The sequence below is a fragment of the Gigantopelta aegis genome, chromosome 4 (assembly GCF_016097555.1).
Source record: "Gigantopelta aegis isolate Gae_Host chromosome 4, Gae_host_genome, whole genome shotgun sequence".
NCBI lineage: Eukaryota > Metazoa > Mollusca > Gastropoda > Neomphalida > Peltospiridae > Gigantopelta > Gigantopelta aegis.
The window spans coordinates 105770568-106058925 of NC_054702.1; the positions used below are offsets into that span (position 1 = coordinate 105770568).

The window sequence follows — 288358 nt, forward strand, 5'->3', positions numbered from 1 at the left end:
AAATACGATATAATCACCACGTATGTTAGGTCTTCGGGTAGACTTTAAAACATTTGGTGTATTACTGGTGAGTAGATAAACGCATCATCATTGTTGGGACAGTGATTCCTGAGTGCATATCATCACCGCTGTACATATTCTAATGATCTCTGTCCCATGCTAGTTTTGATTTAGTAAACTAATCTGGGAGTGGCATTCCTCTTTGTGGCGATGCATGAGGGATGAACTCGCCAGTAAAGGATCTCCTCAGGTGTGGCTGTCCTATAGACGAGACACTAGATAAAGAGTCATGGAACCATCCACTATTTTGCCAAATGCGCGGTCGACTTTGCATTGTGCAAAGATACGGTCCTGCTCACGTGTTACGGTTTTGTCGTTCAGATTTTCTATAAAAAAAAAAAAAACCCAAAACATTCCTTTTGATGACGAAGTTCCTTTAATACAAGCTCATTGACTTTTATACCTGAGTAATTACAGCACTCAACGAGTAACTGTTATTACATTAAATAAAGGGATTGGAAAGTGAAAACAGTCCTTTGCTTGCAAATTGCTTAAATAAAAACGAAAATTTGTTATTTTAGAAATGAATTGCCTGATTTTAAAGAAAACCAGATTAAGAATAAAAAGGAGTTATTAGTATGTTAATGTGAAGGAAACGACATTTTATGCATTGCATTAAAAAACACATCATTAATCATTAAAAAGTATTTGGCAGCAGACTTTAGCTGGGCTTTTTTTTTTTGTGAAATGAGCTTTAACAAAGAGGATAATTATTCCAGCAAACACTGAAGTGAGCATTCCTGGTTTTATAGACAGCTCATTGCCTTATCATCCTACTTGTGCTGTACTACAAGCAACCGAAAAATCACAGGTACCTAAAGATCTTGATATTTCTCCAAGTCCGGTTTCTTATGATTATGGTTTCAAGCAAATGGTTGATGTATATATTTCTAACATAACAACCAGAACAGTTATTATTCAGCCAAATGCTATCTTGTGTGAATTACAACCAGTGACAATTGAGGAGCGAACTGAAATAGAAGAATCTCGAGATGACTTTGCCAATATTATCAGTAAGATGGAAATTGATAAGTCAGCACTCTCAGAGAAACAGGTAGAAGATGGTATAAAAGTCATTTCCTCTTTTGAAGATATTTTCTCCACTGGAGATCATGACTTAGGCCATACCTCTGCAGTAAAGCACAGGATTGATTTGATGGATGATCAGTTTTTTTAAACAAAGACAGGCGAATTCCACCAGCAATGTACAATGAAGTACGAGATCATCTTCATCAGTTGCTGGCGAATGGAGCTATTCGTAGATCTCACTCTCCTTGGTCATCGAATGTAGTTCTTGTACGGAAGAAAAATGGTAAACTGCGAATGTGCGTTGATTATCGTCAGTTAAATCAACGTACAATCAAGGATTCATATTCTTTACCCAGAATAGATGAGATGTTCGACACACTTCGAGGGTCCAGGTTTTTCTCCATATTGGACATGAAAAGTGGTTACCACCAGGTGAAGATCGAGGAAGAGCACACAGAGAGAACAGCATTTTCTGTTGGACCTCTTGGTTTCTTTGAATTCAATCGCATGCGTTTGGTTTGTCCAACAGTCCAGCAACTTACCAACGATTGATGAATGAATGTTTTGAAGATTTGCATTTAAAGGTGTGTCTCATTTATATTGATGATGTCATTGTGTTCTCTGACACTTATGAAGAACATCTTCATAGATTGTCTCAGGTGTTTCAGCGAGTACGTGATTCTTGCATGAAATTGGCTCCTGAAAAGTGTACTTTCTTCAAAGATAGGGTTAAGTTTCTTGGTCACATTGTTTCCGCCGATGGAATAGAATCAGATCCTTCTAAGGTGGAGAAGATCCATAATTGGCCAACACCTACTAATGCTAATAAGGTGCGCCAATTTCTTGGATTTGCAGGATACTATCGAAAGTTTGTCAAAGATTTTGCAAAGATAACCAAACCTCTTTGTATCTTGATTCCACCACCCATACAGTCTAAAAGAGCGAGGAAGAAGACTGATGTCAATACTGTACTTTTCCATTGGGGTCCAGAACAGGATCAAGCTTTCAATCATCTGAAAGAGTTATTGACATCTTCTCCAATACTTGGATATGCAGACTATAATTTACCTTTCGAACTGCACACTGATGCCAGCACTTTAGGATTAGGAGCCGTCCTCTATCAACTTCAAGACGGAAAGAAGAAAGTTATAGCATTTGCTAGCAGAGGTCTCAGCAGATCTGAAAAGAACTATTCTGCACACAAACTTGAGTTTCTTGCGTTAAAATGAGCTGTTTGTGAAAAGTTCGATGATTACCTTTATGGTAATAAATTCACTGTTTTCACAGATTAACATACATCTTGACCACCGCAAAGCTAGATGCTACTGGGTACAGGTGGCTTGCAGGATTGGCTGCATACAACTTTGATATCAGGTATCGTCCTGGTCAAAGTAATGCAGATGCCGATGGCATGTATAGACTTCCAGGACTTAATGAAATGAATCAGCAGCATAATTTTATATCTTCTAATTCCATTGCAGCAGTATGCAACGTTATTTATGCATAACCTTATTTGGAGACTTTGTGTATGTGTAATAATATTGACTTGTGGATATTTGTATATAATTATTGTTTTATATTAATGCATTGGTTTTATTTGTTCTCATGTGATTCATTATTTTATTTCCATAAACAGGTAATGAATTACAACAGATTGTGTACCTTTAATTATTTTATTCTTAATGACAAGTTGATTACTATTTTCAGGTATCTTGGCTTGTTACAAATTGCACAAGCATGTATGACACCTTGCACAACTTAGTAACAATAGCACTATCACCCATGCGCCGCGCCTGTCCTATTGTTTCCAGCTTGGGTACAGTGTAAGCTGATGTGGTTTTAGTGTTCTTATCTGAAATGATAGCTTATTACAGTTCACTGTTTCCTTAAATACTGGTGTACGTCTGGTATTGTGGTCCACATTATAGTTTTCTCTTCTGGAGTTAGTACTTCATGTTTGCTTAATTTATTGAAGATATCCACAGGGAAGATTTAAGGTTAGTTATATTCATTTTGTGATTTTTGCGTGGTACTGTGGTTTTTTGAAGAGCGCCAGTGGCCCAATACCTCCGTCTTCAGCTCTTTAGGTTTTCTGTCTGGGTTACCTCAACCATAGCTTCTGGATCAAGATCCTACCTGGGAAGCACCGGGTTCGTTTTGATTTTGGAGATTTCCTTCTCCTAGATAGACTGTCTTTCATGACTTACGCCCTCTATCTGGTCGTCTATTTACCCATAGTTGGGGCTGGATTGGTGAGTGCCAGAGCGTGTCCATACGCCGATGGGTCATGCACACTGCACCTCTGGGGCTCCAGCTGCTCCGAGATCCCCTCCAGTTTAGCCTGGGTCCGTGAGGGCCCAGTTACCATGGTGTGCCAAGCTGTGAGAGCAGGGGGCACTGAAGGAGTCTTGTTTGTGTAGAGGCTATGTACCGGAAGGGTGGGACTTACGTGCTTCTGCCCCCTTTTCACCTTGTCAGGCTATCCGGCGGCGGCAGCTGAAAGCGAGAAGGTTATAAGCCCACTACGCTACACTACAGCACTAGACACATCACACAAACCTGTGGTCAGGAAGCCACCACACCACTGGTTAGTTATAGTTAGGTTATTTATTGTTTGGCTACACTATAATAACATATACCTTAATGTAAATATAATTGACTAAATCATGCTTTATAACAAGTAATTATTATATATTTCTGTATAACGTTATAAACTGTACAGTGTAATATTAATTCTTATTAATTCAGTAATTTGATTAATCTAAATCTAAATATGTGATAAACATCATTTAGTATGAATGCAATGTGTATGTTTGTGGTGATGAACACTTTAGAGATTGTTGTATTTTATTATATATTTTATGAAACATAGCGTGTCTGCGTGGTTATTTATTATTGTAATTATTTTATGCAGATACGTCAATCTGCATAAGTGTGACCAGTTCCATTTGTCCTGGTGTCACATACTTGGTATGTAATATATTTGTATATGTATTTTTATAATATAATTCTTATTTCAGGACATGTATGTATTTCACATGATTGAGAATATCTTGTGTATTGTAATTTGTTATAATGGAGACATGTGTTAAATCATTTATTTGGACATGTGAGTGATAATGTATATTTAATGTATGTATGTATTATAACTATATCTGTTATAATCATAAGACATATTGTGTATTGTGTATTAATTACGTTTATATATCATATCATGTTAAATACTATAATTTAAATGATGAAATATTATGTATCCTGAGATTTATATATGCATAATGAATGTATTGTTAATTTGTATTTTAATTATATTGTTACAGGGTGATATAAAAATGGAATCTGTTGTCAGCCATTAAAGAGCCATTTGACCCAAAACATTGATGTTGTTGTCAGTCATTTAAAACGATGATGCTACTACATATGAATGCTGATGTTGTGGATCAGGGTGTAAATCAGTCTGGAACACAACTCACAGGGATGACTGAACGTGACTGGAGGCGTGCTCGGTCAGATGATCGCATTTTGAATCAGTGGATTCATCATTTGAGTCGTGACCGAAAGCCACAACGTGATGAGTTGTGTGACTCACCTTTTCACTCTACTCTTCTTAAAGTAGCAACTAGTCTACATTTGAGAAGAGGTGTGTTATACAGGGATGCCATAGTTGATGGACAGGTTAGGCCCTAGTTGGATTTACCATCTAAATTTGTTTCAGAGGTTTTAGGTGGAATTCACAACAGAGGTGGACATCCTGGCTAAGATAGAACTCTTTCTTTGTTAAGGGGTCGGTTTTATTGGCCAGGTATGTTTGCTGATGTTGATCAGTGGATCAAGGGTTGCCGCAGATGTCTTTGTAGAAAGTCTGATATAAATCAGAGGGCACCTTTAGTTAATATCAAGACCAGTCAACCTTTGGAATTAGTTTCAATGGATTATTTTGACATTGGAGCCATCAAAAGGAAACTTGCAGCACATATTGGTGGTTACAGATCATTTCACGAGATATGCTCAAGCATATCCAACTCGCAATATGACTGCAAGAACCACTGCGCAGGTATTCTTCAACAATTTTATTGTTCACTATGGTATTCCCCAGAGGATACATTCGGATCAGGGTGCGAACTTCGAAAGCAACCTGATTAAAGAACTTTGTTGATTAACAGGGATTACGAAATCCAGGACGACCCCATATCATCCTATGGGCAACGGAATGTGCGAGAGATTCAACAGGACTTTGCTCAACATGCTTGGGACTCTTTTCTATTGAACAGAAAAAGGACTGGAAATCGCATGTTGGTTCTCTAGTACATGCTTATAACTGCACCCGCCATGAAGCTACTGGTCAGTCACCATACTTTCTTATGTTCGGACGTGAACCAAGACTTCCTTTAGATCTTGCGTTTGGGATTGATATAGGAGAAAGGCATGGGTCAGTTAGCAGTTATATCAAGACTTTGAAGAAAAGATCCAAAGATGCACATGAGCTTGCAACTTCATCCCTGAAGGAGACACAAGCAAAACAGGAGGGATATGATTTAAAAGCTAGAGGAGCCACCATTGAATCTGGAGACAGAGTTCTGGTGAAGATCCTAGCCTTTGAGGGCAAACATAAGTTGGAGGAAGAGCCTTATCTTGTTTTACAACAACCGAATCCGGAGATTCCGGTCTTTGTGGTGCAGAAGGAGAGTGGTGAGGGTCGGAAACGAACCCTACACAGGAATGTTCTTCTTCCCATCGGAGCGCTGCTCAATTTTTCAAACACAGAAGTATCGACTCCAAAACCAAAACCACGTAGACAGCGGCAGATACAGGTTCAGAAGCATAACACTGCAACATCTAGAGAAGATGAATCAGAAGAAGAAGATGATATCTTTCTTTTTCGGGTTGAGAAACCACAAGTAGATATAAGAACTATTGTTGATACCAACAGTTGTTTTCTTGCAGATGATGATGATGATGATGCTACTATCAAGACTAGTGGTGACGATCACGAATCTGTGAAAGAAGTAGCTGGAGTGGATTCTGTAGTTGTAGATGTGGATATGGATGTATCACATGACAATGATTCAGCCAATGCTTCAGGTCACGCTGACGACGAAGAAGGCAACATTGTTGATGTTGATGTAAATACATCGCTTGGTGCTGATGTATCAGCTGATGAACCTGCTGATGAACCTGCTGTTGCTCAAAGAAGATCAATTAGAAGACAACAGAAACCTTTGTGGCAAACTTCTGGTGAATTTGTTATGAGTCAGACCGCTCATGAACCAGAGTGGATGCTAAAGGCCAGATACTTACAATATATTGCCAGGCAGGGAATTTTTGACAACATGAATACTGATGTAACCAAGGCTTTTCTCTCCATATTGTCTTCACAAACTCAGTGATGACGAGGACGTCATTTCTTGGGGAGGGAAGCATGTAGCAGAGTCATTTTATTGTACATAAGATATTTAAAAAAATTTTAAAGTAAATATCAGCAGTTAGCTTGGTTGCAATACCAAGTTGTGCACCTATTCACCTGAACACAGAAATGTTCACTACTAACATTCTTTCCTTTGTTAGATCTTTTCTGTAGCTTGGGTAACATCCAACATCCAAGGTAAAATCTTTAGAAGTGTTAGGATCTGGGCACTTTCAACTCAGATATTCAAACGAGACAGTTGTCAGCATTTTGTGCTTTGCAAGAATTAAGATTTAATGTTAGTAAATGTTTTATAGTGTTCGACTAAATACTATCATAATATTAAATAGTTTATGTTGTGAAAGTTAGTTGTTTTAATATATAAATCCAAATAGACTTTATGTGATATTGTTAAATGAAATAATTGTTAAATAAATGAAACATTTAAAGATGTTTGCGCGTGTGTGCATGCGTGCGTGTGTTCAAAAGTATATAAAAGTTATATATTATGGTGAGTAAGTGAAGTGGGTAGTGTGTTTGTTTTATAAATTATTATGTATATAATACTTATCTTTATTCTATATCGTATAGATAATATTTATTAAAGGGACATTCCTGAGTTTGCTGCACTTTTTAAGATGTTATCGACTAACAAAGACTTTCTAACGATTGTAATTACATATCAAATATATTTTTCTGCATACAATATTAGTGGCTGCATATTAAACGTGTTTCTGATTGTTTTAATATTTGTACTGGGTTAAATTTCATCTTATTTCCTAAAATATTGTTTTTTCGTACGTACGAAATTATTTGAAGACAAAATCCAGTTTTGGCTTCTTACAAATATTAAGACGACCAGAAAAACACTGATATTCTGAACAAGAAAATATATTTAATATGCAAGTTTAATCGTAGAAATATTGTATTAGTCGGAAACATATTACAATGCAGAAAACTCAGGAATGTCCCTTTAATAGATGTCCATGTGTTTATGGTATGTTATTATTTTATAGGCATATGAACATGTTTTAAAGTGGTGGCTTATGAAGGATAAAAAGGGCCCTTGTCCCATATACTTGGTAAGCTACAGATATATTGTTTTGTATAATTCTTTAGATAAATGAATGTTTATAGGTATGTGCTGTGTATTATTTAATACACAGGTAGGTTTATATTTTCAATGCAGATATGGATAACATCTATTGTGTATAATTTAAATGTATTTGAATGTGATTATATGATATTTGTGTATAACTGATTGTTATGTACATTATATGTTACTGATTATATTTATCAGGATTACCGTGTAGTATAATTCTGGTCAATGTGTTAATTCTTAATGTGTATTGGAGATATTTAATATGATTAATATATGCATTAATTATCATGCATATGTTCACATGTATGTGTAGATTTGTTTCTTTTACATAGTATTTATTATTGTATTATGTTTATATTTTAGGGCATGATTTGATATTTTGATGATAACTATGTGAATAAACAAGCATCCAAAAGAACCTGCAGTTTGTGTCATTATAAATAACAATACGGAAAAAATCCACCTGCTACATTTGGTTATGGGGTTGTTGTTTTTTGGTGTGACAGGCTTTAAATAACAAAACAAATTATTGACTTGATCAAATTGCCGCAATCTTTAAACGGAACTGTTTATATCTGGTGGTAAGAGAGTGCGAGTAAACAATGACGAACAAAACGTTGGGCTCTGTGTCAACTACCTAGCCGTGACTATTATCAAGCATTTTTATTTTAAAGAACATATAATTTTTGGTATTTTATATTTGCGTATGTCAATCATATGGAATTTTCGTGGATGTTACTTTGTATTGATATTTATATTATCTTTTGTCAGTTGACGTTGTTGTTGTTTTTTTCATCCATTTATTTCTGTTTGACTATTAATAATCACCGACGGCGATGAAATAATATATTATTTCTGTCGGCTGTCGATAAATATTCATTCATTCGTTTGTTCGTCCATTTATCCGTCCGTCCGTTCGTTAATTATGTTATTCATTCATTTATTATAGCCTTAAATGACTGTACTGGGGTGTCAAATATTTGGGTACCTAGCGACTTGTGTTGGAGATAAAATTTGCTGTCACCACAATCACTCCGATTGTATTTTCCTATTAGCTGGGCATCACATACTAGAGTATTCATGAACAGGTTAGAACGGGTGATACCACTGAGACGAATCGATCGTGCGAGCTACGGCACCTCAGGGGAAAGCGCTTACACTGATCTACATCCCACTCAAAACAGATATAATCTCTTGCCGAAAGACTCTGTCTACAAGAGAAACACTATCAAGGCTTTTCACACACAAACTACAATCTCTGCCTTCGGGGTCTAATTCTTTGAAATAATAGCATTTGTAGCCGGTAAGGTTCGATCTAAATGCGATTTGTTACCTTTACACGAGACATAATCAAAGTAAATCTAACCTGATGAATCCGGCCGAAGTGATCTAACGCGATATTTCAATAAAGCCAGAATTGCAATAAAAATGCAAATGTAATTAGACGCTCTGTTGCATAACGTGGCAAATTTTTAATGCCTTTTTCGATTGCTCGTGACTCTCTCTCTTTCTCCTGGGTGACTCGTTCGGGTTATTTTTACCCTTTACGGTATGAAGAGAGAGAGAGAGAGAGAGAGAGAGAGAGAGAGAGAGAGAGAGAGAGAGAGAGAGAGATTCTTTATTGTTTCAATCTGTTTATCTGGTCTTACATCAGTGATAATAATAGTAATAATAATAACTTATTCGCCGTAAGCATACAGTTCATAGGCACACACATATACATTATTCATGACATAAATATACATCACATTTTTATACATACACATAATACATTATCCATAGTTAAAGAGACAGAGCGGGGGTATGACGCTATAAGATGTGATGGGAACCCTTAGAAATGGAATCGGGCCGAGCAGACCTGATGAATTTTTAGCAGTGTAAACGGGGCATTAGTGTAAATAGTTATAGCATTAAATTTAATTCTGTAATTCTGCCTTGAGCAAGTTTCCAATCACGAGTGTCGTGCCTGAACCTCATGTGGCATGAATGAATGAATGAATGAATGAAATGTTTAACAACTCCCCAGTACGTAAAAATACATAGGCGATTGGATGTCAAACTATTAATATTAAGTGGATCGAGGCATCTGAACACAGCATGTTTGATATCTATTGTTGTCGTTAAACGAACAGAAAACTTTAACTTTTAACTTACCCTACCTTCATATATACTGAACAAAATATGAAACTTCCGCTAACTTTGCTTGAACATAACTTGATGAAAACAAACCGGGGGAATAATTGTTATATATGCATTTAAAGAGTGTTCCATGATGCATCGTTTGGTGCAAAAATCATGGCCATAGGTTAACAGAAACTGGGAGAAATTTTGACCAAGTGTGGTAGGGGTTAAAAAAAAAAACCACCCACTTAATAACGGGTATGACCACCTCTTGAATTGACCACTGCAGTGCATCGCAGGCGCATAGAATTGACTAAAGTGTTGATTTCTGCCTGTGGAATATTGTTCCATTCCTGAATGAGCGCTTGACGAAGTTCGTTGACGTTAGCGGGTGGGTTGGGACGACGCCTCAATCGTCTGTCCAGACTATCCCAGACATGTTCGATAGGGTTGAGATCAGGATTTTTAGCGGGCCAGTCATCAATGAAATCAATGTTATTTGTCCTAAGAAAATTTACAGTGTCTCTAGCTGTACGAGAGGTGGCATTATCATGCTGAAAAATCGAGATGTTGGCGTTGTTATGGAACAGAGGAATGACGTGATGAGCGAGAATGTCATCGCGGTAACGTTGAGCATTTAAATTGCCATGAATGACGACAAGTGGTGAACGATAACCATGGGCAATGGCTGCCCAGACCATGACAGAACCCCCACCCCCGAAACGATCTCGTTCAAGAACACAACAGTCAGCATAGCGTTCACTTCTCCTACGGTAGACGCGCACCCTGCCATCACCACGTTGTAAAGAAAATCTGGATTCATCCGAGAAAAGAACGGTATTCCAGCGTCGCCGTATCCAACGAGTGTGTACACGTGCCCAATTAAGACGATTTAGACGATGACGTTGCGTTAAAACGCATCCGACGTAAGGACGTCGTGCATGTAAACCGTTTTCCCCGCAGACGATTACGAACAGTTTGCCCACTGATTCGGTTATTATGAAGCCCAGGTGTGTTAGCAGCAGTAGCAGTGGCAGTTTGGAATCGATTGCGCAAATGCGTGTTCATGATATAGCGGTCTTGACCACGCGTTGTAACACGCGGACGTCCACGACGTGGCAAGTCGTTGGTGCTTCCTGTCGTTCGAAACTTACGCGAAGATTTCGTATCGCTCGACTAGAACTCCCAACATGCCTTGCAACGTCTTCTGTCGACATGCCAGCAACAAGCATGCCAATCGCTCGTTCGCGTAAATTATTGGGTATTCTTGGCATACTAAAAATGCTACAATGTAAAAAACGTTAAATGTTTTACAAATTTTGAAGCGTTTTCGTTCACTTAACAACAATATCAGTAAGACAAGTAAAACAAATTGACCGAATACTACACGGGACATGTCGAACCATGCATGCACGTGCAAATTGAATTTCACGTTGTCGACGATTAACAGTGCAAAAATAATCTATAAAATTCATGAATCCTGATAATACAGCTCAAGGCTAATACTACCTATATAATTTCATTACACAATGAATTCTTTAACACAACAAATACTATATGTACAAATCGGAAGTTTCTTTTTTTGTTCAGTATATATATTTACGAACCTGACTTTCATAAACGCTGGTGGTTAAACATGTATGTTGTTAATATGGTCAATCATGATGAGCTATCGGTATTCGTAACAGTAATCAGTGGCGTAGGAAAGTGCCAAAATGTGTGTGTGTGTGTGTGTGTGTGTGTGTGTATGGGGGTGCAAACACACACACGCACACACACACACACACAGAGAGAGAGAGAGAGAGAGAGAGAGAGAGAGAGAGAGAGAGAGAGAGAGAGAGAGAGAGAGATTATATGATATATATATATATATATATATATATATATATATATATATAAACCATCACTGCTGCTACTGAATGGAGAAAAGTGATGGGCAGTGGTAATGATGTGGTTAGGTGAACCTCTTTAATACTTACGTCATAAACATTGACATGTAGCATTCCGACTTTCATAATACACCTTTAAGTTTACTTAATCCATTTTTAAGAATGTTCAGTTACAAAATCTCGCTCTAATCTTTGGTCGACTACACCATCGATCTTGTTACGCCGAAACTCGATATGGTCTATACCTAACTCATGTGGGATGTTTGTATGTAAACTAATTATGTGAAACCGACATGCCGAATTAGCCGTGACGCTACGTGGGAACTACTGACAAAAAATCATTACTTCGTCTGGTAAAGTGAGGAATTTAATTACATAATGGTTTGAAAATCAAACTAAATAGATCGTTTAACGTGTTAGGTTTCAGTTACATAACATGAATAGTGTATAACTGGACGGAAGTTGCCTACTCAGGACTGGATACTTATATTTTTGTTACATGCAGTTTACGGTTCCTGCATAATTATGTGGATTTTGTTTCATGCTTTCCCTGCATATGTCAATTTTTTTTCATGGATTTTGTGCATCCGGGGTCAGGGTATTTTAGTTGCGGATTAACATAAATGTACAATGGTTTTAGCAAATATCGCATTAAATTCACAACTTATTTGTTGGTACTCGAATAACCCTGTTAGTTTTTATGTGTACCAGTAGTAATAAACAGTTTCAACATTTCCTAGTGACGTCCTGTTTCCACATTTCCAGGGTTCGCCTCTGCACAAATGTAGCACGTTTCCTGTCTAAGACCATATGTCAAAATTACAATTGTTTGACATCCAATAGCCGATGATTAATAAATCAATGTGTTCTAGTGGTGTCGTTAAACAAAAGTAACAAACAAACATTTGGTAGTTCTGACATAATATTCTTAGAGAGGAACTCCGCTACATTGTTTCATTAGTAGCACGATATCTTATATATGCACTATCCCACAGTCAGGATAGCACATACCACGGCCTTTGATATACCAGTCGTGGTGCACTGGCTGGAAAGAGAAATAGCCCAATGGGCCCACCGACGGGGATCTATCTCAAACTGACCGCGCAACAAGCGAGTGTTTTACCACGGAGCTACATCCCGCCCCCTGCCCCCCCCCTGCCCCCCCCCATCTTGACAAATGCCGATTCGATTCTGCATTGTGACGTATTATGACGGCCCTGAACACGTATTATGTTTTTGTCTTTCAGATTAAGTTATTTAAATTTGACGAATATCGTTTAAAGGCTCAGCTATTAAAGGGACTATCCCGAGTTTTCAGTACTCGTAGAACTTTCGTTTGTCCCCCCTCCCACCCAACCCCCCCCCCCCCCCCCCCAAACAATCAAAATAAATAAATAAACGCACATCTTGCTTTTTTCTGTGTTGTTTTTAAAACACTATCTTACCTTATGTTTTAAATATATTTGGAATGACCTTTGGCCGAATTAATTAAAAATAGTCGTTTGGCCGTTGGAAAAAATAATAAATTCATACATATAAAATAATATTTTAGACAAAAATCGATTTTGACATAATACAAAAGTATTACGATGTCGAGAAATGCATTGGTTATACACATACTGGTATTCATATTCTATGCAACACAATGTAACTTTGTTTGCATGGCCATAATGGGTAATTGCGTATATTTTTCTTCAAGGAGGTCCCCTTACTGTATTCAGTCAGCACGTTCCGTCTTCGAAGGAGTTCTTGACATGTTGCTTGTTGCTGAACGGGTCACAATGTAAGTAAATTATAATTCTAATAATTTAAAAATATAGTTTATTTGCCGAAAAATTTAAAATGGCAATAAACTGAGGATAGTCCCTTTAAGAAAAAATTAAATATCTTTACAAGGCATAGCAATTTCGAAAACATGCATTCTCATTATATATTTATAGGGTATCTGTCGCATTGTTTTTATGCGCATGTTCACCGAGAAGGCTCATTTGTAATAAAGAACTTAAACGATTCCACCATGTTAATGGGTGTGATGTAACGGATTGAGGAAGCGCCGCTTGCCGGTGTTTTCACAGGATGAACTTTGTATCAACCGCATCAACTATTAAAACGGCTCCTGACGGCACGTCAACGCGAACACCATGGGCTCTGTTACCATACTACAAACTACACGAACTCTGGCCACAGAAATCGATATATAAGTAAACAACGTGTTAATTGTTGCTCCCGTTATGGCTGCTTTTCCAGTTACCAATAAGTGTTCGGACAGACTGTTAATTAAATAAATGTTTAATGCCATGTCCCTTCTGATTTCCACAAAAGTACTAAGCGAGTGAAAGCACGCAGGATCGCCAGTTATTGCAAATGATTAACTGACCGTGTGTGGACTAACGAGACTATTCCATTACGCTGATACTGTTTACTGTTTTAGAAGTGTAATACCAATTTAACGCAGGGTATCGGTCGACTGGAAATGAATGGTAAACAGACATCCAAGGACAAAAAACAAAAAGGAAATCTCACGAGGGTTAACAAATCATCATATATATTAGATTACCATGTTTAATTCACACAAAACTAACTGTAACAACACGTTCCTCTAAGAGATTATGTGTGTTATTATTAATTATAACAGTATGTATGTGGAGACTGAATGTGGATGTTACACATTTGAAAACATTAAACTGTGTTTAGAGTTTTGTTCTACCATCAAGTCTTAGTATCATCACTATTTGACAAATAATTGGCAGAATCCATTTACACACGAAACACAGTGAACAAAAGAACGTTTTGTATCAAAATAACACAATTTAGGCTATGGCAAATCATCGTTGTGCTGAAAAAATCATCATGTACATTTAATTTCCCCATAAGAATACAACCATTTCAGCGTCTATTTTCATACTGTAATCCGTTTTAGAAGAAACTTACCACTTTTCGGTGGCACTGTATTATTATTTTATTCCTGGTCGATTTGCCAAATAATCTATTGGGATCAAAAGAAGTTGTAGATTTCCATAAATGCACAGAACAAGATTAGGTGTATATTTTATATGTCTCAGTGGTGTGAATTCTATGTGTCAATATTAAAACTATTCCAGACCTTTTGGCAAGACGAAATGAAAATGTAGGTTTTATTTCTTATTACTGTCCTTACAACAAACCTTGTTATAATGAAACTGAGAATAGCGATCATAGTAACGACTGGACCATGATGAATGACGCCTCAAAATAGCGATCATAATAGAAGCGAAGACTTTGGGAAAGCATTAAAGCCAAGTGATAAATCTCCCTTTACTGTTATTAAATTCAAGTTTTGAGTTTCCAGAGAAAACAGGGAGATATCGTTTTACAATCCTGAGGCTCCTCCGTGAATCCTACTTTTTCATCTTCTGTCGGATGAACTGTGCTCTGGTATTAGCCGATTTCGTTCCATATCCATATCAAAGAGCCGTATTTAATATGTCTTTCTTATTCTATATTTGAATAAATCATGTATCGTTAAACAAACTTCAATGTGGAAGATTCCACCATATTTTGTGGACTAAATTATATTTCTTCTTATGGGCTTAAGATTATTACTTTGACGAATATATATTGACAATATAATCGCCAAAGATGGTATGCAAGAATTAACTTTTCAAATAAAATTATTTTATATAATTTGTTCCACGCAAAAAGATCGAATATATGTACACATTTTCAAACTTCACCAAATGGCTACGAATATTTTCGATTAATTTACCAATAAATAATAAATACTGAAGTAACATGCATATATCATAATACTGGAACCATGCAAATAAATAGCATTGACTGATTCACCAGCTTATACAAGCTTATATAGCAGAAGATACAAGTCAGTGTATTTAGCTGGATTCTAATTAAGACCTTGGTAAACAGATTAAAAGCGAATCAAGTATGACGAATACACCATTTGATAATCAGTTCCTTTTATGTCAAGTAGTATTATTTCCACAACAGACAATACTGACATGTAATAAAAGAAAAGATGGTAAGGTAAAGGATACCGACTCTATTGCAATTTGAAGTAATACTATATTATTCTTTCTGCTTTCGTGGCTACAATTGCTAAAAAGTAAAGTCTGCAATCTATCTATTGACGAGACGCGGAGTGGACGATTCCTTGTTAGTATTTGTAATTGTAGATGTTGCTATCTGCAGTTTGGAATATGTTAAATTGCATAAATTAATGTTTACTGCATGTCACAATATGTTTAGGTTGTTATTTGTAAAACAACGATATCTAGTTTCTCTCTTTTATTACGACCAGAAGTCGAAATTTTTATTTGTTTATCGTAGATCAAAGTTACCTGATTTTATTATATTTTTCTTCTTCTTCTTGTTCATCTTCTTATTATTTATTTTATTGGGGGTTTTTTAATTAATTAATTATATATATATATATATATATATATATATATATATATATATATATATATATATATATATATATATATATATATATATATATTATTTATTTATACGGGGAGAAATATCACGTGAGTATGGGCTTTCACGACTATGTGTCAGATGACGAAACATCGAAGCAGTATGATCTGTCTCAGTCAAATAGTTATTCGTCTGTCAACACTAATGGAAAACGTTTGTGCTCAAAATGCTATTCAGTGTTTATAGCGATGAATTATAACATTGAATAAAACATTGTTAACATACTAATTGGAATGAATGTGGACTTCATTTACCGACAACTTACTCCGTGATCATCTGATTAAACTGTGTGTCCACGAAGCACGCCATATTCTCCAAGGACAAAATACATTTCAATTACGAATACAGAACTGTATTGGTCCTCGATCAAACCAGACGTTTCACACATTTCCAGCACTGCAATGGAAATTCAGTCATAAACACATGGACAGCTGCATATAATACATTTAGTCTCTGTGTTCAGTCTCAAGTCATAAACACCTAGGCCACTGCATATATCACATTGAAGGAAGGAAATGTTTTATTTAACGACGCACTCAACACATTTTATTTACGGTTATATGGCGTTGGACACATGGTTAAGGACCACACAGATATTGAGAAAGGAAACGCAGTGTCGCCACTTCATGGGCTACTCTTTTTCGATTAGCAGCAAGGGATCTTTTATATGCACCATCCCACAGACAGGATAACGGATACCACGGCCTTTGATATACCAATCATGGTGCACTGGCTGGAGCGAGAAATAGCCCAATGGGCCCACCGACGGGGATCGATCCCAGACCGACAGCACATCGAGCGGGCGCTTTACCACTGGGCTACGTCCCGTCCCCATATCACATTCAGTGTTTGGATTCAGTATCAAGTCATAAACACCTAGAACACTGCATATATCACATTTATTGTCTGGATTCAGTATCAAGTCATAAACACCTAGAACACTGCATATATCACATTTATTGTCTGGATTCAGTATCAAGTCATAAACACCTAAGCCACTGCATATATCACATTTATTGTCTGGATTCAGTTTCAAGTCATAAACATTTTGGCCACTGCATACACCACATTTATTGTCTGGATTCAGTTTCAAGTCATAAACACCTAGAACACTGCATATATCACATTTATTGTCTGGATTCAGTTTCAAGTCATAAACACCTAGGCCACTACATACATCACATTTATTGTCTGGATTCAGTTTCAAGTCATAAACATCTAGGACACTGCATATATCACATTTATTGTCTGGATTCAGTTTCAAGTCATAAACACCTAGGCCACTGCATATATTACATTTATTGTCTGGATTCAGTCAAGTCATAAACACCTAGGACACTGCATATATCACATTTATTGTCTGGATTCAGTTTCAAGTCATAAACATCTAGGACACTGCATATATCACATTTAGTTTATAGATTCAGTTTCAAGTCATAAACGCCTAGGCCACTGCACATATCACATTTAGTATCTGGATTCAGTATCAAGTCATAAACACCTAGGACACTGCATATATCACATTTAGTCTCTGGATTCAGTATCAAGTCATAAACACCTAGGGCATTGCATATATCACATTTAGTTTATAGATTCAGTTTCAAGTCATAAACACCTAGGACACTGCATATATCACATTTAGTTTATAGATTCAGTTTCAAGTCATAAACGCCTAGGCCACTGCATATATCACATTTAGTCTCTGGATTCAGTATCAAGTCATAATCACCTAGGACACTGCATATATCACATTTAGTCTCTGGATTCAGTCAAGTCATAAACACCTAGGACACTGCATATATCACATTTAGTTTATAGATTCATTGTCAAGTCATACACGCCTAGGCCACTGCATATATCACACTTAGTTTATAGATTCAGTATCAAGTCATAAACACCTAGGACACTGCATATATCACATTTAGTCTCTGGATTCAGTATCAAGTCATAAACACCTAGGGCATTGCATATATCACATTTAGTTTATAGATTCAGTTTCAAGTCATAAACACCTAGGACACTGCATATATCACATTTAGTTTATAGATTCAGTTTCAAGTCATAAAGCCTAGGCCACTGCATATATCACATTTAGTCTCTGGATTCAGTATCAAGTCATAAACACCTAGGACACTGCATATATCACATTTAGTCTCTGGATTCAGTATCAAGTCATAAACACCTAGGCCATTGCATATATAACACATTTAGTGTCTGTAATCGTTAATTTGTGGGTTTTTTTTTAGATAATTATGTTATTCGCTAACAAACGTGGGGAATATGTGTGTTGGCCCACTAAAATTAAGACGTCAATTTCTGGTCCGAACTATGGTAGCCAACAACGTTTCCCGTTATATTCGAAACTGGCAACACAATTCCCACCCATATTTGTTTTCTATTTACCGTAAGGATAAGGCGTTGTAATATTTATTTTCATTAGGTACTAGTTCATGTTGATGAAAACGTTGCTTGTAGCAGATAAAGCAACACATTTATATTGTCATCTATGGGAATGGATTTGGTGGTATATACTCTTTAAGGCGTGTGGTAGAAAATGTGGGATAACTGATACACTAAATCAATATATCCCTCAAACATGTCAGGAGTTTGCTTTTCATAACGTGTTAGTCAGTGTTATGTGGACTTTACAAATGTCAGAAAAATATGAAGAAAAGTAAATATGAAAAGAAAATCGATTATTGCTGTAACTAAACCGCCTAACATTTCCACACCACAGTGCGTCTTAAACAAGAAACATTAGTGTATTGTTTTCAAACATTATGTGTGTGTGCGTAGGTGAGAGCCATTGATGTATGTTGACTAAAAACATAGTATTGCATATTATGCTAGTCTCAGACTACCAACTGCCAGCAGAAAATCGACCAACTCGACGGTTGCGTTGTAATTTTCCTTAACGCCCGACTTACGACGGGTGCGCTCAGATTAACAACTAGCAACTGGTTAGTCGTAGAAGTCGTGACAGAGGACAATTGGCCAACTTTCTTCTCGCAGTTGATAGTCTGAGCCTAGCATTAGTTTATATCCAAAGTGTTCGACTCAAGTTATTTAATTTCAAGACCGCCTCATAATTAGAAATAATACAATATTACAATATCCACACTGCAATTATGTTCCACAAAATGTGAAATATTTCATACAAAATAAATTAATCGAATAAACGAAATTGTAAAAGGATATATATATATATACTCTTCAAAAAAAGAAACGCAAAAGGGTACAAATGGGTTATAACTCCGATTTTATGTTTTCTACCGGTTCATGCTTTGTGAATATAAGGTCATTGCATGTCCCAAACACATTCCCACGGTTACATTCGATAAAACGCAGCTACTGTACAATAAAGTTCCAAAATGTGAATATTCGCAAAAACGCAGCCACGTGCAAACCATGTCACCACTGCACGTGCGTTGTCTGCACGTGCAACATGAACACCGACAGTATAAAAGTGCAGGGTGTTCGCTTGCCTGGCCTCTGTATCTGGCCGACAGTTGACAATCCAGGACATGCCACGTCTCAGTGAACCGCAGAGAAACAATGCCATCGGCCGACTAGACGCAGGCGAATCCAGAACGGCCGTTGCCAGGGCATTCCATGTGTTCCCAAGCACCATCTCCAGACTGTGGGACCGTTACCAGCAACATGGATCAACACGTGACCTCCCTAGATCCGGTCGACCACGGGTCACTACCCCCGGGCAGGACCGCTACATCCGGGTACGCCACCTTCGGGAACGATTGACTACTGCCACCTCCACAGCCGCAGCAATACCAGGTTTGCGCAGGATATCCGACCAGACTGTACGGAACCGCCTACGTGAGGTAGGAATTCGTGCCAGACGTCCAGTTCGAGGTGTCATCTTAACACCTCAACACCGTCGACTCCGACTGCAGTGGTGCCAGATTCATCGACAATGGCCTCAACTGCGATGGAGACAGGTGTGGTTCAGTGACGAGTCCCGATTTCTGCTCCGACGTCATGATGGAAGATGTCGCGTGTATAGGCGTCGTGGTGAACGTTATGCGGCAAACTGCGTGCAGGAAGTGGACAGATTCGGCGGGGGTAGTGTCATGGTGTGGGCAGCCATCTCACACACTGGCAGAACTGACCTGGTCCACGTGCAGGGCAACCTGAATGCACAGGGCTACATTGACCAGATCCTCCGGCCACACATCGTTCCAGTTATGGCCAACGCCAACGCAGTGTTCCAACATGACAACGCCAGGCCTCACACAGCACGTCTCACAACGGCTTTCCTACAGAACAACAACATTAATGTCCTTCCTTGGCCATCGAAATCACCGGATTTGAACCCAATTGAGCATCTATGGGACGAGTTGGCCCGACGCCTCCGACAGCGACAACCACAGTCCCAGACCCTGCCCGAGCTGGCAGCAGCCTTGCAGGCCGAGTGGGCCACCATCCCCGGGGACGTCATCCGTACTCTGGTTGCTTCAATGGGCAGGCGGTGCCAGGCAGTTGTCAACACACGCGGAGGCCACACCCGGTATTGACTCCAGATGACCTTGACCTTGGTGGTGTGTCCTATCACTTACTCACAATGGACTAGAGTGAATTGTGAACAATCCTGCAACATTTGGTAATTATCGGACTCACCATTCAATAATTAAATCAATTCTCCAAATGTTACGACAATGTGGTTTTGCGTTTCTTCTTTTGAAGAGTATATATATAATGGTTTATCAGTATTTGTTTTCTACCCAAAATAGCCCAACATTCTTAAATGATAAAACTTGTTTTTAAATTTCGCACCATGAGGTATAATGTATACCTTCAATAACGTTTCTCCATTCCTTATGTTTAACTCGTGTTTCCAATATTAACAGCTATGTTGTTATTTGTCTATGTAACTCACAGAGCTGGTCTCCATTTTAAACAGAAAACAAAGAAGATAAAACATATTGATGAACACATGCAAGTTTCCTAAAGAGTTTGGCAACTTTAGAACTATATTTATTAACTTAACGTGAATATTTTTGAATGGCGTTAAAACATATCTTTGTTTACCTTATTAAAATGGCACAAACTGTTATTCATGCTGTATAAGATTTAGATTTAGTGAACAGTATATTCCAATGGCGTATGAGACTGGCAATTGTGTATATTTAAAATATACTCCTTCCAACCCCACTGTAAAATACCGTACCGTACGCCAATGAGCTCAATTGATTAATGATCTGTCATGCAATAAAATCTTTTTTTATTTTATTTTATCTATGATGCCTTTAAGTGGTATTAATAACATAATATTTCTCATAAGTGTTCGGTTCTTCATTTTGTTTTAATTACAATAACGACGTGGAAAATGGCTTAGACTAGTCTTATAGACAATTGTTCACGCACCACATACCGTTATGTTCACATTTATATCAATTATATATGTATTATATTTAAAATGTGCTCTTAATTTTAAATTTTATAACTAGTATTATTTTGGAAAAAAAAACCTTTCCAACATTGAATTATTTTGAATGCTCATTTAATAATATTGATAACTAAAAACAAAATATCCAGGTTTTCATTGTTTTTATTGAAATAATGGTAGTAAAAATATGATACGGGATTTTTGTAAACTCCATTTTTATGCAAAAGATGCATCTAAGAATAATGAGAATTGAAAAGTAGGTTTTGACTTGTAAATAAATCATCAATTCATAGGTATCGACATTATTTTATGTCTTGTGGTATGTTGGAAATGGTTCCCACTTTCTCCATGTGACAATGTATAAGATAACAATCTAATCCATTATTTAAATGTCTCCAATGTTTACCTAGAACCTGTGTACCTTTGTTTGGGTTTCCTTCTGTTTCGTCTTCTTTGTGCACAGCAAAGTATGATAAATAAAATACATTCAAAGCAAATATGATGTTGAAAACACAACAAATATTTATTTTTGAAAACAATGGCTCGTTGGAATTGTTCACATGGCAACCACAAACAGAGTACATATGCACCGTTAGATTTGTAGTTCAAATGCATCTAAAGAGCTAAAGTTAGTTCCATTGGGTACAATACGTTGTAAAATGCTGCAGTATTTTTTTTTTTTTTAAATATCCAAAAACAGCAGGTTTTAAAAAGAATAAATGTATTTTCCCACTAAAATATCGTAACGGCTAGACCTGCACCTACATCACAGAGCATTCAGTTTCGCCATTATTATTGGCCAGCGTGGCTTTAGCACAATCACTGCCCTGTGTCATTTAGATAAAGTTTTGCACAGACAAGGCAGCATATCTTACAAACTACTAAAGTTAAAGTTTGTTTTGTTTAACATACCACTAGAGCACATTGATTTATTAATCACTGGCTATTGGATGTCAAACATTTGGTAATTTTGACACATAGTCGTAGAGAGGAAACCCACTATATTTGTCCAGTAGTAGAAAAGGATCTTTTATATGCAAATCTATGTTTATGTAAATAAGTTTATTTTTAAACGTTTTTTACTTCCGATACTACCCTCCCCTGCGCGTGCTGTGACCTCACCGTGGTGCAGGGGTGTAACATTCTCTTTGAGAATGGCCAATACAGCACAAATTGAATTGTTTAGTAAAAGTCAGTATCTATCTGTGATATTTGTATTTTTGCACAGTTCTTTACACTGTTTTTATTTAAATCTTGAATTTTTATATTGATGTTGATCATCACCTTATTTGTTTGCATTACCATGGTTTGACGCCCAAAAGCCGATGTATTTTTAGTGATGGGGTGTCGTTAAACATTCATTCATTCATTCATTCATTCATTCCCATACTCCCCTTGCAGTCCGCCCACTTGACAACGAAATTGTACTCTCATTTTTGTCCTACTTCATACAAATACAGATACAATTTTTGCTCTCCACATCTAGAAATTGTGTCGCTGAATTCAGATATTGTTCCTACGGTTCCGCCTTGCCACATGTTACCATTACCGAACAACTCTAACTAAGCTACATAATGTGTACTACTGTGTAAACAAGGTTTGACCCGAGGGTTGCTCCGCAAAAAGCGCACATATGCTTTTAGATAGAAATTACTTGCGCATATAAAATCAACCATGAGGCAAATGAAAACGCGAATGCCACCAGCTGTTGCAGACTGCACTGACAGAGTGTTATGACTCAACCTCACAAACACAGATTTTAAAAAGTCGTAAATAGATAAATAATCTCCCTGTGGTCCTGGAGCCTTATTCACAAAGCTCTCTCAGGCTCTCTTAGGCGCAGACTCTAGTTTCAACCCGTGAAAATGGGCACTAAGTTTAGTTAAACTACAAACCTGTAACACATTTGGATAAGGTTATAACAGAGTGAAGCTAACGTCCGTGATATTTAAACTGGAAAATACCGTCTAAAAGTAACCATTACTTCTCAGGCGAACGTGCGTTTTTAGAATGATAAAAAATGCATTTCGGGATATTACAAAACTCTGGATGACCAGAACCACTTAATATGTACGAAAATGAATATTCTACATAATAAAATTAAAGTACTTCTAATTTAAATCATCAAAAACGTCTTTAATAGTAAAACAAATACATCATAGTGTTTAAAAACTAAGGTCTGTCTCTTTAAGAAACATAGCATCCACATTGTAAGTCATTTTACATTGTACTGCGATATCGTAAAGTTGCGAGAGTTTTGTGAATTAGGACCCTGTTGTCGAATCGTCGGCTTTAATGCTGGTATGTAATGGGTTCAAATTTTATCTCAGTACGAGATCGAGTCCAGAGTCTTGTGGACTTCTCAGTTGGGACATGCAAGGCCACAACTGCAGCGACCTCTCACTCTATCTTTCAACACTAAACATTAACTGGGTTAAATGTTTTTGTATAACGACACCACTAGAGCACATTGATTAATTAATCATCGGCTATTGGATGTCAAACATTTAGTAATTGTGACTCATAGTCATCAGAGGAAACATGCTACATTTCTCCTAATGCAGAAAGGAATTTTTTATATGCACTTTCCCACAGACCGGAAAGTACGTACCATGGCCTTTGATCAGTTTTGGTGCACTGGTTGGAACGAGAAAATCAGTTGAATGGATTCACCGAGGTGGTTTGATCCTGCGACGTACTCAGCCGACTCAGCTAAATCTCTCCCATAGCTGTCCGTATCTTATCAATACAGAAACACACAGTTATTCTAATAGGCCTTTAATAGTTGTAGGCTAAAGAAGAAAAAACAGAAGAAAAAACACATTTAAGGAAATATTAATTACATAATTTTGCTAACAAGTAGTGTAGTGGTAGTCTCAAGAATAATAGTATTTCCAGGATACAGTTTTGAATGTCATTAATGTTACACATTGTCATTGGTGTTACTTGTTTTGTCATTGGTGTTACGCAAGACTATTTTAGCTGTCATTTCTCAAGAAACTTTATTTTAGAAATTTAAATTGTTTATTTAGGAAAGCATAATTTTATCTTCTACCTTTATGACTGATAAAATTTATTTTGAAGGACTCCATATTTTTAAATAATTAAAACTGCCACAGTGTATAATTTAAGTCACAGTTCTTAATTCTAAAGTTATTCCATATATGTTATTAGTGACACCCAAATAACACATCCATGTGCTCTTGATCACTATAAACCAATTGGATCACACTGCTGAACTACTCCACTTGTTCGGTAACACCAATGACATAATGAACTTGCAGGCCGATTACAGTTCTGCGTGGCCAGATATAATTTTATGTTTCTTTGTTTATCTAGTTTCCAAAAGTTAACACTAAATATTTATATCTTTTAATTGTTTTATCTTGAATTTTTATTTTGAAAAGTTACGCTTTCTGTAGAATGACCCATGTACAAAACCAAAGCAAGATGTGTTATGCGAGAAATGTAAACTTCACTTTTTGTGCAAGAAATCCACACACTGTTTGTTCCGCGGAAACACTATAACGAAAACCCCCCAACATAAACAGCTTTTGTTTAATGCAGGAAATCCACTCCGGATATATCCACGGCGATATTTCAGTTAATGTGTGTGTGTGTGGGGGGGGGGGGGGGGGGGGGGGGGGGTGTGTGAACGGTGTAATGACCAATATGCATCGTGGTACGCTATTTGCCAATCGTTTCGATGTCAATGACATGGATCGCACAGGACAATGACAAATGAAAATGTTACAGTTCGATTTCAAATATGATATGGAAAACAACAAAAGAAATACTTCTCCACTCCCACTCATACATAATCCTCTCTCTCTCTCACCTTCCACGCACACTCCAATTGATTATTTTTTAATCAGTTCATAATATAAGACCTGGCGCGGATTTTTTGCAAGGGGGTGAGGGATGGGGGATGGGGGATGGTGAGGGTTGTCTATATTCAACCACTTAAATGGAAGTTGTATATTAGCGACAAATGCACTTTAAAATTAAATGATTTTTTTTTTTATCGTGATCAGAGTGGTCCAGAACCCCTCGACCCACCCAACCATCACCCCCTGAATCCGTGAAATATAACATTTTTGCACACGTGGACAGCATGATTACCAGAGGTTATCAACCTCATGTACATGCTAATATAGTTGACATATAACGGATTAATTCGCGTATGTAAATTGTTTGACAATGATTGGCTCACGCATAAAAACATAAAATAATGTGACTAATCACATGCTGACTTAATCTATATTAAACATATTGGATTACTGATTCCGGCACAAAATCACCTGGCATGCGCGCTGCAAAGAACTGAGTTTGAATTAGCAGTTCAGTGGTTCAATTTACTCGTGATGTTAATGGGAGTACTAGCATATTAGTTAAGTAATATGGTCACAAATGCAAAAATAATTTCATCGATTTTAGTATTTACAAACTCTTAACTTGAAACGTTTTAGACCATATATAGAGATTTTGTTAACCAGTGCATATGTACACGGTTTTTTTCTCCTTACATGCAACTAACATTGAAGCACGCTGTTATGGGCACACAATGGGCGTGCCTGACCTCTGGACGTCACACTAATCTATTATTTTGCGCTTTGCTTATCAGAAAGAAATTTAATATCTGGCTTCATTAGCAAGAAAATATCTTTTATATACACTTTCCAACATAACTGCACATTCCAAGTATTGTATTTGTTAAATGTAAGTAGATACCGTAGATTGATGCTTCTACCTCTAATAAAATACAGTTTAAAATTAATCACAAAATATTCGTCATTCTGTATATATTTCAAGGGCGGTTATTAAAGGGTCACATTGATTTATTAATCATCAGCTATTGGATGTCAAATATTTGGTAATTTTTACATATACTAGTAGTTTTAGAGAGGACATCCGCCACATGTTTTTTTCAATTAGTAGCAAGGGATATTTTATATGCACCATCCCACAGACAGGATAGCACATACCACGACGTTTGATATACCAGTCGTTGTGCAGTGACTGGAACGAAAAATAGCCCAATGGGCCATATCCCGCTGAATTACTAATGTTACATATGAAATACAGTTTCTTGTTTACAAAATCAGTGTTTGTATATTCAAGTCGTTTCTGATCGCCTCAATGTTTTTAGAAGCCGAAAGTCGATTTTACCTCTACGTAGTTCGTATATTTATTCATTTCAACTTATTTTCGTGCTTATATCCAATTAAGGTTGAAACACGCTGTCTTGGGCATACACCTCAGCTATCTGGGCTGTCTGTCCAGGACAGTGCGTTAGTTGGTTAGTGAGGGAGAAGAGGGTGTATTGGCCTTACACCCACCCATTAAGCACTTAAGAACTCGCTATGGGTTGTAGCCGGTACCGGGCTGCGAACCCTGTACCTACCAGCCACCGAGGCCGGTATAATTCATACGTACGAAGACATTAAAATAACTTTTAGCTACTACAAACATTAGGGCGATCAGAAACACGTTGAATAAACAAACACTGATTCTCTCAACAAGAACATGTATTTAATGTGTAGTTCGTCGGTGGACCCATTGGGCTATTCTCGTTCCAGCCAATGTTCCACAACTGGTGTAACAAAGGCCGTGGTATGTACTACCCTGTCTTTGGGATGGTGCATATGAAAGATTCCTTACTGCTAATCGAAAGAATAGCCCATAAGGTGGCGACAGCGGGTTTTATCTCTCAATATGTGTGGACCTTAACCATATCTCTGACGCCATATAATCGTAAATGAAATGTGTTGAGTGCGTCGTTAAACAAAACATGTCCTGCCTTAATGTGTAATTGTAGTCATTAAGTATGCTCAGTCGGTCAGAATGTGTTAACATAGCAGCAAACTAAGGACTTTCAGTTAATGTAGGCTTACGCTTCTTGGTTGATTCCCAAAACCGCAAAGTTGACGATACTAAATATTGTTTAAGGTAAGACTATACAAAATAAATCCCATGGGCGACCATTTTAACGTTTGTGTTTAAAAACACTATATGCAATATATCAACCAAAGTATGACCCATACATATCAGTACTACAACCCCTATTTCAAAGTATTAACTGCAGAAAATGGTACCTTTCATGGCTCATTTTCGGTATAACCAGATGTTTTTGCAACACCCCTAGTTTCGCACAAAATTTGAGTACATTTTTACAGGTACCCCATATTGTTCCAAGCACAAGGGTACTTGACACAGTGGTACTAGATGAAATGTAATTGCATACATTTTTAGCCCAGATGAAACTAATTTATTTACAACCAACTCACTCACATTTATAACCAAACACAGGACTAGTGGTGTTAATTTGTCTATCAAACGTTCGGTGCACCTCAAACTTTGACCCAACCGGAAGTTATTTGGTTTAGTGCTACCTATACTGATAACACTGGTCAACAATTTTTCAAAAGTTGTCTGCTTCTGAGATTAAATGAGCTATTTCTTATGTATTCTGGTGTGTTGATTTCAAATATCACAATTAAAATTGCTAGTTGGCTATTGTTTCAAATATAAACGAGGTATGTTGTGTTCATTATTTATTATCACATAAAGCATATATTATATGGTGTACATGGAAGATTTTCAGTCATGGAATGAGAAATTATGCTATTTATCATATGCTTTTTGTTATTTCACCAGATTAGGTCATCTGCTCGGCTTTATGTAATGATTACTAGGAATTACTGCATAGTATACTCCTTAATCTGTGTCTACCCTACGCTTTTTGGCTTGTCGTTTGTAGGTATTAAATGGAACATCTCGTGTCACTGTCCAGCAATAGTCTGCTAGCATTGCTGGGCTCCATTTGCCTTGGTATCGTTTCTCCATGGATGAGATGTCTTGGTGAAACCGCTCACCGTTCTCGTCACTTACTGCTCCACAGTTCAATGGAAAGAAATCTAGATGCGAATCCAAAAAATGGATCTTAAGTGACATGTTACATCCCATGCATTTATATACCTTGAGGAGGTTTTCTACCAACTCTGTGTAGTTCTCTGCCTTTTCGTTTCCTAGAAATCTTGTTGCTACTAATTTGAATGCCTCCCACGCAGCCTTCTCCTTGCCACGCAGTGCAGAGTCAAACTCAATATCTCTAAGAAGTTCACGAATCTGAGGACCAATAAAAACACCCTCCTTTATCTTGGCATCACTTAATCTGGGAAATTTAGAAGTGAGGTACCTGAAAGTATTATCTGTTTTGTCCATGGCTTTGACAAAATTCTTCATGAGGCCCAGTTTTATATGTAAGGGTGGTAACAATATCTTGCTTGATTCAACAAGTGGTGGATGCTGAACGTTTTTCTTCCCAGGCTCCAATGATGGACGGAGTGGCCAATCTTTCTTATCGTAGTGGAAATTCCTTGCGCGGCTGTCCCATTCACATAGAAAGCAGCAGAATTTTGTATATCCTCCCTGCAAACCCATCAGAAGAGCAACAACCTTTAAATCACCACAGACCTGCCACTGATGTTGGTCATAGTTTATGCACTTCAACAACTGCTTTATGTTTTCATAAGTTTCTTTCAGTAGATAAAATGTAAATCCATATAAATTAATGTACTTTTATCTTACCTCTAATCATAAAGAGCTTTAAACAACACAACCACCTCGTTCGACAGCTGCAACAATACTGAGGGAGCGTGAGTGTGGTTTACGATGTGCCTGAATGTGCGTGTTTGTACTCGTACTGACACAGCACTGTATCTATAAAAGTAGAGCTAATAATCAATTTTAGACATAATCCTCATTATCAGTGGTGCCGAATTAGTAAAATTATACTACATTTGCTTCTGAAGCATTTTGGCTGTTGACCAGTGTAACATACATTTTTCAAAAGGGGCGAATCATGTGTTTTTATGACAACCAGTATATGACAACCTCACTGAAACTGTTGTTTCTACAGTGCAACCTAATATAATGTACACCTCACAATGCACATATATTGTGTACAGTTTTGTACAAATACAATATGTCATATTTGAAAACAAAACCCTGTCAGATGTGTGTGTGTGTGTGTGTGTGTGTCTGTGTGTGTGTATGTGTGTCTGTGTGTATGTGTTTGTGTCTGTGTGTGTGTGTGTGCGCGCGCGCGGGTGTGTGCTCAGCTATATATTTAGAGACAACATGGATTTTCAGAGTACCTCATCTCCTTAAATAGATTCCATTGAAACACATGTACTTGACTCACCCCTAGATTATGAAGACCTTAACGGACATATCAAAGAAATATCAGTATTAAAGGTAGGGTCAACTCAAACAAGAGCCTTATGTGTTGGAAAGATGCATACCCGGACCACCAACACATACTGACACTTTAGCAAATGAAAAACGCGTAATTTTAGAGTTAATAAAAAAACACAATGATTATTCCTGCTAAAAGGGGGCAGGCATTTTGTTTCGTTTTTGTGACGTCCGGTGGGATAGCTTGGGGCGAAGTGACGTCAGCTCCTGACCATCTCCTGTATGTACAGTGCAAACAAAAGCAGTAATTTTCGACAAGGTGCTTCTCTTTGATCAACCTGACTTGTAAAACAGCATAAATGACGTAATAATATAATAAACTATTTAACTAAATATATTTCAAGTTGCATTAACGGAACAAAATGGGGTTATAGTATTTTTCTCTATTAAATAATCCAAAGGAAAAATGTACACTATTGGGCCTATTGATATGCTACGTTGGAGCAAAATCGACAACCCACGATACCTAAGTGATAATTTTCTTTTCTTTGGGACTACGTAATTGGTCAGTTCTGTGGTTTTAGATGGAAAAGTCTACTTAATCAATAGTTTTACAGAACTATTTTCAGTAATAAACCATGTCCATTACCATTTTAGGGGCGACAGGTAATATTCCACAATACCGGTATGTATTTTTGTGTCTAGACAGCGTCAATTAATTGGCTCGTCTGGTTACCAATCAAATACACACCTGCCAATCAGGAATCACAAGTAGAAGCAACTAACAGCATAGACCAATTAACTAAGAAAACATTCCGTGTATCATTTCAGTACGTAGGTTAATGCATGGACAAAACATTGTTAATTATTTCGACTTGTTGTGTAGCCACTTTGACAATGGTATTTTATTTTGTATTGAAAAATAATATATATAGTGCTGGATATACTTATTGCTGGCTTACTGGGATGTGTATTATTACAGAACATTGCAATGTATGACTATTTATCATCCCGCAAAAACCAGGTAGATTGTGTTTCTCTAGTTCTAAGGCTCATTCCTGACGTTACGCGTTAAGTATTACATAAGCACCAGCTCGCCAGAGGGGGTACTCACTGAGGTGGTACAAAATGGCTGCGCCCGTTATATATAATAGCCGTCACATTTAACCGTTTTATTAATTAACTATACGATTATACTTGTTGATATTAAGCAATAATGTGCATTATATATCGTTGAATATGCATACCAGGCCAAATGCCTTAATTGTCCCTTCCTTTAAAAAATACAATGTCTGAGGAAGAAAAAATCAACATTACTGCACCTGTATGAAATAATGACTTAATGTCCTGCACATCACTGTTGGAGGGAAATCCTGTATGCTGAGTGTAGGTATCTTCAAGTTACCAGGTGCAGGAATTTCAAATCCATCAGCTATGCTGATTTTCAAGATGGACCATTAAAACCATTGACAGCCACCAATGTTACAGACTATATTTTATGTATACCCTACTGTAGTTGGAGGTTTTAAATATTTGTGATATCTGGAATTATCATGCAGCTTTCATATATTTATTTTTTATTAATTACTAAAAATAAAACCCTGTTTTAAAATGACATAATTACCCGAACATCTATTTTAATGCATTATTTTCTAATCCAGATCAATACAATATGTATATTGGATGTATTCCTACAATCTGTAATCCAGCATATTATTTAGCTATTAACATTGGATAATACAGCTTTAACAATAAAAGAAATTATCAACTTACACCAAGGTAGATAATCAAATCTGGACAAATTGGTTCTAAATCTAGTATACACTTAAACTGCACTTCATGGGAGCAAACTAAGTGATTATTTAAAAAAAAAAGGATTTGATCTGGAGACCGAAAGATATGTTTAACAAGCTTATTGTTATGTATAAATGACAACAGATGGCACAATAGTGACTAAACATTTAATTATGGCTTTGGTAAAGTTTTTCTTCAAATTATTATTTTTGTTTTTACATAAAACCAAGGACCATGTAAATAAAAATATTCAAATCTTTATAGTATGAATTATAGGCCAAAACCAACTTTTCCTCAGTGCTAACTTTTATTCAAACTCCTATTCAGAGTACTTATTATCAAGGTCAAGGTCATTGTGAACTTGCCTGGCTGAGTGACAACTAAGTAATCAAATAGTATAGTTTAATTTAATTAAATGACAAAAATCATAACCCTTTTTATTATGCACTGAATATGTGCTATAGGTAAGACTATACCAAATACAATTCCATCGGCGACCATGTTAACGTTTGTGTTTAGAAACACTATATGAAATATATCAACCAATCTATGACCCATAAGTATCAGTACTACAACCCCTACCTCAAATGGTACCTTTCGTGGCTCATTGTCGGTATAACCAGATGTTTTTACAACCAACTCACTCACATTTATAACCAATCACAGGATTTGTGGTGTTAACTTCTCTATCAAAAGTTCGGTGCGCTTCGAACTTTGACCCAGCCGGAAGCTATTTGGTTTGGTGCTACCTTAAACCAGCTTTCAAATCCACCAGTCACTCAACAAACTTTTGAAGTAAATACTTATACTCGTGATCATTACGAATGTTTTCAACTGGCAATTCATTAATGTATTTTCAAACGGTATTTAAACAAACACTATCATAAAAATTGTGTCTCACAGACCGGTCACATCAAGAGATTGCTTTGGGTTTTGTAGACACTGGGACAAACAAGAACACACTAGCTGTACAGAAAAAAAAAATGTAAACCAAAAAACTAAGTTTCAACAACAAAAGCAAAAATTCGAAGTCGAAACACTTTAATCATACCCATGTCCACTAAGGTTTAGAAATATCCACGCTAGGTCCAGTCTCTGGCCTGGACAGTGGCTAAGTCCAGGGCGGAAGGTGTTTAATTGTTGGGGGCAATTTTGTCCTAATTATAAAAATGGAAAAGGGTAATAATTTTGACGCATCTTTCAAAGGCTATTATTATATTACTATTCATTATTTAGACGTCATAAATTTAGATGGTTCCCAGTTATTCCTATTTTCTAATAATTGCAGCAGACTAGGTCATGTACTTACAGAACGTTTAAAGTCTAGACTCAAGACTATCATAGTTTGTTTTGTTTATCGACACCACTAGAACATATTGATTAATTAATCATCGGTTATTGGATGTCAAACATTTAGTAATTTCTGACTCGTAGTCATCAGAGGAAACCCGCTACATTTTTCCTAATGCAGCAAGGGATCTTTTATATACACGTGCCACGGTTTTGACCAGTTGTGATTTAATATTTCATTAATTTCATTAATAGTCCGTAGGCTAAAGAAATTGTTTTCATGCCGTCATTACAAAACACTTGAAAGGCACGCGCCTAGATGTATCTTTAACCCGTGTTTCAGTGTGGGAGAGCTTGGCCATGGCTATAGAACGGTATGGCTTACACAATAAACATGTTATGAAGTTACAGCCACAGACTAGTGACTGCCACGGTATTGCAACACAGGAGGTTTTGTTTGGTTGCCAAGATGGTCAACAAACGGTAAATGCGTTAATGAGCATACTGTGTCCATCCAATGGTGTAATGTTAACGAGATCACAAACTGCGCTCCGTTAATGTGCTTCCACTGAAGGTCTTACGTAATTCTACTACGTCCGTTCTATCATCGATGGGTGAAAGACCAACCCGGAGCTGCATGTGCTTCACCATAGTGTCTGCCTGACATGCCATGAGTCGTCGGATTGATTCCACTCACTAGACCTATTTGTTGGCTACTTTCATGTTCCAGTGTTCATCTGTTGATGTATTATACGATATGGTATATCAGGTGCAAATGCAAACTATTTCTAAAGAAAGGATCCAATGTTTAAAAAAGCATCTACAGTATTCAAAAGTGCATTAACACATATTGTAATACGGAAATTTCCCAATGAAACCGACTAAGATATTACATGTCCTTCGCTAGCAATAAATAATTTTGTTCGGAGAATTTAAGGGGAGAGGTTTTGCGTACCCCTAGTACTCCTATATATGCTGGTCGGAATGTGGTAAATGAATATAAAAGACTCTTTGCTCTTAATCAAAAATAGTATCCTCTGATGTGGCAGCGGGTTTCCTCTCTTACGCCAACTCATTACTCTCTGTCACGAGTCAACGCACTAGTTAGTACTTTATTTACTTTGTAATTATTAGGTGTGAAACATATTGCATTAAAGGAGAAATCTGTAACCGCCACATATAATACCTTCGATTATTTACATGCAATCATTGAATACAGTCGGCCACATATCAAGGGCGTTTCGATGAGAAAGTTCTAACAAACATCCCATTCTCCCATCACTTCCTTAGAAAAGACATGCACCCGTTTCGAGAAAGAATATGAGATGGCAAAATAAATAAAGAGATAAATAGATAGATCGATAAAGATAGATAGATAGATAGATAGAAAAGTTCCAGAGAAAATATGAAAGATATTTTTCCCCGCTTCGACTATACTATGGGGTAACATACTAACAATCAATGGCTAATTTCGACATCGGTGTCCAGCAAACCTATAACATTGCTCAATATCCTTATCACAGTTGTTTACTTCCACTGACCAATGTCCAAACTATTTGTCTGATTAATGTTGGGCTTTTTTTCTATTGACCAGTACACAATCCATTTTCATTTATCTTTGACGAATATTGTTTGAAGATAGTTCTAAACTTTTCATTTAAACCATGTGTTTGGAATAGAACAACATACATATCCTAGTATTATCCAATATTTTAATTTCCAAGATTAACTTTCTACGGTGGTTTTATTTCAGTTCGAGAACCTGTTGCTAAGACACACTTTGTCAGTGTCACGACACCATCTCTACTATCAAGACTAGTATCGACCTTGAGTGCACGACGGAAACGTCAACAATACTGTCCCTTGTGTCGCTAATAAAACAAGGGCCGACCACTCTCACAGTTTTAGACAGGCAATCCAAACCGAATGAGTACTGCCTTTCATTGATTTTCATGGTATCCAGCCGCGACAGAATATCAACTATATGGTTAGTGTTTAGGCGGAAAGCCAATCTCAGTGACAGCGTTCATATTGGCTGCAAGCGAGAATGGCTTCTAAAAAGTATTCTTTCAAAGACAACACAAGTTCTGATTTTTTACTTTAGAAGACTAAGGATATCGAGCGTACGTGCATCTAGATTAGAAGTAACTAGGCGTGGACGCTACCATCAGAAACATCTTCCTGGATTAAAAAAGGGAGACTTACTTAAGTTTATTAGTTGATTATTTATATTAGAGTTGTGAAGAAGACAAAATGTAAAATTCAGAATAATAGTCATCAAAGCAGCTGTATTCTTTATTTGGCGTATCTGCTGATCACGTTATATAAATAAATTAACCTACGCACGTGAGGATGCTGGTGACCGTTTCAAAGGTGGTCTGAATGTAGGCATATCTTCCAACAAAACATCAGTGCTCTTTGTTTGGCTATCGACTGGTTAGAATATATTAACGTTCGTATGCGTTAATACTGGACGAATTGCTGTTCATGCGAGCTACTGTTGGATCATTATTGACAAGACATTTTTTCTGTTCACGCGGATATTCACTAGTTGATAAAAAAAATGATTCTCCGGTGTTTTATCAATACTGACTTGTACAGAGTCGGATAATGTTTAATAAAGAAGCAACATGTTTACTGCGTTGCTAGGGACAAGTTGTCATGCCGTCATATTATCCTCGGATACCAAATGAGGATGGGAAAATACAAATGTCAGTTTATATTCCATACGATATTTCCATTTCTATTACAGGGATTGGTTTAAATGGATTATAAGATTTGTGATTCCAAAAAATATTAATTATAATTTGTTTGAATTCAAATCTGTGCAGCAGGTTTAATGTGTTTGAAATATTATGGTGCAGTTTTGTGATCATACGTTGAACACAAAACAACTTTAAAACTTAAAGGCCTAATACATCAGCACGAACTGAATATTGAAAAATACATCAGCACGAAGTCTAAATGTATAAATCAGCCACAGTCAAGTCGTTGAAAATAGAACCTACAAACTTGCGTTACAAAATTGTTAACAGTCTTCATGTATCTGAATATATTGGTTCTACGTGTCTTCTCTCCTCAATGTTGAATTCTGAAAACAATAACATCGTTTCGTCAGATCTAGCATTGCGGTTGAACGACTACAAGGTTGGGTGGAGATCTGCCTAACTATGATTATTCGGGACGGTGATTACCGTCATGAACTAGGCTAACTACGCACCAATCAATAGTGTAGAAGAGAGAGAGAGAGAGAAAAAAACCCCCACCAAATCTAAAACAACTTACGCCTAACCCAACCGAAAAAAAAGCCAATATTACTCGCCAAAAGATCAGCGTTATTAGCGGGAACGTGAGGGAGGGGGGCAAAGAGCTGAGCGGTATGCCACGTTCTAAGAGAAAGGGGTGTTGTGCGACCCTCCACCTGCGGGAGGATAACGCGCGCTTCGTGCTGCTGTTTTTCGTGATGGTGGCGTACATGCTGGCGGGTGCTGGGGTGTTCATGTTGCTGGAGGCTGACAAGGAGGTGAGCGACAGGCGGGACTACCAGGCGGCGGTCGACGCCTTCCTCGCCCTCTACCCCAGCGTCAACGCCACGGATTTACAGAGTCTCTTACGACTTCACGGTATTGCCGAAACTGCTGGCATTGTGGGAAACAGGCGACCAAGATGGGACTTTTCTGGATCTTTTTATTTTGTTGGTACAGTCGTCTCCACAATAGGTAAGTGGAAGTTTTTAAAAGTTTCTTTTATAGTACAATTCTCGGATTTCAAAAACAATTGGCCAATTTCATTTTAATTTGGCGAAATAATTTCATGAAATTAATGATATTTTGTTAGAAAATAACTGGCTTTCTGCTATTTTTTTAAGTTTAGTAGACAATTTGGCGAAATATAAATATATCACACTACAACCAAACTCGAATTCTACAGTATCTAACCTCAGATGTTTGAAGCGGAATAATATGTGTAGTGTAACTAGGAGTGCCAAAAAGGGTTCCACGTCCGACGTCTGCATTCTTTAATGTCAAATAAAAAGTTACGTAATAGCAAATATTCTTTACTTGATAACCTTTATTTTTCTAATAACAAATACAGATATTTTTATAATTATATGAAGGTAATGTCTGCATTGATAACTGGATATTTCAAAAGTTTGCCTCGATATCCCAGGCACCTTTTCGGTAAGTGTATATATCAACTGAGATCCCAACATATCGGCGAATGCCGTGCGTCCGAGGTTTGATTCATGGAATCGGCCCGAGCAGCTACCAGTAAAGAATCCCAGCAAAAGAAATAGTTTTCAGATGATCTTAAAATGTACTAACTATCAGTTGGTATTGGACTAAACCTGTTTTATTGATATTATCTCTGTAGTTATGGCACAATTATGACTGTTTGATATCAATGTTTCCTTTGAATATAACTACATCAAAGCGATTACTGCGCTAAAATCTAACTAGTTATCTACATATATATTTCTACGGTGTCCGTGCCTTCTTAATACGACGCCTACTTACAAACATATTTAAACTAAAATACGGCGAAGCGTTGTTATGGATACCCAGTTCTATATGTATTTTATGAGCAATTAGCAGAGATTCCATTAAGGTTTCAGGAGGTTGGTGGCGATATATAGCCTCGCGAATACTCTGGGCGAGTCGTCAACATCTCGTTTAGTCTGTTGGTTCACTTGCTGTATCCACAAAGCCAAAACAGTGACCGTTGATATCTGGTTTCTGAAATAACCCGTCCATCCATGTTCTTAATGGAATCCACGCTTTAATGTAATGAATAACCTTGTAATAGCTTTTACAGACATTATCTTTTTTTTTCAGTAACCGCCACACAGAAAATAATTTTATTTTTTAAGTATAACTCGATCGTGTGCCATGTTGCCTGCCCCCGTGTCTGCATGTGTGGCACAGTTCTATTGAAAGGAACGTATTGAGTGCTTTTAGTTCACTGTTTGAAACATTGTTAACAAAGATGTAATGTCAAAGCACAGATGTAATCACATGACAGCGAGTTGCAAGATCATTTATTTCATGTAGACATTCCACATTTGGAACAGAATGAACACGACTGAAATATATTGTATTGCAAGTAGTGTATATATAAAAAAAAAAGGATTGGTTACACATTATCCTATTGTATTACGTGTTATTACATGGTTTCCATAATGTGCTTTTGGTTCTACTACGAACATCACACTGGTTTTGTCAAAACTGATAATGTAAGCATGAAGTTAAAAGTAGTTTGTTTGTTTGTTTGTTTGTTTGTCTGTTTGTGTGCGTGTGTTTGTTTATTTATTTATTTATTTATTTATTTATTTATTCAATGGTAAAAAAACCTGTAATAACAGAAACTAGTTAATGTTACCAGCGTATATTCGAGCTGTTTTTCTATATCCATTTTATTACATCTTAATAATGCTGTGTCCTCTTCGGGTGTTTTCCACATCCATGTTATTACATCTTAATAACATTGTTCTCGTATCTTCGAGTCTTTTCCATATCCATTTTACTACATCATAATAATGTTGTCCTCGTATCTTCGTGTTTTTTCCATATCCATTTTACTACATCTTAATAATGTTGTCCTCGTATTTTCGTGTTTTTTCCATATCCATTTTACTACATCTTATTAATGTTGTCCTCGTATCTTCGAGTCTTATCCATATCCATTTTACTACATCATAATAATGTTGTTGTATTTTAGTGTTTTCCATATCCATGTTACTACATCTTAATAATGTCCTCGTGTCTTCGACTCATTTCCATATCCATGTTATTACATCTTATTAGTGTCCTCGCGTCTTCGTGTTCATGTACATGTCTAATTCACCTGCATATTTTACCTGTATAATTCACGTGCATATTTTACCTGTATAATTCACCTGCACGGTTCACCTGGCAATTACTAACATGTGGACGTCCATCATTAACAGCAGATTGATTTTTAGCCTCTGGAACATAATAAGCGACGTGATGCGGTATAGTCACATGGCAATTAGCATTAGCATGTCCGGCTACTTACCTAATCAACAGTCAGCCGTCAACTGAAAAATCAGAAAAACGAAAAAAGGTACATCGGTAGTCAGTCACCATTACCGTTCCCTGTTACATACCTAATCAACAGTCAGCCGTCAAGTAAAAAATCAGAGAAATAAACGAAAAACAAGTACACCGTTAGTCAATCACCTTTACCGTGCCCTGTCACATACCTAATCAGCAGTCAGCCGTCAACTAAAAAATCAGACAAACAAAGAAACGAAAAACAGGTAAACAGTCAGTCAATCACCTTTACCGTGCCCTGTCACATACCTAATCAACAGTCAGTCGTTAACTAAAAAATCAAACAAACAAACAATAACAATCTTGTAACTGTATGTGTATTTCCTTTTTTGTTTGTTTAACTTCGGTGCGTGCGTGCGTGCGAGTGTGTGTGTGTCAGTGTACGTGTACGTGCGTGCGAGTGTTTGTACGTATGAGTGTGTGCGTGTGTGTATATTCATGTATCTGTGCGTGTGTGTGTATGTATGTGTCTCGGTGTGCGTGTGCGTGCGTGTGTGTGTGTATGTATGTCTCGGTGTGCGTGTGCGTGTGTGTATATGCATGTGTCTGAGTGTGTCTGTATGTGTGTGTATGTATGTGTTTCGGTGTGCGTATGTGCGTGTGTGTGTGTGTGTGTATGTATATCTCCTTTGTTTATGTAATAGGTTCAATTGGTTCTGTGTACATCTTTTAGGGCACGTTTCGTTCGTTTTTTAAATCAGTTTATTTGTGCACGTTCGTTCTGCATAACAACATCCAATCTGTCACGGACACGCCCGTTACTCATTACAGAACTTTGATATTTAGTACACACCAAGCTTACATGGTATTAAATAAACATGTATACACACATGGAATACACAACAGTATCGCCTATAAGAGTTCATTAAATGTTTCATAGTACTATTTTCCCCAAGGTATAAACTAGTTACCATGGTAACACGGTAGAAGTTTCTTCCAGTTTGACTATGTGCATGAACAGCACACGTCTCCACACCCAATCGTTGTAAGAGATTATACCGTCCTCCGGAGACTTCCGGTTTGATATGTGTCAGCTAATGGGATACCGTAGTAAAACTGGGCCCGCATTAACATCCGCCCTGACTTCTTGACACTCGCTTCACGTTCAGCGCTGGAGTGCGGACCAAAGTTCAAACGACGAAAAACATTGACTAATGGGAGACTGTATCGCTTACATAACACAATACGGTCCGAGGCCGATTCCACGCATATAAATAACAGTTCTCCTCCAAGTATAACTTAATGAGTTTTTGTTTACCGTGGTCATGCGACGCCGGTACTGAGATAATATTCGTGTAATATCCAGTCTGAAAGACAAAAGCCAATCATGTGGTTCATCTATAGAAGGATTGCCACTGTAGGATAATATATCCTTAATACGTTGTCTGTACGTGGACTGGCTCTCCAAAATCTGATTTGAAAAATCTAAAGCTATAACAAAAACAACAACATAAAAAAATCTTCCGCTGAATGGAAATGAGACAGTTATAATGGGATTCACTAATACATACATGCGTTGTTATTCGAGACCACGCGATCACACGTTATTCGGACTAATTTATTCTGTTTAGTAATCTATAAACATAGGACATTAATATTATCTCAATTCCTGTCCCTCAACCTAGACATGTATCACATATCATTCGTGACTAAGTGTAATGACATATCGTATGGCTGTTTTATGACCACAGTCCTCATGAAATAAAACTAAATCGTTGGAATATATACTGATTGAAAGAAATTAGAGTTCACAAAAATAATCAGAGCAGAGAGTGCTCGCAACAAAAAGCCTCAATGCATAGTGTTAGAATTTGACAGTTGCAGGCATGGCGGAAGCAAGTAGACATTGCTGACTGAGATCGAGGGCGTAAAGCAAAGTTTGTAAGAGGGTTAGTGGGTGTGCTCCCCTGTAAAATGTTGAAAACTAATGTCTTGAAATGCAATTACCTGCATTCTGCAAGTAAAATTCATCTCTGCCTTAAGATTTACTACCAATGATATTTTTTATTACGAATTATTGGAGGTGGGGGCTAGAGCCCCAAACCACCCCCTACTCCGCCGTACCTGGTGTTACTGGGAGTCAATTCTACATAACTAACTAGCATTCAATCCCACATTACAACTGTGTCTGAAATACCGACACTATTATGCTAGTAATGAATTCAATCTGGTTTACAATCGCATGTGTTCTCTGACTTGATTCCATCAGTGTATGTATATTATAAAAAAAATGAAATTTAATTGAGCTAGTAGTCAAAAGAAGAATGTCAGTTATTCATCTTTTTATTTGCTGGCTTTTTTTCAGTTCTAAGTTCTAAAAGGCACGTACCACTTCCAATATTGAAGAACCATGGTCGCAACTTCGAAACGGTGATTTAACAAAATACAAATAAAAGCGCTAGTAGGTTAAAAGGAGTTAAACATTTATACTAGAAATCCAATTTATGCTAGAATGAACTTTGATTGTGGAAACCTAGACTAAATGATATCATTGCACCCACTGTACGGGCTGGCCATGTGTCCTTTTCGCTTCCATCCTTTTCGCTTCCATAGAACACATTCGACATTAATATCTCAAAACTAATTGTCGATTGTAGTTATCTGCAACAGAATCGCATCCCATATCACTTACACCGAGTCATGATATTATTGTACGATAACAATCGGTGATTTTGTCGTAAAACGCCCAATAGTGTGTTTCATCATAATTCAGCCTTGGGATGGATACTTATTAATTACTGTGTTATTTGTTTTCATTTTGGCAATTTTCCAACGATATGTCCATTGCACCCGTTTGACATCATAAGTAACTTCCGGTGTTATTTCCTATGTTTTTGTATTCGGATCCCCGTGTTAGAAGTCAGAAGTTGCCATGGCATTATGACAATGGTGTGCCGGTTGCTTTATACGAAATTCAAAAGTTAGCTAGGTAATCGTATTTAAACACATTTCCACATCGATGGATTCTTTTTCAGAAACCTTTATAGTATTTTAGTTATTAATTAGGAAAGAATGCAATTGAGAATGACCTATTCTAAATTCTTAAATGATGAAAATGTACTCAAAATTGCAAAATTTGGTAAACAGGAGATCGCAGATTTAGCTTCCCGAATCAGCTTTAATTGAAAGTCCTCAGCAACACGTTGGAAAATAACTGTATGTACAGGAAGAAACATATAACAAGCATATAATACTGTTTCATCAAATATAATTTTAGTTAAACACAAATAGCCACATTTTCGCCTATTTTTTATTTAATGCTATGAACATTTCTGTAGTGCATATTTTAACTAATAAATTTGATCTATGAAATTACAAAGAAAATGAATGAGCTTTTTCACTTTATTATTTTTCGTTTATAAAATTTAATTACACGGTCAAGTGTTCAAGATATAACATAATTCACTGCAGAAAATGAACGGATCAGTGCACAGACGTAGACGGGGAGTGTGTGTGTGTGTGTGTGTGTGTGTGGGGGGGGTGATGATATTGGGTCATGACACACCAACATTGTCTCATTGTTTTCAACCACCCTTTATATTTCAATGCCACCCAATAACACGACTCACAGAGTGGTGTTATTGGGGGGGGGGGGGGAGGACGGGGGTATGGGACCATAACACACCAACATTGTCTCATTGTTTTCAACCACCCTTTATATTTCAATGCCACCCAATAACACGACTCACAGAGTGGTGTTATTGGGGGGGGGGGGGGGGGTATGGGACCATAACACACCAACATTGTCTCATTGTTTTCAACCACCCTTTATATTTCAATGCCACCCAATAACACGACTCACAGAGTGGTGTTATTGGGGGGGGGGGGGGAGGGGGGTATGGGACCATAACACACCAACATTGTCTCATTGTTTTCAACCACCCTTTATATTTCAATGCCACCCAGTAACACGACTCACACACTCTCAAGTAAACTAGCAATGAGATTAGACGTGGATTCATGCTCTCTCAACCTACACGCCATCCATCCTGGGGATCTACGGGGAATCGGACAGGTCCTTGTCATCACCTCGCGCCGGGATGGCTTGTACAGACAGGGGATCCTCTACAAAGAGATGGACAACCACACCGTCCACAGGATCATCAAGATCATCGCCGGCGCCCAGTACCTGCCACTGGCCCAATGCCTATGGGCGCACGACTTCAGGAAGTTGGTGCCCCACTTCGACCGGAGTTACATCATCTCCTCCCCGTAGACGCCAACCTTAACTAGGACAGGTAACCTCCTTTTTGGGCTTAGTTGGACTTTAAACATTTTTCGATCGAGCTTCCAAATTCTTATGTTTATTTTTTTTTATAAATAGTCCAACGCATTTTACTTTGGCGCCCATTCAATTGCTCAAATCACCTTAAAACCTTTTCGACCGAGCAGTCAAACTTATTTTTGGGTTTAAACTCTTAGTCCGGACATGATGTTAGGTGCAGTTATTCTCCGTAGACATAGGTTTTTCTAGTTAGACCCGAAGGAATCGAAATTCAGCCAGTCAGAACACGGCCCATTTTCGGTGTCTACTAGTCGGTCCGCGCAGTCGCTGGACCCTACTAAATACTTGTATTCCAAATTCCGCCCACCTCAAACTCCCCCCCCCCCCTTGTCCTAGACTTAGTCACTGGCGAAGTCAGAGATTAAGCCCATGACAGGCGTGCATGAAGCTTTCGTGGCATATATGTACGTTAAACCTTTAAAAACAAACAAACGACTCACAGAGTGGTGTTATTGGGGGGGGGGGGGGGAGGGGGTATGGGACCATAACACGCCAACATTGTCTCATTGTTTTCAACCACCCTTTATATTTCAATGCCACCCAATAACACGACTCACAAAGTGGTGTTATTGGGGGGGGGGGGGAGGGGGGTATGGGACCATAACACACCAACATTGTCTCATTGTTTTCAACCACCCTGTATAATTCCTGTCAGCCAATAACATGATACACAGTGTGGTTCTACCCTTCCATAACCTGGGTGCCCTCCAGTATAAACCCTGGCTATGCCAATGAATTAATGCCTCATATATTGACGAAAGTGATGATTTATTAAGAAAATAAATGGATACTATGTCTTTTCTGGAATGACGTAGTGTGAAGAAACAGTTAACGTTGGTAAGGTTCTCATAGCTGTTTGTTTTGTTTCCTCTGATTTCTTGTTTATCGGTTTCCAGGAACTGGAAAAATTTATGGCCGTAAAGAAAATAGATGAAAGACCTCTATGTTTATGAATTCACAATACACTGTTGACAATGGCGTAAATACCGGAACCAGTGTATGAAAATACAATAATCACATTATTAAGGCTATGTTTTGGATATATAATTTGGTGGGGGTCGTAAGAATGGCATTGTTACGGAAACGCCTCAAGGTCCCACAAAGTCATTTATCTTTAAAACATCACGCTATGAACCATGTTGACAATAGCCTAATAATTTTTGTTAACTCGAGTACTGAATAAACTAACTAAAGTATTCAGTAATGCTTAATCAAGCGAAATCAATATTAAAATGCGTCGGGTTGTAATAAGGCAAACAATTTTTACGGATGGCCTGGTCAATGTTTTTTTGGTTTATGAACACATTATGGTGACGCTCTGCTATATGTCGATATTTGTTCTGGTCAAACAGATCCAAACTAGATGTTTCATGATAAACTACAAAATTAGTTAATCCAGAAAACTGGAAGAATGCGTCTGACGTTGTTTGAGTTAACAATTTCGAAAACTAATCATTTGAGAGAGAGAGGAGAGAGAGAGAGAGAGAGAGAGAGAGAGAGAGAGAGAGAGAGAGAGAGAGAGAGAGAGAGAGAGAGAGAGAGAGAGAGAGAGAGAGAGAGAGAGAGAGAGAGAGAGAGAGAGAGATACATGCATACATACATACATATTTAACGAAGTGAATGATAAAAACACGGTTGACGTGGGTTTGTCTACGAAGTTATACGCGTGACAATTTGTTATTTCAGATATAATGTTGTTTTTTCTTAAGGTTAGTGGCAATACTGAATTATTATTAATGGGTTTGTTTGTTTTGGGGGTTTGTTTGTTTGGTTGTTGTTGGGTTGTTTTTGTTGTTTGTATTTTTACAAATTTATTTATTTATTTATTATTATTATATTTTTTTATTTTATTATTTTTTTTTTTTTTAAATTTGGGGGGGAGGGGCTTTACGAATGAAAAAATTAAATCTGTAATGATGCAAACTATTCATCCGCGATGATTCATTTCAAAGTAAAAAAATAATATTATGCTATTTCGAGCAAAGTTAATAATTTTTCTCTTTTTCTTTTGTTTTTGTTCTTGAATGTTATTTCAAAATTTTAAACATGAAATAATAAAAAAAGAGCTTTAAATCAGGGCTTTTATAAAAAAAAATAGTATTTTGTAAAAATGTAATATCTTCCTTTTTTATGAACACATAACTAACATTGAGGAAGGAAGGAAGGAAACTGTGTTTAACGTGCCCCTATCCACAGAGGTTCAGGCACGCCCACTTCGGATTTAGCCTCTGACTTCGCCAGTGACTAACTCCGGGGACTTCTGACTGACTTTCAAGCAATGAAGTTGTGTTTAGAGAGCGTGGAGATTTCTCTCTCTCCCCCCCCCCCCCCCCCACCCTAGGGGCTGTGCTTCGATCGCTTGGGCCATTGTCCAAGTATAGGATCGAGCACAATGGCGACTCGGCGACCGTCACGCTATTATATGGCAGTGACAGGAAGCAACCTATAACCAGCAGAAGACGGAGGAGGCGACCCAAGACTTCGCAGGGGGGACCTAACTTGGCGGCTCAACCGCTAAGGGCGGTCCCACCTGTCCCGAAGAGGAGAACGAGACCAGGAGCGGCGCAGGGTGAACCAAACCCGGTGGCTCAACCACCGGGGGCGGTTCATTCTGCTCAACCGAGTTTACCTGCCCGACCGAAGCACTCGCCAGGAAAGACCCAGGGGGGACCAAAGCTGTCAGCTCCACTGACAGTGGCGGCCCCTTCTGTCGATCTACCGAGTACCATGGACACGGGCCATGTGGTCATTGATGAGCCACCGGCAAGTCCACCACTACCTCCGGCAGTTGTTGTTGAACCCACGGCGGTCCAGCGAGAATTCAAGAAGAGGAAGATGTCATCGATCACCGTACCGTTGACGTCTGATGACTCCGATTGGATTCTCGTCTGTGACAGACTGCCAACGAAATACACGGGGGCGGTTATCGGTGACTTCACCAATAACAAACACCTAAAGGGACCTTGGGACGACAAGCACTGGCGCCAACTTCCATCCGGACAAGGGAAGTACCAGCTACAAGGTGCCCTAAACTCAGAGAAACTTTATGTGACAGCTCAGCAGGAAGGACTGTACAGGCAGGGGCTCCTGATGCCATCGATGTCAAACGGGACCATTCACCGCATCTTAAAGATGGTCCTACGAGACATCTATCCAGGAGCCATCGACCGCAACATCAAGGTCTTGACCGAAGGACTCCTCAACTTCAAGCCTGAACAGTCCATCAACTCGCCATGAATCCTGCTGCGCCAACCTTAATTAGGACAGGTAACCTCCTTTTTGGGCTTAGTTGGACTTTAAACACGTTTTGATCGACCTTCCAAATTCTTATGTTTATTTTTTTACAAATAGTCCAACGCATGTTACTTTGGCGCCCGTTCAATTGCTCAAATCACCTTAAAACCGTTTCGGCCGAGCAATCAAATATATTTTTGGGTTTAAATTCTTAGTCCGGACATGATGTTAGGTGCAGTTAGTCTCCGTAGACTTAGGTTTTTCTAGTTAGATCCGAAGGAATCGAAATTCAGCCAGTCAGAACACGGCCCATTTTCGGTGTCTACTAGTCGGTCCGCGCAGTCGCTGGACACTACTAAATACTTATTCAAAATTCTGCCCACTTCAAACTCATCCCCCCCCCCCCCCTTGTCCTGGACTCAGTCACTGGCAAAGGCCAGAGATTGAGCCCAGGACAGGCGTGCGTGAAACCTTCGTGGTATATATGCACGAAAAAGCTTTAAACAACAAACAACAACTAACTCCGGAGCAGGGGGGGGGGGGGGGGGGATTGAGTTTGAAATGGGCAGGTTTTGGAATAAAGCCATTTAGTACGGTCAAACGCGAGCGCGGACCGAATAGCAGACACTTCGAAAACTTGAAGTATCACCGAGTGGGAGCCGTGCTCTGATTGGCTAAGTTTCGATTCCTCGGTGAAGCCTGACAAATACCTAAGTCTACAAAGAGTAACTGCATCCAAAAACATGTCTGGACTCTAAAATTTAACCCAAAATAGTTGAGACTGCTCCGCCGAAAAGTTTTAAAGGTGATTTTGAGCAATTGATCGGGCGCCAAAATAAAATGCGTTAGACTATTTATAAAAAAATAAACATAAGAATTTTGAACTCGATCGAAAACTTTTAAAGTCTAACTAGTCCATAAAGGAGGTTGATACCTGTCCTAGGAAAGGTTGGCGTCTAGGGGGATCCGATGTAGTCGGTGATCTCAAGGTGCGGGAGGAACTGCCGGTAAGCGGAGTCTGCTAGAGTCTTGGTGATGGAACGGTAGTGTGGACCCGCGACGGTTTTCAGGACTCGATGTAGTGTCGGGTTGTCCATCTCCGGTAGTAGCAGTCCTTGGTTATGTCTTCCGTTCCGGCGGATGGTGACGCAAACTGCGCTGTGTCCCTCCTGCATCTTGAGTCGGTGTACTGCGAATTCCCCCTCGTTTCGTCCGTCTGGCAGAGGTTGGTAGGTTTCTTCTTTTGGGAGGCTGATCAGATGGCGTACGTCCTTCAGGTTCGTCTTAACCAGTTGTTGGTATCGCTGTTGGAGTCGGCCGGCCTGCAGTGACCACTGCTCCACTGGTTTCGTCTCCAGCTGCGGCGGTTGAGAGGGGCGACTTGGCCTGGCTGGGGTGGCACTCGGAGGAGTGGACGCCTTCCTCTTCACAACTGTCCCCTTCCGGGCCTGCGCCTCAACGGGGGCGCTAGTGTAGGTTCAGGTGCAGGTGGCCGGTTGAACGGTGTGACGCAGATGGCTGAGTCCAATTCGTTCAACTCGTCCTCTTCCTGGGGAGCAGAAGCCGAGACAGCCGGGGCCGGAACCTCTTCCATCTTGGTCTTCTTCCTCGGTTGAGCGGCGTTGGGCGGTCTAACAGAAGGAGTCGCCGCCGGTGGTTTAGCCACCGGTTTTGCCCCCCCCCCCCCCCCCTGCGCCGCCGCTGGCGCACGTCTCCTCTTCCTCCACCTTCCCTTCTTCGGAATCCTATCTCCGTACACCAAGGTCACGGTTGCCCGTGACACGGTGTACGAGACTCGGTACTCCAGTAGAGCGCCATAGGTTGCGATTAGTCCCCCCAGTGGGGGGTAATCGCACAGCACAGTCAACGACGTCTGACTCTAAAGGCTGCATAACTGGGAATGAAAGTACAGAATGACTAACATTGAGAATCTACAGAACACAACAGTGGGAACTGGGAAACTCTATTAACGTGCCCCTATCCACGAAGGTTCAGGCACGCCCACTACGGATTTAGCCTCTGACTTCGCCAGTGACTAACTCCGGAGCAGGGGGGGGGGGTAAGTTTGAGGTGGGCAGAATTTGGAAAATAGCGGAAACGCGGACCAAATAGCAGACACCAAGTGGGGCCGAGCTGTGATTGGCTGAATTTCGATTCCTTGGGAAACTTGTCAAAAGTCTAAGTCTGCAGTTTGAATCCAGCGAAAGCGAGGACCAAATCGTAGCACCAAGTGGTGCCAAGCTGTGATTGGCTGAAGTTCGATTCCTTGGTGAAAACTTGACAAACTACGTCTACCGAGAATAACTGCATCCAAAAGCATGTCCAGACACTAAAATTAAAGCCAAAAATAGTTGAGACTGCTCGGTCGAAAGGTTTTAAAGGTGATTGTGAGCAATTGAACGGGCGCCAAAATAAAATGCGTCGGACTATTTATAAAAAAATAAACATAAGAATTTTGAACAATAATCGAAATGTTTAAAGTCCAACTAGTCCAATAAAGGAGGTTGATACCTGTCCTAGCAAAGGTTGGCGTCTACGGTGATCCGATGTACCCGGTGATCTCAAGCTGCGGGAGGAACTGCCGGTAGGCGGAGTCTGCTAATGCCTTGGTGATGGTACGGTAGTGAGTCCCCGCGACGGTTTTCAGAACGCGATGTAATGTCGGGTTGTCCATCTCCAAGAGTAGCCGTCCTTGGCTGAATATTCCGCCCCGGCAGATGGTGACGCAAACTGCGTTGTGTCCCTCCCGCATCTTGAGTCGATGTACTGCGAACTCCCCTTCGTCTGGATTGTCTGGCAAAGGTTGGTAGGCTAGGGCCTTGGGTCTGCCGATGAGTTGGCGTTCGTCTCGGATGTTGTTTTTAACCAGTGGTGGTAACGCTGGGGGAGCCGGCTGGCCTGCAGTGACCACTGCTCCACTGGTTGTTCGTCTGGTTCCGGCGGTTGAGAGTGGCGACTCGGCTTGGCTGGTATGGCACTCGGGGGAGTGGTCGCCTTCCTCTTGACAACAGCCACCTTCCGGGCCTGCGCCTCAACGGGTGTCGCCGGTTTAATCGGCGACATGTCCGGAAGCGCTTGCGAAGGATTTGGTGCAGGTGGCCGGTTGTACGGTGTGACGCAGATCTCTGGGTCGAACTCCGTCTCCGGCTCTTCCGTTGGCAGAGAAGCTGGAACATCCGGGGCCGGAACCTCTTCTGTTCTTGTCTTCTTGCTCGGGTGAGCGGTGTTCGGCGGTCGAACAGAAGGAGTCGCCGCCGGCGGTTTAGCAACCGGTTTTGACCCCCCCCCCCCCCCCTGCGCCGCCGCTGGCGCACGTCTCCTCTTCCTCCACCTTCCTTTCTTCTGAATACGGTCTCCGTACACCAAGGTCACGGTTGCCCGTGACCCGGTGTACGAGACTCGATATTCCAGCAGAGCTCCGTAGGTTGCGATAAGTCCCCCCAGGTGGGGGGGGGGGGGGGGGGGGGGGGGTAAACGCACAGCACAGTCGATCACGTCTGTCTCCAAGGGCTGCATGACTGGGAAAATGATGGACCAGAATGGTCAAGTATAACAAGGTGCTCGTATGTAGGACTGTTTGTTATTCCAACAAAGTATTAGGTTGCGATCAAACAAAACTAAAGCCTGTTGTTGTGCACAAAGACTTAATTAAGAGAGATGGTAATAACAGTAAAACAGGTCATTGTTGCGCATTAATGCGTTAGCAAAGCTTACTAAACGGCAAACAGATGTATAAATAAGCGGATCGCATTATGATGTCGGTGTGATTAAAATGTTCCAGTCACGCCAGCAACTAAAAAGATCGATCGCTCAATGGATCGCAATTACGTTTAACGGGTTTACGTATTCCATAATCGTCGCTGAATGAAGATGAAATACACAAATACAACACAACACAGTTTAGGTGACACCAGCACTAATGAGAGTGGATATAGTCAATCCACAGGCAAAGGGGGGAGGGTGGGCAGGTGTGTTTTCGCCCTCTTTCCAAAGACACTTTTTACCCTTTTGATATATTTGGTGGAAACAAGGGGTCTCGGCACTTACGCTCAAAGTAGTTGGCACCAAAACCCCTTCAAATACCTGTATTCACCTCTGGTGTGATTATATTTTAATATTGGTTAGACAATACTTTGTATACAGCAATGTGCTTGGTGGTGTACAGATTCTGTACTAGATCATTTCAAAGTGTCCTTGGTGTGTGTGTGTGTGTGTGTGTGTGTGTGTGTGTGTGTGTGTGTGTGTGTGTGAGGTGAGGGTGACCGAGATAAATGGGAGAGAAAGGAGTAATAATATTTTATGTGCACTTTAACAGGACATTAGATACCATGGTCTTTGGTGTACTAGTCGTGTGCCACTGATTGGGGCAGGGAAAACCTGAGTCTACCAAAGGCGATCGATCCTACGACCGATCGCTCCTCAGACGAGCGCTGTACCACTAAGCTGCGGACTCATCGCTCCTCAGACGAACATCTACCACTAAGCTGCGACACCTCATGCCTCACCCTAACACAAAACAAAGCACATGACCATCAAACAAATTCCACGTTAAAAGAGGTACTAGATTCGAGTTTCAGTCATTTTTATTTGGACATATGGTTATAAAACACGGTAATTATCCCCTCTATCGCGGCTGATCAATACGCGGTTCTGTGATTTCGACAACGTCTCTTGGGTAACGCATTTGTAATGTCTTTCGCCCCACGTAACACTTCCCACGTGACCATCTAATCCAATATGTCGGCCATGTCCTCAAATATGGCCGCACACGTCATTATACGACTTGAGTGATTTTAGTCTCCAGATTTATATAACACTTGTTAAATCTACCATTAAGCCCCGTAGCCATCTTAATTCTCATTTTAGTGGTAGCAGACGTGTGGCAATGGAATTGTATGTCACCGACAATTGATAACGCACCGCGTGGTGGACTACTTGCAGGATGAAATTGGCTGTATCCCGCCGCTGATGGGATAAATCTGCTTGTCGCTTTGAATCTGAATGCTGATTGCCAGTGTAGCTGGTCTGTAGTAATGTAATATAGAACTCATAATGAATGTGGAATATCATCTGAGATTGTCATTGCTAGCTGGTATGATCCAAGACGTATACAAGGAATATGCTGTCTTCGAGGAGCGTGCTGTTTCGGTTTATATATGAAACTTGTTTTCAAGCCAGCTTATTTTGCCAGAACTTCTCCATCATTGTTGATCGAATGCGAATGGGAATGCGAAGATATGCTCCAGCACTGAGGTAGTTGTCCCCCCCTCCCCCCCCCCCCCACACACACACCGACAACAGTCTCGTATGATTATGTTTATGGGAGCACTGGGGCACTCGCCCCCCCCCCCCCCCCACACACACACAACCCGAACCTCCGAACCGTATGATTATAGGGAGTCATTTCAATATTACCATATTTAGCATTGATAACTATTCTTTTTCTAGTACTTTTTGGGGTTAAATTGACGTGCTAAGGGAAGCTAAAGATTATTCTCCTGAAATTAATCTCAAGGGAGTGATGTGGAGCCAGAGTGATAAGTCATCTTAAACAGCGATGTATGTGTTATGGACACAACAAAGACACGACATAATAACCCTCTTGTAAATATTAATTATACTAAACCAGGTGCAGCAATTTTAAAGGAAGATATGTGCAGCTTTAAAGGTAGTACTAAACCAAATAACTTCCGGCTGGGTCAAAGTTCGAGGTGCACCCAACTTTTGATAGAGAAGTGAACACCACAAGTCCTGTGATTGGTTATAAATGTGAGTGTGTTGGTTGTAAAAAATTATAATTTCATCTGGGTAAAAAGAAATGTGCAATTTTATTTCATCTAGTACCAATGTGTCAAGTAGCCTTGTGCTTGAAACATGTATGGGGTACCTGTAAAAAAAGGTACTCGAATTTTGTGCGAAACTAGGATAGTCATAGACGCTACCCGTTATCTCAGAAACGAGCAGCTTGACCCCCATTTTTTTCTGATTCACTTTAAGTGTAAGGGGTGGTAGTATTTATATCCGTGGCGTTTATGTCGGTTGATACGTTGCAGGTAGGAGTTTTAGCCACATATGTTACTATTGTCGTCTATGGGATTTGATTTGGTAGTATACACCCTAAAGAAGATCGCTATATTATTCCTTAAAGTTCACAAACATGCATTATATAATGTCACATTCTTCATCAGAAAGACTCGGTCTATGCGTAATCCACTGGATTCTCAAGACACTCTGCAGTGCGGGGAAAGGGATGAGTGCATTTCACGATTTATCATTCAGCAAAAAGATAAAAACCGAACACCCTTCACAATTAATAGTATATAGTTTCTTTAATTTACATATACAATGATGTCATATTTTTGTTAATGCTAGTTGATCGCCGGACAGGAAAACCTGATTGAATGAACTTAATGAACGTGCGTTTTATAATTAAGGCAGCTTCAGCGGACTGTTTTACTGGTTTATAGACTTAACGATATTGAATAGATAAGTAATAAATAGTTAATACTGTGGAAGGCTTCGTGAATAGAATCCATCCAAACTGCGTGGAATCAGAATTAATCGGGTTTGTTGCAGATGTCACTTGCGTGTATTACTAGAACTGGAGAATATGTAGTGAGGCTGAAGTGAAGTGCCAATGTAACATGTTTAGAATACATCTATAGCACAGATCACACTGATTATTCCACATGCCATTAGCCTAACAATTACACACGACAACCAAATATCATGCACATACCACCATATCAAATCCCATAGACAAAACATTGCAACATACATGGCAAAACCTGCAACATTCAACATGTCAGTTAACTTATATACTATAGATATAAACACTATAATCCCTCACCCTTAATCGATACAGCCAGTGCATCACGACTGGTATATCAAAGACCGTAGTATGTATTATCCTGTCCATGGGATGGTGCATATACAATTATTATATGCCTTGCTACTAATGGAAAATTGTAGCGGGTTCCTTACCTAGGAAGGACTATATATCTGAGTTACCAAATGTTATATATCCAATAGTCGATGATTAATAAATCATTGTGCTCTAGTGGTATCATTAAACAAAACAAACTTTTTTCCCTCACCCTTATGTTATAATCTTAAAAAATGGGAATTTAAGTTGCTCAATTCATATATAACAGGAAACCCTAGTCCCGCACAAATGAATATGGTCGTACTAATTTTAATGACATACCACGCGCTTCAAACACGATACTCCTTGGTACATTGATTCTCGTTCAGATCAAATCACATGGCTGGTATAGAAAAATTAAAAGTTCTGTATGTTTGAACTTCTGACATTTCGAATTTCAACTCGGGTGAGATGTCATTTGGTATAGTTCTACACGAAAATAAGGACAATAATGTATACACATACACATATACATACACGTACACATACACATACACATACACATACACATACACATACACATACACATACACATACACATACCATATACACATACACATACCATATACATACACATACACATACACATACACATACCATATACACATACACATATACATACACATACCATATACACATGCACATACACATACACATACATATACACATACCATATACACATACACATACCATACATACATACACATACACATACCATATACACATACACATACACATACACATACATATACACATACCATATACACATACACATAAACATACGCATACACATACACATACACATACCATATACACATACACATACACATACACATACCATATACACATACACATACACATACCATATACACATACACATACACATACCATATACACTTACACATACACATACGCATACACATACACATACCATATACACATACACATACCAATACACATACACATACACATACACATACACATACATATACATATATATGTACATGGACATATGACATGAAAGTCCGAGTCATGGCAAAGTAAGGCTACAGCCATGGTACGATCCATAGTGAGCTCCACTTCCATTGTGTTGAGCACTATTACGGACATATTGTCATTCGGTATATTCTAGTTTATATAAGAATTGTTTCTCATTTTTTTAGGAATTTATCGATGTATAAAAGTCACAAATGGTATAAAATAGCGTAGCGTAGCGAAGCGATTTTATACTACATTTGTGACTTTTATACATCGATAAATTCCTAAAAAATGAGAATCAATTCTTATAATTACAAACGGTACAAGAAGTGTACCTTAAAACACTCAAAAATAATTTCTTTCCTTCTTGGTTTTTTAGTGACGTTAGCCAATCAGAATACAGTAAATCGTATAAATTCGGAAAGTTTGTAATTATATATATATAACTAATGTTCACTTTTCTTCAGATATCGTATCACACTAGTCGTGCAACTCTGGTTTGGACGGAAAATAACCCATTGAGTCGACACAGGGGGATCATTCCCACTCAAACGAACGATCTAGCCAATGGGCTTCCATTCCTGCGCCTTGTAAAAAGTTCTTTGTCTATTCTGTAACATGGTCGTTTTTATAATGACACTTTGTTAATCAACTGCTGTAACTTCTCTCCTTTGATTTTCACATCGTTTTTCCCCATATAATCTTTTAATCTTTCAACGTATTTTGCTGTCCACCTTCACATCGCAGTCCTTGTCCTTTTAACAGCAACAATTGCTTGTCTCTTGTGGCTATCCGTGCTACGTTTGCCATTTCCCATCAGATTTTTGTGTGAGTTTAATCTGAACACTTCTGGCACTTGATGGGACACTTTTTGTGCATTGGCTGCAAAGGGGAATAACTTAACAGACCGCAAAGGGAAATAACTTGACAGATAAAAACTCGGTGTATTTGATCTACAGTACTTAACAGGATGGCTTCACTGTGATAATCGGAGCACTCATTTCCATCTTTAAAGTGTTTTAGATTAATTTTGCAGCAAAAGGTCCCAAAAGGTTTCTGTGTTCAAGTACATAGATGGCACTGTTACACAAATGACAGTCTATTTACCAGTTGCAAAATAATTAAGGTTATATTAAAGTGCCTAATGGATGACAGGATGAGAAATTATATATGACGTGACACTTTAAAGTGCACAGCGGTCAATAGAGTGGTTCTCCCGCTTAAAAGAGATATAACTAATATGCAGGGATCAGTCTACTTAGCGGAATGTTCCGTCGGCAGCAGTCGATAATGATAGGACCTAAAACGCGTCATTGATCTAATGGCAGACTTGTTAGACGTTTGTCGTAAACCAAATTGCTTCCAATTTTGTTCTTATTAATTCATTTGTGATGTTATTAACTGGAATTTGGTTAATTTGGAGCAGACTGGATTAATTTACATACCTAACAATTTACTCATTTCATTTCTTTTGGCTCTGTTCACACTACGTATTTGAGTTAATACTGCTAAATCATGATCGTGTGTCGAAAGGTACACATACTGATTTGAGTAAACGAATTTTGTATGTTAAAAAAGGCACCAAAAATGTAGTTGTTTTAACAAAACTAGGAAGAGTACATTTGTATATATTGTGCATAAAATCAGAATAGTTAAATATTGGTTAAACATTGTATTTTGAACTCATTATATGTTAGAACATATTAATCCCTAACTAGCTTTATCATGTAAGATTTCTACTATTATCTAAAGGTTTTGGAGATGTTTGGTTTAGTCAACATACAGATAGCGTTGTTGTGTTTTTAAGATGTTTTAATATAAGCTTAACTGATCAGTTTATTCAAGAGAAAGATGTTATAACAGACAAATAATGTCAAAATCCTAAATGTCTTATAAATTTTTATATATAAACAGTTGACGGACACATTTGTTTCCAATATTACCATACACTATTAATCTCTGACTGTTATACACAACTAATTACAAACTTTCGTGTTTCTTGTCATCAATTGCTCTTTGAACAAGACAGATATTATGGCATAGAAGGATCAGAAGACGACTTTCACTTTATGTAGGTCTACGATTTCGTTATATTAAGAAATATTAGTGGTTCAAACCATCGGTGTATAAAAATTGTACAATTATTATCTGTTAAAAAACAGACTGTAATCTTGGTAATTATCTCAACCAGGCAACATATTGACGTTCTCAACTCATTTGAATGTCCATCCTCCAAACACACAATCGCTCATGTATATATTTTTGTTCAGGTATCATTGTATATTTTATGCCGATGAGACGCGAGGATAACCTATACTGATTTGAGTATGACAATGGCTGGCTTCCATTTATGAGTATTATGAGTATTATATATTTATGTGAACACGTACATAGATACATACATACATACATACATACATAGAGACAGAGATAAATATAATCCATCAATACACCCATCCATCCATATGTACACCCATCTATTTATACATGTATCAGTCCATCATATATGTCATGTTTAGTCCAACCTGCCTAGTGTCACGCGCCTCCAATGTGACCAGGAAGGATTACATACAAACCAAGCGAGTATCAATTTAAATTGCAAATTGATGCGTCATTGCTTAGCCATGCAGTCTTCTTTGCGCTCTTTAGCACTATGTAATACGGCCCGGCATTAACAGTAAATAGGCATACCAAACAACAGCAAAACAAATTACATGTAATGGCTAGCCCACACGTGCTGGTAATAAACTCAATTGCCTGCACTTTGTTTTTATCGGTTTTTGCTCCATATTAAAGGGTGAGGTAAATATCTTGTAGCGAACTGGAGTGGCCATAGGGTGGTTTGGGTATTGCCAATCATTTTACACCGGAAAGTCAGTCAGAATTCGAACGTATTAATACGCTATATTTCTAGATTCTAAAGTACAGATGTTAATCGATTGTTGGTCAAACTGTTGGACATGCCGGTCTCTGGGGTGAATTGTTGGGGATAGCCGTAACAGAGGACAATAAACCCTAACGCCCTGATAGCGTAGTGGTTAGAACTAGTCAATGTTGGATATGTTGGTATCTGGAGTGAATTGTTGGGGATAGCCGTAACAGAGGACAATAAACCCTAACGCTCTGATAGCGTAGTGGTTAGAACTAGTCAATGTTGGATATGCTGGTCTCTGGAGTGAATTATTGGGGATAGCCGTAACAGAGGACAATAAACCCTAACGCCCTGATAGCGTAGTGCTTAGAACTAGTCAATGTTGGATATGCTGGTCTCTGGGATGAATTGCTGGGGATAGCCGTAACTGGGACAATAAACCCTAACGCGCTGATAGCGTAGTGGTTAGAACTAGTCAATGTTGGATATGCTGGTCTCTGGGATGAATTGTTCGGGATATCCGTAACCGGGACAATAAACCCTAACGCCCTGATAGCGTAGTGGTTAGAACTAGTCAATGTTGGATATGCTGGTCTCTGGGATGAATTGTTGGGGATAGCCGTAACCGGGACAATAAACCCTAACGCCCTGATAGCATAGTGCTTAGAACTAGTCAATGTTGGATATGCTGGTCTCTGGGATGAATTGTTGGGGATAGCCGTAACAGAGGACAATAAACCCTAACGCCCTGATAGCGTAGTGCTTAGAACTAGTCAATGTTGGATATGCTGGTCTCTGGGATGAATTGCTGGGGATAGCCGTAACTGGGACAATAAACCCTAACGCGCTGATAGCGTAGTGGTTAGAACTAGTCAATGTTGGATATGCTGGTCTCTGGGATGAATTGTTCGGGATATCCGTAACCGGGACAATAAACCCTAACGCCCTGATAGCGTAGTGGTTAGAACTAGTCAATGTTGGATATGCTGGTCTCTGGGATGAATTGTTGGGGATAGCCGTAACTGGGACAATAAACCCTAACGCCCTGATAGCATAGTGCTTAGAACTAGTCAATATTGGATATGCTGGTCTCTGGGATGAATTGTTGGGGATATCCGTAACCGGGACAATAAACGCTAACGCCCTGATAGTGTAGTGGTTAGAACTAGTCAATGTTGGATATGCTGGTCTCTGGGGTAAATTGTTGGAGATAGCCGTAACAGGGACAATAAATCCTAACGCCCTGATAGCGTAGTGGTTAGAACTAGTCAATGTTGGATATGTTGGTGTGACGGAACATGCTCTTATTTCTTTTCGCCTGTGGCGATATTAATTGTTTTAGAGGGCCGTGTGCAGTTCCAATATGCACTTAAGCCCAGGTGGGCACTTTGTTACGTAATACCTCTGCGAGACGGTGGTCGTGCTGTTTTCAATACACACCCAGACTAGGTGCGGGGGCCATGTGGCCAGTAGTTACGTAATACCTCCGCGAGTGCGGTTTTTACGACCGTGATTTTGGCGACTAGGCGTCAGCAAGTCTGGCCATCTAAGGAAAATTCCGGCTTGGTCGCTGTGGAAATATCACTTGTAGGTATTCGGTACCGCGATGTGCCCCCAGGCGATATTCGGTTTTGTAATAAATAGCTAGGATTTAGATTTATCGGGGAGAAACATATTCGAAGGCTTCCAGGGAACGCGTCCGTTTGGACTTGGTAAATATTATTTCTGCTCTGTTGTATAACCTTGATGTGATTGATGTGACTGTATTATACCAATATTATTTAGACGGTGCTGCCGGTAATCTGACGCAGTAAACTGTAGGCTCACTGTTCTAATATATATAAAGCTTAACCAGTCATCCTAGAGGACCTAGGTAAATTGTAGGTTATTGTCTTTATTGTGATAGGTACCAGTATTAATTCTGTATTACAAGGTTACTGAAGGAGTAGATAAGGGTTAATTAAAAATTAACCAGTTAGGAATAGAGTTGTAATTCTTTTATTAATTAAGTTCCCCTGGAAGCGTTTCTCAATTATCACACGTGTCGGTGTTGTGTCACGGTGAAGTGATTAGAATATTGTATAAACTAGACACCTAGTGATTAACTAATTAAGTGATCAGTTCTGGGTTGTTACTATTTGTTGTTGTTAATTAACTACTGCGGCAGTACATTTGTCAGCGTAGATTAATACAGATTCCAAAGTGTATTGTGTTTTTGTTGTGTTTTCTAGTGAACTAAACGTGCTATATTATATATACTTTATATAAGATCTTATCTCTGTTCATACCTAGAGACGAGCCACGCGGGTATATACTGCCCGATACAGAGAGATCTAATAGATATACAGTTAGGAGAGATATTTGGATAATCGTGTTTCATTCAGTTACGGGTATTATAGGATCCCCGTGACAGTTGGTCTCTGGGATGAATTGTTGGGGATATCCGTAACAGGGACAATAAACCCTAACGTCCTGATAGCGTAGTGGTTAGAACTAGTCAATGTTGGATATGCTGGTCTCTGGGGTAAATTGTCGGGGATAGCCGTAACAGGGACAATACACGCTAATGCCCTGATAGCACAGTGGTTAGTCAATACTGGATATGATTTCTGGGGTAAATTGTTGGAGATAGCCGTAACAGGGACAATACACGCTAATGCCCTGACAACACAGTGGTTAGCCAATACTGGATATGATTTCTGGGGTAAATTGTCGGGGATAGTCGTAACAGGGACAATACACGCTAATGCCCTGACAGCATAGTGGTTAGCCAATACTGGATATGATTTCTGTGGTAAATTGTCGGGATAGCCGTAACAGGGACAATACACGCTAATGCCCTGACATCATAGTGGTTAGCCAATACTGGATATGATTTCTGAGGTGAATTGTTGGGGATAGCCGTAACAGAGGAAATAAACTCTAACGCCCTGGTGGTGTATTTGTTAGAACTGGTCTGTGTTGGACATGGTCGTCTTTAGGTTGTTGGGGATAGTCGTAATAGGGAAAATAAATCCTAACGCCCTGATGGCGTATTGGTTAGAACTGGCCAGACTGGTTTGGATATGATGTCCTTTGGTGTGAATTATTGGAGATAGTCGTAACAGAGACAATAAACTTTAATGCTTTAATAGCGTTGTGGTTTGGAAACGTTGGCTTTATCTTGGTAGGCTGTGGATTCCTATCCATATTATTTGCTGTGTGTAGATTAAATTATGAATTACACTCCAAAAATCCTTGAACGGTCAAGAAAAATACCTGGGAAAAGTCATGAAAATTGTTGAGTAAATTAGTGTATTAACCCTGATAATCATACATAGAATAGAACATATTATCAAATATCAATGCTTTTAGAACTAATTGTAAACTTTTCAAGAGTAACTTTATGCTGTTTCGCATTCTCATGGAAACAACACCATTAGAAAGTTGCCTCCCTGGCACAACAGTGGGTATCAGCACTAGCAAGACAAAGCTATAATATATCTAATGATGTCAGCGAGGAATTAATGAATGAGTGAATGAATAAAGAACTATTTAATGACACCCCAGCATAAAGAATGTATCGGCTATTGGGTGTCAAACAAAGGCAAGAATTGTCTGCGATGAAGTACATAAACAGGTAGTGGCAGTGTCTGATTTCTTCTTTCACACAAACCCACTTGGCTCAGTCATTGGAAGACGTTTCAAACACTTCATCTGCGTGTTATGGACAATGTGCATGATCCTTAATTGGATATAAAAACGAAAAACAAAACCTTCCCCCAGGACCCCACTTTTCATAACGAGATAACGTGTTTAGACACAGTATTGGCAAGTAGATATAAAATATATTGAAGATGGTCAAATATACCGATGGGAAGAAATAAGCGAACACTTGATTCTTGAGACCAAATTCAGTTCATAACAAGAATTTTTATGTCTGTATGAAACAATCAGGTGCACTGATGTGGAACTGCATGTTAGTACTGCGGAATGACTGCCAGTAACACGGTTAACGTCCCGTGCTTATACACTTTTAGAATCTTGACTCAAATCTATAATAACGTCAGAAGCATACAGTTTGAATTGCGTTTTAGACTCTAGAGATTTGAGTTTAGACTAAACTTTTCATAAGCGTGGGGCCTGATAATTTTGGTTGCTGTCAGTAGTTGCTGATAGTGTGTATGGATAAATGAATGAATGTTTAACGACTATTGGGTGTCAAACTACATATGAGAAAATGAAGTATTAGTGTTTTATGTGTTACTTTTTTTCATTCCATCAGTACACTTGTGAAATTACTTTTTAATTAGTTTTATGCTTAAGTCCAATTAAGTTATCTCAGCCATCAATTCCGTCTGCCCAGGACAGCGATTCTTGTGTGTTGAGAGTCAGCATGTTCTTCTTACATCTCCCCACTGAGCCGTGAACACAAACACTGGATGGAGCCTGTACCGCGATACGAACCCAGCATGTTACAGCCGATAGCCTGAACTACTAGGCTACGGATACCAACAAAACTTCTTAATGTAGAATGCTAGATAAAGCTCACACCTGGTGGTGCCTGTACCGGGATACGAACCCAGCACGTAGTAATGTTAAAGCCGATAGCTGAACCACTAGGCTACCGATTCCAACAAAAACGCTTAACAAAGAATGCCAGATAAAGCTGTCAGTGGGTGGTGCCTGTACCGGGATTCAAACCCAGCACCTAGTAATCTTAAAGCCGATAGCTGAATTACCAGGATACAAATACCGACAAATACCGACAAAACCTCTTAATATAGTATGCTTGATAAAACTGCGAGAATATTATACCTTCTGAAGCAATGGAACACCGCATGCAATAAAGTCTTCACAAAGAGTGCATGTGATCGTAACTCTGATGTTTTTTGGCCATAATTACATTTCGATCGCAGGGCATGTTGCTTTAATCATCGTAAGCTGTTTTCATCTACAGACTACAGTAGCGTTCATCAGTGTTCAGTAGTATATATTGTAAAAACAGATTGTTATTTCTGACCGAATAGTAGTATTTCTGAAGTTTTCAGCATAAAGTGGCCATAATTCTCTGGCAACGACATTACTGACAGAAAACGATATCCCCATTTCGTCAGTAGTGTCTGGTGTTTACGCATATAAAATCATTAATGTATACTATTTTCATTTTTAGACAGCATATATAGCAAGTTACGGAATTTCTTGTTACGACTTCAAGGTTCTCTGTCGTACACAAGCTGTAATATATATTACAATAATATATATATATCTATCATACCTAGTCTATAATATTACAGGTCTTCAGTTAATGGCATCCTACGGTTAGTGAATGAATGAATGAATGAATGAATGTTTAACGACACCCCAGCACGAAAAATACATCGGCTATTGGGTGTCAAACTATGGCAATGCAAACAAATAAAGTGATGATCAACATCAATACAAAAATTCAAGACTCAAACAAAAACAGTGTAAAGAACTGTGCAAAAACACAAATATCACAGAATTTTACGGATACCGAATTTTACTCAAAAATTAAATTTTGTGCTGTATTGGCCATTCTCAAAGAGAATGTTACACCCCTGCACCACGGTGAGGTTACAGCACACGCAGGGGCCTACCGTTAGTGATATAAATAGAGATTATTAATGTGTTTTGTGCAAGGTTTTTTTTTTTTTTTTTTATATATATTTGTATTTATATATAGTCCGTCCCATCCTCTTATAAAAATGTTTTGTTTTTTTGTAAATAATTTAGGTTTGGTTTAAAAGAGATCTACTTTAATATTTAATGTTTTCAAAGTATGTGATCTGTAGCAACAGGATATTCGAATATTATACTGGTGTACAACGGATACAAGTAATGAATAATAATATTCTCATTTTTAATTTTGGCATTAACCAATTTGACAAGTATTGGGTTCGCACCCCGGTACATGCTCTTACCCAGAGCGAGTTGAAACGATGTGTGTGTTCCCAGAACAGCGTGCTTGAACTTTAATAGGATATAGGCACTGTCACGGGGATCCTAAAATACCCGTCACTGAATAAAACACGATTATCCAAATATCTCTCCTAACTGTATATCTATTAGATATCTCTGTATCGGGCAGTCTAATACCCGAGTGGCTCGGCTCTAAGTATAATCAGAGATAAGATCTAATATATATATATATATATATATATATATATATATATATATATATATATATATATATGTAGCACGTTTAGTTCTCTAGAAAACACAACAAAACACAATACACTTTGAAATCTGTATTAACACTACGCTGACAAATGTACTTGCCACAGTAGTTAATTAACAACAACAATATAATAACAACCCAGAACTAATCACTTAATTAGTTAATCACTAGGTGTCTAGTTTACACAATATTCTAATCACTTCGCCGTGATACAACACCCACACGTGTGATAATTGAGAAACGCTACCAGGGGAACTTAATTAATAAAGGAATTACAACGCTATTCCTAACTGGTTAATTTTTAATTAACCCTTAACTACTCATTCAGTAACCTTGTAATACAGAATTAATACTGGTACATATCACAATAATGACAATAACCTACAGTTTACCTAGGTCTTCTAGGATGACCGGCTAAGCTTTATCTTACCAAATACTCGTATAAATATATTAGAACAGTGAAGCCTACAATTTACTTCGTCAGATTACCGGAGACACTGTCTAAAGAATATTGGTATAATACAGAATTAAAAAGTTTAAAGTCACATCAATCACATCAAGGTTATACAACAGAGCAGAAAAATATATTTACCAGTCCGGTCGGACATGTTCCCCTGGAGCCTTCCAAATCTTTCTCCCCGATATATCTAAAATCCTATCTATTTATTCAAAAATCTCAGATACCTCACCTATCATGTGATAGTTCCACAACTCCCAGGGGCGGTATTTTCTTCTTAAATGGCCAGACTTACTGTCGTCAGTTCGCTAGAAATACCCCGGTCGTAAACCGCACTACCTGAGTTATTACGTAACTACTGGCCACATGGCCTCCACACCTGGTCTAAGTGTGTATTAGGGGGTACGGTCGCGCGGAGGTATTACGTAACCAAGATGTACACGGCCCTCTAAAACAATTAACATCGCCACAAGCAAAAAGATAAGAGCATGTACCGTCACACACCCCCAACTCAAAAAGGATATTTCCTCTACTCTAGGATTAGGGAAATATACTACATTTAAACAAAACAAAATGTGCGTTAACCGACGCATCCGGGCATTTATAACACATAAGGTGACTACCAGTAATCACACTGAGTCTCTGAGTCCCTGGTATACAATAAAAATATATTAAAAAAAACCCCAGAAATCAAGAACGTCAACACATTATCACAACGTTCAACTTCGGGACAGGGCATCAGCGATTACATTGGATGTGCCCTTGATATGTTCAATAGTAATTGGGAATTCCTGCAGAAGAAGACTCCATCTCAAAACTCTCTGGTTGGTGGCTTTCATTCTGTGAATGAAAGTAAGTGGATTATGGTCAGTAAAGACAACCACTTGATGCAATGCCGATTTCACGTAGATCTGAAAATGCTTCTGAGCTTGTACCATGGCCAAAGCTTCCTTCTCTATCGTGGAATAGTTGACCTGGTGTTTGTCAAACTTTTTGGAGAAGAAACTTACAGGATGGTCCAGTCCATTTTCGTCTTCTTGGAACAGCACAGCTCCAGCTCCCACGTCATTGGCATCCACAGCCAGCTTGAAAGGCATTCGGTAATCTGGTGCTGCCATCACGGGAGACAAGGAGAGCATCTGCTTAAGACGGCTTAATGACTTCTCGCATTCAACTGACCACTGGAACTTCGATTCCTTCTTTAGCAGCGAGGTGATGGGGGCAGCTACCGTCGCAAATTTAGCACAGAAACGACGGTAATAACCGGCCATACCAAGAAACCGGCGAACTTCACGACGGTTGGTCGGTGCAGGATACTGGCTGATGCTTAGTGTCTTGGCCTGCAGTGGGGCGACGCAACCATGCCCGACAGTATGACCTAAGTAGGTCACTGAAGCTTTCACAAATTCACATTACCCAGGTTTACAGTCAAGTTAGCTTTCTGCAGTCGACTGAATATTTGTTGTAAACCGGTTAAATGTTCATCCCAAGTGTCGATGGCTAACACCACATCGTCCAGATACACACTGACATTTTCTAAGTCTGATAACACCTGGTTCATCATCCTTTGAAAGGCAGCAGGGGCAGTCTTCAAACCAAACGGCATCACTCGAAATTGGAAGAGGCCGTCAGGTGTGATGATCGCCAGGATGTCCTTAGCTTCCTCCGTTAACGGAATGGCATAAAAACCCTTCAATAGGTCCAGTTTGGTGATGTATTGAGCGTGTCCAACTCGGTCGATGCAATCGTCAAGGCGGGGTAGAGGGTAGGCATCTGCCTTGATGAGTTGATTTACACGGCGTAGGTCAGCACACCACCGAAAACTGTTATCTCCCTTTTGAATTAGTATAACAGGTGATGCCCATTGACTGTTTGATGGTTCCAGAATGTCGTGTTCCAACATGTAATCTATCTCCTTTTTCAGTGCCGCACGTTTTACAGGGTTTATCCGATAGGCATGCTGTCGAATCGGTGTAGCGTTGGGTTCCAAGCGCACATCCTGGATTAAGGTATTGGTAACCGTTGGAAAGTCCTGACAAATGGAAACATTGTCTTGTATCAACGTAGTCAACTTTGCTCGCTGGGGGCTGTCAAGGTGTTGTAGATAAGAACTCAAGTCTGCTAGAATCTGGCTGTTGGTTAATTTGATCTCTGCAGTCTTGACGTCATCACAGGAAATTGAGTGACTCTCAATTTGGACAGGTAGCACTGGAACTATCGGCAGTCTGTCAAAATAACCTTTTAGCAAATTGATGTGACAATACCTACTTTTCCTAACCCTATCAGGAGTGTTTATCACATACCCTGTCTCATTAACCCGTTTGTGCACAACATAGGGACCGAAATACCTGTTCTGCAATGAACCCCGTTTAATGGGAAGGTACAGCAGCACCTTATCCCCTGGTTTAAATTCCCGACTCCTAGCCTTCCTATCAAACACTGATTTTATTTTGCTCTGATCATAGCTCAGATGCTTCCTAGCTAGTTCGGTCGCCTGCCACAACCTATCTCTAACTTTCCCTACATAGATCAGCAGGTTTTCGGCATTATCCTTGTCTAACCAACTATCTTTTACCAATTTGAGAGGGCCTCGGGCTGAATGCCCATAGACCAACTCAAATGGGGTGAATCCTAAAGATTCTTGCTTTGCATCCCGTGCTGCGAACAACACGAAAGGGATTGACTGGTCCCAGTCAGTACCATTGTCGAAACAATGGCAGCGGAGCATACTTTTCACGCTCTGGTGGAAACGTTCTATTGCGCCCTGGCTCTCAGGGTGGAATGCAGAAGAACGAATCTGTCGTATATCTAACATAGACAGTACTTGCTGGATCAACTTGCTCATGAAGTTCGTACCCCGGTCGCTTTGAATTTCGTCTGGTAAACCCGTATACGTGAAGTATTTAAGCAGCGCACTAGCTACAACAGATGTAAACTTCCTTAAGGGAATCGCCTCTGGAAAACGCGTAGTTAAGCACATAATTGTTAACAAGAATTGGTTGCCTGAACGCGTTTTCGGTAATGGCCCCACGACATCTATCAATACTTTTGAAAAGGCTTCCCCAGCTATGGGAACCTTCTGCAGGGGATAGGGAGGAATTAGCTGATTTGGTTTCCCACAACCTGACACACATGACATGACATACAATGCTTACTGACATCTGCAAACATTCCCTTCCAATAAAACTCTGAGGCAAGTTTACTATGAGTCTTATTCCGCTCTAAGTGGCCAGCAAACAAGTCCTCATGTGCTAACAATAACAATGACGGACGGTACTTAGAGGGCACCACAATTCTACATCTTGTCACACATCCCTCATTATCAGGCACAACCTTCTCCACACTCTTATTCATTAATACTCCCTTGTCCATATAATAACCTGACATCTGATCCTCCATCTCACCCTCAGTTAACAATGTAGTGCGAGCTGCCAACAAATTTGGATCAGCCCCCTGCTCTAGGATTAACTCTTGTCTATTACAAGGTAAGTCCCCTCTATCAAACACAACTGGTTCATTACCCTCTGCGGGAGGTCAACAGGTTCCACCACCTTTAGTTCCTCAGTTGACTTATCTACCATTTTACTGATAACCTCATCCACTCCAATTTCATGGCTCACACACGTATCAGACAAATCCCAATTTTCCTCTGGGTCTCGTGCTATCCTTCCGGCCATAGCCCTAGCCATTACACACGCAGGATAACTAATCTCATCAACCTCACACTCTTCTATGGGTAAAGGGCTGTCTTCAATTAACAACTGGTCATCTTGCGGCTGTCAACACTGACTAGTCAAATCGTTACCCAACAAAACTCCTATGTTTTCAAAAGGCAAGTCCTTCACAACACCCATAACGACTGGTCCCGTCACAAACTTCGAACACAAGAAAACGTTATGTAACCGGACAACCATATTTTCTCCAGTAACCGAGGTTAAGGTCAAACTACGTCCTGTATCTGAATTTTCAATACCAGCTAAACAATCTGACGTTATAAGCGATGGCTACACCCTATATCCCGATAGACTGATATTGCCTTAGGACTCAACTCTTGTTTCACATCACAAACCATACCAGTGGACACATACGGGTTTACTTTGTCTGCCATGGGACTAACCATTAACTCTCTCGCTAACGGAGCTGACCTCACTAAACCGACCACTTGCGCATTATCGCGTTTCCTTTTAAAACAGTCCCTGACAAGATGGTTGTCCTTTTTACAGTAACTGCAATGTGGACGGAAGGTTCGTGCATTGGCTGATAATGCAGGTTTATCCTTACTTTGCCCACCAGGTGCATTCCTTGCCTGACTAGCTGACCAACTAGATGACTCTCCCCGATAATTACTTTCCCGGGAAAACCCTGGCTGAAATTGTTTCTTATCACCCTGTTGTATAGATCTACCCTGTACTGCCTGAGTTTTGTGTATTAACACGTAATCATCTGCCGCTATGCCTGCCTCCTCTATTTTTTTGATATCACGATCCTCTAAATGAATACGTAAGCTAACTGGTAATCCATTTTTAATGTCCTGTAAGATCAACAATTCCCGTAACTCGGTATATGACCCTACCTGATGAGAAACCATCCATTTATCAAACATCCCTGCTTTCTTAGCCACAAACTCACTATAAGACTGACCCTGCGTTTTTCTCAACTCGCTATACCGTAAACGATAATCCTCAGGTCGTAACTCATAAGCCCTCAACACTGCAGACTTAACTAGGTCGTACTGACTTGCTCGCTCATCACTCATTGAATTATAAGCTATGCTAGCCTTCCCCTTAAACTTAGACACGGCTAACAATGTCCAATTAGACTGCGGCCAATTTAGCTGCTTAGCGGCCCGTTCAAAAAGTTGGAAGAACATATCTACCTCCTGGTCGTAAAATACAGGCACTGATCTATAAGCCTCCGACATGTTAAACCCATTTCCTGCCTCCCGTCTAACTTCTTCAGTATTCAACTTTAACTCATGTTCCACTTTTAATTTTGCTAACTGGAATTCTCTATCCCTATATCTCTCTTCTCTCTCTCTCTCTCTCTATCTCTATCTCTCTCTTCTCTATCTCTATCTTCTCTTTCTCTATCTCTATCTTCTTTTTTTCTATCTCTATCTTCTTTTTGTCTATCTCTCTCTCTATCTCTCTTCCTCTCTTCTCTATCTCTATCTTCTTTTTCTCTATCCCTCTCTTCCCTTTCTCTCTCTATATATTCTTTCTCTCTCTCTCTCTCTCTCTCTCTCTCTCTCTCTCTCTCTCTCTCTCTCTCTCTCTCTCTCTCTCTCTCTCTCTCTCTCTCTCTATCCCTATCTTCTTTTTCTCTATCCCTCTCTTCTCTTTCTCTCTCTCTCTCTCTATCTAATGCACGTTCTTCTCTTCGTACTCAAGCTTTTTAAAAGCTAACTGTTGTTCCATACTCAACTCATTTACCTCTATCTCTGGAACAATCTCACTTTCTTCCATAACAGGGCTATCACCAAAAACTTCCTGGATAATAATTGTCCTTATATCTCCTAATGTTTTAGCTGATGTTAAATCAATTTCCCGCTCACTCGCGATTTCAACTAATTCGGCCTTACGCGCTCGCTTAATATCCACTACACTGAGCGTAGGCCTATCCAGCAAATTCTTATTCATGTTTAGGTATGACGCACTTATTATTATATTTTTTTTCTAGTGAACAACGTTGCTACTTCTAGTTAATTTGTAAAAATAATTTATAAAGCCCCCATTTACAAACAATACTTTTTAAATATGCATGTCCCGTTTCAGATCCTGGACGAGCACCCCAATTTTTACTCCTGTCACGAGAATCCTAAAATACCCGTCACTGAATAAAACACTATTATCCAAATATCTCTCCTAACTGTATATCTATTAGATATCTCTGTATCGGGCAGTCTAATACCTGAGTGGCTCGGCTCTAGGTATAATCAGAGATAAGATCTAATATAAATATATATATATATATATATATATATATATATATATATATATATATATATATATATATATATATATATATATATATATATATATATATATATATATATATATATATATGTAGCATGTTTAGTTCACTAGAAAACACAACAAAACACAATACACTTTGAAATCTGTATTAACACTACGCTGACAAATGTACTTGCCGCAGTAGTTAATTAACAACAACAATATAATAACAACCCAGCATTAATCACTTAATTAGTTAATCACTAGGTGTCTAGTTTACACAATATTCTAATCACTTCACCGTGATACAACACCCACACGTGTGATAATTGAGAAACGCTGCTAGGGGAACTGGTTAATTTTTAATTAACCCTTAACTACTCATTCAGTAACCTTGTAATACAGAATTAATACTGGTACATATCACAATAAAGACAATAACCTACAGTTTACCTAGGTCCTCTAGGATGACCGGCTAAGCTTTATCTTACCAAATACTCGTATAAGTATATTAGAACAGTGAAGCCTACAATTTACTTCGTCAGATTACCGGAGACACTGTCTAAAGAATATTGGTATAATACAGTATTAAAAAGTTTAAAGTCACATCAATCACATCAAGGTTATACAACAGAGTAGAAAAATATATTTACCAGTCCGGTCGGACACGTTCCCCTGGAGCCTTCCAGATGTTTCTCCCCGATATATCTAAAATCCTATCTATTTATTCAGAAATCTCAGAGACAGCGAATATCGCCTGGGAGCACAACGCGGTACCTCACCTATCATGTGATAGTTCCACAACTCCCAGGGACGGTATTTTCTTCTTAGATGGCCAGACTTACTGTCGTCAGTTCGCTAGAAATACCCCGGTCGTAAACCGCACTACCTGAGTTATTACGTAACTACTGGCCACATGGCCTCCACACCTGGTCTAAGTGTGTATTAGGGGGTACCGTAGCGCGGAGGTATTACGTAACCAAGCTGCACACGGCCCTCTAAAACAATTAACATCGCCACAGGCGAAAAGATAAGAGCATGTTCCGTCACAGGCACGAAACCAAAAAACACTCTTAAGGTTGCATAGTACCAAAGAAGAGAGTTCCGTGTCAAAGTTCGAGGTCAAAGTTCAAATAGTTACGGAGTAAAAGCAGCTGTGGGTGTGATTGGTAGTAATATGTGACATTGATTATTTGTGCAAATACTATTATCCATTGACAATAAATAAATACACTTTTATTTGTTATACGGATGTTATGCAGTATATACCAGAGGTCGAAACTAATGCGGGGTACCCCCAAAATGGAACTGCAATTTTTAGCAAACATGACGGTTGCTATTAAAAACATTAATTAAATCTCTTAAATGATATGTGACCCCTCGTTTTCTTGCAGGTAGATTAGATGTGAGGTGTCACACTTTTTATTGCTGTACTTCTTGGGTGTGTTGATACGCTGCTTATATCAGTTTTATTAATAAACGTTAACATTATCGGCAATAGGAATTGATTTGGTCTATTAGAACCTTAACACCCATCTACAGAAACATACAAATATCTCTCATTCCATCCATAACAACGTGCAGTTTTATGATGTCCAATAGCCTATGTGTTTTTCAGCTTGTCTCGTTAAACATTGATTCATACTGTTCTAGACGTTTTTAATATCTTATTTTCCACCAAGGAAATTAGAACACCACCTTTTTATAGACTGTTTGGGACCATCGACATGTTTTATAATTCTTGAAACCTGCCTTTATAATTAAGTACCACCATGAGACATAACAACTTCAGTTTTAATGGGATCAAAATGAAGCGATACAAATGTCCATCTTTGCAAATCACATTATCCCAGTGCTATATTTCAGTGATCAAGAAAACATTGCAATGCTTCTTTAGTTTGAATTTCTCTTGGAATCTCTCTTGCAGGTGTTTAGTTGTATTGCAATTGCCATTTTGACTTTCTCAAGAGAATAGCTGTAATTTTGTTTGATTAGCGCGGGTTGCTGGTCCCAGATTTCACCAATATGTGACTGCAAACTCAATCAACGCGCCCTAATATGCTGCAGGTGCCTCTGTCACCGGCTGCTAATTTCCGCGGCTCTTTCACCTCCGCAAACCACGGCGTGGCAATATTGATATTGTCTGCGTGCGCAACTCCGGATTATTATCTCATTCCCTGTCGTTATTAAGAGGAAAGCTTCCTGATGGTTTTATCATGGTGACGGCTAGCAGCCAATTGCAGTGGCTTCACGAGCGTGGCTCCGGCAATGAAGTAGCTGGCTTCCCAACCGAGGTCAGTTAATGCTCGACGATTGCCACTGAATACAATGCACCTTCTGTATTGTCTGCCAGAATCTAGATTGATATCTAGATCAAACTGAATAAGTCCTAATAACGCAACAGCTGTGTGTGGTATTATTGACCTTGTTAGAAGATGAACACTAGTTCATGTCTTTATAAAACCTTTTAGGGCCGAATATACAAAGCGTGTTTTTGACTTGCACGCGTGTAACTACTTGTATTTACAATGCTCAAACAATTACGTTTAAGAAACACAGTCTTCCTAAATTCGGCTTTTATTGTTTGGACTCGACGCTCATATTTAAAGTTTAGATTCTAATTCCATAAACGTTCGGGCTTTCAGTCCCATCTTAAGATTAAGTTTATAATCCAATCAACGTTTGAATAAATTGTTCACCATCTACGTTTCACATGAACGTAGATACATTATATGTCCCAGGCCCGTAGCCAGGACTTTGAGGGGGAGGTGGGTATCGTTTAGGCTTATGGCGAGACACGAAGTGGGTCCGGGGGGCATATTGAAAAAAACCCACTGACTCCCCCCCCCCCCCCCTCCTCCCCGACCGCCATTGGCTACGGGCCTGTCCATGTACTATTCTGGGTTCCGTTTTTTTTCTAAGCGAGCTTAGCGCTATGTTCACCTAAGATCGCCACGTAAAACGGGGTCTTCCTAGATCAGTGTTTATTACATTTTAAAATCTGGACTCGTGTCTTATAAAATATGACTAAATGTATAACAACATCTTACGGCAATAGTCTGAACTACAATCCAGGGCCCATATTTTAGAAGCAATCTTAGCCTACGAAATCGTAAAATCATCGTAAGTTATGACGTCACTATGGTTTTACGATTTCGTAGCGCTAAGATAGCTTCGAAAATATGATCCCTGAAATAATGTAGGACTATACGTTTATTAGCACAGACCGTAGATTAATATTTTGTAATATATAATACGTACACTTTTTAAAAAGAAAAAAACAGCTAAATCACAGTCTTCAAGAAGCAGGATAATCATGGTCCCTTTTCTGTTTGTCTTGTGTGTCAAGCAGAGATATTTGAACCAGAATTAATATTTGATTTCGTGGCAGATGAGCTGCCCATGAAACCTGGTACCCTTTAAGAATGAATCAAACTAGTTGATTGAGAACGAGCGATCTATAACGTCCACGTTTGAGTCACTTTACAAATGCATTTTATCGGTGTAATCGAATAAAGAAACCATACGTGTCTTGAATGGAGGCTGACCGGGAATAAGCTTAGATTTAAAGGATGAGACAGATATTCGCTAATTACTATGCAAAATAAAATAAATAAAATTTCCAGCTGAATATTAATCGTGAAGCGGGATATCTAATAAAATAACACGCGTTGACATTCTGAACAGAGATACCCATGATATTTAAACTAAAAACATTACTTCATTTTCTTTTTTCCCCCTTTTTAACAACTTTGCTATTCCGTTCACGTTATAAATGGAATATAGTTCAGTGGTAAAGCATTCGCATGAGATGCAATGGGTCTTAGGATCATGGTAAGTGCTGTTCTGTCTATGGATAATTCATATAAATCTGAACATTTTAACAATTACTGTATTCAAAATCGTATCATACCTTTGTTGGACATCCTATAGTCGATACATTTTTCCTTGACATTCAGCAGTAAATGTATATTTGTAATGGGGTATAGTTAAACATTAATTCATTCAAAATCGTATCTTTGCACAAGAAAGAGTCAATATGCGCAAAATCTAAACATATCCAAGACAAAGATCAATGACACACTGCAGCAATTAGGTAGGAATAGCCTTTTGTGGCGACACCAAATGTCCTCTATCACGGGGCGGGGCGTAGTCCGCTGGTAAAGCAATCGCCTGATGCGCGGTCGATCTAGGATTGAGCTATCTCTCGTTCCAGCCAGCGCACCACGACTGGTACAGCAAAGGGTGTATTTGACATCCAGTAGCCAGGGATTAATGAATAAATGTGCTCTACTGGTGTCGTTAGACAAAACAAATTTCAACTTTCTCCTCTATCATTATCTGGACCAAGTGTCGCAATAACAACATACTACAAACCAAACAACCGTCATTTTTAACGAAAAACATTTGGTATATCGAAGGTGTGCTATGCGAAAGTGCACTTAAAAGATCCCCTGCTACTAATGAAAAAAATATGGCGTGTTACCGCTCAAGATCACATGCCAGAATTAACAATAGCGGGTGCTTATGTTACACACCACCATTAATTACTCTATGCAATCTAATACAATGTCTATGTCAGAATATATTCTGGTAAAAATACAACACTATTGAGAGGGTCATGTGACTACTAATTTTAGTGAGTGCTCTCAACTGACAAGTACCGTGTAAAAACATCAACATAGGTCGACCACACAATCATTCACTTAACAGCCCTCGTGCCTGAGCACCGCCTCGTATTGGTGACACTATACCACTTGCACAGTTGTTATCAGTTAGTGCTACATATAACAAGTAAACCAATGGGTTATGTAAATATTACAGCGGTCAACCTACGCGTAATCATCAAACAAAGATATCAAAAAGCATAGCAGAATTTTGTAGTATTTTTTAATGAGGAACTGTTTCCTAAACCGGACTATGTTAAGCTGCTACAACAAGTAACGACACGACAAATGGCGGAGTGTTGCATTAATTACTCGATGTGCTCTAATGGTATCGTCAAAACAAACTTTAACCTTTTTAAAACACAAATTGCAAAAGTCATTTATGTACAGAGATACGAGTTTATTTCTTTGATACTTTTGTCTTGCTGATGGCGATTTGGTGTCATAGAGTCCCATATTATCAGAAATAAAGGTTCACCTACAAAGCCGGACGTGGTACACCTACGCATGTTCTGTGATGATTTTTGCACGATTCCGGATACGAAGTTAATACAGACAGCATCATGAGTAATCATTAAGGTCTAGACAGTACGGTGTAGTTCCGTTTAGACATCGTTTGCGTGGTCAGTACATTATTGTTAAAGATCTCTTGTACACTGATCTCCATAAGAATAACATAACCCATATAGTTCAATAACGAACATGTATGAAAAAACAAAAACAAAATTCATACAATGGTTCTGAATGCTGTATTAAAAACGATTAAACACAGGTATTATAATTATACATTATACATACTCTACATATATTACATTTATTTAATAACGAAAAATAATGTAGTTAACTTGTTACGCCTAATGTAACGAGTTGACAATAGCACTATACAATAGAATGTCACAATCAGAAATTGTTGCAACCAATCATGGCCATTTTGGTTCACTCGGAACATAAATTTGTTAACAACTGGTAACTCGTGTATTATCCTCCATACTGGCAACTGTATGCTTTTGTAATGTACATTTAGCTTACAGATGGTTTTTTAACCTGCTGTTTAAAGGGACATTCCTGAGTTTGTTGCAATTTTTAAAATGTTATCGACTAACAGAGACTTTTTAACGATTGTAATTACATATGAAATATTTTTTTCTGCATAAAATAGTAGTGGCTGTATATTAGACGTGTTTCGGTTCGTTCTAGTATTTGTACTAGATTAAATTTCATTTTATGTCCTAAACTATTATTTGTTCATAGGTACGAAATTATTAGAAGACACAATCCAGTTTGGGCTTCTTACAAATATTAAGACAACCAGAAACAAATTGAATATACAGACACTGATATTCTAAACAAGAAAATATATTTAATATGTAAGTTTAATCGTAGAAATATTTTAATAGTCGAAAACATCTTACAATGCAGCAAACTTAGGAATGCCCCTTTAGGCTTGTGGCTTTAATTGAATGAAACTTGCAATGACGCAGCAATAACTTCATTGTTTGCAACGTGGACAGGAAATGATTTATTATTATAATGATTTCAGAAGTGCGGTGTTCAGAATAGCTATGGTCGATAGTTGCCATGTGTGTCAAGATGGTACTCCGATCTCTTCCCTCATCCAAGTATCTGACTAATAATAACCATAGTGACTTGGTTACTAGTAGCAGTCGGTGCAAACGCATTACATCAATGTTAATGATTTTCTTTTAAATACTTAACACCATACTTAATGGGAAAATCTATGTAGTTATATTTACCTAACGGTATAGCCTGTTTGATTGTTTTACATACATACATATATACATATAAGTACATCACACGCACACAGACGCAAACAAAATCCATTTGAAATTCTATTAACAGCTGATGCTCTCTCTTTGGTTCATATTTCTAGATTTCAAGAAGAAGGAAATGTTTTATTTAACGCACTCAACACATTGTATTTACGATTATATGGCGTCAGACATATGGTTAAGGACCACACATATATTGAGAGAGGAAACCCGCTGTCGCCACTTAATGGGCTACTCTTTTCGATTAGCAGTAAGGGATCTTTTATATGCACCATCCCACAGACAGGGTAGTCAATACCACGGACTTTGATATACCAGTCGTGGTGCACTGGCTGGGACTGACGGGGATCGATCCCACACCGACCGCGCATCGAGCGAGCGCTGTACCACTGGGCTACGTCTCGCCCCTTATAGATTTCAAGTATCTGATATTTACTGTAAATCGAATACACAAACAATTGGTGGCCGTTGGTAGCATATATTTCTCTAATTGGCAGAGAACAACAAATATTCAGAATTGACAAATGGAAGAGTTACTGAGGCAAACCATAAATGATGACTGTTTTTTCTGTTTGCACTCTCTCTCTCTCTCTCTCTCTCTCTCTCTCTCTCTCTCTCTCTCTCACACACACACAGACGCACACAAGACACACACAGACGCGCACATACACACATACTTACACACACACACACACACACACACACACACACACACACACACATATATATATATATACATATACATATACATATATATATATAGTGAAACCTCTCAAAATCGGACCCTCTGTAAACCGGAATACCCAAAACCGGACATTTTTCACGGTCCTTTTTAAAAGATAGATACAGAACTTAACCTCTCTAAACCGGATACCTCTTAATATTGGACGTTTTACTTGGTCCCGAGGGTGTCCGGTTTAGAGGAGTTTCACTGTGTATATAGTTCATTTTAAATGTCAGATTATACTTTTACTTGGTGCCGTGGGTTTCCGTTTTATCACGTACATAACTGGTCATCGCGCTGCCAAACACGCGACGACATCTTTCAAGTGGTACCAACCAACGGGATCATCTGATTTATAACCTATATAATTATATTAACATTAGTACTTGAGTGTATAGCCAATGCATGGCAATGTCTTTAATGTAAAACACAAATAGTTTCAGTAGGCACTGTGACCAGACTAAAAGGATCGCTTTTAATTGTACTACATACTGGCACGCACATCTTGACGTCATTGACACGCTATGTTCTATTTACTGATTTCTTGGTTACCGAGAGCTTCAAATAACAGAAATAAACGCCTCTATGCGATACTTCAAATAACAGAAATAAACGCCTCTATGTGAGACTTCAAATTACAGAGATAAACGCCTCTATGTGAGACTTCAAATCACAGAGATAAACGGCTGTATGTGAAACTTCAAATCACAGAGATAAACGCCTCTATGTGAGACTTCAAATCACATAAATAAACGCCTCTATGTGAGACTTCAAATCACAGAAATAAACGCCTGTACGTGAGACTTCAAATCACAGAAATAAACGCCTCTATGTGAGACTTTAAATCACAGAGGTAAATGCCTCTATGTGAGACTTTAACTCACAGAGACCGGCCTCGGTGGCGTCGTGGTTAGGCCATCGGTCTACAGGCTGGTAGGTACTGGGTTCGGATCCCAGTCGAGGCATGCGATTTTTAATCCAGATACCGACTCCAAACCCTGAGTGAATGCTCCGCAAGGCTCAATGGGTACGTGTAAACTACTTGCACCGACCAGTGATCCATAACTGGTTCAACAAAGGCCATGGTTTGTGCTATCCTGCCTGTGGGAAGCGCAAATAAAAGATCCCTTGCTGCTAATCGGAAAGAGTAGCCCATGTAGTGGCGACAGCGGGTTTCCTCTCTAGATCTGTGTGGTCCTTAACCATATGTCTGACGCCATATAACCGTAAATAAAATGTGTTGAGTGCGTCGTTAAATAAAACATTTCTTTCTTTCTTTTCTTTAACTCATAGAGATAAACGCCTGTATGTAAGACTTCAAATCACAGAGATAAACGCCTCTATGTGAGACTTCAAATCACAGATATAAACGCCTGTATGTGAGACTTAAAATCACAGAAATAAACGCCTCTATGTGAGACTTCAAATCACAGAGATAAATGCCTGAATGCGAAACTTCTAACATTGTTTCATAGACGCAGTCAAGATGTCGCCGAAGCTTGGTGCCGAAATATGATTTTGAAAGACCTAATGATTTTGTAATTGTAACATCTCTGTGATATTCACTAAATCTGTTGTATTTGATTCACTATTTTTACGATAATTAACGTTTCCTAATATGGTATTAAGTTCAAATTACAGAGAAAAAACATGTTTTCGACTATTTCCGTTTGTAATATATATTAAGTCTCTCTTTTTAAGAAATGTTGGTCAAGCGACAACTTTCACGTCTGTGGGCTCATGGTTCATTTCTCACACGCAGTCCGTCTTGGCAAGTTAATTACTTTTCGCGCCACACCATTCCGAATATGACCGATGTGTCGTATGTGCACGTGAACGAATATATCCGATGATTTCCGAATGGATGCCTCCGCTGATTTATCTAGTAAACAGGGGTTATTGAGGACGAATCATTATGGCTGCCTGCATAATCAGCTCTAAGTTCAAATCTTAGATACAAACTGATCAGAATTTACGAATTCATCATGTGAAACGATTGTTACGACCTCAGCAACACAGAAATCAATCTTTCAATGTTTAAATCACGCAACTATCTTGTTTAACTAGTGAGCAATCAATTACAAGCAATTTTATTACACAACATATTTACGTGGGTTTTTTTTAATTTATTGAAAGATGTAAATCGTTGACAACCTATTTAACAAAGGTTTAATTTAGTAGCATTGATTAGATATTTTCTTTAAAACACTCCATTCAAATTTGTATCTTTGTGCATATGCGAAAGGGGTGCATGTATATCAACACTGTCATAACAACAAGGATCCGTTAACGAGACAGACCCTAGTTTCTAAACATTACAGCGTATTTTTCACTATTAAAGCCCTTTTTGATAACTGATATCATACATTACTTTCATGTTTCTGTTTCGGTTATCAATTTCCGTACATTCAAAGTGTTTCTGATCATCCTGTTAAAAAATAAATAAATGCTCGTACCTCTAAGAAGTAACGGTTATGGAAGGAAATGTTTTATTTAACGACGCACTCAACACATTTATTTACGGATATATGGCGTCAGACATATGGTTAAGGACCACACAGATATTGAGAGAGGAAACCCGCTGTCGCCACTTCATGGGCTACGCTTTTTGATTAGCAGCAAGGGATCTTTTATATGCGCCATCCCACAGACAGGGTAGTACATACCACGGCCTTTGATATACCAATCGTGGTGCACTGGCTGGAACGAGAAATAGCCCAATGGGCCTACCGACAAGAATCGATCCCAGACCGACTGCGCATCGAGCGAGCGCTTTACCATTGGACTACGTCTCGCCCCCTAACGGTTATGGAGACCATCTCTAATTTAAGTTTCAAGATCACAGACTCTTGTTTCATTCTATTGTAAGTTTATCAAAATGTCTTACAGGTTTGTAGATGAATCAAACGTAGTGTTTAATAACGTAGGTTAAAATTAAGGTGTACGACTTTTAGTATTTGTTATCTATATTATAAACACGTGTGTGTCTGTCTAAATATTTTATGGATTCCCTTTTGTGTCAATACTCTCTAGGACACACTAATACGGTTTGTTTGTTTTAATTCCCACACTGTGTAAAAACAAAATATGCTATTGAATTACTGACTCCATCAGGACTAATTCAAATTAGGTTTTCTGTGAGTGATATATCAATTTCTGAACAAATCAAATTCGCTTTTAATATGCTAATACTCTCTGAGCTGTTATAACAGACCATGGCCTTTGTGATTAGTAAGCAGATTGTTTTCACATGGCACGAGGTAATTTCAGGATCTAGCTTATGTGAGACTAATGACTTTTTGTAATTGGAAAAACAGATTTTTGGTATGACAAGTGGGCTCAGGATTGATTATTTTGTTTTGGTATCCAAAAACAAAATATGAACAAGACATCAAAATAAGTCATTATATCCTGCAATCATTGACCAATAATATAGCTTTTTGGGATTGAACTACTTTCACCCTACTTACGGTCAGATCAGCAAAATAATGTTGACCTGTGATCCACAACGTAAACAAACGATGCAATGTTAAAATATAACAATAATAAATTAAATTAATAACCACTATCACTATCCCCATTATTTGAGTTTTATACAGTTAACATGTTTCTCTCCCAACTTCCATAAAATATTTAACATTTAAAATTATATGTACTAATTAAAAAACCTACCAACTTCCGTTACGGGTGTTACACTAAATGGACAAGTACATTTTATCAAAATCCTGTGATGTGTATGGGTAATTTTAATAAAACTTGTATTATATGGGTAGGTGGCTTTAGGTAATTACTGGAATAGAACCTGGTTTCATTGCTTGCTAGATATTAAGTCAATTATGCACAGTGATAACTGTTACGGGTGTTACAGTACGCTTAACAATACCACCAATCCTATCAACGGGACCTTTACCATGGAAAGAAGCAAACAAAATCAATTACACTGTGATACCGAGTGTTGCCTTGATTGTTGTCAGAAATCTAAATATGAATTTGTTTTTGAACTGTGATGCTGCGCCATCACTAAATATTTGGATTTACATCAGGGTTTGCTTTCAAAACTTTGTGAATGAGAAGTGTAATATATGGAACAACAGTTTCTTTAAAATGTGTGAGATTATCGCTGGCAAACACTCACGATTTCATACCACCAACAATCAACACAGCGGATGTGAATAATGAAACTTGTCCCTGATGCCAGTGAGCAGACTGGATTTCGTCTGCATACACACAAGTATAATTCTCTGAGAAATCAACTTGAAGTACTGCATGTGATGGATCAGTTACATGTTTTACTTCCTCAGAGAATGACGCATGTTGCCTCTTTACACGGGAATAAAACAGAAAGTTTGGTAACTTTGACTTCAACAATAACATAGCTTCACCTACAGTACCCTGCTGAAGTTGTTTCTCAAACTTTGCATCAACCTTGACCCACTGATACCATGAAGCTTCATGATCTCGGGTTATTCTGGTGACCTTCGATTCAAATGCCTCAATAGATAGTTTCCCATCACAACATGTTTCACAGTCATTATTCATGCATGTCTTTGATGTTGCATCACAAACACATCGAACAATGAAATCTTGTGAATATGGATGAAACACATTTGAGGCCTTCTTGGACAGACAATCAAGAATCATAATGATATTCTCGTGATATAAACAAAGGCACTGGTTTTTTGGCATGTCGGCTGCTGGAAGCACGTGAATAGGACCGAGTTCAAAAATTTTGTACACCCAATAATGACTGCAGGGTTATCTTCTTTGAAACATGAATACGCTTCGCCGACTGACATATATTAATTGTTACGAATTATTTTGTTTTGATGTATAGATATTCTAGGCAACAAGGCAATACGCACGAACGTACTATTCTAGTAAACAATAAAGTTGTGTAATAAAAACGACTCATTTCTTTCTTCTTCTTTTTTGTATCATGTATGATTGCAGAATGCATAAAACAACTGGTTAGTGTCTTCAGATATCGGCTTTATCCTGCTTAGATTGAAAAGCGAAAAGTCTCACGACATTCTGCATTCTAACCATCGCAAGATAAAGCCGATATCTTAAGACTTTCACCTGTTATTCTCTATCTACTCCTACTATCGCAACGTATGTTCATTTTCAAGAATTAAATACAAAATGAAGTCAACATAGTTTGATTTGTTTAACGACACCACCAGAAAACATTGATTAGTTAATCATCGGCTATTGAATGACAAACACTTGGTAATTCTAACATAATCTTAAAGGAAACCCGCTTCCTTATTCCATTAGCAGCAAGGGATCTTTTATGTGTATTTTCCCCCGCGGACAGGACAGCACATACAGCGACCTTTGATATACCAGTAGTAGGACAGTGGTTGGAATTTTCTCATTCATTCATTCGTCCATTCGTTCGTTCGTTCGTTCGTCCGTGCTTACATTCATTAATTCATCCATCTATCCATTGATATTCATTAATTCATACCAATATATTGATATTAATAAATGCATTCGCCTGTCAACTCAGTGAATGCTATAGCTATGGATAAACAATAAGTTCTGTTCCAGAGCTGTTTGACATTCTTTTCGTCAAGATTAAATTAAGTTGCTGTCAACAGCTAAAACCAACATGTCTGATATGAATGCATTATATACTAGGGCAGAATAAACATTGCAAAGGAATAAAATAAATTAATTATCCCCACTTTGGTCTAACAGTTTTAGAAATAGTTATTACTGGGCGCAGACATTAGTTATAAATTAAGCTAAAGCTTCGTATCACTTCAAAATAATGAGGTCACAGTAAATTTATTAGTTTTTAATAGGTTATTTTTCTGGCCATATTTAAAAAAAGCAGCCCATGCCAATATATTCTCTAGACCGGCAAATATTGATGCAAATGTATACAACGTTTATACGTCCAGTACTGGAATATGCATCTGAAGTGTGCGACGGATGCTCTGTTTTAGACGAGGAACATCTAGAAAAAGTTCAACTTGAAACTGCAAGAATAATAACAGGTCTACCTTTGTTTGCATCACGAAATGCTCTATACTTAAAAACTGGCAGTTACCCTTTCTGAACGTCGAAAGGCAAACAATTATGTACTATGTTTAAAATACTTAACGGTATGGCTCCTGACTTTTTAACAAACTGCATTCCGCCTAGGGTAGAACAACGTGTTCAATATAGACTAAGAAACCAAAATGATATATCTGTTCCGTTTGTCAGAACTAATATATTAAAACTATCCTTTTTGTCATTCGACTATTGCTCAGTGGAACACCTTACCATTAAAATTAGAAATTGTGAGCAAATTTCAACCTTTAAAAAATCAGTTGCACCTAAAGGTTACAAGGTGCCTTCGTTCCACTTATGTGGAAATCGAATGGAAAATATCTTACAAACAAGATTAGGGCACGCTTGTAGTATCCTAAATGCTGATTTATATCGCTGTGGACTAGTTACAGATCCATCCTGCAAATGTGGGTATCATTACGAGAGCAGCTTCCGTTACTTCTTTCAGTGTAAACTTTATACCCAGCAAAGACAACATCTATTAGACTCTTTAAGTACATTTGTACCAATAAACCTCTAGTTAGTACTAAACGGTAGAACCACATTAAGTGACGACACAAACAAGCAAATATTTCATTATGTTCAAAAATACAGTAAACAAACAGAAAGATTCAATAAATAAAATATAGTTTAATAAATGATTAGATAAATAAATTACGACTAGATAAAAATATATTCCTATCTGATCTGCGGCTGTCTGCGGCGTGATCCAGACTTTATGGGAATCAACCGTAACATATCCCATGCCAATTTATGGATCTGTACACCGAGTTATAACAGATTATGTTACCCATACAAGTCTGAACTAGAAAACTTACACGATTTGTAAATTAACCATTATATTCTTGAACGACACTGTGAGCTAGACCTTCTGAGTTTGACAGAGCCGACCATCTCAATATTTGAAAATCTGTCGCAGATATGACATAAATAGGAAGACAATTAACGAATAATATACATTATCTTCTTTCCATTTTGTTCTCCCTAGCGTGTAAATTATCTGACGATTATTTTGCCACGAGGCTATCGTCTGTCCCTTGATTCACTTTTCTACGTCTGGCTCCGATAGCACAATAACATTGCCAAGTCTGGCTGGTGAGGTAATTCCGTCTCGAAATCCTCGTTGTGGTGTTTCCATTCTTTCCATTCTTATTTATGTAAAGAAATTGCAGTCCTCCTCTGACGGTGTACCGCTCGTGTGCAATGGCTTAAACAGTTCATAAATTTTCATGAGGCCCGTGGACGCCTCGTGGTTTTCTTCTCACAGGGTTCAAACTGGTTTGTGTTCATCATTGTGCTCACGGTCAATACGTGTTGATTGTGTGTACTTTTGTTCAAGAAAACTCCATTGTAATACTTTTCTGTGATAAGATCCATTGCACGTGTCTCTCTGTTAGTGGGGATTGCTTTAAATAGCACATGCAATGGAGAGCTGTCCGCAAGCTTTGTAATAACGGTATATTCTTGAAATGATGCACCTGTTAAATATATGGACGCAATCTTAAATACTAGTATACACGTTTCTCCTCGGGAGTGATTGACTTCCTATAGACCAGGCACTAGACAGAGATGCATGGAATCAACCACTATTTTGCCAAATGCCCATTCGACTCTGCATTGTTCTGAGATACGACCCTGACCATGTCTTACGGTTTTGTCGTTCAGATTGCATGCACTAAGAATTTAAATAGTCGATGTAGTGGCCTATTACCTCCCTGTTGCGCCATTACAACTCACCCTGGTTGGGAGCCTGTACTGGACTGCGAACTCATTACATACCATCTCTGCGTCTGATGGCCAACCACTGCAAAACCAAGACCGGTTCCGTCATAATTTTTAAGTAGCGTAATGCTAGCGTCATACTATCAACTGTCACAACGGAGGTGGTCAACTCGCCAGTTGCGTTGTAATTTCTCCCACTCCCAACCTACAACGGAGTAACAACTAATCGGCCGTAGTATGCGACGAGAATCGATTTGTAAGAGTGCTCTGACTAGCAACTTGACTGTTGTAGAAGTCGTGAAATCGGCGAGTTGGTCAACGTTGTCGTGACAGTTGGTAGTCTGAGCCTAGCATAAATCACGGACTGAATCTAGAAGATTTCAAGGAATGGCGAAGAAGGTGTGAACGATTTATCCTAACTGGCTAAATAACAAAAACATACTAGAAAAAAACAAAAAAAAACAAAAACAAGACGAAACGAGTGAGTATTACTTTAAACCATTAGTGTCTACAGCAAACATAATTATCACGTAGCTGTTACCATTGTAACACTGAAATCGCCACAAGTCACAAATTCGGATCGTTTATTCTGTTATTTTATTTTTGTGGCTGACAGCCTATTGATGTGTTTTGCATCAAAACCGACGTGCTTAACTCAAATTACTGTTGAAAAACGCGCGTTAAGCTCGAGGTGTAAAATACATTTAAAGTAAAACTTAAGGCCACAATAACAAGGTTAAATTCGGTTATATATCGCAGGTCCTAATTCCAAATTTCCCATAATAATCGTTTTAATTTGTTAACATACATATTTTTTCTTCCTTTCTAATACAAACAATATTTGGATTGTGTGTATGTGTGTGTGTGTGTGTGTGTGTGTGTGTGTGTGTCTGTGTGTGTGTCTCTCTCTCTCTCTCTCTCTCTCTCTGTGTGTGTGTGTGTGTGTGTGAGTGTGTGTCGGTGGGTCCATTGGGCTATTTCTCGTTCTAGCCAGTGCACCACAGCTGGTTTATCAAAGGGTGTGGTATGTGCTATCCTCGCTGTGGGATGGTGCATATAAAAGATCCCTTGCAATTAATGGAAACGTGTAGTGGGTTTCATCTCTAAGAATATATGTCAAAACTTATCAAATGTTTGACATCCAATAGCCGATGGTTAATAAATCAATATGATCTAGTGGTGTCGTTAAACAAAACAAACTGTATAAACAAACCCAAACAATGTATGAATGAATGTTTAACGACATCCCAGCACGAAAAATATATTGGTTATTGGGTGTCAAACTATGGTAAATGCAAAAATGAAGTTATGATAAAGAACAATATAAAAATTCAAGAGGGAAATTAAAACAGAAAAGTAAAATTAAAATTTAGAATAAAATTGACTATCACAAAAATCCAAACAAACAAATAAACAAACTACAAAAAACCCCCAAAAAACAAACCTTCACGTAATACAACTGAAAGGGGAGTAAATGGGAGGCCTGTTTAGGATTGGCGAGAGATCCCGGTCGCTCGCTAGACTGGCATTTATGCCTAACGTTAGATGGATGTGATATGATAGATGATGGTGGTATCAGTCGAGGGCGCGGCGTCCTGTACAGTCTCTACAAACACAACTTCAGTCATTTATAATCTGCACCACCCACGTCTCCATTACCGCGTCTGATGCCCAACAGCCAACAATTAAAAATATACATTAAACAAAAATCACTTTCATTTCCTGCTGACGTGTATCTCATTCATCACATTTTTGCGCTGTTGGTTGTTCTTTTGGAGGGGACAAGCTAGGGAAATGACTGTTTGCTTAATAATACATAAACACATTTTAGGACATCCGATTCCATCATAATGGGTGTCCTTCCAGAATAGCAGTAAGTTAGTTAGTTTGTTTGTTTTGTTTAACGACACCACTAGAGCACATTGATTTATTAATCATCTGCTATTGGGGTGGTACAATATTAGGTAATTCTTACATTATAATCTTAGAGAGGAATCCCGCCACATGTTTCCATTAGTAGCAAGGGATCTTTTACGTGCATTATCCCACAGACAGAATAGCACATACCACAGCCTTTGATATGCCAGTCATGGTACACTGGCTGGGACGAGAAATAACGCAATGGGCCCACCGACGGGGATCGATCCTAGAGTCACCGCGTATCAGGCGAAATCTTTACCACTCGGCTACGTCCCAATCCGAATAGCAGTAAGGGATATTTTATAAGCATATTCCCACTGACATATACCACGATTTTTGATATTCTGACTGAAATAAATAATTGGGATTACACCAACACTAATAGGAGTGTCAGTCTCACATTACTGACATTCAGTCTCACATTACTGACATTCAGACTCACATTACTGAATTCAGTCTCACATTATTGACGTTCATACTCACATTAGTGACTCACATTACTGACATTCAGTCTCACATTATTGACATTCAGACTCACATTACTAGCATTCAGACTCACATTACTGAATTCAGTCTCACATTATTGACGTTCATACATTAGTGACTCACTGACATTCAATCTCACATTATTGACATTCAAACTCACATTACTGACATTCAGACTCACATTAATGGTATTTAGTATCACATTACTGACGTTCAGTCTCACATTACTGACGTTCATATTCACATTAGTGACTCACATTACTGAATTTCAATCTCACATTATTGACATTCATACTCACATTCAGACTCACATTACTGACAGTCAGTTCTCACATTACTGACATTCAGTCTCACATTACTGATATTCAGTTTCACATTGCTGACATTCAGACTCATATTACTAGCATTCAGACTCACATTACTGAATTCAGTCTCACATTATTGGCGTTCATACTCACATTACTGACATTCAATCCCACATTACATGTTTGTACATTATGACGCTAATAGTGAGTGGATTTTGGTCTTCAATACCAAGTGTTCTCTTATTGTTTTCTCTCGGTATATACCAGTTATGGGGTACAGTTAAACTCAACAGGTCCATCGACGTCAACCAATCCCACTTGGGACTCACCATATCTAAAACGAGTGTTATACCACTAGCCTACATTCGGCCCATTTTGTAGAAGTGGCACTGTTGATGTTTCTGATTTTATTATCAGCTGTTACCAGTCCGGTGTAAAGTTTAATCCTGGATCCAAACGGTCTGCCCTGGTCCCCATTCTGGCTGACAGATCTATCAATATCGCACTAAGTGTCAGTGCATTTAGATTACGTGTTAACAAAATATTGATCCTATAATATCGTTGGTCGCTGTTCACATTTAGGACATTTGTGGGATTGCGAACTGCAAGCCTGGCATCTGACTGTAGAAATATTCTTCCCGCTAAGTGTCCTATTGGTTGGTCCAGTGTGGATTGTTTATGTTACCAAGTATAGCAGTAGCCAGACAAGTCGGTAGTGGTGGTGAGGGGAAGGGAAGGAAGGACATGTTTTATTTAACGACGCACTCAACACGTTTTATTTACGGTTATATGGCGTCGGACATATAGTTAAGGACCACACAGATATTGAGGGAGGAAACCCGCTGTCGCCACTTCATGGGCTACTCTTTTCGATTAGCAGCATGGGGTATTTTATATGCACCATCCCATAGACAGGATAGCACATACCATGGCCTTTGATGTACAAGTCGTGGTGCACTGGCTGGAGCGAAAAATAGCCCAATGGGCACACCGACGGGGATCGATCCCAAACCGACCACGCATCGAGCGAGCGCTGTACCACTGGGCTACGTCTCGCCCCTCATGAGGGGAAGGGGTGTGTGTGGTTTCTTGAACAGGATGCTCCTCTTCATTGTGAACACTGCCAGTGTAGAGTAACAGTGCGCCACATCTTGCTGGTGTGTAATCATCTGACGACCACAAGAAACTATATATTTGGTAACAGAAATATAGCAGAATCGTTAATTAAAAAACAAACAAAACACTTTGATTTCTTTAAAAAAAATTAAGGGACATTCCTGAGTTTGATGCATTGTAAGATTTTTCCGATTAATAAAATATATCTACGATTGAACTTACATATTAAATATATTTTCTTGTTTATAATATCAGTGTTTGTATATTCAATGTTTTTCTGGTCGTCTTAATATTTGCAAGAAGCCCAAACTGGATTTTGTCTTCAAATAATTTCGTTTGTACGAAAAAAGCTTATTTAGGAAATAAAATGAAATTTAACCTAGTACAAATATTAAAACGACCAGAAACACGTTTAATATACAGCCACTAATATTTTATGCAGAAAAATACATTTGATATGTAATTACAATCGTTAAAAAGTCTCTGTTAGTCGATAACATCTTAAAAATTGCAGCAAACTCAGGAATGTCCCTTTAAAACATAGTTACCGTGATATTTGAAATGTATTGTATTTTCCGCAGTTTTTACAGGTGTTTTTACATGGTTATAATAAAATACTGTGTGTGTAAATCACATTCATATACTCATCTGTGTTTGACAACCAATAGCCGATGTGTATTTATTGTTCTGGGATGTCATGATTGATTAATTGATTAATTGATTATTTGATTGATTCATTCATCCATTCATTCACTCATTAATTCATTAATTCATTCACTCTTTGTTTCATCAATGTGTGGAAATGGTAGACCTTCAACTGGAAATATTTAATTTTTTCCAAATGGATCCAATATATTTTTTTAACAGTCTGAACTATGGGAAAGGTACGTACGCATGCACCCCAAGTTACGCTACTCGGAACACAATCATGTGTCTGTGATGGAACTAGTTTTTAGTGAATCCAGTTTAGTCTGCGCATGCCATCTGTGTTTAACATTTAAGCTCTATACTTGTAAAAGTGTTTGAGTTACTACTTAGAATTAAATTACAACCAATCTGTGCACAGCGTTAGAATATGGCCCGGTCTTGTCAATACGGAAACAAACACTGCTTAACAAAAAGTTCGAATTGTTAAATAGTTTTGGGAGAACCAGTTTTAGTATTCTCGTGATCAATAAAATGGTCTGCTGTGGTTCTGATTTAATCAGACTTTAAATCTACAAATAATCAGACAAGCCATTAGGGATCTTTTCCTGTCTGTGCATTCTACGTCATCGACTACATTTGTCAGATCTGATAGAGAAGAGATATGGAGTTTTCGTATGTTGTTTGTCCGTCGAGAGTTTTGTACAAACCTAATACTGCTTTTACCCCCTCCCTGCAAACAAACACTCCAACAACAACAAAACAAACATGACCCCCCCCCCCCCCCCCCCCAAAAAAAAAAAAAAAAAAAAACACCCCGCAAAAATCCAAACAAGCAAAACAACGTTGATTTTGAATTTGTTATCTTTCTTATATCTATTTTCATTTTAATTTGATTTTGTTCTTAAATCCAGTTAAAGGGACATTCCTGAGTTTGCTGCACGTTTTAAGATGTAATCGACTAACAGAGACTTTTTGACGACTGTAATTACATATCAAATATATTGTTTTGCATAAAATATTAGTGGCTGTATATTAAACGTGTTTCTGATCGTTCTAATATTTGTACTAGGTTAAATGTCATCTTATTTTCTAAAATATTGTTTTTTCGTACGTACGAAATTATTTGAAGACAAAATCCAGTTTGGGCTTCTTACAAATATTAAGACGACCAGAAACACATTGAATATGAAGACACTGATATTCTAAATAAGAAAATATATTTCATATGTAAGTTTAATCGTAGAACTATTATATCAGTCGAACACATCTTACAATGCAGCAAACTCAGGAATGTCCCTTTAATGTTCAGCACACTGTCCTGACCATACACATCAGCTATCTGGGCTGTGTGTTTCGGGCAGGGATTAATGATTAATTGTTGGTAGTTCGTGAGATGTTCGGTGTTGTAATCCGACACCTCTCCAATGAGTTGTTAAAACTCACTCTGGGTGGGAGCCGGTATTGAGAGGAGAACCCAGTACCTACCAGACTTAAGCATTACGTTAAGGTGCCGCCTCCACAGACTTAATCACTAAACCCGGTCTTGAAAGTGATTCATGAATGCATGTCATCACATCTTTATTTATTCCAATGAGCTCTGTCCTGTGCTAGTTTTGACTTAATAAACTAGTCTGGGAGTGGCAGTCTTCTTTTGAGCGGTGCAGTAAGGATGTATTGTTCAGTAAAGGATCTCATCGGGAATGTCTGTCCTCCAATGGACGAGGCACCAGGAGTACATGGAATCGACCACTATTTTAAAAAAATACCATTCGATTCTGCACTGTGCCGAGATACTGTATTGATCGTGTATAACGGTTTTGTCGTTCAGATTTCGTATATTAGACAATTAGCTGCTTTTTATTTTTGAGTGGACGGGGGTGGATCTTAAATGATTTCATCCTGTCTAGAAGCAAATGATGTACTGACAGAACAAAAGAAAAACAGAAGACATTGTATTACGCTATTTTTAATACGCAAACTAAAAAACATTCCAAACTGTGGTGGTGGAAGTTATGATGCTAAATATCGATTTATTGTCACAAATTGCACACTTTCGTTTTGCACTAAGTATAAACTGTACGAAATCATTGAGATGAAGAGGAAGTTAACCATAGATAGTACATGCTATTATTATTAAGTGAGAATAAGAATCAAATAATGGATGACATTTACATTGGACTATAATTAATGGTATGACGCGTTAGCATTAGCAGACTATAGACTGCTTGAACAATACTGGAAATGTCAATCATACCCTTTCAAACGTTCTGTTCATAACCTCTCTCTCTCTCTCTCTCTCTCTCTCTCTCTCTCTCTCTCTCTCTCTCTCTCTCTCTCTCTCTCTCTCTTCTCTCTCTCTCTCCTTTATTTATATATCTATCTTGCTATTTCTTTATATCTCTCTTTAACTCTCTCTCTCTCTCTCTCTCTCTTTAAAACACGTAGGCAGGAAGATTAGAAGACAGATGCTAAATATAAACAGAAGTTATAAGCTAAAAGGATGCTAAAATTACATTACATTATATAAATGTAAAACATGTTATAAAAGATCAATACAATAACCATTACTTACATTAAAAAGGTACAGGTTGACTTGTTAAAAATGTGCACGCATTTGAACCATGCCAACAACACGTCAACATTTTCTTACAGCGAAAACATAACTTAATAAATATCAAAACAAATGTACATCGATTTACCACCACCCAAATGCAGACAATTTTACCTCTGTACGAAGACCATAGGTTTATAGGAATAATAAATGAGAAGCAAACCATGCACCTATAAATCAGCAAGGGATATTTTATATGTATTTTCCCACAAACAGACAACTGCACACCACGCCCTTTGGTACACGACTCGTGTGTCACTGGTTGAGATGTGGTAAACCCCAAGTTGAATGAAGATGTTCCATCCTACGATCCATCACATCTCTGACAAGCGTTGCACAAAACGAGATAGATAGCTGTTGAGTGTGGGTCGCAACACGTTCAGATTGGCGTCATCCTTATATTTATTAAAGGGACATTCCTGACTTTGCTGCAATTTTTAAGATGTTATCGACTAACAGACTTTTTAACGATAGTAATTACATATCAAATATATTGTTCTGCGTAAAATATTAGCGACTCTATATTAAACATGTTTCTGGTCGTTCTAATATTTGTATTAGGTTAAATGTCATTTTATTTCTTAAAATAAAAAAATTCGTACATACGACAGACAAAATTCAGTTTGGGCTTCTTACAAATATTAAGATGACCAGAAACACATTGAATATACAGACACTTATATTCTAAACAAGAAAATATATTTAATATGTAAGTTTAATAGTAAAAATATTTTATTAGTCGGAAACATCTTACAATGGACAAACTCAGGAATGTCCTTTTAAAACAGGCATACAATGAAAACAACAAACTTCATGCGTGCTTGAACCTTGATTGGATATAATCAAGGTTCAAACATGCTGTCCTGGACACACACATTAGCTCTCTGTTGATGATTACAAAAAAGGTTTTGTTTTGTTTAACGACACCACTAGAGCACATTGATTTATTAATCATAGGCTATTGGATGTCAAATATTTGGTAATTTTGACATATAGTCCTAGACAGGAAAAGTTAAAGTTTGTTTTGTTTAACGACACCACTAGAGCACTTTGATTTATTAATCATCGGTTATTTGATGTCAAACATTTGGTAATTTTGACATATAGTCTTATAAGAAACCCGCTACATTTGTCTATTAGTAGCAAGGGATCTTTTATATGCACCATCCCACAGACAGGATAGCACATACCATGGCCAATGGGCCCACCGACCGGAGTCGATCACAGACTGACCGCACATTAGGCGAGTGCTTTATCTACGTCCCGCCCATTGATGGTTAGAAAACGACGGTGTAGTGGTCTTATACCTCATCACTGAGGTATTAACTGTCACTGTTGTTGGTGGGAGCCGGTTGTTGGTGGGAGCCTAGTAATATCTAGCCTTGATGTTAATCGCTTAACCCCGATACCACATAGGCCTGTTTTGTTTCTGATTGTACTGTGAGGGTTTTAACGTAATTGAAATAGCTGCCAATGTGTATTAGTGATAGTTTGACACCTTTGTGTGTTTCAATCTGCCCGAACCGCTGTCTGATCAAAGTTGATAACATTGTAGATGTTCTGTTAATAACATTATAGATGTTCATGTTAAGTACATGAGGGAATGCGTGAACGTTTCGGTGTTCACGAAATCGTTGTATGTTTTGTCGTCTACCATTTGCACAATTAGTTTCATATGAATGGACGCCCCCAGGGGACCAATCCGACCAAACTGGAACTTAGGCCGTATCTAGCTCCAAATAACGGGGATTGGGGAGGTGAAAAAACCCCCAAAGTACACATATTCTCGTTGAACCAAAACGTCACGTTTAAACCATAAACCGAACTTAGTGGTATTTGGTGGCCTCTCCACTCTCCCGCAAAGCACGTCGTGGTATGGTATGAGTTTTGGGGTATACCAAACGCATATTTATGTATATCTAAAGTTCCAGTACCTTGTCGCGAGTACGCAACAGTCGATCCTTGGCTGGTGGTCAAAGGCAGAGATTGATACTGTCGAACCATAATATCTTAGAAACATTGATCCAGATGCGTCATAAACTGATAACAGAATAGTTACAATGTCAAACAAACATGACAGTTTTTAGACTTGTGTAAATTCCCTATTGCTTGCAGAAAGTTCTCTGTGAAATACGGTTGGTTATAATTGATTATTTTATTGCAATTATGTTTGCCAAAATAATCTGTTTTTGCCTGTTGATACTAATGGAAAGTTGATAGTAGTTTTATAGCACATTTCTGGCATATTAATGATGCTATTATTTTTATGCCATGTTCAGAGTTGGAATGTTTTATGTGATCTGTATTGATTTACTGTTGTCTTAAGCCAGAATGCAAATATGACAGACCTATTTTATGTGTTCTCCTGATAAGTCTTGAGTGGAATGAGACTGTGTGATTAAGGACTTGCCGTTGCAGCTTGCTTTCAAAAGCAATTACCTCCGTGGTCATGTTTACCTATATCAGACAAATGTACCCAAGACTGGCTGATTTAGTTTTGAATTTTCAGACATGAAACGCTTTTAAATTAGCATCTTCGTCCTCGGCCAGACATCAGCGATTATTACACTGGCTGAACTGTATCTTAATATATAGTCTTTTCTGCAAGGCTGCTCTAGACAGGCCAATCAACACGATGAAATGCATTCAGTTGTGTGTGCTCTATGTCATGCACGTTTTACTTGGTTTTACTTGAACTTGGAATGTAACACCAAATGCATTAGCGTACAAGACGTGTCAGTACTGGAACAAATCTTCAAAATTGGAAAAGAACGATGGAGACATTCGGAAAAAATTAGCTGGCCTGAAACCTTTTCACCATGCATTTCCACCAATCTACTCACAATATTAGTTGTGATTCATGTAAAAATGCGCAGTGATTCGTTTCCAACCCTTTATAGCTAGTTGGTAGTAATGCTAATATGAATAAATGTTATTCAGATTCAAGCATTTTCATTTAATTTGGGCAAAAATCAGCCTTCCCCCTATACAAATGGGAACCCATACGTCTGTAACCGAAAGTTGTGTCTTTTGGTGTGTTGAGGTCGCAAACAGGATGATAAGAACATGGTATGTATGTCGGATACCACATGACCCTGGTTATGCGTGATTATTAATTAACATCCATGGAAGAGTTCTTTAAGTAACTATTTTTGACAGAAGATAAAATTATCATTCTCCACATAGGGCGAACTTTGCCATTTGGCAAAGAATGTCCTCCTGTAAATTTTAACAGTGCCTCGCCTTTTTGCGACCATTAATATTCCTGCCGTGGAGTATATGAAATGCAAGATATGAGGAAAAAATCTCACACATCAAGTGTACCCGTAATGTCGAGCACATCAACTCTCGCTGGTCACACAACTATATTAGTCAAGCACTTTTCAACATAACATCTCAGCGAGTTCAGTCCCGGGTCGGATCCCTGGCTATCCAGAGACTGGATCCGTGATGGACATGCCTGAAACCCCAGTGGTATAGGGGCATGTAAAATAGTTCACGTTCACGTTTTCACCGAGTCAACATTGAAAATGGAACAAAACTTTAAATATGGCATTTAAAATTGCCTTATCTGCCATTGGTAAGATATGCGACATGACTTGGTAGCATGATATGTTTTATATCTGCCCAGTAAATGCGTGGACTTTGATTGGAACTTTAGCGTCAGTCGGTGTACCAGGCACGATCGTGATTGGCATATCTGACAGATGCCACTAACATTAGGGTGACATTCCTTAATGAGGAACTAGTCATGGCTCATCCCGATTATAGATGAAACTAGCTGCATTTGGTCGATTAATTGTTGGGATCGATGTGTGAAGTTATACTGGAACATTGCACGTGGTACCTTTTGTTACCTATTTTAGCGATGTCGTCTGTGTAATGTAATTAAATTGAATGCACTCTTTAAACGGAGCGGTTTTTCTGTTCTGCTTTCCTACTTTCTGCAATGTTATTGACTGTGTTTCTAGCTAATAATTTTACATGTACTGAGGTGATATTAATGATTCGTGTATTTTAATAAAATAATAAAGAAAGAACCGAAATTCTGGAATAAGATGTATATAGCCATAACATTATATTTTGGCTTATTCTGTGGAATATTGTAAAATAATGTACTAGGGAAATCCATCAACATGTCATCAACGAGCCGTTTGAGATACCGGTGTCTGTATATAATCCTTTAGTAGGGAATTTAGAAAGATTGAACAAAATGCTTGAAAATACAAAATGGTTATAAAATTGAAAAATAAATGCTTTAAAATATAAAATTGTTATAAAATTACTTCTAACTTACATAAATTACAAATACAATTCCAAAGACGCACTCGTTACATTAAATCGATCTGGACACACACCAATAAGTGGTTTAGTTTAAGTCCGATATCGTGTCATCCATTTCCCATATGTGCACTCGGTTATGAAACAAGCGCCCTGACAATGATGGATGTCCCTAGACTAATGAACATGCGCCCCGTTCATTAATCAAATACACCATGGACGAACTCCACAAACTCATTGGTCAAGAGTTTCTTAATTCTAAGACAAGTGCATCTCGGGTCAGGATGATCGAGACTTGTCGACAGTTTAGACGTCGCGCCATTAAGAGGTACTTAATGCTGACAAACGGACAGTAATATAATTGATTCGTAAGTAACAGGTTGCTTTGAAACAGATTCATAAGTAACAGGTTGCTTTGAAACAGATTCATAAGTAACAGGTTGCTTTGAAACAGATTCATAAGTAACAGGTGGCTTTGAAACAGATTCATAAGTAACAGGTTGCTTTGAAACAGATTCATAACTAACAGGTTGCTTTGAAACAGATTCACAAGTAACAGGTTGCTTTGAAACAGATTCATAAGTAGCAGGTTGCTTTGAAACAGATTCACAAATAACAGGTTGCTTTGAAACAGATTCATAAGTAACAGGTTGCTTTGAAACAGATTCATAAGTAACAGGTTGCTTTGAAACAGATTCATAAGTAACAGGTTGCTTTGAAACAGATTCATAAGTAACAGGTTGCTTTGAAACAGATTCATAAGTAACAGGTTGCTTTGAAACAGATTCACAAGTAACAGGTTGCTTTGAAACAGATTCATAACTAACAGGTTGCTTTGAAACAGATTCACAAGTAACAGGTTGTTTTGAAACAGATTCATAACTAACAGATTGCTTTGAAACAGATTCACAAGTAACAGGTTGCTTTGAAACAGATTCATAAGTAGCAGGTTGCTTTGAAACAGATTCACAAGTAACAGGTTGCTTTAAAACAGATTCATAAGTAACAGGTTACTTTAAAACAGGTATTTGACACATTCATGTATTTTGAAGAAGGGCCCTTCTTCTCGGTGTGAGCACTGTCAGTTGTTGGTGGAGTGCAAACATCTCAAGCAAACTAGAAAATATATATTTGCTAGAAGAAATGTAATGAAATCATTTGGATTCCATTATGAACTGACTTTTATCCCAGATTTAAAATCTACTTACCTATGATGTTTATATTTGTGCACAGCTCTGTACACTGTGTTTTAATTTAACTTCTGAATGTTTATATTTATTCAATTATCACTTCATTCCTTTACCTTTGATGCCCTATAGCCGATGTACTTTTCGTGCTGGGGTATCGTTAAACATTCATTCATTTATTGTGTTACCACTAACATAGGGTAGAGTTTAATCATTGACCTTAATGCTAGTAGGTACTGGCTTCGCAAGCAGACATCAGCTTCCATCCAGAATGAGTTTCATCGAATCAATAGCGAGGTGTAAGGTGAATGCACCGACTTCTCCCTCTCCTACCGACTTCTGTCTCACCTACCGACTTCTGTCTCACCTACCGACTTCTCCCTCACCTACCGATTTCTCCCTCACCTACCAACTTTTCTCTCACCTACCTACTTCTCTCCAACCTACCGCTATGAACTAACCAATAACACCTGACTTAAAAATAGCCCAGATACTTTAAAACAGCTGAGGTATATGACCACAACAACGTGCTTGAACATTAATTAGATAGAATCACGAAAATCAATTCAAGTTGAACTAAAATGAATGATGGGGTTCTGGACATCTGGTGAATTAGCGGCCATGCTTTCAGTCAAGACTAGAGAGCGTATTCCCAATTCCTGTGTGTATGTATATACACAAATGCAATAAACAGACAACGGAAGGTTAATGACCTAGAATATTGACTTTTAGATCACATGTCCAAAATATGGATTGAACACGTGTTGGATCTTAAGTTAGCAGCCATTGTAAGATGTTTCCGACTAAGAGATACCTTTTTTGGCAACCATAATTACGATAAGCCTACGAGATAGGGGGCAGGAGGTGGGAGGGGGGGGGAGCAACTGCCCCCTAGCGCTGGAGCAAAACATCAAATTCAGGCAACAATAATACAGATATTCGAGAAAATGTGCTAATCTGATACATTTTGATCATGTATTTTCATCATTCTAACCTTAAAATTAGTTGTAATCCATGTGAATATGGATAACGATTCGTTTGCAACCCTATGTAGCTGTTTGGCAGTAATGTTAATATGAATAGATCTTGTTATCCTGATTCGGGCATTTTCGTTTAATTAGGGTAAACGCCAGCCTACTTGCTGGAACGAGAAATATACCAATCGAAGAATGTGAAACAATGACTATCACCAACATATATCATACTATACATATCACACTGTTATATATATTGTTTAACCTTTATATAAAAACCACTGGGTTCTAAATATCTCATTTCTAAATGGCACAATTTTACGGTCTCAGACGTGACTTCTATAAACAAGAATGATTTTATATCTTTAATGGATCGCAAGCATCAATAACTAAGTAAGCAACATTTTCATGCAATGCAGTTTTCTTCACTTTTTCCACTCTTTCTGAGTATTAGCTGTATTTGGCCTTTTTCAAGTTACATTCGCAATCGTCACATTAGTAAGATCATTAGAGTTATCTCGATTGGTTTCTGGCCTATTTGTTAGCTGAGACTTCGAGTGATAACGTGCAAGAACTACAAAGAACTCAAAACTTGCCAAATCTCGTTTTTTTAATTTAGAGTTGCGCGTACAGAAAGGAATCGATTTTAAAATCCCATCTCTTGAAAACCAGTTTGATGTGGAGTGTAGTTCTGTGTAATCAGACTTGGTATTATTATTAACACATCACAGATCAAGATATGAAACCCCTAATTTAGCTAACCGGTTTTGTGTGTGTGTATTTTTTATTACTGACGCAATCCCATTTCCGTTAATGTCAAGTAAATTTGTCTAAACCTAGAATCTTAAAAGATCTTTGTGGGTTTTTCCCCTATATTGATATTCCGTCTTTTTGTCAGCGCCAATTGAAGATTTTTTTTATTTTGTTGTCAAAACAAGTTAAACTCATAATATTATTTCAGTTATAGCGTTTTGTATATACATGTGCTACTGGTTAATATTAACCACATAAATGGTTTTCTTTTTTTATGGGATAACCACTATGTGTGCAAGCTTGCACAGTATATCAAAACATTAATTAATTAATGTTTAACAACACCCCAGCACAAAAATACATTGGCTATTGGGTGTCAAACAATGGTAACTATATAAATGAATTGATGATCAATATGAATATAAAAATTCCAATTTTAAATTAAAAACACAGTCTAATGAGTTCTGCAAAGTATAAATACCAAAGGTATATTAAAATTTCGAGTATATAAATAGCACAGGTAAGTATATTAAACTTTCTAATAAACATCAACATATCGTAAACATTACAAAATAAATTCAGGGTGGAATCGAAACGATTTCCATCAGATTTCCTTTTCCAAATATATGTTTCCTCATCGGTTCAAAATGATTAATTTATATAGTTAATTCCATTTTCCCCAATTTTGGACTTAATGAATTTGTCCAATTGTCTATTTCATCCATCATAACAAGGCCGTAGCTAGGATATTTTATGTGTGTAAGGGGGTGAGAAGGCGGGGGCGCAGATGAATTCTTGGAACGAACTAGCATGGAAGATGCAGTACACTAAAGGGTCCGAGGGCATGCTCTTAGGGAATTTGAAATCTAGAGGCTCTTAAATACTAGTTTGCAGCCATTCCAGGGAGGTTGCATACACAAAACTCCTCAAACGGTTAAGAAGATGATTTTCTTTAAGTTTCTATCATTTTTCCCAGGATTTTTATTAACTGTAAATTATGTGGATGTTGCTGTCATCAAAATTCATCAAAAAAACGCGTTGGGCGTTAAATATGTGCTATTTGTTTGCTGTCGTTTTATTTCTGTGATGGATATTTAATTCGGAGATATTTGATTTTATTATTTACAAAACAAAAATTTCTTCCGCCCCCAGTTAGTAATTTGAAACGCCATCCATATTACGGCAATGACAATCGGATCCTTGAATTGCGTCGCCGACTTATTGATTCGGTCGTCGAATCAAACAGATTAATCGAACGTCTTTTCTGATCATTGTTTTCTTGGTGTGTATGAGATATTAATATTTATGTAGTAACGTCTCCTGCTACTCAGATCCTGACAACACAACGGCAAAGCTGTTTGTTTGAACTTGTGTATGAATGCAATAACTTGAACAAACGTGATTCCGTCAACGCCTAGCGCGATCGAACCGCGATCGATATTCGCTAACAGTTTAACCTCGTCAAGTTCGCCTTAATACTCAATCGTAACGTACTTTGCTAGTCTAGAAGGCTCACCCATCAAACAGATAGTTTGTTTTTGTATCAATATCGGCAGCAGTGGTGTAGCTGTTAAGACATAGGACTAAAGCTGGAAGCTTTTGGTACTGGGTTTGCATCGTAGCGTATTCCCACCCATGGCTAGGTGTAAGGCCACTACACTACTAGAGAGAGTGAAGAGAGAGAGAGAGAGAGAGAGAGAGAGAGAGAGAGAGAGAGAGAGAGAGAGAGAGAGAGAGAGAGAGAGAGAGAGAGAGAGAGAGAGAGAGAGAGAGAGAGAGAGAGAGAGATAGATAGATAGATATATCAAAAGACCGAGAGTACAAAAAGCAGGAACAGGTTTTATATACACCTCTCCATAGACAGAACAGTACATACAACAGTTGTAGGACACTGGTTGGGACGATTAGAACAAATAACAACACACCAGTTAATCGAATGAGATCAACCCTGCGAAGTGTACTCACTTTGGGTTACAGCCGGTACTGGGATTCGAAACCCCAGCATCCACCAACTGTAAAACCGATGGTTGATCCATTGTCATCCAGATGGGTATAAAGCATAGAATGTAATGTGTTGAAACACATCTCTATGACGGGCTCAGAGTTTTCCCGTCCCAACCAGTGCTCCACAACTGCTATTTGTAACACATTCATGTGAGAAATCATCCGTTGTAGATCGTCTCCAACATATGTTGGAAATAACTGTTAAGAATTGTGTTTGAATCCTCCACGGTGATGACCTAGACACAACGGCCATACCATCCAATGAAGCTAGCACGGTCGAAACTGAATATTCTGTGACGTATAAGTTAAACTTGGTTTTTGAGGATATATAATCATTCATGATCATTAGATACCATTTATCTGACAGCTGGTTAATAAAAAGGTATTCAACTGACTTTCGCTCGTTAGATACGTTTAGAAAACATTCGTTTTAACACAAATCACATCTATCGACTACTCGCGGCGGGATGTAGCCCAGTGGTAAAGCGTTTGCTTGATGCGCGGTCGGTCTAGGATCTATCCCCGTCGGTGAACCTATTGGGCTATTTCTCGTTCCAGCCAGTGCTCCACAACTGGTGTAGCAAAGGCCGTGGTATGTACTACCCTGTCTGTGGGATGGTGCATATAAAAGATCCCTTGCAACTAATCGAAAATTGTAGTCCATGAAGTGGCGACAGCGGGTTTCCTCTCTTAATATTTGTGTGGTCCTTAGCCATATGTCTGACGCCATATAACCGTAAATAAAATGTGTTGAGTGCGTCGTTAAATAAAACATTCCTTTCTTCCTTTCTATCGACCAGGGGCGAGGCATAGCCCAGTGGTACAGCGCTCGCTTGATGCGCGGTCGGTTTGGGATCGATCCCCGTCAGTGGGCCCATTGCGCTATTTCTCGCTCCGGCCAGTACACCACGACTGGCACATCAAAGGCCGTGGTATGTGCTATTCTGTCTATGGGATGGTGCATATAAAAGATCCCTTACTGCTAATCGAAAAGAGTAGCCCATGAAGTGGCGACAGCGTTAAATAAAACATTTCCTTCCTTCCTATCGACCACTCATGTAGTATTCTCTGTATCTAGCACTATACAAAGTAGCATCTTACCCTCTTATAGTTGGACTTACTCCCAAACTTGAAATACATCATGTCATTAGTTAGATATATACATGACATGATTTGTCATAAAGAGCTCTTTTTTATATCTGAACGCCAAATGTATGTAATAGTTTGCTTTAAACTAGTATCGTGTTGTAATAACTTGTGCCTAATACATTTGGGTTTTTTAAAAGCAATACAATAATTATGTTTCAATCAATCAGCTAGTATCGGTGTCCAGGTGGTTGAAACGCTCGGAGTGTGACTAAAATTAGAATGGTAATTTTAAAGAACTATGGCAGTCAAGGACACTTCCTGTTACATCTGAAACGAGCAACTTCAACTCGATTGTTTTTCGGTTCATTTTAAGGTCAAGGTTTTGTAGTATTTATATCTATGGTGCATTTGTTCACTGTAGGTTTGCGGTTAAAAAAAAAAAGTAGTGTCGGAAATAGAATAAAACTGATTTTTGTCGATTATGTCTTTCATATTAAACTGACAAGTAAATATTTTGTAAATATATATTTAATGATACTCTACCTAATTTAGCATTTACTTGTTTGGGTTCTCATTGATGTACAAGGTGGGGCTACTCTTGAAATTAAAAGAAAGATGTCAGTAAACAGGTGATTTGTGCTCTTTATTGGAACAGACTATAAAAGATATGATCGACATGTGTTAATTTCATTGCTGTTGCAATATGTGAGGGACCGTCTCTGATGACAGTTTACCCCTATCCCTCTCCTAAAGAAAATATTTGTAGACATTTCTAAGTAACTTTTGAGAAAAACTGTCTATTATACCGGTATTAAAGGTGCTATGTACATGTATTAAAGGTGCTATCTCCGGGATGCATAATTACAGCTATTGCAAAAAAATATATAAAAAATTTGCTTTAAAATTTAAAGACTACACCTTCAACTATATGCCCATAAATGATTCTAACAATATAATTTTATCTGCTAGTAGAAAATACATTTTTATTGGAGAATCTTTATCACATACAGATGCTCACATATAACTATGATAGCACCTTTAAGTGGTTGCAAGATTGTGTAAATTTCTAATGTATTTATATTGAATTTATACTCACTAAATATGCTGATCATAATTAATAATTTATGCTACAATTCAAAATACTCAGTTAACTTGCAGTTTTAAATTAAAAGTTTGTTTATGGGTAAATGAAATTGACACATGTCGATCAAAATTTGTTATAGTCTGTTCCAATAAAGAGCACAAATCACCTGTTTACTGACATCTTTCTTTTAATTTCAAGAGTAAACACCACCTTGTACATCAATGAAAACCCAAACAAGTAAATGCTAAATTAGGTAGAGTATCATTAAATAGATATTTACAAAATATTTACTTGTCAGTTTAATATGAAAGACATAATTGACGAAATTCAGTTTTATTCCATTTCAGACACTACTTTAGTAGCAGCATCTAGTGTAAAATAACTGGGTAACGGGAGGGGGGGGGGGGGGGAAGTCAGGGCACAGTTATAGTAATATAGCGTCTTCTCTAGTTTGGAAACACAGCACTTTTAAATTGAAAAGGATTATTTTTCCTTTGTGTGTGTTTGTTTTGTTTTGTTGTTGTTGCGACGGGATTCTGCGTTTGTTAAGTGGGGGGGGGGGGGGGGGGGGTGGTGGTGATGGTGGTGGTGAGGGCATGTGTTCCCTCTACTCGCTAGGAATACTCCCGGCTTTGGTTTGGTGGTGTTTGTATTGTAATCAAGAAACGTGCCTCAATATGGAGCCAGCTCGTATTGTTATTGGTAAAGATTAAAAGTGCACCAGAACTAGGATCCTGCTTGTCAGGAAATCGGAATCACAGTTTTAACACCCGGGTTCAACTAGCTACAAAGCTTCTTAAGAAAAACACGTTGGCGTCATGAGTGAAGCTTGGAGTACACAGATGTCTCCAGAGATGACGTAATTCGAGTGTGTGGGGGAGGGGGGGGGGGGGCAGTACTGTGCGGCAATCATCGCTGGAGTACAAACATGGCAAAGCAGGGGCGGTGGGACTGCAAGCGAATGACGTACATCCATCACATATGTTTGTAGTCCTGCTGTCGCTGAATTGTCTTCCAACCACCTAGACTTCTTGGAATCCGGACGTATAACCATCGCATGTGTTTGTAGTCCTGCTGTCGCTGAATTATCTTCCAATCACCTAGACTTCTTGGAATCCGGACTAAAGGGGATTTGGAACGACAGTCAAACCTGTGTATAAAGCGGTATCTGACAGGTTTTTAAACATCAACAACAAAAAACAACCATGTGACTGTTCATTAATCAACTGGCGTTGCGAACGGTCCGCTTCGTACAAATCATAGCGGGCTAACACGACAAAATCCTGTATTGGCCCATAAGAGTATAAGAACATTTTAGTGCCAGTATACCATCTTCGAAAGACTTGCAAAGACTGCATTGCTTCGTTGTAAGTGTTCCTCGAAAATTTAAGTTTATTTGCTTCTGTTAACTCATTTCATGAAAAACAAAATGTTATTTTTGTTTATTTCTTATACAGTTCAACTTTAAACTTGCGATTTTTATAATATGTAATTATTATACTCCACGTGTGCCTATTGTACTTAATGCAGCCACTCGTCAGTCTAAACTAAAGTACCCTTTGTTGTGGGCACAACGTTTAGTCCCTGTCTGTGCTATAATTTCCATCTAAACTTTCCATCATAATACACCCCCGCGACCTTCTTCCGATAAATATGTCTTTATGTTTTAACACGAGGAAAACGGTGTGATACGATCCAGTATGGACACGGGTATGTTCACTTACGTTACTAGTGAAACAAAATGCAAAATATTAGAAAGCAGATATATTATTTGACTCAAAAAAGTAATCAAATATAGCACAATCGGTGCAGTGGTGTGTTCAGGAGGCCAAACACTCTGGAAGATATTGACTGGTACTATCGTCTTCTATCACATCACATTCATCTGACATTGGGCGCAAAAAACAGTCTATCGAGCGACCGCGATCGTCCGCCCTCCTGAACAATCCACACGTGTACAAAACAGTCACGTACTGTTTGGCTATAACTATACTGCACGACAGGACAACTGCGTTTACGTTTATAGCTGTAACATCACTTCTAGATATAGGACAAAATGTAAAATTAATTCTAAAAATAGACTGTCAAAATGGGCCTAAAGTAATCACAAGACATTGATAATTTTAACACACATAAAAACTAACATCTGAAAAAACAGTCCAATCTTCAGTTAAGGGACCACAAACAGAGCTGAACGGAACTACGTAAATTAGACCGCTGAGATTATTGAAATATAATATAGGCCACGACCCATAATCTCTACACCTACCGTTACAAATATACGGTAATTACTAACTGCAAGTTAATTACGAAATATTCGTTCATTCCCACACATTTGTTATTTGTTAAATATGAAACTAATTACTAAATATTTATTGAGCACTGGATAAACAACAAATTCTGTTACAATTAATGTCACTCTTAAAACTATCTGATATAATATAGGGCTATTATTAATTATTAGCAGTCCCAGGGGATAAATGTCAAAATTAATATATTAATATGAATTCCGATCAGAAAATAAAAATGATAATATATATGATATTAGGCGAGTGTCCAATGACAGACGACGTTACGACACGAGTGCCTAAATAATTTAGGCACGAGTGTCGTAAATATCGTCTATCATGGGCACGAATGTAATATTCTGTTTATTACCCTAGACTTGTCCTGCTAAATAAAGACTCCAGTCACTGTTTACAAACTAACGTTTCATTGTCAGCGGAGTAATTTTTGTTTATTGGCGTTGAAAATCTTATTACAACCTGTTCTAAAGTAACGTCAGATTTATACGCCCAAAAGTAAAGAGTTCACGTGTATCAACTGCTCTAAATGTTAACAATATGTATGCATTTTTTTTATGAAATTCAATTGTATTAATTAGTAAACGTTATTGTTCAACAGTCCATCTCAATTCGGTATTTTTTAATGCGAATGTCATGTTTTAAGGAAAGTGCTGGATATGATCGAAAGTTTGACATTCAATAAAAATAATACATGTACATTATTATTTTGGTTCATGCGTTACTGACCATTTATTAATTGGTGGGGGGGGGGGGGGGGGGGGGGGGGGGGGGGGGGGGGGTCAGTTTCCAAAACCAGATTTATTAGTCTTAAATTTGGATTATCAGTAAGAAAGTACCGTATTAGTTTATAAATATTCTGCCTGTCTTTTGTCTGTAGGTGGGCATTAGCTGTCGACATTATACAGATATTGTACATGTCACATTTTCTCCTTTGTTAAAATATAAATATTCTGCCTGTCTTTTGTCTGTAGGTGGGCATTAGCTGTCGACATTATACAGATATTGTACATGCCACATTTTCTCCTTTGTTAAAATATAAATATTCTGCCTGTCTTTTGTCTGTAGGTGGGCATTAGCTGTCGACATTATACAGATATTGTACATGTCACATTTTCTCCTTTGTTAAAATATAAATATTCTGCCTGTCTTTTGTCTGTAGGTGGGCATTAGCTGTCGACATTATACAGATATTGTACATGCCACATTTTCTCCTTTGTTAAAATATAAATATTCTGCCTGTCTTTTGTCTGTAGGTGGGCATTAGCTGTCGACATTATACAGATATTGTACATGTCACATTTTCTCCTTTGTTAAAATATAAATATTCTGCCTGTCTTTTGTCTGTAGGTGGGCATTAGCTGTCGACATTATACAGATATTGTACATGTCACATTTTCTCCTTTGTTAAAATATAAATATTCTGCCTGTCTTTTGTCTGTAGGTGGGCATTAGCTGTCGACATTATACAGATATTGTACATGTCACATTTTCTCCTTTGTTAAAATATAAATATTCTGCCTGTCTTTTGTCTGTAGGTGGGCATTAGCTGTCGACATTATACAGATATTGTACATGTCACATTTTCTCCTTTGTTAAAATATAAATATTCTGCCTGTCTTTTGTCTGTAGGTGGGCATTAGCTGTCGACATTATACAGATATTGTACATGCCACATTTTCTCCTTTGTTAAAATATAAATATTCTGCCTGTCTTTTGTCTGTAGGTGGGCATTAGCTGTCGACATTATACAGATATTGTACATGTCACATTTTCTCCTTTGTTAAAATATAAATATTCTGCCTGTCTTTTGTCTGTAGGTGGGCATTAGCTGTCGACATTATACAGATATTGTACATGCCACATTTTCTCCTTTGTTAAAATATAAATATTCTGCCTGTCTTTTGTCTGTAGGTGGGCATTAGCTGTCGACATTATACAGATATTGTACATGTCACATTTTCTCCTTTGTTAAAATATAAATATTCTGCCTGTCTTTTGTCTGTAGGTGGGCATTAGCTGTCGACATTATACAGATATTGTACATGTCACATTTTCTCCTTTGTTAAAATATAAATATTCTGCCTGTCTTTTGTCTGTAGGTGGGCATTAGCTGTCGACATTATACAGATATTGTACATGTCACATTTTCTCCTTTGTTAAAATATAAATATTCTGCCTGTCTTTTGTCTGTAGGTGGGCATTAGCTGTCGACATTATACAGATATTGTACATGTCACATTTTCTCCTTTGTTAAAATATAAATATTCTGCCTGTCTTTTGTCTGTAGGTGGGCATTAGCTGTCGACATTATACAGATATTGTACATGTCACATTTTCTCCTTTGTTAAAATATAAATATTCTGCCTGTCTTTTGTCTGTAGGTGGGCATTAGCTGTCGACATTATACAGATATTGTACATGTCACATTTTCTCCTTTGTTAAAATATAAATATTCTGCCTGTCTTTTGTCTGTAGGTGGGCATTAGCTGTCGACATTATACAGATATTGTACATGCCACATTTTCTCCTTTGTTAAAATATAAATATTCTGCCTGTCTTTTGTCTGTAGGTGGGCATTAGCTGTCGACATTATACAGATATTGTACATGTCACATTTTCTCCTTTGTTAAAATATAAATATTCTGCCTGTCTTTTGTCTGTAGGTGGGAATTAGCTGTCGACATTATACAGATATTGTACATGTCACATTTTCTCCTTTGTTAAAATATAAATATTCTGCCTGTCTTTTGTCTGTAGGTGGGCATTAGCTGTCGACATTATACAGATATTGTACATGCCACATTTTCTCCTTTGTTAAAATATAAATATTCTGCCTGTCTTTTGTCTGTAGGTGGGCATTAGCTGTCGACATTATACAGATATTGTACATGTCACATTTTCTCCTTTGTTAAAATATAAATATTCTGCCTGTCTTTTGTCTGTAGGTGGGCATTAGCTGTCGACATTATACAGATATTGTACATGCCACATTTTCTCCTTTGTTAAAATATAAATATTCTGCCTGTCTTTTGTCTGTAGGTGGGCATTAGCTGTCGACATTATACAGATATTGTACATGTCACATTTTCTCCTTTGTTAAAATATAAATATTCTGCCTGTCTTTTGTCTGTAGCAAAGGCCGTGGTACATGCTATCCTGTCTGTGGAATGGTGCATATGAAAGATCCCTTGCTACTAATGGATAAATGTAGCGGATTTTCTCTCTAAGTCTATACGTCAAAATTACCATATGTTCGACATCCAATAGCCGATGATTAATAAATTGATGTGCTCTAGTTATAAACCTTTGACTTTAACCTAGATTTTTAACATTTGGCAGGTGACTCTCAAAAGTGTTTTATAGACCTCTTAATATTTATACAACCTTGCATAAGTTAAATTATCGTTCAAAATGGTACTGTCTTATTTAATACGCAGGGGGAAAATACGAAACAAAACAAACATCCAAAAAACAAATAAAAATACATTTGTAGAAATGCATTTTAGAGATTTTGGACATGATGTTCGTTACGAAATTCGCTTCTAATCAATATTAAGATTATTGCCCAGCACCTTATTCTCAGAACAGAACTTTTCAAGGACCAAACTAAACTCTTACGGAGTAGCAACAAGGGAAAACTGATTCTTCAAAGTGACAGAGTCCTAGCCTGGTGTTTTTAAACGACAAGTCCGCTATTTTCACTTTGGAACGTAAAAAAAAAACACAACCCGAAAGTGGAAAAGGTTTTATCACCCAGTGTTACTAATAACATTGTCTCTTTCATTTAGTATCGATCTTTGCATGTATTAGCGGGGTTTATTATCCCATAATATTGGTGTGCCTTTTGGTTAGCTAGTCTTGCTGTTTTAATGATCACGTGAATTTTGCTGACTGTGATGGAAAGATATCCACAAGGGGTCGAGGAACCAACATCAAATGGGAAAGCTTGAAGCATTATTTTGTCAAATAACAAGAACGAGTTTCTCGGAAGAGGGATCGAGAGCCTCTCTTCAATCATGTTTATCTAAAAACCAGTGTACTCGGAGACATCATGCACGTTTTGTAATAAAGGCTGTCTGCCAGTTATTACAGAACCGCGGCGTAACACTGCTAAAATACTCTTGCGAGTAACAGTCTGGGGACAAATTATACAAAAATCGCTCTCAGTAGCGCTCTGGTTAAGTCATCGACCTGAAGGCCAGTATTATTTTTAAAACATTGTGGCCATAAGATTGACTAGAGTACTTGTATTGCTGTATTATTATTATTGTTGTTGTTATTGTTGTTGTTGTTGTTGTTGTTGAACTCTGTTTTAAAGGTGAGACGTAAATAAAATCTATTTTCATTTAGTAGATACTGGGCTACAACCCAGGTTAAGTTTAACAAAACATTGTGCGATGCATGCCATTGCAGGGTGTATACCACCAAATCAAATCCCATAGACGACAATAGTAACATGTACGGCTACAACTGCTACACGCAGCATTTCAGTCGACATATGTACACCATGGATATAAATACTACCAACCTTACCCTTAAAGTAAAACAGAAACAAATGGGGGGTTAAACTGCTAGTTCGGCACAAACATTATCATGTTATTTTTAGTAGAACCCCGCGCATGTTTCTAGTACAATGGTAGATGGTAGCATGATACTAGTTCAAATTAAATTACAGGAATGTACTGGTCAGATGAAACAACATTTTATCATAACAGACACACTCACATGTATCACCAATGGCTGGACTGGTAGCCTCAACTGTGGGATGAACAATTCGGCTCACCTCAAACTTTGACCCACTCCGATACTATTTGGTCAACGGCTACCTGCAAACTAACTTAGAACTATTCCAGGAATGATCACATTGTCATTGGGGAGGCGGGAGGCAATATTTTGGTATACCACAACCCACGAAATAAACTTTATTTAAACCATGTATGCATTGAGAAATACTGAGCAGATACACCAGGCTTTAATTAATAAATACTGCCACTCTCACCTCCCCTACCACGTGATTAGCCCTTGTACATCATAATGTTTAAGATAATCCGTTTCAGTTGTTAATTTCATTGGTCGGTTTATTTTTAGCATTTAGATCATCGCTCTAGAGAAGCCAATAAGATATATGTTTTAAAAGTTTGTTTTCCTTAACGACACCACCACAGCCAATGGATTATTAATCTTCGGATGACACACGTTATGATATTTTTGACACATAGTCTTTGTTAGCGGAAACATGCTTAATATTTCCATTAGCAAAAAGCGATATTTTTACATGCACTTTCCCACAGACAGGACAGCACATACTACGACCTTTGATATACAAGTCTTGGGGCACTGATTGGGAACAGAAAAAAAAACATTCAAAGAATAGGTCCACTAAGATGGTTCGATCTTATGAAGCAGGCACCTCAAGCGAGTGCTCTACCGACTAAGCAAGATCCCGCCCCATAAGCCAATAAGATGTCTTTAAATAGAATCTTCAACGTATGTGTGACATGGCTGTGTGATACCATAAATCACACACAGTGTTATTTCTAACTGGTAAAGAAAAGCGTACCACTGCTGTCATAAACAACACCAATGGAACGACTTTTGGTCTGGCTGGTGATCAAAAATCGGACAAGACACAGTCATTAAGAAGTATGCAGGTTTATTGAAAATGTATAATCTGTGTGCACATTAAATATGGTTTAATGTTTTCACCATACCTTGCAAACACATAAAATATTATTATTATGGGTTTTACGCGATTATTACCAACAGCAGACAATGTCTCTTATCTTATCATTGCCATGTGTTCTCGTCAACTCGGATATTCCCAAGTGAACTTCAGTTTTTGTTGTGTCTGTTGGGTGTAATGTAGTCGAGAGATTAGATCACTGGAAGGGAATAGGTACTATTAAGTCAACGCCAAATAATGGGATGTCAAATTTTATATCTTTGAATTGTCAACGGCTACCATTACCTAACTGATGACTAAGCTGCATCAACTTCTAGAGTATCCGGATTGTATTCATGAATGCACACTTCCCAGTGCATTCTCCAACTTAATCCATTATTAACTTCTATTATATAGGTTTTTGGAGACAAGAATTATTTACAAAACTAATAACCTAAAACAACAGGCTCCTTTTGAACCTAATCTGAACGGTTCCAAGAGTACATTCTCAGCAGTGGATGGTTGGGATTAAGCGTGATGCACGTGCTAAATGTATAATATCTGATTTGTGATGTACTTTCTGGCAATCTTCATTGTATTCCACCAGAACACATTAGTATCACAAGTGTCGGGTTTATAAGGCCTAAATTACGTTTATTCCATGATGTATCATGGATTAAAGCCGTGTAGTTGTTTGTACAAGTTCTGTCAGCATTAGGTTCGAATCCTTGACCAGAACACACAAAAAGTTCAAATTGCATTGTTTTACAGGTAATGGGTAGGTGTAAACCACTTGCACCGACCAGTGATCCATAACTGGTTCAACAAAGGCCATGGTTTGTGCTATCCTGCCTGTGGGAAGCGCAAATAAAAGATCCCTTGCTGCTAATCGGAAGAGTAGCCTATGTAGTGGCGACAGCGGGTTTCCTCTTAAAATCTGTATGGTCCTTAACCATATGTCTGACGCCATATAACCGTAAATAAAATGTGTTGAGTGCGTCGTTAAATAAAACATTTCTTTCTTTGTTTTACAGGTGTTGATGCTTAAAAATAAACTACAGTTAGAACAATAGTGTGACATCACGGTTATGGATTAAACTGATGTGCTCTACAATGATAACTACAATGGTCATTTGAACCACCTAAACCCTACACCGGCAGTAAAACCCACCTCGTGGTCACAGCGTCATGTCTCGATTGACAATTAAAAACATGGCCATTTTGAACCGCCTCAACCCTTCACCGGCAATAAACCCACCTCATGGTCACAGCGTCATTTCTAGATTGACAATTAAAAACATGGCCATGTTTAACCGCCTCAACCCTACACCGGCAGTAAAACCCACCTCGTGGTCACAGCGTCATTTCTAGATTGACAATTAAAAACATGGCCATTTTGCCTTTGCTGATTACGCGCTGATTACTCGATTACTATTATTTCCTGGATTCGCCTACTCACCGCTGCGAGAAATAATGAGTCAAAGTCATTGACTTCGTACCATGTTTTACATGGTACACCTCTCTGATTTTGTGCATTCTTGCTCTATGCCATAAACAAGATAACGTGATATTAAAGTCACGGGCCCTAGTTTAAAATGGACACTAAGTTCGATTAATCTATAAATCTGTAATACATTTGAATATGCATTACAATTGATTGAAACGAGTCTATGACGTTGAAACGAGGAAAAAACGCTTTAAAACAAACAAGAGTTCGTCTCTATAACCGTTATTTCCCACAGGTACGTGCGTTTGTTAAAGAATGGAAAATGTATTTTGTGATATTAAAAACACCGAGATGACCCCAAAACTCTTCAGATGTACGGAAATTGATAATAAAATCTTAGTAACGTGTGATTTGAATGATGAAAAACGACTCTAATAGTGAAAACTACGCCAGTATTAAAAACAAAACCTAAGGTATGTCACTGTAACATTTATGCATTGCTCTGCACTGCGCAGTGGGATTTAGCTCAGACGGTTGAGTGCTCGCCCGAGGTGCTTGGGTCGCAGGATCGAACCACCTCGGTGGATCCATTCAACTGATTGGATTTTTCTCGTTCCAACTAGTGCACCACAACTGGTCAAATGCTGTGGTATGTGCTTTCCGGTCTGTGGGAAAGTGTATATAAAAGATCCCTTGCTACTAATAGAAACATTTAGCGGTTTGTCTCTGATGTTTGACATCCAATAGCCGATGATTAATAAATCAATGTGCTCTTGTGGTGTCGTTAAACAAAATAAAATAACTTTTGCACTGCATTGTACTGCACTATACTGCACAGTACTACACTACACTGTACTGTACTGTACTGTACTGTACTGTACTGTACTACTGTATATTGCACTGGAATGCACTGCACTGAAATACACTGCACTGTACTACACTATACTGTACTACACTGCACTGTACTACACTGTACTGTACTGCTTTATACTGCACTGTACCGTACTGTACAACATTGCACTGTACTATACTGCGCTGCACTGCATTGAACTGTACTGTACTGCACTGCATTGAACTGTACTGTACTGCACTGCGGCAACTGCATATTACTTGTTTTTTAAGTATTGTGGTTCATTTGGATGGGTGGCCAGTTAATTATGTTTTAATGCTGTTTCATTTCCACTTTGCCATTCCGCAAATGGCCTCAAAATATGATTACCTTCTGCTTTTGAGTGAAGTCTCTTGTTATAGAATATGTCAAAAGACCTACGAAAGAAGCACTAAGGGTTAAATGACTTATTTTTCGTGAATATTCATACAGCGGTCCATTGACGCCTGGTAAATACGGCGGTTTACTGTGGCTGAAATTCAATGGTGGATTGAATTATGAAGACGTTAAATGGATTAAACGGTATTGCTGGGAGATATCGGATACTGGAAGCTTGTCCCCAGTTCAAGCAGTGGTCAGTCTGAATGATTTTGCTCGACTACAAAACGATTTAATATGATCTGGTTAATATCGATCACCTGCGCTGGCTACCGTTTCTTTATGTTCAATCATTACAGAACATTGATGTTCAGTCTGGCTCTCGCGCTCGCCACGGCTAAACGGCTAGCAACGCGACTTCTCCAACTCATGACGTCCCATACATCAAACTCTAACCATCCACGTCAAGTTGATTCTTAACCGAATATCGCGGTTAGCAGACGTAATTATTCTATTTTATATTATCGTTTGCTTCATCTAAATAAGGGGCGGGACGTAGCACAGTGGTAAAGCGCTCGTTTGATGCGCGGTCAGTCTAGGATCGATCCCCGTGGGTGAACCATTTGGGCTATTTCTCTTTCCATCCCGTGCATCACGACTGGTATATCAAATGCCGAGGTATGTGTTCTCCTGTCGGTGGAATGGTGCATATAAAAGATACCTTTCTACTAATGGAAAAATGTAGCGGGTTTCCTCTAAGACTATATGTCAGAATTACAAAATGTTTTACATCCAATAGCCAATGATTAATAAATCAATGTACTCAAGTGGTGTCGTTAAACAAAACAAACTTTAATCTTCCATCTAAATAAAGGTAAACAAATCTTCGTTTTCTTATTATGTCTCATATATTATTGGAATGTACAGACTTTTCTTAAGTCTATTTTTATTGCCTAAATTTATTAATAGCAGTAGTAGTATTAATATGTTTTTTTGGTTTAATATTTCTCTGTAATTTTATGGTATTAAGTAATATTGTATTTTAGTTACAGGTATTACAGTGTTTAATGTATCTAATAAGCCCATTTTAAGCTAGGAGACAATGTATTTTATGTCAGCACAATGATAATGGTATGTGTATTATCATTTTACACTTTAATAAACATTAAATCAAGTATAACTACTTATACAAGAGCAATTAAAGTCACATACCCTCGTTTTTAAACACTACGACGATTGTTGTCACTATTAAAGTCGTGTTTTTTTTTATCATTTAAATTAGAAATAATTACATTTTATTATTTAGAATATTTATTTTCGTACATCTGAAGTGGTTCTGTTCATCCAGGTTTTGTAATACCCTAAAATGATTTTTTTTATATATAATTCTAAAAACGCACGTTCGTCTGAGAAGTAATGGTTATCGAAACAACCTCTAGTTATTTTTAGACAATATTTCCTTGTTTAAACATCATATACTTTAGCTTATCTCTGTTATGATTTGATCCAGGTACGTTGCAGGTTTGTAGATTAACTAAACTAACTCGGGCCTTCGCCTTTAATGCACGTCATTTCTTTCACGTACGCTTTATGTGTAATACATAGTCTATGTTTGCATACTAATGCTGCCGTGCTTTATGGTGTGTTCAGTTTAGAATGTTCCATCTACAGCAAACTGACATCTTCTTGTTATTTTTAATAGCCAATGCATAATTACTTTTGTGAAAGTAATGTGGCTATTACATTATTCTCCGCGCTGCGTATTTTACATTGCGTTCAGTCTAGAAGAAATATACGTGTGTGTGGTAAATACTATATAGGCTTACAATTACTTACATGACATCAATTAATGTTCCCATATTTCAGCGTCGTGTACAAGTCATTGTTTACTACGGAATTACTTATTGTTTGACTATTCCTCCTGTACCATATTACCGCTACTTCGATTTAGATAAACAAGTATTCATCTTTATAATCATATGGATTTGTAGCATATGTAACACTAATTGATACAACTGATTCCAGTATTGTTTACCTTATAGTACATCTGTTGCAGAATCAATTGATGGATGGTTCTATTTCTTTCTGTTTGTTAACACTAATAATGTGACAATGTAGAGTTACCCATGTAGAATCGGCGGCGAGTTCAGGTGGCAGAGCTAACATTAAGGTTTTATATAGTTTATACTAGACTAGTATGGCTTCTATTTAATACCTATTTCAAGGGCAGCATCAGAATTAATGCCTTTGGAGAAGGGTTATGCCCACCTTGTCTCTGGTGAAAGTGACTTACGTATTTAATTATGTTGCAAACATTCGCAGGATTTATATTACAAATGCAAATGGAATAATTTTTGAATGGTGTGGTGGGGATGAAGGTGATATTATTTCGTGGGCTATATTCCATGATAACCATCAGCCAGTGAGTACCACCCCTGAGAAGAATGTGGCCATCATTTCTTTTATATACCTTTGTTTGTGACGCTGCCTATTCATTACTCAATGTGTGTGGTGAAGACGGAAGTTGGCATTCTGAATTCCAAACAAATGTTCATAATCATCCTGGACCACCCTTTGTATGCCAATGACAAACGGATCATATGGAAATGTCCATTAAGTCACAATGAATATCACTTTATTGTGTTTCTCAGATGCCTTCATATCAAGATGGCAGCACTCGATGTGGTAGCAGGTCTTCTTGAAGGTAGTGAATTAGTTGATGCCCTAGTATATATAGGCTGGTGTTTGCCTCGTAAGGAACGGCAGACTCCTTTTCCAAAAGTCGTTAATGTGACACATCCCCACCATCCTACAGTAGAAGGCATGTATGATTTATATTTCATGTGGGTCAAAAGACTGATGCAATTACAGAGCTGAATCATGAACCCCGTTCCAGTTTTGTTTTCTAGTTCTGCAGTTGGGAATAAAAGTAATGTTCTTTCTCTGAACGTTTGAAAAGCAAACTTCCTTTTGTATATTAGTATTTTATAATTATTGGTTTCTTGAAACAACACAAACTAGGTGACTTTCAGTCCATTTGTAAGATGTGCGACACAGTGAAAAAAGCATAATAACCATTCTCTGCTGTTGCTATTGACCAGGAACGTGAGCAGAATAATGCTTCTGTGAAAGTTGGTAGTAATGCTGGAGTCATCTATGAAGATCTGTCAAAAGTTGGAAAATCTCAGACACCATGAACAGACCAAATACACCCAAAAGACATTTCTAAGAGATACATGTTTGGACGTATGGAAAATATATTTAAAGAAAGCAGCAAATAGATGAGGCATTAAGTCCAAGCTTTCATGATATGATGAACAGACTTATTAAGATGGGCAATAACCAGTATGATATATTTATGAAAGAATCGCTTGTTTCTCAGATCGTTTCAAGATGAATAATATTTTCTTCAAATGACCTCTGGCTCATAATAAGAGAGAACAACGGCATCTTTCTTCAAGGAAGACTTTTCCAGGCTTTATTACATTTCTTGTCAAGTACAGACACATTTTGCTTTAAGTAGGCGATGCTGTCAGTGAATGACATTCTAAGTTCCAAATACACACAATGGACAGTTGTCTTGGTTCTGGCAATAGCAGGAGCATATGTGAAATTTAATATTTGTATAGCCATGGTTTGCTTTTGATGCTGGAAACACTTTTCGATAACTGGATGCTCATGTGATGTCTTGAAGTCTAGGACCTGGCTGGTGTCTTTCATTGCCCATGTTCCTTTGGCTGCTGTGACGAAATGTTTTTGTTCATTGGTAAGAGCAAGAAAACATAAAGGGCCACTGGGGAGGCAATGATTAATACAGATTTCTGTGCTTTAACCAGACCCGTATCCTCGGAGCACGTAAAGTGCTTTTAACCTGCTTTTAACCGTAATACAGCATGTAAGAAAATACAGTGTACCATAATTGTCATTACCAACTAAATCGACACATGCCTTGCGTTGGAGTAACATAGAGCTATAAAGTTAAAGTTTGTTTTGTTCAACGACACCAGTAGAGCACATTGCTTTATTAATCATCGGCTATTAAATGTCAAACATTCGGTCATGTAATCTGAGAGGAAACCGCTATACTTTTCTTTAATGTATCAGGCGTGGGGCACTGGTTGAGACAGGGGGGAAACAAGTCAGAACTTGGGTTCACCTAAGGGATTCAATCCTTCGACTCAAGCACATCAGGTGAACGCTCTACCGACTGAGCTAGATCCTGATCCCACGGACGGCTAGAGAGCAGACAATTCTACCGTAGGCAATTAATGCATGTCAAACATTCGATTTATGTCGCTTCAAGAAATGGTGTTGAAATGTTTCAAGACTTATCTATTATGCAGACATGTCAGTAAGTAACACAGGCAGATCCTGGGGTACAAGGGGTGATACCCTTTTTGTGACACACTAGTATTTGCACTATTGTGACAGGCTGTCGAGTGGAAAACTATTTGTTATTAACTCTTTTTTAACCAAAATCTTTTATGACGTACATTTGCCCATTAGGGGTAGGGGAGTCGGGGAATTTCACCTGGAGGGGGTACATACGCCAAAATTAATTATTTTATTGGTGTAAGATGGATGCAATATATCCTCCTAATTGTATCCGATGTAATAATCAAATGTACACCAGCAGAAAGGTGTGTGCACCCCCTACTGTTGAGTTGCACTGAACAGACCCTTTTGACAGATACTAAATACCCCTTTTTAAAACAGAAACTGTTCGAACTTTGTGGTGAATTTGACCAAGTATTGCATAACATCTTGTAGTTAGACTATCCGCCCCCTTCAAATTTCTATATTCGCCCCTAACAACAACACAACAAACATTTATTCATGTTTTAGTGTAGTTTACACGGTTTCCTTTCTTTTAACATGCTACAAGCCAATATTTTAAAGACAGTATACGGCGACACCTTATTTATAGTGGTGACGTTTAGTGACCTGAAAATTACCTTAATATTCATCAGAAAAAAAATGGAACCATATTTTGTTCTGAATCTGTATACAATAGTGATTATAAATATCATTGGTTCCAAAAATTAACATGAAATTCCCACGGGGCCTATTTTAGCTGTTGTAAACATGCGTTACTTGTTGACGTTTTTGTGGTAATTCCGACCCATGGAAAAGTCGTGCTTTTTATGTAAAATGGGTGTACTCCGGTCAGGTTTAGTGTTTGTTTAAACCAATATCCTGAAAGAAAGAGTTGGACAACAGGGGTTGTCCTTTTCAGGGTATGTTACCTCCAGGCAGGTAAAGGTGCATAAAAAATCCATGGGCCAGATGATATCAATAAAAGTTATATAGTCACTAACGCTATATAGAAATATATAGCGTAAATAATTGTGGTCTGTGGCCGTATACACACTTTGCGTGTGCCGCAGAATCAATTGTTGTGTTGTAGTAGCATGTGGATATAATGTTACCACTTTGACAACAGTTAGTACAGCTGGTGCCAATATCGTGACCACACTTTGCATGCCGCACCGAATCAATAGCTGTTATTAAAACTGAAATGTAATACCTCGTAGATGTAGAATTACTCAGGTGACATCAATTAATGCAGCTGGTTTCGGAATCGTGTACACAGTCTGCATGGACTGTAGAATTAATCCTGCATGTTGCCATTGATCACTAATTCTCTAATGTCTCTTTGGAAGTCTTGACTGCTCTGTGGATAAATCAAAAGGCGACAGCCTCGGATCGTTCAACTCTGACCAGTTGCTGGAGAGGTCGTCCAAGATAAGTGGTGGCCAAATGACCGATGTGTACGTGAAATATATAGTCTGACCGGACTACTGGGCAGTTATAAACCGATTAGCGCTTCCTAAAAGTACTTACAGAGGCATTTCAACTGTGTAGCACGTAATAAACAAGTAAATAAACCTTCGGTGCAGTGCATTTGGGGTGGGATTTACAACAGTACAGTGTCCATAAAGAGCACTTCCGGTGGGAGAGAGCACGCAATGCTAAGATTATGGTACAGATGTTGAGATAGCCATTACGCCCTCTGTTATAATAAAGAGCTACGTCAATGGGAATTGTTAATAAGGGGTTTTTTCCGATTCATTCAAGGGTTTTGTTTCTGGTTGTTGTTGCTGTTTTGTTTTGTTGTTGTTTTTGGGGGGAGGGGGTTTACACGTTAGTACTGTCAAATGTTATAGTCCGTTTGCGTCAGAAGGGACGCGATGAATTGACATGTAACTCTATAAGGAATACAATTACATTTTTTAAAATAAAAAACATATTATTAAGTTTTAAACCTATACCAACTCAAATAAAAAAGAAAGAAAAATGTTTGCAAATTACCATCAAAATGCATAGGTTAAATATTTTTAATACAGGTATGAAGGTAATTGATGGAACAGCCAAGGTACAGCACACACGTCTAGCTTTAGTCTGTGTATTGACAATTAAGTTGCATACATTGGCTGTTCTAGCATTTTGACGTCATCCCTGTATTAAAAATTAGATTTAATCCATATAATTTGATGGTAATGCGTTAAGAAACTTTTTTTATTTACATATATGTTTATCGTAAAATTCTTTTATTAGAGTTGTTAGGGTTTAAAACTTAATAATATGCTATTATATGGGTTTCAGCATTATTTAGTTTTTAGTTATATACCATTTCATCGGTTCACTGTTTACGCAAATGCATTATAGTATTAATAACGTTTGACGGTACAAGAGCGATGAAATCTCTAGTAAAGGATCTCATCAGGAATGGCTGTCCTCCTATAGACGATACACTAGATAGACATTCATAGAATTAACCACTAGTTTGCCAAATGCCCATTAGACTCTGCTTTGTGCAGAGATACGGCCCTGACCATGTATTACGGTTTTTGTAGTTCCGATTTCTTTATTTGGTTATTCATGTATGCCTCTACCTCTACACAAGTTAACGCTACCTACAAGGAGGTTCTCAAGCTATAAGCTATCAAGTGGGTTTTGGGTGCATCCCCATCTACAGACTCGTGGTTATTTTCCAAGTCAAAGTATTGATTCACGTATGGTATATAAAATATATTGAAATTTGCTGTCCTCTGAACGTTCATTGACGAATACTGGATGAGTAAAATCCATGAAATCGCTGGGGGTTTTCTCCGAGATGCTCGATCAAAAGTCATACATATTTATACCCAATAGCTGCAGATTAAATAATATGTTGAGGTGTTATTAATAACTAGACAGTCCTTTTATTTCTGTTCTGTTCAGGTCATCACATCGTTTAACTATGTTGACTTGTGTCTGGGGCAAACCAGTTATTGGGGATCCTAAATTAAATATATCACCCAATCGCACCTCCTGACTCGATAACTGGAGTCGTAAATAACACAACAGCTAATGGAGCTGAAAGTCTTCGCACACTCTAAACTTTTAACATATTGCCAGACTGAAATATTGTAATATTTCACTATTTATTCCATCGTAAATGTGATGCTTTTGACAGTCATCCATAAAATATTTCAGTGTGCTTATGCAAAAATATTCAATCAGACAGTATTTACGTCATATGGTCGAAACCGACATAAACGTAATTTTGTTTTTCATTGGACGTTCTGCGGGAGAGAATTGTCCAATGAACACAGATGGAGATTTTCGTAATGATGTTTTTGTCAACGGTTTGTGTTAACGACCGCTTCTCACAAGAGTCGCTGACAAACGCAGCCTCTATGTTTGGCAGACGGCAGCAATATCAGACAATACAGCGAGTTGTTAGGTCTGGTATTAAATAGTGTTTATTGCCCGAAATCCAGACGAATGTGGTATAGCTTCTCTAAAAAGTAAAGTTTGTTTTTGTTTACCAACATTACTAGAGCACATTGATTTATTAATTATCGGCTATTGGATGTCAAACATTTGATAAATCCGACATTGTAGTTTTAGAAAGGAATCCGCTACAAGTTCCCATTGGTAGCAAAGGATCTTTTATATGCACCAGCTCACATACATGACAGCACATACCACGGCCTTTGATATACCATTTGTGGTGTACACACTGGAACGAGAAATATCCCAATGGAAACACGCAGCAAGGGATCGTATTATATGCACTTTCCCACAGACATATAGCTCGACCTTTTATATGTGCCAGTCGTGGGGCACTGGATGGGATGTGGGGGAAAAAAACCAATCAGAGAATGGGTCTATCAAAGGGATTCGACCCAAACACTCGACCCATTTTTATAAGACTATAGACTATATATATGTATATTAGAGGTCTTATATACGAGTTATAATGTCCGGCTGTTTAGGAATGGAATGGGTACGTGTTTAACGACGTCCCAGGACAAACACATCGGCTACTGGGTGTCAAATTAAGTTATATGATGAGCAACATCAGTGTGCAATTTTAACACAATCAATAACAATTTCCAAGAGATTTCGAATTTGTGTTGCATTCACGTTTTAAAATGTTCAAGAGATACCGACTACGTGCTGTATTTGACACTCTCAGGGAAACCCGTGAGAATGTTGCCACCTCTGCACCACGATGAGCAACAGCACACGCAGGGACCGGCTGATAATATGCACATAAATGTGCACATAAAATATTTCTTTCTGCTGAAAGAAAGGATTACCGTTTCTGTCCTGCCATGGTCCCGTATTACGAAGCGATCTTAGCACAAAAATCACTTTAAGTGGCTAACTGCATTAAGCACTTGTTATACGGTGATTTTAGCGCTAAGATCGACTCGTAAAACGAGTCTTTGAAGTGTGTTCTATTTACAAAGTATCTAACGTCGCAATTCCAGTTTAGCTGTATTGGCTGTCTGTGCATGACGGAGTTAATAGATGTTATTGGTTAGCGGAGACGGTGTAGTGGCCTTACACATGACCATTGAGCCGTATCTCTCTCTCTCTCTCTCTCTCTCTCTCTCTCTCTCTCTCTCTCTCTCTCTCTCTCTCTCTCTGCTCTGCTCTGCGTCTCTCTCTCTTTCTCTTTCTTTCTCTCCCCCCCCTCTCTCTCTCTCTCTGTGTGTGTCTCTTTTTGTCTCTCTCTCTCTGTCGTTTCTCTCTCTCTCTCTCTCTCTCTCTCTCTCTCTCTCTCTCTCTCTCTCTCTCTCTCTCTCTCTCTCTCTGTCTCTCTGCTCTGTGTCTCTCTCTCTTTCTCTCTATGTCTCTCTTTGTCTCTACATCTCTTTCTCTACCCTCCCCCCCCTCTCTCTCTCTCTCTCTCTGCTCAGCCTCTCTTTTTCTCTGTCTCTCTCTCTCTCTCTCTCTCTCTCTCTCTCTCTCTCTCTCACACACACACACACACACACACATACACACACACATGTGATGCGAATATTGGTTGGTTTGCATCTCAATACAGGCTACAATCCATTGTAGCCTGTATTGAGATGCGAACCAACCAATATTAAGGCAACTATCATAACCACTTTTCCACAGAGGCCGATGTCGCAATCCCAGTTACGCTAGATAGAGTTGGGGTGTCCTAGACATCAGTGTTTCTGACTGGCTGACTCAACTGACAAACCTCTATAATGGTCACGTTGCGAGCTATTTTGAGACTATTAACTAAAAACATTTCGTAATTGGCCGGTAACACATTCTTTATAATTAATACGCTTGTTACAAACAATCATAATGGCATACACAATTAATACAAATACTATTAAAGATCTGAATAAAACAGCATTTGTTGTAAATTAGGATTAGCGGCAAACGAAGTCAGCCAGGCACCAAGCCAGTTTCTAAAAAACAATAATTCTTCATTAAAATAAAATAAAATAAAATAAAACAAAATAAACTAAAAATGAAATGAAATGAAAAACAACAGTTGTTATAAATTTGGATTAACGGCACACGAAATTAGCCAGGCACAAAGCCAGTTTCTAAAATGAAATGAAATAAAATAAAATAACAACAACAAACAAATAAACAACAACAAATTTCTAAATTTTATTTTACATGTTCAACATGCCTTAAAACACGTATATCTATACAGCTCATTAAAGGGACATTCCTGAGTTTGCTGCATTGTAAGATGTTTCCGACTAATATAATATTTCTACGATTAAACTTACATATTAAATATATTTTCTTGTTTAGAATATTAATGTCTGTATATTCAATGTGTTTCTGGTCATCTTAATATTTGTAAGAAGCCCAAACTGGATTTTGTCTTCAAATAATTTCGTAAGTTCGTAGGAAATAAAATGAAATTTAACCTAATATAAATATTAGAACGATCAGAAACACGTTTAATATACAGCCGCTAATATTTTATGCAAAAAAATATAACCGATATGTAACCACAGTCGTTAAAAAGTCTCTGTTAGTCGATGACATCTTACAAATTGCAGCAAATTCAGGAATGTCCCTTTAATTATTGATATAAACATATAAAATGACTCTTTGTTTAACAACACCTCGATACGTTTTATGGTTAACAGAATGTTATGCCACCTACAATAATTAGTTGAGGCTCTTGCGATTCAGTGATACGTTAGCAATAAGGGATCTTTTATTTGCATCCCCCTACACACAGGGTAGAAGATTCCACAGCTTTCACATGCCACTGGAGCACTAGTTGGGACGACATATAAGCCATTTGATGCGTCCATGGAGAGGTATCTATTCTACACCTCATCGCATCCCAAGCGCGCGTTTTACGTTGAGCTACAAGCCATATCGATAGTCCGTCACATCCTCCTACAAGTATGTTTTTTCTAAATAATTTCAGTTTTGCTTAACGTAAGAAGAAAATTAAAAGATGTTTTGGAAATAACAAAATAATACTATTTTTGTGTGCAATTTAAAAAAACAATGGTCTCAGAAAGAAATAACTTATAGTAAATTGCATAGTATGAAAAAAGACGTTTCCTGTGGGACGGACTATAAGTCCCCAAGATCATACAAGAAACAAATATATTACTTTCTTTCGTTTTACAAAATCCGAATTCATCGTTAATAGCTGGTAATCCTAGAACAAATTAGACTTGGACAATCAATGAAGTGTTGATGTCGATTAGCATAATGACTTTACTAACTAATTTCCAAATTTTACAAATGCAATCATGCTTTTCTGAAACGACCTCTGTAACTAATTTGCACAAGCTCCAACCACTCCATATAACCGTGTTTAGAATGCATTCCGCATCTGTATACATTACCATTCGCTGTTTGTGGTATGTAAGACATGTGTGTGGTTACGTAGGAGTATTTGTTCAAAATAGTATTATCAAATGCGTGAGGCATAACAGAATTTTATTTGAATATGAGGCCTTCCCGGCTAATTCTAATACCATGTCAAAACCTGATTATGTTTTAAGGAGAAGGCCTAGTAAGGTGGAAAACGTGTGCCTAATCCATTTGTTTTAAAAAAAAAACAATAAAATATGTTTCAATCAGTCAGTAACTTGAAGGGTTTTTTTTTTATTCCAGTACCAACCACATTGGGAAAACGTCATGGTAGAGTAATTGACAGAATGTTGTGACTTTGAAAGTTGAAATATTATTATCTATATCCAATAAAATTACTACATTTTTATGTAGCATACTGCTTTTATGCAATGTGCATTGAAGTTAGAAATGAAAATAGAATGCAATTTTTTGTAATGTAGATGTAATTTTCTACAAAGGGTCATTTAAACGGCATACAACTCCGCGTGTTGCTGGAGGGAAACTATTTCCATGTAACTCGCTGTCGTGGGTATATTCTTGAGTTATCTGGTATGTCTGTCCAGGACAGTACGTTGATGGTTAGTTGTTTGTGAGAGAAAAAGCGGTTTAGTGCTCGTGAACTGTGAACTGTTAAAACCCAACTCCTGGTGTGAACCGGTACTCAGATACGAACCTTGCATTTACCAGTATTCAGATATATGCATAAACCACTACCCCATCGGAGTTTATCACGGATACTACAATATTCGGTGACACTCCCTCTATAAGTGTTTATCAGCGCTTGATTTATAGGTTTTTCCCAATGTCAATTCTATTAGAAAATCTTAACATTATCGCGAACGAAAACTTATTTGGTGACAAACAACCCGTATGGGTATGGGTAACTATATTTACGTGCCCCTATCCACGAAGGTTCAGGCACGCCCACTACGGAATTAGCCTCTGACTTCGCCAGTGACTGACTCCGGAGCAGGGGGTACAACCCGTATTATCATGACATTTACACGACGCCATCTTATACTGTTGACAGCTAATGCCATAAATAACTCAAATACTTCTGATCCCAGTAATGTGCGGTAATTAATGACATTTGTCGTTTATAAAAACAAATACACGCCATGCACTGTTGGGCCATTTATAGCAGAAACATCTCGAGGCAATGTCTTGACATATTCCAATCACTACACGAGTGGGGATTAACAAAGGTATTGCGTCTAGAGGGACTCTTCATCGCCGGAGTTTGCGCCAGCGCTTCCAGCGTCTGCTAACATTACGACTCGCCAAACAACTTGTGACGTTACAATGTGACACAGACAACATTAGTGTTTCGTATTAAAAATATCGTATAAAATTATTATCGTCATCATTTCTTTTGCTAACACTATATAGAAAATTTATTTTGAGACATTTTTTTAATTTTATCTGTATTTCGTTGTTTGAATGGTGTGGGGTTACGCTATTTATTTTTAAAACGATAAATCAATATCAGCAAAAATATAATCTTTAAATTAATGGCATGGCAAGTAACTTGTACCTTTCCTGTTGCGTAGTTATATAAGAAACCGACAGCACCCCCTTTCAATATTGTTCCGGTTAAATACGTATTTGCTGATGGGTTTATTCCTGTTGTTTGTGTGTTAGTGATTAATATGTGATTTTCTTTTTATCAGGGAGCTCGAAAATGATTGATGTAAAGGTATTTAACGTCAAACATAGGATTATCGTTGTTTTAGAGCGGGAATCTTTGACTACCGTTTTCTAGGCAGAGTTTGCGCAATATTGATATAGATACAGTTGTTCTCTGACGGTTAGAGAGCGTTGATAACGGTCCAAATATCCGTCTAGCTCTCTTATTGTCAGAGTACTCGGGCTAATCCAGGCACGTGTGCAGGAGGCGAGTTTCGGGGCTCGAAATTGCTCAAGCAAATTTTCTTTTTTCTCAGTATATTTTCCGGGGGAGCATGACTCGACACCCCTATATACTTCAGTCACCACAGGCTTGACACACTCCCCCCCCCCCCCCCCCCAGACACACACACCCGGACACACCTTCCCGCTTAAATTCCTGCTCACGCGCCTGATATCGTGCATAATGATTTACAACCATTCTGCGGTTTGGCTCCTCACATTGACACGGCAAGGCTACACGGCAGACGCATTTTCTTTCTCCATTTGACAAAACAGAGACTATTGAAAAAAATATAGCTGTAAGCAACAATAATCGGCTCGAAGCATCGCCAGCTTTGATGATAGTTGTTTTTATGTTTTTTTATCTACGATAAAATGCGTTTTGGCACTACGTTTCCACTAGGATAAAAGCTAACGAAGAATGTAATAACCATAGCTGGAAGCACAGATCACAGACTCCAGGCTCCGTGAGCTTTGATCAAAGATTGTGGCCGCGATGAAATGCATCTGGGCATTGTCGGCGCATAAACCCGAGACTCACATACATGCATCGGCTTTTATGAGGAAGTTGTGGAAAATTTCTCCTTTAAAGATGTCATTTCCGACATGTTTTTATAATGCAAATAGTGTTTGCAACTTTTTTTCTTGCCTTGTGATAACAAAATACATGTACATGCATGTAGTTAGTTTCTGATAAAAGCTTTGTGTGTTTCATAGAGAGATAGGATTTTGCAGGCCCATAGGAACCGAAGGGGGGAAAGCATGTGCCCCCCACCCACCCAACCCCTAACCCCACACTCGTGGAAGAAATATGATTTTTTCTGCTCTATATAAATAAAGATAAAAATATCACTAAAGGCTGTAACCCCCATCCTCATTAAAGATTGTGCCCCCTCCATCCTACGAGCCTGCCTCGGACATATGTTGTCTGTGTTACACTCACTCGGTGGTGCAATGCCTCTACACCGACTTCTTTCACACTAACCACTAACCCACTGTCCTGGACAGACAGCGCAGATAGCTGAAATGTGTGCCTAGGACAGCGTGCTTGAATCTTAATTGGATATAAGCACGAAAATAAGTTGAAATTGAATGAACTGTTCTGTCGTTCTGATTTGTGTTGTGTTCCTTTCTTGAAAACCAACGTGTGAAATGTAATCTAGGCACACACTTTTACTAGTTAATAGATTCATAGATCAAGGTTAGAATCAGTTTGAGAATGTGGTTCAATTTTCAAGTTTTATTACTTTTAAAGGGGCATTGCGGTCACTTTAGCTTTGTTATTCCTAATTAATGTTCTCTGGTACTAGATAAATGAAAGATACTATGTTAAAATGTCTTTGAAATAAGAATTCAAATTAGTTTCAAAGTTATTCCAGCGAGAATGTAATTATTTCCTTGTCAATTGTCTGACTTGATTTTTTTTTAAAATTATCATCGACCTGGGTTTTTTTACAAAATATATTTAACGTAAACATATATTTTCATGGATTGTTATAAAACTGGAAATTCAAGATTACACTCTTTCTATTATGTAGATCATGATTTCAAAGACATGTCTAAAATAGATGCTATTACACGTGTGGTAATCATTTATAATAGTTCAGACATGGATATGTTTGGAAAGAGAATGAAGTGCTCAGACATGAAGAGTTTAATTTTCGTTAAACTACACGAATATCCTATAGACATATAACTTAATAGGGTAGCTATAGATTGTGTAGTCTTTGTTGTACGTGGACTATACGATATTTCTTATACACACACACACTGAGAGAACATTCTCATTGCATTGTGATATCGCACCACAAAATCCCACGTATGATGACGATAGATACATTTATACTAACCTACAAGTTACAACTAACCTAGATGTCAAAGCCAATCCGTCCACTGAAATTAACACTATACCAAAATCGCCTTAAATATTATATCTAACTGGCTCTCATTACATGCGTTTTTGAAAGAACTCAGTGTAAGACAGATATCTAACGAACACTCCAGTAGCATTCTCTATTGATAGTATACTTATAGCATATCGAGATGTGCGTGTGTCGTTTGTCACGTGTAGCGTAGCAACGCTGACCCCCAGAAACCAGTGCATTGAGCGACTGATGACTGGTCAAGACACATCCGGTGTTTGTATCACGGCTTCTCGGGAAATGATTTATTGCTGTATAGGACAACGACTGTGCTTTATTTCCTCACTTTTTCGATAACTTAATAATTATTCGTAACTTCATCACCGGCCGACATTTATGTCAATACCGTCACGTTGATCAGAGAGTGTCGCTTACGGCCTAGCAAACATTCGAGTGGTAGAGATGTAGGTGCGGGATATTAAATCTTTATCCAGATAGTTATGCTACAATTAAACCAGTAACAGTAATGATCCGTATTTATCGCGGGGGTGGGGAGAAGGAGCGGTTGTCCGCAAGGAAATAAGGTAGTTATGAAACTAAGGTAATTTTAGCGCCAAGATTGCTTTGTAGAACGGGAGGCACTGGACCTTGTTTTACTGCCCCCTAGTTATTTTAGATTAGGGACGGTCCTGGGGGTCAATTATTCAAAACATTAGCTTAACCAATCAGTTAACAAAGATTTTCAAAACCAAGGACTGAATCAATACATAGATAATAATACATTCGTGTCCGTTAGATACCATTTATCTCATAACGAGTTATTTAAAATGTATCTAACGAGCGAAAGCGAGTTTGATACGTTTTTAAACAACGAGTTGTGAGATAAATGGTATCTGACGGACACGAATGTATTATTCTAGTTCTTACATATCCTAAAAAAAGGGTTTGAAGCAAATTTTAACATCTTTTCCGACTAAAAGTTATTTACAGCCGTTGCACTTGTAGCTAACTTACGCGTCACAGACCCATGATTGCCAGGTTAACTATAGACGGCCCAATGGTCACGTGTAAGGCCACTACAGGCATTTTACACAGCTCATGGTAAAGTAGGTTGCACGACCCTACATACTTGGTTAGCCAAACTCACTGAAAAGTAAATTAATGTTTAAAAAGAATAATTAATGGATGTTTAACTACACCTAAGCAGAAAAAACACAGCTGCTATTTGGGTATCAAGCTAAAGCAGGTACATGAAAAATAATGTTTAACGACATCCCAGGTCATTTGGAACACCGTGTTTAAAAATAATTTATGGTGAAAAATATAAGCTACCCCGTTTAAATTTTGAGGAAGAATAAGAACAACAAATGAACATGACACTTCAGTCTGTTAACTGGTTGGGTCCAGTATTCTCATAAATTAAGCAGTACGCTATTTTAACCAAGCAGTGCACAAAGACATCCCAAGTGGAACAGTTCTGTCTAGCATTCAGTCCGATAACTCGAGTTACAGGATTTATTTCAACAGATATTAAAAACATCATTTGGCTAACTGTCAGAATTCGGGGCTGGATCAGACACTGTGAACGAGGTGTCACTAGAATAACCGTATAATATGACGAATCTATCGATGGTTATTTAATCACTGGCTCTCTTCTGTCTGATGGCAAGAAGTCAACTAGACCTCGTATAAGGTCTCGCTGTCAGACGGCCATTTTCAGGGTTTCCTTTCCATGTGCTCGGAGCGGTACACAGATGTCATACAAGAGAAACTCGCGTGTCACAAATAACTTGCTTACCCACGCAGCACTACATGTAATTACAGGCAAATAACCCCCGGTTAGCAGCTCAACCTTTGAGTCGAACAGACTTGCCCTGGGAAACGATTGACAAATTGACGATTTTTAATATCGGACCAATTTGTAGGCTACGATATATATATATATATATATATATATATATATATATATATATATATATATATATATATATATATATATAGAAAGACTTTGAATGTTCCTTTAGAATTTATATCAAGTACATGCAACTCTACACTACGTATACTCCAAAATAAGTATGAGATATTGTGCACTTTTGAAAACTTGGTCCTTGTGTTTTTGCAATATGTCTGCCACTAGCCATGACATTATGGCACATAATATGTATGTATCCAAGTTTTAAAGGGACATTCCTGAGTTTACTGCATTGTAAGATGTTTCCGACTATTAAAATATTTCTACGATTAAACTTACGTATTAAATATATTTTTTGTTTAGAATATCAGTGTCTCTATATTCAGTGTGTCTCTGGTCGTCTTAATATTTGTAAGAAGGCCAAACTCGATTTTGTCTTCAAATAATTTCGTACGTACGAAAAAATATATTTTAGGAAATAAAATGAAATTTAACCTAGTACAAATATTAGAACGATCAGAAACACGTTGAATATATAGCCATTAATATATTATGCAGAAAAATATATTTGATATGTAATTACAATCGTTAAAAAGTCTCTATTAGTCGATACCATCTTAAAAATTGCAGCAAACTCGGGAATGTCCCTTTAATAATTAGTGTCTATTATAATGTCATTATAACAAAAACCTTTAAAATGCATTATACATATTAATATGAATTTTTAAGACCTCCATTTAATATTTAACAAGTACACACAATAACATCGCATATGAGGTGTTAGTGATGTTTCCATGATTAGACAATACAGTGCACACTGACGGCATAACATACAGACATTTTGACAACGCCAGTATAGCAGTAAATTGTGTTGTTCCTAACAGCTTCCATTTGGAAGGAATGGTCGTCGGGTATTGACGTTGAAGGTTACTGTTCTCCGGCAATGTATACGTACTCTGTTCTCCGGCAATGTATACGTACTCTGTTTTCCGGCAATGTATACGTACTCTGTTCTCCGGCATTGTATACGTACTCTGTCCTCTAGCAATGTATACGTCCTCTGTTCTCCAGCAATGTATACGTACTCTGTTCTCTAGCAATGTATACGTCCTCTGTTCTTCAGCAATGTATACGTACTCTGTTCTCTAGCAATGTATACGTACTCTGTTCTCTAGCAATGTATACGTACTCAGTTCTCTAGCAATGTATACGTACTCTGTCATCCATCCATGTATACGTCCTCTGTTCTGCAGCAATGTATACGTACTCCTTCACAGATTGTTCAGATGACGTGTGGGTCAAGGCAATTTGAGTGCAGGAATTGGCAGACCAATAATTGTTATCTATGTTGTACCTTCCCACTGTTAAGTCATTTCCATTTCCATTTGTAATCGCTTTGTGCGTAAAGACTTCCATTTGTTTAGTCTGAACCAGACCCATTATCCATATGATGGTCTGGTGATGACTACTTCTAGCTGTATTCATTCTTCGTCTAATTATATCGGTCGATGAATGTGCAAAAGCATCTTCGGCTGATCTACGTTACTCCATGTCTGTTATCTCTCCACAGACAGTTTGTAACTTAATAGCTTCTTTACTGTTAGCCAAGAGTAGGATTGGCAAATGTGGCGGTGTTGCATAAATCACTGATAGTGTGACTGATTCGTGTTCTGAAACTTATGACAAACAGAGCAGGGTATGTCACTTTTCCCGTCAAAGGGCTGGGCGATTTGACAAATAACAATGTATCTTAAGCGTTGGTCTGTCACAACTGCTCACACAGGTCATTGGTGTTGAATGTGTCAGTTTGCGTTTCATAACCACATAAAAGGATCGGCAAAATTGCATAATTCTGTACCGAAATTAACCTGTAAGCCATTGTTATTTACAGTTACATTTTTGTGGTGAGAACGCCTATACATAGACTTAACGTTATGGATGTATGAATAGTGTGTAGAACTTAAGATGTATTCTTAGGATCATGCAAGTCTATTGTCATTCCTCTTTCCAAACACACGTAAGCAAATGTCAACCATGAAATAGTGCAATTTATATTTGTATTGGAAAGCTTAGAACGTGACTTGTGTTACCTTTCTAATTTTGTCGGAAACCTCACAACACATATCACTGTAAAGCGTAGAAGTGCTTCACAATCTACACTTTCATCGAACGACCAGTTTACGAGGCAGGAGGGCTTTGTTGCGAAATTCTCACAAAGACATGACGAGATCTAAAGAATATTTCGTTCAGCAAAATCCTTGAAAGTCGATGCAATGCAAAACGGGCAGTCTGAGAAAGAAGTGCTCTGCCCTTAGCATTTCGTGCCTGCTGTTATATGCAAATCTGAACAACAAAACCGTATATCGAGTGGGTATTTGGCAAGTTAGTGGTTGGTTCCAAGAATCTCTGTCTAGTGCCTCGTCTATAAGAAACAGCCACTCCCGAGATCCTTTGCTGGACAAAAATACCGTCTTGAACCGCCAAAAAGAGGACTGCCACTCCCAGACCAATTTACTAAATCAAAACTAGCACAACACAGAATACATATAGCTGTGATGGCATGCACTCATGAAGCACCTTTAAACCAGTGATGATATCATATGTTCGCGAAAGGTGAGCATACCCTGCCCCACTGAAGGGATATATACTCTTTGACATGCACATATCAAATTAAAGTTGATAAGAATAAGGAATGTCCACCTGGGCAAGAAACCTGGGCATGCACCATTGTCGTTACAAAACGGTGGAGAAAAAGATACGGAAAATAAGATGCACATCACCGGCATTGATGTTGATTATTTCAGTTTGCTCGGGTTCAGGTTACAGTTGGTCGTGCCTTTGTGAAAACAACAAAGAGCAAATAACGAGGACAGTATCACGTTAAATAAATCGATCTATGGGATCTGGCATTGTTGTCTGTTTATTTTGTCTTTGGTTAGCAGAGTTCGACGCTTTGTTCTGATTGCCACGACAATGATTAGTTATGGTAACTGCTTTGCAGTTTATGTGCATGTTTTTATATTAAATAATAGAGGGAGCTTTTCGGATATTGTTGATTAAAAAGCGAAAACTGAATATTTGTTTAAAACGTGACAAACAACATGTACATTCAATATCCCATACGTTAATACAAATAACATTATTTCTGTGTGTGGTAAAGGAAAGGAATGTTTATTTAATGGCATTTCATCACATGTTAAACTAGCTTGGTTTCGAAACTTCTTGAAAACAAGGACATAGAACCATTATTTTGCTAAAAGGCGAAAAGGAATCTTTTCTATGCATTTTTCCGTGCGCATAGACAGGACTGCGCATACCATAATACTTGGAGAAGAAACCTGTTGTCACCGATCCTTGGGCTACTGTTTTCTGTTAGCAGCAAGGAACTAGTATATGCACAACCCCACAGATAAGATAGTACACACTGTCTTTTGTTACATCACAGAGTACTGGCTAGAACTGGAAATAACCTAATGGGCCCACCGACGGGGTTCGATCCTAGATCAACTCAACTGCATATAAGGCTGGCGCATTACCACTGGGCTACAGCACACACACACACACACACACACACACACACACACACACACACACACACACACACACACACACCGCCACCCCATCCCCATCCCCATCCCCGCCTGTTACAGACTTCAGTCTGGCTGCCGGTGCTCTCTTACACCTGCCAGTGCAGGCGGTCCCTTCTCCCACCAATCTAATTAAAATTAGCTCCACTATTACATGTGGATCTAACAGCAGCCAGATGGAGCTCATGTCCACCAATCAAAACCTTACTTGCAGAATCATGCAAGTGATTTGAAAATAATTTGAAAACATTCCGAATTATCCTGATGGTATACGATATGTTTCATGTGAATTACGAATGCCTTATTTAGACCAGTAGAACTAATTTTAATCAGATTGCTAACAACACTGCGTAGTCTCCAATGTCCAGGTAACATTTCGTCTGTAAATAATAATTTAAATATTGACCAATGACACTTCGCCTTTTATAACGTTATTTGGGAGCATACAAATTCTAAAAATATCGGGCGAGTCTATTTTAGTAGCTGCAGTACAGCGAACCATACCAATACGTACGGGATGGGTTATCAGTCTTCAATTTTATATTAAAAATTATTTATTTATTTATAAAAACCCCCAACTAAATCAGTCTTCAGTTTTACACTACAAATTATTTATTTTATAAAATAAAACATGTTTTAAGGCATTCGTAATTCACACGAAACATGTCGTATACCCTCAGAATAATTCGGACTGTTTTCAAATTATTTTTAAATCACTGGCATGATTCTGCAAGTAAGGTTTTGATTGGTGGACATGAGCTCCAACTGGCTGCTGTTAGATCCACATGTAATAGTGGAGCTAATTTTAATTAGATTATTCTCCCACGCACCCCAACCCTTTCCTGTCATGGAAGGAGGAGCCGACCGAGGCCGGCACCTATGCCCATGAAAGGCGTGCGCTACAACAGTTTACTCTGAATGTGCAAGTAAAACCTGACTGAGCTCCGTTCCGCTCATCTCTGAACAGTAATGTTTCTGTATAGAAAACTCCATTAGTAACAATTGGCTTTCCTGATGTGACAATGTGGATTTTTTTTTAATACAGAAAAAAAGAGTCACACTCGTAAATGCATTAACAGTGAAGCTGGTTAACTTCTTGGCATGATTGCCAACTGACAGGCTATCGTCGACTAACTCTTATTTTATTTTGTCCTGTGAGTTACATCACCTAATATAGTTTTTATTAACAGCTCTTTGATCACGAACTGCTAAAGAAAAAATAAAACCAGGCTAGTCAGCGATTGTTTTACTTTTTTTCTTTTCCTAAATTTTCCTTTTCAAGTTGAGCGCAGCTGACGTTCATTCGTTGGAAGGCAATGTAATCCACATTAGAGTCACATAACAACATCTAACCAACTTCTCCAGTTAACAAGAAGTATGGATTCGTGAAGAAAAACAAATAATTCACGAGCGCCGGTGGGTAGACTTAATTAACTTTCACGAATCCACTTATTCGAATACATTCAAATTCTCAAACTTAATACATTATTCTGCTTCGTCTTTTTTAACGTGACTGCCAAATGAACCTCTATTATATATTTTAATGAAAACATTTGTCAAAATAGCATTGGATATTTACAAATCTAATAATCCGAAACGAAAGGATCCTTTCGGACCTAACCTGAAATATTTAGCCAATAAACACTCAGCGGTGGGTGGGTGGTTGGCATCATCGGCCTCGTTGGTGTAGTGGTTAAGGCTGGTAAGTACTGGGATCATATCCCGAAACCGGCTCCCACCCAGAGCAAGTTTAATGACTCAATAGTTAGATCACTATACCGACGTCTCTCTCACTCACAACTAACCACTAACTTACTGTCCTGCACATAAAGTCCAGATAGCTGAGGTGTGTTCCCAGAACAGCGTGCTTGAATCTTAATTGGATATAAGCATGATAATAAATAAAAGAAAAACAAGCTAGCATGATACCCGTGTCGTCAGCTATCGTTTCCCGTTCAGTTATCCAACAATGGTCGTTGAATTCCGTCTGAATACATTACTGTTTGTCACTAGCATTGGGTTTATAACGCTTAAATTACATGTGTATTCGTTAATGCAGGGGTGGGACGTAGCCCAGTGGTAAAGCGTTCGCTTGATGCGCAGTCGGTCTTGGGTCGATTCCCGTCGGTGGTCCCATTGCGCTATTTCTCGCTCCAGTGGGTGCACCACGACTGGTATATCAAAGGCCGTGGTATGTGTTATCCTGTCTGTGGGATGATGCATATAAAAGATCCCTTGCTGCTACTCGAAAATAGTAGCCCATGAAGAGGCGCCAGCGGGTTTCCTCCCTCAATATTTGTGTGGTTCTTAACCATATGCCCGATGCCATATAACCATATTACCATAAATAAGATGTGTTGAGTGCGTAATAAAACATTTTCCTTCCTTCTTTCCTTTAGTTAATTCAGATGTGTGGCGTTGTGGGCTAAATAAAGCTCCTTCTTTACGTGTCATTTAAAAAAAATTCTTCTTTTTTTTTTGGTACGATCCACATTAGTGAAAAGTTACATTTTTAAATACACCTACCTTTTTTTTTTTCTTTTTTTTTTTTTTTTTTTTTTTTTGGGGGGGGGGGGTTGAGGCATATTAAGATCATCTATTTATACAAACAAAAACAGCAGATGTTTACACACAGCCAAGTACTGACTACAACCGTAATGCCAGGAAACGCGCAAATCCCCCCATTTAAGTAACAAAACACATAATCACCAGACCATAAATTATTAAGTTCAGGTTTATCAAAATCAATGAAAGTGAATTATTGTATATTTTAATAATGATATTTTAATTGTGATACTGAAAACTTAAACTCATCTGCCGTGAAAATTGCCATGGATACTATTTTTTGACGTAGTTATTTTGATCATTGCTAGGGTCCACACAGATAATGAGTATCTCTGTCCTACTTAATAGCCACCTATGAAAATTAATTACTTTAAAAATAAAAGTGCTGACCCAAGCTCCAGATTCGCTTTCAAGATTTACCATTTGCAGTTATGATTACATTTTGGTTGTGATCCGCGCATTAGTTTTTGGACTGTAGTTTTAACTGCGTTCATTAAACGTTTTCCCCGTGTATGTTGAAATGAGTTCTACTTTCAGAATCAGCAGTCGAGATATCGTATAACTAATACTTTTAAAAATCAGCCGTGCCATAAACAAAGGCTCTTATTTTATATGGACGGTGATGGAAAACATGTCAAGTATTGTGTTTCCGGTATCTCCGTCCCTGGATTAATCTGCTAAGTGCACCATTGAAAATGTTCATTACTGTGAAAACTGGTTTATCTCCAGGCTGTGGCATGTTTATGTACAATCTGCAATAAAAATAATCTAATTCTACGAACAAAATATAGTTACATCGCCGTTTATCACATAATTATATAAATAACTTGGAATCTAAAATTTGAACAGGACATTTATTATAAACTGAAAAGGAGGATGTCAATGCGAAAGAACTAACTTGCATAAAGCTTCATTCATGGATTTTGACGTGTCAACAAAGGTCGTCCAACGAAAGTACCAAAATAAGGTCTTCATTTTGAGGCGGTCGTTATACGATGTTAAATACATCTTTATACAAAAAGAACATATCTGAAGTGCATGTTATGATAGGAGATTGCTATACAGCATTGAACTCAAACATACAGTTTAAAAATTATATGACTTTTAAGAAATACCAAGATGATGTGGTTTTACGCCACCATATGGGCGGGACGTAGCTCAGTGGTAAAGCGCTCGCTTGATACGTGGTCGGTTTGGGATCGATCCCCGTCGATAGGCTCATTGGGCTATTTCTCGTTCCAGCCAGTGCACCACATCTGCTATATCAAAGGCCGTGGTATGTGCTATCTTGTCTATGGGATGGTGCATATAAAACATCCCTTGCTACTAATGGAAAAATGTAGCGGGTTTCCTCTCTAAGACTATAACATGTCAAAATTATCAAATATTTGACATCCAATGTGCTCTAGTGGTGTCGTTAAACAAAACAAACTTATTTATTATCACGCCAACATATTTAAAAATTCAGTGTAGAAACACGACGAACATTAATTTATACTTGTTTAACGACACCACTAGAGCACATTGATTTATTAATCATCTGCTATTGGATGCCAAAATTTGATAATTTTGACATATAGTCTTAGAGAGAAAACCCGCTAATTGTTTTCATTAGTAGCAAGGGATATTTTATATGCGCCATCCCATATACTACGGCATGTAATATACCGGTCGTTGTATACTGGCTGGAACGAGAAATACCCCACCCCCACCCCATTGTGCTTATGGTATGTTTTACAAACTAACAATCATCACATTCACTGCAAGTCAGACTGGTACACATATTTATTCCGTCGGTGTTGCTACAGTGTATTTTTATTTTTATTCTCATTTATCACATAAATGAATAATATATATTTTATGGCTACATATGAGGCGTTTATGAACGTTTTATGGACGTGATTTGCGAACTGTAAGACGTTTTAACGTTCTGATGTGATAACGTGTCGGCCGATACGTCATTTGACAAATATGAATGATTCGTTAATCGATACGACAGGTCTGTTGCGCGTTGATTGGTCTGGAACTTTAAACATTTCAGTCTGTCCGTCTAGCGGCAAAAAGACCACACGTCTGAACAGTGACGTGGCTGGTCAGAATAGGATTATAAATCTGACAGACAGACAGACATGGTGACAGACAGACAACCAGACAGACAACTACAGTCAGACAAACAAAAATACAAATTGACAAGTATGAATACACAGAGACCGAAAAATAAATATATTATACAATCAGCCAGCTAGACATACAAACAGACAAATAGACAGACGTTATGTAGCTGTGCCGTTGCTAGCGTGGTCGTGGTGGTGGCAGTGGTGAGGAACAGATGGCCATTCTATGAAATGTTCCCAGCTAATATAGGTTTCGTCATTGAAAGGCGCCATCCGTTAAGCATTTGTCGCGTAGTCATTTAGTATATTTAGACAACACACCATCATTTGTCGCGTAGTCATTTAGTATATTTAGACAACACACCATCATTTGTCCCGTAGTCATTTAGTATATTTAGACAACACACCATCATTTGTCCATCATTTGTCGCGTAGTCATTTAGTATATTTAGACAACACACCATCATTTGTCGCGTAGTCATTTAGTATATTTAGACAACACACCATCATTTGTCAGGTAGTCATTTAGTATATTTAGACAACACACCATCATTTGTCGCGTAGTCATTTAGTATATTTAGACAACACACCATCATTTGTCAGGTAGTCATTTAGTATATTTAGACAACACACCATCATTTGTCACGTAGTCATTTAGTATATTTAGACAACACACCATCATTTGTCGCGTAGTCATTTAGTATATTTAGACAACACACCATCATTTGTCGCGTAGTCATTTAGTATATTTAGACAACACACCATCATTTGTCCCGTAGTCATTTAGTATATTTAGACAACACACCATCATTTGTCCCGTAGTCATTTAGTATATTTAGACAACACACCATCATTTGTCGCGTAGTCATTTAGTATATTTAGACAACACACCATCATTTGTCGCGTAGTCATTTAGTATATTTAGACAACACACCATCATTTGTCCCGTAGTCATTTAGTATATTTAGACAACACACCATCATTTGTCGCGTAGTCATTTAGTATATTTAGACAACACACCATCATTTGTCAGGTAGTCATTTAGTATATTTAGACAACACACCATCATTTGTCAGGTAGTCATTTAGTATATTTAGACAACACACCATCATTTGTCGCGTAGTCATTTAGTATATTTAGACAACACACCATCATTTTATTTAGACAACACACCATCATTTGTCGCGTAGTCATTTAGTATATTTAGACAACACACCATCATTTGTCGCGTAGTCATTTAGTATATTTAGACAACACACCATCATTTGTCGCGTAGTCATTTAGTATATTTAGACAACACACCATATTTGTCAGACAACACACACCATCATTTGTCGCGTAGTCATTTAGTATATTTAGACAACACACCATCATTTGTCGCGTAGTCATTTAGTATATTTAGACAACACACCATCATTTGTCGCGTAGTCATTTAGTATATTTAGACAACACATTTAGTATATTTAGACCATCATTTGTCAGTCATTTAGTATATTTAGACAACACACCATCATTTGTCGCGTAGTCATTTAGTATATTTAGACAACACACCATCATTTGTCAGGTAGTCATTTAGTATATTTAGACAACACACCATCATTTGTCGCGTAGTCATTTAGTATATTTAGACAACACACCATCATTTGTCGCGTAGTCATTTAGTATATTTAGACAACACACCATCATTTGTCAGGTAGTCATTTAGTATATTTAGACAACACACCATCATTTGTCGCGTAGTCATTTAGTATATTTAGACAACACACCAGGTCATTTGTCATTTGTCAACACACCATCATTTGTCGTAGTCATTTAGTATATTTAGACAACACACCATCATTTGTCGCGTAGTCATTTAGTATATTTAGACAACACACCATCATTTGTCAGGTAGTCATTTAGTATATTTAGACAACACACCATCATTTGTCGCGTAGTCATTTAGTATATTTAGACAACACACCATCATTTGTCGCGTAGTCATTTAGTATATTTAGACAACACACCATCATTTGTCGCGTAGTCATTTAGTATATTTAGACAACACACCATCATTTGTCGCGTAGTCATTTAGTATATTTAGACAACACACCATCATTTGTCGCGTAGTCATTTAGTATATTTAGACAACACACCATCATTTGTCGCGTAGTCATTTAGTATATTTAGACAACACACCATCATTTGTCGCGTATATTTAGACAACACACCATCATTTAGTATTTATTTAGACAACACACCATCATTTGTCGTCAGTAGTCATTTAGTATATTTAGACAACACACCATCATTTGTCGCGTAGTCATTTAGTATATTTAGACAACACACCATCATTTGTCGTCATTTAGTAGTCATTTAGTATATTTAGACAACACACCATCATTTGTCAGTATATTTAGTCATTTAGTATATTTAGACAACACACCATCATTTGTCGCGTAGTCATTTAGTATATTTAGACAACACACCATCATTTGTCAGGTAGTCATTTAGTATATTTAGACAACACACCATCATTTGTCGCGTAGTCATTTAGTATATTTAGACAACACACCATCATTTGTCGCGTAGTCATTTAGTATAGTCATTTAGTATATTTAGACAACACACCATCATTTGTCAGGTAGTCATTTAGTATATTTAGACAACACACCATCATTTGTCAGGTAGTCATTTAGTATATTTAGACAACACACCATCATTTGTCGCGTAGTCATTTAGTATATTTAGACAACACACCATCATTTGTCAGGTAGTCATTTAGTATATTTAGACAACACACCATCATTTGTCGCGTAGTCATTTAGTATATTTAGACAACACACCATCATTTGTCGCGTAGTCATTTAGTATATTTAGACAACACACCATCATTTGTCGCGTAGTCATTTAGTATATTTAGACAACACACCATCATTTGTCGCGTAGTCATTTAGTATATTTAGACAACACACCATCATTTGTCAGGTAGTCATTTAGTATATTTAGACAACACACCATCATTTGTCAGGTAGTCATTTAGTATATTTAGACAACACACCATCATTTGTCAGGTAGTCATTTAGTATATTTAGACAACACACCATCATTTGTCGCGTAGTCATTTAGTATATTTAGACAACACACCATCATTTGTCGCGTAGTCATTTAGTATATTTAGACAACACACCATCATTTGTCGCGTAGTCATTTAGTATATTTAGACAACACACCATCATTTGTCAGGTAGTCATTTAGTATATTTAGACAACACACCATCATTTGTCGCGTAGTCATTTAGTATATTTAGACAACACACCATCATTTGTCAGGTAGTCATTTAGTATATTTAGACAACACACCATCATTTGTCGCGTAGTCATTTAGTATATTTAGACAACACACCATCATTTGTCAGGTAGTCATTTAGTATATTTAGACAACACACCATCATTTGTCGCGTAGTCATTTAGTATATTTAGACAACACACCATCATTTGTCGCGTAGTCATTTAGTATATTTAGACAACACACCATCATTTGTCGCGTAGTCATTTAGTATATTTAGACAACACACCATCATTTGTCGCGTAGTCATTTAGTATATTTAGACAACACACCATCATTTGTCGCGTAGTCATTTAGTATATTTAGACAACACACCATCATTTGTCGCGTAGTCATTTAGTATATTTAGACAACACACCATCATTTGTCAGGTAGTCATTTAGTATATTTAGACAACACACCATCATTTGTCGCGTAGTCATTTAGTATATTTAGACAACACACCATCATTTGTCAGGTAGTCATTTAGTATATTTAGACAACACACCATCATTTGTCGCGTAGTCATTTAGTATATTTAGACAACACACCATCATTTGTCAGGTAGTCATTTAGTATATTTAGACAACACACCATCATTTGTCGCGTAGTCATTTAGTATATTTAGACAACACACCATCATTTGTCCCGTAGTCATTTAGTATATTTAGACAACACACCATCATTTGTCACGTAGTCATTTAGTATATTTAGACAACACACCATCATTTGTCGCGTAGTCATTTAGTATATTTAGACAACACACCATCATTTGTCAGGTAGTCATTTAGTATATTTAGACAACACACCATCATTTGTCGCGTAGTCATTTAGTATATTTAGACAACACACCATCATTTGTCGCGTAGTCATTTAGTATATTTAGACAACACACCATCATTTGTCGCGTAGTCATTTAGTATATTTAGACAACACACCATCATTTGTCAGGTAGTCATTTAGTATATTTAGACAACACACCATCATTTGTCGCGTAGTCATTTAGTATATTTAGACAACACACCATCATTTGTCAGGTAGTCATTTAGTATATTTAGACAACACACCATCATTTGTCAGGTAGTCATTTAGTATATTTAGACAACACACCATCATTTGTCGCGTAGTCATTTAGTATATTTAGACAACACACCATTTTGACGTAGTCATTTAGTATCACACCATTTTGTCGCGTAGTCATTTAGTATATTTAGACAACACACCATCATTTGTCGCGTAGTCATTTAGTATATTTAGACAACACACCATCATTTGTCGCGTAGTCATTTAGTATATTTAGACAACACACCATCATTTGTCAGGTAGTCATTTAGTATATTTAGACAACACACCATCATTTGTCAGGTAGTCATTTAGTATATTTAGACAACACACCATCATTTGTCGCGTAGTCATTTAGTATATTTAGACAACACACCATCATTTGTCGCGTAGTCATTTAGTAACACACCATTTCATTTAGTATATTTAGACAACACACCATCATTTGTCGCGTAGTCATTTAGTATATTTAGACAACACACCATCATTTGTCAGGTAGTCATTTAGTATATTTAGACAACACACCATCATTTGTCGCGTAGTCATTTAGTATAGACAACACACCATCATTTGTCAGTATATTTAGACAACACACCATCATTTGTCAGGTAGTCATTTAGTATATTTAGACAACACACCATCATTTGTCGCGTAGTCATTTAGTATATTTAGACAACACACCATCATTTGTCGCGTAGTCATTTAGTATATTTAGACAACACACATCATCATCATTTAGTATATTTAGACAACACACCATCATTTGCGTAGTCATTTAGTATATTTAGACAACACACCATCATTTGTCGCGTATTTGTCGCGTAGTCATTTAGTATATTTAGACAACACACCATCATTTGTCGCGTAGTCATTTAGTATATTTAGACAACACACCATCATTTGTCGCGTAGTCATTTAGTATATTTAGACAACACACCATCATTTGTCGCGTAGTCATTTAGTATATTTAGACAACACACCATCATTTGTCGCGTAGTCATTTAGTATATTTAGACAACACACCATCATTTGTCGCGTAGTCATTTAGTATATTTAGACAACACACCATCATTTGTCGCGTAGTCATTTAGTATATTTAGACAACACACCATCATTTGTCGCGTAGTCATTTAGTATATTTAGACAACACACCATCATTTGTCGCGTAGTCATTTAGTATATTTAGACAACACACCATCATTTGTCGCGTAGTCATTTAGTATATTTAGACAACACACCATCATTTGTCGCGTAGTCATTTAGTATATTTAGACAACACACCATCATTTGTCGGTAGTCATTTAGTATATTTAGACAACACACCATCATTTGTCGCGTAGTCATTTAGTATATTTAGACAACACACCATCATTTGTCGCGTAGTCATTTAGTATATTTAGACAACACACCATCATTTGTCAGGTAGTCATATATTTAGACAACACACCATCATTTGTCGCGTAGTCATTTAGTATATTTAGACAACACACCATCATTTGTCGCGTAGTCATTTAGTATATTTAGACAACACACCATCATTTGTCGCGTAGTCATTTAGTATATTTAGACAACACACCATCATTTGTCGCGTAGTCATTTAGTATATTTAGACAACACACCATCATTTGTCCCGTAGTCATTTAGTATATTTAAACAACACACCATCATTTGTCGCGTAGTCATTTAGTATATTTAGACAACACACCATCATTTGTCGCGTAGTCATTTAGTATATTTAGACAACACACCATCATTTGTCAGGTAGTCATTTAGTATATTTAGACAACACACCATCATTTGTCAGGTAGTCATTTAGTATATTTAGACAACACACCATCATTTGTCCCGTAGTCATTTAGTATATTTAGACAACACACCATCATTTGTCGCGTAGTCATTTAGTATATTTAGACAACACACCATCATTTGTCGCGTAGTCATTTAGTATATTTAGACAACACACCATCAACACACTGCTACATCAAAGGCCGTGGTATGTGCGATCATGCCTGTGGGATGATTAATATAAACTATATCTTGCTACTAATTGAAACATGTAGCGTGTTTCCACTCTAAGACAATATGTACAAATCACCAAATGTTTAACATCTAATAGCCACTGGTTAATAAATCAACGTGCTCTACATGTTTAACAGCGAATAACACATTTTCAGTATCTTATTGACAAGGTTGTCCACCTAGGTTGTGATCCTAGATATATGATAATGTAGATATGATTTTAAGTGGTAAACCTTTTACAGCACGCTGGAACAATTTTTTCATTTTGCCTCCTGGGTATATGTAGTCGTAATCTACCCTAAGTTTATTGCATGGGTAGTGTAGTAGAGTTATGGTATAATAATGCAAAATGTGATACTAACATGCCACTTTGCATGCACTTAGGCCATCATGTGTAGATTAAAACTTGATATAGGACCAACATTTTTTAAATGTTTTATTATTACCCCCAGATCATAGGCAATGTCAAGGTTGGGGAGCTTTGAATCATTGTCTTACAGTATCACATAAAAGTTATATACAAATATTATGACATACAAAATTATAAAAATATATATTATATGTGATGTTTAAGATTTTCTGTTTACAAATATGAATCTATATAGGCTTCCTCATACAATTAGTTTCTAACTTGCAATCTGAGGGTCAAAAGGGAATAAAATAAAATAAAAAACAAAAAGAGAAGAGAAGGAAAGGGTAAAGGAAGATAAGGAAAATAATTCAAGCAGAGATTCGTTAGGTACCCAGGTCAACTTTAAAACTGATTGTTATTGGGTATTTAATATAATAATAATGACATTTGGTATCTAACAGAGAAAAGACAGACAAAGTATGAAAGTAAAAGTATGATGTTTAAAAAGAGATATAGCAAAGATATGTTTTTAATTTCCAAACAAGCTATGTCATTTTATAGATAGAAACATAGGCATACAAATATGCAAGATATAATTTTATGTATCATTATTAAAAAGGTGAAGCCACTTTCCCCAACGTTCATTAAATTTTTCATACTCGCAGTTTTTGAAGTAAATATATCTGTCAATATGAAATTTATGTTGCAGTGTATTTTTAATAATATTAATATTAAGATGATTGCCGAGTATTTTCGTACAATAGACATGATATTTTACATTAATTATTAACCAGTTAACTACATATACTTGGTTTATTTCACCATTTATCATGCCAAACATAACTATATGTTTATTTAGCAAATGAACAATATCCATTCTTGTAATGCTTCCCATATAATTTTAACTTTGATATAGGACCAACATGGCAGTGACCCTTATCGGCCAGGTGACGTCACAATTCAAAATTGCCGCCAATTAACTATTTCTCACTCTGTATCACATTTAAAAGTGTAAGGTATAAAATATTAGCTTCAGTGACACATTTCAGACAACAATATTACTATTTATGTGTAGCTGTTATATATTAATCATTATATTTTTTTTAAATATGAACATGCTGAACAACAAAAGAAATGCGTCTAATCACAAATGCCTTATATATAATAGTCCGATGGCTAAAGCCTAAATATCAATGGAATCATTAACTTTCTGGTTTTAGAAAAGAATGAAACTTGACATAAATCTTCTATTGCTTAGTGGTGTCAATTTAAAAATAGATATTAATATCTCCCCCTGTGGCTGCCACTTTGAATTTCAAAATGGCCACCACCATCTACAATTTGTACTGAAAATATCGGATTCTAAGACACGTAGAATCATGATTCTAAAACCTTTTCTCATGTTTTAATGAGCTGCTAAGTGAGGATTATATACAGGACATTTGTAATTAGACACGTTTCTTTTGTTGTTCAGTATATCCATATTTTGGGCGAATATGGTGAACATATATATTACTCTCTTTTTATATGCAACATGAGATTCATTGTTCTTTGAAACATAAAAATAGGTGTTGGTATAATGGTTTTATGTGCCTTAGAATAAGCGTCTCAATACAAATTGTACTTAATGGCGGCCATTATGAAATTTAAAATAATGGCCACCAGGGGGAGATGTTTATTTTATTTTTTTTTGTCCTGATTTTAAATTGACCCAACAATGACACAGATCACATTTGCCAAATTTCATTGATATTTTGCCTTGTCGATTGAGCTAATGCAGGGTATTTTTGATTAGACGCATTTCTCTTTTTTTGAACAGTATATTCATATATTTCAAAAAATAATGATTACTATGTAACACCAACACATAAATAGTAATTATATTGTCATTGGAGCTAATATTTTATATCTTGCACTTTTAAATGTGATACAAAAAGAGTAATTTTGACGTCACGTGACCAATAGGGGTCACTGCCAGGTTGGTGCTATATCACGTTTTACTCTACACATGATGGTCTAACTGCATGCAAAGTGGCATGTTAGTATCCCATTTTGCACTATTTTACCACTATATATACTAACTCTACTACACTAGGGACGCAACCCGAGTGTTTATTAGTATGAACAATAAACAGGTCACAGGTAGAGGACACTCGCGCTAATAGGGACGATATTTGAAACGGAAGAGCATAAGCTATGTCTATTTAGGAATGAGTGAGGGTTTTTTCCCCCACGACATTTTTTACTTTTGATGACCTCAATTTTCATCTATTTTAAAGGATGTTTTTGTTTATTTATAAAATACGACATGATTAGTACCACCAAAATCCCCATCTCATCTAACCCTACCCACTTCGAACAAAAAACGTTCATTTTTCATTTATATTTATTATCGTGCTTCTATTTATGATTCAAGCACGCTGTCCTGGACACACACCTCAGCTATCTGGGCTGTCTTTCCAAAACAGAGAGTTAGTGGTTAGTGAGATAGAAGTCGGTGCGGTGGCGTTACACCTATCCATTGAGTCTTTAAAGTCGCTCTGGATGGGAATCAGTACCTGGATGCGAACCCAGTACCTACCACGCTTAAGTCCACTGGCTTAAAAAGACGTTAATTACAGCCTTTTATATATGCGACAACTCCTTCGTTATGCAAATCGTAACCAAGAAAAGCCCTTGGCTATCGGCTGTTATACTTGATTCGTGTGTACATTAGGTGAAAGAGCGCAGATTGTACAAGAGAACCATCTTAATGCCGCGTCTCATTAGTCTGTCTTGTGATGTCACTTCATTCTCTAGCTAGTTTTCACTTCCTCTCAGACCGAAATTGCATCACGACAGCAACCAAAGATTTTTTACCACACATGCAAGCGGATCCGCTAACACAGCACATAAAAGTGAAGTAAATCTCTCGATAGTGTAATTTAAATGCCAAAGTAACGTCTCAAGTCTAGCGTGTTAAGGCATTTTGACGATATAAATCAAGGGCTTAAACAGTTTGTGGAAAAGCAAACCCACAGGCAGTACATAATTATTGGTGCTCTAGTTTAGAGAGGACGAAATTAAAAGCATCTATGTCACAAATACATCCGGTAAAAAAAAAACACCTTCTGACATGACACAATTGGACGTTTGACCTAAATCTTAAATTTCATGACACGTTATTCAGAGCGAAAAAAAAGATATGATATTAACTTTCGCTCGTACACGTGTATTAAATAGGCACTAGGGATGCTTGTGACAAGGTTTGTTAACCTATTAATTAAGGAATCAGTTGTAAAAGTATTTGACATTGTTCGATTGGTATTTCATGTCTTCGGTTATTTCCAATACCAGCCAGTAGTTTCTTAAATGATATGATCTGTGCTATTCAGTCTGCATATAAAATGTCCTTTTCTCTATTTTTAACTAGATGTATTAAAACCGTGCTTCGCACAGAGAGGTTTAAATGAAGTGTAGCAGGCTGGGGTGTAGCCAGAGAGGAAAAAACGCTGAGGCAAACCCAGATCTGTAAAATAAATATCAGTGTCATGGGAAAATAAAATAAATCTGGGGAAATTCAAGACGAGGCAAGCGCCTCGTCTGCCTCATGCTGGCTACGCCACTGGCATGGATTTATCGAGGCATTCTGTGGATCCGAACATGGCCCTTCTTCAAAAGAAGGTGGCTCTGGAAATCCCAATATATATCATATTCAATTATGTATGGTTTAATAACTTATTTTGCATCATTCAGTGACCTGCAAATAGTACACTTTACTCACCTAATTTACTCAATCCCATCAAACATGGGAACCTAGCGAAAAATCCATGATAAATAGCTTGGTGTAGAGTCCTTACACGTCCAAAGAAAGGGGACCGACGTGTAAATAGGCAGCCGTCATTAGCCGAACCTATATACGTATTTGTACGAAATATTTAGCACGATGTGTCGACTGGACCTGAGCGCAAACAGAACTGTGGCACCACGTAAGTATATACAAAACGAAAGTTGTCGGCAGTGCAGATTAAAAGAGGAGAAACGATAAGAAAGATCGGAAATTGTTTTTAAAAACCCACAAAAAAAAATCCGTGCGTGTTATATTATAGATAACAGTCTTGGATTCAAATTTGGGATAGATTGTTGTTAAACGTGTTTACTTTCATTCCTTTTGTTCACTGCATATAGCAGTGTCGTAAGGTGTTCGCATAGGGTAGGGGAGGTCCGGTACCACGTAACCTACACACGATTTTAGAATTAATCAATTTTAACGCTAGTACCAACCGCACACTAAACGAAAAGTATTTTTATGAAACCAGGTAAACCTCGCAGCAGCTCCATTATACTATTTCAATGTGTTCCGCTTCCTTAGACTCCAGTCTGACCTGGTCATTCTAGGAATAGTTTCTAGGAAACCATATGAGACTGGTAAAGTCTGAGGGTTTTTTAAAGTAACATTTTACTAATCTCATTGAAATCAGCTCTATTGGTCTACCTTTATAGACCAGTGGACTGTGGAGCTGATTTTAATCAGATTGCACTTTTACTTTCTTAAACGCTTTATGCTAGTGGCTCTATAATCGAAATAGGTCAAATAAATTATATAATGTGAACATATTGCTCGGTCTGATTGGTCACATCTGTCATCTGGCGAACTTCTGCCATTAAACTGTGTTCACGTGTGCTATCTGAGACTACATTTAGACTGCCTGTTTTGGCGTCTGTGACCTCAGATGGCTGTCTGTCCGTCTCCAAGAACAAACCGTTGACAGCGCCATACATTACAGACATGGTGCAACAGAACGCACTGATAAGAGATGAACGGTCTGGAGGCTGCAGATTACGCTGTAATCGAGTTATACGCGCTCCCGTCTGTGCGTGTGTCCGACAAGTGACGTGTTGTCATCACTCACGGTAATTGAATGTCACAAGATTACAGAATGTGTCAAGTGCTGTAAAACAAATATTACGCAATTTCAAGGGTGAGATGAGAAGTATGCCAATGCAAATTACAAATATGTCTGTCTGTCGCTTTGTCTATCGGTGTACGTATGTGTATATAGATATATGAATATTTATATAGTGTATATATGTATGTGTATGCATGCATGAATGCATATATGTATGTGTGTATGTATGTATGTATGTATGTATGTATATGTATGTGTGTGCGCGTGCGTGCGTTCACGCGCTTGTGTATATGCATTGTATTTATGTATGTATGTTTGTTTGTGTGTGTGTGTGTGTGTGTGTGTGTGTGTGTGTGTGTGTGTGTGTGTGTGTGTAAATGTGTGTGTATGTATGTGTGTATGTGAACGTATGTATCCCGATTGATTATATGTTGAATGTAGACATAATTATTTGTATTTTAATACAATAGATTTCTGTAGGTACGATTTTATGTATAAACTGTTATAAATGTATTTGTTTAATAAACATTTCGGTGACGTGTCAAACACCGCAAACGTAGATTGAATCAACTAAATAATTGATTATACCAATTATGACCATAACCTGCGTTGAACAATAGATCACATTCTTGGCAGAGATACTTTTGCCAAACAAAGTGATGACTTTGTGAACTACTGGTGATTTTATGGTGACTTTACAATGTAGGCCGATTTGTATGATATCACATTCGTTTTAGTTCAGAATCGTGAATTCTGTTTAACTATGCCTCACAACAACAAACTAATTTAACCCTAGCATGACAACTCTGCTTATTCTTATTTCCATGGGAATGTGCCGCTTACCGATAGAAACCCATTTAGCATCGACGTCGTGGCAGTGTAATACATACTTCAAACCGCTTAATAGAATAAATGCAGAGCAGTACGTAGCATGGTTGTCGAATTTGGAAATATTACATGTCACTTTGATTTTTATGAAGAATAAAATATGAGAACATATGGTCATACAGTGCATCTGCAATGTTGGGATCTTAACACAGGCCTGTAGGAACGATATCTGAAGAGGGGAGGTGCACAATTTCTATTAGGGGGTGCAATCGACATGTTTTCTTTATTTATAGAGTAAGACAAAAATCCTCTACTTTTTCATCCTTAAGTTGAGAGGGGATCTTCTGTTCTATGTTCCTACAGGCTTGTAACATACAGACGTTTGGTTTTTCTTATGTTAAAAGCATTCACTTTTTCTTTGAACATAGTAAAGCAGGTATTTTGACTGTATCAGGGTGTGTTTAAGTATCCATTCATTCATTAATTCACTTATCAAATCGCTTACCCTTTAACTTGTTTTCTTTGTTCATTCAGACATTAATTTGTTCATCTATAATTTGATTTTTTGTTTGCTGCTAAATAAACGTTGCCATCTTGTTTCTAATATCAGTAACAAGGATGCACTAGTAACATTAGTATTACCTGACGTATTTTCGAGCATTCAATATTGCCCTAATCCTGCATTCTGTTTATTTTTTTCCAGGTTTCGGAATGACCACGCCCCAAACGACAGGAGGCCAGATTGTTCTCATATTCTATGGTTTCTTTGGATGTGCTGGAGCCATTCTGTTCTTTAACCTGTTTCTCGAAAGGATTATAACGTTTCTAGCATACATCTTGCGTTTTGTTCACGAACGTGACCTTAGACGAAAAGGTGAAGGTCGCGACAAGGTGAGACGAGACTCCCAGCTGTCGGACGACGACGAGAGTTTAGACTCGTGGAAGCCCTCTGTGTACTGGGTGATGTTGATTCTGCTTCTTGGTGCTACGGTGGTCGCCTGCTGTGCTTCTGCTATGTATTATCCCGTGGAGAACTGGACCTACTTTGAAGCGATCTACTTCTGTTTTGTCACCTTCGCTACAATAGGGTTCGGGGATTACGTTGTGAGCCAGAAATCGAAATATGATAACGAAACCTTCTACAGGCTGGGTAATTTTGTGTTTATAATGGTCGGTTGTTGTTTCATATATAGTCTATTCAACGTTACTTCTATTGTGATAAAACAGTTTCTAAATTGGCTTCTCCGGAGACTAAATTGCCAATGTCGTGTAAAACGTCCTCCCAGAACACGGAGGAATGCCATTACGCCCGGGCATTTGCACAGGGGTACGAAAACACCCACGGTAACTGTGATGGACAACGATTTCGACAGTGATTCGGAATATAGGCGGAACTCTGGGGAAATGATATCCATGAAAGATTTCCTCCAAGCTAACAAGATTTCTTTAGCCATGATGCAAAAACAGCTGTGGGAGACCTCTCAGAGAGGAAACTCGCATAGCTCTGGCGCATTTCAGGACGGAGTGGGTCCTCTTGCAATACTGAACAAGAAACTGGGTCAAGATGAATATGACCCAGGAATATGATAGACAACTGTCGTTGTGATTCTAACATGTCTAAAAGTCGTCTGCTAGTTTGCATACATTATACATGATTTAAGATAGGGTTTTTTTTTGGAAGGTACGACATACTCCAAAAGGTATTACCCAAATAACTTAAACTTGTATATAAGTAAATAAAATAATGAAACATTCTTAGAACCAGGGTCATACGTAACCTAAATAATTTGTGGAAGGGCAGTAACATGGTATCAACGTACAATAATATAGTCTTCTCCAGCTAGACAAAATGACATTTTAAAACTAAACGATACATTTTACATCCCACCCCACACCCACCTCCGCTAGGTAAAGCCCTGGGTATGCTTGTGTGTACTTGTTTGAGTTAACAGTGCAGTTATGTTCAGCGAATACAGATGTCACAGCCTAAAATGTCAATTCATCGTCCTTCGACTTCTGTATTCGAGTCAATCATCATACCCGTTTATCAAATCCTGACCCGCACTGTGATGAATATATGTATATACCATTACAATAAAGGGTATAGTTAAGCAGTCCGCATGAAAATGCTTTAGACATCGCCAGGACCATTATTAATAATTATTTTAATATTTTAGTATTGCTTTAGTTGTTTTTGCCTCCAGTCAGCTTTATTTTACATTATCGATTTCATACAAAGGACAAAATCGTTATCCATGAATGTAGGCAGGACCGGTCTACCAGATGTCTTGTACACTTTTTGTTGCCAAAGGGTTCACTTTAATATAAAACGAAATATCCCACTGACAGTCTGTGCTATTATTTTCCTCCTCGTCTCAAAGAGGACTAACCATGGGGTTTTAGCGCTTACTGTATCGGCTCTGATTCGATCTAAAACACGTCCACCCTAACACTTTCCCGTGCCGATCACTTCTAACAGACTTAATAGACATTCACACGTAACAAGCGACTTAGTGTTATATATTAAACACAGTAATAAATGTTCTGTTATTCAAATGGAGTCAAACATGTCCTTTGTTTCAATAACTGAATAGCAGACGTAGCAGACACCAAATATTCAAGATGGAGTCTATTTAAGAACATTTAGACAAAGGCGATTATATACTGGTGGGAACACGTGGTATTTCAGACCAGTTTAATTCACTATTAGAGTGGTTATGTCTATAAAATACAGAGCTGTAATATATGATTGAATCGCAGTAGTGTGGGATTGTCTGCCAGTAAGTTGGCTAAGTTGGTTACAGTCAATATTTTCTGTTATTATTTATTTGTTCCCTTATTTTTTTCAATCAGTGTATTTATTATAATTAACTATATATTACGAGTGTTAACTATATATATATATTTGTTTTCAAGGTGATGTGAAGTTAAGGTACTTGTTTAGAAGAGGTGGGATTTACATGTTTTATATATGTCCTAACTATATATTACGAATGTCCTAACCACATATTACGAATGTCCTAACTTTATGCAAGTTAAGTTCATCTGAAATCCATATCCTTTCGTAGCTCTTGCTGCTTACCTGAGACAGTTACACAAACTGTTTGGATGGGAAGAAATAAGTGACCACACCAATACTAACATCAAAGAGCGACTGTGACGTAAACTGTTGCCTAAAGTGTGAAAACTTCAGATACGTTACTGACATTCATTGCTAGATTACAGGGTCCGTGCTTGTAAAACATTTAGTCTAGACTAAAACTCTAATGACGTCACACCCATGCAAGTCTAAGACATAAAATGCTCCATCTTCCGTAATGGTGTAAATTTCTGGTTTAAATAGATGTCAAATGCAAGCAAACGTATGACCGGTATAACTGCGAGTCCGAGGCGTAAACTTACAATGTTTTGTGAAACTGGGCCCTGGCGTTCATTTCATCACTGACGTTCAGTCCAATATTACATATGTGTGTGTGTAAAACAGACATTATGACACTGATAGTGACTGAAATGTGGCCGACAGTACTAAGTGTTCCCTTATTTCTTTCTCTCAGTATATTTGTCAGTGTATAAACCAGTCTAGTGACAGCTGGACACACATGACCTTCTATTTAGTTGTTTTGTACAGTTTTTGTTTCCGTTTTTCTGAGAAAAAAATGTATTGTATGAATCACAACCTGTGCATGTTATTTAATACAACAGGTGTTGAGACCAATATAGTTAGAATTGCTAAGGATAACATTTTGTACAATTTTCATCAATCTCCTCAGTTTGATCCATCTCTTAATATTGTCGTGTGTAATTTGCCGATGAGTTATCTGCGAGGCTGTCTGATAAATCAACAAGTGTTGGTGTATTTGGATTCCTACAGATTGGCTGGCAAATGATTGCTTCATACCATTTATTCCGCCTCAGCTGACGTGTGATAACGATGGTAGTTACTCCCAGCCTTCTGCGACGTCAGCTTCACCGACTTAAACGTACTAACCGCCAGAGAAATTTAAAGAGACTGTCCCAAGCTTGTTGGTACTGAAACATGATCTCGACTAGTACAGCCTTTTTAACGATTACTATTACATATTATGCAAAGAATGACAGACCCTAGTTTTTAAACAGTATGGCGTATTTGTCACTATTAGAGCAGTTTTTGACAATTTAAATTAGACATTACTTAGATTTAATAGTTTAAAATATCCGTGTCCGTACATCCGAAGTGTTTATGGTCATCCTGGTGTTTGTAATGTCATGAAATGCATTCTCAGTAATCCAAAAATGGCATTTACTTCTGAGAAGTAACGATTATAGAAATGAGCTTTAGTCTATTTTAAAAGGGTAGTTTCCCGTTTCAATATTATAGACTCTTGTTTCATTCTGTTGTAACTCTATCCAGATGTGTTACGTTTGTAGATCAACCAAACGTAGCGTCTCTTTTCACGGATTCAAACCAGGGTCTGAGACTTTAAGCAACTACAATCAGAAACACATTGGATCAACAGACACTGATTATAGTCTTTACTAGAAATTAGCGAGAAAAATTAGGCAGAGTTACGTCCCCTAACCGCTCTCCAGTTCCGGCGCGTTCTGTTGTTCTGAACAAGATAATGTATTTAAAGTGTATATTAGTCGTTAAATAGGCGGAAGCATCTTACAGTGGCAGCAAAATTTTATTCAAGTCCCTTTAACCAGAAACACGATGCGCTGGGAATCTTCAAACGAAATTTATAATTTCGTTTCTTATATCTCCAACGTAAATACACAAATATGACTGACTAAATAACGAAATAAAATTCAGTTTAACTTACAACTCGTATAAAAGTACTCAAGTCGCGTTTGCTGGTTAACTACGTCTTAAAACAACTCGTAAGATAAATGTTATTTTACGAGCACTCGTGCAAATCTATTTGTGGACAGGTAGTTTAGATAGCTGTAGGTTAAATGTTATGAGGGATTTCAGAACCTTTTCTTCATAGATTATCGTTGTTCACATGATTCCAGCTGAAGGAAATTGGACATAATCACAAACAGCATACTTACTGATAATGAGGAATTACTCACACCAGACAATAGTCGGAGATTTATTTGAATCGATATCGGCCTGTCTATAAATGTTTATCATTTTACAAACTTTTTACAGCCAGGTAGTGGAATCTAGTAAGACAAATATTTGATGACACGTACAAATGGACAGAATTTAGATTTTGAAGTACGTTTTTGAAACATAACTCTACGTAAGTCAATTTGTTTTTTAAATTGCCTTATAGTCGCATACCCTAGTTTCAACCACTGAAATTGAACACTAATTTTGAATAATATACATATCTGTAACACATTTGGATAAAGTTACAATAGAGTGAAGGAAACGAGGACATACACCACTTCTCTACTGAGCAATGAGCGTGTACCCCACCTTCAGTAATAACGGTACATTAATTCACAATTAGCATTACGTCTGCCACTGACCTATATATTAATTGCACAGCGCAAATGTCTTTCTTTAATAATTAATGTGCAATTCAGTTTGTACGTTATTGACATTATCAATTTAGTGCACTGGTCCACCATGCAAAACAAGCATGGTTTACTGTTTTCTTTCCTACAATATATTTTTATTTCCCCTCTTTCTTTTTTTCTTCTTTCTTTCTTTCTTTCTTTCTTTCGTTCATTCATTATTTTGATTTATTTTCTAATATACAAAACTGTTATTTTACCGCAACATAATAATACAGAGGTTGAATAATTTAATGACATGGAATATTTGGCCAATGTGTTTTAATATTGAAAACAGTTTCTATGAATGAAAGCTCGACAAGTATAATTAACATTTTAATTTTTTTTTTACATATTAAAATATGAGTGACGAAATGTCATATCGTATTGCAGTTTATGATCTGGAGATTACAAAATAATATGTGTGGGAAAAAGTAGTTCAGCTGGATCAAAGAGGAAATAACTAGTTATAGCGATTGTAAAGCTACCGTCAGGAGGGCCGAGCGGTTGCGATCGTTCGTTAAACAGATTTTTTGTGCCAGGATATTATACGGTACGATGAGAAGCGATCAAATTGTTCGCGAGCGCTTTTCCTCCTGAACACGTCACTGTGATCTGATCTGATGAGTTTGTGCTACTTTTACAAAAATAATAATGATGGTACATGAGGGAATAAAAGAGATGCAGATTGCAACATTGTGATTGGCAAATAAAGAATACTAAGTATGTCAATACGTAATTTTTTACCCATTAATACATGATTGTAGTAACTTTATACAATGCGTCCAAATGTAACTCGCTGTTACAGAGTTTAATAGTCGATGGTTTAAGTGAAAGTAGTTCCAGTTTATGCCATGAATATAACATAAATTGTTTGGCAGGAAGAAAACCGTCAATGGTGACTTGTCAAATAAGTGCATTGATAATATACGACACGAGAGGATTAAGAGATGTATCAGTCCGCGCGTCGGTGGGGCTTATATTAAGTCCTCACTGGGCGAGCGCCTGTCACGTGGAGATTATTTTAAGTGTTATTATTAAATAGTGTGAGGGAATTAAGCGGACCTTCACAACAGAGGGACTAACTATTCACCGTGTGAAGATTATTATTAAATGCCAGCCCCGCAGAAACAGACGGAAGGATTACTCTCGTGGAGTCCGTCATTAGAACGGAGGAAACTGCTTCATTCGACAGAACAGAACAGAACTTTATTTACTCTCATGGCCCCCATTCGGTGGCATCAGAGGAACATAAATAATAATAAACATACAAATTGTCAAGATGATTTCAGAAACATATATACCACGATACAAACAGATGAGCAGCTAAATATTAAAAACAGTTAAAATTACACGTAAGTCAAGAAGCACAAAATTGTTTGTTAATAATTGATATAAACTTACACAATTTTTTAAGAACACTAATACGTTTTGAGCTGAAGAGTTGCTGGAATTTGTATATATTTGGTCTATTTACATAGTATTTGTTAAGATATTTTAATCTTTCTTGTCTAAATGTTTTGCATATAAATAGATAATGAAATTCATCTCCAACAATATTGCTATTACAAAGCGTACAGTTTCTATTTTCATATAAAATGGTTGAAATACCAGAATCGGGTTATATAATTTTCTTATGACAATTCTTAATTTATGAAAAATATATTATTGAACGTAACAAAAGTAAAGGAATAAGTATTAACGACAGCTCGGCACATTTTTTTATCGGCGTCAAATTTTAGTTTATTTTCGTCTTATATCCAGTAAAGGTTCAAGGACTTTCTCATGGAAATATACCTAAAGATTCAAAGAAAGAAATGTTTTATTTAACGACGCACTCAACACATTTTATTTACGGTTATATGGCGTCAGACATATGGTTAAGGACCACACAGATATTGAGAGAGGAAACCCGCTGTCGCCACTTCATGGGCTACTCTTTTCGATTAGTAGCAAGGGATCTTTTATATGCACCATCCCACAGACAGGGTAGTACATACCACGGTCTTTGATATACCAGTCGTGGTGCACTGGCTGGAACGATCAAGATTCAAACTCGCCGTCTTGGGTGTATGTCTCAATTATCTAGGCCATCTGGCCCAGGGCCCCGTTTTACAAAGCGATCGTAGCTCTAAGATCACCTTAAATGCATAAGGTAGTTATGTTCTTAAGGTGATCTTAGTGCTAAGATCGCTTCATAAAGTGGGGCGTAGGACAGAAGTTAATAAACCCAATGACCTAACCATTGTTACTTTGAGACTGTTTGGCGTCCAGTGGGCGTCAGATTAAACCAATGAAATAATATATAAATGGATTGCTTGTCAGTTCACTTTCAGCTATTATTTATTTGGTGCAGCATAAGTTAACTATATGTGTGATGTCAATTATGACGTATAGTGTTTTTAATTAATCTTGTGTTTCAAGAAGAGGGTGTGCCTCAAATAGGCGTTCTTGAAATTTTGAACGGATTGCTTGTCAGCGTATTTTAAGCTACATCTAGTTGGTACCTAACATAGGGTTTTGCGCCATTCGGTTTAATATGAAAGATCCCTTGATGCTGTATCGATAAGAGTAGTCCATGTGGCGGCAGCGAGTCCCCCCCCCCCCCCCCCTCTCTCTCTCTCTCTCTCTCTCTCTCTCTCTCTCTCTCTCGATCGATCGATCGATCGATCGATCGATCGACAAAATGTCAGAATAGCCATATTTGACCACAGATCACAATTATTTATCCTATATGTTTCTATGTAGCGTTTGTGGCTACAACACGTTTATTGATATCAGTAAGCAAGTGGATTTTGTCATGCACTTTGGTCTGTCCGGGGGCAATGTAGCCAATATATGTCCAGCTCTTTCTCCAAGGATACTTGTTTAAACAAAACACACCCACTACACCTGGCGGGGGTACACCCATTTTTACACAAAAAACGTTCTGGTTTTGTATGGGCTGGAATTACCACAAGAACATTACACATGTGTGCAAACTACATGCTCTCCCCTGTCGAATAGTTGCCACTTCGAAGCTGCCTGCCATGAAATAATCACAGTCAAACAGCAAACTGCTTGCGCGGTCAACCAAATGGAAAGATAACTGTGACCTATGGCCCAGTTAACACTAAATAATCGTTGTTTAAAAATGTGCTGAGGTGTTGTTAAACAAATATTTCTTTCGTTGCCTTCCAGGACAGGGGTTAATGATAAGTGGTTAAAGAGAAAATTCAGACACGTGATCCTAAAACTCCCTACCGAGCCGTGCTAACCCAGTACTTACGAGCCTTACATCTGGCTAGCATAACATCTGTAGCAGGTCGACGACAGACGCAGACATGCAGATCAAATCAAAACGTTTATGGTAACACAGTCCCAAGCGTCTGTGATGGATCTGTCCAATACACATCCAATACATATGCGACTATGTTCTCATAAAAATGGTTCGTTGGTATACGTTGATTTGTGACTTGCTACAGAGTGTATGGAATAAAACTTTAAAATCGATGGCTTAACCGCTACGCTACCAAGACCGGTTGTCTGTAGCAACGTAAGTTAACTATGTGTGATGTAAACTATGACGTATACAGTCTTTAATTAACCTTCTCTTTCAAGAGGAGGGTGTGTCCCAAATAGGCGTGCTTGAACTTTTCGATGGATATACTAGTTAATACATGACAAATATATTGGTAGATAAACTTTTATTTTTAATTAAAAAAATTGGTTGATTATAATAATTTATGCGGCAACACTAGAGCAAGTTTATCGACTCATTGGGTAGGTGTAAGATCATTACACCGATTTCTCTCTCACTAACCACTAACCCACTGTCCTGGACAGACAGCCCAGATAACTGATGATCAGTGGATATAAGCACGAAAACAATTACAAATGAAACACATAGCAATTGTGACGTTTAAACCCGTAACTTTTGTACCTTGTATAATTTCATTTTTGAATATTGCATATTGCAATATATAGAACATTATTAATTGCCACAAACTGCTTGGGTTCTGGAATAATATGCGTTTATTTTATTGCTAACTGAAATTAGTGTCTTTTTACTATATGTATATATTTCGTCTGTAGTGAAAGGAATTACGAAGAAACGAATTGCATTTCTTACATATAATTAAATATTGATTTAATTGCAAAATTAATGTTCTTAATATTCATGTACATTTTGTTCATGCAATACGGTTTCCTAGCTGGTAATGACCAGAAATTGAAGTTTATAAAAAATATTAATATAAAGAACATTCAATATATTACTGTTGTGCACTTTACTATCATTGACATTTTAAGCACTTTGTTTACAATAAAATTATTTTCCATAATATGTGTTTATTTTGTGTGTTTTCTTTTCCTCAACGGTAGCGACATGTAATATATTTCCACTTTATATTTGGTTGATGATTTACGATACCCATAAGCGTATTAGACAGTGGACAGGGTTGGGGCAACTTCCCGCCAAGTACTGGAACAAATCCTCATATTCGAGCAAAAATTATAGAGATGTTCGAACAAAATGTGCTAACCTGAGACCTTTTTACCATGTATTTTCATCATTCTATCCGCAAACTTAGCAATCTAATTAAAATTAGCTCCACTATTACATGTGGATCTAACAGCAGCCCGTTGGAGCTCATTTCCAGTTGACCTTTCATTCGACCAATCAAAACCTTACTTGCAAAATCATGCCAGTGATTTGAGTGCGAGTGCGAATAACTTTTACATGCTCATATACCACTAGAGTTTCGAGCATGTCCGTCCCGGGATCTGTCTCTGGATAGCCAGCGGCTTGTCCCAGGACAGAAAAAAATTAAGCGGACAGTTTTTAAATTTACATCCAAAAATTAAATAGTGGGCCTTTAAAATTTTGATGCGCATCTCTAATTAATATAATTAATAAAGAAAATTCTACTCATTAAATTTGGTCGCTAAATTAGATCGGGTGGTCAAAAAGAAATTAAATAAGATCGGTGGCCTGACGGGATGGGGGGGGGGGGGGGGGGGGGGTATTGTTGAAAATGGGCAGAATTTTTAAAATAGCAATTAGTTAAAAAGTTAATAGAATTTTAAAAAAAAAGAAAAAGTTACAAGCCAAAAATAAAAAGAACTGACTGCTCGGTCGAATATTTATATAATTTGGAGAATTTTAGAAGGACAGTCCAAAATTAAATAAGAGAAAGAAGAGAGGATCGGACTATTTAATAATATTAAAAAAAAGAAAGTAATTTCGACATAAATTTTTGAACGAAGGTCTAAAAGTTTAAAGTCCGATCTATATGTACACGTGCGTGACCTCGTTAAGGCCGTTACGGTGCACATCTTGTAGGGACGAGATGGGTTGCATCCCGTCTAGAAAACCCCTAGATTGACAGTCAAAAGACGTTGAAGGTGTAGTGCTGTGCTGAAATACAGATCTTGAGAAGCCGGATCCGTCTGAACGAGGAGAGAATCAGACTAGGGTATAGTCCAGTCGTCATGGGTTGGTATAGTGGTGCGGACGGGCCCGACTCCGGAGGATACGAGATGGTATCACAATAAAACAAAGTAAAGTCTAGAAAAGAGTAATAGGGGCCGAACTCGCTTCCTATTTCTTTTTAGAGTGGGCGGTCAATCTTCCAGTGCTGTTAGGACAGGCTCGGACATGTAGAGACTAAACGCGAACAACCGTAGCGTTCTGCAGAATGGCCGTCATACGAGTCACGAAAAAAAACAAGTCAACATAGTCAGACGGAGAAATGACGTTGAGGCGAGGAATCTCGCTAAAAAAGAATCCAACCTGGTGGTGTAGACTGTCGAAACGAGAAGCGTTCCAGCGTTCAATCGGTTCCGATGGCTGCATACCAGTGATTTGAAAATAATTTGAAAACATTCGGGATTATGCCGAGGGTATACGAAATGATTCGGGTGAATTACGAAGTATGCCGGAAACTAATTTCAATATATTTTTTTTTATAAAATTCATTTCAAGACGAACTCAGCGCCGAGAAGGAGTCTACCGACAAGCGGTCCTAGTTAGAGAGATGGATAGCCATACCATCCACAGGATCGTCAAGGCCCTTTTCGGCAACGACTACCGGAGTGTTATAACCATCCTCGCCGACCAGAGATGGAAGCACTTCATCCCCGCCTTTGCCGGTTCTCCACTCATCAGTTCGCCGTAGGCCAACCTCCACACCCTAACGGCCTTAACGAGGCCACTCGCGTGGACATATAGATTGGACTTTAAACATTTAGACCTTCGTTCAAAAAAAATTGTCGAATTTTTTTTTTTTTTTTAAATTATTAAATAGTCCGATCCTCTCTTCTTTCTCTTATTTATTTTTGGACTGTCCTTCTAAAATGCTCCAAATTATATAAATATTCGGCCGAGCAGTCAATTCTTTTCTTCTTTTTTTTTTGGCTTGTAATTGTTTTTTGTTTTTTTTAAATTATACTATTAACCTTTTTACTAATTGCTATTTTCAAAATTCTGCCCATTTTCAACACTACCCCCCCCTCCCCCCCCCACACACACACACACACATCCCGAGTCAGGCCACCGATCTTATCGGAGGTCGGACTCGGGATGGGCGTGTTCGAAACCCTAGTGGTATATGGGCACGTTAAACTAGTTATCATCATCATCATCATCATCAAGACGAACAAAAAAACCGTGATGGTATAGCCATAAAATCTGTTTATACTAGTATACAATCCAGAGTTTATTACTGCATTTTCCCCCCTTTTTTTCAAGTTCGCCTATTACATAAATAGTCTCGCCCGATATTTTTAGAATTTGTATGCTCCCGAATAACGTTATAAAAGACGAAGTGTAATTGGTCGATATTTAAATTGTTATTTATAGACGAAATGTCACCTGGACACGGGAGTCCACGCAATGCTGTTAGATCTACTGGTAGACCAGTAGAAATAATTTTAATCAGATTGCAAACTTAGTTGCAATCCATGTAAAAATGCGTAGTGATTCGTTTGCATCACTATATAGCTCTTTGGCAATATTGTTAATATTCGAGCATTTTGTTTAATTCGGCCTAAAACCAGCCCTAAAAACGGGAGCCCGTGTACCTATGACGATACCCAAACCTTTCGCCGTCAGACTGTTCTCACTCTATCCCTAATCCTTAGCATTTGCCCAACATTAACCTAACCCTATCCATAACTCTGACCAAGCTCTTCCTGGCCCTAGTCTTTGGTCTACGGACTTTCCGTCGGTGACAGGGCCGGTCAGGAAAATCAACAGGAGGGTGAGCGCTGGAGGATCTAGCTCAGTCGGTAGAGCGCTCGCCTGAGGTGCTTGGGTCGAAGGATCTCAACTGACCGGTGGAACCATTCTCTGATTGGGTGTTTTTTCCCTGACACAACCGGTAACCCACGATTGGTATATCAAAGACCGTCCTGTCTGAGGGAAAGTGTATGTAAAGATCCCCTTATTCTGATGAAAAATGTGGCTGGTTCCTATCAGATTAATGTCAGAAATACCCCGTTTGACATTCAACAGCCAATGATTATTTATGCTTTAGGGAGGAGTTAAACGCATGTTGTTTAGCTTTTAATATGACGCAGTTACCAAATGTCTGATATCCAATAACCGATGATTAATTAATTAAAGTACTCCAGTTGTGTGCAAACGACTGATACCATTTTTATTTAGAATAAAGGAGTGTTCCAAAAACAAGATGGTTTACATTAAAAGGAAAACACCGATAGTATCCAATTTCAAGTCTTCCAATCTACAGACGTTCTACTACAGACGTAGTTTAACTACATTTCTCTATTTGAATCTCCAAATGTGGCCTCTTATTGCTCAGACGTCTCTTGCAGAGTCACCATTTCGTTTTGATACTTTGAATAAGCTATCTTATAATGGGTGACAGACTATAACAGGCTTCTGTGGCGATATCTCGGATGTCATTCCGGACGAAGCCTCTACGGAGACAATTATTCTCGGACCTGAAGACAAATGAGGAGTCTTAGCATCTCGACACGTTTACCGCGCGAATGAAATTAAGTTATAGCTTTAGTACAAACAATCTATTCGCGGTTCACAAAATAGATCTACCTTTGATCTTTCATGACAAAAGCCTTAGATTAAAGTCATGACAAAGTTAGTAAAAAAACCCACCTAGAACTTTCAGGGGAGCTTCAGAAGTTCATGACGTCGATAAAATCTATATCACTGGCATGTAAACACACATAAATTTAAAGGGGCATTCCTGAGTTTGCTGCATTGTAAGATGTTTCCGACTAATAAAATATTTCTACGATTAAACTTACAGATTACATACATTTTCTTGTTTAGAATATCAGTGTCTGTATATTCAATGTGTTTCTGGTCGTCTTAATATTTGTAAGAAGCCCAAACTGGATTTTGTCTTCAAATAATTTCGTACGCACAAAAACAAATATATTTTAGGAAATAAAATGAAATTTAACTTAGTTCAAATATTAGATCGATCAGAAACACGTTTAATATACGGCCACTAATATTTTATGCAGAAAAATATATTTGATATGTAATTACAATCGTTAAAAAGTCTGTTAGTCGGTAACATCTTAAAAATTGCAGCAAACTTAGGAATGTCCCTTTAAAAAAAAAGAAAAAACACAACGACAAAAAACAAACAAACACACGTTTTGGTATGTGTAACGTGTACGTGCATGTTCTTGGAGTATCCGAATCCATTGAAGCCAAATAAATCTCATTTTGGATTGACAGCTGCATTAAAAAACGATTTAAAGAATTTAAAGCCAGTATATGCGATCGTCGGACCATCGTTAGACTTAGTTATATAAGGCACTGATTGTTTTATAATGACACTTGTGACTCATGGAACTGTGTTAAAGATTATAAACTTGCTTCAGATATATTAGTTATTATTCTTTTACATTAAATTATCATTTGCACGCACATGATAACTGATACCACTTACATTGAAATGTCATCATTAGTGTCATTAGCTGTAACCACAAACAAACAAACACAAACACAGTACTACTACTACTACTAATAATAATACTACTAATACTAATACTAATACTAATACTACTACTACTAATAATACTAATAATACTAATAATAATAATAATAATAATAATAATAATAATAATAATAATAATAATAATAAAAATAAATAAATAAATAAAATAAAAATAAATACAGCATATGTACTGTTACAATCGACCTTCTGGCCTTTAGCAGTCCAGGTAGCCGCTCTGCTATAAACTCATTTTTGTTCCATGACAACGTATTAGGCTTCATCCTGATTATTATACATATCGAGTTTTGTGTAATTAAATCTGCATCCCCTTTAACAGTTTGCAGTCATTACAGGTGTTCGAATAAGACAATTATTTTTGATATCACCTTGGCAACAGTGTGACATCCAAACAAAACGAACCTTGCTTAAAAACAGATATAATATTGATGTAAAACAAAGTACATTTTGCAAACCGCCAACGTAAAATAGTTCTTATCTTCTAATATACTTTTTATTGCCTTGTGAATAAATCGATACTAGAAGTGGTACGGAGTGCTGATTAATACTTTCTCTTGGAACATGTACGTATTGGTGTACATATTAATACTTCCTCTTGGAACATGCACGTATTGGTGTACAGATTAATACTTTCTCTTGGAACATGCACGTATTGGTGTACAGATTAATATTTTCTCTTTGAACATGCACGTATTGGTGTACAGATTAATACTTTCCATTGGAACATGTACGTGTTGGTGTACATATTAATACTTTCTCTTGGAACATGTACGTATTGGAGGTGTACAGATTAATACTTTCTCTTGGAACATGCACGTATTGGTGTACAGATTAATAATTTCTCTTGGAACATGCACGTATTTGTGTACCGATTAATACTTTCTCTTGGAACATGCACGTATTGGTGTACAGAGTAATACTTTCTCTTTGAACATGCACGTATTGGTGTACAGAGTAATATTTTCTCTTGGAACATACACGTATTGGTATACATATTAATACTTTCTCTTGGAACATGCACGTATTGGTGTACAGATTAATATTTTCTCTTTGAACATGCACGTATTGGTGTACAGATTAATATTTTCTCTTGGAACATACACGTATTGGTGTACAGATTAATACTTTCTCTTGGAACATGCACGTATTGGAGGTGTACAGATTAATACTTTTCTTGGAACATGCACGTATTGGTGTACCGATTAATACTTTATCTTGGAACATGCACGTATTGGTGTACAGAGTAATACTTTCTCTTGGAGCATGCACGCATTGGTGTACAGATTAATACTTTCTCTTGGAACATGCATGTATTGGTGTACAGATTAATACTTTCTCTTGGAACATGCACGCATTGGAGGTGTACCGATTAATAGTTTCTCTTGGAACATGCACGTATTGGTGTACAGAGTAATACTTTCTCTTGGAACACGCACGTATTGGTGTACCGATTAATACTTTCTCTTGAAACATGCACGTATTGGTGTACATATTAATACTTTCTCTTTGAACATGCACGTATTGGTGTACAGAGTAACATTTTCTCTTGGAACATGCACGTATTGGTGTACATATTAATACTTTCTCTTGGAACATGCACGTATTGGTGTACCGATTAATACTTTCTCTTGGAACATGCACGTATTGGTGTACAGATTAATATTTTCTCTTGGAACATGTACGCATTGGTGTACAGATTAATACTTTCTCTTGGAACATGCACGTATTGGTGTACCGATTAATACTTTCTCATGGAACATGCACGTATTGGTGTACAGAGTAATACTTTCTTTTGGAACATGCACGCATTGGTGTACAGATTAATACTTTCTCTTGGAACATTCACGTATTGGTGTACAGATTAATACTTTCTCTTGGAACATGTACGTATTGGTGTACATATTAATACTTTCTCTTGGAACATGCATGTATTGGTGTACCGATTAATACTTTCTCTTGGAACATGCACGTATTGGTGTACAGAGTAATACTTTCTCTTGGAACATGCACGCACTGGTGTACAGATTAATACTTTCTCTTGGAACATGCACGTATTGGAGGTGTACCGATTAATATTTTCTCTTGGAACATGCACGTATTGGTGTAGCGATTAATACTTTCTCTTGGAACATGCACGTATTGGTGTACCGATTAATACTTTCTCTTGGAATATGTACGCATTGGTGTACAGATTAATACTTTCTCTTGTAACATGTACATGTATGTATTGGTGAACATATTGATACGTTCTCTGACTAGTGTAGGCTGTACCGAATTACATTCTCTCATAACTAGTTAGAACCCACGCGTTTGGCAGGACAAAAGGAACTTATATCGTCCCTGTTATGAAAGGTCCAGTGTTAGTGCGGAGAAAACATATGGAAATGAATCGTAAGTCTGTTAAGCAGCCAGACCAGGCCACTTCAAAAACACAGACTAATCATAATCCGGGCTCTTTCCATTACAATGAATACTCTGACACTGAAGACGAGACTTTCAGTTTGAGGTAATTAAGTACGATGGCCGTGACAAAAGAAGCTACTACTGAATCACAGAGACTTGTAGCGATCTTTACTCCAGTTCAGCGAGTATACAATATATCTTGTATGCATGTAGATAGATGTGCTGGGCTGCTGTAAAGGTCGATACAAGTCCATGTGTACTGAATACTGTATTCGGTTTGATGATCATAGCTACTCCAACCATCACACTGAATCCTTCATACCTCCCTACTCCAACCCTCACAATGAATCCTTCATACCTCCCTACTCCAACCATCACACCGAATCCTTCATACCTCCCTACTCCAACCATCACACCGAATCCTTCATACCTCCCTACTCCAACCATCACACCGAATCCTTCATACCTCCCTACTCCAACCATCACACCGAATCCGTCATTCCTCCCTACTCCAACCATCACACCGAATCCTTCATACCTCCCTACTCCAACCCTCACACCGAATCCTTCATACCTCCCTACTCCAACCACCACACCGAATCCTTCATACATCCCTACTCCAACCATCACACCGAATCCTTCATACCTCCCTACTCCAACCATCACACCGAATCCTTCATACCTCCCTACTCCAACCCTCACACCGAATCCTTCATACCTGCCTACTCCAACCATCACACCGAATCCTTCATACCTCCCAACTCCAACCCTCACACCGAATCCTTCATACCTCCCTACTCCAACCCTCACACCGAATCCTTCATACCTCCCTACACCAACCCTCACAATGAATCCTTCATACCTCCCTACTCCACACCGAATCCTTCATACCTCCCTACTCCAACCATCACACCGAATCCTTCATACCTCCCTACTCCAACCATCACACCGAATCCTTCATACCTCCCTAATCCAACCATCACACCGAATCCTTCATACCTCCCTACTCCAACCATCACACCGAATCCTTCATACCTCCCTACTCCAACCCTCACAATGAATCCTTCATACCTCCCAACTCCAACCATCACACCGAATCCTTCATACCTCCCTACTCCACACCGAATCTTTCATACCTCCCTACTCCAACCATCACACCGAATCCTTCATACCTCCCTACTCCACACCGAATCCTTCATACCTCCCTACTCCAATCATCACACCGAATCCTTCATACCTCCCTATTCCAACCATCACACCGAATCCTTCATACCTCCCTACTCCAACCCTCACAATGAATCCTTCATACCTCCCTACTCTAACCATCACACCGAATCCTTCATACCTCCCTACTCCAACCATCACACCGAATCCTTCATACCTCCCTACTCCAACCCTCACAATGAATCCTTCATACCTCCCTACTCCACACCGAATCCTTCATACCTCCCTACTCCAACCATCACACCGAATCCTTCATACCTCCCTTCTCCAACCATCACACCGAATCCTTCATACCTCCCTTCTCCAACCATCACACCGAATCCTTCATACGTCCCTAATCCAACCATCACACCGAATCCTTCATACCTCCCTACTCCAACCATCACACCGAATCCTTTATACCTCCCTACTCCAACCCTCACAATGAATCCTTCATACCTCCCTACTCCAACCATCACACCGAATCCTTCATACCTCCCTACTCCAACCCTCACAATGAATCCTTCATACCTCCCTACTCCAACCATCACACCGAATGCTTCATACCTCCCTACACCACACAGAATCCTTCATACCTCCCTAATCCAACCATCACACCGAATCCTTCATACCTCCCTACTCCAACCATCACACCGAATCCTTCATACCTCCCTAATCCAACCATCACACCGAATCCTTCATACCTCCCTAATCCAACCATCACACCGAATCCTTCATACCTCCCTACTCCAACCATCACACCGAATCCTTCATACCTCCCTACTCCAACCCTCACACCGAATCCTTCGTACCTCCCTACTCCAACCCTCACAATGAATCCTTCATACCTCCCTACTCCAACCATCACACCGAATCCTTCCTACCTCCCTACTCCAACCCTCACAATGAATCCTTCATACCTCCCTACTCCAACCATCACACCGAAACCTTCATACCTCTCTACTCCAACCCTCACACCGAATCCTTCATACCTCCCTACTCCAACCATCACACCGAATCCTTCATACCTCCCTACTCCAACCCTCACACCGAATCCTTCATACCTCCCTACTCCAACCCTCACACCGAATCCTTCATACCTCCCTACTCCAACCCTCATAATGAATCCTTCATACTGTTTAATGACTGGTCAGCTACTCATAGACATAGCCTGACAGCAAAAAACCCCAATAAAAACAAAAAAACAGAACAATATATACATACATATATATAATAACAAATTAATATATTATTTATTTATTTATTTCTGTGTATGTATGCATGCATGTGTGCAATTAAATAAAATATATATGGTACGGTATGTAAATATATAATTTATAAAATAAAATACAAATAAATAATGTATTGGCAAAATTGATTCAATATAATGCATGTACATGGAATGGTTACATGTATTTTTACGTATATCTTTAAAGAAAAGGTTGACAAAGCAGGTACATATTTTACATTCCAAAACAATCATAACCTTGATTCAATGAAACAAGCTATAATGATGGCCTTCACGTAGCCTCGTATCCTAATCTTTTGTTATTAAAATAGCCTTAGTTATTTATAGGAGAAAGAACCTGCATTCAAAACATACAGAGATTTGGATAAAATAGAAATAACTCAACTTCATGCATTTTAGATGATGAACTGTATATAAAACCTGTCGGGGTTTGGGTTTGTTTTCATGCAAATGTAAAGAAAACAAGAAATGAATAGGAATTAAACGTAACATTTGCAAAAAACTTAGGGTCGAGACAATTGAACTGGACTATAATACCTTTTCAGCTTCCAATGTACCAAATCAATGTTTATATATCTACTGCCGATTATGTTAACGTTTAATAATAAAACTAATGTAAGCATCGGATCAAACACCCAGGTATAGCCCGAGTACTCTGACCGTAAGAGAGCTAGACGGACATTTGGAAGGTTATACGCTGTCCGTCTAGCACTCAATCTAATTAAAATTAGCTCCACTATTACATGTGGATCTAACAGCAGTCCGTTGAAGCTCATGTCCAGTTGACCTTTCATTCGACCAATGAAAACCTTACTTGCAAAATCATGCCAGTAATTTGAAAAGAATTTGAAAACATTCGGGATTATGCCGAGGGTATACGAAATAATTCGGGTGAATTACGAAGTATGCCGGAAACTAACTGCAATATAAAATTTTATATAAAATTCGTTTCAAGACGGAAAAAAAAGCCGTGATCGTATAGCCATAAAATCTGTTTATACTAGTATACAATACAAAGTTTATTACTGCACTTTTCCCCTGTTTTTTCAATGTTAAAATAGGCCAACAAGTTCGCCTATTGCATAAATAGTCTCGCCCGATATTTTTTGAATTTGTATGCTCCCGAATAACGCTATAAAAGGCGAAGTGTAATTGATCGATATTTAAATTGTTATTTATAGATGAAATGTCACCTGGACATGGGAGTCCACGCAATGCTGTTAGATCTACTGGCTAGACCCAGTAGAGCTAATTTTAATCAGATTGTCTAGCTCTCTTACAGTCAGAGTACTCGGGCTAACCCAGGCAGTACACCAATAAAACGTGTGGCAGCTCACATTTAATTTACCGGAAAAAAGAGAGGTCTAACAACTAGATAACAAATACAAGTGAATTAATTTATTGGCAGTGAATACTACTTATAAATAAATGCTATATATTACTACCAATCAGAGACGCATCTGTTTTTACTCCGTAAATATTTGAAAAGGTGCACCTACAACTTTGACACGGAACCTTCTTCTTTGCTACAATGCAGCCTTTAGATACTGATTTACCAGACGAATTGGACATAGAGAAAATAACGAGTTACTATATGCTTCGGCTGCATCCGACCTCCATGATATAGTGCACTGGCCGGTGTAAAAAGTTGAGAATTTTAAACAAATTGTTCCTGTCTCCCCAGACCAGAAACAGACTAAGTCTCTTATACCACATATTGTCTTGGAGAGACGTTTTCTTTGGGGATGTCTGTAAGTCTAATTGAATTTGTGACCAATTTGAGGCCGATTCGTTGGGAGAAAACGTTCAATCCATTTAAATGTAAAAAAAATTACAGTGGAAGAAAAACGTATTATCTCTCTGATTTATTGTTGACTATTCAATTCAATGACGAGATAGAGCTAAGCACAACATATAGATCTCTAATAAGCAGTCACCTGTCTTTAACGGCCACGTTTGCAGTATTTTAAAACAGGCTGTGTCTAAAACTTGTTTCACAACTCGGTATATGAACGCATGCAAATACATACATACGCCGCACGGACGGAAGAAGGTGCCAAAAAGTGGGAGAGAGGCACACACACACACACACACACACATATATAAATACATGTATAAATATATGTAAAAAAACCCCCAAAACATCGCTGCTCCCACAAAGTGGGGGGCACAAGCTCCTTGCCCCCCCCCCCCCCCCCCCCACCTCGCGTCCTACACACTCGCGTTTGTAAATGGATGGACGGGGAGATGGACTAATGTGTAGATGGATGAATGGATGAATGGATGGATGGACGGGCGGACGGATGGACGGAACATAAAACTCAAAGCGAAACTATTTAATAACATTAATAACTCAAATTATACGCCACTGTCGTTTAGGTCTTCTTTTTCGTAGGTCATATTTACCAATCTAACAAAAATTAAATAAATGTTTTATTTGACGACACGCTCACTATGTTCGAATTACGGTTACATGGCATCGGACATAATATGGTTAAGGAACACACAGATAATTAAAGAGGAAACCCGCTGCCGCCACTCCATGGGAAACCTTTTTTGATCAGCATCAAGGGATCCTTTATATATACCATCCCACATAGGTTAATACATGCCGTGACATTTGTTACACCAATTGCGGAGCACTTTCTAGAACGAAAAATAGCCCAATGGGCCCACCGACCACGCATCAGTGGAGCGCTATCAGTGGTCTACGTTCTGTCCGTAACAATTTAAAACGTCACGAACACAGAAAAACAACAACCAAATGTGAATGTGTCCCTATAAAAGCCTCTCATATGAAGATCAGGTAGGAGATATGAATGTCAATTTAAGAGGCTGGTTAACGTCTGTTCCATCTTGACGATGCTCATGTTTGCAATCCACTGCATCAGCTCTACGAAAGTTGTTAGTGGTTATAATGAAGGTTTCCGTCTTGATTTGCTTCCAAGTGTCGTTAACGAAACATCTTAAGTGAATCGCTCTTGTTATTGCGCAGTGCTCAAAAGGTTTTGCTGGATTGTCAAACTAGGCTACTAGACTGGAATTGGAAACGGAAATAAAGTTTAACGATCCCAAATAAGTGGACGCTCCGCATCCTCGGATATTATGAGGCGAGCTATAATAAATTGAGATGGTGGCGGTGGATGTGGGTCAGCGTTTTGGATAATGACACTTATTTTCCCCGGGCAACAATTCAGGTGATCTCCTCGGTTTGGCGTTCATTGATCGATATTACAATTGCTTCACCTTCAACAACTCGCAGTGACGGTGTAGAACAAGACTTAATAACACCAATTCTGGTTTTATTGCACGGCCGAGATTACAAATGTCGTCCCTGGTGTTTAAATGCTTCACCACCCTCTGTCTGATGGCGTGCTTTCTCACATACCCATATAATCAGCACGTAATTGAAATTTAAAGAACAAATCTATTGCACCTAACCCCCACCGGTCCCGGAATAATTATGTTCTTACATAAATTGCGTCGTCTTACAGTAGATAAAGTTAAATTTGTTTCGCTTGAAGACATCACTAGAGCACGTTTGTTAATAAATCATCAACTATTAGATGTCTAGCATTTAGTAATTCTGACACGTAGTCTTTAATAAACAAGGGATCTTTTATATGCACTTTCTCATACCACGTCCTTTGATATACCTGGGACATTAATTGGGACGGAGAAAATTTTATTTTATTTCAGATTATTTTCGTGCTTATATCTAATTAAGGTCCTGGGCACAAACTTCAGCTATCTGGCCTGTTTCTCCAGGACAGTGGGTTAGTTGTTAATGGTTAGTGAGAGAGAAGAGGGTGTAGTGGTCTTACACCTAACCATTGAGTCGCTAAAACTCGCTCTGGATGGGATCCGGTACCAGGCTGCGAACCATGTACCTACCAGCCTTATGTCCAATGATTTAACCACGACGCCACCGAGGCCGGTAACGGAGAAAAACCCTAGTCCGCCGAGAACGATTGATCCTACGACTCACTGCACGTAAGGCGAATACTCTATCACTGAGCTACATCCCGCCCCCATGATTTGAGAACCATGACGTTGGAATGTTTCTCTGGACTTTAGCTGATACAAAAATAAAATACATTAAAGAAAAAAACCATACATGGATTGATCGTTACAAAAAATATCGTATTATAGTTATATTTGTGCCACTGTTGTGAAACAATAAATAGAATGCGTCTTAAACGTTTTATTATTTTTATTGGTTTCATTTATTCTATTACAAATGCTAAATTTGTCAATAAAATCCATTGCGTTTTCACCATTTTAGCAAGGCCGGAAGCATTAAAAGTGAACCCGACGCAAACAAGTTGTAAACCCTACTTGCCAGTATATAAGCTGAAAACACCAATTTCTGAGCGTAAAACATCAAAGCCACAGATATTTGAATTAGATTGGGTTGGATGAAAAAATACTTCAGAATTGTTAGTTAATTTGCATATTATGCAAAATATATGATGCGTACAGTAATTTACAACGGATCCATTTCATTTCACACAGATAATAATCGTGGAACATTGTTAATTGTGACACATGGTTTGAAGTGCAAGAGGGGAAATTGGTGCCAACATTTCTCCTCGTGGGTATTGATCCCATAACATCTAGCCCATCAAGCACCGTTATGCTTAATTCCACTTCCATCTGATTTGATTTTGAACTTATTTTCGTGCTTATATCCAATTAAGGTTCAAGCACGCTGTCCTGGGCACACACCTCAGCTATCTGGGCTGTCTGTCCAGGACAGTGGGTTAGTTGTTAGTTGGTTAGTCGTTAGTGAGAGAGAAGAGGGTGTAGTGGCCTTACACCTACCCATTGAGCCCTTAAGAACTCGCTCTGGGTTGGAGCCGGTACCGGGCTGCGAACCCTGTACCTACCAGCCTGTAGTCCGATGGCTTAACCACTGCGCCACCGAGGCCGGTGCCCCCTTCCATCGATAACAATGTAGGCTCAACCTCAAGTACAACAATAAATGTCAAATAACTTCAGACATTTGTCGGCAATTTGGTTCATTGTAGAAACAGCTTCTGAATGGGGCAGGCGCTACAAACATCACATCGCGCCCAAGACCCTTCGTCTGCAATCAGTCCACATTAGACTGCCAATCAATTTTCGAGTGAATTTAATCTGAAGTGAAATATTTTGACACCAGAAAGTATCGGGATTAGTTGGGAGGCCAAAGTAGCATTCGGAATCGCGCCTCCCAACCCAGTAAATCAATGAGGCTATACAGTCTGCAGCCAGGCAGATGATTTATTCATGCTTCGGTCTCCATTAATGCCAAAGTCTTGGATTTACCAACAGTCAGCAGAATTGGAAAACGCCTGAATTAGTTTTACTTTTCACAAACATCAGACATGAAACTACAACCGATATTTCCTGGCCATTGTCCAGCGTGGTACTTTAAATCAATTTTATGATAGTAATTAATAAATTATCAATCGGTCGGACTTGGAAGTCACAAAACCAGAGTGACTGCTGATGGGAAAGTATGGAATATTGTAATTAGGTTCTTGTGTACAGTGTTTATTTGCTTTCATACCAACCTTTGCCGGTAGCCTTTTAACCCCACGCTAGATGCCGAGTCAATGCCGATGGCTCCTGTGGTTTTCAAAGTGCACTCTTAGCATCTAGCTTCAGCTCAAACCATTGAGTCTAATGCGATATGTTTAGAGCAGAGTTATACGATTAAGAATATCCCTGCAGTATATTAACAAACATTTTAAAACCGAGGAATTGGTTTTATCTAAAATTGTCGAAATGTTGGTTGCTAATGTTTTACGAAACAAATTATTGCTAAAACAATGTCATTATAAATAAAAGAATTCACCATGTGTATATAATAATAAAGCGAAAATGTTCTGTTCAGTTTAAAATGTCTTGAATACAATATTTGTAAAAATAGTTTCATAATACATGTGAAAGAAAAAGTGACAAAATACATGTATATGGCTACAGATAACAGTTATTTTCCTATTTGGTTGAACTATATCCACGCAAGTAGTCTTCCATTTGACTGCAATTATTTTATGACCAGAAAGCTTTGTAGTGACAATTGTTAGACTAAACTTGACAGGTGAGAGCATGTAGTTTGCAAACATGTGTAACTTGTTAACGTTGAAGACTTTTTTGGCGGTAATTCCTACCCATGCAAATATAGTACCTTTTGTGTAAACTTGCTGTACTCCGGCCAGGTCTGTTTAAACCAAATTACCAATATCCTGAGAGAAAGAGCTAGACCTTTTCAGGGTATGTGGGCCCCAGGCAGGGAAACGTACTTTAAAAAATCCAATGGACCTACTGTTATTAATAAAAATGTTATAGCCACTAACGCTATATAGAAACGTATAGCGCAAATAATTGTTGTCTGTGGCCACATGTGCAGTTGGTTCCGAAAACCTCCAGTTGCCAGCATTTATGAACTTGATAGTCGAGTTATCGCCTGCCGCTAATCATCCAGTGTCTCACTCCCACGACTGATGACGGGGGCGGGAAGACGTGGGTGATGGTCGAAGTGTTAACGAAACATGACCTGGCGATCTGGGTCCAGGGACTCATTCAAGGTAGACTTGTCATCAAGATCACAAGCGTACGAGACAGAGGGCGGGGGCAACTGACCCCTCCCTTAATGCTGGAGCAAAACTTCATATTCGGGCAAAATGTGCCAACACGAGCTCTTTTTACCATGTATTTCCATCATTCTACCCTCAAATTTAGTTATAATCCATATAAAAATCCTTTGTGATTCGTTTGCAACCATATATAGCTGTTTGGTAGTAATGTTAATATAAATAAATAATGTTATGCAGATTCTGGCAGTTTCGTTCAATTGTAGCAAAAATCAGCCCTACCTCCCCTAAAACAAATGGGAGACCGTACGCCTATAAATAAGATGTTTTATCTTGACAAAACTAGAGCACACTGATTTATTAATCATCGGCTATTGGATGCCAAATACTTTATTATAGATAACCTGTTTGAAGAAGCTATACATGTATAATGGACAATAACTCTTCATGGACACATAATCAGTTTACCTCTTGCATAGTTTCATGGTGCACTGATTCAGTTACAATTATATATTTTTGTTACATTCCTTTTATTGTTCCGATGCTCACACATTGTTTATGATGCATAGACTAAGTTAATATCTTCATTCTGTAACTACATGTATTCCTGAATTAGATTGCTGGTAAAATATTGATGCACACAAGTAATTTGACTTATAACTTATATTTTTAGATAAACTTTAACAATAAAAGAAGCATTGGGTGGGTGGGTGTGGGGGTGCTGACTGAGACGAGGGCGCAATGCAAAGTTTCTAGGGGGTTCGGAGGTATGCTCCACCCTAACTAGAGTTCCTGCATTCTACAAGTTAAATTATTATCTGCCGCCCTTAAGATTTACTACCAATAATATGTTTGATTCAGAATTACAACACACACACACACACACACACACACACACACACACACACACCGCTCCGCCGTGCCTGAGAAGACGCATTTACTGGTGGAGTGCGGACATCGTAAGACAACACATGAAAATGTTTTCGTTTCGTCTACAACAGCCACTAATGTATGTAAATTATATATTATAAGCGGGATTTAGCTCAGTCAGTCGAGTGTTCCCTTGAGATGCCCGAGTCGCAGGATCGAACCACCTCGGTGGATCCATTCAGCTGATTGTTTTGTTTTTTCTCGTTCCAACCAGTACACCACAATTGGCCAAAGGCCGTGGTATGTGATTTCCTGTCTGTGGGAAAGTGCATATAAAAGATACCTTTCTGCAGTAGAAAAAAAAATGCAGCGGGTTTCCTCTGATGACTACGAGTCAGAATTACCATATGTTTGACATCCAACAGCTGATGATTAATTGGTGTCGTTAAACAAAATTGGATGTCAAAAATTTGGTAATTCTGACATATAGTCTTAGAAAGGAAACCCGCTACTTGTTTTCCATTAGTAGCAAGGAACCTTTTATAAGCATCATTCCAGACAGGATAGCACATACTATGGCCTTTGATATATTAGTTGTGGTGCATAGGCTGGAACGAGAAACAACCCAATAGGCCCACCGACGGAAATTGATCCTAGACCAACCGAGCGTTAGGCGAGCGTTTTAGTAAGTGATCAGGACAAAATATAAACTACACTGGACTGGCGACGTCCCTTTGATGGACAACAGACTTCCTGGTCAAAACAGGAGTGGAAGTCCGAGCATGGCTTTGGGATCGCAGAAGAAACTACCCTTGATCATCTTTTACAACTCGATCTGCTCCTAGAACGTGCTATTTGTAAGTGGCACAATCTCCTGCAGCACATTGACTGGCACTGAACTGGCACGTACTGTACTTCTTAAACTGTATCAGAGCAAAAAGCTACCGATGATTATCTACTCTACACTGCAAATAGTTCCCATTACAATCCAATTATTCTAATATCCACGACAATTTAGGTATCGATTTGGAAAATGTTTAATATTACTTAGGACGTGGGGCAGGTCCAATTGCCTCCCTAAATAACATGCAGCTGGCATGCAGCTGGCAGTCAGAGGCATCAATAGCCATAACACAGAGCAAACCGCTTTAATAATGCACTTGTTATTGCATAACATCGATCACAAATGTCGCCAACTAACGTTTTGTTGTGTAATAGCCAATATATTTACTTTTTAGTTTTGTTCTTTATTAATTTATTTCTTCATACCAAAAATGTGCAGTTTCATCAGCTACTTTGTGTGTACAGACTTTGATTTCCATGCACTGTTAAAATTAACACTTGCTTTGATAGTAATCCCAAACTTAAAAATCGTTTAACATGATAGAAATAATAACTTAGGTGGACAGATAGAATAAATAAATAAACTGGCGTGTTCTACAACAGCTTGTTCCGAGTGTAGCACAGCTTGTTCTGAATGTAGCACAGCTTGTTCTGAATGTAGCACAGCTTGTTCCGAGTGTAGCACAGCTTGTTCTGAGTGTAACACAGCTTGTTCTAAGTGTAGCACAGCTTGTTCTGAATGTAGCACAACTTGTTCTGAATGTAGCACAGCTTGTTCTGAATGTGCACGTTAAAACCTATGACATGACCGGAATTACCAACTGAACTAATGGGGAAATTCCCTCTAGCTACTTGCCATGACAGTTGTGATACATAATACCAACACTACTACATTACTCTATTAAATTAAACCGGCCTCGGTGGCGTCGTGGCAGGTCATCGGTCTACAGGCTGGTAGGTACTGAGTTCGGATCCCAGTCGAGGCATGGAATTTTTAATCCAGATACCGACTCCAAACCCTGAGTAAGTGCTCCGCAAGGCTCAATGGGTAGGTGTAAACCACTTGCACCGACCAGTGATCCATAACTGGTTCAACAAAGGCCATGGTTTGTGCTATCCTGCCTGTGGGAAGCGCAAATAAAAGATCCCTTGCTGCCTGTCGTAAAAGAGTAGCCTATGTGGCGACAGCTGGTTTCCTCTAAAAAAATATGTGTGGTCCTTAACCATATGTCCGACGCCATATAACTGTAAATAAAATGTGTTGAGTGCGTCGTTAAATAAAACACTTCTTTCTTTCTTTCTATTAAATTATAAGCAAATGTGCTGTATATCATATGAATTTTACACAGATAATACACATGACAACACGTGATAAACTGTTTGTTAAACTAAAGGTGGAATATTTGGGCAAAAAACAACCTCTTTCTCAATAAAAGGATAACAATCATCAAATAAACATAATTAGTAATAGTGAGATAAATGACAGTAACAAAGGTCAAGGTTTAAGCTGTCATTTGCCAAATGCGATTTAAAGTTTGAATTTAGATAATGTATATTTCTTTAATTTGGCTAAAGATTTTCTAACTAAATTCGCCAAAAAGCTATTATTTTCTGACCCCAATACATTTTGATTTCATATCACTTACACGTATTTGCATCCTTTTATCCAATTAAGGTTCAAGCACTCTGTCCTGGGCACACACCTCGGCTATCTGGACTGTCTGTCAAGGGCAGTAGGTTAGTGATTAGTTGTTAGTGGTAGTGAGAGAAGTTGGTATTGAGGCCTTAACGCTACCCACTGAGTCAAACTCGCTCTGGGAGGAAACCGGTACTGAGATGTGAACCCTGTACCTACTAGCTTTAAGCCCGATGGTTTAACCACTACATCATAAAGGTTGGTTAAAAAACCCAAAAACATTTGGTACAAGTAGGCCAGTTAAATATGAAATGCAATTGCAACTAGATGGTTTGCATAATCAGTAAACATTCTCTGTTTATGTATCAAGGAAGCAGAGTCTATATGTTTCTATATAATACTAGTAATTGATTATTTTTCTATACAAAGAAATTGAACAATTCTTCTAATGAACACAAATTTATTAGTTTGCAACACATACAAAGATAGGTAATGTAACTAGTAAACAAAACACTGACAACAAAAGAAAGTTTCAATTATGTTTGGCAGTGCTGTGGTAATTTATAAACTGAAAAAAAACGAAGAAGAGGAAATGTAATGACATGCCTTCTCCAAACCATTATCTTTCTACAACTGCTCCCATTAGCTGGACAGAATGAATTAGAGTGCAGACCCTACTTTCAGGTGCAGACACTAAGTTTAGTTAGTCTACAAACCTGCAACACATTTGGATAAGGTTATAACAGAGAGAAGCTAAAGTTTGTGATGTTTATAAGAGGAAATATTGACTAAAAATAACACGGTTATGACAGACAAAAGCTACAATTTGTGATGTTTAAAAGAGGAAATATTGTCTAAAAATAACAAGAGCTGGTCTCGATAACCATTATTTCTCAGACGAACATGCGTTTTTAGAATTATAAAAAAAATGCTTTTTGTGGTATTACAAAAACTTAGATGAATTGAACAACAGCTTTAATAATGACAAGTATGTCAGTGTTTAAAAACTAGGATTGTCACTTCAATGATTCTCCAGCACAAAGTTTTACTGGATAGTTGCATGGATAGCATGCATCCAAATAATTTGGTTTGTTTAATATCCATGTATTATAAAGTGTGTTTTCTTTAATGACACTGTTAGAGCACATTGATTTATTAATCATCATTTATTAGATGTCAAACATATGGTAATTTTTAAATAAGTCTTAGAGAGGAAACCTGCTATATTTTTCTATTTGTAGCAAGGGATCTTTTATATGCACAATCCCACAGACAGGATAACACATACTTAGCACATAGCCTTTGATATACCAGTCATGGTGCCCACGCTTGAACGAGAAATAGCCCAATGAGACCACCGACATGAATCGACCCTGGACCGACCGCGCATCAGGCAAGCACTTCACCACTGGGCTACGTCCCGCCCCAATGTCGAGGACAGGTATTGGGTAGATCAGAGAGATAAATTACGTCCCGCCCCAATGTCGAGGACAGGTATTGGGTAGATCAGAGAGATAAATTACGTCCCGCCCCAATGTCGAGGACAGGTATTGGGTAGATCAGAGAGATAAATTACGTCCCGCCCCAATGTCGAAGACAGGTATTGGGTAGATCAGAGAGATAAATTACGTCCCGCCCCAATGTCGAGGACAGGTATTGGGTAGATCAGAGAGATAAATTACGTCCCGCCCCAATGTCGAGGACAGGTATTGGGTAGATCAGAGAGATAAATTACGTCCCGCCCCAATGTCGAGGACAGGTATTGGGTAGATCAGAGAGATAAATTACGTCCCGCCCCAATGTCGAGGACAGGTATTGGGTAGATCAGAGAGATAAATTACGTCCCGCCCCAATGTCGAGGACAGGTATTGGATAGATCAGAGAGATAAATTACGTCCCGCCCCAATGTCGAGGACAGGTATTGGGTAGATCAGAGAGATAAATTACGTCCCGCCCCAATGTCGAGGACAGGTATTGGGTAGATCAGAGAGATAAATTACGTCCCGCCCCAATGTCGAGGACAGGTATTGGGTAGATCAGAGAGATAAATTACGTCCCGCCCCAATGTCGAGGACAGGTATTGGGTAGATCAGAGAGATAAATTACGTCCCGCCCCAATGTCGAGGACAGGTATTGGGTAGATCAGAGAGGTACAAATTGATCATTTTAGGCCCTAAAATGGTGAACAATAAATACAAATTTAGACATTGCTTTTAACCATTTAAGGTTCCCTCAAATTCTTATACCTGTAACAATTTAAAAATTCTAAATATTTCCTTCCATTACCAATTATTAATGTAAACTAGTGTACCAATTATTCGAAAAATCATACTATGAAGCTAAGTCTAATAAAATCTGTCAAATTTAAACAATTTAAATTAAATACAAAAACACATGTTTCACTTATTAAATATCTGTAAAATAACTGCAGTACAAAACAAACAGCTTCAACAAGACTTCTAATCTAAACCTGTGCTTATAAAACTTTTGAGTCTAGACTCAAATCTTTGCCATGATATTAAAGTCTCATGTCATTATTAGAAACTGGAGTCAAGGTTTTATAAGCTGATATTGTCACTTAGTCTCACAGTTCACAAATGCCACACTAAAATATTCAGTAGTGTGTAGACATTTAGACGTAATAGAGCAAATGCTAGACTAAAATATTCAGCAGGTTCTAAACACTTAAAAATAATGCAGCAAAGATATTACAATAAATAATTAAGAATTAAATATCTATGAAATTTGCTTCACCCATGTATTTGATAAAGGGGAACTGTGTCCATTGATGGTGATCAATTCACACTCGACTACTGAACGACATCCCACCCCTTCTAAACAAGAACCATGACTTCACATCACCTTGAAAACAAATATATATGTTTTCAAGGTGATGTGAGGTCAAGGGTCTTGTTTACGTGCATTAATTTAATTTATCACAAAAGAAAGGCTTCTTTTTAATACAGTCAAACTATGTTAAGCAGTCATCTAAGGGAGTATAAAAAAAATTCTGTTAACTGTGAATAACATAACTGGTAGTTGACTGTTTAATACTTCGTAATTTTCATCTTGGGTAATAATAAATTATAAATTGGAGTCTTGTGATAGCTGGCTGCTTAATAAAGATGGCCGTTTGTGCAGGTTAGACTGTAGTAACTGTTTTTTTCTTGTGATGTGGGAACACAAATATTTATGCAAATGTCGTAATAACCTAATTTCAAGAATTTACACTTATTATTAGGAATATCTGTGTAGAATTTGGTTTCTCATCAACCAGAATCTCAAGTTCAATCGCACAAGAAGATATCTGGCAAATAACAAAATGGCAGATCTAACAGAATACATAAAACAAAAATTGCATAATAAAAAAAATCACCTGCAGAAACATGTTAATAAACTGTTTCTTTCTGCTAAATATAAAAATAAATATAAAAATAAGCAATCAATATACATCTGAGTCACATAAATCATATTAAATGAAGCAGTAGAAAGCAATGACAGCCACGTCCTTAAACTTAAGGTGCTGAACTGGACTGAAAGCTGGATCATAATTTAGTGCTGTTAAAAGTTAAAATCACAGTCGGTGTGAACATGGTGACCTCTGTCCACCACCTCGCAACAGTCTACATCTCATCATCACCCAGTCCAAAGTCTTCCTCAGGAAAGTCACCAACCTCCACAAACTGAGGTTTCACAAAAGCACCATATTTGTTAGGGCACTCAAAGTACTGCTTTCCATTAACACTGAAATAAAAATATATGTAATTTTTTTAATGATAGTGCTGTCAAACAGCAGTGGATTAATTTAATTTAAAGAAAATTCAATCAATAATAGGTCTGAAGGTGCCATTTTTTGTTATTACTTCAATACATAAATGAATATAACATCTTGTTTTACATTATATATAGTGAAACCCCTTAAAACCGGACCCTCTTTAAACTGGAATTCCCTTAAAAAACCCCACCAAAACAGACATTTTTCATAGTCACTTTTTAAAATTCAGTACAGAACACCACGCTGAACAAATACCCTTTAAAACCAGACTTTCTACTCCATGGATGTCCAGCTTAGAGGGGTTTTGCTGTATATCTATTTTATTTTCATGATTTAATACATCTAAGGAAAACTTCAAGCAGGCTGTTCTGGGCATACACCTTAGCTGTGTGTTTTGCTAAAACGTTACTTATAAATGACTACAAACAGGAACAGTCCCTCACATATTTTAACAGCAATGAAACTGACACATGTTGACCAAAATTGGTTATAGTCTGTTCCAATAAAGTGCACAAATCACCTGTTTACTGACATTTTTCTTTTAATTTTAAGAGTAAACACCACCTTGAACATCAATGAGCACCCAAACAAGTAAATGCTAAATTAGGTAGACTATCATTAAATAGATATTTACAAAATATTTACTTGTCAATTTAATATATAAGAAATAATCGACGAAAATCATTTTTATTCTATTTCCAACAGTACTTTAGTTACATCTACTTTAACAACACTACCTCTTAAAGGCCAGTCAGTTACCAAACATTTTATACTCATTCAAATTAAATTGGTTATATGTACCTTTTAAATAACACTGTCATGAAGGCCAGTCAATTACCAATATTATACTCATTCAAACTGAAATACAGTTATATACAGAATAATACATGAGTGGCTGTTAGATACCATTTATCGCACAAGTTATTTTAAAAAGTATATAACGAGCGAAAGCGAGTTTGATACGTTTTTAAACGCGTTATGAGATAAATGGTAACTAAAGAACATGAATGTATTATTCTATTTCTTACATATCCTCAAAAACCAGGTTTTAAGCAAATTTTAACATCTTTTTTGACTAAAAGTTATTTACAGCCATGGCATTTAAAACTGACACAGACTATACGTCACAGTCTAATCATTTCCATTGTGTTGGTTTTTTTATTGGACATATGGCATTGGTGACCTGGTCATCACCTAGGAGGTGCCTAGACATATGTCTTGAAATTGTTAATACACGTACATACTCATTCAAACTGAAATACAGTTATATGCACCTTAACAACACTGTCATGAAGGCTAGTGAATTACCAAACATTTCATACTCATTCAAATTGAAATACAGTTATATGCACCGTAACAACACTGTCATGAAGGCTAGTGAATTACCAAACATTTCATACTCATTCAAATTGAAATACAGTTATATGCACCTTAACAACACTGTCATGTAGGCTAGTGAATTACCAAACATTTCATACTCATTCAAACTGAAATACAGTTATATGCACCTTAACAACACTGTCATGAAGGCTAGTGAATTACCAAACATAATTTTCATACTCATTCAAGTTGAAGTACAGTTATATGCATCGTAACAACACTGTCATGAAGGCTAATGAATTACCAAACATAACTTTCATACTCATTCCAATTGAAATACAGTTATATGCACCTTAAAGGAAGTGACAATTAAGGCATTTGGCCTGGTATGCATATTCAACGATATATAATGCACATTATTGCTTAATATCAACAAGTATAATCGTATAGTTAATTAATAAAAACGGTTAAATATGACGGCTATTATATATAACGGGCGCAGCCATTTTGTACCATCTCAGTGAGTACGCCCTCTGGCGAGCTGGTGGTTACGTAATACTTAACGCGTAATGTCAGGAATGAGCCTTAGAACTAGAGAAACACAATCTACCTGGTTTTTGCGGGATGATAAATAGTCATACATTGCAATGTTCTGTAATAATACACATCCCAGTAAGCCAGCAATAAGTATATCCAGCACTATATGTATTATACAAAATAAAATACCATCGTCAAAGTGGCTACACAACAAGTTGAAATAATTAACAATGTTTGGTCCATGCATTAACCTATGCACTGAAATGCTACACAGAGTGTTTTCTTAGTTAATTGGTCTATGCTGTTAGTTGCTTCTACCTGTGACTCCTGATTGGCAGGTGTGTATTTGATTGGTAACCAGACGAGCCAATTAATTGACGCTGTCTAGACACAAAAATACATACCGGTATCGTGGAATATTACCTGTCGCCCCACTGTAAATAGTTCTGTAAAACTATTGATTAAGTAGACTTTTCCATCTAAAACCACAGAACTGACCAATTACGTAGTCCCAAAGAAAAGAAAATTATCACTTGGGTATCGTGGGTTGTCGTTTTTGCTCCAACGTAGCATATCAACAGGCCTAATAGTGTACATTTTTCCTTTGGATTATTTAACAGAGAAAAATACTATAACCCCATTTTGTTCTGTTAATGCAACTTGAAATATATTTAGTTAAATAGTTTATTATATTATTACGTCATTTATGCTGTTTTACAAGACAGATTGATCAAAGAGAAGCGCCTTGTCGAAAATTACTGCTTTTGCTTACACTGTATATACAGGAGATGGTCAGGAGCTGACGTCACTTCGCCCCAAGCTATTCCACTGGACGTCACAAAAACAAAACAAAATGGCTGCCCCCTGTTAGCAGGAATAATCATGTTTTTTTATTAACTCTAAAATTACGCGTTTTTCATTTGTTAAAGTGTCAGTATGTGTTGGTAGTCCGGGTATGCATCTTTCCAACACATAAGGCTTTTGTTTGAGTTGACCTTACCTTTAACAACACTGTCATGAAGGCTAGTGAATTACGAAACATATCATACTCATTCAAACTGAGATACAGTTATATGCACCTTAACAACACTGTCATGAAGGCTAGTGAATTACCAAACATTTCATACTCATTCAAACTGAGATACAGTTATATGCACCTTAACAACACTGTCATGAAGGTTAGTGAATTACCAAACATTTCATACTCATTCAAACTGAAATAGTTATATGCACCTTAACAACACTGTCATGAAGGCTAGTGAATTACCAAACATAATTTTCATACTCATTCAAGTTGAAAGACAGTTATATGCACCTTAACAACACTGTCATGAAGGCCAGTGAATTACCAAACATAATTTTCATATTCATTCAAGTCGAAATACAGTTATATGTAAATTAACTCTATTCCAGAAAAGGCCAGTCATTTACTCATTTAAACTGAAATACAGTTACATCACTTACTTGCAACTTTTTCTCAGTGCATAATTTTAAATTTTGTTTAACAATAATCGCCAAGACAGACTGCCATTATAATAATACAACACCATTTTGAGTGCTGCAATAAGACACACAAGATTTTGGAATCTTATTAAAAATAGGAAAGAAGAAAAAAAATGGAAAAAAATCCAATATTCAGCAAACAATTTTCTTTTTCTTTCTTCTATACTACATTGTAACTTACTAAAATCATTAGATATATTATGAAACAGCAGTTGCAAACTTCCACTATAAGCGTGATAACTCAGTCTTATGAAGCACTTTGATGTGGGTCTTATAATGGCTAACCTTAAATTCTGTTCACAAAAAATATTATAACAGAAGTACGAAAAATTAAATATAACAAAACATATAAATACTCAGCCAATAGCTCAGTGGTTTTTGATGTTTTAATTTATATACATGGCATGAATTCAAACTATAGATTTTTGAAATATAAAAAAAGGGCAACATTTTCATGAAGCTTTCAATATAATATTAGCAGGGTTAGCTCAGACACTCACCAACATCGCCAATTGTAAATTTTAGAAACAAGTGGCGAATATTATTTTAATTTGGTTAACATATTTAATGTAATTATTGATATTTTGTTGGAAAATAAAGTGGGCGTTTGCCATTTTTGAAGTTTAATAGATAATTTGGCAACATTTTCTGCTCGCCCAGAGCTAGCCATGATTAGAGTTTTAATTATTAGACTGAGTGGTTTTTAATTTCTATCTATTTTTTTGAAGAGCTGTATGAAACATAATACATAATGAGTGATTCATACACACCTGCCATCATTCTTCCCATGAGGCTCATCATACTGAACACCTATCCAGTGTCCAGGCTTGAAGTCTGTTAAACCTAGACATGAACCAGAAAACAAACATCATACACTATAGCAGATAACAAAACATGAAAGGAAACCCACTGTAGTCACACAGGCTACTCCCACCAAATAAAGCAGTAATGGATCTTTTACATGTATATAGTCCTGTGCAAGAAGGGTATTATGCAACACAAAAATTATCTCCCTTTGGAGCTCTCGAATTTACAGAAACTACATAAGGCCCTATACTTTTAAAGGCTGTCACTTCCGGAGAGGAAAGGACGCGTAGGCCTACAGTGAACAATAAAAACAAAAATAAAGTTTTACTCCCCATTGCAGTAATTGTGTTCTGTTATTGTTAACATAAGATATAATTTATAGAAAAACCAACAAACAAATATATTATGTGAAGAAAACTGTAGTAATAATTTATTGCAGTAATTATTAATATCCATGAATACAACTGTAACTGTCGAAAACTATAGTTGTCCCATCATTCTACAAAAATTTGTTTTGTAAATAATTTGTTTGTGTTTTTTGTTTTGCAAATAACTAAAACAAACAAAAAAACTATTTTTGCGTGCAATTTACAAATCAATCGGCTCAGGAATAAATAATTGTAGTAAATCTCATAGTATGAAAAAAAAAGGCATACCCTGTAGGATGAACTATAAGAAATGAGATACCTGTGCAGGGACAATTTCAATATATATTAATAAAATATTTTTACTTTACAGGAACCATACAAGAAGTTTGAACTTTTACAGCTACAAACCAGTTTTTATTAATAAATATTTTTACTTTACAGGGACTATGCAACAAGTTTAACAATCAGTTTATGTGGGAAAATAAAATGAAAAATAGAAAGAAATATCCTGGTGACTAGGACATCGCTGCAAAGGCCGGTCTATCAAATGAACGCTCGTAATTAATACCATCTGTATAATATGATATATACTAGAGAATAATATAGCTGTGATTGTCTTAAGTGTCAAAGATATAATCTATAAATTAAAAAACAAAATGTTATGTACATTTGCCTCTTCAGTGCAGTGAGGTGCGTCATTATTTTTAAGTTTTTCTTTTTCTTTTGTGTGTGTTTTTGTTTGTTTTTTCATTTTATATATAGTTTGGGTCATTTATATATAAAATATTACACATTTAATGCATAATTTTACTATAATATGTCAAATATATTAGAGTTGTAACATGATATGTTGCAACTTATTATTGTGCACCGTCCATGCATCCCCATGACCCATTATTTTATAACAGTGTAAAACCAAATGGACGATTCGAATCTATAAAGGTTTCTCTAGCCCCCAAAATTGTCCTCCAATAAATGGAGGGTCTATAAACTATGTGATATTGTGATATGTTGGTATTTAATCTGGTCACACAATGCCATGAATTAAGTCGACTTGAACATCCTGGGTAGCGACTGTTGTATATTTGAGCTATGTAGTGCTTGAACATCACAATAGAACTTGAATGTCATAATGAAGTATATTTTTATGGAGAGGAGTTGGGGCATACACAATCAAAGACTGGCAGACAGTACACACATAGCCACTTGGAATCCTAGGTCTGTCGCCAGCCTACAGTGTCTCATGTTGTCCGCGTTACCGATGTCTGCTAAATCTATAGACCTAACAAACTTTATTTATTTCATTTTCCCCTTCAACTCATAGCCTCAACCCATGTTCTTAAAAAATTAAATGTACTTTTTTCTTGGAAATAAAATTAACTTACCAACATATTTAACGACTCCCCTTTTAGTTGGCTGTTCAACAATCCGCACTTCACATCTATGTAAAGAAAAATTAAAATCACAGTATTTATTGGTATTATGTAAATATGGCTTGGTCTTTATTTTTTAAATACAAATGTTAATTTAATAACACCTAAAAACATTGTCAAATCAACAGCTCCATGTACATGTGTGTGGCATCACCATGATATTATTTGTGATACATTTTAAAGTAAAAGAAGAAACACATCTATTTTACTTTTTTTTTCTTTTTTCTTCTTTTGACATGGTCAGTCTGAGCTGAGGATTATAAGTGTACCTTTAAAAAAACCCCAGTAAAACAGGGCTCACCCTGGATCAAAAATACCTGTAGCCAAAATATTAGCCAAATGGAATTTTTATTAGCCATATTGAAAATGCTTTAACCAAATTTGTTTTACGCAGTACTGTATAGAGTATTTATATATGAATATGAAAATGTATCTTTTTCAGCTAATTGTGTACAAACTGGAATAAATAGGAATAACAAAACCTCAATGGGGGTAGGGGCAGTTAATATATTACTTCGATTTTTCAGCGGGGGTGGGGTTGGGATGGGGTTATGCAATATCTTCAGAGTTTGAAGCCAGTACCCCATACACCCACCCCCACTTCTAAGGCCTATGGTATTAAATTAACAAACATACAGAAATATGGGGGTGGGTTGGATGTTTCTTTCTTCCTTTTTTCCAAATAAAGATTTGAGAGCTTTTTTTTATATATAGAGCTCATTATTTCTTTAAATAGCAATCTTTATGTTAGTTTGAAGTGACCCATCAATTCCCCACCCCAAACAATTTCATAATTTGTGCCATGTTGTTGCGGTTGATTTCAGCGTCGTGTTAAATGTTTGTTGTGATTTCTGCTTACAAAATACCCCGGCTAAGAATGCCGACTTCATAGTATACTCCATTTATTTAAAAAAAAAAAAAAAAAAAAAAAAAAAACATTATTAATAAAATAAACATTTACGGTCTTTTTAAAATCCGTATAACTTATTAAATGTCATCTCACAGTGTTACAAATTTATATCTAAAATTATCTAACAAATATGATTATTGTAAACTAATTTTATTCAGTGTACATTTAACTGCAATTTGTATAATTTAAATACTGCATGTTCATTTCCGGCGATCGCGATTTGCATGCGTGCTCTCGACCATGGGTACGAAATTAACAAAGACAAAGGAATAAACACAAACTGCAGTTAGGTATTCATTGATGCAAATAACTATTGTTTTTCTACAAATTTACATCAAGATTTACTTTTGCGTAATCGTATTGTTTAATGTCCGCAACGATGTCTCTTGACACTTGGGTGTCAGCTGACTGAGGCGTGACGTATATTCCACCGAGAGCTGTCCTCAGTTCAGCCAACGAACGTCTATTTGATTGGTGTTCGTCGTGTCCATTTGGTTTAACGTGAAGTGCACAAACCAGTCTAATGAACGTTTTGTTTTCGCTCGGTCTGGCTGAACTCGGACCTTGAGATAGCCTGCATGTCTTTTGGCCCTTAACTGGCATGTGTATTCAAATTGACACGCATTGTCGGTCTGTTTTTATTAGCCTACTTTGGTTCAAAGATTTTACAACATAAAAATAACAAGTTACAGATCTTCCAGACATTGCTGTCATACATGTTGAATGCATGCCGTTAAAATTAATAACCGTGATTATTAAAATAAGCAAACATTATAAGGCCTACGCTGTATTCTGCATGACACCGTTTCTCGGTACCGGTCACGAGATCTCTATTACGCTAATTGCATATTTGGTAGTATTATTATGTTTGAGGTGTCGGATAGATTATGTAACCGTTTGTTCACATCAGAAGACAGAAAATGGCATAGCCAACATTTTAGCCACTTGCAAATTTTATTAGCCATTTTTTGTAAAAATTAGCCAATGGCTAATTTGGCTACCGACAGCGCGAGCCCTGGTAAAAGAAGAAGAAAAAAGAAAAAATTCAATCTTGTCGATTATGTCACTGTATATCTTCACCTACAAGTCCTGTTTTTGTTTCATTAAAATATAATTTAACAGCTCAGAATTACAACTTATATATGTATAAACAAAAACACAAAAATATAGCTGTTTTGGAAAATAATGTTATTTTTACAGAGAAACTGTGTTACATGGCTTCTAAAATATGGTATCCTGACACCTGTAGCAAGTATTTTTCACATTATTGTAGGGCCAGTAAATGTTTGTTCCATCTGCCCCCCCCCCCCCCCCCCCCCAATCTATCACCAATCCCCAGCAGAAATGTCACCATTTTATTCACCAATGTCATGTTAAAATCTATTCATCAATATACCATCTAAAAATTAATCTATTTACCAATTTAATTTTATTCACATCTAAGCTGATTACACTGGTACTCAATGATTTGCTATTCTAAGTAGGCATAATGCAAATGGAAACCAGTCAATTAAGTACAGCAAATTAGTTTCCATTGCTAATAATGTGAACATTTGTAATGAATGTATCAATCTTCTTGGGCAGTACATACAAAAAGTGTAATACTATAAAATTACTTTAAAAAAAAAAAAATAATAATAATAAATGTGTATATTAGCAAGACTCAGTTTTGCAGACTATAACATTTTTTAAAAGTACACTAAATAATATATATATATATTAATTTATCTGAAATAATTAATGGTATTTGTACTTGTAAATAAACATATTACAAATTACGTTAATAATTATTAATAGTGATTATAGAGTGCTTTGGACATATTGGGGGAGTGGGTGTTTACATTCTATTATTTTTGGTACAAATTTACAGAACATACAGAAGTAGGGCTAGTAGATTTTTAACCATGGCTAGTGGATTTTGAAAATCACTGATATCATGGCTAGAGGATTTTTTGGAAATTCTAGAAACCCTGGTGTAAACTACATGTTACTTCCACTGTATGAGCGTAGGATATAAAATTATTTTCAAATGAAAATATCTAACTAATTATAATCAACAAATACAGATTGTAAACTATATGTGACCTTTTCTGAAGGTTCAAATTATAAGAGCTTGAAATTAGAGATTCAAATTATAACTAATGTTTCATCTCTTTTTTTTACCAAACACCAATGTGGTCTCTACATCAATACCTGTCTCCAACTTTGATACTTTCAGTCTTCTGTCTTTCTTCTTCCTCTCTCTTTTTCCTTTGTGCTTCTCTAATAGCTAGTTCTTCTTCATTAAATCTACCTATTTTGTTCCGCTCTTTAAAAGCTCGAACTGAATCTGATAAAAAAAAGTATACATGTATATATTTATCCTAACAGCTTGGTCTTTTTCCACTGTATATTATTACATTGTTAATTATGACATAGAAAATACAGTTTTGTAAAATGGTATTTATGCAAGCAAATTTAGATTAGTTTTTGGACATGATAAAAAACAAATATAAAAAAACCTTGATTGAAAAACTAAAACTAATATTTGGTATTAAAGAAAGGTATTTTGTGGCAGCAGCAGTATCAATTAAATCAGAGTTGGCAGTGGTTGAAGACATTAAACATTTTCATAATACACTCATTTAAAAAATTAGAGTATTTGTTTTTGTTAAAACAGACTTCCTCCTGTACATTAATTAAAGGTAAGAAAACATATATTAAAGGTAAAATTAGTGAAATTTAAATTTAGTACCTGTTCTTTTATCATACTGTTCTTGTGAGATTTCAAATTTTTCCACTTTTGACACGTCCTCAAATTCACCTTTGTGTAGGCCACTGTTCTCAATCTGCAGAAGTGATAATAAGGCATACAGTTTAACACAGCTGTGATACAACAAAATCAAACCAAAAATATTTATCATTCTATCATCTGGTGACCATTTTAACACTAAATAGCTAGTCTGAAATGATTAAAATGTTGTTAAACAAACATTTCTTTTCCTTTGCAATTTTAAGTCAACAGTAGTTATTGCTGAGCTCTCAAGTTGGAACTTTCGCAAGGAGTGAGATTTTGTCTGGTCGGAGTCCGACATCGTGAATCCGAATAAACCGGCGCGGGAAATAAACGTGCTAACAATTGGTCACTGTTCGAGATTCTGACCAATAAACAATGTGGACACCTATTATATGATTTTAATGCCTTACGATGCTTAACCGGGGTGGCCGGCAGTCACAGGCTTGTTTGTCGGTCATTGAGACCGAATGAACAACAAAATATATATATGTATAACGTTTTTTTTTTTTGCTATAATGTTTAAAATGTGTGAACAAATCATGTACTGGCGTGAGAGCGTGACACAACGTTCAAATGCGCGAGTCTCACGCCGAATGTGTGAGACTTGACAGCACTGTTATTGGATCAGGTGTATGTGCAGGATGGGGTTTTCAGGGGTCAAAACCTACCCCTGCTCAAGCAAATTGCCTTTGTTTTCAATGTACACATGTAGTTTCCAGGGAAGCATGACTCGAACCCTCCCTATAAATTTCACTTACCTGTCTAGACCCACTCATTCCTGGACACGCACCTACTGATTTCACATTCATATATACTGTAATGGCAGGTCTGGTGTAAAAGAAAAAGCATACTGCCTCCATATTGGCTACAGATACTGCTAAGCAGCAACAGATTTTTAATAAGCAGTTTTTCATAAATAGAACATACCATTCATATACCCGGTAATACTGGTTGAAATTGGAAATAATCTAATAGATATCCTATGACTTCTTAGGGGCCAAATACACTAAACTCTTGCAACATTGTGATCTTATAGTGCCATGCTAAAATGCTTGCAAGGACAATGTGATGATCGCTGCTTAAGACAGCTTTGTGAATTAGGTGCCTGATAAGACTTTACCACTGAGCTACAATGTATATTCTGCTCCCCAAGAACACACAGTGATGGAACAGCTCAAACTAGTCACACACATTAAACAGAAAGACAAAATATAAAATCTTACGTGTACTGTCATATCGTTTTCAACTGGATAAGATCCCAAGAGAGCGTCATCATTGTCAAGAGCACAGATCATCTTCCTGTCTTTGTTATAAACTATCAACTTCATGGTGCTAGATGATGCTCCAGATAGCAATTCAATCTTTCCCTGAAACCAAAGAGAAAAATGCCATAGAAAAGAAACACTGCAAAAAGCACTCTTGAAAGTAACTTCTAAATGCTGACAAAAAGAAAGAAATTAAAAAACCTCTCACAATAGGGTACTCTAATTTTTGTATAAACTTTGGATGTTTGACAATCCAATACGTATATCAGCATTAAAAGAACTTAATGTATTCAATAAATAACTATTGTCAGCCACTTCCATTTAAGGTATAAATATAATATATAAAATTAACTAAGTAGATTGTTGTCCCATCTTTGTTTTGTTTAATAACACCACTAGAGCACATTGAATTATTAATTATCGGTTACTGAAGGTCAAACAGTTGGTAATTTTGACATATATAGTCTTAAAGGAAACCTGCTACATTTTCCCATTACTAGCATGGGATCTTTTGTATGCACCATATCAGACAGGATAGCACATACCATGACTTTTGATACACCAGTCATGGTGCAATGGATGGAGCAAGAAATAGCTCAATGGGCCCACTGACGGGAATCAATCCTTGATTGACAGTGCACCAAATGAGCACTCACCACCACCTTGGCGTGCAAGATTAAGTGGCAACAGCAATATCATTTCACTGTTAATTAAGGTCAGAGTTATTAACACCCCCACAAAAAAACAAAAACCTTCCAACTAAATGCAGAAACTAGTCAAATAATTAGCAAATTTAAAACAATCAAGGTATTTTATACAATGTGATTATTTCTATTATTAGCTTAGACTAAAGTTTGCCTGCACAACCATTATTTGTCAAAGGTATCTGCGTTTTTAAATATGAAAAATGCATTTTGTGATAATAGAAACATCAGGATGACCACAAACACTTTTCGGATGTATGGAAATGGGTATACTAAACAATAAAATTTTAGTAATGTCTGATTTCATTTGACAGAATAGTGAAACATATGCCCTAGTGTTTAAAAACTAGGGTCTGTTACATTAAGTTTGGTAATGGTTCTCAAGTCACCAAAATGGAAATACTACAGTTTCACCATTCATCTCATCATCATGAATCCATGTTTGTAATATCCCCCCCCCCCCCCCCAAAAAAGAGAAGTTTTTGTCTCTGTTTGTGGCATTTAAAGAAAAAAAAGTATGGTAATAGACCAATGTAATATATGTATCTGTTTCAATCCCATTTTATTTACTTGAACAAGGGAAACAACTCCCATTATTCCGACATTTTTAACCATTACTCCTAAAATCACAGAAATGCTACGGTGTCACATACAAGTATATATCTAATATTTTAATACCACTCACCAGTTAGTAATATTGCTATGCATATTTACTTTGATAAAGTGATTAAAACTAAATTAATTTGAGTTGATCTAGGCTTATATAAAATAATTAGAGAAATTGAATTAGTGCTCATATGATAAGGATGGGAACTGACTATTAAGAACACAAGCACTTGTTTTAATTGGTAGTTTAGATGTCAGTATAATTTGTTTTAATTACTGAGAATATATTTTTACAGTGATGCCTGTCTAAACCGGACCCTGAACAACCTAGAATCTTGTCAAAACTGGCCAAATTTCATTGTTCCAAATTTTCTCACTTCTTAAACCTAACCCTCTATTCTAAACATCGGATTTTGTCTAAATCGAATAAATATTAGATCCCTAAGATGAGGTTTCACTGTATTACAAACAAAACGTCTGTCAATGTTTAACTTGGGGAAATACAATTTATATGAAATTGGCCGATCTTAACAGCAGTCTTGATAGACCAGGTCTGTTTTTGAATATTAAACAATCTGAAACTCAGTTTTACATATCCAGCATATCATTTAGCACTCTGTAAACATAACATGACACCAGTCCACTGTTTTATTGTACATACAAAATAATATTACAGATTAACACAATAATAATAATAATAATATTATTAATAATAATAAAACCCAAAACAAAACAAAATAACAAATATCAAGTTTAGTAGGATAAGAAAACATGATTTCGAACTCCATGAGCAGATGACATTCTTAATCATTGGCAAGTATTGCTGTTTATTTATAATACTGACCAATGTTTTTACAAATTGCACACAAAAAATAAAATAAAAATTTATTTCTTTTGAAAGCACAATCATTTATCTTGTTTTTGTGAAACCAAACTGAAGTAACTGACAAAAATACTTAAAATGGAGACGGGTACAAAGTACGACAGACAAGTTCCACACCACCCCTTTTGCTTTATACACAATACATACAACTGTATCATTTTTTTTCTGATTTATATTTGATAAATGGTACAATTTTTTAAACTTATAAAAAAGGCTCTCAATGGAAAATTTGGTTTCTGGTTGGAGACGTATGGGTGTTTTTCAGGTGTCACCTGAACACAATTGAGTCATGGGCTTAATGTTGTATATTTTTAAGGATGATTTGTAACACTTCAGGTTTGAAAACAGCAGGTGTGTGATAAATTACTCTCCTCATAAGCTCCAGGCGAGTGATTTGTATTACATTCGCAAAATCTTGAGTAAAGCTTGCACATATTGACAAAATATCAAAAAGAAGTTTTCAATAGAAACAATGAATAATCACTGAATCAATATAATGATATTCAACCACTGAGGTTACCTGGGAATATATGGAACTAACAATTATTTGAAGGGGTGTGGAGTTAACCTATGTGTACATGTATACAAAATGGAGCCCATATCTCAATGTATATATGTTTTTAAATTTGAATGTCACATTTTATCTCCTTACAAATGACCTCACCATTTAAAGGGAGCTATCACTCTTGCTCCCTGTCACTCCCCTGAGATTATTTTAAAACAAGTAATTTTTAGCTCCCCTTAGCATGTAAATTTATGGTATAAAGATTGTAATATCTTACATGGATCCCCATTATCTAAGTTAGAAAACAATTAATCACTCCCATAAATTTTTGGCAGCAAAATCTAACCTAAAATTGATTTGAAACCGCAATTTAATGCTGTTGTAAAACCAAGAGAAAAAAGTCTCCACTCGGGACTCCTCAGCCAATATAAAATATCATAAAATACATAATTGGACGAGTTTTTCTGAATGATTCCATTCTGTATAATTTGACTTATTCTAGTACGAAAGCATTAAAAAAGTGCTGCATGGCACAAACTCAATGCTTAGTAAGAAATGATTCCTTGACAACAGTCTTGCTCAGGCCTAAAGTTTTCACCAGCCATTTTTCGTTAAATAATTAAAAACTATTTTGACTGGTTCATGCAGTGGTCATTCGACAACAGTATCACAGCATGGGAGTTAAAGAAAAAAAAACACACCTGCAACTGGAAGTTGGACGGCAGTGAATATTTATTTCAATGTCAACAAACACATTTTTTTTTTTTTTATAAGTTGCCTTAGAAACTGCAAAGGTGGCAAATATAAAACAGACTACTGTTTCTTGGGGTTTTGTTTTGACGTAATCTTGACGTTACAAGGCTGTACCCTGTTCCAGAAAAAATATTAAGTTTTTTTTTTTTTTTTTTTGGTTAATAATTCTAGTTTGGCTTAAAATAAATATCTGACATCCAATAGCCGATGATTAATGAATCAATGTGCTCTAGTGGTGTCATTACACAAAACAAACTATTTTTTTGTGATTGTCAGGCACTTGTTGTTTTGAGACGGCCCCTGGAAGACGGAATGGCTGAGTGGGCGACGTGACGCAACGTCACGATATAGGTCGATGAACTTAGAATTCTGCTGTCCGGAGTTTGCCGAAGCTTAGCTGAATGTGGGTGCTGTTTCTGTAGTGTGTGTATTAGTGATTAATATCTGAATTTTTTTTAATCAAGTAACTCGAAAATGGACGATGTAAATGCATTTGATGTCAAACAGGATTGTTGTGGTATTAGAGCGAAAATCTTTGACAACTTTTTGGTTGTCGGCAATTGCCAAAAAAATACATAGCTTGGTCTCCGACTGTAATGAGAGCGTATTTATGTCCAAATGTCCGTCTAGGTCTCTTACAGTCAAGAGTACTCGGACTAAATTCAAATGTTTCCTAAAATCTTCTTGTGTGTTTTATGCTCTTGCTTGTCTGGCCTAAAATGAAAGTTACAACATGATTTAATTGTTTGTTTCATTTTCCTGTTATATTTGTAAATTTGTAATGTTACAAATTATATAAAAATTCCAGTTATAATTGATCAGGAATTTGGGCTAGTGCTTTCTCCTGGTGGCCAAACCCACTAGCCCTGTGGCTAGTGACCTTTCAAAACATTTGTCATATATTCGGTCTTGTTTAATGCATGTTTTGTGTGTGTGTGTGAATAGCTATATATAAATTACTGTGTGCAACCGAATTGCAAATACATGTACTGTTGGTGATGCGAAAGTCTTTCAGCTCAATAAATACATACATAAACATTTGATTTGTCCCATAGTATGGTTTCACATTACGTAGACATATATACCAATAAATAAACAGTTTAGTAAATTTGTATGAGTATTAGTAAATTTTATCACCAATTATTTATATATCCTTTGTAGAAATAATATATATAATTTGATTATTAATATGTAGCAACACTATAAGAAGTTTTCACTTTTCGACATTTCACATACACAATTTTGGCAGACGGGTCACGTTTGACAGGGAGCTAAAAATACAGGGAGTGACTAAACATTGAAATTGTGAGGATAGTTTGATGAGATAAAAAGTATTTAAAAAAAATGCTTGCTCTATGCTGTAAAATGTCTGTTAACATTGTCATTGGTTCTCGAGGAAGTGGATAGATAAACGTTTATTTTAAAAGTGGGGTGGGAATATTGACGGATATAATTCTAAAGGTAGCATTCTAAACAGGTTTTCGGCCCTTAGTAACGCGATGATACTCATACTATGATACTGTACCGTACCTTCAATTGCGCAATGGTTAAATCTTTTTCAAAACGTCTTTCTGTGCCAAACATATTTGCTACACTCGTTATGGTGAGAGTAACATATTTTGGAGTAATGACTTGAATATTAGCAGACATCGTGTCAATGTTTGGTCAAAAAAAACCCCAATGTCAATTCTAACACTAAAACAAGTTTTGTTCTTGCAAATCAGACAAACAACCATAAACATGCGCCAAATGTAGACTGTTTCTCTAAACCAGAAAAGTAGAGATCCCGTCTATTTTCTTCTGTGCTGTACACTCTCCGAATCATAGTCACTTCGTACCCAAGTCATATCGTACCATCTATTTCGTACCATGCTGCCTGGTCATTTCGTACCTTGGTCATTTCGTACCATTGCAAAAAGTCATTTCGTACCCAAGGCATTTCGTACCCTAGTCATTTCGTACAATTGTGAAAAGTCATTTCGTACCCCAGTCATTTCGTACCCTAGTCATTTCATTCCAGTATATAGAAAACGAATTGACTTTTCAGTTATGGTACGAAAATGAATTGACTATAGCATAAAAGCAGTGGTTTTGTTTTAAAACTTTATTTTGACCGTTTGCAAACCAGAAGACGCTATTGTGCAGAATATCGTTATTGATACCCATAAAATACCTGTCAACCGTTATTTCCATTTTACCTGACAAGAGCCGTATATGATATTTACTACTAACTGCCAACTTCGATTTTGTGTGAAATGGCTCCAGATAATTAGTCAAAAACAACAAAACAATATAATGGACCAACAAAATATTATTTATTTATTAGGTCTTCTTTTCAAACTTGTTTATTTGCATCTTATTTGTTTAAGAAATAAACAATAACAGCCATTAAAACATTAACTACCTTAGCCAATTGCTAATGTTTATACAAAGTGGCAATAATTTTAGTCTTTTGCTGATAAAATATCCCTTAAATTAACCACAAATTTGTAATTTAATGTTATTTTGTAAAAGACATTACCGGGGTGATTGTTATAAATTGTTATACCATGGTACGATATGACTTTCAGTTATGGTACAAAATAACCAAGGTATGAAATGACTAGGGTACGAAATGACTTTTTGCAATGGTACGAAATGACCATGGTACGAAATGACCAAGGTACGAAATGACTTTTTGCAATGGTACGAAATGACCAAGGTACGAAATGACCAGGGTACGAAACGACCAAATTAGGTACGAAATGACTATGGTACGAAATGACCATGGTACGAAGTGACTAGCAACCCACTCTCCCATCCCATCTTGAGACCTCATTTGTATTTAAATGAATAAACCGATTTCATGATTTGATTTGATTGTTTTGTAGCAATGAAGCCATAATAATAATAATAATAATAATAATAATAATAATAATAATAATAATAATAATAATAATCATGACTGTGATAAGGATGAGGATGATGAGGATGAGGATGATAATGAGGATGAGGATGACGATGACGATGACGATGAGGATGACAATAAGGAGGATGAGGAGGAGGAGTTGAGGATGAGGAGGATATGGATGAGGATGATAATATGCGCTCGGAGCCATACTACTACTACTACTACTACTACTACTACTACTACTACTACTACTACTACTACTACTACTACTACTACTACTACTACTACTACTACTACTACTACTACTAATAATAATAATAACAACAATAAATTTTGTTTTGTTTAACAACAACACTAGAGCACATTGATTTGATAATAATAATCATCATCGTCATCATAATGATGACGATAATGATGATATAGTATCATAATATTAATACTAATTATAATAATAGTACAAACAAAACAATACTAACACTGATGTTTTTTAGATATTAAATAATTTTGAGACATAAAGTTGGTTGAGCCCAAGGGCCAATGGACTATTTCTCATTTTAGCCAGTGCACCACAACTGTGTTTATATAAGGACGTACGTATATATTCTATCCTGTCTAAACGACCCCTTGCTACCTAGTAATGGAAACATTTAGATGGTTTCCTCTCTAAGACTGTTTTGTTTTGTTTAACAACACCACTAGAGCACATTGATTTATTAATCATCGGCTATTGGATGTCAAACATTTGGTAATTATGAGTCAGTGGGCCTACCGAAGGGGATCGATCCTAGATCGACCGGACATTAAGGGATAACAGAATATGTCAATTATGAAATATCTTGTTTTGTCGATCAATGGTGGTAGAATATAGATCTAGTGTTTTTACTGGGGTTATTAATTAGCAGGCCGTAATCTTCCAGTATAATCGGTTATTGTTTTTATGTTGAACATATGACTAAACTCAAATTTGACTTTTCATTAATTCAAGTCCACCCCTCCCAAAAAAAAAGAAAAAAAAAAAAAAAAAAAAGCAAGATTTGTAAGTTTCATCGATTGATAGAATGAATGACTGAATGATTGATTAATAGAATGAGGGGATTGATTGATTCATCCATACATACATTCATACATAAACAGTTTATTATTATTTAGTATGCGTAGTAACTTTATATGATAACTTTGTGGAAAAACCCTAACTTTGTCATAAAATCCCCCAACTATGCTACCGTAAATAGATATTACACACAACATGCTCAACAAATGGGAATTTATCTTGATCGGAGATGACATCATCCCCTGTCGGCCAATGGCGTACGGACAAAGACGATGTCTTTCGGACATTTCGTGTCATTTCGGAATCGATTCAAAGAATAAAACTAACTTTAAAATATAATTCACGATGGCTAAAACGAAAATAATGAAATCAAAACGTAGTTATATGATAATAGTTTTAAAATATCGTACTACAATATAAATCTCAAATTAATCGTGATGTCATGCCAAAACGAGAACTGTGCTGGTATTAGCATGGCGGCCACTGACAGGCAGTGGTACGTAACAGAAGACGGTTGTTTATCCGTTGGAGAAAACGTTACAAGCGTAACCTATCATTCGTCATTAAATTCTATTATTCTAACAACCAATGAACCATCTCTTAAAATATTGGATGCGACATCTGGGGTATTATTACAGAAATCAAATCTTTCGGGTGAGTGTTCATTTGCTTTGGGTTTTTTCCCGTTTTTGTTTCGCGTAGTCGTTGACATTGTACAATCGAAACCTTGGATTATTTTTCTCTGTTGACTATACACATATATCCTTAAGTAAATCATTCACGATGCATGGATAACAATTTACCGTACTTTTCTTGACATAGTTTATTCTCGCATAGTTTTACTGGTTGTCTGGGAATGGGCATGCCACCTACTTCCTGGCTGTTTCACACTTTTGTAAATTATAGTTAATAAAAAAAAACCCCTGTATTGTCACATTGTGAAATGCATTGAACTGGTCTATTTACATATGACTTGTTTTAAGTAATCTGCACAGCATGAACTAACATTGGAATACTTTTGTCAGTTTTGAGTTAACAAAACCCTCTCAAAAACAAATTGCATAAATGAGAAAAAGACGTAGGCATGAAAAATATTTATTATACAGATATAAATGTATGTACGGCAGGCATTTTTCACTGTAGCACTGTAGTAAATGATTTGTAATATCAAACATACCTAAATATAAAATAAGCAACAGTTTTACAATGATGTCATTGTTAAAGTCTCGTCTGCTTCGCAGATTCATTGTGATCTGAATTTTTGTGAAGTCAGTTTATGGGAGGATATGAGAAATACTAACATTGAACAATGGCGTGCATTTAATCCATTCACAACAGAAACTGACATTGTTATTATACATTTGTGGTTGTTTTCAATAGTACCGTATACGCAAATATGTTCGCGAATAAAATATACCATGAAAATCACGAACACGTTATTAGCACCGTGAACTTATTTCCGATTTGGTATATTATCTCTACACGCCCAACCCATATCAGAATCAAGCAGTCGGTGGTCCGCAAGGTCACGTGATTCTGTAAACCTGCCTGGTCACATGGATTTGATCCAGATGACACACATTTGGGTGCAAGTCTGTTGTTACGTAATCTCAGTTTTCTTTGTTTTCTTTGTAACCATAAATGGAAGTTTGCGAATATTACCAATAATGAAAAGTTATTTCTTATGATATTTGCGTTTTTCAATGTTCTGTATCGCATGTGCGTGTTCCATCGATAACATGACAATAGTCTTATCAGACATACATACAACATTTACGTCTCACTGGCTATCCAGAGATCGGGCCCGGGATAGACATGCTTGAAACTCTAGTGGTATATGGAGCATGTAAATAAATATTGGTAATGGTAATGGTCTCGCTGACAGCATAGTGAACATGTCCAAGTATGTGTGTGAAATCGTCATTGAAAACAGTTTGGCAAATGAAATATGGATAATTTTTAATTTATTATCAAGCCTGATTGCGAATTATTTTAGCCGCGAAAATATTTGCGTATACGGTATATTGAACAAGGTAAACCATTACATGAAATCGATCGTACATTACAATTCATGTGTGAAGAAACTATTTCCCATTGATATGGTTCATGGTTACTCGAGGATAATCAGTGCCAGCACTCGAGCTGAAGATCACTTTCCTGAAATGGCGTTAGGCAAGCAATCAATGAAATTTTGAATAAAATGCATTAAACATTTTATTACTAAAATCTTTGTAAGCAAAAGGAATGGGAGTGATCTCTTGCCTTTGCTAGCGATGACTGCTGATGCGTACATATGCTGTCACGAATCATAGTCACTTCATACCATTAGTAACCATAGTTATATTGTACCATCCATTTCATACCATACTGCCAGGTAATTTCGTACCAAAGTTGTAAAAAGTCATTTTGTACCAGTATATAGAAAGTGAATCGACCGTATCATAAAAAGCATTTGTACTGTATTTTTGTCAAAAAGATGCAATGTTTTTTTGTTTTTTTGTTGTTGTTGTTGTTGTTTACCTTTATTTTGACAGTTGAAAGTTCAGTACTTCAGTGCTAAATTTTTACGGTCGTCCGGTCGTCTGTGACGACCTAATATTCAGTTAGGCAACTTAATTCTATGATACTAGTTTCCTGTCGTTGCTCAGTTTGAAGGATTTTGGTTGCTTGCCCGGAGGTCAAGTATGGGTTCACATCGAGGTTGCCCCTCCAAAAATTTGGTTGCCCTGATTTCATCTGTGTTTAGAAAATAAGAGATATATATATTCCAATAAAACAGCAACCAACAGGTTTGGAATTAACATGTTGTCACTAAAATGTAATTTGTACTGTCTGACAATAAAATACATTTTCTTCTTTTGTCTTCTGTAGTGTATTCCACTCATTTTAGAAGAGCTAGAATTATTTTAATTACGTCAAAATGGTATAATTACCCAGATTCAATATAACGTTTGTTTCTGGGACTATTACAATATTTTTGGTTTTGTTTTATTTGATTTTAAATGTTTGTAGTTATACATAGGTCCTATTTGCTTAAGATTTTTGTGATTTGGTGACATGTCAACTATATTCCAATCGAATACACACTTATGTTCCAATTGAATGCACTGGAATGTTTTCTATTCGGAATACTTCATCCGATTACGATTTTTCCCCGATGTCTCACAGAATTGGCCGAGGAGTTCTGAGTGGCAGACAAACCCACGTGATTTCAACTGATTGACTGACGCTTTAGATAACAACAGTTTAAAAGTGATTGTAGACAAGGAAACTGCACATTGTTATGGGACACAACTTGTTGTTTGGTGTAAAAAAAAGTTAGTCGTCCGACGGGCAACTAGTATTATAGAATTAAATTGCCCGACTGAATATCAGGTCATCACTGATGACCGTAAAAATTGAGTGCTGATTATGTGCAGTTTCCTTTCCCATAATCGTTTTTAAACTGTTGTTGTTAAACTCTATTTTCAAAACACAGATGAAATCAGGGCAACAACATTTTTGGAGGGGCAACCTCAATGTTAACCCATACTTGCCCTCTGGGCAAGCAACCAAAATCCTTAAAATTGAGCACTCTACATGTTATTTCTATATACCTGAGTTGACCATTTAGTATTTACTACTAAAGTTCTGCATGCCAACTTCTACGGGTTATCACCTATCTTGATCATGTAGCAACCTTCTGGTAATTAATATAAAAGTCAAAAACAACAAACCAACATAAGGGACCAAGAATTTTCATATATTTTTTTTATATTAAGCTGTCTTTTCAAAATGTGGACTTGTTTCTTGTGTGTTAAAATTTACAATTTGCAAGTAGTCACACAATTTTCAGATGTAGATTTCACATTTGTTAATTCACAAAATTAAATGGTTTATAAAGTCAAAAAACAAAAAAAGGAAAACATAGTTGCAGATGATGTTTGCATCTTATAGAGGTTTGAAATGTAATGTTATTTTATAAAAGACTACCGGGGTGACATTACACATTTTTTATGGTATGAAATTACCAAGGTACAAAATGACTAGGGTATAAAATGACCAAATAGGTATGAACTGATTATGGTACTAAACGACCATGGTACAAATTGACTAACAACCTGATGTCACACTAACATGTTAGTAGTACTTAAACTTATTGTGTTGTTTAAAGAAAAAAAATTTCCAATGGGTAGAGTTAGTAAGAATCTGTTATTTTTTTTTAAACCTTTCCTGAAAACTGTACTATGTAGACTTTATCGAAGCAAATCATATTACTTTTAACTAAATTAATCAGATCAGTCTGTTAGCAGAATTGACTGGGATAAATGGTGTATCATGTAAAATACTTGTTTATTAATTACCTCTTATTTTTCATAAATATTATGCCTTGAACAACTCCTGCAGTTGCCCACGGCAATCAGCAGTGCTATGGACTCCTGCAGTTGCCCACGGCAATCAGCAGTGCTATGGAGATTGCTGCTAAGTTTTTAATTCCCCTTGGTACTTTTTTAAAAATATATTCTTGTTTTAAACACAGCATGTTGTTTGCTGTGGACATTTTCTTAAATGCAGGGCAGGCCAGGCCAGGCCATTGGATTTAACGGTAACGATCGTTACCGGTAGCGTGTCGGCAAAACCACGGAACCGAAATTTCGTTTCCCATGATTATTATGTTGATTTAAAAAAAAAAAAATTTTTATTTATTTATACATATATATGAATCATAGTCACTTTGTACCCAAGTCATTTCGTACCATGCTGCCTGGTCATTTCGTACCCTAGTCATTTCGTACCATTGCAAAAAGTCATTTCGTACCCTAGTCATTTCGTACCATTGTGAAAAGTCATTTCGTACCCTAGTCATTTCGTACCTAGTCATTTCATTCCAGTATATAGAAAACGAATTGACTATAGCATAAAAGCAGTGGTTTTGTTTTAAAACTTTATTTTGACAGTTTGAAAAACAGAACACGTTACTGTGCAGCATATCGTTATTGGTACCCATAATACCTGTCAACTGTTATTTCCATTTTACCTGACAAGAGCCGTATATGGTATTTACTACTAACTGACAACTGCGATTTTGTGTGAAATGTATATATATGTATTATACAAATAATAATATGTTTCTCATATAAAACTACTGGAGATAGTTTTTAAACACTGATGATACCCGATTCGGAAGAAAGAAAGAAATGTTTTATTTAACGACGCACTCAATGCATTTTATTATATGTAAACATATAAACTTAGAACATGTTCTATATTTTGACAATGCCAGACTCAGCTTCTGTGGCTTTCGGCTGGGTCTTTCTGAAAATAGAGCTCAAAATGTATCGAAGACATTAAAATTTACATATATTTTTTTAATCTGGAAGTCGTCGGCTTATTGGAATGGACTGGATACTCCATAATTATCTAGTAGAGCTACTATTTGACAATTGTTATTCAATGTTATGGTAAAAAGGAAACATATTTAATTAGCTTACATTATTCTAGGACAAAGTCAAAATCAATCTTGTAGTAAGTTTTAACTCACACTAACAATAACACATGCTTTATATATGCTTCGTATTAAGATACATCGTATATTTTGGTAAAATGTTTTGTTTTTTTGTTCTCTTTTTTTGTCACATATTTATTTTTCTTTCGATATTTATTTTATTAGTAGCCTACTAGCATTTACAATATCCCAATCAAATGTGTGCATGATTCGTCTGTAGGAGGACAGCGACTCACAAGGAAATGTTATCCCTCTTGCATCGCCACCAAATTTATTTCATTCCACAAAGAGAACTGCCACCCCAGACTAGTTTATATACTAAAGCATGCACAGTTCTACCTTTATTCTCTTTGTCCTGTATTGTTTGATTTTTTTTACTTCAGAGACAATGCAAGTCAAGCTGCATACCTTGGCTGTTGTAGCACTTTGTCTTCACCCCTGTATTAAAATGAGATTAAATATGTATAATTTAATGGTAATTTGTAAAGAAACATTTTTATTTATACTGAATTTCTTTTTTCAAAAAGTGTTATTTGAGTTATGGGTTTAATACTTTTTAATATGTTTTTATATAAATTTTAACTTTATTTATTATGAAGTTACATGCCAATTCATCAGTTTCCTTTTGAAGCAAACGGTCAATATACGATGAGCGCAGCAACAAAGAACATTCCAGTTTTGAATTTGGTTGTGCAGTTAAATTTGAATGTGAAAATTGGAGGGCTAATTGAATTTTGAATTTGAGAAGGCCAGTAAGATTTTTCTTCAACTGGCCCTGTTCCAAATTATCCACACACAATTAAAAACACTATCAGAGATGCTTACAGAACTAATTGCTTTTTACAGCATGAATGCAGAAATATTTTACGAAAAATTATATTAACACATTTATCAGCATATTTTTTATACATGTAATTGAGTAGAAATAAAAATCTTTATACAGAAATAATCCCAGACATGTGTTTTGTTAATTGACATAATATATAAAAGAAATATTTATATTTTACGCCAACTTTTATCCATAATATTTACATATGTTACTGGTGTGTACGTCCAACACCAAAATATTTTTTAATCCCCACTTCTGCTAACTGGTTGTAAAATGTTACTAACTGAGACACAATATTAATTTTATATAGTTGATTAAAAAATATAAAAACAATTACTGAATATGTAACAATTGCCATGCTACTGTGGTGTTGTTATAGTGTATGTCTGACACCATAAAGCATGTTTATTTTTTTCCAATTTTGAAGCAAAATATTGATATTTATGCAATACCAGTGTCATATTAGGAAACATTTTTTTTATAACTAGAGTCAATTATGACCGTCATTACTAATTTTTTTATCAATATTATAAGTAGATTAACAGGAATTTATCAATAGTCGATGATTAATTAATGTGCTCTAGTGGTGTCATTAAACAAAACAAACTGACAGTAAAACATTATTAACAGACTGATTCAGGTCTATTAATAGGAAATGCGATGACATTCTAGCGACTGTACTTAGTGTCGGACAAAATGACTGCTAGTATTAACTTTTTGACTGTCAAAGCATGCCAATACACACATGTAGCCTCATCTGGCTCATGCGAAGGTACCTGTGCAGCTACCATTAGATTGATTTAGTCTAAAACCCATTTTGCCTGTCACAAGAGCACCATGTATTACAAACATGCACTGTGGTGCATGAGATTTCGTGCCACCGTCGCGATAAAATTATGTTCTCGTTACTAGGAATATGATTTTACAGAATTTCTAATTTCCAACGAATCGAAACTAACGTTAATACATTTTGGTTAAATTACATCAACAAATATCATCTTCAGATCAATATTACATTAGTTTAAGCCTAAATTGAAATTGATTTTAAAAGTATTAAAAAGAAATAATAATAATTCTTCTTTAAGAGGTCAAACAAGATTTTGTCACAGGTCGATTTTCGTGGGTCGGTCAGGTTAGGACAAACAAATATATTTTTTTTTTTCGCCTGGCAGCTTTGAAGTTAGTTCTAGCACACATAAAGTCTATTTTTGTATTTATGATTGGAGAAATGCTCATCTTATATTCTCGTTTGAATATCGTTGCCCATTAACCTTTTCATTTGTATCTGAACTACCGAAGAAGATCGTTCGTGTAGACACTAAAACCACACAAACGACATATTCGTAGTCTGAAAACTTCAAATTTTATGCCCTGTATGATAAAAAGATTATTACCCTCGTATGCTGGTATTTTATATGATTCGTTTGTCTGGCGATTACCATTATTTATTTTGATCAGTAACCTATTTTGCCTTCTAGTTTAAATTTTAACAAATTTAGTAGCACTGTTAATGAATTGGCTACAACTGAGAAATACTGTGTAACCACTAATTGGTTATTTTAAGGATTACTTTACCCATTTAAAATTGCTGGAGCCCTGCCAAAAATGAGCTTTGACTGATTAATACTTGTCTTAATGTAATAAATCAATACATGTGGAGTATGTACATATTATAGTATACATGTACAACACTTATTTACACAGTTTTTAGGCAATGTAAATTATTTTCAGCTAAATACAGATTTGTATCTTTCATTATAATTTTATATACAACTTTTAAAATTACAATTAGCAGTCAGTATTTTGGGTCATCCTGGTGTGTGTGGTACTTAGTTTAAAATGCATTTTACATTAAACAGAAAAGTACGTACTATATTTCTGCTGTAATTATGACCACGTTTTTAATTCAATTATTTTTCAAAAACTGACGGTGGTCGTGGGTCATAATTTTAGAATTTGACAGTAACGAGACAATCGAAGACAATCAAACAATTCTGTTAGTTACAAACTGTTGTGTAAGCATTCACTATTTTCATTGCTTAATGTTAATTCAGGCTTGTTTTCTAAATTTTAACATAATATTCACATATAGTTTATGCTTACAAAAAGAACCATGCTTACGGTTAAGTAAACTGTCCCACATCCCATTGTATTGGTCTATTTATTCATTTAGATAGGGTAGCTAACACAATGTAGCATAATATACTAATTATTAAGATGAAAAAGCTTTTAATTCATGTGATGTTGGTTTATTTTGTTTCATTCCATATTACACTGTTTTACTCCAGTTCTATGTATTCTGCATTGTTCATCAATTTGCACCCGCACTGTGGTAATCAGTCAAAGAAATAAACAGAATTTTTCACATGTCCACCGGACAAATACATCTAGAAATCTACTTGTCCACCAATATTTTCACTTGTCCAAATAAATTATTTGTTTTATTCAAGTACCAGAATGATGCTTTGATTGCTCAAAATAAAACTGCACTGAAATTTTTTACTTGTCCACCAAGGCACATTTTACTTGTCTGAATAGATTTTCACTTGTTGTGACAACGGATAAGTGCTTATTTGGAACACAGGTATAATTCTAGTAACTTGTCATTTTCAACTTCATTGGAGTCCAGGCATCGAAATATGTTGAGAACAGTTGTTACGGTTACTGGGAGGTTATCACAATTGATCAATTGTGTTTATTTTTATTAAATATATATTCAGTTATTAATAAAATGAGAAAATTACTATGAATAAATAATAAAGTATCTGTGTGTCTGCTTTGGGATTTTATAGTAATTATATAATCAGGTAAACATGATAAATGTGTCATAACCCAAGGAGGCTTGTATTTTGTGGTAACTTGTACATGGGTTACCAGACACATTGCCTATTTTGATACTTGGGGGCCAAGTTGTATATGCATACATGTAAGTGTCACTTCTCCACTTGTAAAAACAAGGCCATCTTCTTCTTTTTGCAGCCAAAAATTGCAAAACATTTACCTGTGCCTACTTAGCTGAGAAGGACAAGACCGTATTTTGTGATGGCCAGTCGTTGGGAGTTCGCAAACACATCCGGGGAGTCCTCTTGTTAGATACAGCTCTACAGGTTCCTGTAATCAAGAATAACAATGTGGTCAAAGTGGAACTTCCACTTGCAGAGGTAATATTTTGTCGATTTTTAAAACATTTTAAACAATTAAATGTCTACTCGTGCAAGTATTTCTCAATAGAAAAATGGAAAAGTAAATCAACCATAGTTTATCAAAGCTATTTCTGGTTGTCTATTATTATTTTCGGCCAGTGCTATATGCAAAATGGCTGTAAAAACTAATTAGTAAATGCACTGCTTGTTGTATACATAATACAGTGTGTCGACTTGTGTGATGTAGGGTGAGATATTTTGTCTGTAGTATCCAGAAAGTTGAAACATGAATTATTTAGTTAAACATTTTACTTTTGGATATCAATAAACGTTTACTAGTTACATGAATGTAGCTATAAATGTTGCTCCAAAATGGATTTCTTTAAGTTTAAGCAAATAAAGTGATATATAATTACTCATAAAATTAGTGTGACTGGTATAAGGTATGTTTAATGTCTGTTTTGAATCATGAAATGTTGTATGATCAGGGTTTCTGCCAGAGGATAAAACAGGTATGGCGCCATACCCAAATGTTTTGCAGATTTATTTTTTTAAGTTGACCTTTAGACAAGATTAATGACTTATCATTACTGTATGATTTTCTTAACCCTAAACCTAACCCATTTTCTTTCTGGGGGAAGCCACCCATACTGCCTATTGACTGGTTGCATTCAGCACACACATTGTAAATATTCAATTCCATAGCGCCATACCCAAAAATGTCTTTCTGGCAGAAACCCTGATGACTAATATAAGTTATGTTTAACATAGGCGACCCAGCTGTTCAAGTCGCTGGTGAATGCTGAGTTGTCTGGTGTTGAACATGTGGAGGATGTCCTGAAGGAGCTGGAGAAAGAGCTGGAAATTACACAGGAAGCTACAAAGGGAAACCATAAGCTAGCAAAGGTATGTAAAATCAAGGAAATATGTTTGTTAAAAACATAGATTACCGTTTATCAATGAGTTACATATTAATGAGCTATTTGACTTGCTATGTTTTAAGAGTTCATTGAGCTAATGGAGTTTTTCAATATTTTTGCTTATGAATTAGCCTTCATGACAATGTCTAACAAATGTTTATGGTTTCTGCTGGACTAAAGATATTGGTTGACAATGCATAACTAAATTTTTGAAAATGTTCAGTTCATCATAATGCTGCAAAATAAAAACACAATCTCCAGACATGCCAAATCTTAAAGCACATTTATGACAGATTATTTTGAAACATATTTGTAATGTCTATGTTCACTTCATAATTGAAGCAGTCGGTCAAATAATGTTTCAGTCATTGTCAACTTTACTTTCTAAATAAAAAAAAATTTGTTTAAATTATTGAAATAAACGAATGCATACTTATCTCAATAGGATAATGCACTTGTTGATTTATTTCTACACTATTAAAAAAATTATTAATAACGCAGTTCTAAATACTATCTGTTTTAGATGTATGAATATATATTTAACCATACCTGGACTTTGCAACAATGTCATGATTATATAAATTTTGTGTTTAAATAAAATATAAATATTATGTCAGTCTTTTAACAAATGTTTGAGAAAGTCACTAGCCCTAACAGACGCTTTGGCTATTGCCCTGTGTATTAGCGTTAATAATTTCCACCAGCCCAAACCAAAGATTCATTAGCTGAGACCAAAGGCTAATGGATTTGTTGAACCCTGTTATGTATTGATCCATTTTTCTATCATTTCAGTGGGCAACTGTCTGTTTGCGGCTACCGCATTATGTTCTGAAAGGTGTGTGCAGTGGTTTTGTCAATGAATTAAAGCGCAGCAATGTTCACAATCCCGGGTTGCCCATTGCCTCGGCAATATGTGATCGTCTGATGTACCTGTTGCCATCCAGTATTCCGGTGATCAACAGCAAGCATGTTGACAGGTCGTACATGTACAGTGAGGCTAGTCGGCTGGAGACGTTCAGAAAATGGCCACACCAAAACTACAAGTAAGTGGATTGCTTTGGCACTGTGCAGGCAGATAAATTTCAAGGTTTGTTCATTTCAGCCCAGACCATCAAATTATAGCATCTCCCAGAAATGATTAAAGAGGTTCACACATACAATTTCTTTTCAAAGTATAATTAACAGAAAACAATTAATGCCCTTGAATAACTTGTAAATAAATTTAAAAAATACAAGGATCAATTGAAAGTTTCTTAACTTCACATTTGTCACTTCCTATTAAGATGTCACATAATTTGTAAATTATATATGATGTAAGTAAATACATGTAAAACATATTATGTAAGTAACAAAAAGGCGCTAACTCTTAAAAGTAAAAAGGGAATTTCCTACAAAAGAAAGTTCTGGTCTAGATTGCACATATGTGCAATACAAGATAAATTTATCACACTGTTTGAAAATGTCTTTATCACTATATAGTAAGATTGAATAGGTTTGCAATAAAATCTAAAATCAGTGTGACTAAGTTAAATAAAATCTAATAACTGAATAGTAGATTTTTATGAGTAAATGTCAGAGTAATAGAGATAGAAGACTATTACAAAGACAATTGACCCTTTCATGGTTGCTACATAATGTTTATGTATCATCAACCTGTATTTATTTTGTGTACATAAGAAGTAATGCTGGCTTGAACATGGTGTTACTGGAAGTAATCATAAGTCACAGAAGTTCACAGTAACCAGTACTTTTGAAAACCCTGCAAATGTTTTTTTAATTTACTGTCAACTGTCATTTTCCATTTTCAAAATGATAGGGCTACCTCTGGGTATGAATTGAGTCTGACCTTAATGCTGTGTTTGTTTTCAGGTGGGCCACACCAGAGCCGATGGCCCAGGCAGGATTTTACCATCACCCAAATTCATCAGGAGATGACCGTGCCATGTGCTTCACTTGTAGCGTGTGTCTTGTATGCTGGGAACCTACTGATGAACCCTGGTAGGTATTAACATGGAAAAACAGTGTTATAGTCACAACTAGTGAGCTAGGTATATCCAAAAGTATTTATTGTTTAAAAAAAATTCTGAAGGACAATTAAAGTGTAAATAGGTGTCTTTTTTTTATTTTGGTTTTAAAGCCATGTATCTAAAACATTTATTGTAAAATATTAATTTTGTTACAGGTCTGAGCATGAACGTCATTCACCAGCTTGTCCTTTTGTGAAAGGAGAGTCCACACAGAATGTTCCACTCTCAGGTACTATATTCTCTTCTGTAAAGGCTCTAAACATTCTGAGAATAATCATGTCATTTGGTCATGCAAATCTAATGTGTAAACATTATTAAATTAAGGACATCATTTACATGGTCATAACGGGTTATACAAAAAGGAAATTGGTTACCTGAATTTGTGTTGGTGTAACTACTAAATGGGTTACGCAAATTTTTAATTCTCAGAGTCCTGCTGCACTTGTTTATATTTTGTATTAATGAATGAAAATTCAAATACTATTACTACAGATACTGCAACAGGACTCGAATTTAACGACGGCACTGATGGCAATTGCTGCCTTTGTTATATAAATTGCCGTAGGTAGAGAGCATCACTGACTGCACCTTTGTGTCATTAGTAAAGCTCCTCAACAGTGGCAAAGTGTATACACCTGGTGTACATTATCTGCCAATATTTAACATTTGAAATAAGTCTACATAGAGCAAAATAACCCTTTAATCATGTGTATTTGCTGCAAATGTCACTTTTAAAAAATTGCCACAGGCAGACTCAAAATTGCTGTTGGTGGGCTGTTTCACCATTGGAATGTCTTAAAAATTGCTGTGGGAGACAAATTCTTAAGTTCGAGCCCTGTTGCAACTACAGTGTAAAAGTGGAGGTTTTTGCAATCAAGATCATTTTGGTAGGTCATATTTGTATTTCTTGAACACAATACAAATTTCAGATTAAATATTTTTTTTATTGTTGACATTTTCAGTTACCTATGCAACACAACCTGCTCAACGCCATGGAGACTCTCACGAAAAGGTAGATTTTATTGTTGGACATTCATTTTCACATGCTGTGTTACTGTCATACCACTTTTATCTTTTGGTAGACATTTTTTGTCTGGGTTGCTTTAAAATGTTTGTAGTTTGCATGTATTTGTTAGCCATATAACTGAGATATATTTTGGTAGGAGTCTTGTCTGCCAGAGATGTTCAAGATCAAAGGATTAATCCCTCTCAATTCCTAAATCTCTCTCTGTTCTATTTGAATTTGAATTTTATTTATTATTTATTTTATTTTATTTTATTTTATTATTTATTTGTTTATATAAATCTTAAGATATTTTTGGGGTTTCTTTCACATTGAGTGTGTGTTTGATATTTAATAGCTGCTTATCAAACTATGTCTAATTGACAAATGTAGGTAATACAGATTTTAAAAAAAAGAAGCTTACCGTATATCTTCGCCTGTAAGTCGATCTCGGCTATAAGTCGAGTCCCTAATTTCAAGCCCTGAAAACTTATTTTTTTATTGACCCGTTTATAAGTCGACCCATGAAAAACTACTTATAAATATTAAAATATTTCTTATTTTCAGCACATGAGAACAATAATATTTGAACAAAAGATAATTATTTTACAAACTTCGATTTTCACGTTTTGTACATCGCAATATGATCAGACTATTCCAATCAAACTAACATTATTACATAGCATCAAAACGAAATATTCCCTTAGTAGAGAGTGAAAGCTGTTTGACTGTTACTGTATAGTACTGTACAGATGGTTTTGTGCACAGACAACAACTTTATTTATAAACACTGACAACAGATCACTACGATAAAACTGAAAGTATCACGTTTTGCCGCCATATTAATACATGTAAGGAGGATAACTCTGGAAAGTACACTGGTTTTTGTACCAAATGATGTGTGTCCCTATTGCTCTAGATAAGTGAACTGCAGAGATCAGTCTATTTTAAGGGAAAGCTTAGTAATATTCATGAAGTTGATCACCGCCAAAACATTGTTTGAACAACCATTAATGCCAGTGACCAGATTTCAAAATAAACTCAGGCAACAGGTAGTTAGTATTGTTTACATTTTTACTATTAGTTATGACTGTTAATTTAACTAAGTGGACTGTTGTCTTGGCATGTGAGTGAGATCGTACGCCTTTTCGCATAACCAAAACCGTTCTAATGCCAAAAAAAAAAGGTTATAAAAAATAAATGTGTCAAATTAACATATTTGAGTATAAATACATGGCATACTTCAAAAATAAAACTTGTAAAATAATCCCCAAAACAGTAATATTTTTTGGTGAATTTTTTTTACCCTCTTATAAGTCAACCCCCCAAGTTATAAAATAATTTTTGGGTGAAAAAAATTCGACTTATAGGCGAAGATATACGGTAAATTAAAAATATGACATGTAATAAATACTTCTGCAGTGGAGGAGATGACTCAGGTTGTATAGCATAGTTGTGCTAGTACTAGGTAAGTATAAATAAGAATGAAAATTAGAAACAAATTTTCTAAATGTTCCTTATTAACCATGTTAATGAATTATCTTCATTATCTTCTTATGAAATAACAGATTCACTGTGTCAGTTCCACTGCGAATGAAGATTACATAGCGACATCAACGAGAAATGGCAACATTGCAGTTTGGAACATAAGTAGGGTGTTGAAAGTAAGTTGGTGCAAATGAGATTTTCAAAACTGTAATGTTATTGTAATAATTTACCAGTATGTCATTGTTTATCTAATAAGCATCCTGCTCCGACGTACTTTTTGTTTTGCTTAAACAAATTCAAAAAGTGAAATATATATTTACTTTCTAATGACGGCTTAAATGTTTGCATTTACTCCAACATTAATTTTTTGTGTTTAGCTCAATTTCTCACAAACTATAAGTCATTGATCAATGAAATGTGGCTTATAGTTGCATCTATGAATATTCATCTATTCTTGTTTAATAAGTTAAAAATTGATATTATATATTTTTAATTTTTAAATTTTAATTATTATTGTTGTAATATGCATTGAGATGAACATTATGGATGCAGCTATAAGCCACACTGAATGCATTCATGTTTGGCAAGACATTTAATTCCATAATCAATATATTGACCAGTATAAATTAGGTGAGGATGATATTGAATAAAAAATAATTATGCATTTTGTTGATGATAATTGTTGACAACCCTTTACTTAGTCAGATATTTTAACTGGTCATGTTACTTATTTCTCATTAAACATGAACCACTTACAGTGCGAGGAATGTCTGGCATGTATGATACTGGAACAACATACTCTTTCTGGTAATTGTGGCAAATATCGTAAAGGAACACCTTGCTTTATTGTAATATGCATGAATTTTTGTTCTGTTTTTTTCAGAAACATTGTCAGTTTAACCTTGACCCTGCTGACGCCCTGGTGGCCCTCAAGATGGGCATTCAGTTTGACAGTTGTAAGGAAAGCATGGACAGTCAGGAAGAGCAGAAGCAATCCACAGGGCCAGAAGAGTGAGTTGTCTTTCTTTAAAGAGCTGTGTTATAACATCGGTTACTTATACAAAATACATGATCAACTACTGTTTGTTATTAGTCCCTGACCTGTCCAACTAGAGAGAACTATAGGTTTTGTCTCTGTCCTTTTGTCTGTTCATTTGTCTGTCATACATATAGTTTTCCGTATCTTTTTTTCACAATGCTGCAAAATATTAAGTTGAAATTTGGTATAGCTTTATCATGTACTGTTATGATAAAGTTTGACTTTCATGACAGTTTACTTGTGTTTCATAAAGTTATGGTCCTAGAATTTAGGAGATATGAAAATTTCTTAGACTTGGTAAGGAGCATGTATTGCTTTAACAGTACTCTCAGAATGCTTGTTACTATTAATAACAAGCTCATCGAGTATCTAGATACTGCATACAATATGTTGTCACAAATTCAGTACCCTACATACTTCATTTATTTCATTTCAACTTATTTTCATGCTGTCCAATTACGGTTCAAGTATGCTGTCCTGGGCACACCTCGGCTATCAGGGCTGTCTGTCCATGACAGTGAGTTAGTTGTTAGTGGTTAGTGAGAGAGAAAGGGGTGTAGTGGTCTTACACCTACCCATTGAGTCGTTAAAACTCGCTCTGGGTGGGAGCCGGTACCGGGCTGCGAACCCTAAACCTACCCATTGAGTCGTTAAAACTCACTCTGGGTGGGAGCCGGTACCGGGCTGCGAACCCTGTACCTACCAGTATTATGTCCGATGGCTTAACCAGGACACCACCACCATACTATACAAGTTAATTTTCTTGGTAACCAGACGTTGATTTCACGGTTTTTTGATGACAACTACCATCAAGGTTGGTTAATTAAGAGTGCTTGTAATTGGTTTGCTTTAGTTTGACCCATCACCAATCCAAAATGGTTTGACACGGTGTTTCGTTGACATCACTACATTAGTACACATATTGATTGTTTATGATGTTTGGGCCTACAGAGTATATTTGAAAGTTTTGGGGGTGGGGGGGTGGTGGCATAGTATGATGGTCCAGAGAATAGAAATTTGATTGCCTGAACCTATTAGAGGGTGGGGGGTATGCTTCCCTGAGAATTAGTTTTTTTCGGGTGTTCAAACACTTCATTTCCAGCTTTCTGGGCACAATAATAAGGAAATGAAAGGTTGGGGAGGTGGCATTGCCCCTGTGGCACCCTTGTTTTGTGGCCCCTGCAAGTTGGCTTCTAAGTGAGTTTTGACTACAATTCAGTTCACATTCGTAATTTAAATTTTTTATTATTATTATTATTATTATTATTGTTCTCTTTGAGTAAATAAGTCTGTACGTCAGATTGAAGAACATACTTTACAGTTTTAATGATATGAATTTAATACATGTAGTAAGCAAAGAATAAATACTCGTTGGATATTTGTCTACAGAGCACCTGAAATTCATATTAGTTATTGTCAGCTGCTTTCATACAACAAGCTATGTCATCATGTTGTACCTATATTAGCAAGGGTAGTCACAGGATATCAAAGTCTGGTATGTGATGGTCAGAAAATTCATACTGTTCTAAATAGTAAAATAAGGTTTAACATTTTGGCTCTTGTGTTGAAAAAAAAAAGTAAGAATTTTGTAGTATTCTTTTGCCTCTAAGGAGGGTTAAATTTAAAGATTAGAAATATGGTTGATATGATAATGCAGTAGCATTGAATTTATTGTGTATAGCTTGTTGCAGATGACATCAGGAAATATATACTGTTGTTTATCCAGCATGTGGAAATGTTAAAAGTTACCACATAGTGTTGACATTTATTATTATGGATTGCCAGGTCACACAGTGTTTAGATCACTTCCTTGCCTGGAGACATAAAATCATTGTAGATATCTCAAATGTTATGAAGATTTCTTTCTGAATAATAAATGATGCAATAGTTCACACTAACCCAACAGTATTTGTTAATTTCAAAGCAAATGACATGACTACCTTGTCAAAATGTTAAGATTTTATAAATATTTGTCAAGTCATTGAAAAAAGGCAAATAAATTAAATTTATTTGTGTATATCTGTATATATTGGTCTCTAATTTAAACTTATCTATTAATATGGTGATTTTATTGCATTTGTTTATGTCATTTTATTTAGGTTGTCTAGATCTGGTAGTGAGTGTAAAGTAGGAGGAAGTTCTGAATGCTGTGCGGTTTCTGACGAACTTCAACAAGTGTCACTACATGATTCTGAAGTTCACGGTAACTGGTTTAAATATTCTGATTTTAATAGCACCTATGGTAAAGGTTTTTTTATATTATGATATATATTTAAAACATACAGACCTATTAAAGTTTAGAAATGAATTTATTATACATATGCTTTAAATTAAACTGTGTATGTATGAAACTTACAGACTTATATTGTTATCAAATGACTGTTTGTAATTTCATAGGGTACATTCTTGTGGAAGATACAGATTCTGTGATAATGTGATAAATGGATAATTTATTTAGAGTGACTTTCAGTTGATGAGTAATTTACTAATAGTTAAATTTTAGAATTGTTATTTCATTTCATCTCTTTCGGTTTTTATTGTGAATATGTTTTGGAATATATGATTGGAAATTAACCATACTCTTCTTAAATTATTTCCTTGTATCTAATCTTGACTTTCTTTTTTAACAGAAGATATACCACCATGTACCCAAAGAGCCAGACCATCGGATGATGTTCTTGTGCATTCTCTATGTGTTGTGGATAACACGGTGAAAGGTTTGGACAAACCCGAAGGAGCTACTTCTAGCTCTAACAAACTGCAGACCTCAAAATGTGATAAGCGATTAATTCCCCAGCCAACACTGTTGTGTGGTGTGTCGCTGAGGAGGACCAAGTGTGTGTCTGGGAGCGAGGACAATGAGATGTCCACAACAACCAACGGCCGGAGCGAGGCCGTGCAGCTGATGAACCAGGTGAACCAGGTCGTCAGTAGTGACATACATTCCAGAATTATCACTAATTCTGACCACGGCAGTGACTTCGTGCGGCCCGAGACGAATCTGATTCCGTATCTGTTAGTTGTAGCAGCGCCAGAAGCGGCCCCACCGAGGCCTGTGAAGAAAGACGATAATACGGACAGCACTCAGGCCAACATGGCACGAGAAAACACGGTTGTCGTGACTGGCAGCAGTTCATCCATGCATCCCGACTGGACGATGTTCCTGGAGAATGATCAGTGGGCTGATCCAGATATTCAGATTATCGGCTTCACACCGGCTCCGAATCAACCGGTTCAACCCAAGTTCAAGAATCCCATTCATCACCTTCCGAAGGGAGTCACAGTGAATCATATTGGAAACTCGATTACCATTTACCAGTCGAACAGCCACCCGCATGTTGTGGAGCCTCAGTTGGAGGAGCTAGAGGAGGTGGAAGAGTCGGTGCCGAATGGACCGAAAGCCGGGATGGTGCTGCAATGTGTAGAATTTCCGGTGGAGTTCCAGAAAGAGTATCTGGAAGTGCACTCAATTACTCCCTCCATTGATAAGCAATATGTGATAGTAGTTCTTGCTCCAAAATCTGAAATTACTTCCGAATCTTCGGAAGAGGATTCCGTGATGGAGAACTCTCATCCAGCACAGCCCAATGGAACCGCGAACGGTTACCATGACACTTACTGCGGGGGTGCCATTCTCGTGTACAAGCTAATCTTCAATGACGTGTGGGTGACACTGAATGAAACTCCCGTGGCCGTGCATGGTATCGAACAGTTGAGTAACGCTGTCACCAAGGTGCTGGTTTTGCCGCAGGAGATGTCCGACCAGGCGGAGGATGACGATTTGGTAAACACTGCGGCCCGTTTTACTAACGTGGTCTCCAGCAGTAAGGTGAAGCCGTCGCCATGTCTGGGGCAGCTGGCAGTCACGCTGAAGAGCGGAAGTGTGTGGCTCCTCAATCTGGCTGATATGAAGCTGTTGTCGGAGATACAACCACCAGAAGATGATACCTTTTTGTCACTGACCTATTGTATCGGTAAGCTGCTTCTTAATTCAGTCTGTATGTCTTTAGTTAGAATCTATGGTAAAGTCCTTGGTTACAAATTTATAAATTTTACTTATATATATTTTGACTTAAATGTTTTAGAAATACACAAAGTAAAGTTTATATTTGAACTGGTAAGTATTATTTTTGTTAGTTTCTCTAATTTTTATGATATTTTAGATCAATTAATGTTGATTAAAATTAGGCACAAAATAAAATAAGTTATATTTACTTCTGGACATTTGTGGCTGGATGTCCAGTATTTATGTCCATTATTCTCAATAACTAGGGTTTTTAACCAGAACTTTTTTTGGAAATGAACTAAGATTCATATCCCAATATTTTGTGATTTTCGATATTCAGTCGAATCCACTTTATAGCATAAATTGGTTAGTTGCATATAATTCGGCTGCACATTAAAAACTAATATTAAAAGAAGAAAAAGTAAAAGTGGTTACTAAAACTGGCGATGTACAATGTTGACATCTCGCGCAACAAGACTCATCCTAGTGCTTATAGCAATGTGTTCAAGTGTTTATTGCAGTAATCCTGGGACCATTATTGCATCATTTAGGTCTTGATGGCAGGATTTCAGTGTAATTTGTCCTTTGTTACAAAATTACTTAAAACAATACTGACAACGGTACTACGTTGACAGAACACAAAAACCTCTCTACGGCTGTGAAATAGTCCATTGTTATTTTTATGTGCGCATGCGCTAGCTTAAAGCGATTGATAACACTGGAAGATAGACTTGTCCAAGGCAATTGTGTCCTAGAATAAATTTAATAAAGATAATTAAATATTACTGTATTTTGTATGTCACTTTTGAACCACTGTATTTTAAGTTAAGATTAATTATCACTGCTATTTATTTATGTTAAAACAATAATTTAAAAAACCTTATAAAAACTGCAACTAACTGCATCACTAGCATTGTTTTCAACAGAGAGACACTTACCATGTCTGAGGTAAAATTTTCACAACTATGAACTAACCCAATTGTCCACGCCTTTTCAGTGTATTACTAGTTGTCAATTAATTAATTGTTACAGCTACTCAACAGTTTACAGTCAGTCTATGTGATAGCAAGTGAAAGAAGGCCCCATGAAAGAAATAAACATCATTTTCGTTTTTCACTTGGGAAGGCTACATCAAAGCAACTGCCAGCCAGAGTGAAATTGACAAGTTTAATCTGTTACACTGCATTGGGGGGGGGGGGGGGGGGGGGGGGGGGGGACTTTGATTTCATGTTATTACATTTGAGTTGAATCATTTGTATTTTTCTTTCAAGAGGTTTGACCCTTGATGAACTTACAGCAGACTTGCAGATAAAAATATTTTTAACTCAAAGCCAAATAAATTATTTTTACAACATTCATATTGGGTCTTTGTTTCTAGAATAAGATGCTTACAGGCCTATAGGTATGACATCTGGAGTGGGGAAGGCACGGTCTAGTTTGGGGGGGGGGGGGGGGGGGGTGATAATCCAGATTTTAATCTGTATATGGAATAGGAAAAAACACATACATTTGTGGTGGAGGAAGGAGGGCGGGCACAGGCCTCTCCCCTGGTTCCTACAGGGGAGAGGAGGGGCAGGCACAGGTCTTGCTTACATCGTGTTAGTAATTTTATTCATTATTAAATATATTTAATTTTCTAATTAATTAATAAAATAAGCAAAATAAACACTACGCTTGTTATATTTTGTTCAATGCACAATAGCATTTCTAACAAAATATACTGTAACATTAGTACACTGTAGCTGAAATCGGTTGACAATTAACAGTTGCTAATTTAAGCTATGTATATTTCGCCTGCAAATTGCGCTTTGCCAAGTAACACGGTTTCACTACTCAACACCTCTTAGAACAGTTGGTGTGAACTGTGGAAAAGCCGTGTGCAATAAACTGCAACATGAATATTAGTAGCTAGACATAGCATCAAGAAACACAACCACAGATTTGTAACAATGCAAAATTGAAAATATTTGATCTTACAACATTTATACTGTTATTTTATTTATTATTATTTTAAAATACATGTATAAACAAATGAAACATACATTTATCGGCATTCAGACACTTTTCTGCAGTTAATAGTAAGATAGACTGTCCACAAAGCATTTGTAAAGTTTACCGTTGGTTATAATCTGGAAGTGGGGCTCTGTCGGATAATCGGTTATACCTATTATTGGCATAAATTTGACAAGCACCGGGGCTATGCAATTAAGCGGATTTGACTGTATGCTATTGATTCCTGAAAATGTCTGCGACGTTCCGCCATTGTTGTCAAGCAAAAATAATTGCTAAAAACCACTTTTTCAACTCAAAATCCCTGGGCAGGTATTTTCCATTGAAAACTGAAAAACTAAAGCTGCCATACTCTCAATTAATTTATTTCTTGTTGTTCTATTATTATTTCTGGTGAGTGCCTTGTTCAAACTGGTGGGAAATATGAATTGGGGAATGCACTGAATACAGTGTACAGTATGTTGACTTGCTTGACATCATAGTAGTCAGAATGTTAAGTAAATGTTGGGACCTTTTCATTTGGAAATAATTCCAGGTGAAGTTTCAAATGAGCATATCCACACATCTAAATTACAAGCATTCATATCACTGTTCCCATTGTACCGACACTTGCATGTATATCTTATATTTGATATAATAAAACAATTGTTGATGGAAATTTAGGGTGTGTAGTTTTTGTTTAAATAATAATTTGTGGAGAAGTACCACCATTCTTGATTTTCTTGACCTGGTAACCTGAACATCCATTCTCAACTTATTACAATGTTGAAACTAGACATTTCATTTTCTAACTAGATAGTCCCATTTTTTTATTTTTTTTGTTAATGATTCAACCTACAATTACACCCAGGTATTGAGCGACTATGCGGCTGCACCAACAGTGGCAAGCTTCTCTTCTACCAGATCTCTGAGCAGAGTCCGGACCTTCAGGATGGCCCACTCGAACTGGACAGCTCCAGCTCCAAAGAGTGGCAGGACGACGCCACGGTCTGCAAGAAGGCCAAGCTGGAGGATGTCATAGACCAGCCTATGGCCAAGCTCGGCCAAGGTATGAAATGACACAAGTGTCTTCTGTTTTTACCTTTGTTACCTAATTTCATATTCCCTTATTACTGATGCATTGTGTACAGTTGTATTTGTAGAGACTTTGTAGTTAGCACCACTTCCTGATATATACAAGTGGAGAGGATTTTTTTTGTTTTTTGTTTTTTTGTTAATAGTCTATTAGTGGTAGTATATTAACACAGCATTAATAAAACATTCCTCCATACCAGTGAATTAAGTTCAGTTTTAAAGCATCATCATTCAGAAAGCATTTGTTCTAAAAAATGTATTAATGTTTGAGCGCAGACATTGTTTGTAAGGTAAATAAATGATAAAATGTGTTTACCAATAACAGGAATGCTACAAAAAAATATCATTTGAAAACAGTTAAGAAACTAGGTTTGCATTGACCTCAAAAGTCCTTGAATGTCACTGTGTTTCTGGAAAAGTGTTTGGGTTTTTGCAAATATGGATTTTATGCTTAAAAGGTTTTAATGAATTTTTATTTCTTGATTTTATCTAAATTGCTGTTACAAGACCGTATGTGTAATATATCAAAATATGTTTATTACAGAGTTCCTAGCAAAACGTCCTTTGACTGCAGAGGTACTGTCAAGTTTCCACAGTCTAATACAGTTTGAGAATTTGTATCCCCGCTACACGGCTACCGTTCCACCATGTTGGAGTGAAATTCAGCAGGAACAGCAACAGAGGCGTCATCCACAGCATCTACAACAACAAGGGGAGGCTACTCAACACACCCGGACATGGAAGTTGACACCTGACAGGTTGGTTTTCTACCAATTCATCACATGGTTGACTGTTATAGTTTGTTATAATAAGTTGTTTTTTAAACTTTTAGGTGATCATTTTATCTTTTTGTACTTTGCAATGTAAATATTTAAACACCACTGACATATTGCTACAGCTGATAGATTCTGTTTTCATTTTTGGTATCATTTATATTATTAAGTCAAGCCAAGAGTTTCTTTGGGTTTTAATATCAAGCCAAGAGTTTCTTTGGGTTTTTTACCGCCCACTTCATTAAGAAAGTTTGGTAATTCTTTTTTGTTAATGTGAAAGAAAAAGTATTTCTTTATTTTTATTTTTTATTAATTTATTTTAATCAATAGTGCAAACAACACTTGGAATGAACATTTGTTGGAAATTGTGCTCCCGCGACCCTGTTGCGTGGGACATGTTGACCTGAAGTTCACCCTGCATCCTGTATGTACTTCTGACCCAAACATCGAGGTCACATTACTAAAGCAAAATATAGGAAACATCCGCAAGTCACAAGTTCTGCACCAGCCTGAGCCAATTAGCGTGGATCAGAAAGTTGACTTCATTTTAGAAGGTTCATCATCCGACACCTCGCAGCCAGAGTTTATTAACAACGTGTTGGATCCTGCGTTTCTTGAGCTGCACAACGCAGAGATATTGTGTGGGCCGGTGAAGATATCCAACTGCATGGATCTGTCTGGAAGTGGCGGCTTAGTGTCCCTCACCAGTCCCCAGCTGCTCAACTCGAAACCCAGGTCCCTGCTGCTGCACATTAAAGGATTCCAAAACACATCTGATGAAACATCTAAGGTAGAGTTTTCTTCTTCATTTATTTAATATTTTTGTGTAGGGTAAAAGAAATAACACCATGTAGTAACATACAAAATGTACGTATTTTTTCCTGATTTGACTGTTAATTGGTGATAGTTTTATATGAATATACTATGATTTTTTTTACCACATATTGGCTATTAATATAAGTTTGTCAGTTTGGAGTCTTTTGTTGTGGTAATGTTGTAACTATTAACTGCTATAATGATTTAATTCAACAACATTGAAATTCCCGTAGCACATGCAATTATATCATCGATTTAACTGAAACATTGTTGAACCATGATGGGCATACATGAACCTAATGATGTCAAGTTTTCTGTAAATTTTGACAATGAGTTTCAAATCAAAGTCAAAGTAGTTTTAAGAGATATATGGTAATATTGTCTTGTTCATTTGTTTTTATTGACAGCTAGAACTAACTTCGTATTCTTCTTTAGTTCTTGAACTACTATGAGTATGCTACATTTTTAACATAGATTACAAATTAAATACTTTTTTGTGCTATTTATTTTTTTAAAGTACTGTGAAAATTTAACTAAATTGTTTTTTTAATCATTGTTATTTTATTATTATTATTATTATTATTTAATCTGTAGGAAAATAAGAAGAAAGCCAACATTGTTTCTTCTGCATTCAAACCGAAGACGAAAAGTATTAAGTCTTTGTTTGAGAATGTTCCCCACATGCCTGGAACGAGTGCCACAGAACGTCTAGCGGCCACCGCTCCCAAACAGAAGCTTACTGATGTGAAAGGGTGTGACTGGCTGCAGGAAATTTCTGTCACTGTGAGGAAGATGAAACGGACTCATGTGTTGAGAGAAAGGGCTCAGCGAAATGCTATGATAGATCTTCAGGCGTTCCATGAAAAACTCACCGGAGTTATCACCAAGCCAAACGAAAGCGAGCTCGCTGGGGTGGGCTTGGAGCATGCTCAGAACATGGCTTTGGATATATTGTCATGGATTGCGTCTATACAAATGAGTGATCCTCAAAAGAGGTAATGTCTGTCTACTGTGTGTTTAAATATTTTTTATGATGGTTCTGTATTTCTATCTGATTTAAAAGGAGTTTAATGCCAGAAAACACTGGCTATTATTTTATTTAATGTTTATATATATATAAAAAAATTATGCCCAACACACACCCCACACTCACACTTTCTGTTGGCTATTTGTTTTTATGCTGAAGTGTTACATACTCTCCTAAAAGTATTATTCCCATGTAGGAAAGGCAGCCGGTGTTTAGTGACTGTGATACAACAACAGCTCAGAGAGTTGGTGAAAGCCTGCTTCATTGATGGTTCGAGAACCACCGCCCACAAGTGTGCCAGGCTGTTCGCTCTGTTGACAGAGTAAGAAATGACTTAATCTTTGTAAATCATGTAATCAATGTATTGGCCTGAAATGACACTTAGGCAATTGTTTAACTACAGATTGTTTTACAAATCTTGAATTTTTAAATTGGAAAATGTTAAAAGGGTGACTTCAATTGTATTATGCCTTTATTCTGTTTTGAAAGTGTTTTTAGTTAATAAAAATAGTTAAGTAATGAATTTTTATTGTTTGTAAGTGGAGGATAATTACCAAAGAAAAATAGCTTATTTTGTTGTTCATTATATAACTTTAAAAAATAGGTTAATTCACCAATTTACATTTAATTATATTTCAGAAGTGTTTTCTCTTGTTTGCTTCTTTCATGTTATTGATTTTGTGTGTTTGTTATTTAACAGGTATGTGAAGGTTGCAGCAGACCCTAATCTAGCACCGACATTCAGCTACCTTCTACTGCAGTCCATTCTCGCTTGTTTACCCCTGATTCCGTGTGCCATGTCGGCAGGAGCCATGAAGTGGTACTTCACTCTTCTCAACCACATCAAGTGTATGGACATTGGCAGTGTATCCAAGTCGTGCACAGAGCTTCTCGGCACCATCGCCAAGCAGTATCATGAACGATCCTTGCCAATGCATGCTCTGCTAAAAGCCAGGTATGTATTAACTACTAAATCTCGTTCCGGCTTAAAACAATTATTTAAGTGTGGTGTTTTTTCGTTCTTTTTGGGGTTTTTTGGTTTTCTTTTTTTTGTCAATAATTGCAGCTTGGCTGGACTTAAAAAGAAAAGAAAACTGTTTTGAAAATAACAAAAATGTGATTTATTTACATGAAAATTGTAAAAACATTACTCAAGATATAAATAAAATAGCTTACTCTGCCATAGTGAAAAATATTGTCTGATTATGAAGTTTTGAAATTAAATTTTCTTGATTAGTTTTTCTTGCTGACCTCTATATTTGATTATTCTTTTGTTACGGTATCCCTATTAGTTGGAGATACATTTTTATGTCTTTTTCCTCTTTTTTTTTTCTTTTTTTATTCAGAATATTTGGCTAAATTTAATTAAGTTGGGCTATAGATATTTTAAATGTTGCGCAATTTGCATATTTCAGATATGGTTTGTATGGTCATCCATTTGAACCCGACCTCTTTGATGTGGAGAACCCTCCCAGCCTGAAGCAGGCCCCTTCATCCACTCAGTCTGCCCTTCAGGCATCCAAGGCAGGCACAGTCGGCTCAACGGCTGGCTCCAATACATCCACACCACAGCAGAGTCAAGAAGATCCAGATCTCTATGAGATGCTCAGCTTGTCACTGGAAAAAACTGGGAAAACTCAAATTGAGTACGCTCGAAGTCATGTGCTTGGTCTTTTGGAGGCGGAACCTCTACACTTCGTCTGTCATGCAACAAGTGATTCTACTCGTGTTGAAAGAATGGACACATCCACCAACCCACCGATTCCCACAGGTGGTCCTTTAGGAATGTCTGGAACGATCAACTTTGGGGAAAACCCGTCACCTTTGATGGGCGCTGGAAGCAGCATGTCAGGAACTGCAATGGCCGATTCCCTGAAAAAACTAGCTCAAACCTATGCCAAACAGCTGCACCCCAGTTACAAGCAGATCGAGCAGGCTATTACAGAGGCAATGCACACACCCCTACCAACAAAGGCGCCAGACCTTTTCCCACCCACCCCCAAAACAACACCGAACATGATAACACCCTCTGTAACACCTCCCAATGAAACCTGGCATTTTCAGGTGGTCGGACCACCAACAGTATCAAAGGTAAGACCGTCTTAAAATGTACTCTTTAGTACTTGGGGTTTTAGTTCATAACTGCAGTTCTATACAAGTTAAATGAGTTGTGTAACATTGGTTTTGTTTTGTTTTTAATTTGGGGGGGGTGAATATTGAAAAATGTTATTTATACCTTCCCCTTACCCCCACCCCACCCGAATTGTGATCATTAATGAATTACAACTCTTAATCTATGGGTTTCCAGACACTGCTTATTTCAATGCCTCCAGAAGTGCAGTTTTTAAACATTACTATTACAGTTTTCTGGTGGCAGTGAGAGTGACATCATTAAACAGCAGCAGGTGCCTCCCCCAGCCACGACCCAGGCGTCCACAGCATCAACACCTAGCACAACACAAGCCAATACACAGCACCAGCAACCGAAGTCGTCGTTGCCGTTCCCTCAGACTCTACTACAGGCACCACCTCCTCAAGTCCTGGTCATCGAGAGAATGCATTCAGGTACTTTCATTGGCTTTATATACATACCACTTGTAATTATACCACTTGTAATATTGTATGCTTCTCTGATGTCATGGAAAATACATCTAATAATCAAGTTCTGTTTTATTAGTGTTTTGTTTAAGTTTTGGTGAATTCCATGTATAATACTAATAATTTGAATTTTTTTCTATAAGTCTAGTGTGTCAGCTGACCTTAATGATTTGCATTACCGATTCTACAAAACGCTAATTCAAAAACTGTTGTTTGTATGTATAAAGCAATTAAAAAAATAATTCAGTTTAACGAAATGTTACTTAATTTTGCTACAAATTTTCTGATCAAATTCACCAAATTGCTATTGATTTTTGACATCAAGCTTAAACACAAGATATGTCCGTGGTAAAGTTTTTAAACCTCAAAATAACTGTTGTAAACCTAACGAATTTCTATATAGATTCATATTATTTATTATAAATACCTAGGTATTTATAATAAATATGAACACCATATCAATCTCTGTTTAGCTGAATGGATTTTACTGCATAATTTGAATTGGCAATTATAGCTCCAGGCTACAGTCAACTTTCTGCCTGACTTGATGTTAATGTATTACATTAACTAGACTAGGTATCTGTGATGGACAGTGCACTTAAAAAGATTATGTTTCTCCTTTCCCAAATGGTGTTAACTAATTGCAGGTGCGAGACGATTCGTCACTCTAGACTTTGGTAAACCCATCATTCTGACAGACGTGATAATTCCTGCATGTGTGGACCTGGCCTCTCTGTCTATCGATGTGTGGATACAGGGTGAAGAGGTTGATGGGCAGAGGCTGGTTGTGGCCTCGGACATTGGCATGAGGACTTTGGTCATGAACAACATCATGCCGTCTCCAATCTGTAGATATCTGAAGGTACGTGTCTTCATGTTCAGCTTTATTTTTCATTTTGTTGGTCACTTTTAAATCGCATACATTAAATTGCATACAGAGGATTGTTAAATCATTTTACTGTCCAATCAATTACTATTTTCGGACACCGAAATTTGTAAAGATGCATTCAGCCAACCTGATAAGCAATTTACAGTGAAAATATACTGTGACTTTTTGATTGGCTGAGTTTTAAATCTTTTAAAAACCGATTTTGTTTGTCATCCCAGCAAGTGTTACATGACTTGTATATTAAAATCAATGATATATACTGTTCTAACCATGGAAAAGGGTACACAAAAGAAACCTTGGTGCCTGTTTGATAGCAGCAGGTTCCCTCTTGTAATATGTTGTTTTTAAACTCCAAATAGCCATATTTAAATTAAAATATAAACATTCCCTTTCTTTTTAACCTCAGATAGATTGTAATACACAAAAAGTAGATTAAGTTTGTTGCATTTATTTATATATTCATCCTGTAGATGAGAGATGTTGGTGGGCGTTTTGTTTTTGTATAATCTTTTTATTTGTTTATTGTTTGTTTGCTTTTTGTTCAGATTACAACAGTGGGTCGTTATGGGACAGGAACGACCAAGTCGAGAATTCCTATCGGTTCCTTCTATGGTCACAGCTACATCCTGCCGTGGGAATGGAAGGAGTACCTGTCGAGCCAGACGGGCCACTCGAGCAGCTACATCAACATGATGGAGCTCCAGAGTCAGAGCCAGCTCCTCACGCAGCTCAGCCTGTTCATCTCGCTGCAAGAGGACCTACACTGTCGCTACAGCCTGGTGCGCACACGCCTCGAGAACATGCTCTCTGCCGTCGACAGCCGGCAGTTCGCCACGTCCCACGTCCAGTACTACCTGAAGAAGAACAGAAAGGGCGACCAGGACTGGGCGCTCAACCAGTCCTACTCGGATTGCCTACAGCTCCAGCTGCAGCTAAACCTGGCGCAGAGAGCGATCACACGACTGCAGAGGGCGCTGGGAATACGGACGGGTGAATACCAGGAGAGTGCCGGTCTGGACCAGAATCTGCAGCAGTGCTCGACGGACAAACTGCGTATCATGTTGGAGAATCTGCTGGACACACTGCTCAGTATGACGACCCACGTGCCATCCATACCTCAGCCTCCCTTGCCTCTCTACATCAGTCTTAACCCTCAGTCTAGTGAGGCCTTGTTCAGACATCTGTGTCTGCTGGGCACGCGGAGAATTCAAGTTTGTACAGGACTCCTACTCGCCAGAATATGTGGAAGTCAGTCCTGGTGGGGAAACTTCCTCGGATCCATGCTGCTGGAATTCTTCAATTCCGAGTATACTCAAGTGTTTCCTCAGGACAGGTAGTTACTTTTTATTTTAAATATAATAATATAGTGATATTTGAAAATGGAGATTATATTAAATATATTTCAGTCATATTTAGTTCATTATAAAGTGGAACTTCACCTTTGTTTTTATTCAGCTTAAATTAATTAGCTACCTTAAAGGTAATTAGGTGTTGTGTCTGGTCATTTTTTATTGAAAAATAGTACATGATAATTCTCACGCAATGGAAACTTTACAGGTATTTCAATAAAACAACCACTAAAAATAATAATACTTTAAAAAAAAAAAATTTAAATGTGTAAAATAATTTGAATTCCTTCATAAATGTTGATTCTACAACTGTTGATTCTACAACCTCCTGCACTCCAAAAAAATATATCTTTTAGTACTACGATTCTCGTTTTTAAACATGCTGTGTTGTATTTCTGCAGGGTATTTGTCCTGCTGAGTGCCCTGGGTCAGCGTGCCCTGACTGGTCCGTCGTGTGTGAACATCATGGAGAGCCTGCTGGCTATGTTGTCCAGGGTCTTGTCTCCACTCACTGGCAGTAACTTATCCAGTTCGTCTAGCTTTACAGCTTCTGCCGATAGACCCAGGAACATGTCAGGTGAATTTAATAGTGATTTTGCTTATTGGTTTGTGTGTATTTCCGAATGTGGTGTAAAAGAGTGGGTTAAAATATATCAGTAACTGTTACATTCTTACTGACTTGTGCAGTAATATTGGTTTCAAACAATGGAATTTGTTTCTGACTTATGAGAAAGGATCAGTTCCTATGCTGCTCTACCTTTATAAAAACATCCTCACTATTTTGAAAAGTAACATTCAAACTAAAATATGTTGCTATAAATTATTTCATGGGTCTGGATTTTATCTGGATTTAAAAAAACCCATATATTTTTGGAAGGGATAGATAATGATGCAGTTGACAACTGCATGTTTATTGTAATAAAGACATATTCAAATGACTTACTACCATTTTGTAATATTTTTCTCTTAAATATTGTTTATTTTCATTTTCAGCATGCCTTGATTTGTCCCTTGTGAGTTGGATACTGTTGTTTCTGTGTCGTAACTTTGACAACTCTTTGTTGGTTGGGCCAGAAGAATGTGAAAAAGGAGTTTCCAAGAAAGACAGAGATGCAGGTACATGTCATTAGAATAGCTTGTTATGTAGTTGAGTTGGAACAACGTAGCCAAACTGTTAGCATCCTGCTCCTTTGTTGCAGAGCTCAGTAATAGTATTCACATGAGATGCAATAAGACATAAGATTAATCTCCAATTGTGTACCTGTTAAGATTTCCAGTTGCATCCAGTATTTTACAGTGGTACCTTAAAGGCTGTGACATGCTAGTCAAAAAGGGTAGCCTGTATAGCGATTCTGACTTAATATTGAATGGCCACCAGTCTGCCATTGAGTATTTTTCTTGGGATTGCCATTATACAATTATTCTTTCTTTGATACATGTGGGAATTTATGCAATTATGTTCTTTTGACTGCACATTTATTTTGTGGAAGCATACAGTCATAAATATACAATTATTTTATTTCTTCTTCAGGCTCTTTTCAAACCAATCGGTGGGGATTTATTCAAGGACAGTTGTCGACAAATCCCTCAAAGAGCAAGACTCGGTCGGGTAAACTGTACCGGCGGTCGCTCCAGAAGCGGATCCTGCATCACAAGCAGCGGCTACATGAACTGGAGCTGGCCAAGAAGAAGTTCCTGGAGAAGCACATGGAGAAGAGTGGTCAGAGCATGGGCAAAGAGGCTCAGGCACTCCTCAAACAGCAGGAGCAGCAGTTCCAGAAGGAGCTGTCGCAGTACGCTTCAAAGGTTAGTTAAAATCATTAATGATATAGCTCTCGCAGAACGCGTCAAAGATTAGTCACAAACATTAACAAAATGGCTCTCGCAGTATGCGTCAGAGGTTAGTCACAAACATTAACAAGATAGCTCTCGCAGTACACTTCAAAGGTTAGTCACAAACATTAACAAGATAGCTCTCGCAGTACACTTCAAAGATTAGTCACAAACATTAACAAAAAGGCTCTCTCAGTATGCTTCAAAGGTTAGTCACAAACATTAACAAGATGGCTCTCGCAGTATGCATCAAAGGTTAGTCATAAACATTAACAAGATAGCTCTCGCAGTATGCAACAAAGGTTAGTCACAAACATTAAAAAGATGGCTCTCGCAGTATGCATCAAAGGTTAGTCACAAACATTAACAAGATAGCTCTCGCAGTATGCATCAAAGATTAGTCACAAACATTAACAAGATAACTCTCGCAGTACACTTCAAAGGTTAGTCACAAACATTAACAACATGGCTGTCGCAGTATGCATCAAAGGTCAGTCACAAACATTAACAAGATAGCTTTTGCAGTATGCTTCAAAGGTTAGTTACAAAGAACAAGATGGCTCTCGCAGTATGCATCAAAGGTTAGTCACAAACATTAACAAGATAACTCTCGCAGTATGCATCAAAGGTTAGTCACAAACATTAACACGATAACTCGCAGTATGCATTAAAGGTTAGTCACAAACATTAACGATAACTCGCGCAATATGCATCAGAGGTTACTCACAAACATTAACAAGATAGCTCTCGCAGTATGCATCAAAGATTAGTCACAAACATTAACAAGATAACTCTCGCAGTACACTTCAAAGGTTAGTCACAAATATTAACAGCATGGCTCTCTCTGTATGCATCAAAGGTTAGTCACAAACATTAACAAGATAACTCTCGCAGTATGCATTAGTCACAAACATTAACAAGATAGCTTTCGCAGTATGCATCAAAGGTTAGTCACAAACATTAACAAGATAACTCTCGCAGTATGCATCAAAGGTTAGTTACAAAGAACAAGATGGCTTTCGCAGTACGCTTCAAAGGTTAGTCACAAACATTAACAAGATAACTCTCGCAGTATGCATCAAAGGTTAGTTACAAAGAACAAGATGGCTTTCGCAGTACGCTTCAAAGGTTAGTCACAAACATTAACAAGATAACTCTCGCAGTATGCATCAAAGGTTAGTTACAAAGAACAAGATGGCTTTCGCAGTATGCATCAAAGGTTAGTCACAAACATTAACAAGATAACTCTCGCAGTATGCATCAAAGGTTAGTTACAAAGAACAAGATGGCTTTCGCAGTATGCATCAAAGGTTAGTCACAAACATTAACAAGATAACTCTCGCAGTATGCATCAAAGGTTAGTTACAAAGAACAAGATGGCTTCCGCAGTACGCTTCAAAGGTTAGTCACAAACATTAACAAGATAACTCTTACAATGTTCATCAGTGGTTAACAAACATTAACACAATAGTTCTTGTAATATGCATTAAAATTTAGTCACAAATGGTAAAATGATGGCCCTCCCAGTATGCATCAAAAGTTGGTAACAAAATATTAAAGAGATAGTTATCATTTATGTTTCATGTCTGTGAAAAAAGTTAAATTTGATCCTGTTTTGCAGTTTGTTTTGTAGTTTTATGTGAATATCTAGTGTTTCTGCAGTTATTCCTGTTATTGCATTTGTATTTGCATCTGTAAAATGATCATCATTGATGTTTTATAGCTTAAAATGAGTGCTTTAAGGTGTATTGCAGTTATGACAGTGCCTTAAGGTGTATAGCAACAGTATGACAGTGCCTTAAGGTGTATTGCAATAGTATGACAGTGCCTTAAGGTATATTGCAGTGCCTTAAGGTGTATTGCAATAGTATGACTAAAGTACATAACCATGAACATATGTAAGTTTTATAATTCAAATAACTAAAACAAACTTGGATTAATTTCCATGGTTTTCTTTTCTTTTTTCACACAGCATCTGAAGGACATCATACATATTCGTCGCACCGATCCTGTCTTTAGGAAAATGCAGAAGGATGATGTTTCTGGATCTAGTCGAGACATGGAGGAGGATCCAGATATTTGTTTTGTGTTGCCAAGAGAAAGGTGTCTGACTGTAGTCCGTGGGTTGATGGCACTGCTGCTAAGTATGGATTATACCTGCCATGTCGACCTGTTTCTCATTGCTTGCAAAGTAAGATACTTTTCATCGTGTTTTATAACTCTTTAATAAAATGTTGAGAACAATATGTCCTTCCTCAAGGCTTTACATTGCATTAAAGTCACAATGATAAATGCTGTGTCAAAATAATTTGCACAAATTAAGTAGAAACTTATTACCTACTAACCAATTCACCTCAAGACCACTGAAATATTAAGCTTTAATCACTAATTAAATAACTAAAAATGCATTTCTGCATATCTGCAGCCATTCAGTTCAGTCTAACATACATTCAACTGTTAATTATATTATTACACATAGTAAAAGATCTTCTATGTTCAGAATTAATGAAATTAACACTGTGCCTTAATTAATGAGATCATTTATTTTATTTTATTTTATCTATAGTTTTGTTACTTATTTAAGTAGAAATGTTTGCTTTAAAGACACCACTAGAGCACATTGATTAAACATCTGCTAGTGAATGTAAAAGATAGTGAATGTAAAAGATAATTCTAAAACTGAGTTCAGAGGAAACCTGCTATATTTTTCCATTAGCAGCAAGAGATCTTTTCTATTATTCCTTAAAGATAATTTTTATCTTTTTAAAATTGTTTCAGGTATTTGCGCGGATCTGCAATGCTGCACGTCCAGCGATCACCCTGGCAGAAGCGATGACTCAGGACCAGTTAGAACAGCTGATCCTGCTGACCGCGAGTCACGAGGTGAACCACGGTGACGTCAGCTGGGGTGGGTCATGGGCGGGTCACGCCATCACCTGTCTCCTTCAGGACATTCTCGATGGTATGATGTCTGATTGATTGAAAATATATTTTATTGTACAGAGAACAAAAGAATCAAGCACAAGTTTGACAACTTATGTATTGTTTTTCTTTCATCTTTACCAAGTGAAAAGGCGAGATATAAGTAGTACTGTTACTACGGCAGTGGCAGGGAAAACATCAACTTTTGTATTAAAGTTTTGTGTTTACATCTTTCTCACAAGCAAAGCAGGGAAAGCATCAACTTTTGTGTTAAAGTTTCGTATTTACATCACTTTCTCACAAACTAACCAGGGAAAGCACTAATCCCGGGTCATTGAAACTTGGTTTATAGTTTCGTGTATTTATAATTTTATGGTTGGCGAAACATTTAATTCCATAGACTTGTTGTTTTAAAATGCGCTGTACAAGACTTGATACAACATATCAAATTGGCATGTGTTACGAGCTCTGTACAAGTCTTGATACAACATATCAAATTGGTATGTGTTATGAGCTCATGTCGTTCACACATTATCAGAATTATTTCTAGCATTTACCTTTTATTTCTTTTTCAATCTACTTTTTTGTCTTTATTTCCTGTGGAAGGAAAATTATTTCTAATAAGAGGTAGAGTATTTGACCTGTCATGTTGTATTGTAATACCTTCACTTCCTTTGTTTTTGATAATTTCATTTATTTGTGTTTAATCATTGTTTTGGTGTTTAACGTGTAGGAGAGCGCTTGTTCCCACCTGGCAATGATCTGCCGGTGATGACTGATGAAGAGATGTCTGTCTCGGAAACTGATGACAACTTGGCTCAGAGTGTCAGTCTGACCACATTTGATGACAGCAATGGAGAAATGGCGGGTAAGTTGTAGGAACTCACACTTGGTGTATTGGGGCCGAATATATGAAGTCTGTTTTTCTCAAACACAGTTTGATTTGATTAAAAACATTTTTATTGCATAAACACAGTTTAAGCATTGTAAATATATGTCATTACATGCATGTAATTCTGAAACAGGCTTTGTAAATTTGGCCCTTGACATATTAATAAACTAAATTCTTCCTGAAGTTGACACTTATTTTAGGCATAAAGTCTGGATTCTGATGTTTATAAGCATTGTTTCTGATATATTATTAGACAATTAATTTTTTTTATTCATATCAGACTAAACAGATCTATTAAAGAATTGAATCAATCAATTTGTATAGGTGTTTTTCTCAGTGTGGTATATTTTGTGCCCTGCTGTAATTGTTAGAATTATTGTTCTTATTCCAGAAAATATTTTTATTGATTATATCTTGAAAACTGCATACCAAAGGTATTTAAATGTATGATTTTTGCATATGGTGGCCATATCACACACAGTATTATTTCATTATTCTAAGCAATCCTGCAACTTTGTAAAAAAAAAGTTTAAAAAACAAAAACAACCTTGCAGTCAGCAAATAGATTGTGAAACATGAGATCATTTTAATGTATTTCAACTGATATTCTACCAAACAAAAAATAACAACCTCAGCATCACAATACATGAATTGTAGTTTTAGTTTTGTGTATTTTCCATGTTGTCTGTAGACTTGGACAGTGCCCAACTGTCTGACAACGGACAGAGCCTGGAAAAGGATGCGTCCATCATGGTGGACCTGCTGCTAGAGGAGAGTGAATTTGACGACGAAGCCACAGACAAGCTGCATGAGTATGTGACGGGCGAGTCTGTGAAACCCCCCGGACACGACGGCCCCTTCAACGTCATATACATGGGCAAGGGCATGGGGCCAACGGCCTCAATACCGTCAGTCGGAAACGAGCTGGCTGACCACATCAAGTCATCCATGTCAGGAATTTCATCGTCATCGGGGACGCCAGGGTGAGTATCAAGGATCATGCTGATTGGAAATAGCCAACTTATAGTTCTTCCCACAGGGAACGCCTTTTTTTATATAATGGAATTTACTACAAATCATTTATTTTGAGCTGATTGTTTTCTAAATTGCACGCCAAAATAGTGTTGTTATTTCCAAAACACTTTTACTTTTCTTCTTATGTCAAAACCAAACTGAAATTATTTACAAAAAACATTGTTCATGGAGGCTGGAAAGGAATATAGGTATTTATTTGTGGAAATAAAATAATTTTTAATCAAAATTAATTGCTGCATTTATAGTAATATGAAGATTTCTTAAAGTAGGTTAATGTTATATAACAGTAATTCTCATATTTTTGGAGTGGAAAGTATGCCAAAATAGCTGCAATTATAAATGTTTATTTTGTTTCTTGCAAAGTGAAAGATTGAGAGTTCTCTGTATTTAATTGTGACACCTGTGCCACTTTAAAATGGCATTTTTACATCTTTCATATTTGATAGTTGGTCCATATCACTTTCATAAGATGCTGATAATTACTTTCAGGTTGTTCACATGGTACGACAAGAACCAGAAACTGAAGAACTTGAAGAGCAAACTCGCGGACTACCTGAACACTGCCAAGTCGATGTCAGGTTGTCTTGGTTTGTCGTCCGCCCTCGACGCCAGGCTGGAGCTTGGGCTGGAAACGCAAGCAGAGCTGCGTCTCAGAGTATGTTTCTTATTTCATTTTAATTCATCTGAAAGTTGTACAGAGTAATGACTTCAGACAAAGATATTTTATAATTGAGTTACTACTGATTGTATTTATAGGTGTTTAAGATTTTAACATATTAAAAGCCAATTCTATGATAAAGCTATCTTGTATAAAATTTAATTATTTAATTATTGCTTACAATGCTTTAAAATAAAATGTTTTTAACTTTTCCCCAGGTAATGCTATCAGCACAGATGGACAGTGTTCACAGTGCCTTCCTCAACCCTCTGCCTCCAGCACCTCCATTTTCACACAGTGTCAGCCAATCACAGTCCTCGTCTACTGATGATGAGCTCTCTGAGGCCAATCTGCTAGCCAATCAACAAAGAGTTTGTATTGCTACAGATTACATAATATGTGTGATATTATTTACTGGTCAGATATACCAAAGTATGTTGTGGATAGTTTTGATCATTCTAGTCAAAAGTAAATATTGTTGAAATTGCATAAGATTTGTGATCTGTTTGCAGACTTTAGTATTGGAATTCATTCTGAACATATGTTTGTTATTTATATCTAGACTGTATTGGTGGTAGGTCTATTCCGAGTTTGTATCTAAGTTAATACATAAGTATTTATTGCTATCTATGTTTAGATTTAGATTTAGATTTGTTGATTCAGTTTTTGTTTCAAACACTAATTTATTGTTGCCTATTTGCAGACCATAACACTGCTAGATCTGTTCTGCATGCATGGGTGTCTTTATTCCAAATTCCCTGTTGGTGGGCCCATTGAGCTATATTTCGTTCCAGCCAGTGCACCACGACTGGTATATCAAAGACCATGGTATGTGCTGTCCTGTCTGGGATGGTGCATATAAAAGATCCCTTGCTACTAATGGAAAAATATAGCAGGTTTCCTCTCTATGACTGTCAAAATTACCATATATTTGACATCCAATAGCTGATGATTAATAAATCAATGTGCTCTAGTGGTGTCATTAAACAAGACAAACTTATAAACAAACTTTTTTATTCCCAATTCCAACCAGTTCCCCATAACAGGTATATCAAAGTCTGTTCTGTCTGTGCAAAAGTGCATATATAAAAGATTCCTTGCTACTAAAAGAAAAAACAATATACGGTTTCCTCTGAAGAATAAGTCAAAATTTCCCAAAAAATTATATCCAATAGCCAATGATTAACAAACTTTAACGTTTATTATATATTATTTATTTTCAGACACTAACTTCGTGTCAGATGCTGAGCCAGTGTTTCAACCACCTGTTTGCCCAACTATTGACCCAGCGTGTGAACCTGGAAACCGTTCTCCAGCTCTGGCTCACCATGAATGACGACGGAATCCATGACGACTGTCCGCTGCAGCCCAGCTTTGATTCGTCGCGTGTGCCATCTATTCCGCTTGACCCGCTGTCAGTGACCAATCTGCTGGAGGCGGTCGTCCTCACACCCAACCTGCCGGTCCGCACCTGGGTCTTCGTTTTCCAGGCACTGTGCCTCCTGTCCAATCAGAGGACGTCCGCCGATGGGGCCGATGTTTCCATGGTTTCTGCCATCATCTCGGACAACAGCTTGGTGCAGTTACTGACCAAGTTTCTGTCCGGTACATCATCCAGTGGTCCGACATCAGCAAATGTGTGTCACCCTCTGGTAGGTTAACATTACTTTTGGATTTTAAAAATGCTTGCTTTTTCGTGTCATGTAATGTAACACAAATAGTATTTCATATTTCTTAATAATAATAAATTCTTTTATAGCTTTTTGTCTGAAAATAATGGTTCTACCATATTTGTGATCCATGCACACTCAAACATATGAAGAACTTTGTAATTTGAATTATACAAAAGAGTAAAATACCCAATTCAGTCAATAACAGTAAAATAATAATATGATAGAACCTTAACCATATTGTTTGATCATCATGATGTATATAACCATATTGTCAGAACTGTTAACTTTCAGGTTGTAAATTTGTATATGTCTTTTCTTTTTTTTAAATATATTTTATTAAATGTGTTTTTGTTATGTTGCAGTAAATGAAAGCAAAACAGTCAAATATGGTCAATTTTTGTTGTTTTTCTGTAGGTTGGTCCATCTGCCTGCAAGGCATTTGATGACTTCCTGAGAAGACTTCAGATTAAATCTGCTGAACTGAGTACACAAAACCTGAAAGAACTTGTATTAAAAATAATACACACGTTGACAACTGAAAGGTAAAAGATGCTATTTTATATGTGCATTAACTGGTGTGAGACGTGCATAGTAGTTGTTGTATTCTTCATGAATAAATGCATAACAGTCATGTAGCTTGCACAATGTAATAACAGATTGAGTAATAATTATAAAGATGTATACCAGAAAAAAAATCATTAGGGAATAGCATTTTAAGTAAAGCACAATTGCTTTGCCTTACAAAAATACATTGTTGCATAAATTAAATCTGTAGGGAATATATTGGATAGTGTGTAATTGTTATCCATTTTCTACCTGTTGTATCTTTGAGATAATACAATAAGGAACTCCAGTGTAGTCAACATGTAATATACATTTATCTTTAATTACAGGGGTGCTTTGTACAGCTGCATGGGCCCACTAGATGTACAATGCAAGTTTATGGATTTTGTGCTGGACATTCAGTTCCGACAAGTGAACACGAACAGTGCTGTCAACGTCATCCAGTCAATCAGCTACCTAGCCCATCAGCACATATTCTGCCAGGAAAAGGTCGGCTGCCGAGGTTCGCTAGAGAACTCTGGCAACTGTCGATCCTGCTTCGGAGGACTGTTCCATGGCTTGCTGAGAGGTGAATCTCGAACGGCTATCGGTGAGGTCAGCCGCGACAGACTGCTCTGCAACATGCTGAGACTTGTCAACAATCTGATGCAGATACCAATTCCAAACAACACTCCCTCTGGCTTTCCCGTTCAGGAAGAGAGGTATGAAGCACCATCGTTGATGGTGCTCGACAACCTGTTTGACACCAGCAGACTGAACCCAGCTCTCGCAACGTCCACACCCACGGCAATATCGGATGACGAGAAGGGACATCAGACCGATGAACAGAAAACTGAGTCGGCGGCCGCTGTCGCAGCGGGCATTGACGCCAGTAATCCTGATCGGAGTCAGGTGCCGGAGGTAGTCAGCCGTCGACTCTGCGATGTCATTCTCGGCCACCCCATCGTGATGCAGAACTTGATGCGGACTCTGAGTTTCTGCAACAGCGACACCTCTCCTGCATTAATAGGTCATTCGGGGCTTGATTCCTTGACAGATGTTTTGCCGGGCGATCCACTGTCGGTGGGCGATGGAATCTGCCAGATCATGTTGTGCTTCATGAAACACACCTCCGACACAAAACTTGTACTGAAGGCGTTGTACGAGTATTTGGCAGCAAGCATTAACCAGAATGTGGTGGTTCGCATGTCCGAGCCTCTTCTGTGGTTTATCATCTGTGTTTTGGACAACAGCAAGAAAATACAGATGTTTTTAGAGATGGGTAAGGTCACATTTTACAATCAGTTTTAAGATTAATAACAATATTGCTGAGCTTGGAATTAAACTCCTTTTTTATTTCTGTTCACCTTTGGTAATATAAATTATAATTTTTTGCAAATAATGGTCTCATTCACAGTTGTAAATGCAGTCTGCAATAGACCGAGTGATATTCTTAACATTTTATTTGCCAACTAACTATTACAGCATAAGAACATTTGAAAATATTCCTATCATAAGTCTGACATGCTACTAGTAATCAAGAGCCAATTTCACAAAATATTGTAACTTTATATTTACGCTAATCAGTCGTACTTTTATAAGCATTTGGTGACTATTTCACGCAGAAAATTATGGAATATGAGTTGAGGCAAAGAAAAAAAGAAAAAAAAGTATGTTTTGAACTCGTTCAATGTTTTTTATTTTGGATTTAGTAGCATAAATATAAATGTAAATGTATGACTGTTAAATTATTCTTTTAACTGGGTAAGGTACAAATAGCAAAGAACAGTTCATCATCAGCTACTTTCTATTCTTACCTTGACTCATCTTCCATAACGACATAATTGTTTGCATGTAACAGATACCAAATACTTATAATCGTAAACCATAAATGTAAAAACAAGATTATTTGTGTAACCAGTAATATGGTATTTGTTTTTATACCAGGTGGTATAGATGTGGTCTGTCGTAACCTGGTGAGATACAGCAACACTGTGATTGACATGAACCCCAGCCTCGTTTCTACAATCATGCTCAACATGAATTACGGAAGGACCGGCAACATGGATAAAAGCAACGATCTTGACCCTGATTCATTGCAAAACTTTGCCCCATTAGGTTAGTACATTAGTTACTTTTAGTCCCCTACCAGTCCAACCGTAGGGTACTATAAATTTAGTCTCCCATCTGCCCCACACAGTTTTCTGGACATTTTTCTTTTTGCTTTGCCTAAAGACATTGAGCTGAAACTTTGGATGTAGCTTTATCACATAGAATTAAAGATCAAGTTTAACTTTCATGAGGATTTGTCCATTTGTGACAGAGTTATGGCCCTTGAACTTAGAGATTTGAACATTTGTTGGGCCTCTGTGGTGTCATGGTTAAGCCATCAGACATTAGGCTGGTAGATACTGGGTTTGTAGCCTAGTATCGGCTCCCACCCACAGCGAGTTTTAACCACTACACTATCTTCTCTCTCATTAACCACTAACAACTAACCCACTGACCTGGATAGATGGCCCAGATAGCAGGTGTGTGCCCAGGACAGCGTGCTTGAACCTTAATTGGATATAAGCACGAAAATAAGTTGAAATGAAATAATGAGCCCTATAGATGTCATGTATTAGTACCGTTAGAATGTTTATTATTAATTAGTCATAAAGTCGAGGGGTTTTAATTGGCTTTTTGCTTAATTGTTTGTCAAATGAAGATGTTCTCCAAACAATAAAACATTACAAGTTTTGGGGGTTTTTAAAAAGAGAAACCAAAAGAAAAAGGAACTGGAGTGTTGTTATAACGAAGGTATAATTGACCTTGTTTTGCAGGCTCCATTTCTTCAAGTAGTCCGACAGCCAGTCCAGCAGATGTTCTGATCCAGACATCTCCACCTCACAGACGAGCACGATCTGCAGCGTGGTCCTACCACTTCTACCCAGATGAAGTGTGGGTGGATCTCACCATTCACCTGCCATTTGCCATTCTCCTTAAGGAGGTGCAGATTCAGCCACATGGCTCGTCTATCTCAAGTAAGTCATGTTGGTGATAAAAGTTACACCACTCTCAGATTTTGTGTCTCGCCTTTACAGATTAAAAGGGTGAGATATAGGTATTACAGTGGTGGCGTCGGCAGCATCAACTTTTGCATTAAAGTTTAACATTGAAGTTTTGCGTTTAGATAAGTTTTTCACAAATTATGAATGCTAGGTCAGTGAAACTTGGTTTATCGTTGCAACGACAACGTTTATGGTTGGTGAGACATTTCATTCCGCTGATTCGTCTTTTTTTTCTAACTTGTAAATTGTTGTAATTCAACAGGCTTCTAAAAATAAAGGAAATAGGTTACCTGAGGGTTTTTTTTGGGGGGGGGGGGGGTACGCAAAAATTCTATTTTCAGGGTTTCTTCAACCTATTGTTTTTGGGTGGGTTTTTTATAATCTTTGTGGTAATATTGGTGAAAAAGTAAAATGCCTCAATTATTTGTTGCATTGATACACTGATAGCAATTTTAACATTAATATGATGATAACTGGCTTGCTTGAATTGTATTATCAAAGATAAGTTTAACAACACCAACAGATGATCATTAGGATTCATATTTATTAATATTGATGGTTTTGGCATATAATAGGGTCACGGCTGAATTACAACTGAGCTGCCAATTAGGGCGAGCCCCAACAAAATTTAACTTTTACTGGGCTGCCAACAACACCTTTTAGGGCGAGCCCCAACAATTAACATCAATTCAACACAATTTCAACCAACATCAACAATTTGCATCAACCAGGTAAATGCACTAGACCCTGGGAACAGTGGTCCAGTGATGTTACCTTTATTAAAGATAAATTTGCATCAACTAGGTAAATGCACTTGACCCTGGGAACAGTGGCCAAGTGATGTTACCCTTATTAAACATTAAAAGAATACCACTTAATTTCTTTACTTTAAGCGACGCTAATCGCCACATGGACAAGACTAAAAGGAAAAAACTACTAAAACTCAGGTTTTCTTTTCTTTTTCCTGTCTTGAACACTGCCATCTAAATGGGGGAAAGGAGCTTAAATTATGTTAGTCAGCCCGTGACCCCAACCCTGATATATCATACGTCCCTTAACCCCTAGGAGGACATGGGTAAACCGGTCCACCTCTACTGTGGAAATGTTCGAGTGCACCTTGTATCGTATTCAACAGTATACTGTTCCCTACTGGAGTTAAATGAACTCCATCAGGTAGGAGCAAAGATGGTGTGTTTAAGCATATGTCTGGATATCGTATATATGCACCACCAAGCCCAATTGCTGTTTTACCTGCAGCACTATTGAGCCTCACACGTGCCTTTTCCATTGCCTTGTTATTGTTAGAATATCTCCAGGTAAGCCTAGGGAGGATTTGGGACCAAATAATCCGTGAATTTGGTAAGGTATGGGCCAGAAAAGTTAAAAGAGTCGATTTAACCATCTGTCTTAGATCTGCTAATGGAATCTGACCCAAGTCGTTAGCTCCACAGTGAATGATTAAATACTGCGGTGATGATTCGATGCCAGACAGAAACACAACTTTCCTCTTAAGGGTGTATACTACCAAATCAAATCCCATAGACGACAATAGTAGCATATGTGGCTAAAACTCCTACCTGCAATGTATCAATCGACATAAACGCCACGGATATAAATACTACCACCCCTCACCCTTAAAGTGAATCAGAAAAAAGTGGGTGTCAAGCTGCTCATTTCTGAGATAACGGGTAGCGTCTATGACTACCCTAGTTCGCACAAAATTTGAGTACTTTTTTTTACAGGTACCCCATACGTGTTCCAAGCACAAGGCTATTTGACACAGTGGTACTAGATGAAATAAAATTGCATACATTTTTAGCCCAGATGAAAGTAATTTTTTTTACAACCAACACACTCACATTTATAACCAATCACAGGACTTGTGGTGTTCACTTCTCTATCAAAAGTTGGGTGCACCTCGAACTTTGACCCAGCCATAAGTTATTTGGTTTAGTACTACCTTAAGGTCCACAAATTTTAGTCCGCCATAACCCTGCCACCAGATTGTCAAGCCGATTAGATCCAGGTTTAGCTGTGGACCACCTGGTCTAGATTTTGCCTGCACTGCCGCCCTCTTTATGATTGAGGAACCAGTGCACCAGACAAGTGATAAACCTGAAATACTTAAATGCTTAATATTAATAAGCATCGATACACTTCAAGCCATGTTATCAGGAATATTTACATTGGGTGTACGAATGTAAGATTTGTATGCTGAAGATTTCCAGCGCCCAGCCTCCTGAATTGCTTGTGTTGAATGACCTGCAGCTGCTGCGGCTGTGGCTGCCCCAATTCTGAAGGAATGACCTTTATAGTGTCTGGAATCATGGCCCAGATATTTGAGTGTTTTTTGAAGAACTGCTGTGAATTGATATCTTGTTACAGGTTCCCCACTGTAGTGGCAAAACAATGGCCCCTTTAAAACCGGTCTGGCATCTAAAAATGTTTGAAGATTCTGCCATGGACATAGCAGACTATCTGTTTTTGGAATAGCCACAGTTGTACCTTTACCTAACTGGTCTGTTTTGGAATACCTCAGCTTGATAAGTAATCGTTTGTGGGTACTATCAAAGATAATGTCATTAGGTGCAATCACTGCCTGTGGAGCTTTACCCCTAGATACTACCAACTCACCTACTCTAAAATATCCAAAGAATGCCAAAGTATATACTGATGTAAAAAGCTTAGCCATTGGCAGAGTTCTGACAATCTGTCTTAATAGTTCTGCTGTAATAGGCAACCGTGTATCTGATCTATGTTTTAATCTTTTCATGCCTTCAAGTAACTTTGTGATTAGGAAATGCTTTGTTACATCTTGATGCCCTAAAATTTTACACTTAAAACTGATGACTGAAACATATGAATGGGCTGTAGCATGTGTTAGACACGAAACTGACAAAAGTGCAATAAAGTTAACAATATGATCGACTGGAGGGGGCCAGATATCTTCTAATTCGTACTTCCGGCGGAAATGACCAAACGATGCTAATCCCGTTTCTTGAGAAAGGTGTGTGTTCGATGACACTGAGGCTCTCAGCAGTCTGTTAACTTCAAGTTGAAGATTATCTCTCTGAAATGTCCTGGAATGTCTTGCGGCTGGAGTTGAGCTTTGGGCGCCAACAAGCAGAATCGCTGCCACTGTTTGCGAGAAACTGCATCTGCGATGCCATTATTTGAGCCAGCAATACGTACCGCATGAAAAACAATGTTATGTTTCATAGCCTGCCAAACAAATGGTCGAATGAGTGCCATGACATTCTTGTCTTTTGAAGTTTGTTTATTAAGTATAACTAATGAGCTATTGTCCACATGAAGCAGTATTTTTTTGTTAGCCCAACATTTTCCCCAAATCACAACTGACAGGACAACTGGAATTAGTTCCAAAAATGTAATATCCCTCATGATATTAGACTGCTGCCAATGACTTGGCCATGGAAAATAGACCCACTGCCCGCTGTAGTAGGCACCACAACTCAAATCCCGTGACCCTGCACTATCAGTGAACAACTGTAATACTGTACTTTGTGTCCAACTACTTTCTCGAAAATAAGCCTTACCATTAAATTGTTGAAGAAATGTCAACCACATCAGCATGTCTGATCTCAGTGATGTACCTATTCGAATATGGTGGTGACTTAATTGCACCCCACACATCGCATCATAGAAATGTCTAATGAAAGCCCTTCCTGACCTAACTGCTCGACAGAAGAAATTTAATGCTCCTGTCAGAGACTGCAGTTCTTTTAATGTCACTTTTTTTCGATTTAACAACATCTCAATCAATGCAAGCAACTCTGCAATCTTATTTTGTGGGATACGAACTACCCTCTTTTCAGTGTCGATATGGAGCCCCAAGAAGGTAAGTGATGTTACAGGACCTACCGATTTCTCTTCCGCAATTGGGACCCCCAATTTTTCAGATACAGCTCGAAAACAAGACATCAGTTGCTGGCAGCTTGAAGACTCCTTTTTCCCAGCAAAAATAAAATCATCCAAATAATGGTCTAACGAATCTAAACCGGTTTCCCGGTGAGTTAACCAATGCAAAAACGTAGAAAACTTTTCAAAAACATTACACGAAATCGAACATCCCATTGGGAGGCATTTGTCAATGTAATATTGTCCCTCGAACTGGAATCCCAGCAAATCAAAATCTCCAGGGTTAATTGGCAACAACCTAAAAGCCGACTTAATGTCCAGTTTCCCCAACAAGGCCCCTTTTTCCAGTTTACTTATCATTTCGATCACTTTATCAAAAGATGTGTACTGAACTGAACACAATTGTGGATCTATTTAAGCATTAATACCCTCCCCAAGTGGGTAAGACAAATGTGTGATCAGCCGCCAACCCCCATCTGATTTGGGTACTATTCCTATAGGGGAAATATGCAGATTTGAAATTGGTCGGGTATCAAAAGGACCAGCGATTCGTCCAAGGGAAATTTCTTTGTCGATCTTTTCTTTTAACTCATTGTGATGCTGGGAAGCAGACTTAAGATTTTTACAAAAATTAGCTCTGTGAGAACCTGTATAGTGAATCCGAAAAACTTTGGAAAATCCTTCGGCTAATTCTAATGCTAAGTTTTGAAATGGGTAACATTCTAAGTAACCTAACAATGCTTTGATCTTTATGGGAGAACTACCTAGGTCCCAAAGGCCTTTGGTATTGCATATGGTTGTGCATTTGAGCTGTTGGTGAAGGCATTCGGATCCCGTTTGATCTGATGGTCCCAGATTGCGAGTAGTTGGGGCGAAACGAAGGCTGGTGCTGCACATTCTGCCTTTGAACTTGACATGCACTTACTGGATGAGCGCCCCCACACATGATGCACAAATGTAAATAAGTACATGACCTCCATGAGCAAACAGATTTGTAATTAAATTCATAACATTTGTTATGAGTTAGAGCACTAGTTTCCCATGTGGGGACAACAGGAGTCACTGGAGCTGCCATGTATAGCAACCACAACTCGTAATCAATTGTAGCCCATGAACTGGTAGGATCCATACCCTTTTTCAAATGAAATTGTTCATCATAATTTTTCCAACCCAGTGTTTTGCCACAACGTTTTGCTCCCAATCTAATAGTGTGCATATATTTTAGAAGCTCTTGCATTCTGTTTGGATGCATTGTGATATAGATGCTAGTATACAACAGAAATGCGTCTGTCCAAGTATCTATATCCCCAATTTTTGCCCGGGTTTTTTCTCTAGTAATCAGTTCCCCAGTCTCAGACAGAAACACGCTTTTTTCTGTTGCTTCAGCAACACCAGCACTCTGTAATAGCAGAGCCAAATCTTTATACTCTCCATTTACAATTTTCATTTTATTGTTAGGCAATATATGGCAACCCAACAAATTATGAATGCTAACAATGGGAACAATTCCCGTACTTTTATGTGTTTCAATTGGCGTACGCGTACCTGTTGGCGCAGATTCTGATGAAGAACTGTTGTTAATCGGTGGTTGACCCAACCCATCTGGAGCTTCCACCATTTCATCGGCCGGCTGCGCCCGTTGTGCATTCTGACTTGAATCCGAATTGCCGCTCGACGCTGTAGCTTGTGCCTTCGTTCTTTTGTTGGTTCCAGATGCCCATCTGCTGTTGCTCTGCCTTTTGCTTCTTCTCATTTTCAATAATTGGCTAGACAATTTCTTTTTGATTTTTCAGTTTTACACAATTTTTCAATAAACATAAAAAATGTGTCTTCCTCGTGGCAAGTTGCCGCCAAAAAGGAAAAGAAAGGTGCATGCTGGGAATATGGTCACTAAAAATTCCGCTATGAATCGCCAATGGCCAAAAGTTGACTTGCATTAAATTATGTCAATATAGCCGAAACCACCAGTGCAACTTACGTTGATAAATTTATATATTGTTTAACGCAATAGATGGTATTATTTACATATTGAATTTCTAATTTACATTATTGTATGTATTTTTATATTAACTTACATTATTTTGTTATTTATATATTGTTATTTATATACTCTTCAAAAGAAGAAACGCAAAACCACATTGTCGTAACATTTGGAGAATTGATTTAATTATTGAATGGTGAGTCCGATAATTACCAAATGTTGCAGGATTGTTCACAATTCACTCTAGTCCATTGTGAGTAAGTGATAGGACACACCACCAAGGTCAAGGTCATCTGGAGTCAATACCGGGTGTGGCCTCCGCGTGTGTTGACAACTGCCTGGCACCGCCTGCCCATTGAAGCAACCAGAGTACGGATGACGTCCCGGGGGATGGTGGCCCACTCGGCCTGCAAGGCTGCTGCCAGCTCGGGCAGGGTCTGGGGCTGTGGTTGTCGCTGTCGGAGGCGTCGGTCCAACTCGTCCCATAGATGCTCAATTGGGTTCAAATCTGGTGATATCGATGGCCAAGGAAGGACATTAATGTTGTTGTTCTGTAGGAAAGCCGTTGTGAGACGTGCTGTGTGAGGCCTGGCGTTGTCATGTTGGAACACTGCGTTGGCGTTGGCCATAACTGGAACGATGTGTGGCCGGAGGATCTGGTCAATGTAGCCCTGTGCATTGAGGTTGCCCTGCACGTGGACCAGGTCAGTTCTGCCAGTGTGTGAGATGGCTGCCCACACCATGACACTACCCCTGCCGAATCTGTCCACTTCCTGCACGCAGTTTGCCGCATAACGTTCACCACGACGCCTATACACGCGACATCTTCCATCATGACGTCGGAGCAGAAATCGGGACTCGTCACTGAACCACACCTGTCTCCATCGCAGTTGAGGCCATTGTCGATGAATCTGGCACCACTGCAGTCGGAGTCGACGGTGTTGTGGTGTTAAGATGACACCTCGAACTGGACGTCTGGCACGAATTCCTACCTCACGTAGGCGGTTCCGTACGGTCTGGTCGGATATCCTGCGCAAACCTGGTATTGCTGCGGCTGTGGAGGTGGCAGTAGTCAATCGTTCCCGAAGGTGGCGTACCCGGATGTAGCGGTCCTGCCCGGGGGTAGTGACCCGTGGTCGACCGGATCTAGGGAGGTCACGTGTTGATCCATGTTGCTGGTAACGGTCCCACAGTCTGGAGATGGTGCTTGGGGACACATGGAATGCCCTGGCAACGGCCGTTCTGGATTCGCCTGCGTCTAGTCGGCCGATGGCATTGTTTCTCTGCGGTTCACTGAGACGTGGCATGTCCTGGATTGTCAACTGTCGGCCAGATACAGAGGCCAGGCAAGCGAACACCCTGCACTTTTATACTGTCGGTGTTCATGTTGCACGTGCAGACAACGCACGTGCAGTGGTGACATGGTTTGCACGTGGCTGCGTTTTTGCGAATATTCACATTTTGGAACTTTATTGTACAGTAGCTGCGTTTTATCGAATGTAACCGTGGGAATGTGTTTGGGACATGCAATGACCTTATATTCACAAAGCATGAACCGGTAGGAAACATAAAATCGGAGTTATAACCCATTTGTACCCTTTTGCGTTTCTTTTTTTGAAGAGTATATATTAATATACTTTATTTTGTTATTTATGTATTAATTTACATTAGTTTGTTATTTACATATTAATATTCATCAATTTGTTATCACTAATTTCAGCCTGCCCTTCGTTTGTGTCCCTAGAGATGAGCCACGATGGGTCGACGTTGACCCCCCTGTGTCCTCCTCTCAGAACCTCTAGTCTGGCATACATCAAGATTCTTCTTCCCAAGCCGGAAGTCACGTCCTCAGTCACGGTCCGTCTACACCGCGCCCTCGACTCGATGACCATTGGTCTGTCCCAGATACTGCTCATGGGTTTCAGCGCATTCCGCGATATAAACAGAGCCACGTTCGGTGTCTATGTGTCTGATGATGCAACATCGAGGTCAAGGTCAGTATAGTCTCAATGTACTATTTTGTTTATATTCATATAAATCAAGAAATAATGTGTCATGATATTATTTTGTTGAGACAGGTACACACTATAATGTGTATTTTTATTAATACAAATGCAGATGCACACGTATGTTTGGTTTGTTGTTTGTTTGGTTGGGGTTTTTTTAATTCTTTGTGGTGATATAGGTTAAAAATCTAATGTTTCAAGTAATTATTGTGCCAATACATCGGATGCATTTTTCTCATTAATATCTAACTCGCATTAATTTCACAATTAACAGTATGTTCTTAGCTAGAATAAAGATTAAAATGAAGTTGACGTACTAGAGAGTAAAATTTACTAAGAGTATTTCTATTATTGGGTGGTTTTAATGCTTGAGTAAAGTATATTGTTTGCAATGAAAGAATAGTTTTAAAATTCTATTTGTAGATAAATACAATTATATTCCATATTGCTATTCCATAACCAAAATTAAATATAAGTACAATGTATATATTAGTGTAAATGTTGCATTCTTTAATAAACTGCAATATTTAATTACTATCTTATTTCCATTAAGTATTACAGAAGCAAATAGTTTATGTAATAATGTATTATTATGTATTAATTAATGTTCGTGTTAATATTTCCAGCGTTGGTTGGGTGCGGGTTTTAGACCACTGCCTTTCATCTCAAGGTGATACACAGGATGCAGTTGCTGCAGCAGCAGCTCCAACCCCAAACCTGCTGGGCACGTGCACGTCGCTGCTGATGTCATCAATGGCGCTGCTGTACAGTCCACAGATAGAGGCCGTACTGCTCAAGATTGGACTGCATTCTAAAGCCATGGGATTGGCTCTTATTGATAACATTCTGCGCAGTCCAGCTGTTGTGAGGGAACCAGGTAACACACTAAAGTCAGGATTTCATAAAATTAATGTAATTAAAATATCAGTAGGCATCTGGGCTCATGCTTATAAAAAAGTTTAGACTGAAGACTTTCTCAAAGTCTCCAGACTTTAGTGACATGTAATTTATATGGGCAAGACTTTATGAAAGACTCAAGTCTTAGATGTTTATTAAAGTAAAGTGTGTTTTTCAAGAAAACCATGAAAAAAAAGAATTTCACATTTCATCTGTCGCTTTCATTTGTTTGAATGTGATAAAGCCAATATTCTACTTTTGCGTTCATTTGTTTGAATGTGATAAAGCCAATATTCTACTTTAGCTTTCATTTGTTTGAATGTGATAAAGCCAATATTCTACTTTAGCTTTCATTTGTTTGAATGTGATAAAGCCAATATTCTACTTTAGCTTTCCTTCCAGGACAGCACGCCCATTTGGGCCATGTTGGTGGGGCTGCCAGTGAATCAACTGTTGAGTTGCTGTACCAATTAGGAACTGTACAAGATACGGGAACCATGGCACGGTATGATGTTTTCGGTGTTTATTCTCACTTAAATGCACACTGCTAGTTGTCATGTGCATGTAATAAATTTGTATCCAGATTCATGAAGTTATGCGGTAATAATCAGATTGATATTGCGGATAAAAAAAATGCTGCATTTAAAAGATAGCATTATATTAACATATTTGGAAATGTCCAGTTTGTTCCTTAATGTTATTGCCACCTGACTACCTAGTTGCTAGATGTAATAACAAGGAACAGTAGGTAACTCAGTGGTAGAGTATTCACCTTATGTGTAGTTGGTCAGAGGGTAAATGGATCTTAATGGAACCTTGACGTTTTTTTCTCAAGTATATGAAAAATTGTGATCGGCCATTTCATATTAGGATTTCCTTTTTTTCTCATCCAGAACACACTATTTTTTGCAAATAATTTTAAAATGACTAAAGATTGAAGATGCCAAAAGCTGTATTTATATTTTATATATATATATATATATATATATATATATATATATATATATATATATATATATATATATATATATATATATATATATATATATATATATATACACACACACCACTAGGCCTAGAAATTATTTACATTAAGCAGAGTTCTGGATTGTGCAAAAAGGAAACTTATATTAAATTGCCCTAATGTGTGTTGTCATGTAGGGGAAAGTGCATATGAAAGACCCCTTGCTGCTCTTTGGTAAGATTATGTGTGACAATGCCTTAATATTACTAATTGCTTTCTATTGACAGAGTCCGGTCTCTGCTCCAGTGGCTAAACGACAGTGCGCAGGCTGCCTTGCAGAAGTCGACTGCAGCAGAAGATGGCAACTACCCGTCTGCTCTGGGCGATGCATCGTGGTATCCACTCCCCAACCCCGCCGCCGCCCACGTGCACTGTGTGTCAGCCATACTGTGGCAGAGTCAAGAACTACCAGTCTCGTACGATCTGGGACAGCTGCTTAACAAAGAATTAGTCAGGTATGATAGAATAGTATAGTAGGATTTATTGTTTGTTAAGCATCTGAAACAACAAATTAAAGGTCCAGTTGTGAAATGTCTGGAAAAAGTACATAATTTTGGACCCATCAAATTTTTTCAAATCCCAACCAGTTCCCCAAGACTGGTAGATCAAAGACAGTGGTATGTGCTATCCTGTCTATATCAGAAAGTGCATATAAAAGATCATATAAAATGTTGGATATAGTTGTTGTCACCATACAAAAGAGATTTTGATATATCTTTGACGTGGTAATGACAGCATGGTGTTATTGTCATATCCATGACAATTTGAAGAAGTAAACATGTTTAATATGTCTGGTGTTGATAATGCATGTAATGTCCATCCTTCCAGTTCTGCCCTTTCAAGAATTTAGCGAGTTATTAATATATAACTTATTATACAGAATAGACCATGCAGTGCTAAACATTCAGAGGATATGAACATATTATATTACAATTAACTTAATCTTATACTTGTAGGACTCTGTACGAGTGGTCAGCAATTCTACCTGTGGAATCATTGCTCAAGAAAGCTATAGATTATGTTATGTGTTCAATGTGCCATATTCAGCCAGAGTTCTTCACCACTATTTTGGAATGGATGCGCATCATCATCAGTTTCAACAGCAGCTTGAATGCATCAATCTCCGATGACTGCAAAGATTTTCACTTCCACCAAGGAACCATGACAGACGATTCCAAAGAGGCAAATCCACAGCCAGAAAGGAACAGGTATTCTCCTGCTGTTACTCTTCAAGAATTCCGTCACATGACGCTAAACAAGTCGAGACTTGCCACTCTGGCGGTAGTGTGTATGTCGCCGGTTGCTATAAAACAGCTGTTAGATTCTGGATTCCCCGCTGTGCTGGCACAAATACTCTACGAGTTCTGCAAGAAGGAGATGACCCAGGCAGAAGATGATGTGTCGGAGAGTACTTCTCAGACAAACAGAAATGTTGGCAGTGTTGGTGGTGAAGGGTCTGGTGTTTCTACAAGTGAAGCTAATGCCTCAAACAGGCCAGGTAAGATTGTTAATGCAGTCACTAAGTTTCATACTGTTCCATTTTATTGTACAAGTGAATGTTATTCAGATTCTCTTTAACAGTGACCACCTACTAATAAAGGACACTTGAATTTGCTTTTCTTAGAAGTTTTGTGTTCTGTAGATAAAGATTATTTTTTTATCCAGTTAATTTGTTGGTCACAGTAGCCCGTTCTAGAGAAATAATTTATTTTTATTAAATGGTGGTTGTAAAATTTATCTCATCTGTACTAGACCACATAATTATTACTTAGCAGTAGTGAATTCAAGTTCACTAATATAAAAATAATTATTTAATATTTAATTATGTTAGTTGATGTTAACATGAAAGAATTTGAAATATAGACTTTTAACTACTGGATTAATTAGCTGTCACAGTCAGCTATCGATCCTTGAAAATGACTGCGACGTGCCACCATTGTTGTCAAGTGAAAATACTTGCAGAAAACCACTTTTTGAACTAAAAACAAAGGACACCATCTTGTTAAGAAATAGTCTTATTCAATTTACCGTACTAGCACAACAACAGTGCTATACGACCCTGAGTTATAACCTCCACTGCAGAATTATCTCCCCTTGCCGGATGTATAACCTACACCTGCGCATGGGTAGACCATATATCCTCGTTTTTGATTCTGCAGTCCTCCATTGCAGTCGTGTTCGAGTACTGTAGTAAAATTTTTGTTAAATTGTTTATTAATTTGTAATTTTGTTTTACTCTGTCATACGAGGTCTTTTGGGTGATTTACACAGGGGGTTAATGTCTGATACGGCTTCCTTGGGCTCCAACCAGTTGGTTGTGTGTGTGCCGAGGGGGGTTGTCTTAAACGACTGCCCCAGTTTGATCAGCATTTGTTATGTCGTTCTTGTTGTTTAGAACGCCAGTGTCATATCTGTGTAAATTGGTCCCCCTCCACGTGGGGGAAGGCCAAGAAGCTGTCAAAAGACACCGAGCGTAAGAGGATGATTAGATGTGAACAGGACGGGCGGAGCACAGTGGCAACCTCCGGGGTCGTGCTCCATACCGATTTGCCGTCGGTCGGCAAGTCGGTGTCCAGTTCAAAGAGCTCGCGGACAAGTGGTAGGTGCATGGGCACCTCCTCGTCTGTTCGCCATACCAGTAAACCCGAAGCGCCACTTGGCACGGAGGGGGCCCTGTTGAAGCAGGGAAGGTTTCTTCCAGGTCGGGCTCCGTTCCATCTGGGGATTTGCTTTTGCCTCCGTCGGTGGAAGCGGCACCTGTTACGGTTGTAATGAGGGCGTCAGTCGGAGGGAGTGCAGTCGTGGTAGAAACGACTGTGTCTCTCAGTTCCGACTCCCATCTTGCTGATGGGGGCAGGGTTATCGGTCCTTCTGTGGAGGGGTTGATTAGCTCTAGAATGAAGTCCGCTTCGCGGCGCCGTTTGTCTCACCAGATTTCTGGTGCAGGGTTGGTCGTGGCGTCCGAGGGCACCGTTTCGGCCAACGCGTCTTTCGGTGATCGAGCCACTTGGTGAAATCGCGAAGTCTCACAACGTTGTCTCTGTCACGGAGCCGGGTGGCATTGTTGTTGGGGCGCCTGTACAGCATCATCAACTTTTAGATTGTTTGCATGTGGCTACGTCAACTGGGTTGGCTAATCCACACATGGTACGTTGGGTTCAGAATTCGGCGCAGGATTCGTACGTGTACAAATTTCCTGACGGTCCGGTTCAACCGACACCACCAGTCCCGTTGTCTGCTTCGGCAGGGATCAGGGAAACTGCAGCTTTCTTGGGTGCACCTGTGTCTACACCGATGGTCAATCCGGACCTGTCAGATTGGGGTAGAGGTTCCAGGCGTTACCCCTCAACTGCGTGGGCGGAACGTTTCGTTCAGGGTTCGATGGTTTCGGGTCGGGGGGGGACGACTATGTTTCTCTTTTTGAGAATTTCATGGCCTGGCTAGGGGAATCGCCTCCACCAGTCCCTCCACCGCTGGGGTTTCCAATGAGACCAGGGTTGGACCAGTTTGCAGATTCGGCCGGTCCGCATCGTCCTGCCCATGCAGTTTCGTTTCCGTTATGGTCAGCGCATGGCGCGTCGTTTGAAAAAATGTCTTCTTCGGAAGAGGATTTTCCCTTCGAATCGTGTGTGGTTCGGGGGAAGGGTCGGCACCAGGTTCGGTGCTCGATGAGATTCCCAATTTGGCCGATGGTACGCCAGACGGCGATTATGATTACCAGGCGGTTCTTGGTTTTGTACGGGAACAGGTCCGACTGGTGTGCGCGGATGCAATTCCGTCGGAGGAGGCTGTTCAGTCTTACAAGGGTGTTTCGTTTGGAAACCGGCCTTTAGCGACGGACGCTCCGCGGCAGGATTTCGGCTTGGCTTTAATCTTGCGGAGATTGATGCTTTGATTGCGGGTAGCGATCGTATTTTGGGGGCAGTGGTGGAAGAGTTTCCGGCCGCGTTAGCTACCGGGAAACTGTTGTCTGCGGCGAAGGTTTTGTCCACGTCTTGGTATAAGACATTGGGAGCTTCCTTCCTTTCACATCCAGTGGTCGTTTCCGCTAGGGTGAAGGCAGACTGCCACCCATCTCCTAATGTCAGTGTGCCACTCACAGATTTAGAGACTTTGGAGAGGTTATCTAAACTTCTTTTTCAAGTCAATAACCATTTAGGTACGTTCCTATTTGGGTTAGATAAAGCAGTCACGGGTCTTCCGCCGATGGCTAAGGGTTGTTTGTTGGCGGTTTCTAAAGTCTCTCATCACGTCGCTCAGCTTGCTGGGCGTGTTTTTGCCAACAGTCTACTTCTGCGTCAGGATCACTACCTGGCAGGACTGAGAGCGACGGGTGTGGTTAAAACCTACTTTCGTAGTCGCTCAGTAAGGGAAACCTTACTTTTTGGGACCAATTTTAATTGCTGCTCATTCCCGAACTGCTCGTAAGCGCCAGGCGGTGTCTACTTTTAAGCCTCCACCTGTTAAGAAATCGACTTTTCTTGACAGTTATCAGATCCCTGTGGTGTCTGATTCGGGCGTGCAGTCGGGTAATGCCCGTGGTTCATCGAAACAAGGACGTTTTCGGGGGAAGCCGGCACGTTTTCGTGGTTCCGCTCGGGGCAAGGCGCCCAGGGGTGGGAAGCAGCCGGGATGAGGATGCGTGGACAATCAACATCTGCTTACGGAGCCGGTGCGGTTGCTGTTGATACCCGATCAGTCCATCTCAGTCATGGCGGTTGTCGGGGTTTCCCTCCGAAACCGAGGCTTTTCTAAACGGGTTGCTGAGCTCGTCTCTTCTTCGAAACGCCAGTCTACGGAGAGGGTCTACCAGTGTCACTGGCACGCTTGGGTTCGTTGGGCGACTGAGAGGGATGTGGATCCCTTTTCACCTACTGTTAATGACTTAGCTGAGTACTTTCTGGCTCTTGTCCAAGAAAGACAGCTGAAGGTTCAAACAGTGAGAAGTCACCGGTCGTCCATTTTCACTACTCTGAGGCAGTGTGGACGTCAAGATTTCTCAATGAATCTCGTGTTGCATGACTTGCTTAAGTCGTTGCAAAACAAGGTTGAGAAGCCTTCCATTTTGCCTAAATGGAATTTTTTTCTGGTTCTTCATGCACTCAAAGGCAAGCACTACTAGCCTTTGAAATTTGCCAGTCTTCGTCATTTGACGTGGAAAACTTTGTTTCTGGTCTCACTAGCGGTTTGCCGTTGTATTAGTGAGATTTATGCTTTTTTGCATGATTTGGTGGATTACAATAAGGACAGGTCAGTTATGTTACGTACTGATCCTGTTTTCGTGGCTAAGAACCAGGTGCCAGGGGAAGAGTTTCTTCGGCCATCATTCAATGTTTATCTCGTACGCTTTCTGCGGATAATTCTGATAGACTTCTTTGTCTATTTGGAGCATACTAGAAATCTCCGGCAAAATACGAAGAGACTCTTTATCTCTTTCACACGCCAACCAGGAGACATTACAAAGAATGCTTTGTCGAGATGGATTGCTGCAACCATCAAACTGGCATATGAGAAGGCGGGTGATCATGTTCTGCGGAATTTCTCCGTTCGACCTCATGAGATTCGGGCGATTTCTGCTTCCCTTAATTTCCATAATTCTTTGGACATTTTCACGGTCATGAGTGCAGGGTTTTGGAAAGGTCGACACATGTTTGACCTGTTTTATTTCCGTGATATGGCTGTTGGTCCAGATGGAACTCGGCAGATTCAATCAGTCATTGCAGGGCAGCAAGTCATTTCGGTGCGCAGGGCCACGAGTAGGGGGCGACCCTTATTTCGTCCGGTCGCTAGCGGCAGTCTTTCTGGGAGATAGTTCTCCACCTCCTGTTTGGAGAGTGGGGGGGGGTGGATGGTTGACTATCTGGGGCAGTCGAGTGTCTTTTACCATTACTTGGTGTGCAGGTTTCCTCACCTTGTTAACTTGGTTTACTTTTAATTGGGGTTGTAGTTCTTTTACCACTACTTGGTGTGCGGGTTTCCTCACCTTGTTAACTTGGTTTACTTTTAATTGGGGTTGTAGTTCTTTTACCACTACTTGGTGTGCGGGTTTCCTCACCTTGTTAACTTGGTTTACTTTTAATTGGGGTTGTAGTTCTTTTACCATTACTTGGTGTGCGGGTTTCCTCACCTTGTTAACTTGGTTTACTTTTAATTGGGGTTGTAGTTCTTTTACCACTACTTGGTGTGCGGGTTTCCTCACCTTGTTAACTTGGTTTACTTTTAATTGGGGTTGTAGTTCTTTTACCATTTTACCACTACTTGGTGTGCGGGTTTCCTCACCTTGTTAACTTGGTTTACTTTTAATTGGGGTTGTAGTTCTTTTACCATTACTTGGTGTGCGGGTTTCCTCACCTTGTTAACTTGGTTTACTTTTAATTGGGGTTGTAGTTCTTTTACCATTACTTGGTGTGCGGGTTTCCTCACCTTGTTAACTTGGTTTACTTTTAATTGGGGTTGTAGTTCTTTTACCATTACTTGGTGTGCGGGTTTCCTCACCTTGTTAACTTGGTTTACTTTTAATTGGGGTTGTAGTTCTTTTACCACTACTTGGTGTGCGGGTTTCCTCACCTTGTTAACTTGGTTTACTTTTAATTGGGGTTGTAGTTCTTTTAACATTACTTTTACCACTACTTGGTGTGCGGGTTTCCTCACCTTGTTAACTTGGTGTGCGGGTTTCCTCACCTTGTTAACTTGGTTTACTTTTAATTGGGGTTGTAGTTCTTTTACCACTACTACTTGGTGTGCGGGTTTCCTCACCTTGTTAACTTGGTTTACTTTTAATTGGGGTTGTAGTTCTTTTACCACTACTTGGTGTGCGGGTTTCCTCACCTTGTTAACTTGGTTTACTTTTAATTGGGGTTGTAGTTCTTTTACCACTACTTGGTGTGCGGGTTTCCTCACCTTGTTAACTTGGTTTACTTTTAATTGGGGTTGTAGTTCTTTTACCACTACTACTTGGTGTGCGGGTTTTCCTCACCTTGTTAACTTGGTTTACTTTTAATTGGGGTTGTAGTTCTTTTTACCACCACTACTTGGTGTGCGGGTTTCCTCACCTTGTTAACACCTTGTTAACTTGGTTTACTTTTAATTGGGGTTGTAGTTCTTTTACCACTACTTGGTGTGCGGGTTTCCTCACCTTGTTAACTTGGTTTACTTTTAATTGGGGTTGTAGTTCTTTTACCATTACTTGGTGTGCGGGTTTCCTCACCTTGTTAACTTGGTTTACTTTTAATTGGGGTTGTAGTTCTGCAATTTAAAAGTCACTTTGACATTTTATACCTTGTATGATGTGGGTTGCTTTTTCACTGTATCATTACTTGAGACGGACACTACTGGTTGAATGGGTAAGTCCTCCTTGTTTTCTTACCTCCTCCCTTTAATGTTAAATTCTCGTGCTTTAACAGTGTTATATCACGTCTGTTATAGCATTGTTGTTGTGCTAGTACGGTAAGTTGAATAAGACTATTAGAAAATTTGTTTTTAATTTTTATTATTATTCATACTTACCTAGTACTAGCACAACAACCGTTACCTCCCACCCACCCCGAGGGAGGTCTTTTTTGATTCAGTCATTCCAGACTTTGAATCGATAACGAGGATATATGGTCTACCCATGCGCGGGTGTAGGTTATACATCCGGCAAGAAGAGATAATTCTGCAGTGGGGGTTATAACTCAGGGTCGTATAGCATTGTTGTTGTGCTAGTACTAGGTAAGTATGAATAATAATGAAAATTAGAAACAAATTTTCTAATTAAGTTTCCTGTATCATACATCTGTTTCCGGTGAGTGCCGTGTGCAAAACGTCGGGGAAATATGAATTGGAAAATGCACTGTATACAGTGTACAGTATGTCTACTGGCGTGACATCTGGCGAGATATCTCGCCTGCAGTAGTCAGAAGGTTAACATGACACTAAAAACATTTTTCTTATTTTTTACAGTAGTTAACCTTTGGATAATATAGAGACCACTAGAATGTTTTGCTAGCAAGTTATTTATTACATACATACATATGTGTGTGTTTGCAGATTATAATGTGCTTGTATTGAAGATGGTTGAAGCATGTCTTAAGAGTTGTATTTTGTTCCTACAGATAAAGACTGGGTAGCTTCAGCCGATTTGGTGTCTGCTATTCTAGACTTCTTCGCGGAAGTGTGTGCCGAGTTTGTGATGAAGGACTGGATTGGAAGTCCAGAGGGAAACATCTTCTGGCCCATCCTACTAACCATGTTGTGCAATGCTCCCCAGAGCCAGACACTTCATTCTGTGGCTTGTAAAAAACAGGTAGCCACTGGTCTTATTTACATTCAAAATGGAAATATTATAATATCTTTTTTAATGAACTGTAATATTGTATCCTTTGAATGAAATTGGTCCTGTATGGTAGGCATTTTGTTGTTAAAGTCATTGTATCTTTCTTTGTAATAATCTGTACAGATAACTTCACTGTGGTAATGATGATCATCATGAAAGCTCTGATATTCAAGGATATAAACAAATAAATCAGTTTGTTTAAATCGGGGAGATGCGTTTACTGAATTATGTCAATGTTGGTGCACTGTCGGCAGTGGAACAAGAAGAGAAGTTACTTGATTGTACTCGGCTTTACTTAACATGACACTTGTACTTGATTAACTGGTCAAATGGATCAAACAAACAGTGCTAAAAAACTCACCTTAATTGGAAACATTACCTCAAAATTACTTTATGTTTGACATCTAATAGAATACAGGGCACAATATTTCACGAGAACCGTTCTGTTTGCGTGTCGGTTACACAGTTTTAAAATCACGAGAACTGCCAATTGTTTATGTGGTGAACAATTACATTCTATAATTAAAAGTATCATATATCAGTAAGAAAGTGAAAATCACCGTAGTGTTTTAGGATTAGGTAGGCCTACATGTAATTCATCGGTTACAATAACTATTTTCACGTAACTGAACAATCGGTTACCTAAGTAAAACTCATGTGAATGTGATTTTGAAATATTGTCCCCTAGAATAAACATGCCGGTGTCATATTAAGAGTTTTGAAATATTGTCCCCTAGAATAAACATGCCGGTGTCATATTAAGAGTTTTGAAATATTGTCCCCTAGAATAAACATGCCGGTGTCATATTAAGAGTTTTGAAATATTGTCCCCTAGAATAAACATGCCGGTGTCATATTAAGAGTTTTGCAATGGTATCCCATAGACTTCTTTCCAAACATTCTTAACCTTTAGACTACTGGATTAATTTTTGACAAAAACCACTTGAAAAGGGTACAAGTTTATAATGTTTACTCACATATTTTCACTTAAATGTTTTTAAAATATATAAAATAAAGTTCATATTTGAATCGGTAAGTATTATTTTTTTAGGATTTTTCTAAATTTTTTGATATTTTAGATCAGTTAATAATAATTAAAATTAGGCAGAAAATCGAAAAAGTCATGTTTACTTACGGGTAGTTGTGATCAGCTGTCCAGTATTTATGTATATTATTCCCAATAACTGGTTTTCTGACCAGAATTTTTAAAAACAAAAAACAAACTAAGATTCATATCCCAATATTTGGTGATTTTCTTTGTTGGTAAAACGATCAAATTTATTATCAAATTATCTGTCACAATCAGCTATCAATCCTGAAAATTACTGCGATGTTGTCAAGCGAAAATACTTGCCGAAAACCACTTTTTCAACTAAAATTCCAGAAAAAACAAATCTAAAGACGGGAAACTGAGTTGTTTTCTATTTCTGTTAATAAAATTTTTCCGGTGAGTGTCGTATTCAAAACAGCGGGAAATATGAATTGGGGAAAGCACTGTATACAGTGTACAGTGTTTCGACTAGCGTGACGTCGGGCAAGATATCTCGCCTGCAGTAGTTAGAAGGTTTAACATTCTTTTAAGATTAACATTTATTAGATTTATACTTTTTGACAAACACAGCATTCTTTTAGATTAGTACCTGAATGTAAGACTGGAGTTTTGCTTCAGGTTTAATATTTCATGTCTAATGTTAAATGTTTTTGCAGATAATGACAGCTGAAGAGAGATCGAATGTTGAAACGTCAGCAATCCGCTTCTTTACCAATGTAATATCATGTCACTCTGTGAACCAGCTGCTCTTTGCTAAAGTTCTGTGTGATGTCATTCGAGAACAGGGAAATAATCGTTCAGGTATTTCACACATTGGTTTTCTCTTCTCTAGTATTGACAGTGTTGCCTTCCATAGGCAAATACTTTCAGGAATTTAATCTCTTCTCTACATTTTGAAATAGCCTTGATCTTTTAAGGTGTCAGCATGGGCCACCTTGAAGAAGATATACTCTCACTCTGTTGAGTCGTTGTCTCTATTAAGTTGTGCCATTTTGAGATCCCCCCCCCCCCCCCCCCCCCTTTTAAAGTAATACGCCACCTATCGTTTGTTTATGTTCCAAGTCTCACAGTAAGATGTGTAGATAGTCGAGTAGCTAAGTAAATTTAAGTATCTCCAATTCTTTTTTAAATTTTATCTTCAAAATTACTCTTTCTACACAAGAACCAAAATAGGTCAAAAACATATGACCCGTATGCCAATTAAAACATTTGTAGTTTTCTTAATTTATGGCGATTAAGCCCAAAATATATATCGAAGTGTCATCTGCATGTACATATCTATTTTTACGTACTAATGAGTGACGTTGGTAAAAATGTGAGGTCACACTTCGATAATTTTTCCATGGAACCTTAAAAGGGCGCTAAAATTTGAAAACGTAAGCTAAGGATGTAGATCAATACATATTTACATTACAAATATGGCTATTACTAATTGCTACAAAATGTATAGTCAGTATCATATTTGAAAATAGTAAATAATAGAGTTATGTTTTCTCATACAGTGAGCTGGGTAGGCAGATTGTAAGCATGTGTGTATTTTGGATTGCATCAGATATGTAGATTTTTCGGCATTGTTGGTTCAAGTAACAAAACGTTTCTTCAACTAATAATTATAATAAAATTACAAAGCCGTTTTAAAATATACCAATACAATTATTAAGTACCTCGAGTCACCAGGGACCCATGCTACATCAATATTTTATTTTGTACTATTTGCATTTAATACTAATTCTTGGGTTTATCAGGCCTAAGCCGTTACCTGTGTACATGAAGGTCTTACATTATTTTCAACAAACAAAAGAAGCAACATATTTTTGTAAAAAAAAAAAAAAAAAAAATAATAAATAAAAAAATTTCTCTGAATCCTATAATTGCAGTCTTTCAGTGGTGTAAATTAGGAAGGAAAATGTTCTCTCTTTTGTTTTAGGTCCATTTTTTGGTGCTATTCCCCTTTCCGGTTTTACGCGACGGGTTCTTCTTCAAGTGTTGCTGGAGGATGAACGGGTTGTCGTGGCCCTGCACCGGTCGTGTGGCAACATGTCGATGCACAACCGCGAGAACCAGATCCACCACCCGCAGTACGGGGCCGGCCAGTGTTTCTGTACGGCGAGGGTGAATCTCAACATCAGATGTGCAGATCTCATCTCACTTGTAGGAGGTTTGTACACTGAAACGTTTTTATTTTTCATTCTACTTTTCAGTAGTTGTGTAATTGTGTTGTAATTGAAGTAACTTGAATAACCTTGAATATTCTTTCCAACTTTTATTATCAATTATACCTAACCAGTTTTAGAAAAATTACATCCTTGTCCCTCCCATCCTGAGAGTATTTCATCTCTTCAGCCATTTGAACTTGAAAATGAGATATCAAATACTTACCTTTATTGATGCTTTTTTTCCTCCACTTTGAAGTAATAATTAGTCTAAACAATGTTATATTTGTTGGGTATTTTTCAGGTGCTCCATTGCTGACCCATCATTTTGTTGAGGTCCACAACACAAAGAAGAAGATGAGTGATGATTCCAAGAAAGATGCCTGTGATTTAGACCTGGGTCTCGAGGTTGTCGAATATTTGTCTAATGCTGCAGGTACTTAATCAGTTCTATATATTTTTTCTTAAAATCCCATTTCCCCATTTACTTTTTCTCCATGAATTCCATCTTACTTATCCCAATTTGGCAGCTACTTAAACCTTTTCTGTACTTAACTTTTTTTTAAACCCACTTCCCCTTTCCTTTCTCTCCATCTTAATTCTTCCTGATATGGCAGATCCTCTCTATCTTTCAATTTCTTTTGCTGTTCACCTCCACATCCTAGTCGTTGTCTCTACCACCACACCAGGTGTATGTCTCTTGTGGCCATTTGTACAACATACCTGCTATTTCCCTACAACCTTAGATGTGTGTTTAGTCTGACCACTTTGGACAGTGTTTTATACTTTACTTACAGTTACAGTTTGATATAACTAAATTGTTGAAATAAGGAGCTATGTCTTTCTTGGCAATTTTATGGATATTTAGAGCAGTTGTTATCCACACACATAATATGTTTTTTGTGTTGTTATTTTTACAGGAATGTGTGCAAAAGAAAAACGTGAGAAGAGTCCGTCTCCTTCTAAAAATAACTTGCCCCCGCTGCCTGCATCTCACCTGCCCCCGCGACCACCCACTCGGCGAGGGCGGCACACGGTGGATGACCCGCCATCTCATTCGAGATACAACACCTATTCACAACACCTGCTGCATAAAGCCTTCAAAAGTAAGCTCTTCTTATGACAATCAGTACCATGTTAGTCCATGCATGAGAATACAGTCAGCTTGTGCCAGCCACTACTATACTATCTTATACATGCCTGGACTCCAGGACCCATATTTTTAAAGCTATCTTAGTGCTATGAAATTGTAAAACCATCGTAGGCTATGATGTTACTACAGCACATGTCATAATTTACAATGTTTTTAGCACTGAGATAGCTTTTAAAATATGAGCCCTGGAAAGAGGCATGTATAAACATGGGTTAGCTCTTAAATAAGTGACCTAGAACTATGAACTTCAGTAAGCAGCAAAATGTACATCTTTTCCTAATGGGCCTGTCCTTATAAAACTGGGATTTAAACTTGCATCATTAATGATATCACATGAGTGCAGTTTGTATGTGTTGCTATGTTATTTAAAAAAAGTTTGTTTTCTGTTTAACGACACCATTAAAGCACATTGATTTATTAATCATCTGCTATTTGATGTGAAACATTTGGTAATTTTTGACATAGTGTGTTAGAGAGGAAACTCGCTACGTTTTTCTATTAGTAGCAATGATCTTTTATATGCACCATCCCACAGACAAGATAGCACATACTACGGCCTTTGGTATGCCAGTCGTGGTGCACTGGCTAGAGCTATAATCATGTTATTAAAAGAGTTAGTCTAGATTTTAAACATTTTATAAGCACAGGACCATATACCACTTTAGATGGATGCTTCACTCAGGTTTTGCTGCATGTAATGTCTTCCACTGACTAGTGCACCTGATGTTTATTGAAGTTTTATTATGGTGATTTTTTTTCCCAGTTGTGTTTAGAGATGTTGGACACTAACATATTTTCACATGTACCATCACTGATATTTTCCAGACAAGACTTTGCCGCGAGAACTGAGTCTGTCCCAGGTGATCTACCTACTGAACCAGCAGGGCTCGCCACACTTCACCGGAGCTGCTCTACAGTTCACCATCGAACTGAGGGTGAAAACAGCCAGATCCAGACTAGCATCATACCTTAGTGCTGATCAAGGTGAGAGGCAGTTACATCTCAATATTGACAGCAAAAACTATCTTATCTAGAATAGCATCATGCATGAGTGAAAGCTCAACAGCTTAATTACTAAGGACTGTCTTTTATTTAGAATAGGGTCATACCTTGGTACAGATCAATTACGGTGGAGTTGAATCTCAGTAGCTTATTTACAACAAGTGACTATCATTTTATCTAGACTAGTGTCAAGCCTTCGTACAGATCAAATAAAGGTGGAGCTACATAACAACATGGACTTTCTCTTAAAGACTTTAACACACACATGTGTATACACATACATATTTTGTCTTGTTTTTGTTTCATATTTTAAAAGGTTTTATTTTGTCTTGTTTTTGTTTCATATTTTAAAAGGTTTTCTTTTTATTTCAAACTGTTCTGATGTTTCAGGTGTCTCAGATGACTGGGCGAGCCAGGACAACGATGTCCCCGATGAGGTGTTGTTGAGATCTCCCGGCTTCCCATCAGCATTACAGGTATTTGCCAGTGTAGGAGGCCTCGCCCTGCTCGCAGAACACCTCCCCCTGCTCTACCCTGAAATCACCAGGCAGGCCTCGTCACCAGAGGCAACAACCGAGAACAACAACATTGCAGATCTGGGTCAGGACTGGGTCACTGTGGAGTCCTCCGATGAATATTATGATGTGAGCTTTCACATAATAATGATTATCTGGTCGTCAATTTATTAGTTTTAGGTTTAATTTGTTTGAATTGGTCAGTGTGTTTAATGAGTTGTTCTACTGACATCTAAATTAATCTAAGGCTTGTAATTTACCTGCGACTGCAATCTTGAGGCCGTTAATTTTAAATAAGACTCAAACAGTGATAAGTAGTATACGTCTTTGCTAAACTCTTTTACTGACTGATTGAAAGCTAATTTTATTACAAAAAAAACAACTAAGAATGAGGTATAAGTGTTCTAATGCCCTCTTGTCCATTCAGCTGATTGGATTTTTGCCTGTTCCAACCAGTGCACCACAACTGGATAAAGGCTGTGGTATGTGCTTTCCTGTCTGTGGGAAAGTGCATATAAAAGATCCCTTTCTGCATTAGGAAAAATGTAGCGAGTTTCCTCTGATGACTACGAGTCATAATTACCAAATGTTTGACATCCAGTAGCCGATGATTAATTAATCAATGCTCTAGTGGTGTCATTAAACAAAACAAACTATTTTAGGCCCCCTCATGTTATTCATTTCTTGTTTTGGTATAGTAAAACAGATTAGCATGCTCATTGCTAGTTAATGTCAGAGTACATTGTTCTGTACTGAGACTATAAACTTGAGATAAAATGAAAGTGCCTATTCTGTATTTATTTGTGCACATTTTATAGCTATTATACTTACTTCTATTGTTCGTTCTATACATTTACCTTCAGTTTGTCTTACAGTCTGTATTAATTTACAGTGACCAGTACACCACGACTGGTATATCAAAGGTCGTAGTATGTGCTATCCTGCCTGTGAGATGGTGCAAATAAAAGATCCCTTGCTACTAAAAAAAAAATGTGGCATGTTTCCTCTCTATAACTAGACGTCAAAATGTTTTGACATCCAATAGCCAATATTTAACAAATCGAATGTGCTCTAGTGGTGTCATTAAACAAAACAAACATTATTATTTACAGTGTACCTTGCTTTGTTTACAATGACCGTGCACATTGTTATTTTCCAGCCATACGTTGAGCCGTTGTCGCCAGCTCAGACCACGTCTCGAGCAGCTCGACATGCGGCAGGAGCCATGCCGTCGATACCGCCGCACTCGCTCATCGCGTTCGGGCTGTTCCTGCGGCTGCCGGGCTACGCTGAAGTGTTGTTGAAGGAGAGAAAGAAGGCTCAGTGTTTATTGCGCTTGGTTCTGGGTGTCACAGATGATGGTGATGGAGGTATGTACAGCATAGTACCAGTAATGATTTACATGATTAAGTAACAAAAACTTCTTTATAAATAAAATATTTTTAAGTTTTTCATTCTGAAGTGAAATATTCAACCTTTTATATTATTATAATGCAAAAATAATTTTAGTCATTATTTCAAACATATTAACCCATAATATTTGCCCATATAATGTAATGCTAGTATCACCTAAAATTATGTAATTCACTCCCCACTCTCATTGTGTATTGTCATAAATTATTATTATTACCCATATGGTTAAAAATATCATGGTACATATCAAAGTAATACGTCCCACTAGAACGTCAAGTGGGACTAAACACTTCGACATCATCGATTGGTGCACTACAACTTTACAGGACTGTCAACCAAACGATTGTGGGTAATAAATAGAATATTAAACTCGCTACAATTTCCTATTATATTTATGTGCCTCGTGAAATAATTTTCATTGTCATTCACTAAAGCTCGTGACTTCACTCAGGACATAAACATGATATGAAATGGAAGCTTGTTTAATATCCTATAATTATTGGCTACACTTACTTTAGGAATGAAAAAGAAACATTCTTTTGAAAATGTTATGTAACATGACAAACACATCCTAACCTCATTCCATTGCATTTAAAAACACATTATTGTGCTTCTACACCCACCCAGGAGCATAATGTAATTATGGAATGTCTCCAGAGTTAGGAAGATGTTACAGTTGCATCTTTTGTATATATATAATTATTTATATTTCTTTCACTTCACTCTTGAAGGTCACATCCTGACATCTTGTGTAGCCAATTTGCTGCCCACTCTGCCGTTCACAGTGCTCAAGTCACTGTTTGATGCCACACCCCTGTCCACGGATGATGGTGTGTTGTTAAGACGCATGGCACTGGATATTGGCACAGTTCACCTGATCCTTGCCTGTCTCTCTGTCCTCAGTCATCACGCACCCAGGGTGGCATCCGGTGGGTTGCAGCAGGAGGTATGTCGACAGTTCATGAATAAGTCTCATTAAAAGATTTTATTACATTATTCTTTACTGTTGAAGAATGTTTCGTGTTTATTTAATTTATTTTTTGTACTACTTAATTGTAAATGGATTTTAAAAAATGGATTGAAAAACAAAAATGTTTTGCAGAAAATATATTTTTGTAATCTGTAGTAAAAATCTTTTCTCAAAGATTAAATTTAAGAATAAGTGTATGTAATTTTTATTTTGTATGCATTTTATTCCATGTTGATTCATATTGCGTAAATGTGAAGTAAATAAACCAGAAAAGATCTCTTAATTTGTAATGATTGAATGATAGAATTGATGTGTGTGATTTCAGACTAACGTGATCCTCTCTGCGATGCAAACGAACACCAGCCAGCCCACAAGCACCCAGACGGAGGAGAAGAACCAGAGTTACTGGGCCAAGGGTACGGGGTTTGGAACTGGATCTACAACGTCGAGCTGGGATGCGGAGCAGGCTCTGATCCGACAAAAGAGTGAGGAGGAGCACGTGACGTGTCTCTTACAGGTCAGTGGGGCAGTCAGAGACAACAAACAGTTTCAAACTGCACTTTGTTGTTCTTCTTTTAGAGCTGTCATTTTCAGTAGTATTTATATTCAAGGATTAAGAATAAACCAAGTTTAATATTCTCCCAGTGATGTGTCTGTTGGTCTTTGATTTATGTTGACTGCACTTTCACTCTGGGAGACATAAAAATACTCTATTGGTGATAAAAAGCATTGAACAAGTCCTGTTTCAAAAGTGATAATGAGACTTGTATATTCCTTTGGTGTAGTCTCTTGATAGAGAAAGCACAATGTCATATTTGTTAAAACTGTATTTGTGATTGTATTTTGCATTAAATTACAATGTGATAAGTTGGGGAGGCTAGATTGCAGCTTTAAAACTAATTATTACTGACTATTAGTAATTAGTTTTGTTAAAAAATACCTATTGAAACAAATGAAAAATATCTTGTTTTTTAATGCACTAATAACAATTATCGCAACAATTTTAACAGGTTTTGGGCAGCTACATCAACCCAAGCGGCCAGGTTCCCGAGGGGTTTGACAAGAAGGACTACCTGGCTCCTGCTGAAAACACCCAGATACCAGAGGTGATGCCCAACCTGCTGGGCCAGTCATGTCTCGTTCCGGCCATCTCGTCTTACCTTCGTAACGACTCCGTTCTCGACATGGCTCGCCACGTTCCACTCTACCGGTCACTGCTAGAACTACTGCGGGGGCTGGCTGTGTGCCGGTCACTAGTACCACTGTTAAGAACGCTGGATCGTGATGGCAGTCCAGACACTGCAACAGCAATAGAGGTCCTGCTAGAAAAGATGAAGGGATGCGTGGATACGTATGCTAGTCGCCTCAAGTGAGTGGAAACAAACTAGAAGATGTATTGTTGTAGCAAGTCATGGATATTAATTGCAGTTATATCATTATAGATGGTTATGTTATATTAAAAAACAGTTAAGCATTTAATAATGGAACTGCATATGTTTGTATCTTTTGAAGTTTTAGGATCATATAATGGAGAAAACTGCTAATTGTCAAAGTTGTAGTTATTGGTAGTCTGAGATGTGATGTACCGTAGGATTTATTGCCCTCAGTGGAAATGGACTTGGCTTTTTTCCTGTCACAACCAGTACCACACTATAGGCCCATCAAAGGCAGTGGTATGTGCTCACCTGTCTGGGACAGTGCATATTAAAAAATCCTTACTGCTTATTCAGTTGGAGTAGCCTACATGCTACAGCATGTTTCCTCTCTCTTGACCAAGTGTCGACATCAAATAACCATAGTTTAAAAATGTGTCGAGGTGTTGTTGAACAAATATTCCTTAATATGTTGAAAAAAACCCATTAGGATTATGATCGTTCTTATTTATACAATTGCAATTATGGAATAATATTGAAACCAATAAAATTTGGACAGACAGTACATAATGGATATGATGTTTTCTTTTTAATAATTATCTTTTATATGTACATCTATTGACATGTTTATTTCAGGTCCAATAAAGGCAAGAATGGGTCAACCAAAGTTGATGAAGAAGAGAGTGAAGGTTTGGCACTGTTAATTCCTGACATACAAGAAACGGCCAGGATCGTGAAGACTGCAACAGATCGCCTTAGAGAATCACTGGGTACGTTTCACTCTTTATCAGTGCACTCTTTACCAGTATAACTCTTTAACAGATATTTGGAAAAGTAAATAAAAATAAATTATAGGCTAGTATGTTTGTAAAACTTTTACTTTTCTTCTTATGTCAAACCAAACCAAAATTATTTACAATTTTTTGTTTTTTTTACGAGGATGGGATGGACTATAGACAAAAGTTGCCATTAGCTGCAATGAAAATTATTTATTTAAATCTGTGAAAAATAAGTAAATAATGCAGTTCTCTTTTTGACTAGAGAAATTTGATGTTAGAAAGTCACCAGTAAATAAATAACATTTCTTTTAAGTGGTATATGTTGTTTTGTAGATGAGACAGACCTCACCTTGTCACACAGCAAAGAGAAACATGGTGTTAAGATAGAGAGGAGTTTAGAAGAGAAATATGTCATGGTTATGAAAATTCTGCAGTTTGGTAAGTTATATGCTGTTATTCAAGGAGTAACAAATTTCAAGAAGAAAACCTTGTCTCAGCTTTCTGATTTAAGAATTTCATTCATTCTTTCACCTAACATTATTTCTTGTTCCATTTTGTTTTCCTCTGGCTTTTGAATATAATAATCCATTTTTAATCTTACTAGATATTGAGCAAGGCTTCTATTTATTATGGGATGTAGGAAATACATTTTTGAGCATTTTTAAACAAAAGTGAAGAGGACTTCAGGATGCAAAAACCGATAAATCCATTTGAGTAATTTTCTTCCATAGAGTTTTTTTTTGTAATGCTTTCTATGTAAAACACATCAAGTCCACAATGGGAGATCTTAATTTGAAATAAGTAAAGTAAATAATAAAGGACAGAATAAAAAAAAAACGAGTATGAAAATCAAAATATAACGCCTTGAACTGAATAATGATAGTAGAAGTAATTTTTTTTATAAAATGGCATTTATCAGTTTTGCACCTGAACTCTTCATGTATTGATCTTTTCTAATGGATTGTGTTCGTGTCTGATATTTCTTTGCTAATTGTTTGACCCTCAGATACGTATGAAATGGTGCGTGAGGAAGGGAATGGTTTGAAGTTTGTGATGCCACACCACTACGAGTCGAACGTGAAGGCGGCGGGAGAGATGAGCACACCGTCGCGCACGCGCCGTCTGGCCCAGGAGGCCGTCACGCTGTCCACGTCACTGCCCCTCTCCGCCAGCAGCAGTGTCTTCGTGCGGTGCGACGAAGAGCGCCTCGACATCATGAAGGTAACTCCACTTCTTTCTTTTTAGTTCCTTTGGAGGTGGGACGTAGCCCAGTGGTAAAACGCACGCCTGATGTGCCTTCGGTCTAGGATCAATCCCTGTCGGACTATTTCTGGTTCCAGCCAGTGCGCCACAACTGGTATATCAAAGGCCATGGTATGTGCTATCCTGTCTGTGGGATGGTGCATATAAAAGATCCCTTGCTATTAATTGAGAAATGTAGCAGGTTTTCTCACTAAGACGGTATCAAAATATTATCAAATGTTTGACATCCAATGGCCAATGATTAATAAATCAATGTGCTCTAGTGGTGTTGTTAAACAAAACTTCTTCTGTTTTCATTTCGTTTGAGATAAAAGATGATTATGAAAACAAATTATGAACATTTTAATATTAGTGGTTTTAAGATTTGTTCTAGGATTAGGCTTGAACAAAGGTGTTAACATAGCCACCCCCATTCAGAACGTGTGTAAAGCATCATACTAAGTTTTAGATGGTGAATATGGAAAAGTTTATATACAAACAACAAAAAAACAGAGGCACTATACAGACAATTAAAAATCCAGAATTACGAATAAAGCTTGAAAACTTTTATCTCTTGTCTTTTCATTACATTTGAAATCTTGTTCTTATTTTTCCATTGTTGCGAACTAAAATTTGTTTTATGTGATATAGATTTGTTTTTTTACATTGATTTTATTTTTTGGGGGGGGAAATGTTAATACATGACATTCATTATGTTTTAAAAGTAAGAGGCTATATATCCAAAGTTAGTACCTCCCAAAGTGATGTGATTCATCTGTAATATAGTCAGAACTGTTTCGTATAAAAAGTGCATTCTTGATATCAGTTTTCTGCTTATTTGACAAGCTTGTTAATACCACAAACATGTTCATATACTTTAAGTATGTATCACTCTGTCAAGTATTTTTGTTTTGTTTTTTTTCAGGTTCTTATCACAGGACCATCTGATACTCCATATGCAAATGGCTGTTTTGAGTTTGACGTGTACTTCCCTCAAGACTATCCAAACTCTCCACCCTACATAAACCTGGAAACTACGGGAAATCACACGATTCGCTTCAATCCCAATCTTTACAATGATGGCAAAGTAAGCAGAATTAACTCGAGTTGATGCCATAGTTTTATTTGTGTTAACAGATAGATATTTTTCTTTTTAAAAGAGATAGAGGATACTCCCTGAGTGTTGTGATATCATAATTTATCAGCACGAGTTGATAAAGTATGAAATCCAAGGCTTGCCGAGGGTATTCTTTTTATTGTCCATTATCATTCTATTCATTTGTGACAGTTGTAAACAATGTCAGTAATGTGGGTTGTATGTCACTATAATTGGCAGCGGTAGACTCGTTAACTACTACTAGCAGAACGACACTGGCGTTATGTCACTGAATGATACGTTTAGCGCTGAAACCTACACAGCGATACCTCCTACAAAAGCCCTTAATGGATGATAAAAATGTATGCTTTAACACTAAATGCAGTTAAATGATGTGTGTGTGTGTATTTGTATTGTAGGTTTGTCTCAGTGTCTTGAACACGTGGCATGGAAGGCCAGAGGAGAAGTGGAATGCACAGACATCAAGTTTTCTACAGGTTCGTACAATTCACCTTTTACATGGGAAACATTCCTGTGTTGAATGGCATTTTTTTAAAAGAGAAATTTTGATATCTCATTGGATCCACACCTGAAGCAAGTACTATTTTCAAAGTGATAACAGCATGTCTTCCTTTGTGTTTGGGGAAGGGCATGGGTGAGTTTTGCTTACCTGAAGCAAGGTACTATTTTCAAAGTTATAACAGCATGTCTTCCTTTTTATTTGCGGAAGGGCGTGGGTGAGTTTTGCTTAGTTGGTAGAATGTTCGCCTGAGGTACTTTGGTTGTAGGATTGAAGCCCCATGATGGATGCATTCTCTGATTGTGTTTTTCTTTCTTTCCCAACCAGTACATCATGACTGGTATGTGCCATCTTGTATATGAAAACGTGTTTGTAAAAGACACCTTGCTGCTAAAGAAAACATGTGGCGTGTTTCCTCCAAGACTGGATGTTAGAATTATTATATTATGTTTGACATCTAAATCAGTGTGATCTAGTGGTGTCATTAAGCAAAACAAAGTTTTTGTCCATATAATCATCATCAGAAAATAATTTATTAGCAGATGGTTCCCTTTGATTTTCATGTGTACAAGTCATCCTTATGTAAACTTAAGTAACTGAAGAAATTCTGAGTAATTAAATATCTTTTTCTTCTCCCTTTTGGCATGTTTTTGTGTTGAGTATCCAGTAGTTGTTTTATTTTATTAAGTACATGGAGGCCAGTTATCTTGTCTTTTGACGCCGTCATCTTTCTTTTCACTGTTTACTGTTGTTTTACTTGCAGGTTTTGGTGTCAATTCAGTCTCTGATTCTAGTTAATGAACCTTACTTTAACGAGCCTGGGTACGAGAGGTCAAAGGGCACTGCGTCAGGAACAGCAAGTTCGAGAGAGTACGATGCAAACATTCGGCAGGCCACAGTCAAGTGGGCCATGCTGGAGATTCTTAAAAATACACAGTCCTGCTTCAAAAGTGTATGTTATTTTATCAAGAAATTCCTTTACAATTTGTTTTGTTTAATACCAGTTGTACCCACCCCCCTCTCTCCCCCCATTTGATGCAATTTTGATTTGTTCATATTTTTTATTCTCATTGGGTTTTTAGCATAATTTATTTTAAAGCAAAATGTCTTTTTCATTTTACTCAATATTTTATACTTAAAAATAAAAACAAAGGATAAACGTGATAGAAAATGCGGTACACATAATACAGTGGAACATTTTATCCAGTGATTGGCTGATGGGACCAGCCCACTGGAAAAGTAGTGGAAGTGGATGCAATAAGTGAGAGGTTAGGTTAGTATTCCCAAAAAGTCATAACACATTTAAAAAAACAAAGCAAAAAAAACCCCAATCCTATCTAGTATAGGTAAAATATATTGTTTCTGTTATATAGTTTGGTTATATAGTTCCGATTGATGGTGTTCCTGATACAAATTATGAGTTAGGATAATTTGACTACGATTCCATTTGTTCATTTAGGTGATCCACAATCATTTCTGGCTGAAGCGACATGAAATACTGAAGCAGTGTGAAGACTGGATCACTGAGATGGAGGCGTACAGCAACGACAAGAGAACGGGCCGATCTATCGCTCATAGTACACTGGCTCTCAAGGTACACACTCTAATAGGTTTTGTTTTATAGTTATTTAACATTAGACAATTATGTATGCAGTGGAAGTATTGATACTAGATAGCCGATGTCTTGGAGTATTAATTAACATTCAATACTTTTCATTGTAATTTTAGACTACTGGATTAATCTTTAATACAAAACATATTGAAGAGGTGCGTTTAGAACTTTAGAATATATATTGTTATTTCTGACCAGTGCTGTGTGCAAAACTGAATTTAATAAATTCACTGCATGAGATATACGTTGTATTAGTTTTTGTGATGTCAGGGAAAGCTATCTAGTCAGCTGTATCCTAAAGGTTAAATTGTGGTTATAACATCTACTAGCATCAATATAATCTTAAGTGAATATTTACAATTGGGTTTAATGGGTTGAGAATGGTTCATAGGCTTATTCTGATTTATAGCACCTGTTTTTCTTCTTCTTTTTTACATATCTGTAACCTGAAATCAGGACACAATATTTCGTATTATATGTGTGTGTGATACTTTAAGTTCACGCTAACCGGCAATCAATTATGTGTTTAATTAACTATTAACCTCTCAAATTAAAAGTTGTAAACTACAGGATCTCATGAATTTTATCAACAAAGTGTGTAACAAGTTGAACATTTTTGTTCAAAGAAATATTCACCAAATATTTTTTCCCAGTTGCAATGATCAGCATTTCTGTGTATTTCAGCGACACTACAACCAATTGCGGGAAGAGCTTGCCAAATTGAAACCGCCAGGAAATCTTGAGGAAGAGGACGTAGAGTTGATCGATCCTCAGGGCAAGCACTACTCCACTGACCAGTCGGCCCAGGCGGAGACTCCGGACAAGGATTCGGATGCGTCCGGTTTCAGCGTGACCAGCAACACCATGCTGCTCGACCCTCTGGGCATCAGCCAGGACATCCCCGACTGCTAGCTGAAGCCTTTTTCAGTATCACGGAATGTGCCAAACTGAAATTAGTTAACATTGAACAACTTGGTGATTCTATACAATTTTACCTGTTCTGATACACGGTTGATAGTCACTTGAATTATGGTCATCAGAAGATAAATGACGGTGAAATGTTTAATCTTTAAACAAATCGGTGAACAAACCTTGATGTTCAATGTATCTACTCTTGATACACAGTTGATAGTCACTTGAATTATTTTTATCTGAAAAAAAAAGACAAATATTTAATCTTTAAACAAATTGGTGAACAAACCTTGATATTCATTCATTGTATCTACTCTGATATGCGGTTGATAGTCATTTGAATTATTTTTTATTTGAAAATAAGATGACGGTGAAATATTGTTTAAACAAATCGGTGAAGAAATCCCGATGTTTCATGTATCCTGTGTTCTAGTGTTTAATACATGTAGTCCTACTCGGGAGGAATAATAAAGAATGCTGATCAGCTTCAGACTATTGCTGTGGCATTTGTTTATTTTTCTCTTAACAAATAATCCAGAAGCACAGTAATATAATAAAGATGTAAATTTGTGTGAATACTATGTGGTGTTATCTCACGGTGCCCATTTACCACTGAGTTTTCTTTTTGTGAAAATGCACATTATGCAACGTTTGCTTGGATTTCTGCTTGATAATGATTTTATTCAGAATGTGATAATTTAAAATGGCAGCCTGTATTTATATTATGCCAGCCTAATGGATGTCCATGTTATCTATATTTAATGTTATATTTGTGTGTATGAACTTTATTGAGGCATATTGTCTTAATCAAGGATATTGTCTAAGAAATATGATGATTGTCTGTGTGACACATGAATATTGTTTTGTGTTAACTAGGTCATAATCTACCATGTTGAATAAATGGTAGGTCAAAATGGGTTTTTTGTTTTTTGTGGTTTTTTTAAACAGTAGGATTAATTTTTCTTTTGGGACCAGTCTTGTGCATCCTAAATCATCTCAGAACAAGGTGGGAAGTCTGGTTGCTAATTGAATTTTATAAATCTTGCTTAATTAATACAAATTTACAATACATTACATTAATATCTTTAATTGTTTTGTTTGTTTTGTCTTTTTTGTTTGTTTGTTTTTTAAATATAATTTTGGCTGTAAAGTATTTCTAGACTTGAATATAGTATAAAAAGAGGATATAAATCCAGTTATTTGTGCCCCAGTTTGGCAGCCATTTAGGGTTTTTTATTAGACCAAATTTGATGGTTGAGAAAGTACAGGTTATAAACAGTAATGATTTATATTGTTAGTACATAAAGATATTGGTCAAATGGACCGTTACTGGTCAGGTCCAATGAACTATCAACTTTTATCCTTTGTTGTCAGTTATTCTGTGTATACTCTAATTTGTAGATTTATGTTTTGGGGTTCCTGTTTTTTCTTCTTTTTTTACACATTTATCCCAAAACTTTATGAAACTAGCTTAGCATAGTAATTTACTATGTTCTTATAAAAAAAACAAGTGTAATGCTATAAAGAAAATGGGTAACATTTGGCATTACATTATCAATTAAGTAATCCATTTAAAAAAAAAAACATTTACACTATATTGTATTCAAATTGAATGAACAATTAAAGAAAAAACTAATTATATCTGTAAAAATTAATCACCATATTAAATTTTAACTTTATTCATATTACAAATTATAAACCATTACTTTTACAAATTCAATATATTTTGAAGAAAAACCCCCACCACCATTTAATATAAATATACATGTGTTAATGGTGTAAATCATCAATTTGCCTTTCATCTTGTATAGTTGGTGTTATAACAGATTAACATTTCTCACATATATAAAATGTTCTTCCTCTTACACTGTCGACTCGAATTGAAAGTTTTTGGTCTCGGCTCTAGGTCACCAGCCGAAATAAATGCTCATTTTACTTTTTATTTCCATAATACAGTAGGTTGCTTTTTCATGGAGGAATAAATATACATGTATTTTACGATAATTAAGCATCTGAACTCAACATATTGGTCAGTTGATCCCATTTTAATTGAATATTTTTGTTCCAAGATCAACTAAAACATTGTTAGAAAATTGTGTGGTTTATTATTAGTGATGTATGCAGTGATTATCCAGTCTAATTAGAATTAAAGTATTGTCTGCATAATGTGTCATTGACCAGTTTCTTTCCATTAATAAATTATGAAACGTTTGTCACATTATGACATAATACATAACAGTCGAAAGATATGCCCCCACTATGTTATATTTATATTCTTTATCCTTGGATTGAGGTTTTTGTATGGACAAATACTGTTTTTGATGTGTTTTAGAATTTGTTTTAAACATTCATCAGACTGGTTGAATGTTAGAGATTGTTGTCAGTAGTATTTGTTTTTTTGTTTTTAAATGTCCATTTGAAGAAGAGTTAGCTGTTAACTATGTTAAGATGTTGGGTGTGTTGGGTGTGTGTTCATGAGTGAATTTATGTACATAACATGGCAATAGTTCCGTTTATATATAAATTTTCTTCAGCAAATACTGTAAAGTGTACAGACTAATATACTTCAAATGTGCTAAATGAAAATTAAAAACAACTAATCACATTTCATTCGTGTTTGCCTGCTTTGTTTCTTCGTGAGTAGATATTGAAGCCATGGTCCTGATTGCTGTGATATGTACTATCCTGTCTGTGGAATGGTGCATATAAAAGATCCCTTGCTGCTAATCAAAAAGAGTAGCCCATGAAGTGGCTACATAGGTTTCCTCTCCATATCTGTGTGGTCCTAAACCATATGTCTGATGCCATATAACCCTAAAATAAAATGTGTTGAGTGCATTGTTAAATAAAACATTCCTTCCATGGTCCTGCTTATGGAATCCGGTATATACTAGAGATTAAAGGGACATTCCTGAGTTTGTTGCACTGTAAGATGTTTTTTGATTAATAAAATATTTCTACAATTAAACTTTCATATTTTTTTAAAAATTATTTTTAGAATATCGGTGTCTGTATATTCATTGTTTCTGGCTGTCTTAATATTTGTAAGAAGCCCAAACCGGATTTTGTCTTAAAATAAATAATTTCATATGTACAAAAAAAAAGGAAAGATATTTAAGGAAATAAAATGAAATTTAACATAGTACACATAGAACGATCAGAAACACATTTAATATACAGCCACCAATATGTTATGTAGAAAATATATTTGATATGTAATTACAATCGTTAAAAGAAGTCTGTTGGTCGATAACATCTTAAAAATTGAAGCAAACTCAGGAATGTCCCTTTAAAAATAAGCCAGCCTTTATTAGTCATAATAGAAAATTATGAAAGAAATGATATTCAGCAAAAACACCACTCGTTTCAAAAGAATGTGTAATACACTAATCTGTAGCTATTGGCTTCTTGAGATTGGCAAGGATCTTTTCTGTTTACTCAAAATACATTGTTGTAAGGAACATTTCAAATTTTACTTCACCTAGTCTTGAACCATAACTGATGATCATTAAAACTATTTTTAAGCTAAAGAGTGTCCCATATTGCATGCTATTAATATTTAGGTTTTTTAAATAAAAAAAATATAACGAGCCAGGTCTAGATCTCCGATTCCTCCTCCACACCCAGGTCCAGACCTCTTTGATTCCTCCTCCACACCCAGGTCCAGACCTCTGATTCCTCCTCCACACCCAGGTCCAGACCTCTTTGATTCCTCCTCCACACCCAGGTCCAGACCTCTGATTCCTCCTCCACACCCAGGTCCAGACCTCTGATTCCTCCTCCACACCCAGGTCCAGACCTCTGATTCCTCCTCCACACCCAGGTCCAGACCTCTCGATTCCTCCTCCACACCCAGGTCCAGACCTCTGATTCCTCCTCCACACCCAGGTCCAGACCTCTGATTCCTCCTCCACACCCAGGTCCAGACCTCTGATTCCTCCTCCACACCCAGGTCCAGACCTCTCGATTCCTCCTCCACACCCAGCTCCAGACCTCTTTGATTCCTCCTCCACACCCAGGTCCAGACCTCTCGATTCCTCCTCCACACCCAGGTCCAGACCTCTGATTCCTCCTCCACACCCAGGTCCAGACCTCTGATTCCTCCTCCACACCCAGGTCCAGACCTCTCGATTCCTCCTCCACACCCAGCTCCAGACCTCTTTGATTCCTCCTCCACACCCAGGTCCAGACCTCTGATTCCTCCTCCACACCCAGCTCCAGACCTCTCGATTCCTCCTCCACACCCAGGTCCAGACCTCTCGATTCCTCCTCCACACCCAGGTCCAGACCTCTCGATTCCTCCTCCACACCCAGGTCCAGACCTCTGATTCCTCCTCCACACCCAGCTCCAGACCTCTTTGATTCCTCCTCCACACCCAGGTCCAGACCTCTGATTCCTCCTCCACACCCAGGTCCAGACCTCTTTGATTCCTCCTCCACACCCAGCTCCAGACCTCTCGATTCCTCCTCCACACCCAGGTCCAGACCTCTTTGATTCCTCCTCCACACCCAGGTCCAGACCTCTTTGATTCCTCCTCCACACCCAGGTCCAGACCTCTCGATTCCTCCTTCATACCCAGGTCCAGACCTCTCGATTCCTCCTCCACACCCAGGTCCAGACCTCTCGATTCCTCCTCCACACCCAGGTCCAGACCTCTCGATTCCTCCTCCACACCCAGGTCCAGACCTCTCGATTCCTCCTTCACACCCAGGTCCAGACCTCTGATTCCTCCTCCACACCCAGGTCCAGACCTCTGATTCCTCCTCCACACCCAGGTCCAGACCTCTCGATTCCTCCTTCATACCCAGGTCCAGACCTCTCGATTCCTCCTCCACACCCAGGTCCAGACCTCTGATTCCTCCTCCACACCCAGGTCCAGACCTCTCGATTCCTCCTCCACACCCAGGTCCAGACCTCTGATTCCTCCTCCACACCGGGTCCAGACCTCTGATTCCTCCTCCACACCCAGGTCCAGACCTCTCGATTCCTCCTCCACACCCAGGTCCAGACCTCTGATTCCTCCTCCACACCCAGGTCCAGACCTCTGATTCCTCCTCCACACCCAGGTCCAGACCTCTGATTCCTCCTCCACACCCAGGTCCAGACCTCTGATTCCTCCTCCACACCCAGGTCCAGACCTCTCGATTCCTCCTCCACACCCAGGTCCAGACCTCTGATTCCTCCTCCACACCCAGGTCCAGACCTCTGATTCCTCCTCCACACCCAGGTCCAGACCTCTCGATTCCTCCTTCATACCCAGGTCCAGACCTCTCGATTCCTCCTTCACACCCAGGTCCAGACCTCTGATTCCTCCTCCACACCCAGGTCCAGACCTCTGATTCCTCCTCCACACCCAGGTCCAGACCTCTCGATTCCTCCTTCATACCCAGGTCCAGACCTCTCGATTCCTCCTTCACACCCAGGTCCAGACCTCTGATTCCTCCTCCACACCCAGGTCCAGACCTCTCGATTCCTCCTTCATACCCAGGTCCAGACCTCTCGATTCCTCCTTCACACCCAGGTCCAGACCTCTGATTCCTCCTCCACACCCAGGTCCAGACCTCTGATTCCTCCTCCACACCCAGGTCCAGACCTCTGATTCCTCCTCCACACCCAGGTCCAGACCTCTCGATTCCTCCTTCATACCCAGGTCCAGACCTCTGATTCCTCCTCCACACCCAGGTCCAGACCTCTCGATTCCTCCTTCACACCCAAGTCCAGACCTCTGATTCCTCCTTGACACCAAACTCCAACCCCCCTCCCAAATATTTTTGTAATTTTTTAATTATTCCATGTCTCGTGTTTTCCTTTTGACATGGTTTTCTTCAGTATGTATTAGAAGACTATACAGTGATACTGCCATCTACTTTTCATACTCATAGTGGTACATCTTGCTGCACTCTATACATATAGTTGGTTACTTTTCTCAGTTTCCAATTTTCAAAGAGAAAGAACATCGTTCGGTCGTCTTCTGTAACAATACAGAAGCAGACAGAATGGTGTTCTTGTCATGTGACCATCTATTCCATACATTTACAATTAGGGCTGCAGCAATTAATTGTATAATCAGTTATCAATCTTGCTGGCTGGGCGAGGGAGAGATTAACAATCTGTTCACATATCAAATCAATTCTTAAAATGTAACAAATTTGATTTTGACCGTGTTAAAGTGGTGAGAATTTATTTTTAGCAAGGTGTTCCACGGAATCCCTGCTATTAAATCTGTTCTTACAGAATAAAACCACTTTAATTGAGTATTATGCTTCAATCATGTGCAGGGAAAATGAAGATAAAATTTTTTGTGCAGAACTAGGATAGTCAAAGACTCCGTTATTTCTCAAATTAGCCAGAGTACTCATACTGTAAGTGAGCAGGATGGACATATTGGACGGTTGTAAGCCCCAACAACCGTTGAAATGTCCATCTAGCTCTTACGAGTACTCTGGCTTGTTTCAAATTTAGCAGATTAACTCCCATTGTTTACTAATTTACATTAAGGTTGTGGGGTGGTAGTATTTATATACATGGTGTATATGCCGAATGAAATGATTTAGCCACATATTCTACTACTGTAGTGTATGTGATTTGATTTGATGGTGTACACTCTCCAATATGTTATCACACTACCTATGGCCAAGTATGGGTACCTAAATTGATTATAATCAATCTGTCGGATCCAATTATCGATATATGCAAATAGTGATAAACAACACTTGCCCAATTCCTATCAACTCCTATTGGTACACATATATGTTCTATTTACAGGCAACTCTAAAACCTCCGGCTATTTATCCTTTATTTTTGTTAGTTATTATTAAAAGACAATTGATGACAGACTTTCTTATAATATAATAATGAATACTTAGGTGCCAATGTATAAAAATATGGCAGCAATCTTTGTTACTACTGTTAAACTTGACAATAAAATTACAGATAAATAATGGAACTAGGTCCAACATTGTGGAATAAATGAATAAAAATCAACTAACAAAAATAATTTAATAAATTATTTTCACATGAGAAATTATTTCCATTAACCCATGTTGTTAAAGTAACATCAGTGTGTCCATGTTTTAGACTGAGCCTGTAACAAGTATTTGCTCCAACTGAGAGAGTTTTATAGACTTGAGTTTGTAACACAGATCTTAAACGTGTGCTAGTGTTGAAGCTACTTCCAGTATGCAACAGAGTTGTTTTGAAACTTGGTGAGGCAATTCTGAGAACACAGGAATGCCTCCACAGGAACAAGCTTGGTACCGACGTTATCCCACGCTGTGACAGTAGCCGATACCCGCCGTAGATCCACAGTGGCGATGTAACGAGCACAGCACTGGAAGCAGTAATTACCACACCAGCAATGGCGTGCGGAATCCAAGTACTGACACAGCTGAGGGAACAAGTCTTCATCTGTATAGGGAACCCTACAAGTAAAACATGATGCTACTGTTAGTAAAACTGTACATTGAACATTACAAATACCTCAACTAAACACTGAAATTCAATGAGTACAAACCCATTCATCGACATTATTCATACCAACAATAGTAACTAGCATGATAATAATGGGAATATTTATCATTTAAATTGTAACCCAATGTTTCAGGAAGGATGGATGTCTAGTGGTAAAACAACACTTCATCAAGTTCTGGTATTTCAACAAAACTCATCCTAATATTTCTACTAATCATAAACAAAAGAATAAAGAAAAAAGAAACCGAAAAGAAATCCAGGTCAACCTAATCCCCTTCATCCCCTTTTCTCTGTAGACCCCGGACAAACTAAACACATAATATGCTTTACTTTTCTCTATTGTCTTTAATCATGTATACAACACAAGCTAAGGTCTAGATGTAAAAGAAAACTGCAAATAGTTCTATATATTTTGTAGCAAAATAAATGGCGTACATAACTTAAAGGTAGGATAGCAAAGGAACTACAGATCTTTCCATGAAACAAACTGAGGGGAGTCATTAATTACTCCCTAAATTGAGCTCATGGGCAGCCATTTAAGGTATTACCACATTAATATATAAGGGGACCTAAATATTACTCTCCTTGAACAAGTCTCAGAGAAATGATGGGGGGCAAGTGATAGATAGCCTTAAGCAGTGAGGTCTCCAAATGACCTGCTGTGTGGATGAATATATGTACATATAAACATTTCACTTGTCATATTCTGATTGTTATGTTGGTATATACCACAATTAAATTATGGCAACATAGCTATGTATCAGAAAAGAAACAATAATACCTCAAGTGGTTAATTTCTAGCGAACACTGGATATTTACAAATGTTTGTAAATCAAAACTTTTATGATGGCGAGTGTTAGATTAAGAACATAGTGTGTATTTCCATTTATGTAATCAATGCGACTGCACATAGTAGATCAAATGGTGCTACCATGCTTAGTGTTTGTTTAACGACACCACTAGAGCACATTGATTTATTAATCATCAGATGTTGGATGTCAAACATTTGGTAATTTTGACAGTCTTAAAGGAAACCTGCTACATTTTTTCCCATTAGTAGCAAGGGATCTTTTATATGCACTTTCCCAGACAGGACAATGCATACCATGGCCTTTGAAACATCCAATTGTGGTGCACTGGTTGGGATGTGAGAAAAATCCAATCAAAGAATGGGTCCACCGAAGTGATTCAATCCTATGACACATGCACTTCTACCGACTGAGCTAGATCCTGTATCCTACCTTT

At 37.5% G+C, this 288358-nt stretch overlaps 5 protein-coding genes across 8 annotated transcripts in view; 3 read left to right on the top strand and 2 right to left on the bottom strand.

The window, feature by feature from the left end:
- The first annotated feature begins 35825 nt into the window (after positions 1-35825).
- LOC121371669 (potassium channel subfamily K member 12-like) lies at positions 35826-154131 on the top strand. Its single transcript, XM_041497732.1, has 2 exons — positions 35826-36481; positions 152018-154131. Exons 1-2 carry the CDS (start codon positions 36142-36144, stop codon positions 152899-152901), a joined length of 1224 nt encoding a protein of 407 aa, XP_041353666.1. The 5' UTR covers positions 35826-36141; the 3' UTR covers positions 152902-154131.
- A 14318-nt stretch (positions 154132-168449) lies between these two features.
- On the top strand, positions 168450-170237 carry LOC121370141 (adhesive plaque matrix protein-like). Its single transcript, XM_041495254.1, has one exon. It carries the CDS (start codon positions 168450-168452, stop codon positions 170235-170237), a length of 1788 nt encoding a protein of 595 aa, XP_041351188.1.
- Positions 170238-181994: 11757 nt separating this feature from the next.
- LOC121371670 (tubulin-folding cofactor B-like) lies at positions 181995-200484 on the bottom strand. Its single transcript, XM_041497733.1, has 7 exons — positions 200255-200484; positions 195232-195375; positions 193967-194060; positions 193426-193561; positions 190275-190330; positions 188485-188557; positions 181995-184323 (listed from the first exon to the last, which is right to left on the bottom strand). The coding sequence occupies exons 1-7, from the start codon at positions 200372-200374 to the stop codon at positions 184203-184205; spliced, it is 744 nt and encodes a 247-aa protein (XP_041353667.1). The 5' UTR covers positions 200375-200484; the 3' UTR covers positions 181995-184202.
- A 2654-nt stretch (positions 200485-203138) lies between these two features.
- On the top strand, positions 203139-282250 carry LOC121371671 (baculoviral IAP repeat-containing protein 6-like). Of its 2 annotated transcripts, none has more exons than XM_041497735.1 (59): positions 203139-203319; positions 211959-212140; positions 212894-213028; positions 213835-214085; positions 214912-215040; positions 215225-215298; positions 216032-216081; positions 217641-217736; positions 218444-218571; positions 220699-220802; positions 221230-222573; positions 225466-225663; positions 226234-226447; positions 226793-227252; positions 227873-228273; positions 228502-228627; positions 229006-229260; positions 229721-230396; positions 230669-230870; positions 231551-231765; positions 232338-233125; positions 233543-233718; positions 234135-234257; positions 234673-234947; positions 236947-237165; positions 237753-237936; positions 238630-238764; positions 239480-239771; positions 240313-240478; positions 240700-240852; positions 241705-242133; positions 242569-242696; positions 243048-243979; positions 244645-244815; positions 245523-245723; positions 253331-253604; positions 254243-254493; positions 254904-255018; positions 255765-255992; positions 256494-257035; positions 263631-263821; positions 265559-265703; positions 266830-267060; positions 267360-267491; positions 267976-268161; positions 269034-269192; positions 269601-269854; positions 270885-271095; positions 271870-272084; positions 272434-272625; positions 273119-273477; positions 274118-274251; positions 274594-274698; positions 275267-275481; positions 276428-276589; positions 277018-277095; positions 277882-278070; positions 278578-278712; positions 279415-282250. In XM_041497735.1, the coding sequence occupies exons 1-59, from the start codon at positions 203139-203141 to the stop codon at positions 279640-279642; spliced, it is 14724 nt and encodes a 4907-aa protein (XP_041353669.1). In that variant the 3' UTR covers positions 279643-282250. The 2 variants fall into 2 exon arrangements, with proteins under 2 accessions (XP_041353669.1, XP_041353670.1); XM_041497736.1 differs by having other exon boundaries at positions 254916-255018.
- A 4175-nt stretch (positions 282251-286425) lies between these two features.
- LOC121371672 (leucine-rich repeat protein 1-like) overlaps positions 286426-288358 on the bottom strand; it is a 10968-nt gene continuing 9035 nt past the window's right edge. For all 3 annotated transcript variants that reach the window (XM_041497739.1, XM_041497738.1, XM_041497737.1), the window contains exon 5: positions 286426-287064. In XM_041497739.1, coding sequence (XP_041353673.1) covers positions 286812-287064 — 253 coding nt within the window. In that variant the 3' untranslated portion in view covers positions 286426-286811. The remainder of the gene's footprint in view (positions 287065-288358) is intronic.

Excerpts from the sequence above, each read along its gene's own strand:
- LOC121371669 (XM_041497732.1), top strand. The coding sequence starts at position 36,142 with ATGCCACGTTCTAAGAGAAAGGGGTGTTGTGCGACCCTCCACCTGCGG. Across the intron at positions 36,482-152,017 it reads TACAGTCGTCTCCACAATAG|GTTTCGGAATGACCACGCCC; the intron begins GTAAGTGGAAGT and ends ATTTTTTTCCAG.
- LOC121370141 (XM_041495254.1), top strand. The coding sequence starts at position 168,450 with ATGTGTACTGAATACTGTATTCGGTTTGATGATCATAGCTACTCCAAC.
- LOC121371670 (XM_041497733.1), bottom strand. The coding sequence starts at position 200,374 with ATGTCTGCTAATATTCAAGTCATTACTCCAAAATATGTTACTCTCACC. Across the intron at positions 194,061-195,231 it reads AAAACGATATGACAGTACAC|ATTGAGAACAGTGGCCTACA; the intron begins GTAAGATTTTAT and ends TCACTTCTGCAG. Across the intron at positions 184,324-188,484 it reads CATGGGAAGAATGATGGCAG|TGTTAATGGAAAGCAGTACT; the intron begins GTGTGTATGAAT and ends TTTTTATTTCAG.
- LOC121371671 (XM_041497735.1), top strand. The coding sequence starts at position 203,139 with ATGGCGGCCACTGACAGGCAGTGGTACGTAACAGAAGACGGTTGTTTA. Across the intron at positions 203,320-211,958 it reads ACAGAAATCAAATCTTTCGG|CCAAAAATTGCAAAACATTT; the intron begins GTGAGTGTTCAT and ends TTCTTTTTGCAG. Across the intron at positions 267,492-267,975 it reads ATATTTGTCTAATGCTGCAG|GAATGTGTGCAAAAGAAAAA; the intron begins GTACTTAATCAG and ends TTATTTTTACAG.